The sequence below is a fragment of the Typopeltis vanoorti genome, chromosome 19 (genome assembly GCF_054136105.1).
Source record: "Typopeltis vanoorti isolate ZY-2024b chromosome 19, IOZ_Tvanoo_1.0, whole genome shotgun sequence".
Taxonomy (NCBI): Eukaryota; Metazoa; Arthropoda; class Arachnida; order Uropygi; family Thelyphonidae; genus Typopeltis; species Typopeltis vanoorti.
The window spans coordinates 102,644,275-102,932,632 of record NC_143567.1 but is presented as its reverse complement, the minus strand read 5'-3'; the positions used below and the strand labels follow the sequence as shown (position 1 = coordinate 102,932,632).

General features: G+C 35.6%; 3 protein-coding genes across 4 annotated transcripts; 1 reads left to right on the top strand and 2 right to left on the bottom strand.

Annotated features, from left to right (window-relative positions):
* Nucleotides 1-6,941: 6,941 nt before the first annotated feature.
* On the bottom strand, nucleotides 6,942-144,787 carry LOC150096408 (tRNA (uracil-5-)-methyltransferase homolog B-like). 2 transcript variants are annotated; one of them, XM_090409196.1, is made up of 13 exons: nucleotides 144,304-144,787; nucleotides 143,073-143,294; nucleotides 132,968-133,022; nucleotides 123,663-123,785; nucleotides 110,985-111,090; nucleotides 95,121-95,194; nucleotides 82,491-82,637; nucleotides 66,312-66,406; nucleotides 52,193-52,401; nucleotides 36,419-36,520; nucleotides 13,725-13,841; nucleotides 11,109-11,166; nucleotides 6,942-7,333 (listed from the first exon to the last, which is right to left on the bottom strand). In XM_090409196.1, the coding sequence occupies exons 1-13, from the start codon at nucleotides 144,387-144,389 to the stop codon at nucleotides 7,075-7,077; spliced, it is 1,653 nt and encodes a 550-aa protein (XP_090265322.1). In that variant the 5' UTR covers nucleotides 144,390-144,787; the 3' UTR covers nucleotides 6,942-7,074. The 2 variants fall into 2 exon arrangements, with proteins under 2 accessions (XP_090265322.1, XP_090265321.1); XM_090409195.1 differs by having other exon boundaries at nucleotides 11,109-11,208; nucleotides 144,304-144,784.
* An 11,604-nt stretch (nucleotides 144,788-156,391) lies between these two features.
* LOC150096407 (serine/threonine-protein kinase 40-like) lies at nucleotides 156,392-256,856 on the top strand. Its single transcript, XM_090408929.1, has 10 exons — nucleotides 156,392-156,876; nucleotides 164,952-165,101; nucleotides 188,252-188,337; nucleotides 192,157-192,291; nucleotides 216,765-216,995; nucleotides 228,640-228,808; nucleotides 234,670-234,814; nucleotides 241,360-241,479; nucleotides 246,014-246,529; nucleotides 255,289-256,856. Exons 1-9 carry the CDS (start codon nucleotides 156,831-156,833, stop codon nucleotides 246,339-246,341), a joined length of 1,410 nt encoding a protein of 469 aa, XP_090265055.1. The 5' UTR covers nucleotides 156,392-156,830; the 3' UTR covers nucleotides 246,342-246,529; nucleotides 255,289-256,856.
* Nucleotides 256,857-272,980: 16,124 nt separating this feature from the next.
* On the bottom strand, nucleotides 272,981-274,456 carry LOC150096406 (uncharacterized). The gene is made up of 2 exons (XM_090409054.1): nucleotides 273,843-274,456; nucleotides 272,981-273,071 (listed from the first exon to the last, which is right to left on the bottom strand). Exons 1-2 carry the CDS (start codon nucleotides 274,454-274,456, stop codon nucleotides 272,981-272,983), a joined length of 705 nt encoding a protein of 234 aa, XP_090265180.1.
* Between the last annotated feature and the right edge of the window lie 13,902 nt (nucleotides 274,457-288,358).

The following is a 288,358-nucleotide window of genomic DNA, read 5'->3' as shown; positions in this document are numbered from 1 at the left end:
TAGCTGTTGTAATAGATATGGTATGTAGGTCAGCAATAAAAAGACAAAGACAATGAAAATAGGCAGAATCATTGAAAATGTCAACTGTGTTGTGAATGGAGAACCTGTGGAACAAGTAAAACATTTCAGCTACTTAGGCACAATTTTTACTGAAGATGGTAAACTAAATATAGAAATAGACAACAGAATCAGCAAAGCTGGTATCGTGGGAAGTCAATTGAATAAATTCATATGGAATAAGAAAGAAATTAGTCAGAACACTAAATTAGCTGTATACAAGACTGTGTTCAAACCAATTTTAACTTATGGATCTGAGAGCTGGGTCAGAAGTAAAACACTTGACCAAAGACTAGAGACCGCAGATATGAGAGTCCTGAGAAAGATTAGAGGCGTGAACAGATGGCATCAATGGCAATATCATATTAAAAATGAAGATATTAGGAAAGAACTTGACATTGTCAGCATCCAGGAATGCGTTAGCAGAGCTAATCTCAGATGGTATGGTCACTTAAATAGAATGGGAGAAGAAAGATTAGCAAAACAAGTGTTCTCTGCCAGGTTGGCAGGAAAACGACCCAGAGGAAGACCAAGATATAGGTGGATTGATACGGTACAAAGTGCCTTAGACGATAGAAATATAAGATCTGATAATGTTGGAGTCTTGACAAGTAACAGACTGATTTGGAGGAAAATTGTAGATAGGAAGTTAGTAATGATGTAATTTTTTCATGTAGTACTGTCATATCCTGTACACCCCTTGAGGGTATATGGCAGGAATTTGATGATGATGATGATGATGATGTATAAAGAGCCGATTTGGAATATTTAAGTTGATTAATATTTTAAACACTTTTTTGTCTGTTAATTTTATCAAAGGTTTTTCATAATGAAAAAATGCTAATCATTTGTGTTTCCTTTAGAAATTCACTTCTCTTTTAAATTATTAAAGTAAATAATGTCTATGCAAGATTGGCCTTTTCAGAATTCATTTTGCTTTTCTAGTTGTTTGTCATCTACAATATAATTGTTTAGCATCTCTTATTATTCCTGCATATATTTTGTACCCAGCATTTAGTAGACTAGTAGTAAGACTTATACGTTGGTTAGACATAACTGGTAATTAATTTACGGAATTAACAACGCATATGAAGTATTTAATTAAAGATAACTTTAATGAATCACTTCTATATTTCGGCAATGTCACATTGCCATCTTCAGGAACATAAAGATATGGTATGTGCACTAAGGAACTAACAAAGCAAATGAGGAAGAAAGTAAGAAACTAATTTTGTTCCTAAAGTCCTAATGGTGCCCTCTTGCGGGCTAATTTGGTAGTCTTGGCAGTTGGGCTGAAGTTCTCATAATGAAAGTCTCCCAAATTTGGGGCAGTTTCATGCACCCAAATTTGTTCAGGTTAGGAACGTTTTTTAGAGCTGCTGAAGATTCTTTGAATAATCTTTCGTATTTAAACTTGCTGCGATGGATTATTTTTGTTTTCTTCCAACGAATTTTATGGTGGGTATCTAAGGCATGGTCTGCCAACCCAGAGCGGCTGTACTGGTGAAACCAGATGTAGTCTTGGTGTTCTGAAATCCTGATATTTGTTGTTCTGCCTGTTTGGCCAAAGTAGGACAATTTGCAGCTGCAAGGGACCTGGTATACACCAGGTAGGTCTAGGGGAAGTGGTTGGTCTTTGGTAGAGCGGATAAGGGATGCCAACTTTTTATATGGTCTGTAACAGGAAGTAAGGTCATATTTTTTGAGGATATTAGTTATTTTTTCAGAGGTGCCCTGGATGTAGGGGATAGTGATAGACTTGGTGTAGTCTTTATTGTGGAGGGGGGTTGTGGTTTACAGGTTTTAGTATTTTTTGGATTTTTTTGGGGTTATAGCCATTGGCTAAGAAAGTGTTGAGGATGTGGTTTAGTTCCATAGTCAGGGCCTTGTCATCTGAGCAGATTAATTTTGCCCTGTTATATAGTGCCCTGTATTTTGTCCTGTTACACTATATAACAGGGCAAAATTAATCTGCTCAGATGACAAGGCCCTGACTACGGAACTAAACCACATCCTCAACACTTTCTTAGCCAATGGCTATAACCCCAAAAAAATCCAAAAAATACTAAAACCTGTAAACCACAACCCCCCTCCACAATAAAGACTACACCAAGTCTATCACTATCCCCTACATCCAGGGCACCTCTGAAAAAATAACTAATATCCTCAAAAAATATGACCTTACTTCCTGTTACAGACCATATAAAAAGTTGGCATCCCTTATCCGCTCTACCAAAGACCAACCACTTCCCCTAGACCTACCTGGTGTATACCAGGTCCCTTGCAGCTGCAAATTGTCCTACTTTGGCCAAACAGGCAGAACAACAAATATCAGGATTTCAGAACACCAAGACTACATCTGGTTTCACCAGTACAGCCGCTCTGGGTTGGCAGACCATGCCTTAGATACCCACCATAAAATTCGTTGGAAGAAAACAAAAATAATCCATTGCAGCAAGTTTAAATACGAAAGATTATTCAAAGAATCTTCAGCAGCTCTAAAAAACGTTCCTAACCTGAACAAATTTGGGTGCATGAAACTGCCCCAAATTTGGGAGACTTTCATTATGAGAACTTCAGCCCAACTGCCAAGACTACCAAATTAGCCCGCAAGAGGGCACCATTAGGACTTTAGGAACAAAATTAGTTTCTTACTTTCTTCCTCATTTGCTTTGTTAGTTCCTTAGTGCACATACCATATCTTTATGTTCCTGAAGATGGCAATATGACATTGCTGAAATATAGAAGTGATTCATTAAAGTTATCTTTAATTAAATACTTCATATGCGTTGTTAATTCCGTAAATTAATTACCAGTTATTTAGTAGACTAATTCCCCTACAGTTATTGTAGTCATCTTTATTTCCTTTTATATAAATTGAAATAACTTGTGCTTTTTTCCAAAAGTTAGGTGTTTTTACAGAAATTCAAACCTTATTCAAGAATTTTAGGAGTATTTCATTAAATTTTTCACCTGCAACATTTATTTTGTGTTCTGGTGTTTTCCTATTTTTCATTTTATTCATTGTATTTTTTTTTATTTCAATGTTATAATACTTTTCTTTGTTTTCTAATACTTTACTTCTTTATTATCAGTCCAGAGATTTTAAAAATAGGTTACCCATTTTTTTTTTAAAGTCTATTTTTATAATTTCTTTGTTCATGTATTTTATAGGTTTTTGCATGTTAGATATATCTTTATCTTGCTCTGTTACAAAATTATTCTGACTTTATGTTTTTTTTTCTCTTACTTCTCTTTTTGCAATTGCACTTTTTTTCTTTTTTCTTTTTTTGGGTACTCTATTTCTGCGTCTGTTGTCTTGGAATTTAGCCATTTCTGGTAATCATCCATTTTGTTGTTTACTACTTTTGTCAGGATTTATTTTTTATTTTCTCATTCCTCCTCTATATCGTTTGATGCTTGTATGGTTTCTATTTTTTTCAACAGTGCATTTTGAATATTATTGCCTGGTATGGAATCTTGTAATGAAGAAACTTTGTTACTCTGCTGATAAATACTTCCCTTTTTATTTTTAGTCATTTTGGTTTAGATCTTATTTCTGCTCTTACAATGTAATGATCAGGGTTTAATTCAAAACCTTGATATAATCTTACATCCAGTAACTCAGCTTGCTTAAAATTTACAGTAATATAATCAATAACTGATTAATATCCTTTGGATGAGTGTGTATATTTATGTATTTCTTTAAATTCAAATACTGAGTTTATTATTCTCAAAATATAAAGAGGTTAAGAAAATTATTAAACGCAAGATCAAAGAAGCAAATGAAGTTTGGATGAATGAAAAATTTAAAGAAATAGAAATTCTACAGGAGAAGCATGACAATTTTAATCTACACAAAAAAAGACAAAAGGGAGAAATAATATCTGAAAAAGATGACAAAATACAAGAATGGATGAAATATATAGAATAACTCTTTACTGATAACAGACAGAACCCAGAAAATACTTATGAACATATGGAAGGTCCATGCATTCTAAGATCAGAGGTAGAATGTGCACTGAACTCAGCTAAAAAGGTAAAGCCTTAGGCCCAGATAGAATACCAGCAGAAATAGAAAAAGTTAATAGAAGGTGACAACATTAATATATTAGTAAAGCTATTTACTAAGATCTATGATACAGGCATAATCTCTCAAGACTGTTACAGTCGATCTTCATCATGCTACCTAAAAGCAAATGCAAAAACTTATGACTATAGCATGATCAGCCTAATGAGTCACATCCTCAAAATGTTTCTGAAAATAATTCAAAAAAAAATATACAGAAAATGTGAAGACACCATCAGTGATACCCAATTCGGCTTTAGAAATGGTTTGGGAACAAGAGAGGCTCTTTTCTGTTCTCAAATCTTATTCCAAAAATGTATTGACCAAAACAAGGAAATATTCATTTGCTTCATTGACTTCGAGAAAGCATTTGACAAAGTCCAACATGCTAAAATGATTGCACTATTAAAAAGAATGATTAGATGGTAAAGACATCAGGATCATTGAAAACACATATTGAAACCAAAAGGCATCTGTTCAAGTTGATGACATTATTACAGACTCCATTAACAAATGAGGAGTAAGGCAAGGATGTGTGCTGTCACCTCTTCTTTTTAACATATACTCAGAAGCCATATTTCAAAAAGTATTAAAGGAAGAAAGCAAAGGATTAATGCAGCAGAAGGTATGCTAATATATTCACTTTCTTTAATTGCTTTATTAGTTTTGTAATGAACAATTGTTTACTAGAACTAAGTGAATGCTTAGTTTCCTCTTGAGTTTGTACCAGTATACTCAAAATTGTGAGCTGTCTAGAATACTAGAATTCTTACTGCAAGGAATTTTACCACATCTTTGTTAGGATTTTTTTTCTAAGAGCAGTCTTATAGACTTATGTGTTTTTTGTTCCTAAACACTTTAAATGATTACACTATTAAAGAGAACTGGATTAGATGGTAAAGACATCAGGATCATTCAAAACTTATATGGGAACCAAAAGGCATCTCTTCAAGGTGATGACGTTATTACAGACCCCATTAACATCAAACGAGGAATAAGGCAAGGATGTGTGCTGTCACCTCTTCTTCTTTTTAACATATACTCAGAAGCCATATTTCAAAAAATCTTAAAAGGAAGAGAGGGAGGGATTAATCTAAATGGTGAAATCATCAGTAACATCCAATATGCTGATGACACAGCTTTCTTGGCTGACAACATTCAGGATCTTCAAAATCTTCTGGAACTAGTGAATGAAGAGAGTGAAAAAATGGGATTAAAAATAAATATCACGAAAACTAAATTCATGGTCATAAGCAAGAAACCAATTCTTAATTCAGCACTTTCTTTAAATGGAAAACAAATAGAAAGAGTGGCAAAGTTTAAATATCTTGGATGCTAGTTAAATGATGATTGCAATCCAGAAATGGAAATAAAAGCTAGAATTGAAATGGCAAAAAAAATTTTCTCTTGATGAAATCAACACTGTGTAACCGCAGTTTAAATTTAGAGCTTAGAGTACACATGGTTAAATGCTATGTATGGTCTGTACTGCTGTACGGTGCAAGACCATGAAGACAACATCAATAAAAAGATTTGGAAGTCTTTGAGATGCAGTTATACAGACGAATGTTAAAAATCCCATGGACAGCAAAAACGTCCAATCAGGAAATACTGGAACAAATGGGGAAATCGCGTGAACTTTTAGATACCATAAAAAGAAGGAAAACTGCATATCTTGGTCATCTACTTCATAATGAAAAATATAAGATACTTCAATTGATTATAAAAGGGAAGATAAATGGAAGAAGAGGACAAGGACGATGAAGAAAATCTTGGCTGGCAGACAGCGGACTGGCATGAACTCTGAGAGACTGCTCAGAGTGGCTGAGGATCCCTCAAAATTTGCCAAGGTGGTCGCCAACCTCCGATAGGAGATGGCACTTAAAGAAGAAGAATTCTCATATTTATTATAAATGACAAAATAGTGCAGTTTGCATTGATTATGATTAAAGTTATCTTTGCCAAATCACTCTATGTTTGTTTTGTACTGACTGTTTCATATTCTGGCATTTAAAGTTCCTGCCAATAGTAAATAGTCTGTTACATTTGTTTTATCTATGACATTCTGCAGTTCTTTACAAAAGGTGCTTTATGAGTATATCAATCTTCAGTAATTAAATAATTTATCTCTCACTCAACTTCCTCAATGTGTTATATTCAGTGGTCCATCACATAACTTGGCTTTAGAGAAATCTAAATACTATTATGATAGGGTGGTAAATCTTATCTTTAAAGTCTTTATATCAGTTAATGGTATGTATTCCTCTGACTGGTTTCTCAATTTTAGAGAATGAAAAACCAGTTCCTGGGAAGAATCTTGCCATTCTGTGTCTGAATGGCTAATCCAACTTCAGTTGAAAAGACTTTTAAATGCTTTTTCATATCCTAAACAGGATTCTAACCTAGGTCTTTCAAACTAAAGGGCATCATCACTGTTAATAAGACAGAGGCTTTAATCTTGAAAAAATAAAGAAGTAGTTGTAATTCTATTACTTACCACCACCAATCAGATAGGTCAGATATGCTCATGTTCTACTTCATTTATGGATTGCAAATCAGTAGCAAAATAAGTATTCAGGCATGCCAAATATGTGAAAGTAATTATATTTCCACCATACTGGTGGCAAGTATGGTCAGGTAGTCACCAGTTGGAGGTAAAACTGTAGCAACCAGAAGGAGATTAGATGAATGGATTAAATTAATCATTGGTAGGTTTATCCAAATAATACAACTGTAGAAACAAAAGTGACAAGAATATGACACTAATACTAAGAAATTAAAAAATTATTTAAAATGATAATCATAACAAGATAAATCAATAATCATTTGAACTTTATTTAATTATACACTCTGTAAAGAATTCCACACCTCTCTTATTCTGATAGAAAATTTATGGACAACAGGACAACGTTCTAGTGAGAAACAGATAAGCTGATATGTAACTAATTCTAATAATGTTTAATCCATGGTTCCCAATGCCTAGTCTTTCTTTTTATCTTCCTGTGATACTCAGTAGGGTCTTCATCTTCATCATAACCTTCATCACCACTATCTGTTGCATCATCTTCATTGTCTGCAATAATTTCTCTTTCAAACATTATAACTAAAGTACACTGATTGGTATGTGGAAACATATCAACAGGAACAGCCAAGGTAGGAAGAAATGGTGTTTCTGCCAAATTAAGATTTTGACTCGGTACACACAACCTGAAAGAGAACACTGCCATCAGAATAAACATAAGGAAATATATATAAAATTCAGATAAAAAGATAGCATCCATTTAAATTATCCACTTCAACCAATCCTTTAAACAATCCCTCATGAATGACTTGAAACTTTTCCCCACACATTCTGTGTCTCAATGATGTAATATGTTGGGTGAGACCTGATTTGGCTTGGTTTGATTTAGGCTTTAATGGTGCAAGAAAAGCTAAAGTCATACAGTATCAATGCATATCATGCAGAAGTACAAGGTAATAAATATGTAGTACAGACATAAAAACAATAGCAAGTATAAAATCAGGGCATAAAATTAAGTGTATAAAAAGCAAATAAAAAAAAAAATGTGGTAACAAGTGTAAAGATTTTCACAAAAATCCAGGTGTTAAAAACTTATATACACTAAGTTCAATTAATAAAACTAATGTATAAAACATGTACACAGTCTATATAAGATGATAAATAGTAATGATCTGTAACAAAAATCTTGATGAATCTTGCGAAATGTGCCCGAGTGTATAGGGTTCAGACAGATTATGAATAGTGACTGTACCCATTGATGAAACAAGGACACTAGATTAAAATGCGAATGATGGTTAGTCTGGCAGCAAAAAACTCACACAAAGGCACATCATCGCCCCTCAATAGGTATTTAAGGCGGCTATGACCTATACAGATCCGAGCAAGAACAACTTCCTATTTACGGTCCCTTTCTAGACTAGAGTGCCACAGTGAACAAGCTCTATCAAATTAAGCTTAATTTGATACAATATACACAGATTTGAACAATATACACTATATACACAGATTTGAACAATCTGTGTATATAGGAAGATGGTGCAAGTTTGAAAAACAAGATGACTTAGCTGTAGTGTCTGCAGCATCATTTCCCTTAATCTCAATGTGGCTTGGGATCTAACAGAAGTGCAGGTCCAAATATAGCTTCCATAACTGAGAGAGGACATATTGGATACAAGAGAGAGCCCTAGATGTCTCTGCAGCTCTAGACTTCTTGTTGTAGGGAGTTTTGTGAATTTATATATATAATGTACCTTTGTAGCATTGCAGTCTTATGTAGTTTAAGACAAAATCTATAGCATACAGTTCAGCCATGAAGTCATTACATTTTGTTGGGAAGACAACAAAGGATCTCACTGGAGACTGATTTTGAACAATCTATGTATACAGGCACAAAATCAGAATGTTTCATTCGATGTGCTTGAAAGAGCTGTTCCTTAGGCAACAGGAACAGGTGAAATATTTGGTTAGTAGCCTACAGAAAGAAAATCCACATGGTGATATGTATAAATGCCACTGCAGTAGTATATTTGATTGCATCTGCAGAACACTGTCTACTGATAATATCAACACTTTATAAGAGTGCTTTTCTTCACAAACCAAAAAGTCGTATGGCAGTCTGATGAGTTGCAACTGGTGTATGTAAAACAGTTAGCAATGTCCCTGACTTGGTTGTTCAACTCAAGTCTTAACACATGCAAGATTCCTAATGAGTGGAAGGAGAGTAAGATAATTCCATTATAGAAGGATGAAACTGAGACTGAACACTGTGAATTATAGATCAGTTAGTATCTCTGATGTGGTATTTATGTATTGGAAAGACTGGTTAGGAATTTCATTCAAAGATAGGTAGGATTCTCTATTGAGGATGATTTTACTAAAGATTAGTCTTGCTTTAGCAATCTGCTCATGTTCTATAATGGAAAGTTATAACAGAGTTGGATAAGGGGGAAATGGGTACACCCTGATAATTCTGAATACAGGCGACAATTTGAAATAATTCCATATGCAAGACTGTTATAAAAACTCAAAAGAACAGAACTAGTAGGTCTACTTTTAGACCTACTAGTTACACTGCTGCTTTTTCCTTTTTTTTTTATGATATCATAACTAGGTAAACAGTTCATCATGATTATTTCTCAATTGTTACAACATTCTTTCATAAATGAAACATTAACTGAAATGAGAAAATGTTCAAGTGTTGTTATACAAAAGCATAATATGGCTATTAAGAAAAGAGAAGAAATCTTACAACGTTCATCCAATAATAGTCAACATGGTTGACTGAGTGGATAGCCTTGCTACTGTCCTGCCAAAAGACTGTTGTTTTAAATCCCACTGTAGGCATGAAGGCTTATGAATGTCTTTAGATTAGATGATTTTTGTAGCCTGGAGTGAGCCCACCACCTTGTTTACTGGAGACCTAAAGTTGCCTGAAAAAAAAAGTACCATGCTCAGTCTCTAGAGCAGGGGAACCAAATATTTAACTGTGGCCAGTCTCCAAATATTAAGAGATGGCATTTGCAACTTGCCTTAAGTATAGTGTTCCTTCACTTTCTTCTAAAACTATAACAAGAACATTTGCTGGTGAACATTTATCATCCACCTCCAAATTTACTGAACCAACTCCTCTTTCTCTACTGAAGACTGCAATCTATAGCTATTCAAAAAACATGCTAACAGAATCCTCCTTTCTTCGTTATTATCCTCTTTCAAATGAAACAAATAAACAAAAGGTGAGTGGGTCAGATATAAAAATAATAAATAAAGCTATAGTAGATTAAAACCATAATCTTTACCTCCATAATCAAATTTCCATAGTTTTCAATAACAGTCATGTCAAAATTTTCTCAAAGAAGTATACATTGAGCTGGGATTGAAATCCTTAATAAAAATTTTAAATATTTACATGCTGACATCTTGCTACTTCAAGTTAGTGTGCAAAATGGTCCTTAATTGAAATGCACTAAAGCCACATACTAGATGAATTACTTGTGTTCCTCATGGTGGTCATCTGTAATTCATTAATTTCAGCTGAAAGGATGTTTAAGCAGTATGCCAAAATTAACATATTCAAAATTAATTCATCAGTTCTGTTGCAATTAGAATTCTGTAGGACTTGAGCTGCATAAAAATCTGAATCTTGATTTATGCAATAATTTTGTTTTCTTCCATCTAATGAAAGTAATTTTTTAAGTTGTCTATATATAATATAATTTGTAATGTTCTTTCCATCTAACTAAGCAATCCATAAAAGGAAATGCTATATAAACACTCTTGGGAAGAATGATAGAGATACTAAGAATCTTGAATTTGCTTTCAGGTGTGGGAAAAAAACTTTGTATGATGCAAAGATGTCATTGTTGGGTAATTTTAATTTATGTAATCTGTTAGTTCTAACTGTGTAAAGATAATCTATTCTACTCAGCCTTTTAATAAGAGACAAAGAATGCTTATTTTTTATTTTTTTATGGAGGGAGTGCATTTTAACTTGTAGCCTGTTGTTTCAAAAAGTACTGACAGATCTGGTGATGTAAGCTGCTTTGCTTGTAAGGTTACAGTTTTGAAAAATGCCTAGTTTTGAGCAATATGGTATGAAGGTATTTGTCATAGGCATAGATTTTCAGTTATCAGACATAAAAGGGTGTTGTTCTCTGATTGCATTATAACAAGGAATCAAGAAAAACTAAGGAACTTGCTTTTAAAATTACAAGGTAAAACTGATAAAGGTAATTAAAGATATCACCTATGCATTTAACTAGACTCTGTATTTCAGAAGACTATATTCAAAGATCGAATATGGCAAAAGATAAGAAAAGATATATAATACAATCTGTAGTTCGTATACCTAAAATCTGCAAAAATCATAAAAATCAATTGCAGATCATTTTCTATACTTTACTATACATTATTACAATAACTACTATTTTCAAATTTTTCTGAAATGCACAAAGTACTACTCACTGCAGGAAATTATGGAGCGCTCGTCTTGTAGGCTTATGACAAATATAGATCACACGGCCTAAATTTGAAAATTGTCTTAGAGCTTTTATTACTGGATATGCTAAAATAGAGTTAAAAATTCCAATATAAGTTTAATGCTAATTAAATTATACTTTTTATAAATTTATAAGAAACATTCACAATTTTAGATAAAATCCAAAAAAATAGATAATTTTCTGTGGCTCAGCCCAAAGTGGTGTATTGTATGTTGTGTCGTTATTAGCACTGCTGAAAGATGTTTTTTTTTAAATATTTTAGTTAATCATATTGGGTTAACTCATAGTTTTTTGTTTTATATGGGTGTGTGATTGACTGAATTATTTAGTTTGTAAGTTGAAAGTTTATATTTCACTTGGTTAGAGACTATAATAAATTTAGTTTAATCCTTTATCCAAGTGTGAGCAAACAAAGTTTGTGCCTGAAAGTATCTTCAGGACTGGGGTAAGGTGATACAACACCGGGCAGCTCATTGCAAAAGTGGAGCAAGCTAACATCACTCCTATCTCAGTATCTCCCATAATGCAAAACACATCTTGCAGATATGTCTAATGTTATGCATTGAGGGAAGGGCCACTACCCAGACTAGTTTCGACCTTTATTGAGGTCTCTTCAGTGGGAACCAGGACCAAGTGGAGATACCAGGCAGAAGCATTAGCAAGGTCATCTCTACCTATAAGAGTTGCCAAAAGGTGTACCACCTTTTTAATAAATTACTCTGGATTTAGAGAAAGATGTTGAAAGTTTCACTTGATTATACTATAATAAATTTAGTTTAATCCTTTATCCAAGTGTGAGCAAACTTTCAAACAAAGAAAGTGAAAAATAAACTTTCAGCATCTTTCTCTAAATCCAGAGTAATTTATTAAAAAGGTGGCACACCATTTGGCAACTCCTATAGGTAGAGATGACTTTGCTAATGCTTCTGCCTGGTATCTTCACTTGGGCCTGGCTCCTATTGAAGAGACCTCAATAAAGGTCGAAACTAGTCTGGGTAGTGGCCCTTCCCTTAATACATAACATTAGACATATCTGCAAGGAGATGTGTTTTGCATTATGGGAGATACTGAGATAGGAACGCTGTTAGCTTGCTCCACCTTTGCAACGAGTTGCCCGGTGTTGTACTGCCTTACCCCAGTCCTGAAGATACTTTCAGGTGCAAACTTTGTTTGCTCACACTTGGATAAAGGATTAAACTAAATGTATTTTAGTTTGTAAGTAAACTTTGTATTTAAATACAATATTGTCAGTATGGCACCGATACGTAGTAGAGCAACTGTTGGGTAATTTATGTGATTTTGTAGAGTGCACTGTGTGTGTGTGTGTGTGTGTGTGAGAGAGAGAGAGAGGGGGGGGGGGGGGGAAGAGAGAGATGTATTTGTTTCTGGAAGAAGAGCAAAAACTTGTGAGCAACTGTGTATTAAGTTTTTCAACAGTGAGTGGCAAGAATGAAGCAATGTTTGTAGAGTAGGCAATATTGACAGCAGAATGGAAAATGTTAACGTTGGAATTAATGTTGAATGTACATCAGTGGAAATACAGGAAAATGAAATGGATCTAAATGAGGAAACAGTGTGCTTGCATGTTATCCTTGACAGGACAAAGCGTGAAATCCATGGTCCAAGGTGAGAACAAGATCATGTTAATAAGCAAGCAAAACATGGTAAGGAGAAAATTATGTATGGAGACTATGATCAGATGAGTACTTAATGAAAGTATAACAAAAAATCATGTTACCCTGGTGCAAAAATTAATGATCTTAGTCATGCCATACTGGGCTATTTGTATATAGAAACCAATGACTTCACATCAGTTGCAAATACACACCCTAAAAGATGTGCCATTTGCATTACATACTAGGGCAAATGATGTGAAGTAGTTAACTTCTATATACAAGTAGCTCATCATGAAGATACTTCATGTGCAAACTTTGTTTGCTTACACTTGGACAAAGGATTAAACAAAATATAATTTCTTTAATTTATATTTTAAACAAGTGAAAAAACTTTCAACATCTATCTCTTATTCAGAGTAATTTAATAATAAGGTAATATCCCTTTTTAATGCTTATATATGGGAAATATGACTTGCATTACTTCAATCTTGGTATCCCTTCTGAGTCTGGCTCCCATTAAAGAGACTTCAATAAAGGTTGAAACCGGTCTGGGTTGCGGTCCTTCCCATAATGAATAACATTCTACACATCCATAAGGGTGTGTGCTTTGTATTATGGGATATTAAGGCAACTGATATGAAGTCTTTAGCTTCTATATACAAGTAGCCTAGTTGTGAAGATACTTCATGCACAAACTTTGTTTGCTTACACTTGGACAAAGGATTAAACCAAGAATATACTTTCTTGAATTCATTGCATCTTTAATTTATATTTTAACCAAGTGAAAAAATTTTAATAATAATAATCAGGTACACAACTCAAACTGCAAGAATACGTAGATAATTGAATAATCTGTGTATTCTTACTGAATAATTAGTGAATTAAAACAACCAAAACAAAGATTATTAGGAAACAATTTATTATAATAAATGGAGAAATTATACAGTTCAAAAAATTTAACTCACCAATACCCTCTCCTCGAGGATTCACCATAGCTACCACTTCATGATGCTCTAAATCTTGCATAATACTTGGAAGAATTTCCTGTACATTGCCACGAGTAAACATTGCATTTCTCAAATCTGTAAAAGTGACATGAAATTCTAGATTTTGTTAACTAGCTGAACAAAAAAGTGCAAAAATCTATTAAAGAATTAATTGGAAAATAATTATTTTTTAAAATGACTACTGTTATGTAAAATCATCAGATGATTATTAAAACACATATCCAGAGATTAATTACAAATGCATGTTACACTTAAAAAAAAATTCCATACATTATTTTTCAATACCACAAAAAATAGATATTAATAAGTTCCATTATATAACAGATGAGAAAAATGATATGATGAATGCTCATTATAACCGAATATATGTTGATTTTAAGAAATGAAAAGTTACAGTCCCAAAATCCAACATGATAATTTAGATGAACTGGATAGGAATAAAATGGCCCTCATTCTATAGAGGCCCTATTATTACTAACAGCAGCAAAGAGTTAAACATGAAGGTGCTAAAAATGCCCAGATAACTAAGATCACTGTGTCACTGAAAACTGGATCTTTAAACTCTAAACTGTATGACTCTCAGCAGTGAAGCGGAGTTAACAAAATTAACAGACCAATGAAAGCAACTACAATGGCACAATCTTGGGACTGTGGGAAATTAGACATAATAGTAAAGAAATTTTTCAATTAAAAACAGATTGTTCTACAGAGGCCAAGAATAAAGAGATAATCAGTAGTGGAGGTGGAATCATGATTAACAAAAAATTGAAGAACAGTATCATACAATTTGACAGTGATTGATAATGTCATACTGATAAACAAATCAAAAACTTCTGTCATGTTGTCACAACTTTACAACTTTTCAAAATTTTCCTTAATTTTGAAATTAAGGAAAACATAATTTCAAAATTGTTGTAGGAGACCTTAATACCAGAAATTATTATTAACATTTGACCTCCATGGAGTCAGAGACTCATCGAGGGAGGCACACACACTATTGCATACAATGCTCATGAAACCGCATCTTAAACTGATTCAATGTGTCTACATCCACAACACACTCACGCAATGCATTCTATTCACCAACCACCTTCCATGAAAAGAACCTGCTTCTCATTCCTCTGTTCACATCCTCCTTATTGAGTTTCCAGCAATGGCCTCTTGTTCTACTCTCCTCTCCCATTCTATGAAAAATCTCTTCCATGTCTGCCCGATAACAACCACTGACCAGCTCATATGTCTCAATCATATCCCCCTCTCTCCCTCCTATTCATGAGGCTCTACAACTTACATTCTCTCAATCTATTCTCGTACTCCACATTCCAAAGACCACCGACTATCTTTGTGAATCTTCCCTGAACCCTTACCAACATATCCTCGTCACCATGAAAACCTGGTGACCAAATCTGTGCACAATAATCTATTACAATGGAATCATAACCTCTCTATTTCAGCATGTCAGGGTCATCTGCATCATTGCAATTATCCAATGTGCATTCTTCACAACTTATGCAACGTGGGCCCTGAATTTCAGGTTCTTATCCACTCATCTCCTCTACTTCCTTTAAAGTTTCCCTACTAAGTGTATACTTTGCATCCCATCGTTGCCTACCAAATCTCAAAACCTTACACTTGGCAACACTGAGGTAAAAGTTCTACTTACCTGCCAATTCATGCAATCTATTCAAGTCCTCTTGTAAGGAATTAACATCCTCTTGACTGTCCATTGCTCTCCCCAGTTTTGAATAATCTACAAACAGATTATTCAAAATGAATAATCACTAGTTAAACCCAACCCAATATCATTAACATACAAATTGAACAACAATGGCCACAAAACTGACTGCTGTGGCACACCGCTGGTGACCTTTCTCTTACGGGATACTGCACCCACATATACAACTTTCTGATACCTATCTGACAGCCAGTCACCGATCCAACACAGAAGTCAGTTATCCAATCCCATCCTGTTTCAATTTATTTAAGAGCTTGTCATGTGGAAGTCTATCAAAAGCTTTCACAAAATCTAAGTACACCACTGTATATGCATCTCCCCTGTCCAAGGTATTTGTCACTTTGTTATAGCACATAAGTAAGTTAGTGAAACATGATCTCTCCTTAACAAACCCATGCTGCTGACCACAGAGAATACTGCTGTTATCAATGAATTTCTGTATCCTACTTCTCACAATCTCTCCAGGACCTTCACCACAACTCCAGATATATAGACCGGCATATAATTTGAAGCTACAGCCTTATCACCTAATTGTTCTACCTTTATGAAGTAGAACGATTTTACCCTCCTTCTACTCCCTTGGAACCTGTACTGTTGTAAGACTCTTATTAAACAGGCATGCCAATGGTACTGCCAATTCCCTGGAACATTCCTTTAAGATAAATGGTGATATGTCATCAATTCCTATAGCCTTATTGACATTAATTGTTCACTCACAATTAAGCCATCCCCTCCTATGTCCTCTGCACTTAAGTTATATATTTCATTGTCAGTTCCCATGCAGCATTTATTTCTTTACTGCTCAACTCCTCGTTCCATGTTATAGCTCTAAGCTGTCTCCTAAGCTTGTCATAATCACCAGCCTTACAATTCCACATATATCCTTTCCTCAGAAAAGTCTGCATAGCCACAACACAGGTGATTACTTCATGATCACTTTCACCAACTGGAGGAAAATGTGAAACCCCTCTAACAATTACATCCTCTGATGAAATGATGAGATCTAGAACTCTTGCTCCTCGTGTGCCCTTCTTTATGTGCTGCCTGAGATAGTTATCTCTCCAGAACTCAAGAAATTCATTTTCCTTATTCCCAAATGCCATCTCTTCATTCCAATCTATAGCACCATAATTAAAATCACCCATAATAATTACCCTTCCCTTGTTCACTAATCCAAGTTGTTTATACATTTCTTCATCACCACCGTTCACATTCTCGGGCCTATAGCAACATCCAACTAAATATGTCTTCCTCTCAACCTCCACATTACATCATACTGCTTCATAACCGCTGCCACTATTTCCCCCTTTCATGTCTACCTTATGTGGACTTAATTCCCCCTGCTATCATCAGCACTCCCCCTCCCTTCTGGCCCTTTCTATCCTTGTGAAAAATACGTACCCTTCCATTTTTATTCCCATCACGATATCATCTTCATTCAACCATGTTTCACTTATTCCAATGATTTGGGGGCAAATAAACTCAATCACTGAAACCATTTCATCCCTTTCATTTCTGATACTTCTGACATTTATAAACAAACAAACAGCAGTTCATTTTTAGGTCTATAGCCAATCCTATCCAGGCCATATGTTGGTTGAGATTTCACCACTATTCCTGCCCAATCACCTTTATCACTGCTTACCACATATATCTGCTCAATCTCAACTTCTCCACCCACACTGCAATATACCCCATCTTCATACACACACATTCACTGTCACTTTCAACATTCACTCTCTCTATGCCATGTCTCCCCTGTCCACCCGAGTTCCCCTCCCATTTCCCTGTTCCTCTTGTATTCCCATTCTCTCTTCCTCTCTCACACACTACTACTGTTTCAACAGCCAAGCACTGCTGTCTCGTCAATACCCCTCTCCTGATTTCTCTCTTCATCTCTTCCTTCTGATCTCTGGGACGCATCACACACTGTACTTCCACACACTATACTTTCATCCAGCACACTCACTCTAAAGCCACTTAAATGCAACCCATCATGCCTGTATAATTTCATTCTTCCCTCAAACACATGCCATACATCCACAAACTCCACTCCCTTTTCCTCACACAGCTCCACTAGCATACCATTCATGATTTTGGCTTTCCATCACAACTCATCATCATCATACCTGGGTAACACACTGACAACCTTTCCTACTACACCATTATCTTTCACTCTTCTCAATAGTCTCCTGATACTCCTCACATCCTTCTTATGTCCAGTTAGATCATTCGTCCCCACAATCACAACTAATTCTCGTGCTCGTTTCTTCATGTCCAACGACCTTAATTATCATATTCATTTCTCCCAACCGGATAGCAGACCTTATGGACTCTGTCAGTAACTAGCCCTCTAATTATGGAGTCCCCATATGCTGCTATCCTGGAATCACTCGTGACTTCTTTCCTTTTACTCTTTTCTCTTTCATTCTGTTCTCTTGGACACTTTCATTAGTTTCCACTAGACGTCTAACATCACTCAATATATTCTTCATTTTTCATTTCCAATAACTGTTTCATTAAATCTTGCATTCCGACAATTTCACTCTCTATCTCGCTACCTCTCGTTCGGCCGCCCTTCACTTCCTTTTCCTCATTCATACTTTCTTATACTCCCTTATCACTATTTCAGTTTCTCCAGCTTTACTTTTCTGTTTTTCGTTTCATTTCCATTTTTCACAACTTTTTCTGTAACTTTCACTTCTACATCCTTGCGTTCTTTTACTCCATCAGTTTCTCTCTCTTGCTTTCAATTCATTTGGAATTTAAGATGTCAAAAGTCACAATAAAAGCTGAACGGTAAATTTTGGGTATGACACAATAGCCCACTTTCTATGTGTTTTAAGGATAGAACATAAAAAGTGGGCATGGAAAAGTCCAAATGGTAGAAATAGTGAAATTGATTCTCAGTAGCAGAAAAAATATTCTCAATATACCAAATGGTTCATCTCTTCAAGGTATGTTGTCCGATCAAGGAAAATGGTTACATTACCTTTATCTGCTTTTGTAATTACGACGTCTTTGTTATTTGTATCTGACCACAACACATACCAAATAGTGAACTACAACTCTACAAACCGCATTAAAAACAAAACAACAGAAATAATCAAATCAGTGACCACGTGGCCAGAAGAAGAGACTAAAAACTAATACCACATTATGCCCACACTCCCAGAATTTATAGCCTGCTAAAAATACACAAAACAAACACACCACTGTGACTGATAGTTGAAGGGACTGACAGCAAGATTAACAAGCATTTACATTCATTTTACTTTTGTATAGTGCAGTGTCATTAGCTTGTATCTTATACATATGTATTTTTCCTGATGATGACCTAAATACAGAGGTTGAAATGTTGAATGTTACTTTCCTAATGTTAAGTAAAGTAATTATTCTAACATGTGTGCTGTGTGTCCATAAATTCTTCACTATTAAAGATATTCCATTATATCTCCAACCTACAGCAACAGCAGTAATCAACTGTTTATTTTGTTCTATTGGGTCTATCTCACGCCACATTGCCTCAAATGACCTGCATTCCATATCTGTCTTCCTAATGACCTCTTCTGGCTGATGTTCTACTATCATTAGCAGCATTCCTACTCTTGTCCTTAAGTTCTAATAGTAAAAATCATTAAATCACTCTAATAATTTACAAATCATTATGTTTAGAAATTTTTGGAATTATCTTTTGTTTGATGTGGCTAGCTAAATGATGTTCCTGTCTAAGTCATCTGAGTCATGATTTGACAGAGAACTACATAAAACTATTACAATGACTGCCCCATTAAAATGATCATTAGGTGAATTATAGTCTCAATTAGAGAATATCACTTAATATCATGATATTAAGTTACTATCTTATTATCATATTAATATCATAGTAGTAAGGCTGTGGGTTCGAATCCTGCTGTGGGCATGGATGTTTGTGCTTGTCTGTGAAAATACTAGTGGTGATGGGCGACAGTAGATGGCGTTGGTGTAGATGATGAAAGTAGTAGTTGGTGGACTGAGTGGTGGAGAGTTGTAGAGTAGGTGCCCTCCCTCGATGAGTCTTTGGACTCCCTGGAGGTGTCATGTAATAATCATCATCATCATCATCAAATTCCTGCCAAGTACCCTCAAAGGGTGTACAGGTCATGTAATAATAATAATAATATTGTTCTTGGAGCTGAATCTTCTGAGCTGCTAAACTAATGGAATTACATTTAAATAGGTTCTGAATTGTCGTGAAATACCTTCTAGTGATGCACCTGGGCGACATCTTTGGCAGCTAAACTTTCAAGACTATTGGGAGCCCAACCTGTCATTTTTTTTGACCTCCCGGCTAGTATGTGCAAACTGAAAGGAAATTGTAACAGGAAGAAACGAAGAAGACCTTTTCGAAAAGGTTCCAAAACTGACCAAAAAATAAGGGAAACTGAATTCACCCTATGAATACTGCAAATTAATATAGAGGGTGCCTCCCGAGCCAAAAGTGAACTACTCTGAAAACTCTGCAGGACAAATAATATTGATGTAATCTCTGTCCAGGAACTACATATCAGCAAAGAAGATGAGATTGCCACAAGACTTAATATCACTGGCTACAGGTCACTGGGCTACATCCTGTCACAAATAAATGGTTCTGCTATACACGTGCAAGGGAACATGGAAAACTACAAAATACTATCCTTTTCTAATCATAATAACATCAAGATCATCACAGCAAAGGCTGCTGGCACAACCATAATGTCAGTTTACAAACCACCAAAACAAACTTGGTCTATCCCAGCACTTCCTGCTCACCAACATCCAGCAGTCTACAAAGGAGATTTTAACAGTCAACATTACTCCTAGGGCTATTGTAGAAATGATATCAATGGTACTAAACGGATGGAATGGGCTGAAAGCCTTGGGCTATCACTGTTTTTTGAAGAGAAAGACTCTGGAACTTTTAAATCAGGTAGATAGAAGAAAGCAGAGGTCAGACCTTGACCTCTACTTTGTCACTTATAGCAGCAAGGATAATCCTTCACCCACTGATAGGAAAGTACTTGAAAACTTTCCAGGATCTCAACATAGACCTGTTATAGTCACTATAGGAACACAAATCCCAATTATACAATCTGTGGAAAGACCAAGATCAAATTTTTGCAAAGCTAACTGGGAACAGTACTCTCACACAAACTGAATCTGACATCCGTTGGGTCCAATCTGAAGTTGAAAATTACCAACGTTCTGTAGGAGTACTGATAGGTGCTGCGAAACAATGTATACCAAGAGGTTTCTGGAAACAGTACTCCATGCTGGTCTCTTGAAACTGAGGAACTATTCAAAAAATACAAAAAAGATCCAGATCCTGAAATTGGAAAAAGAATTTTAGAAATGCTTAATGAACAACGACAGCAACATTGGAAAACCGCAACCAAAAATTTAGACTACACCCACTCTAGCCGCAAGGCCTTCCTCCAAAACTCGAAATTGCATCAGTTTCTAAGCAGAAAGTCACGAAGATCACTCCTAAAGACAGCAACTAGAATCCAGCAAACATCTAACAACATAAAGATTAGTGCATCCTATTCTAAAGAAATCAGGACCAAATTGTGGCTAAAGGTGTGGAATTTTCAATTAAGACAGGGTATATGTGGAATTACCGTGCTGGCAAACATGGCAAGCTTAGGAGATTGCTTGGATCAGTGCCATGGATGTAAAACTGCAAGGGCTGGATGTCGATAGAGCATGGGAAGTGGTCAAGGAGCATTTATAGGAGATTATGGCTGATTGTATACCTAGGGTCCAAATAGTAAAAGAGGTAGGGGTTAAATGGATGAATAACACCATTAAGCAAGAGCTGCAAAAAAAGAAACAACTGTGGAGGGAATTTAAACAGAAAGGTGACCTGTGCTTTATACGAACGGTATAAAGCGCAGGCCAGAAGGGTAACGAGTGTGGTAAAAAAAGCAAAAGCGGATTATGAAAGGAAACTAACTATGTAAGCTAAAGAGAATCCTAAACGATTCTTTCAATATATGCTGAAAGCATAAAAAAAAAAAAAAAACTGTACACGGCAGAATGATTTTAAGGAATGCCGATGGTAAGGAGGTCACTGAATCAGTTGATATAATGGAATTACTGAACGAGCACTTTGCAAGAGTATATCATTTAATTGGTGACATTGAAAGAATGAAGGAACCATTAGTTTATATGGGAATTGTGATGAATGAAGTGGAGGTGAATAGTCTATTACAGAACCTTAATGTGAATACATCTGTGGGATTGGATGGTATATCAGCACGGGTCTTGCGTGAAGCGGCTAAAGAATTATCAGTGCCCTTGACCATGTTGTTTAATCTGAGTCTCAGGTCTGGTTTAGTCCCGAAGGTGTGGAAAGAGAGGAAAATAGTTCCACTGCATAAAGGAGGATCCAAGACTACTGTTGCAAATTATCGACCAATCAGCATATCCGGAGTCGTCGTCAAGGTACTGGAGAAAGTAGTCAAGGGAAAAATACAGGAATGAATTAATGAAAATGAGATACTGTACAGGGGGACAGCATGGCTTTGTGACGGGTAGATCATGCCTCAGTAACTTGCTCAAGTTTTATAACACAGTGACGGTTGAACTGGATAAGGGTAATGGGTTTATTTACAGTGATACTGCTGACCTGGCTAAGGCATTTGACAGGATACCACATGCAACATATGGGAATGGATATAGGGTTGGTGAGATGGATAGATGGGTGGTTGATGGAGAGATATCAGAGAGTAGTTTATTCAGGAGTCGAGTCCAAAAGACGGCCTGTGACTAGTGGTGTGCCGCAGGGTTCTGTTCTTGGACCACTGATGTTTAATTTGTTCATTAACGATATAGGGAAGGATCTAAGAGGAACAGTTCATTTGTTCGCTGATGATGCAAAGTTTGGTAGGGCAATAGTGAATGCAGATGTCAAAATCTTGCAGGATGATTTGGATCGATTGGAGTTCTGGGCTAAGGAGAATGGATGTCAGTTTAATGTGACAAAATGTAAGGTTATGCATTTTGGGGTGAAAAGATTAGCAGCAGTATATCACATTGGTGGAACTGTACTCCAGGAGATTGATGAGGCCAGGGATTTGGGAGTGTTGGTGGATAGGGAGTTGAAGTTTAGGGGGCACATTTCAAAAGTGGCTAAATCGGCTCATCAAATCACTTGGTTGCTGAAAAATACTTTAACAAGCAGAGACAAACAAGTTATTGTTCCTCTATATCGAGCCTTGATAAAACCCCATCTAAACTACTGTGCCAAGATATGGGTGCCAGGGTTTCTTCTTGATGGGGAGGAGGTGGAGAGGATCGAGAGGCGAGTGACCAAGATGATAGCAGGTCTATGGAATGAACCTATGAGAACAGGTTCAAGATTTGTGGGTTGCAGAAATTGGTTGATAGGCGGAAAAGGGGAGATATGATTGAGACATTCAAATTACTAAAGGGTTTCTATAGGATTAATTCAGAGGATATTTTTGAGATCAGGACTGGTGGTGGGAGGACTAGGGAACATCTATAAAAGCTGGGCAATAGTGTGGTTAGTAAGGGTGTTAGAGCCCGGTTCTTTATCTTTAGAGTAGTAAATGAGTGGAATAAGCTGCCAGAGTCTGTTGTGGGTGCTATGACAGTGAGTGAGTTCAAGGCAAGGTATGATAGATACTGTGAGAATGTCGAATAGTTGTGTGGACATGATGCTTAGGGCCTCCCTCGATGAGTCTAAGGACTCCCTGGAGTCACCCGTAATAATAATAAATATATCCATGTTTATAGAAGTGTCAAACAAAATAACCACCTCTCAATGCCATTCACTGAAAACAAACTGATTCAAGCAATTAAATCACTAAAAAATAACCAAGCAGCAAGCCTGGACAGTACATCCCCCGAGTTCATTAAACATTTTGGAAGTAACACTCGTAAGTGGCTTTTGCAGTTTTTGTCAAATTCTAGAAAGAGGGAACATCCGAAAGGAATTCCTGAGGAGCAAAGTTAAATCCATCCTAAAACCTAGAAAAGCACCTACTGATGCAGCAAGCTATCGACCAATATCTTTACCAAGTATTCATTATAAACTTTTTGAACAATTACTCTATAATTGAATTTGCCCATTGATTAATGCCATAGTACCAAATGAACAAGCCGGATTTAGAGACTCTTGAAGCAGCTAAGACCAAGTACTTGCCCGTACTACACATATAGAAGTTGGTTTTCAAAAAGGCCCTAAAAACATCAGTAGCATTTATAGCCACTGCATATAACACAATTTCGGTGAATGGACTCATACTGAAATTTGTAACTGTAATACAAGACCCAAAGATGATTAACATCCTAAAGCGCATGACATCAAAGCATAAATTCAAGGTACAACTTAATGATAAAAACAGATCCTTAAAAGTATTAAAAATGGACTACCACAGGGCTCTGTGCTAACTCCACTCCTCTTTAATTTATACATTAATGACATGCCACAAACTTCCTCCCAATAGTTCACATACGCAGATGATCTGGCATTGGCAACTCAGACTAAACACCTGAAAGAGGCCGAGACTGTGCTCAGTTCTGACCTTGGAGTTCTGTACAACTATTACACCAAATGGTATCTTTGCCCAAATCCCTCTAAAACTGAAGTTTGCATTTCACTTGAACAATCATCAAGCTGATAAATGGCTGAAGATCTCATTCAAACGAGGAAACCTGGAAGCACAATCCCAACCCAAAATATCTGAGTCACCTTAGATTGCTCTTTAATCTTCAGGGAACAGATGGAAAACGTCTGCAAAAGCTAAAAACTTGGATTGATATCATCAGAAAACTTCTGTGTTCATGCTGAGGGGGCCAGTAGCCACTTTAAAATCTGCTGCCCATGCTCTAGTGTACTCTTCTGTAGAATACTGTGCTCCAGTGTGGTATTCAAGTTATCATGTCAGCAAGGTCGAAGTGCAACTTAACGATACCATGAGAATTCTCACAGGTTGCATAAAGTCTACACCTGTTGAATGGCTACCAACACTCTCTAACATCATACCACAGGAGGAAATCTGTCACTAACAGAGTGGATAAAATGTATGGGAAATAACAACTTACCCATCCATGAGGACTTGCAAAATCTAAAATCCATTACTATTATTACGGGCATCTCCAGGGAGTCCTTAGACTCATCGAGGGAGGCCCTAAACATCATGCCACACAACTATACAATATTCTCACGGTATCTATCATACCTTGTCTTGAACTCACTCACCGTCATAGCACCCACAACAGACTCTGGCAGCTTATTCCACTCATTTACCACTCTAAAAGTAAAGAACCCAGCTCTAACACCCCTGCTAACCACACTCTTGCCCAGCTTCCATAGGTGTAGCCTAATTCTCCCACCACCAGTCCTGATCTCAAAAATTCTTCTGAATTAATCCTATAGAAACCCTTTAGCAATTTGAATGTCTCAATCACATCTTCCCTTTTCCGCCTATCGACTAATTTCTGCAACCTACAAATCTTCAACCTGTTCTCATATGGTTCATTCCATAAACCTGCTACCATCCTAGTCACTCGCCTCTAGATCCATTCCACCTCCTCCCCATGAAGAAGGAACCTAGGTGACCAAATCTAGGCACAGTAGTCGAGATGAGGTCTTATCAAGGCTTGGTACAGAGGTACAATAACTAGCTTGTCTCTGCTCGTCAAGGTATTTTTCAACAACCAAGTGAGTTGATGAGCTGATTTAGCTACTTTTGCAATGTGCCCCCTAAACTTCATCTCCCTATCCACCAACACTCCCAAGTCCCTGGCCTCATCAATCTCCTGAAGAACAGTTTCACCAATGTGGTATACTGCTGCTAATCTTTTCACCCCAAAATGCATAACCTTACATTTTGTCACATTAAACTGACATCCATTCTCCTTAGCCCAGAACTCCAATCTATCCAAGTCGTCCTGCAAGATTTTGACATCTTCTGCATTCACTATTTCCCTACCCAACTTTGCATCATCAGCGAACAAATCAATTTTTCCTCTTAGATCCTTCCCTATATCGTTAATGAACAAATTAAACAGAAGTGGTACAAGAACAGAACCCTGCTGCACACCACTAGTCACAGGCCATCTTTTGGACTCTACTCCTGAATAAACTACTCTTTGATATCTCTCCATCAACCACCCACCTATCCATCTCACCAACCCTATATCCATTCCCATATGTTGTAGTTTACGGATTAGAATTCCATGTGGTATCTTGTCAAATGATTTAGCCAGGTCCAGCAGTATCACTGTAAACCCATTACCCTTATCCAGTTCAACCGTCACTGTGTTATAAAACTTGAGCAAGTTACTGAGGCATGATCTACCCGTCACAAAGCCATGCTGTCCCCCCGTACAGTATCTCATTTTCATTAATTCATTCCTGTATTTTTCCCTTGACTACTTTCTCCAATACCTTGACGACTCCTCCTGATATGCTGATTGGTCGATAATTTGCAACAGTAGTCTTGGATCCTCCTTTATGCAGCGGAACTATTTTCCCCTCTTTCCACACCTTCGGGACTAAACCAGACCCGAGACTCAGATTAACAACATGGTCAAGGGCACTGATAATTCTTTAGCTGCTTCACGCAAGACCCGTGCTGGTATACCATCCAATCCCACAGATGTATTCACATTAAAGTTCTGTAATAGACTATTCACCTCCACTTCATTCATCACAATTCCTGTATAAACTGATGGTTCCTTCATTTTTTCAATGTCATCACCTAGATGATATACTTTTGCAAAGTACTCGCTCAGTAACCTCCTTACCATCGTCATTCCTTAAAATAATTTTGTGGTGTACAGTTTTTTTTTGCTTGCAGCATATTGAAAGGGATTCCCAACTATTTGGGATTCTGTTTAGCTTACATAGCTAGTTTCCTTTCATAATCCGCTTTTGCTTTTTTTACCACATTCGTTACCCTTCTGGCCTGCACTTTATATCGTTCGTGTGCCTGCAGGTCACCTCTTTCTTTAAATTTCCTCTACAGTTGTTTCTTTTTCTGCAACTCAAGCTTAATAGTGTTATTCATCCATTTAACTCCTACTTGTTTTACTATTCGGACCCTAGGTATACAATCAGCCATAACTTCCTGTAAATGCTCCTTGACCACTTCCCATGCTCTATCGACATCCAGCCCTTGCAGTTGTACATGCCATGGCACTGATCCAAACAATCTCCTAAGCTTGTCATACTTGCCAGCACGGTAATTCCACATATACCCTGTCTTAATCGAAAATTCCACACCTTTAGCCACCTCCCAGGTCAAAAACGTATGATCACTTTCACCAATAGGTGGCAACATGGTCATATTCATTACAGTCAAATTCTCAGATGCTATTACCAGGTCAAGCACTCTCACACCCCTAGAATTTTCAATTACATGCTGTCTCAGATAGTTATCCCTTAATAATTGAATAAAATCCATTTCCTTCCTCACATGTGTCCTCTCCTCCTTCCAATCAATGTTACCATAGTTGAAATTCCCCATAATAATTACCCTCCTTCCACTCATTTCATCAATTTGTTTATGCATACTATCTCCACCATCTATTCCATCACCTGGTCTATAGCAGCACCCAACTGCATATTTTATTCTGCCAGTCTCAATCTCACACCAAATAGCCTCAAATGAGCTCTTTTCACTATCCTGCAATACAACTTCAATTCTCCTTAGCTGCAGTTCATCAGCTATCATCAATAACATCCCTCCCCCCATTTTATTCTCTCTGTCCCTCCTAAACACATTATAACCTACACATTCTATCCCACTAACTATATCATCTTCTGTCAGCCGTGTTTCACTAATGCCAATAACCTGTGGCCAGGAAGAGCCAATCAAGGCCAAAAATTCTTCCTTCTTGTTCCTAATACTCATTAGTATACATAAAATGCAGTAGTCCCTTTGTCTCACCCCTTGATGCGTTATTCTAACTATCCCATTCCGATTTTTTGTCCTTAGTACTGGCTCGGGTACATTATATACATTCTTACACTCAACTGTCTCACTGATGGCCGCATATCCACTCCTCCCCCCACCCCACTCCTTGGTAGTTCTAATTTCCCTGGTTCTGTACATCCATTTTCACTTCATTCAGCAACACTCTTTCCAGTCTCCGCACACCAAATCCATTCAAACGCAGGCCATCCATCTTGTATAAATTCTTTCGCCCATCAAATTCATTCCACACGTCCACGAATTCCACACCACAACGTGTGCATATCGTCATTTGCAATTATGGCCCTCCTTCTAAACTCCTCTCTGTCATACCATGGCAACAGACTCAGCATTCTAACTGTCACTCTTTTCTTTTGCTACCTTTAAAAATACTTTCAAGTCCTCTCTCATAAAAAATTTATCTCCTTTCAATTCATTCGTACCCACCACAACTATCAATTCTTTCACCCTCTATTTTTGCGCTCTAATACTCTCACTTACATCCTTAAATTTTGTACCCGGTAAGTACGATTTAGTTAAACTCCCATCTATCACTCCTCTTAATAACAAGTCACCATACAACACTCTTTCCTTCATTTCAGAAACTTTCTCACTCTTACGCTTATTTTTCCTTTCAAACACTTGTTTATTTACATTAGTCAAATCACTCTGGAAAGAGTTTTGCAGGTGCTCTAATTGCCGCTACGCATTTTGTATCACTGTGCGCAACCTAGCGATCTCACTTCCTACAAATAATTCCTCATTTAAACCATTTTCTCTCTCTGTATAGTTGCTTTCACTCTTTCTTTGATCACCACTCTCATTGCCATCTTGCACAACATCGCAATTCCCTATCAAGCCACTATTTTCACTCACATTCTGGCTTTCTTTAACCATAACTATCTCACAACCTGACACATACTTCAACTCCTCACTTTGCTTACACTTTCTGCACATTCTCCCACCACTATCACTTTCAATCCAAACTCCAGCCTCATTCGGGAATGCATACATCCCACACACATCACATTGGACAAACTCCCTCACATTACAGTTTTTGAACAAAGGCGTCGTATTTTTGGACGCCATTATCTTACGTCGCATTGCCGTCATTCTATGAAACGTATTGTTAAAATACTAAATTAAATAAAAAGGAATTCACACCAAAATCACACAGACACAACAAGCTACCAAAATTAAACAATATTACGTTATGATTTAAGCCTATATTCTAATTTTCACTCAAAATTATACTTAACTTTCGGGAGCTCTCTGAAAACACTACACACCGTGTAGCCCTCTAACAGCGAGTTTTGAACCTATTTGCTTAAAGTACCACAAGCTGATCTGAAAAAATCAGCAACCAGATACATATTCTCCCGAAACTGAATGGAAGAATCGCTGGCTTACTTCAATAATAAAAAATGGACACCTCGTTACAGACCCACAACAGAGGTCCCCTGGCTTTGACCTGCCCAGATGACAATGGAGCACACTGAACTGCCTGAGGATAGGCCATGTCAGATGTGCTACCATGATGTACAAGTAGGGCTTGTGTCAATCCCCAACATGTGACTGTGGTGCTGATCAACAGATTGTCAATCATATTATCCAGGACTACCACACTGCAGAGTTTTAAGAGCACATTGACGGACCTGTTCCAGATTATCCCACATGCAGTCCAATGGATTAGAGACAATCTGAACTCAAATTTGTGATTTTTAGTATCTAGTTTTAGTGTGTGTGTGTGTGTGTGTGTGTGTGTGTGTGTGTGTGTGTGTGTGTGTGTGTATATATATATTCATCTTTTTCTGTTTTCATCTTTCTATTTGCACAAATCCAACCCATACAGAATGTGCATACATTCAAAATTTTTCTAGCTTTCATGATACTGTTTGAATTTTTATATATTCAGTACTTCTATTATATTGACTATGTCACAAACATCACTTATTGGAATATTATTTAATTAGAAGGCTTAGTTTTTGTCTACCTTTAATCAGGGCCGCCCCTAGGAATTTTGCCGCCCTGTGCAGTAGCATATTTTGCCACCCCTTCTCCCTTATTTTTCGTATAGTTTATGCCAACTTTGCCGCCTTGTGCAAATGCACGTCTTGCACCGTCAGTAGAGCCAGCCCTGCCTTTAATGAATGTAGCTCCACAAACATCTTTTGGAAAGTTTTAAAGTTCCATAAATTATAAGAACTTAAAAGTTCATTATATTTTTCACTTATGTCAGCAAACAACAAATACATTTTCATATAATTTATTACACACGCTCATAATTTTTCTCTTGGAAGTGATACTTTATTTTGTCTGAAATGGTGTATCATGTTTCTTCATTTTTATAACCATCCGCGTATTCACTGGACATGATCAAATGTTGTATGATCACTCAGATGCTCAGTGATGTGCCACACCAGGTGGTCCTGTTGTATGCTTTTCTGGAGGCTTACACTCTCAACATCAATCACTCCAGACACACCATCCATTTCATTAACAGTCTATCCCATTCTCTTTTTCCAGAAACTTTACCTTCTATTACTATTTTGAGAAGTCCTCCTTCTATAACACCACTCTCCAGCCAACAGGCCGTGGATTCAATTCCCACCATGGGCATGGATGTTCAAGATTGTCTGTGAAAATACTAGTGGTGGTGGTGGGCAGTAAGATGCCGTTGGTGTAGTTGCAGTTCGTTGTAGTTGGTGGATTGAGTGGTGGAGACAGAGAGTGGTAGAGTAGGAATTCATACATCCTAGGAAATGCCCTCCCTCGATGAGTGTCTTTGGACTCCCTGGAGGTGTCACATAATAATAATGTTTCACATCCATAAGTTGCTGTTAGAAAAACAGCTGCATCCACAGTTCCTGTGTAGATAGATTCATCTTTCCGGATTTTAGACAAGTCTGTGACTGTTGTTTTAGCCATTCCTAATCTTCTTCTGATATCTGAACAGCAATTCTTCACATTAATAATGGATTCTTGCCAACTTCCTCAATTCTTTGTCCATTAAGGTACACTTGTTTCTCAGGAGCTTCCCTGTCTGTATATCCTTTGAGAACCATAATCTTTGTCTTGCAAGTATAGAACTGAAGTTCTCTGTTCTTACTGATCAGAGGATTTGTCAAGGATTTGGTTCTTCTTTGTCATTACAAAGGAGTACTGTATCATCAGCATACCTCAGATTACTGATCAATCTACCACCTAATTCCTGTCTTAAGCTCATCCAATGCTACATGCATGACGTCCTCAGAACAGATACTAAGGTGATGAGAAAGTAGGTATCTTTGCCTAACTCCCTTTCCAACCTGAAGCCAATAAATTAATCCAACACTGGTTTTTACTGTTACTTCTTGCTCACTGTGCAAGTTAGCTATCAACTTGATTGTGTGTTGAGGAAAATCTGCTATTTTCATTTCTTCCCACACTTTCAAATGCTGAACACAGTCAAAAGCTTTAGAGTAGTCTATGAAACACATTACCATAGAAAAGTATAAAGCATTTAAACTCCCTATGATCTGTTTAAGGCAACCATTCTGATCTCTAGTACCCTTATCTTTCCTAAAACTTGCTTGCTAAAACTATGGCCTCAATCCTATTTAGAATGGTCTTGAATAAAATCTTGCTTGCATGAGAGATTAAACTAATAGGTCTATAGTGCAATTCTTCATGTCTCTCTTCTTATGTAGTTGTATAAAAACTGATCTTCCAGTCTCTAGGCCATGATCCTGTCTCTTAAATCCTTGTAATCAGTCTATGAAACACTCTTAACCCTCCATCCTCTGTGGCCTTAACTCTTTTCTATCTATAACATCTTTATAAAATACTATTACACTCACATTCTATCCCTGTAACTACATATGCTGTCAACAACCAAGTCTTACTAATGCCTATAACTTTTGGAGGTTGCACCAATCAATGCCAAAAACTCCTCCCACTTATTCCTGATACATCTTGCATTAGTATAAATTGCATATTCCCATATTCTCGCAATTACCTTTATGAGTAAGAATGACTATGTAAGAATTCAGTTCTTACTCATGACTCATTCTCTGCGTGAATTCCTACAGAAAAGAAAGCTGAATGTGAATCAGAGTATGTAACTTAACTTGAGACATGACTTGTGATTGTTAAGCAAATCAGCAAGGTAATAGTCATAATGTCATGTACTAAAAGATACATGTGCAAATTACATGATTACCAAGAAGTATGAGAAGTACCTCAGAAGAAAATAAATAAATAAACAGGAAGGAGAAAATTCAAAAGCTGGAAAGGAATGATGGCTGGAAGTCTGGAAATGCTGAAAGTCATGAATAACTCCTAATGGAAGGAGAAACATGGGAGCAAGACTACTATAAGAAGTCATGATCTAGAGAAATGTGACAAGTAGATGAAGAAAGACAGGAGTACAAAACTTCAGTATACAGAATCTTCTGGGCAGAAAGAAGGAACTGTGCTAGAAAACTTATTCATATCTGAGATGCAAGTTATCCTGAAAAGTCGAAACCTCAGAATCCATAGGCATTGAAGAGTTACAGAGAACAGTCTGTGATTTTTTTTTTTTTTTACCAGATGGCAGCCCTCTTATGATTTAAGGTAATCAGCTCTGTAGTAAATAAGGACTTTCTTAAGAATGCAGATGAAAAGGCACTTTCATTGGAAGTAAGGAAATTCCCTCCCTCAATTGCATTTATTGTAGATTTAGTATATGTGTATCTCAGACAATCCAGCTAGGTAAGATAAAGTGGCATACTTTTGTGTTAAGGAAGAAGAGCATGATGTAACATTAGAACAAGAGCTTTTACTTTTACAATAAACAAGAATAACAAAGGATTCACAGTACTTAGCACTGCTAGCAACATTATATTAAATGATTCAAAGTATTGCGTATGAACTCATATCTGTCACGATTAACACTGAGTTACAAAGGAGTGAAGTTTAAGAATGTAACTCCTGTAAGAATTTGGCATGAAAATTGACAATAAAAACTGAAAAAGAGCAGAAAAATTAAAAATATCAACTGCACTCTAAGTGGAACCTATCTTCTTCTTCCTTTCAGCCATTTTCTGTCCACTGCTGGACGAAGGTCTCCTCCAGTCTTTCCACCTTTCTCTGTTCTTGGCAATGGTTGACCAAGGTGGAATCTATAAAGTAGGTAAAATATTGCAGCTATTTAGGCACAATTTTAAGTAAAGATGGCATAAATATGGAAACAGGCAACCGAATAAATAAAGCTGATATAAAAAGAGCCAAATGAATAAATTAGCCAAAATAACTTGACGAACTGGAAGAACATAAGCCGTGATAACTAATTAAACATAATACAGCAGTATTCCCTTATCCACGGGGGGGGGGGGGGGGGGGGGTACATTCCAAGATCCCCAGTGGATGCCTGAAACTGGATAGTACCAAACCCTGTGTATGAGGTGTGACAATTTAATTCCCAGAATGAACCTGTAAAAAAACCATGTTCAGAACTATACATTAGTAACTACTGTTGCATTTTGAAGTAGTTCCCTTGTGCATTTATACTCTGGTTTAGACAGTGTTCCCATTTTTAGAAACAGGCCTGGAACTCTTTTTCCAGAATACTTTCGAGTTCCTTTATCACATTATGCTGGATATCAGCGATGCCAGAAAATCTTTATTATTTTAGTGCATCTTTTATTTTGGAAACAGCCAGAAATGACAGGGAGCTAAGTCGGGTGAATAAGCAGGATGACCTAATTGAGTAATCGATTTTTTGGCCAGAAACTCTCTCACGATGAGCACACTATGGCTTGGCACATTGTCATGATGGATGATCCAGTTGTCAGGCCACAATTCAGGTCTTTTTCTCACAGAATCTTGTAATCTTTTCAGCACCTCTAAATAGCATTGTTGGTTGACCGTTTGTCCATGTTCAATGAATTCATACTGGACTATCTCCTTGTGATCAAAGAACACACCAGCATGGTCTTGAACTGTGAATGTGACATGCATGCATTTTTCGGACATGGCAAACTCAGAGTTTTCCACTGCATGCTCTGGTGTTTTGTTTCGCGATCGTACTGGAGGCACCAGGTTTCGTCACCAGTAATTACTCTTAGAAACATGCTTATTTGCAGAAAGATCAGTCAGAAACTTGAAGCTGCCGATGTTTCTGTTCGTCTGTCAAGATCCGAGGCACAAACTTTGCAGAAATATTTCGCATACCCAATTCTGCTTAAAATTACCCTGACTGTTTCTCGATTCATTTGCAATTCATCAGCCATTAATCACACACTTAATCATCTGTCAGACCATACCAAATCTTGCACTCTGTTCACATTTGAGTCCATCATTTTTGTTTTTGGTTGCCCACTTCTGGGGTCATTGTTCACATCTGCTCGCCCATCTTTGAATCTCATGCCACTCAAAGACACTTGACTTTTTCAGAGCATCCAATACCATATGCCACTTTCAACAGCTCCAACATTTCAGTAGCAGTTTTGCCGATTTTCAGACAAAATCTGATGTTACCACACACACACACACTGCTCCAAATTTCGATCACACATTTTTACGCCAAAGTTTACATGCAGATCTCTATTGTTTTTGAAATAGCCAACTAGCAAATGGCTCTATCGGCTTGAGGTTTATGCACACATTAGTTAAAACATGTACAAAGGCAATTACTCATATGACTCCAATCAAATCACCACACAGGCAACACTACATGGCCATTCCAGGAATTAAACTGTCACACCTCGTATACTATTCTTTCCTATACATACATACATACGTACACACATACAAACATACCTATGATAAAATTTAATTTATAAGTTAGGCACAGTAAAAGATTAAAAACAGTAAGTAATAATAACATAGAAATTATAACAATATGCTGTAATAAAAGTTGTGTGAATGTGAATAGATTCTGAACAGTCTTAGCATATAATTTTTTTTCTTTCCTTATGAAGTTGAGAACTTTCACCTTTTCACTTCAAGGAAGTCCTTTATGGCTTCTCTTTTGCATATCTGAACTGCCTACATCACACTCTTGTGCTTTGGGGCCAATATTAAGTAAAATAAGGGTTACTTGAACACAAGCACTGTGATATTACAACAGTCGATCTGATAACCAAGGCAGCTACTAAGTGATTAATGAGCAGGTAGCATATACAGTACAGCGTAGATAAGCTGGACAAAAAAGATGATGAACGTACCAGACACGACAGCACGAGATTTCATCATGCTACTCAGAATGGCACACAATTTAAAATGTATAAATTGTTTATTACAGGAATTTTCCATTTAATATTTTTGGACTGGGGTTGACCGTGGATAACTGAAACTGCAGAAAGCAAACCAGCAAATGGGAGAGGGGGACTGCCATACAAATTTTACTTACTTTTTATTAACATAGAATTTTCACTCCAATATCAAGGTCATCTTCAGTATAACTTTCGAATTAAACAACTAGAACAGAAACCAGTAGAAACTGAAACTGTTTTGCCTATGTCTGTCTCATTTAATAATCTTTCAATCTGATTACTTAGACATCCAGAATATCATGAAATAGTTTTTCAAGATCTTTATTCATTATATAGAGTGGTATGTAATATAGAGTGACATAGTTTAAATACATTAGCATTCTAAAAAAATGACATGAACAAGGAATCATTAAATTAAAAAAAAATAAATAAGTATTTTCAGAACTTGTGAAGAACTACTTCCCATGAAGCTGGATAATTTTAGCCCATCGCTTTTAAGTTTGGATGATGTAGAAAGGTTTCACAACTTTCTTTATATAACGTTCAAATAAATAAATAATAACTTTTATGGAGAACTTAATGTTATTCCAAAGGATTTGATGTCTGGTGGAGATATCGTGTTCCATAAGTCCCAACTGTTCTGCCTCATGGAACTTAATGCAGTCTAAATGTTTATTTTGATGCATGGCCACCAATCAATTCCTTTGGAAGATTCAAGTTTTTCAAAAAAAAATAATTATATAACTATCAAATGCTAATATAAAAAAATATGATATAAAGCATTCTTCACAAGTTCCTGAATTATTTTTTTAGTTCTTTAATTAATTTATTTTTAATTTAATGATCTCTTGTTAATGTTATTTTATTCGAACCTTACTTTTACTATTTCACACTATATCATGTACATGCAGTTCAAACATTTTCATTGTTGAATCTACCAGTTTCTGTTCTAGTTGTTGTATAATTTGAAAGTTATATTAAATAATATTAAGATAACCTCAATACTAGGGTGAAAATTCTATGTTAATAAAAATTACATAAGTAAAATCTGTATTATGTTTAATAAATTAGCCAAAATTCAAAATAAGCTTCATACATGACAAAAATTAATTTTAACCAATGAATCAGTTTTATTAGAAATAAAACAATTACTTAGAGAAAGGAAAGCATAAATATGAGAGTTCTGAGGGACAGTGAACAGATGGCATCAGTGGCTGAATCATATTAAAAATTAACATTTAAAAAGGAACCTGATATTATTAGTATTCAATAGAATGGGGGGGGGGACAAAATGGGTGTATGAATGACAGAGAGAAAAAAAAGGAGAACGATCAAGAACTAAGTGAATTGATGCAGGCCAACATATATATGATCTGACAATATATTGGAGCCGTCACAGATAAGACTAATTTGAAAGTAAAATTACTGATAGGATGTTAATAATAACATAAACTTAATCATGTAATCAAGTACTATCATAGTAGTATTCTGTACCATCTATTGAGGGCACATATCAGGAATTTGATGATGATATTATACCGACATTTTCCCTCATACCCCCCTCCTCCTTTTTGTCTATTAAATTAAAATACTTTAATTAACAAATCCACGATTAATCAATTTTCAGTTTGTTTATCTCAACTAACACAGCACTAAGTAATGATATCAGTTTTTCACTTATAAGATTATATTAAATGAAAATGACAACATTACTATTAAAATGAGCATCCCATTCAGCATCTTCAACTGGCAGTGAAGCACTGTCTATGCCTATGACTTTCTGTACATGTGATGCCATTGCCACTCCTAGAGACCCTATAAAATAAATAAATAAATAAATATATATATATATATACAGGGTGTTCGGGATAAATTTGACATATTTATAATTAATTATATTTTTCCGTAAGTTACATGTATTAACACACACTTCTCTTCATTTAAAAGTTTGGACCCTTCTTCATTCATATACAAGATGTCAGAAAGGATGGATAGCTGGAACCCACCTGAATCATGGAAGAGAATAACTTGTATCATGATGATTCGTGCCCGCCATCAAAATAAGGATATTACGACTGCTGCCCAATGCTCCCTGAATACAGTAAAAACAATCAGGCATGAACTAGAGACTTGCAATGGTGACTACGAGGATGTAGCAAGAAGAAAGATCCCTAGCAGACGATCTGATTGCGTTCGTACAGCAGAATTCCTCGCAAATCTGCAGGAACAGGTGTTGAAGAACCCTGGCACTGGAATTCGGGCTTTGTTCGTGGAGTTGCTAACTGTAGTCAAGCCCTGGATAACAAGGGTAGCCAATGGTAGGCCGTATGTATGGCAGCAGGATTCGGCCCCTTGCCACACCTCTGGGAAAAGTCAAAAATGGTTGTCTGAAAATTTCTACGACTTCACCAGTCCAAATGTTTGGCCTCCAAACTCCCCAGACCTTAACCCCATGGATTATTTTGTATGGGGCGCAGTTGAAAAAGACACCAATCGCACTTCCAGTAATACAAAAGCCCAGTTAATGGATAAAATTAAAACAGTTTTTGCGGCCCTTCCCAGGGAGACTGTAGCATCAGCTTGTTCGAGGTTCCGAAGCAGAATTGAAGCTGTGATCGATGCTAATGGTGGTTATTTTGAGTAAATCTTGTTGATAGTATTGTAATTAACTCTGCCTGTAATGTTTTTTTGTCAATTCATTAAATTTAATAGATACAAAGAAGATTTTCTTTTTCCTTACGAAACTGTCAAATTTATCCCGAACACCCTGTATATATATATATACATACATACATTTTACTGACACTAGACCAGTTTCAATGCACTTTGAAAAAATGCAGTCGAACTGTCTTCATGTGACAGATCAGTGGAGCAATTTGTAGTACAAATTGAAAAATGTGTAGCTTGAACACCCATGAGTTACTATAATTATGAATCTAGAAGCCTACTGGCAAAAAGTGATCTGCCTTCCAAATTTTGCAAATGATTTACCACCTTTCTCTTTCATTGATCATTACATGTCACAGTGAATGATTTTCTTTATTCATATTTCCTCACTAACAGAGTATTTCCTAGCTATATGCAAATGACCCTCTTTCAGTAACTTCAAATCCTATCCTTAGTTTTGTGATGAGAGCACTTCATTTGACAAATCTCTGCTACAAGATTTGAACATTAAGCTTTGAGCTCTTCCTTAACCATTATTCTTAACTTCAATCTTCTTGACATACAACACACAGCCTTTTCAGCATAAAACAAGGTATTCTTATCCATGAACACTAAATATACAGTTGATAACATATATCAACTGATAGATAAACTATGCAGATGACATAGTCCTTATAGCTGAATCTGAAGATGATCTTCAAAACTTAGGCACAGAAATTTACAACAGAAGCTTAGACATGAGATTAATTATTAACCTAATGAAAACAAAGTACATGATTATATCAAAAGAACCAATAAATAAGAAATTAAACATAACTGTTAACAAAAAGAAAGTTGAACAGGTTCAGTCTTTTATACATTTGGGACAAATGTTTACAGATGGAGGACATTCCCTTAAAGAAATAAAAAGAAGAATAGAGATAGCAAGAAAAGTCTTTATTGATATGAAAACTGTTCTAACATCCAGAGACACTAACATAGACAAAAGAAAAAATTAATGAAATACTATATCTGGTCAAGTCTTCTCTACAACAGTGAAACATGGATTCAAAATAAAGAAGCAGAGAAAAAATTAGAAGTGAAATGTGGACTATCCGAAGAATGTTGAAAATATCATGGACAGAGAAAATGAAAAGAACATGAATGAAAATAATTAAAGAACAAAAACTTAAATATTTTGGACATCTAACTAGACAAGAAGGCATTCAGAAATTAATATTAGAAGGGAAACTGGATGGAAAAAGAGGGAGATGTAAACTAGACCCAGGAGAATGTGATTTGAAGGCATTAAGGATTGGACTGGCTTGAATTACCATAAATGTTCCAGAGCAGCAAAAGAAAGAAAAAAGTTCTGCGACATGGTTGCCAACCTCCTTCTAGGGGGATGACACTTGAAGAAGGCCAGGATACATGCTCTAAAAGCAGTCTCATACTAAGCAATAATAATCACCTATTACCTTCAAAATATCAATGACAGTGAGATTTTAAACCACAGCCTGTAGGTTGGAAAGCAGAGGTGCCATCCACTTGATCAACTAAGCTTGACTGACACCTCATTGACCATCCATTTAAAAATGCATAAACCAGAAACAGACAAGCTACATTACTGAGTTGGAGCTGAATAAATTCAATAAGACATGGGGAGAGAGCTGAATAATCATAATGCTCTCTTCTGTACAGAATCAGATCTACCCAAAATGTGGGTAACAGTTGGGAAAGATCTGATATGTCTATACAGCAGGTACATGTTCACAAGAAAAGTCTGAGATAGCTCCAGAAGTAATGTTGTTCGTACCAGAAAAAGGTTGGAGGTAAATAACCATAGAAAAAATGTTTGATCTTGCCTGAGAACCTGCATATTACCCAAAGAAAGGAAAGAACATTCACTGACCAACAAAGCTCCAAATTTAAATGAAGTTACCTGATTTTGAAAAACAATGGATAATCAAACAAACATGGATTTTTGAAATAATAAAAATTAAGTATGATTACATAGAATTATCATAAAATATGATAGCCAGCCTGGTTGGCGTATCTATTCTCCAGCCAAAAAGGTGTGGGTTCGAATTCTGCCGTGAGCATGGATGTTTGTGATTGTCTGTGAAAATACTAGTGGTGGTAGTGGGTAGTAGATGGCGTTGGTGTAGATCAGGGATGGGGAACCTCTCGCCCATGAGCGAAATTTTGCCCACGAGTCTATTTCAATTCGCCCCTTTGCTGATGTACTCGTATGTACATGTAAATAAAATTTTATAATAATTTAAATTTATTATAATTTAATTTTTTTAATTTAAATAATTAAATATACAAAACCAAAAATAGCTATATTACATATAATATGATTTACATACGTCTGGTAAGATATATATTACACACTACAAACACTATATATAAGAGTTAAAATTTACCATTCACCCATGGAAGTTTTTAAATTAGCAATTTTCGTCCTTGATACAAAAAAAGGTTCCCCACCCCTGGTGTAAATGATGCAGTTTGCTGTAGTTGGTGGATTGAGTGGTGGAGACAGAGTTGTAGAGTAGGTGCCTTCTCTTGATGAGTCTTTGGACTCCTTGGTGGTGTCACGTACTAATAATAATAATATCTCATCTTTCACTTAACATATCAAGCCCCATGGCCTGGCCAGATAATTTGATTTCATATAAACCAAATTATCATCATCGTCATCATCAATTTCCTAATATGTACTTTCAAGGGGTATTCAGGCTACTATGACAGCATTACATGATTTTCTTCTTCCTTAGCTTGCAGAACTTCTAAGATTATTTGCTGCAAGTACTAACTTCTTCCATTCCTTTCTGTCTTGAGCTCTTTCATTCCAGTCCTGGATTCCCACAACTAAATCTAAGTATCCTCCCAGTGCAGCTACAGTCTATCTCTAGGTTGCTTTCCATCAGGCTTCATCTTGAATGCTTATTTAGCCTTTATCTACTCATCTATTCTTTCCACATGTCTAAGCCATGTCAATCTGCAAGCTCTGATTTCATCAGCTAGAAGTGGGTATCTAAATTCATATAGTTCATAATTATGCCATCTCAATTTGCCTATTGTATTATCACTTACAGGTCCATACACTTTTCTGAGGATTTTATTTTCAAAGATCTGCAAAGCTTTTGCATCTTGGTCTGTTATGCTCCGGGTTTCTGCTCCACATAAAACAATGTCTAATGATGGATAAATATAGGTAAATATTATGATTGTCTTGTATATTTCTGTTTTAACACTGCTTGGTAGAATTTTGAAATATAGTAAATGATGTAGTGAATCAAAAGATCTATAGGAGTCATGTATTCTAGTTTTTATTTCTGTACTAATAATTATCCTCTTGAGTAATCAATATTTCAAGATATTTGAAGTGGCACTTTTAAATTAAATATCAAAGGTAAACTGGTCATTTCTCCCTTGAGTGTGATTTCTGCATACTTTCATCATCATCAAATTCCTGACGTTTACCCACAAAGGGTGTGATATGATAGTACTACATGAAAAATTTACATCACTACCAACCTCTACCTACAATTCTCTGCTAAATCAATCGGTTACTTGTCAAAGCTACAACATTGTCAGATCTAATATTTCTATCTTCTAAGGCACTTTTTACCGTATCGATCCACCTATATCTTGGTCTTCCTCTGGGTCTTTTTCCTGCCACCCTGGCAGAGAACATCTGTTTTGCTAATCTTCCCTCTCCATTCTGTTTAAGTGACCATACCACCTGAGATTAGCTCTGCTAATTTCAGGTAGTATGGTCACATCTCAGGTGGCATCAATTTCAATATCATATTAAAAAAGAGGATATTAGGAAAGAACTTGACATTGTTAGCATCCAGGTCAAGTTCTTTCCTAATATCCTCATTTTTAATATGATATTGCCATTGATGCCATCTGTTCACGCCCCTAATCTTTCTCAAGACTCTCATATCTGCGGTCTCTAGTCTTTAGTCAAGTGTTTTACTTCTGACCCAGCTCTCAGACTCACAAGTTAAAACTGGTTTGAACACTGTCTTGTAAAGAGCTAATTTAGTGTTTTGACTAATTTCTCTCTTATTCCATATAAATGTATTCAGTTGACTTCCTACCATACCAGCTTTGTTGATTCTGTTGTCTATTTCCATATTTAATTTACCATCTTCACTAAAAATCGTGCCTAAGTAGCTGAAATCTCTTACTTGTTCTATAGATTCTACATTCACAATGCAGCTGATACATTCAATGCTTCTGCCTATTTTCATTATCTCTGTCTTGTTATTGCTGACCTTCATACCATATTTATCACAACAGTTATTCAATTTAGTCAGGGAATCTTGCAGACTTGTAGCGGATTTATTTAGACGTATAACATCATCTGCAAAAAGCATGGAGCTGACATTAACATCTCCAATTTTGATATCAGGTTTAATGCCACTTTCCTTCATAATGTGATTCATATAGATAATGAATAACAGAGGGGGATAATGTACATCCTTGGCTGACACCAGATTTAACATTAAACCATCTCCCTGTACTTTCTTCAATTCTAACTGCGGACTTACAACTCAAATAAAGACTAAGTATTGCTTGATATAATGATCCACTCACACCATACAACCGTAGCGTTTTGAATAGCTTCTCTCTTGGCACCTTGTCATATGCTTTCTCCAGATCTACAAAACTTAAATACAGATCTTTGTTATATTCCCGTGACTTCTCAACTATTTGTCGTAAAGTGACGTTCTGATCCTGACAGCCTCTATTTGGCCTGAATTCAGCTTGTTCTTCACCAAGCTTCTCTTCTGCAATCCTTCTCAAGTATACTTGCATAGATCTTACTAGGAACACTCAGTAGAAAATTACCTCTGCAATTCTCACAATCAGTTTTATTTCTCATTTTATATATGGGTACTATGAGAGCTCTACCCCAATCCTCTGGAATTCATCCTTCTGTCCAGGCCCTCTGAACTATGCAGTGTAGCCACTGTAAAACTTTTATACCTCCATACTTGAGCATTTCTGGTCTAATATCATCTACTCCAGCTACCTTTCCATATTTCAGACTTTTGATGGCTTTTTCTACTACAAGTATGGATATGTATTCCTGATTGCATGCATGGTCAGTGTTTTTTTTTATCAGTGCTGTCATCACTGCTAGTTTCATTTAGCAATTTTCAAAGTAATTACTCTATACTTCAAGGATATCTTTTTCTCCAGTTTTCATATCACCTTTATCATCTCTAATTCCTTTTACAGCACTCTTTCCTCCTTCCATTTGTGAGCTTCTTCAACAACCTCCAGAATATCTGGCCACCTTCTTGATATTTATTTTCTATGTTCTTACCAAAGTCTTCCCATGACTTTTGTTTAGCTAGTTTTACACAGTGTTTAGCATTAGTCTCTGTATTCTCTAAGAGCAAAAGCTGACTTATTTGCCAGGAATTTTTGATATGCTTTCTTCTTTTCCTTCACTGCCTCTTTAACTTCCTGTTTCCACCATGGAGTTCTGATTTTTCTATCCTTGCAGACAACCTCACCACATGCCTCTGTGGCTGAATCAATCGGTGTTTTCTTCAAGGCTTGCCACTGAATCTCCAAGGTTTGGTTCCTGTTCTCAAACTCTTTCATTCTTCAATTTTTTTTTTCAATAATTCTTCAATAATCTTTGTGTATTTTAGTCTACAGTTAACATCTGAGAGCTGCTCAACTTTTATTTGCTTTAAAACTTGATTACATGTTATTCTTTTCAATATTAAATTCAATTTTATCCTGCTCAAGGCTAAATAGTGATCACTTCCAATTTCAAATATCCTTTGTACACTCTGCTGTCCTGCACCATTGAGAAAACATCACTATTAACAATAACATAGTCAATGAGACTTTTCTTATTCCTTGCTTCTTCTCTCTATGTGAATTTGTGTACATTTTTATGTTGGAGCATTGTGTTAGTAATAACCAGTCCATGTCCTGAGCAAAAATCCAACAGGTATTTGTCATTATTATTAACTTTGTTCTTTCTCCAAATTTTCCCAAAATATTTTTGTATGTCTCACAATCATTTCCTACTCTGCTATTTAGATCCCCAAGAAGAACCAACCTTTCATTTTTGATTGTGTCAGTTGCTTTCTCTAATGCCTCAAAAAATTCCTCCACTTCTACCTTAGGAGAATCTTCTGTGGGACCATAGGCACAAATAAGTCTCATTGTCCAGTTCCCCAGTCTGATATTTGCCCACATCACTCTACTTGAAACTGCCTGCCATTGAGGAAGATTAGCCTCGTATTTAGTGTTGAATACTATGGCTACTCCTTCTTTTCCTTGATTGTCATTGCCTGAATATAACATTTTATATTTATTGCTCAGAAAGATCTCACCAGTTTTTGTCTTTTTTGTTTCAGTCACCCCTATTATGTCGATCTGGTACTTATCTAATTCCTCAGCTAGTTCCATTTCTTTGCCATTCAGGGTTCTTATGTTGATAGTGCCGATCTTTAACTCTGGTGATGTTGAGTTGGGATTAGTTGAGTAGGGTTAGTGAGATGAATAGGAGGTTGGTTGATGAAGAGATATCAAAGAGTAGTTTATTCAGGAGCAGAGTCTTAAAAAAGGCCTGTATAGTGCCATGCCACAAGGTTCTGTTCTTGGACTGCTACTGTTTAATTTGTACACTAATAACATAGGAAAGGATCTGAGAGGAACTGTTCAGTTATTTGCTGATGATGCAAAGTTGGGTAGAGCAATAGTGAACACACATGATGTCAAAATTTTGTAGGATGATTTGGATAGATTGGCAAACTGGGCTAAGGAACATGGATGTCAGTTTAATGTGGCAAAGTGTAAGGAAATGAATTATTCATTCAGGTGAGATTACCAGCTGTATACCATATTGGTGGTACTGTACTCCAAGAAATTGATGAAGCTAGAGACTTGGGAGTGTTAGTGGATAGAGAGTTAAAGTTTAGGAGGTACATAGCAAAAGTGGCTAAAGCAGCTCATTAGATCACTTGGTTCCTGAAGAATACTTTCATGAGCAGAGACAAGCAGGTTATTGTTCTTCTTTATCGAGCAAAAATCCAACAGGTATTTGTCATTATTATTAGCTTTGCTCTTTTCTCCAAATTTTCCCAAAATATTTTTGTATGTCTGACAATCATTTCCTACTCTGCTATTTAGATCCCCAAGAAGAACCAACCTTTCATTTTTGATTGTGTCAGTTTAGGGGCCCTTATTAGGGGCTCGATAAAGAAGAACATTTTGACTACTGCACGCAGATCTGGGCACCAGGGTTTCTTGATGATCAGGAGGAGGTGGAGAGGATCCAGAAATGAGTGACCAAGATGGTAGCAGGTCTATGGAATGAACCTTACGAGAACAGGTTGAAGATTTGTGGTTTACAGAAACTGGTTGATAGGCAGAAAAGGGGTGATATGATTGCGACATACAAATTACAGAGTTTTTACAAGATTAATTCAGGGGATATTTATTAGAACAGGTGTGGTAGTGGGAACTAGGGGCTATCCATGGAAACTGAACAAGAGTGTAGTTAGCAAGGGTGTTAGAACTAGGTTAGGTTTTTTTGCTTGGAGATTAGCGAATGAGTGGAATAGGTTGCCAGAGTCTATTGTGGGTGCCATGACTGTGAACAAGTTCACACCAAAGTATGACAGATACTGTGCAAATGTTGGATAGTTCTTGACATGATGTTTAGGGCTTCCCTCAATGAGTCTAAGGATTTCTTGGAGTTGCCCGTTGTTACTTTTTCTTATAATCTTCTTTCATTATAAATTTGCCTCTCTACAATAACTACAAGACTCTTCCAAGAATTTTCTGACTTTAATATCTATATCACTTCTTATGTATACTCACTCTATAAGGAAGGCAAATTCTATATCTCTGGCCGATTCCTAGATTAGTCATGTGTTTACCCTAACTATTAAAGGTTATTCCTTAATTTAGAATGAATCCTTTAAATTTCTATCTGGGGCTGTCTCCTTTTCAGATATTGACAAAATTATTTTTTTATGCTGTGCCAGCTTATATCTTAGGTTAGAGGGGACTCTTATTTAGGGAGACCTTCCCAGATTTTGATGCACAGTGGTGAATAAATCTAATACTTAAACTCGTTATCTAAACACTCTATTAAGGCTATGTGAATTCTAGTTTGCAGTCGTAACCTCTATAACAGCATAATATACTTTTCTTTCAATCCCCCTCCCGCTATGGTTCAGATTAATGAGTGGTAGTTTTAATTCATATCATAGGCAAAACTCAGGTATAAAGGACAAAACATATTTATTGGAATCTTAAGACACATACAACTAGACATATCTCACCTTCAGTTAGTTTAATGTAATGCTAAATCAAACTATATCAAGCAATTAAGCACTCTAGTACATGAGCAATAAATCCTTCTCTTAAATTAAATATTAAACACACACAATATACACACTATATACTTCTAATCAATATTCTGTCTACTATGTTAGTCTCTCACATTAAACTTGTTACAATCATCTATAATCATTCCAGACAATTTGTCTTATGGAAATTAGCCACTGCTAAATAGTCACTTAAAGTTCTCTAATATTGATAGCGGATCAATATTAGATTGATCTGTCCATACTCGATCATTACATTACAATTTTTTTTCCTCTTAACTAACTGGATAACATACAACAAATTTCTGTACATTACCATTTCTTGGCAAGGTTACCAGGTTTGTTCATTATGTTCACAGCTTTGTCTAATACAGCTCGAATCCTTCCTTTGGCTTTCGCCCACGTAGTCACTTATGGCGGTCGCATGATCTGGCCTTTCTGAATAGCTGTCGATATGCCCCCTCTGATCTCGCACAGTTGCTGCTTGTTCTCATCAGCATTGCCGGATCTTTGGGCTATTCTGCTCTGAAGCTAGCCAGGACTCTGGAATTACGGGTATCGACACATAACATCCAAGGGTGATCCAGAATCCATCAGGAGGCGAGAGAGACCCAATGTCCAAGAAATCAGGAACCAGGAACACAGCGAAAAAAAAAAAGGGTGCACAATAAAACCCCTTTTATTGTGCACCCTTGGCACCCTCTCTCTGCTACGTTCTTCCACATGGCACTTATCTTCTCGTCTTTTCTTTTTTTAGCATTATTTTAGTGTCTTCCGGGAAAAGCAAACGAGTGTCGCTTTCCTTGTAAATGCCTTTGCCTCAGGCCACACATTCAACTGGACGGTTCACACGCGACCTTTGGACTCGTTTACATTTTATCATGCCACTCACATTACATAGAATATTCTCTTTTAACTACATTTTTCGCACTAAATTCTTTACATGATTTTGGACAGACAAGATTATTTTTATAACTTTACATTAAAGTATTTACAGCCTTACTTACAGTTAATATATATAATTTCTTTTAAAAGTTCTCCATTCAAGATCCAACACCGTAATAATAATACTAATCCCTTTTTATACAGTTATTTTTACCATGTGAAATTTACCAGCTTGTGAATATAAGTGGTTAATTCATTTTCCCCTATTTGATGAGTTCAGATACTATTTTATCAGTACCTGGTGCTTTGCTGTTTCTTTTCTAGGTGACAAGTATGATAAGTATTCTGCTTAAGACTCAGCAGGTTCATCACAATTTAGGAGTTTGTTAAAGTACTCACCCCACCTGTTCACTATTTCATCTCTAGTGGCTAGTGTTTGCCCACTGCTATTGCTGATTATTGTTGTTTTCATATGTGGACCTGTTTTTTGGCTTTTAATTCCATGGAAAATTTTTTTAGCATTATTTACTATAAAGTGTGTCTGGATTTTTTCATCTGTTCATGTAAAAATTTTATTTTCTGTTGTCATTATTTTTATTGGCTTCCTTGCTGCTTTCTCCTCAGGATGTTAAGGAGGTCAAGTGTTCAAGTTACTGGTTATGGAAAATCTTGAGTACAGGAGGGTTTAGTGAATGATTAAGAGGAATGAATATGAAATCAGAGAAAGGAGGTCAATGATGTAATGGAAGAAAAGTGTGGGTGAAAGCAGAGACCTTGAGGCACTCCATAATTGATAGGGAAATCTGATAAGAAGAAGCCATCTACCCATGACACACAATGAACGACTAGTGAGGAAGCTGGCAATCCAATCCTAAAGTGCAGAAGGGAGGCCATGAATTGGCAGTTTGTTCAGGAGGCCTCAGTGCCAGATACGATTTGGAGAAACTCATGTTATCAAGAACGATAACATGAGTTTCTCCAAATCTTTCCATGGTCTGAGTCCAAAGGTAGGTGAGATTAGCTAACAGCTCTGTAAGAAGAGAATGGTGGAATCCACACTTGTGATCGCTAATTAACTGGTGAGTCTCCAAGTAATGAAGTTGGTTGTTGATAATCTTCTCTATCACTTTTAAAAGTACTGAGGTGAAAGCAATGGGACAATAGTTATATGGCTGACTTTTTGTCTCTCTTTTTGGGTACAACTTGGATGTGGGCTTGCTTCCATGCAGCTGGGTAGATGCCAGTAGAATATGAACATTTATATAGATGATACAGGATGGGTATCAATTCTGGAGCATAAGCAGAGGAATACCATCTGGACCATGAGCCTTATTAGTATCAAGATTAATGAGCTTTTTTTTTTTTTTTTTTTTTTCTGATATCCTTTTAGCAAAAGTTCAGAGGAGGCATGCAGTGGGAAGTTTGTGGAAGTATAGAAGATGATTTGCTTTGGTCGTCCAGGAAGGAGTTGGAGAAAAAAAAGTACCATCAGATGCAAGAGACGTGGCAACAAGGAAGAGCAGAAGTTATGCCAAACCAGCCTTGGCAAGGGACCAGAAGGGTTTGATTGCCAGTTGAGCAGGAGGCAAGTTTATTGTATTTCATTCTTATGACATTTACTTTGAAATCATTGTTAACTTTTTTTTACACATTTTGAGCTGTTGTGTAAGCTGAATGAGAAGCAGGGGTTTGCAGTGGAGTGGAGAATGAAGACTCATTCCAGTGAGAATTATTTCGGTTACTAGTTCAGTGCAGGTGTTTGGATCATGAGAGCAAAAGCAGTAATCTGACCATGGAAAAGCACCATAAAAATTCTGGAGGTAATCCCAGCTGGCACAATTATAGTGCCATAAGGTACAAGGCTGAGATTGGCTGGGCAGAGGGCAAACTGTAGAGGAGACTTGAATAAGATTGTGGTCAGAGTTGCCAAGGTGAGAACAGACATCCACAGTATTTGGAGGGAGAGGTGGTTAAGAAAAGATCAAGAACACTGGTAAAATCTGGTATTCTGGTTAGTAGATTGACTATTTGTGTTAGGTCATGACTGATGGCAAATGATTCAGATTCCCAAACTGAAACCTTCCGTGTGAGGGTGATCTAAACAATAAAAATAAAATAAAATAATTTAAAAACAATAAGTCAAAATCAGCTGAACAATGCATTCTTTAGTGGTGTCTGTGTTGTTCCTTTACTTCTTCTCCCTCCTTTACGACCCTGTCCCCCATTTTGATTCAAATGTGCAGAAATTGTCAATAGACCTTCCAAGCAAGAAACAACTACATACCAAGGTTTGTCAAAAATGGTTGAGAACAGTGAACATATCTGTGGAAACACAGACCACTTTGGAATTTAATTTCCTTTCCTTTAGTCTGATTATATAGGATTTTTTTTTCATATGATCCTTAGCAATATAAGAAACAGCCATATTCTAAATTTACTCAAAACCAGTTCGATGTACCTGTTATCTGAAAAGGATGGAACTCTCTCCATATAATTCTCCCTAAAATGGAGAATTATTTGAAGAGAGTTCTTGTGTTCGAGAGTTCCAATTATATAAAATTTTAGTCCAGTCAGATTGAATTTTCAGAGGACTGTATGCAATCTCAGAATTTAATATGAATTCCACCCATAAAAGGCTGTAAACTTACATTAGTCCTATGGACTAATGGTTAGATAATCTGGAAAAATTTCTCTATAAATCAAACATGGAATTTTCAAGGAACTTAAGGCTCCAATAAGCAGAGTAGTGATCTCACTGGGTGATAAAATTCATCTCCCACCTAAAAGACATACAAATACAAACATACATACAGAACGATGCAAGTTAGAGGTGTTTGCAGAGGAAGTCCCCAGCCTTCTTTACTCTCCCCTTTTAGCATGATTGTGGTTGAAGATCACTGAATTTCTCAGAGAAACTGTCATGTTAGGCAGATCAGAGCTCTCCCTTTCTTTCTATCCTCCCATATACTTTCTTTGTGAACACTATTAGAGTTTCTTTTTTCTAAATCTTTTCTCATCTGGTCTCTAGTGTGGTTTCTTCTTGGTCTTTTCCCCTCAATTTTCATTTCATACATTCTTCTTGGTATTCTTTCTAAATTTATTTCATTATACGTGCAATCTACTTCAAGCAAGAGTTCACATGCATTTCCTCAACACTTTCTAGTCCCAAAATTATTCATAATGTTCACATTTCTTATTCTATCCATCCATTTGGCCAATATTGTCCTTAAACCCTTTCTTTTCCATTGATTGTATTCTACGTATGTCTTCTTCTTATTTCACTCATAATTAGGTTTAATGAAAGAAAACAGCATGAACAAATAATTATTTGTTTTTCTGTTAAAAAATTAAATGTATGTTTGATAGTTCCAGTATTTTGTCTCAGTAACAGAGATATCATCTGAGATTCAATATAAAAATTGTAATAACACACAATAAGTGAAGGATGCTAGACTAGAAGCCTAAAGTCTTAAATCTTAAGGTTAGCCTAAAGTCCTAAGAGGGGACACCCTCTTAGGACTTTAGGCTAACCTTGGCTGTTGGGCAGGAGGTCTAAGAATTAACATTTTCTAACTCTAAATCTTGAAAAGGTTGCACACTATCATATTCATTTAGATTAGTTTTTTTTTTTTTTTAATTCTGCTGCTGATTCAAAAAAAAAAAAAAAAATTGGCTCTATCTAACTGTTGTTGTTTTTTTTAATTATTATTCTTAGTTGGATTTAAGACTTTTAATTGGCAGGTTATATCCTATTAAATATCTATGTCAATCTATTCTGGAAGTCTGATAATATTCAACTTATACCTAGAATTATAACAGGAAGAATTTCAGCTCTAATGATTATTGTAATAAATTATTGTAACCAGTGACTTGCTATGGCACTCTACTTAAGAGTCACTGCTTAACTTGATTTTCCTTTTTTATTTGTAGTATTTTCTTCTCCTTAAATTTCTTATTTTCAAGTAAGAGACCTTGGCACTTATAAGATGTCTGAAATGCAGCATAAAATCCCAGCAAACACTTTGAAATTCAAAGTAGATTATACTTGAATGGTTGTTTCTTTCTTTCTTCCTTCTGTAAAATTAGTAGAGAGTTATGGTATATCAGGAAGACATTCCATAGCCATCTGATATCAAGTGCACCATAGGGAAAAAAACACTTCTGCTTCTTAAAGAAGAAACAGGTTACTTCTTTTTTTCCTTCTATATTTGCAAAGTAGATTAGGCTGGAGTTCTTTAGATGTTGAGATTACTTTTTTTTTTGAGAGATGCCTCTTTATAATTTGTGTATTAATTGTTTCATTGCTGAGAAATAACAAACATTAGATAGTTATCATCATCTAGCATACACTATATAAGGTTTACTAGATATGAGAGTCCAACGCAATTAAAATTTCATAACTATCAGTTTCTTCAGATATGATAAGTATATCAGTCTTCAACCTAATCAGCACTTACATAATTTAATCTTCTGACACCTTCCTAATAATCGAAAAAAAAAAAAAAAAAAAAAGTGAGATAAAAGATCAGCAAAAATGACAAGGAAAAGATCCAGAGTGGGACTTAGTCTTCTTGCTCTCCCCCTTGGTTCTTTTCCTTACCCATTTTTGCTTCAAATACTTGCTTTGTTAATCTTTCACTTCTGTCCTGTTTAAGTGACCATGCTGTCTTAGTAGTGCTTAAACATTCTTGATTATTAATATAGTTGAATTTTACTATTATCTGTGGTTTTATTATGTTTTGCCAGTGATACTTTCCATTCATTGTTTGATTTTCCTTTGAATTCTTATATCTATGACCTGTGGCCTTTGATCAATTGTTATTTCTAACTCAGTAACTGAACGAATCGTATGTTTAAACTAGTTCGAACAAACAGTCTGCTAGAAGACAATATTTTCCATGAAACTTTGTTGCTGAGTTAATATGCAAAATATGTTTATTATTTTTTTTTACAGAAATATTATAAAATGTGAAGATGACAATTAATTGCAGTTTGAACATTTATACTATGTAAGCAAATACCAACAAACATAATTATCATGTCATGGAATGTCACAATACAGGAAACAGAGCTTATGGGTGCAAATGAAGTACTTCAGAGAAAGCAGAGAATCAAGTTCAAAAGCCTACTAAAAACTTTTGGGGAAAAAAATGTCGTATCTACCCTGACTGAATCAATACTCTTGAGAATATTTATTTCTGAAAACCAGTTAGGCAAGAAACATTATCAAATTGACTATACTGAATCTTGAATTATGTAACAATTACATATAGGCTCCTGTGAGATCTATAGAAGGATCTGCTGTATTAAGTGAATACAAAGTATTCACATATATAGCAGCATATGTATCAATTTAATCCAAGAGAGGAGAAAGAAAGTGTTATTAAAAGATAATGAATTTCATCTTGCATCACTAGCACTATATTCTCTAAATTAAGAGTATACTTGGAATATACAATAGAGTATATAATAAGAGGAACCCAAAGTTTTAGTAGCAGTGAAATAGTTTTATATATGTATATATCAACACATATGAGGGGATAAAAATAAAAGTAAAAAATGTAATTACCACAACAGATATCCAAAAGAACAGTAGAGTCTGTTATTCTACTCAGCAAACGAACATCATTATAAAGGAATTCAGCTGCTTTGGTGTTTAATGGAAAAATAGTTTCTGGAGTTATATGAAACTTTACACCACATAACTCTTCAATAATGTACGGTTCCCCAAAAAGTACTTCAAAGGGAGCCTTTTTATGAGAACATCTAAGGTGTGGGCTTGAAAATGATTAAAACAGAAATTTTATTAGTAAAAAAATTTTAATATTTTTTTTTCATGGTAGTATTATTAAGAACATAAAGTAGGATTAGGATACACTTGAATATCTTCTAGTGGATTTACATATGAAGAGTTTTTAATAACAAATAAGGAGGATTAGAAATATTCAAAAAACACTGATTAGAGACTGCAAAAAAGATAAAATGAAAGCAATGACACAATTACTATTTTGGATTTACATATTTATATTTAATTATTTATTATATTTATTAATTATTTATTTATTTATTTTTAACTTTCTGCTAAAACAAACTGCAATTACTATATTCTAGTCTCACAGATTTTTTATTGATTTATTTTTATTTTTTAAAAGTTTCTATGGAATGTACTTGGGGATTCTTGATTGCTAACAGATTAATTTGGAGGAAAACTGTTGATCACATGTTAGTAACTATGTAACTTTTTCATCAATTACAATCATAATATCCTGTACAACCCCTGAGGGTGAATATCAGAAATCTGATGATAATGATGACTGGCGATGTATATAGTGAGGGGAGGAATTCTGAAAATATTAAAGGAATAATCATGATGTGGGTTTGTGTTCATCTAACTTTAATTTCTGCATTATATTCACACAAAATTTTAATATTTACATATACTTGCTGAATAAGAGTATTTTGGGTGTCTGGAATAAATACTCATCGTCATCATCATCAAATTCCTGCCATGTACCCTCAAGGGATGTACAGGATATGATAGTACTACATGAAAAAAATTACATCATTATTAATTTCCTATCTACAATTTTCCTCCAAATCAGTCTGTTACTTGTCAACACTCCAACATTATCAGATCTTATATTTCTATCGTCTAAAGCACTTTATACTGTATCAATCCACCTATATCCTGGTCTTCCACTGGGTCGTTTTGCTGCGAACCTGGCAGAGAACACTTGTTTTGTTAATCTTTCCTCGCCCATTCTGTTTAAGTGACCATACCACCTGAGATTAGATCTGCTAACGCATTCCTGGATGCTGACAATGTCAAGTTCTTTCCTAATATCCTCATTTTTAATATGATATTGCCACTGATACCATCTGTTCATGCCTATAATCTTTCTCAGGACTCTCATATCTGTGGTCTCTAGTCTTTGGTCAAGTGTTTTACTTCTGACCCAGCTCTCAGATCCATAAGTTAAAACTGGTTTGAACACTGTCTTGTATACAGCTAATTTAGTGTTCCGACTAATTTCTCTCTTATTCCATATGAATTTATTCAATTGACTTCCCACCATACCAGCTTTGCTGATTCTGTTGTCTATTTCCATACTTAATTTACCATCTTCAGTAAAAATCGTGCCTAAATAGCTGAAATGTTTTACTTGTTCCACAGGTTCTCCATTCACAACACAGTTGATATTTTCAATGATTCTGCCTATTTTCATTGTCTTTGTCTTTTTATTGCTGACCTTCATACCATATCTATTACAACAGCTATTAAATTTAGTCAGAGAATCTTGCAGACTTGTAGCAGATTTATTTAGAAGTATAACATCATCCGCATAAAGCAAAGAGCTGACATTAACATCTCCAATTTTGATATCATGTTTAATACCACTTTCCTTCATAATGTAATCCATATAGATAATGAATAACAGAGGGGATAATGTACCGCTGAGAAACATTCGAGCCTAACCACGCGGGGAATTAATGTTAAGAAACGGGAAGCTTAAGGAATTAATGTTGAGTAACAAGAAATAGTGTCACGACTGCAATAGTAGCACTTTCAGATATTTGAGTTCCTTTCTCTGTTTATGTACAAAATATATTAACCTAAATATCCCAAAGGGCGCAGTTAAAATACAAATACTAGGCATACTACGGGGAATAGTAGCTCAGATATTAGTAGAAACTTTGGTGATGTTTTGAAAGTAGAAGTTAGAAGAATATAGACGAAGACAATTTGTAAAACAAACTAACAAAAATCGTAAGATAGGGACGTAACATCCTTCAATTCTAACTGCTAACTTACAACTCAAATAAAGACTAAGTATTGCTTGATATAATGCCCCATTCACACCATATAACTGCAGCGTATTGAATAGCTTCTCTCTTGGCACCTTGTCATATGCCTTTTCCAGATCAACAAAACTTAAATACAGATTTTGTTATATTCCCATGCTTTCTCGACTATTTGTTATAAAGTGAAGATCTGATCCTGACAACCTCTATTTGGCCTGAATCCAGCTTGTTCTTCACCAAGCTTTTCTTCCACAATTATTCTCAACCGTTTCTCAAGTATACTCGCATAGATCTTGCCAGGAACACTCAGTAGGGAAATACCTCTGTAATTCTCACATGCAGTTTTATTTCTCTTTTTATATATGGGTACTATGAGAGCTCTACTCCAATCATTGGGAATTCGTCCCTCTGTCCAAGCTTTCTGAACTGTGCAGTGCAGCCACTGTAAGACTCTTATACACCATACTTCAGCATTTCTGGTCGAATATCATCTACTCCTGCTGCCTTTCCACATTTCAAGTATGGATATGTATTCCTGACTGCATGCCTGGTCAGTGTTTTTTACCACTGTGCTGTCATCACTGCTTGTTTCATTTAGCAGTTTTTCAAAGTAATTACTCCATACTTCGAGGATATCTTTTTCTCCCGTTTTCATGTCACCTTTATCATCTCTAATTCCTTTTACAGCACTCTTTCCTCTATTCTTAAGCTTCTTCAACAACCTCCAGAATATTTTGCCACCTTCTTGATATTTATTTTCTATATTCTTGCCAAAGTCCTCCCATGACTTTTGTTTAGCTAGTTTTACACAGTGTTTAGCATTCTTGCATTTGTCTCTATATTCTCTAAGAGCACAAGCTGACTTATTTGACAGGAACTTTTGGTATGCTTTCTTCTTTTCCTTCACTGCCTCTTTAACCTCCTGTGTCCACCAGGGAGTTCTGATTTTTTTATCCTTACAAACAACCTCACCACATGCCTCTCTGGAAGAATCAATCAATGTTTTCTTCAGAGTTTGCCAATGAATCTCCAAGGTTTGATTCCTGTTTTCAAACTCTTTCATTTTTCCTTCAATAATCTTTGTGTATTTTAGTCTACAGCTCACATCTGAGAGCTGCTCAACTTTTATTCGCTTTAAAACTTTCTTACATGTTATTCTTTTCAATATGAAATTCAATTTTATCCTGCTCAAGACTAAATAGTGATCACTTCCAATTTCAAATCCTCTGTACACTCTGGTGTCCTGCTCAAGGGAGAAAACATCACTATCAACAATAACATAGTCAATGAGACTTTTCTTATTCCTAGTCTCTTCTCTCCATGTGAATTTGTGCACATTTTTATGTTGGAACATGGTGTTAGTAATAACCAGTCCATGTCCTGAGCAGAAATCCAACAGATATTTGCCATTATTATTAGCTTTGCTCTTTTCTCCAAATTTTCCCAAAATATTTTTGTATGTCTCACAATCATTTCCTACTCTGCTAGTTAGATCCCCAACAAGGACCAACTTTTCATTTTTCATTGTGTCAGTTGCTTTTTCTAAAGCCTCAAAAAATTCCACCACTTCTACCTTAGTAGAACCTTCTGTGGGACCATAGGCACAAATAAGTCTCATTGTCAAGTTCCCCATTCTCATATTTGCCCACATTACTCTACTTGAGACTGCCTGCCATTCAAGAAGATTAGCCTCGTATTTTGTGTTGAATACTATGGCTACTCCTTCTTTTCCTTGATTGTCATTGCCTGAATATAACATTTTGTATTTATTGCTCAGAAAGATCTCACCAGTTTTGGTCTTTTTTGTTTCAGTCACCCCTATTATGTCGATCTGGTACTTATCTAATTCCTCAGCTAGCTCCATTTCTTTGCTATTCAGGCTTCTTACGTTGACAGTACCGATCTTTAACTCTGGTGATGTTGAGTTGGGGTTTATTTTCAGATTTGTTCCAGTAGCTGACTTTTCGCTGTTCACCCTGGTTCCCTGACGAAAACAACGGGGGCCTTGTTTAACCGGGCGACGCACCAGCCAGCATGAAATTTTGTCATGTTGTACCATCATTCTATATTTTGGTTTAATCAATTAAGAATACAATTTGGTCGGCTAAATCCCAAATTGCCAGCCCATCCTCGTTCGTTCAGTATCCAAGTAGATACCCAACAGGGTGCACCACGAGAAGGTGAGGATTGGTCATTAGGTCAGAAGCCCTGGTTGGTTCTCTGCATTCCTTTAAAGGCTATGTGGAGGTCTCCTCTCAGTTATACAGCTTTGACCCTTAAGCACCCCCAATACTTTAAGAAATTATTAAAAGATATAAGCAGAGGCTTCAACATTGCAGGGTATAAATGATACCTCTTGAGGATATCAGGTTGTGGTTGCATCAAAACCAGGTGAAAGGCAGGAAACCTGAACCACAATGCCAAACCAAACCCATCAAAGTTGCAATCACAGCAGCCACCTTTAGGAAAGATGCCAATTGAAAACTAAATTCTTTACAGAGTTATATATTCGGTATATAGCTCTCCAGACTTAACTAAAATTCTAGACAAACCTTAGTGCTAATAGCAGTGTATATAGAGGCTAATGACTTCACATCACTTGCCTTAGTATCCCATAATACAATGCATATATCCTCACTGACACGTATAATGCTATGCATTATGAGAAGGGCCACTACCTGGTCTGGGTAGTGGCCCTTCCAAGGCAAGTGACGTGAAGTCATTAGTCTCTACATACAAATAGCACAGTCGTGAAATTACTTCATGTGCAAACACTTGGATAAAGGATGAAACCAAGAATATAATTTCTTGGTATCTTTAATTTATAGCACATTGAATTTAGTTAAGAAATTCTGAAGGCTTGTATAGGAATTATTTAGTATTTATTAACATTTGATTAAAGCAAAGAGCTGAGATTAATATCTCCAGTTTTGATATCAGGTTTAATTTCACTTTCCTTCATAATATGGAGGTAGAATGAATCCTTGTCTTGCACATGATTTTATATCAAACTATCATTCTCTACCTCTTCAATTCTAATTGTTGTCCTTACAACTTAAATCTAGACTGGGTATTGCTTGATGTAATGTCCCGTTTGCACCATGTCCAGTAGACAAATGATATAGCAAATGGTACTATAATAAAAGCAGGTTCTGTTATAATAAACTGCATACCTAAAGTCCCATAAAACAATGCTATTTTTAGCTTAACCCTTCACAGCCACTAGATACTCATCACACCTAAGTGCATAACTCTGTTCACTAATATCGAACTGATAGTCGTTTTCATGCCTGTAATTCCCGTCTTTTCAAATCATTCTGTAAGTACTTCATATCAGTCACTCCTGATATAAAGTATTACCCTGTATGTCTACACATACAGCTGTTTGCTGAATCCTTCCCAATGACAGTAATGTAGAGATTGAATAACAGTGTACTGATCTTTGGGATTCTCCACCAGTCACCTTAAATCTTGAAAACTCACAACCCCTTTTTCATATCTGTCGGTCAGTCATTTTTTTTCCAGCTAATAGTTTATTATCTGACCCCATACCTCAAACTTAGGCAGTAGCTTTCCATGTTGTATTCTGTCTAAAGCTTTAGCAGATGAAATGAAAGGAAATTATACATTGATGAGAGAACACAAAAGTTTGTCAGAAACCAAATATAAAAAACACAACAATATGAGAAGAACAAATGCAAACAATAATGAGAGACATAAGAATGCAGCTTTCTGGTTTCTGCTATATCAGTAAAGTAATAGGAGACATAGCTTTTTGCTTGCTAATCTAGATTGTAGGAATTGGATGATTATTGGAGTACTTTAAGTGTATAGCACTGTCTAGGTGGTAACTATGCACAAACAGATATAGCAAAGAGCATTTGATGAGTTTGACCAGTCCCAAGAATATAAGGTTCTTAGGAATGGCCTGGGAAAGTAGTTTCCATGAGTTTGGAAAAAAAAAAAAAAAGACCATTCTACTATATTTTATTGAATGCTTTGGTAATGATCAGAAAGATCCCCTGGCTGTGTGCTACTTCCAATTTGTACCTATGCTGATGTGCTCCACTACTCTGGGACCTTGTTTTTCAGTGGAGTAGTTCTCTCAGATTCCAAATTGCTCATCAGGGATCACATTTCTTTCTTTCATGACTTTGGCAGTCTTGTTAGTATTACCATATTTAGCTGTTTTTCCTAGGCAGGAGAGCAGGGTGATTGGGCAGTAGTTTAGGGGAAATTGTGCTGCTTTTCCTGGTTTTAGGATTAAGATCATGTCAGCTATTTTTTGTTGGTGGGAATGATTTTGTTTACCTCGGCAAGCAATGTCTGTTGGATAGAATTTTGGTACTGTGCATTTTACCATTCACTGTACCAAGTGTGCATTTTCTTGATAAAGTAAAGTTCAGAAAGTGCTGCCAATTGTAAAATGTGGGTTCTGGGGGTCCTAGAATTGCAATGTTCCTACCACCCAGAACATTCTGGTCCTGGTGGCTACAAAGTCATCGTGGTTCTACTGTTTCTATTTGTAAGTTCTACTGTGTGCTTGGCATTCTTCCTTAAAAATCTTTGACACTCTCCAGAGGAAAGCAATTAGGCTAATAGGTGATCCCTTTCTTATAGATTCAATCTCTATCTCACATATGCAGAGTTTAAGTGATGTGGTCATTGCTCTGCTGAACAGGCAACCATCATTTCTCCACTTTTTGTTGTGCCTGTTAATACAAAAACAGCAACTGCCTAGCATCCCTTTACTGAGCAACTTCAAACACACTGAACCTGCTTCTTGTCTTCCACTTTTATTCTGTCCATCTATATTATCTGGAACAGTCTTTCTTGTGAATTGTGAAGTATTCATAAACATCTGCAGCCTGCAATTCTTCAAAAAAATAAAATAAATAAAATAATAAACTTCTATCTCAGCCCTCGCCTGCACTCTACTCATGGAACAATAGTTTGCCATAAATACCTAGAGGAACATAGAGCCACACCTGGACAAATCAAGTAATATGTTCTTGTTCTTTGTTTAGTAATATTAACTTCATGTTGTTTATAACACTTTCAACTATGTGCCTGAGACAAAAGTCAAAGGATTGCTTTGTTAAAGTGAGGCCACAATAATCTTGAATGAGTTCACATCTTTTACTTAAAAGTGTTATGAGAAAGAAATGTTAGGATCTTTAAAACTAAGTTCATGATTGATTATATGGAATTTTTTACACATATTTTTTTGTACATGTCTATAGTTATATTAAACATCTTGAAAAATTTAACGAAAAAGTTAATTTGTAAAACTACACAGTCATGCTGATCGTCAATGCACTAATCTCCCAAAAAATATGAACCTGAAAGTATCTAACCAATGAAAGGTGAAGATTTGAATGTATGTTAATTTATAAGTTTAAGCCATGACTGACACAAGAATATTGGTTGCGTGTAAGGGGAATATCATTTATTTTATTACAGTTTAAGAGTCTCAATGAACACACTCATCAACTAAATGGCGCAGTCAATAAATAAATAAATAATTTAATCATGGAGTGAGAACGAGACAGTAAGAAAATAAAACATGATTAAGATAATAAAATAAAAGATTATAACAAATGGTGCAGAGACAACTGCAACAAATATAATAGTCCTACTGATAAATGACACTTCTCTTATAGACTCTTCAACCATTTTCTCATTGAAGATCAGTTTTTGCATTGTGTTTCTTCTACAGATATTTCCATGGCCAATGTTCAGTGGAACTTGCATTCAATATACCTCCCATTTCTGTCAGATGTACAGGAACTTGAGTAACAGCTGCTCAACATCCTTTATAGTCAAACTGTGCACTCGACGAACCTGTTACTCTCAGTCATCTTTCATTCCTTTCACCTCAATTCTGTGGAACAGTCTTCTCATTGAAGCATTTCCAAAGGTCTACAATCTCCAACAGTTCAAGAATATCAACAGATTGCTCTACTTCTGACACTACACACACAGAATTTGTTTGCTATAGGCTCTTCTGCATTTCTTGTGTGGGAGAAAAAACATCAAATGCATCCTGAATGGAGAACTGATAGAATAAGTAAAACATTTCATCTATTTACACACAATTTGCAGTGAAGAAGACAAATTAAATCTGGAAATAAAAGCAAAATTAGCAAAGCTGGTATAGTAGGAAGTCAACTGAATAAATTTATATGAAATAAGAGAGGAATCAGTCAAAACATGAAACCAGCTGTATACAAGTGTTCAAACTAATTTTAACTTATGCACCTGAGAGCTGTATTAGAAATAAAACCCTTCAAACCCCACAGATATGAGAGTTCTGAGAAAGATTATGGGGGGGGGGGGCTTCAAACTTATAAGTTTGTATATGCTTCAATTTGTATAGTTTCTTCTGCTCTAAATAGCCATAGAAATCAAATTAGCTCATACCTGTTTTTCTTCATCATCATCATCAAATTCCTGCCATGTACCCTCCTCAAGGGGTGTACAGGATATGATAGTACTACATGAAAAAAATTACATCATTATTGATTTCCTATCTACAATTTTCCTCCAAATCAGTCTGTTACTTGTCAACACTCCAATATTATCAGCTCTTATATTTCTATCGTCTAAAGAACTTTGTACCGTATCAATCCACCTATATCTTGGTCTTCCTCTGGGTCGTTTTCCTGCCAACCTGGCACAGAACACTTGTTTTGCTAATCTTTCCTCGCCCATTCTGTTTAAGTGACCATACCACCTGAGATTAGCTCTGCTAACGCATTCCTGGATGCTGACAATGTCAAGTTCTTTCCTAATATCCTCGATTTTAATATGATACTGCCATTGATGCCACCTGTTCATGCCTATAATCTTTCTCAGGACTCTCATATCTGAAGTCTCTAGTCTTTCGTCAAGTGTTTTACTTCTGACCCAGCTCCCAGATCCATAAGTTAAAACTGGTTTGAACACTGTCTTGTATACAGCTAATTTAGTGTTGCGACTAATTTCTCTCTTATTCCATATGAATTTATTTAATCGACTTCCCACCATACCAGCTTTGCTGATTCTGTTGTCTATTTCTATATTTAATTTACCATCTTCAGTAAAAATCGTGCCTAAATAGCTGAAATGTTTTACTTGTTCCACAGGTTCTCCATTCACAACACAGTTGACATTTTCAATGATTCTGCCTATTTTCATTGTCTTTGTCTTTTTATTGCTGACATTCATACCATATCTATTACAAGAGCTATTCAATTTAGTCAGAGAATCTTGCAGACTTGTAGCGGATTTATTTAGAAGTATAACATCATCCGCATAGAGCAAAGAGCTGACATTAACATTTCCAATTTCGATATCGTGTTTAATACCACTTTCCTTCATAATGCGATCCATATAGATAATGAATAACAGAGGGGATAATGTACATCCTTGTCTCACACCAGATTTAACATTAAACCATCTTCCTGTACTTCCTTCAATTCTAACTGCTGACTTACAACTCAAATAAAGACTAAGTATTGCTTGATATAATGTCCCATTGACACCATATAACTGCAGCGTATTGAATAGCTTCTCTATTGGCACCTTGTCATATGCCTTTTCCAGATCGACAAAACTTAAATACAGATCTTTGTTATATTCCCATGCTTTCTCGACTATTTGTCGTAAAGTGAAGATCTGATCCTGACAGCCTCTATTTGGCCTGAATCCAGCTTGTTCTTCACCAAGCTTTTCTTCCACAATTCTTCTCAACCGTTTCTCAAGTATACTTGCATAGATCTTGCCAGGAACACTCAGTAGGGAAATACCTCTGTAATTCTCACATGCATTTTTATTTCCCTTTTTATATATGGGTACTATGAGAGCTCTACTCCAATCATCGGGAATTCGTCCCTCTGTCCAGGCTTTCTGAACTATGCAGTGCAGCCACTGTAAGACTCTTATACCACCATACTTCAGCATTTCTGGTCGAATATCATCTACTCCTGCTGCCTTTCCACATTTCAAGCCTTTGATGGCTTTTTCTACTTCAAGTATGGATATGTATTCCTGACTGCATGCCTGGTCAGTGTTTTTTACCACTGTGCTGTCATCACTGCTTGTTTCATTTAGCAGTTTTTCAAAGTAATTACTCCATACTTCAAGGATATCTTTTTCTCCCGTTTTCATGTCACCTTTATCATCTCTAATTCCTTTTATAGCACTCTTTCCTCCATTCTTAAGCTTCTTCAACAACCTCCAGAATATTTTGCCACCTTCTTGATATTTATTTTCTATATTCTTGCCAAAGTCCTCCCATGACTTTTGTTTAGCTAGTTTTACACAGTGTTTAGCATTCTTGCATTTGTCTCTATATTCTCTAAGAGCACAAGCTGACTTATTTGACAGGAACTTTTGGTATGCTTTCTTCTTTTCCTTCACTGCCTCTTTAACCTCCTGTGTCCACTAGGGAGTTCTGATTTTTTTATCCTTACAAACAACCTCACCACATGCCTCTCTGGCAGAATCAATCAATGTTTTCTTCAGAGTTTGCCAATGAATCTCCAAGGTTTGATTCCTGTTTTCAAACTCTTTCATTTTTCCTTCAATAATCTTTGTGTATTTTAGTCTACAGCTCACATCTTAGAGCTGCTCAACTTTTATTCGCTTTAAAACTTTCTTACATGTTATTCTTTTCAATATGAAATTCAATTTTATCCTGCTCAAGACTAAATAGTGATCACTTCCAATTTCAAATCCTCTGTACACTCTGGTGTCCTGCACCAGGGAGAAAACATCACTATCAACAATAACATAGTCAATGAGACTTTTCTTATTCCTAGCCTCTTCTCTCCATGTGAATTTGTGCACATTTTTATGTTGGAACATGGTGTTAGTAATAACCAGTCCATGTCCTGAGCAGAAATCCAACAGATATTTGCCATTATTATTAGCTTTGCTCTTTTCTCCAAATTTTCCCAAAATATTTTTGTATGTCTCACAATCATTTCCTACTCTGCTATTTAGATCCCCAACAAGGACCAACTTTTCATTTTTCATTGTGTCAGTTGCTTTTTCTAAAGCATCAAAAAATTCCTCCACTTCTACCTTAGTAGAACCTTCTGTGGGACCATAGGCACAAATAAATCTCATTGTCCAGTTCCCCATTCTCATATTTGCCCACATTACTCTACTTGAGACTGACTGCCATTCTAGAAGATTAGCCTCGTATTTTGTGTTGAATACTATGGCTACTCCTTCTTTTCCCTGATTGTCATTGCCTGAATATAACATTTTGTATTTATTGCTCAGAAAGATCTCACCAGTTTTGGTCTTTTTTGTTTCAGTCACCCCTATTATGTCGATCTGGTACTTATCTAATTCCTCAGCTAGCTCCATTTCTTTGCCATTCAGGCTTCTTACGTTGATAGACCGATCTTTAACTCTGGTGATGTTGAGTTGGGGTTTATTTTCAGATTTGTTCCAGTAGCTGACTTTTCGCTGTTCGCCCTGGTTCCCTGGCCAAAACAACGGGGGCCTTGTTTAACCGGGCGACACCCCAGCTGGCATGAAATTTTGTCATGTTGTACCATCATTCTATATTTTGGTTTAACCAATAAGAATACAATTTGGTCGGCTAAATCCCAAATTGCCAGCCCATCCTCGTCCGTTCAGTATCCAAGTAGATATCCAACAGGGTGCACCACGAGAAGGTGAGGATTGGACATTAGGTCAGAAGCCCTGGTCGGTTCTCCGCATTCCTTTAAAGGCTATGTGGAGGTCTCCTCTCAGTTATACAGCTTTGACCTGTTTTTCTTTGAAAGCAAAAAGATAATCTGTAAGCAATTTTTCTTAATATATTTCTTCTTTCTCTCTACAATATCAGTCCTTTTCTATTTCCTTAAATTACAAAGATAATTTTAAAGTTCCCTTGTTCCTTGTGGAAACTTCTTCCTTCCTTGAATATAAAAAGAATTTATCTCTTTCAGGTTTACAGCACTTAACTAGAATTTGCTGCATAATGTATCAAAAGGAACTGTCTGCTGCTGGAAGAAACTATATATCACTTTTATGTGCAACTTAACTTCCTTAGAAAGAAATTCATCAGTTAATTTTGGGATAACTGTTTGTTTCCCTCCTAACACCCTTTTCCATCTTTTTGGCCTTTGAACTCTATTTCTCCCCTAAACTTCCAACTTTTCAGAATATCATCTCTGTTCTAAACAATGCAACAGTTGTTCTATTGTTCTCTCACACTAATTCAACCTCTCTTCAGAAGTACAAACTTCATGCAAGCACTACTGCCTGATGCGGTAAGCAACATGTCGGTGACACAAAAGTCGTTTGTTGTAAACAAGACTACAGTTCTTCAATGGCATCAAAACGTATTGGAAAGTTCAATAGTTTCTTCTCTGAAGTTTACAATACAGAAATAAAAAAAACTAATTATGACCTTTTTCTTGACTACTAGTATTAATAAATTAAAGACTTAATTCTGTATGTCAGTCAAGTAAATATTAGTTTAATATCCAATGTTTCACTGACTGATATCTGTCAGCATTTTCAAAGGAACACACTGGTAAGCAATAGAAAGTAACAAAAACTAGGAAACTAGCCGACAATTCTAAAAATTATATAAAGTTATCACTGTGCGTGATACAATGATATAATACGCGTGTCACAAGTGCAACATTTTATTTGTTGAGATATTTAATGTAATTTTCATGAAAGTTCATTTCTTTTTGGTTAAATGATCTGATTAGAGTTTTCCATATATCTGGTAAGATTAGGCCTTGATTCTTATTTAAGTTACCTGTTGAACAGGCGACTGTAGCAGCTTCTTTAAATGTTCTGGAATGGTAGTTGTCTTCTATGTAGGGCATATGACTCATATCCCATTCAATATTATGGTTGGTAGAGGCAAAGTGTGAAGAAAGGCCTGATATATCCTGTCTGTTATTCCTTACATAGCCTATATGTTCTTTCTTTCTTGTATCAAAACTTCTAGATATCTGTCCGATGTAATTAATACTGCAAGAACAAGGTATGCTATAAACTCCAGAGTATTTGTAGAAAGGATGGCTATCTTTCGGTGATCTTATAAACTTTTGAATGGTCTCAATAGGTTTGAAGGTTACTCTGATATTATATCCGACGGTATCATATTAAAAATGTGGATATTAGGAAAGAATTTTATGTTGTTAACATTCAGGAATGTGTTAGCAGAACTAATCTCAGGTGTTTTCCTAGAATTAATCTGTTATCTGAGAGATAACAGATTAATTCTAGGAAAATTGTTGACAGGTAGTAATGATGTAACTATAGTACTATCATAATATGCTTTATACCCCCTGAGGATAAGTGTCAGGAATTTGATGATAGCATCCAATATGTAAGCTTCTCTACAAAGTGCACTATATCATTTCAGAATAATTACATTGTCCATCATTACACATGTAATTCTTATCAAACAGAAATCTAATAAGAGGTACATATTTGTATAAGAATTTTAGTTTTCATAGTCTGTGCTGCTTTCATGTTTACCTTGAATCAAAGTTTAACAGGCTTCTTGTCTGTTGTTGCATTCTCTTCAGTACTTTGGTGTTATAAATAACATTATCGTAAACTTCTAATTAGAAAGTTATATAAAATGGTTAATGGGACCACCTGCTATATTTGAATAAAAATACTTTTGAAACAAACAAAACTGTTCCACTGGCAAGATAATGATACCATTTTATTTTTGTTTGTTTGTTTTTGTTTTCCCTCCCCATCATAGCTTGTTACAGGTTATAAATCCATCATATATTATTAAGAGACACTGAATTTTAATTTAAAAAAAAAAATTATCCCATTACTTAATATGTATGTGAGTGCATACAGAAAAAAAACTAAGATTGTTCTTCATAGCTATCATAACCTACCAAGCTTGGAGACTAAATGAGCTCAGTTGAAATCCTCGTGCTGCACTATCTTCAAAGTATTCCTTTAATTTGTACTTTTCAGACTCCAACACCTCCTGGAAAAATAATGCAAATATAGTAATTGGTTATCCGGAGAAGAAAAACCCACAACTTAAACAGGATGTACAGGTTTTAAATACTGCTGTAAAATAAAAATTTGCAAAAATATCTCAAAAACAAGCTAACTTCCCATCTCTTCTTAAACAGTAAATTCCTGATATATCCTTCAAGATGTGTACATAATACTATGATAGTACTACACAATTAAGGTTATGTTATAATCAATCGCTTAACAACATTCCAACAAATTGTCACTTGTCAGCCCTCCACTACTGTGAAGTCATATATTTCTGTCTTCTATGAAACATTCTGACTGCATCCAGACACCTAGACCTTGATCTTTCTGCAATCTTGGACTCAAATCCCTGTTTCGCTAATCTTTCCTCTTGAATCCACAAGTGACCATAACACCCAAGATTGGTTCTGCTAACACATCTTTGAATGCTAACAATTACAAGTTTCTTCCTAATACTTCATTTTTAATATGATTCTTCCATTGATAACATCTGGTCACTCCCAAAACTTTTCTCAGACCTCTCTCTCATTATCTGGGATCTCTAGTCTTTGATTGGCTGTTTTATTTCTAACCCAACTCTCAAGATTCCTAAGTTAAGATTGTTTTGTACACTTGTCTTGTATACTGCTAATTAAGTGTTTTTGCTACTTTTTTTTTTTTATTCCAAATGTATTCAACTGGCTCCACACCATGCCACCTCTACTTCTTTTATTGACTATTCTTGATCTTTAATTTACAACCATCACTAAAAATTGTGCCTAATTTTAAAGAAAAATTTTAATTTTGCAAGAAAATAAGTAGAAAAATTAAACTCCAACTTTACCAAATAATTTATATGTGCTCCTCTCTTCCTAATAAGTTCATTAATTCACTTAGGCATGGACTCTACCAACGTAGATAACGTTTTTCTTATTTCTGCATCTCAAAACTATACTTTTATAATGGATTGCATTAAGTTATCCTTTGTAGTACAATTTAATTTTCCAAATCTCTTTGCACTATGATCCATAAATTTTCTATTGGGTTAATGTTAGGAGTTACCTGGCCACTGAAGCAATTGGATGTTGAGATTTTTGAGGAACTCTAACTGTTTTTGAAGTGTGGCATGGAGCAAGATCCTGTTGGAAGATGAGTTCTTTGTCTTTTTTTGAATCTGTGGGACCACTCTTTTATACAGTATTTTTATGTATTGGTCACTTGACGGTCCAGGCACAAGTGATCCTGGACCGTCATGTGTAAAACAACTCCAAAGCATCTTTTTAGTTGGGTGTTTAAGAGCTTGTTGAAGGTGGGTGAAGACATCTTCTCAGTTGCTGATTTGCAAACATAGGATATGCTCTCCTGAGAATATGACCTTCTTCCACTTCTCAACAGTCCAATTTTTGTACACTTTTGTCCACTGGAGCCTCTTTTTTTGCACAGCCTTCATCAACAATTGTTTCTTTTTTTGGTATGTGGGCAGTTCTCCCTGCTTCCAACAATCTTTGACAGACTGTAATGTCAGAAACATTAATCCCACTAGCTTCAAAGTCTCTAAGTCTACAGCACACAATCTTGGATTCATTTTGCTTTTCCTAACTAGTAAGCAATCTTGGGTAAGTGTAGTTTTTCTTTTCTATCAGGAGAAAAGGTACCTGTCTCCATAAACCTCCTTAAAATCACATTAACAGTACCCAAATGAACACCACACTCATTGGCAATTTATCTTTGAGTCATGGATGTGTGCTGAGAAAGAGTACATATTTTTGAAAACACTTTCATAGAGATGTATCCATATTATAGCTACACAAAATGAATAAAACACTACAAATGTCAACTTGTTTACACTATTAAAAATGCATAACACTATTAATAAACATCAGAGAGACAATTAAAACACAGAGCATTCAACCAAAATAGTAGATCAAAAGCAAAACCAAAATTATTGTGAACTGAAAGAAAAACCAAACCAAATCCATAAACTTGACAAAAATTCAGCTTGTTTGGATTAATTTGTTTGGAACTGTAGTTCTGGCATTTTTATTGTTGATTTTCCTACCAAATTTGTCACAGCAGTTATTCAGTTTAGTTTAAGAATCCTAGAGACTTGCACTGCATTTATTTTCAGATGAGAAAGTTATTTATTAGTTATTAGCTTCAAGTATACTTGCATAAATCTTATCTGGAACAATTGCTAGGGAAATTCTTCTGTAATTCTCACATTGTTTTAAAACCCTTTTTATTATTATTAGAGTTCTCAATTCCAATCATATAGAATTTGACCTTTTGATAATGCTTTCTGAATTATGCAGTGTAGTCAGCATAAAACTTTTACACCTTCATATTTCAAGCATTTTCGACTGAATATCATCTACTCCAATTGCATTTCCACATTTCAGATTTCAGCAGCCTTTTTTACCTTAAGGATATGTACTCCTTATTAGACATCTCCAGAATATCTTTATCTTCAGTTTTTATATAACCTTTATCATCTCTGATTTCTTTTACAATGCTCTTTCCTCCATTTCTAAGCATTTTCAACAGCCTCCAGAATATTTTGCCATCTTTGTGATATCTATCTTTATATTCTTACCAAAGTCTTCACAAAAATTTTGTTTAGCTACCACTTTTACATATAGTTTAGATCTCATACATTTTTTCTCTATATTGTCACTTTCAGAGCATCTGTCAACTTGACTTACTTGCTAGGAATTTTTGACATACTTTCTTCTTTGCCAAAAACTCTCTTAAGTTCTTGTGTCTCCAATGACGTCTGAATTTTTCTATCCTTGTACACAGCTTAAAAAACGTGGCTCCATGGCTGAGGCAAACAATGTTTTCTTCAGAATTTGTAAGGGAGTCTACAAAGTTTGATTCTTTTCAAACTTGTTCATTTTTCCCTAAATAATATTTTTTTAATTTTTCAATATATGGCAGAGAGAGAGAGAGAACTAGGGGTCACCCCCTAGAAGTTGTGTAAAAGTGTAATTAGTAAGGATGTGTAGACTAGATTGTTTGCTTGGAGAGTGAATGAGTGGAACAGATTGCTCTGGCAATCCATTCTTCTCATTCAGGGTGCTAAACTACATCTGAGTAGTTGTGAGTGTCTGACAATGAATGAGTTTAAGGAGACGGTTGGCTGGTTGATTGATTAGTAGTTTAATGGTGCAAGGACTGCAAAGGTCATACTGGCCAAACCAAAGATTGCAGCAGAACTCAGAGTAATAATAAGCAGTAATAGAGAGTTACATTAGTAAATAGCAAATTATGTACAGAAAGAAAATTAAAAAAATAAATAAATCATTAAAGCAAAGCAGTATCTACATATAAATAGAATTTATAATCATATGTCATATGAATCTATAATCATATGAATTTATGATTATGAATTTATAATCATAGATTATAAAGTCATATGAATTTATAATCATAATCAAACATTTGTTTATAAAATTAGACTATTGAATGACACAAATGTACAATGGCTATATGAACAAAGAATTAACCAATATCTAGATAAAATAAAACAAAATGAAGAAATAGAAATAGAATGGCTTAATATAAAAACGATACTAAATGCAGCAGCAAATGAAAGCTTAGGAAAGACCAAAAAATTCAATAAAAGAAAAAAACTGAAGAACTGGGATGATACAATCAAAGAAATAATCAAAAAGAAAAAAGAAGCCTATCACAAATGGTTAAGCAGTAAAAGATTAGAAGATGAAATAGAATATAAAAGAATAAGAGTCATAGCTAAAAGAGAAGTCAGAAAAAGACATAGAGAATCATAGAATAAATTTGTTTCTAATTTAGAACATGATTTATATAAAATAAGACCCAATGTATATAAGATTTTAAAACACCTAAATGCAGATACCAAAGAAAACATACAATTAAACACTGAATTGAAATTAGAAGAATTTCTAAATTACTACACAGAACTGTGGACAGACAAATATTTTAAAAAAGACAACTGGCAAACAATTAACGAAAATGAAAAGGAAATAACTGAAGAAGAATTAGAAATCAGCCTGAAAGAAACAAGAAACGGAAAATCACCTGGAGAAGATAAGCTAGGTTCAGAACTATATAAATACGCAGGAACAAGATTCAAAGAAAGACACTTATTATTTTTAAATAAAATTTACTCAACTGGTATCCCCCCCCCCCCCAACAGAATGGAAAAAAGCAATTGTGATTCCTATCTCTAAGAAAGGTAATAGAGATGACCCTAAAAACTATAGAGGTATCAGTATACTAAATTCCTGTTACAAAATATATAGTAGAATCTTAAATAACAAACTAATGAAATATTCCAAAAACTTTATTCTAAAGGTACAGAATAGATTTAGAAAAGGACAATCATGTATAGACCCAGCCTTTTGCCTAAAATTAATAATAGAGAAAAGAAGAGAATATAATTTAGAAAAAACATATATTGCATTTATTGACTTTGAAAAAGCATTTCACAAAGTTAAAAGAAACATATTATTTAACATATTAAAAGAAAGACAAATACCAAATAATATCCTAAAAGCTATCACAAGTATATATGAAAATAATCAAATACAAATAAGATTAAATCATGAGCTATCATATACAAGAGAGATAAACCAAGGGGTCCGACAGGGATGTCCCCTCTCAGCAACTCTTTTTAATATCTACTTAAATGAAATAATAATAAAATGGAGTAAAAATTTACATCAAGGAATTAAACTTTCACCTACAGTTAACTTAAACACTCTCCTCTTTGCAGACGACCAAATAATAATTACAAATTCTGAAGATAACTTACAGAAAGCTATTTTAAATCTAAATGAGATATCCAAAGATTATGGTATGATAATATCAACGGAAAAATCCAAAACTATGGCCTTTAAAGGACAAGATCCAGCAAGAACTAAAATAGTAATAGATAACAAGATCTTAGAACAGGTGAATTCATTTAACTACCTAAGATGTATGATCACATATGAAAATGAAAAAGATATAAACATAAAAATTGCAAAATATTTAAAAATAACAGGAGTAATTAACTCTATATTTAAACCAAACCTAGTTCAAAAACAAACCAGGCTAAAAGTATACAATACATTAGCCTTACCAGTCTTAATGTATGGAAGCGAAATCTGGACAATAAAACAAAAAGACAAACAAAGAACAACAGCAGAAATGAAGCTTATGAGAAAAACTGCAAAGTATACCCTATTTGATCACAAAAGAAATGAAGATATTATGAAAGAATTAAACCAAGAACCAGTAATAGAAAAAATTAAAAAATATAAACATAAATGGATGGAACACGTTCAAAGAATGAAAACAGAAAGATTACCAAAACAAGCCTTAAAGTACAAGCCATTAGGAAAAAGAAAACCAGGACGTCCTCTTAAACGATTCAACGATGACTTCTAAGCCGGAACAGGCTATGCTAGGCCTAAATCCTTGATACATATGATGATGATGATAATCATATGTGTTTGTATAAATTAATTCTTTTTAAAAAGTTAAAAGTTTCATGCAAATTATCTGAGTCTGATAAGATCTGCCTGAATTATATGGCTTAGCCTGTGTAGCAAAAAATACATTTCTTTCTCAAGTGAAATAATGTACTCCCCCAGAAAGTAACAAATGATGGGAAACATGTTATGTTGCACTGTTCACACAAAGGTGGGTCATCAGCCCTCAGTAAATAAAAATGTGTAAGATGACTGTGACCTATGCAAATAGAACAAGAATTTATCAATTCTTTATCAGTGCTTCCTATCATGATGACTGCAATTGTTATTAGATTTGATCTTATGAAATGCCTGTAGTCTGTATATGTGGCTGACAACAGTACCAGGAAAATGAATAAGTTGATCTAGGCTGCATCTATGGTCTCATTTCCCTTTATTCCAATGTGGCTTGGAAGCAGCACAGCTGAATATCAAAATTAAAGATCTTCACAATTTGTAGAACAGTTGTAGAATCTTGCAAAGCAATGGATGTGAATTATGCAGGAAATGAGATGCTTGCAAAGACAATGAGTCTCTAGAAATTATGCATTTTTGGTAGTGGTTTTCTTTTATATGCACAAGAGCAACTTGAATTGCATGCAATGTGACCTTGCTCTATAGAGCAAGGTCACATTGCCTCTGAAGTGAAAGAACACTTTGGGATTTCCTTTGGATTGCTTGGCTAATTTCTTCACATAATCTGACTTTGCCTTTCTTGCCTGACTCTTGTACTGTTCGTGAGTTTGCACTGTTTTCATTATATACCCTCCACAACAATTTATTTTTTTGGAGTTCATGCTTAATGATACCACTCATCTATCTAATTCCTACTTGATTAATCCTCCTGACCTTTGGTATACAATCTGATATTGCTTCCTTCAGATGTCCATTAACTATCTCCCATGCGCTACTAACATCCTTCTCTTGCAAGTTTTAATATCATGGCACAGCTTCAAGCGTCTTCCTCAGCTTGTCATAATTACCTGCCTTGTAGTTGCACATATACCACTTCTTGAAAGAATATTCCTCATGCTTTCAAAGTCAAGGCCTGTTAATTTGTCTGTTAATTAGTTCAAGAAACTAATTAGATATTGTGTGGATAGTTTGGGTCTGTCATGATAAGTCTTCAGAAGACTCCTTAGAGGTGCCTGTACAATAATAATTGCTGCAATCATGTGGGAGCTGATAGGATATGATAAAGTCAGAAATACAGCAGAACAACCAACAGCAGTCTCAGACTCTGAACAATTAGAAGAGATAGGAAAGAAATCCAAACACCCTGCTCTGCGTGCATTAAATAACTGAATGTAGATGGACAATGGAATGTAAGATTTGCATAACTGCCAAAGTGAGAGATTGCATGATGGAGCATAAACCTGCCATGAATAACGTATGACAATGGAAGTCTGATGCATGTTGTTGAGAATCCCAAAGAAGAGAAAGAAAAGACTAATACATACGAGATGCTCTGGAAGAGAATTAATTTTTAAAGCATGTTTTAAGAGAAAATTGTTTCCATCTAAGTGAGAAAACAAGTTTATTTGCCTCAATATAGACTGAATGGATGATGTGTGCAAGAGGCACCAGAATCTATACATATTCACTGATGGAGCCAACAATCGCAGGCTACTCTGTCTTGCAGAACCATAGCCTTCAGACCCATTGTACATTTATTTATTTAGCGTATGGTATAAAAAAAAAAGACACATGACATCAAAATATATAAATACACATTTGTCTAGACAATAAAAATGAGACAGGTAGTGTACATATGCAAATATCAGGTAAAAAAAGTCACTAAAAGTTTAAGTCTAGTTCAGCTAGCCATTCAAGAATTGAAGGATCTGCCTCCTCAAAAAAGTCTCTCAGGTCACCAGGGTATGCTGCAGTCCTCCACAATGTACCAGATGGTTTGGTTTATGGATCCACAGTCACATTGGGGTGTAGGTGATCTTCCCGATTTATGTAAGCTGTCTGTGCAGATACAATGTCTTGTGCATATCCTATAGATGATGTGGAAGCTCAATCTCTTTCGGAATTTGGTTGGGAAGGATATACTTGTTTAAGTCTGGGGGCGATTTTTCTTTCCAAGTTTCTAGCCTTTTCAAATTAACGTTGAAATTGCTATTTACTAGTTCTTCAGCCAGTATTAGTGGAGGCTATCGGGATTTAAGGTGATTTATACTTATATGCGGGAGGTCTTCATGTATTGGTAACAGGGGATTGCTGTTTATTTTTTTGTACTCTTTAACTAGAGCATCTTCTCTGTAGATTTTTGTTCCCATTGTACAGTTTTGAACATGTAAGTACACAATAAAGATGTAGGAATGAAGATCAGTCCAAACTTCCGTTCAGTAGCGGATAGAGTGTGAAGAAGATTTAATGCCCTATTCCACTTTGCCATTATTTGATGAATGTGCAAGAAAAATAAACTTTCTGTCAAAGATGAGTCCTAAGAACTTGGTTTCTGTTCTGGGATTATACTTTGTCCTTAATTATTGAATTAAGGACAAAGAAAAACCTGAAACCATTACTAAGAGCACATGAAGAGACATGATCAATTGATTGTTGAAAGTATCTTTCAATTACCCTGATATTAAAAGAGTGACAGTAAAATTTGAAATCAACAGCAGCAGGAGGAAGCTGTTCAGTGACTGAATTAACTTTACCAGCAAACAGTATCCACACTAAAGACAAAGACTTAAGGAACACCCTCTTCTTGATATCAGCGAAATAGTGTACTTCCCACTCAAACTAGGAAGACTTGGCTAGACAGAAAGTTTTTAATAAATGCAGGAAGGTATCGTCTGAGACCTAGGTTATAGCGGTCTTTTAATATGCCATATATCAAGGCTATGTCGTAAGCTTTTTTTCCATGTCAAAGACCACTGAAACCAAATGTTTTCATTTCAGGAATGTGACTAATAAATGTTTCAAGACAGACCAAATGGTCCAACAATGAATGATGTCTAAAGCCAAATTATGTGGTGGAGAGAAAATCATTGCTTTCTGAATACCAAAGAAATCTAGAATTAACCATTTTCTCCAATGTTTTACAAACCTACACATACTGGCCAATATATATACATGCTAACTCTTATCACTACTCTTCGCAAAAACTTGGAGTCATTAACACCCTCAAAAAACAGAGCTATAACAATTTGCTCTAATGTGCAAGCTCTTAAACAAGAATTAAAAATTATTAGCAATACTTTTATAAATAATGGCTAGAGCAAAAATACTATTAATAAAGTTTTTCATAAAACTTCATCAAAAAATAATATAGCTTACAGTAAAACCATAGCCATCCCATACATTAAAGGGTTATCAGAAAAAAATTAATAGAATCCGACACCATTATAATCTTAATGCCACTTTTAAACCACCTTTAAAATTAAAAAAAACATATTAAACTCCTCTAAGGATTCTCTTGGCACATCCTGTGGTTTATTGCATCTATTGCACTTGCAACTTACCTTATATTGGGGAAACTGGAAGTACAATCCCTATCCGTAAAAAAGAACACAAACGACAAATTAAATTTGATAATTTTGATAAAGCAGGCCTCTCTGATCATGCCCTTAACACCCTACACCAAACTGATCGAAAAATACCTGCTCATTACATCATACAAAAACCTGCTATGAATAGAAATTTAAAGAAGCTTGTGAAATTTTGATTAACCACCCTAATCTTAATAATAATTGTGGAATAAAAATCCCAAAAATTTGGATGGCACACATTCAGCCCACTTACTTTCCAACAAACCCTGACTTTAGGACTCTAAGCTAATTTTCTTTGTAACAGTTGGTCAGTAACTTTAACATGTCATGCAGATTGTAGTGCAGCTCTTTGTATACATGTGTATACTGCAGATGATGACCTTAATGTGAAGGTCGAAACATTGAGTGTTTATTTTGGTTTATAGTAAACTAAAGTTTTACTCCAGCACAGTAGTTGTTTCCATAATTTACATAATGTATCTTACAAAAACACCTGCTCAGAGTGAAAGGTCAGAAACTCTTTGCTTGTCTTGGATCCTCTCCTGGTTTTGGGATGGCAAATAACAAATGACTTATGCCAAGAATCCAGAAACTCTTTCTCTGTAAATATTCTGTTATATAGCAAGATAACAAGATCCACAGCAGATGTTTTATCATCTCAAAATCAATGTCACCAGGATCTACTGCACTGGCATGAGCCAGTAGAAGGGCTCTTTTTAGTTTCTCCTTAATGAATGGCTGAGTACAGCTCTAGCCCATTAGTAGGAAAATGTATCACCTGTTTTTCTTGTTGCTGTTTCATTTGTTTCAATATTAAAAATTCAGGAGAAAATGAGGCTGTTGCAGAGATTCTAGTAAAATTTTCTCCAAAAGCATCTGCAATAGCTTTGGGATCAGCAACACATCCATTATGTTCCAAGGTAGACAAACAGTGCATTCTATATCTAACTTTCATTATTTTGATTTTAACTCATACAGTTTTCACACTAGTTATTTGATTAATCAATAAGCTGGATCCAAAACTGATCCAATTTATCAATTGTGACTGATTTCGCATGACATGATTTGCCTGAGCACATTTAAAAGCCATTAGATTCCATGTGGTAAAGTATCTGTAAAATATACCCAGTGCACTGTCTTGATCTTTTTTGTCAGCTTGTCACTCTGCGTTCCATGAAGAGAAAGAGAGAGAGAGAGAGAGACGAAATTGAAAACTGAAACATTTTGTTGCTACCTAGACAATACAATCTGTTATATACTTCTAACCATTCTAAACTCTTTGACTTCCTGTTCTTGAAAGTTGATGTCCTTCCGTCCAACTTTCCTAGCAATGATGTTAACTTCCTCACAATTTTAACATCTACAATGTCAACTGGCTTTTCTTCTCCAACTACAGACCCAGCAGGTAGAGATGCTGAGACATTTGCCATCACAAACGACCTTACAAAAATTGTTCACATGCCCACGACAGTAAAAGATAACCCTAACTACTCTCCAAACACTCTGAAACTCTTCTGCGCTAGTGATCCCTCCAAATATACTGCAAAGGTTATATCCCCTTAGGAAATTCTGACCACAGTCTTGAACTTATCACTTCCCCCAGTGAGTAACATCCACACAGCCATTCCCAACCAAGTCATCTGGCATTATAAGAATGTTAAGTGGAATGACCTCTGAGATTTCTATGTCTCATTCTCTTGGTCAGATTATTGCTTTCAGCCTTTCAACTCAAGCATATGCACTGAACACATTACTGAAGTAACCCTTTTCGAAACAGAAACATATATTCCTTCTCTAAAACAGGCATGGGCAACCTTTCCTAGTTAGGGGGCCAAATTATTAAATAAAATAAATTAATATTAAATGAATTAAAACAAGTTACTTCATATTTCATTTATTTATAATATAATGCTTTGGTATAAAGCTCTACATAAATTTTATAATATAATGAACGACATAACAATTTAATGTGAAGATTGGCCTTGTACTTCAACTATGAGACTATCAATATTCACGTTAATATTACTTAACCCTTTGACATATAAATTATTTTTAAACTCTAAAATCCAGAGTAATTTATTAAAAAGGTGGCACACCGTTTGGCAACTCCTGTAGGCAGAGATGACCTTGCTAATGTTTCTGCCTGGTATCTCCACTTGGGCCTGGCTCCCACTGAAGAGACCTCAATAAAGGTCGAAACTAGTCTGGGTAGTGGCCCTTCCCTTAATGCATAACATTAGACATATCCGCAAGGAGATGTGTTTTGCATTATGGGAGATACTGAGAAAGGAGTGATGTTAGCTTGCTCCACTTTTGCAACGAGTTGCCTGGTGTTGTACCACCTTACCCCAGTCCTGAAGATACTTTCAGGTGCAAACTTTGTTTGCTCACACTTGGATAAAGGATTAAACTAAATTTATTATGGTTGAAATTGACGCGACCTTCGTAACGTCTGCGATACGTCAAAATCAATTTTGGTGCAATAAACAAAAGACGTGTCACAGATGTCTTTGTATGAAATTCGTTTGAAATTGATGCAAACTTCGTAATGCCTGCGATACATCAAAATCAATTTTGGTGCAATAAACAAAAGACGTGTCACAGACGTCTTTGTATGTTAACGGGTTAAGGATAATCGCATAGAATTTTCAAGGTTTTCGTCCGTTATTCATGTCCAAATTTTTGATTTATTGTATTTCATCCTTAAAAAAAACTGTTCACACATATATGTGCTGCCAAAAAGACAAATGATTTTTCTTGAAAAGGCGCGTAAATTTGTATATTTTTCTTCCCCCAAATGAAATTTATAAAAATCCATCAACGCAATGTTGTTAAATTGTGATTTTAGCACTAAATCCACCTGAAGCTCAATAAGTTCCATCTGTAAGTTTTCTGGCACATTATTTACGTCAGCATCCATCGGATGAGCAAATATAACGAATGTGGAGTCTTTGTTTTTGAAGGCGGCAAACCTTGTATCAAATTGGTGCCTTCAATTCATCTCCATAACAATTATAAGGGATATTTTTATGAGTTGCTAGAGTAGGTAAATTATAACAATTTTTAGCTCTTATCTGACTTTCCAACAATCTTAGTTTATTACAAAAAGCTTTGACATGTCCATGAACCAATTGTCCTTATTTTTGCAATTTAAGATTCAGTTCGTTTAGGTATCCGGTGACATCTACAAGGAATGCTAAATCACACACCCACTCATCATCTTTTACTTGGTTAATTGTGTTTCCTTTTATGACCATAAAATCTGCAATGTCTTGTCTCATATCATAAAATCGTTTTAACATTTTACCTTTACTCAACCACCTCACTTCACAATAATAAGACACATCTTCATAATCCGAAATTAGGTCTGCCAAATACTCCTTAAATTGGTGATGATTAAGTGTACGTGACTTAATAATAAAGTTAATACTGGCTACTACAACTTCCATAACATTTGTCAATTTAATCGATTTTGCACACAGATTTTGTTGGTGGATAATACAGTGAAAATTTGTTAAATTTTCTGGATGGATCTGTAGTTCTATTGCTCTTTCATGAACTATTCCAATAAATCCCTTCTGTGCACCAACCATTGCAGTGGCTCCATCAGTGCATATGCCAGATAGTGAACTCCATTTAAGCTCAAATCTCTCAAAGACTGTGTTGACTGTTTCAAATATATCTTCACCAGTAGTTGTTCCTTTTAACAAGCGAAGCGCCAATAATTCTTCTGTGATGTTGAAATCCGCATCAACTCCTTGAATAAATATTGCTAGTTGTGCTGTATCGGAGACATCGGTGCTGTCATCCAAAGCAATTGAAAATGCTTCCAATCTAGCAATCTTCTATTTTAAACTTTTATTGATATCATCAGCCATAATTTCTATCTGTCGGACAACAGTACGTCTCAACAAATGAATATTCTCGAAGTGTTTTTTCTTTTCAGGACATATTATACTTGCAACATCCAGCAGACATTCTTTGATAAATTCTCCTTCACCAAATGACTTAGAATGCTTAGCGATTTTTTCGCTTACCACAAAGCTGGCTTTGACAATGCTGTGATGCTGCATTCTTTGCTTGTTGAACATTTGCTGCTGGGTATCCAAGTTCTTCTTCAACTTCTGTATTTCATCTTTTTGTAATTGTCCATCAATTTTTGGGTGATCCGCATGTCTCGAAGTAAAGTGTCTCTTCAAGTTGTATTCTTTATTGACGGATACGGATTCGTTGCACAGCAAACTTTTATTCAGAATAAAATAATAATCCTCCATCTAGTTGTCTTGAAATTGATGATTCTCTGCATCTACTTTTCTTTTTTTTTGCAATAACCCCTGACATTGTCCCAAATTTATAAGCGATATTCAGAACTGTCAAACAAAACTGTCTTCTACACTGCAGGCACTGAACAGAACACAACACCAATGCAAGTACCGAACTGACACGTTGTAACACATTCACACATGCCGCTAGTCAAAATGAGAAAGAGACCTTGGTTGGAGAAAACATAGTGTGTTTTGCACAAGTCATATGACGTCAGCTTAATGCGAGTTAGTAGAACACACCATGTTTTCTCCCACCATGAATCAGACAAACTTCGCTCAAATAGATTAGGGCCAGATCAAAAGAAGTAGAGGGCCAGATCTGGCCCACAGGCCAGGGGTTGCCCATATGTGCTCTAAAAGATGCACTAAGGCTGTACAAATAATAAAAATCCAAGCATAATGCAACTGGCTATCATCAATAACTATCTTCTCACCTGCTCACACAAAAGCCAGAAACAGCTCCAAGAAAATCATCAATGCATTAAAAACTGATTTCCAAAGAGCCAAAGCAGGAAACTCGCATCATGTCCAAATGGCTGTTGCACATTTTGGTCTCTTGCCAAAGCAGTAAGCCACAACTTTTGCCCAATGCTGCTCCCACAACTACTGCACCCAGATGGGTCTATTGCATCATCACAATCAGAAAAGGCCAATCTCCTAGATCATACTTTTTACAAATGCCTGCATAGATGATTTTGGTAAATGTCCCCAAATCACTCCAAACATCCAATTACTCAATGCCTCCACTTACCTTTTACCAGAAAGTGAAAAGAAAAATCCTGTATAAATTAGATAGCATAAAGTCCCCTGGTGCTAACATTGTGGATATTATAATGTGCATCCAGTCTTCTCACTGGATGCACATTACATGTGATGGTGGATGGGCTCTGACTTATTTCGCAGGAAAAAAGATCAATACTCACCCAGCTTTACCTTTAACAATGCCCAAATCTCTAAGGAAAATGAGATTTCTCTCCTTGGGATTACCTTTACATCAATACTTTCCCTAGCATAACCACATTACAACCATTGTCCCCTCAGAATCCAAAAAATTAGGATTCCTCTTTTGCTCAAAGGCATTACTTTACTTCTGAATAGCTATTAACCTTGTACAAATCACAAATTCATCCATCAAGTACTGCTCACACATTTGGAGCAGAGCTCCCCCTAGTGCTCCCTAAAAATTCTTGGTGCAATACAGAAGAGAGCAGTCAGAATGATAAATGACTCATCTCTTAGAAACTCACTTCAACCACTCTCATACAGACATTTAGTATCTACTACATGCATCTTATAAAAATATTTTCATGATCAAGGTTCATCCAAACTGGCACCAATAACTTCCCCTCTCTCTCTACAAAATCTAACATACAGTTGTCATCCAACACCCCTTCACAGTCCAACTCCATATTCAAAGAACAAGGTTCTCTTCCTCCTCTGGAAAAGCCTCCTCTCCATTGTGTTTCCCATGGAATACAATGCACAGGCATTCAAATCTAATGTCAACAAGGTCCTCCTTTCTCAAAGCTCTTCCCCCACATGGGGTACTAATGTACTATAGGCTGACAAACTAAGTTCTCGTGTATGGGCCCAATATCAAAAGCACTTCACTGCTTCAAATAGGTATTTGACTGACTTCACAGCATTAAATTTTTCAAGATGGGAAAAATAACTCCAGTCAGTGTGGTCCATTTTCCACATGGGCATCTGTGTTGCAGATGCATGGTTCCTGTAAGGACATAGCACCAATAAGAGAAAAATGATCACTTCCATAGATGTTCTCTTCAACATTCCACATGAACAATAGAAAAATGGCAGACTGTAAGTTCCATTACATAATATGAGTGGGTAGGAATATGAAAGAAGTTTATTATTAAGGAAGAGGTGGTGATTGTCGAGCATTTGCTGATACAACATTGCCCATTAAATTTGCATGCAAATTTAATGGCAATGTTGTATTTACAACATTGCCATTGTTGTATAAACTTGCATGTACAATGCAAATTGTACATACAAGTTTAATGACACATTAAAATGTAATGGACACATTAAATTTTAATGTTTCCATTAAAATCCCCCATAAAAAGTATTGGCTAAGGCAGTTGCAATGCAAGATTATCAAGTTTGATCTCATTTAACTTACAACCTGATGGTAAATAGATGGAACATCCTGCAATAAGAAATCCAACAGATAGGCAAATTGCTACAGTTCCCAGAGAAGTATTAAACTCAACATGTTGGAAAGGAGTATGATTGTTCATTAGGAGAGCTACCCCACGATTAGCAGGACCATCTCCAGTTCTGTCAATATTATTAAGATTTCACTTATTATTAAGTGACATCTTCATAGATCTAATCTTAATTGGAATGACTGTCTCACTATTCCAAAAGTTAGGGAAATTTTACCTTCAATTGTATCAAATAAATTTATCTGTTATATTTTGATTAAATATGTTTTCATTTTAGCCCATTAGTTTAATCCATGAATACGCAACTGTATATGCAGAGAGATTGCAATTTAAGCATGCACTCTTTTCTAATTCAATTCCTATTGTTGTTTGATAATTGTACTGATGTCTTATGATACATAAGATGAAATATTTACATAATAAAAAAGTTATTTACTGTGGCATATGTATTATTCTATAGTTATCTTCAGATCTTTTGTAAACCAAAGAGGTCTTCTGCAATAAGGAAGAAACTAGGTACCTATATTTTCAATTCTACATTAAAATAACACAATATATTCTGATTTCTCTAACCTTGGTAATATTTTGTGGATGCAAAATCACAGTAGCCAAAAGATCACCTTGGAGATTTGAGCGAACAATCAATTTTTTCCAGTGACCACCATCATCTGGTTCAAAACAAGGAAGAAGAGAAGATTGTCTAATATAATCCTGAAATGCCTATACAAAACAATCAAAATATTATAATCATTTTGTTATCACTTCTAATTATAAAAATAAGGATATTCATTTCAAGATGTACTCCCATGAAATTCAATACCATAACATGGAACTTTCAAATTTTTAATTCTTTATCAGCCTGAAAGAACACTTGTATTTAAAATCAAAGATCATGTTTACTTACACTAGTTGGAAAGAAGTCAATGAACACCCCAATCGGCAAGGTGCATCGTGCCATGTAACAAGTCATGTTTGTAGCCTAAATAAATTGGAGAAAGATGCTCCCAAGTGCAACTGTGTCCAGGTGAAATGGCTCAGAGAAAGGAACTGATACAGTTTGAAAGAGGTACAATGATAGGATACCATTTTGCAGCCTATTGTTTGGGAAATTGTTGACAAATTCGGCCATCCCAGGTCAATAATAATCAGTGACCATATTGAGATGGAAACACAGGGAGTCAACTGCAAGTGCTACCTGCAGTGAACAACCTACCACACTCACCAAATCACCATTCGTCAGCTGACACATTGAATGCAAAGTTCACAGCATCAACTGGAACATGAATCTGCACAAAAACATTCAGAACCAAGGCTCACAGCATGGGTTTCCATGGTAAGACTGCAATATTCAAGCTCCACATTACCTGATCCAACATACAGCATCATCTTCAGTGGAGCAAAGAGCATGTACAGTGGGATGTGGAAGATTGGAAAGATTGCGTTTGGAGCGATGAATCATGCTACACACGCACCCCTATCAAGCAGATGGACAGGTGTGAATGTGGGTGTGGCAGATGCTCGGTGAACATCTCTTACCAGAGTGTGCAATCCCAACTATGAAATTCAGAGGTTGTGGTGTGATAATATATTCTTATTTTTCCTGGTTTGGCCTTGGATATCTGTTAATGGTATCATAAACACTGAAATCCAAGAGGTATCTGAACACTGGACAATGCAGTGCTTTCTGCTTTGTATGGTTGACTGGACTCCACAGAGCCATGATCTGAATCCTATTAAACATCTGTGAGATCAAGTGGAGCGTTAGACGAGTTCAAAGAGCATCCACCCTGACAACAGTCCAGGACTTCATTACATGCCTACAGGAAGAATGGTCCAAAATTCCCATTGATCGCTATCATATTTTGTAAAAAGTATGTCTTGCAGGATTGCAGCACTCTTCACACTGAAAAAAAGGTCCTACATCTTATTAAGGTAGGTGCCAAGGCTGTTTGTTCCTCACACTATAGTGTCTGCAGACTTCTTTCCAAGCAGTGTATAATTTAATTTTTAGAGCAAGATATGTCACATAACAAGACTTAGTGTTAAAAAAAAAAAAAAAAATTATATAGAGAGAGTTTACTTTTTACAATTAAGAGCAGATATATAGAATGCCATTCAATGATTGGCTCAGTTGATTAAGCAGAGAGGACTCTAAGTAGAGGCTATAGGTCTGAATCCCACTGTGGATGCCTTCCTTTCATAGTTACATGGTAATCAACATTCACTGTATAGAATTATGGAGGAAAACTACTGCATTAGACCACTTTAACAGGAATATTTTATTCTAATTAATGTAAGTGCTCTGACATGGTAGTTTGTCTAAGTCTACACAATGGATGACAATATAAATTTTTTCAAGAATGAATTAGATAAGTATAATGGGTTAAGGACAGGTTAAGATCAATAATGAAATAATTAAATAATGAAAGTCAGCTACCGGAACAAATCTGAAAACAAACCCCAACTCAACATCACCAGAGTTAAAGATCAGTACTATGAACGTAAGAAGCCTGAATGGCAAAGAAATGGAGCTAGCTGAGGAATTAGATAAGTACCAGATCGACATAATAGGGGTGACTGAAACAAAAAAAGACCAAAACTGGTAAGATCTTTCTGAGCAATAAATACAAAATGTTATATTCAGGCAATGACAATCAAGGAAAAGAAGGAGTAGCCATAGTATTCAACACAAAATACGACACTAATCTTCTTGAATGGCAGTCAGTCTCAAGTAGAGTAATGTGGGCAAATATGAGAATAGGGAACTGGACAATGAGACTTATTTGTGCCTATGGTCCCACAGAAGGTTCTACTAAGGTAGAAGTGGAGGAATTTTTTGAGGCTTTAGAAAAAGCAACTGACACAATGAAAAAGGAAAAGCTGGTCCTTGTTGGGGATCTAAATAGCAGAGTAGGAAATGATTGTCAGACATACAAAAATATTTTGGGAAAATTTGGAGAAAAGAGCAAAGCTAATAACAATGGCAAATATCTGTTGGATTTCTGCTCAGGACATGGACTGGTTATTACTAACACCATGTTCCAACACAAAAATGTGCACAAATTCACATGGAGAGAAGAGGCTAGGAATAAGAAAAGTCTCATTGACTATGTTATTGTTGATAGTGATGTTTTCTCCCAGGACACTAGAGTGTACAGAGGATTTGAAATTGGAAGTGATCACTATTTAGTCTTCAGCAGGATAAAATTGAATTTCATATTGAAAAGAATAACATGTAAGAAAGTTTTAAAGCAAATAAAAGTTGAGCAGCTCTCAGATGTGAACTGTAGACTAAAATACACAAAGATTATTGAAGAAAAAATGAAAGAGTTTGAGAACAGGAATCAAACCTTGGAGATTCAGTGGCAAACTCTGAAGAAAACATTGATTGATTCTGCCAGAGAGGCATGTGGTGAAGTTATGTGCAAGGATAAAAAAATCAGAACTCCCTGGTGGACACAGGAAGTTAAAGGAACACTAAATTAGCTGTATACAAGAAAGTGTTCAAACCAGTTTTAACTTATGGATCTGAGAGCTGGGTCAGAAGTAAAACACTTGACCAAAGACTAGAGGCCGCAGATATGAGAGTCCTGAGAAAGATTAGAGGCTTGAACAGATGGTATCATATTAAAAATGAGGATATTAGGAAAGAACTTGACATTGTCAGCATCCAGGAATGAGTTAGCAGAGCTAATCTCAGGTGGTACGGTCACCTAAACAGAATGGGCGAGGAAAGATTAGCAAAACAAGTGTTCTCTGCCAGATTGGCAGCAAAACAACCCAGTGGAAGACCAAGATATAGGTGGATTGATACGGTACAAAGTGCCTTAGACGATAGAAATATAAGATCTGATAATGTTGGAGTCTTGACAAGTAACAGATTGATTTGGAGGAAAATTGTAGATAGGAAGTTAGTAATGATATAATTTTTTCATGTAGTACTATCATATCCTGTACACCCCTTGTGGGTACATGGCAGGAATTTGATGATGATGATGATGAAATAATTAAAATGTAATAAGAAATCTTTGTATGTGTGTGTGTGTGTGTCTGAGAGGGACACTAATGATAGTCTGTAATTAATTATTCAGAAGAGGTCTAAAAGCTCGTGAGAGAGGAATTTCTTAATTTCCTTTGTTTCCTAGAGCAGGGAAAAAAATAATTAAAAATACAAAATACATATAAAATTAATAACAATAAAAACAAAAAATTCTTACCCACCCATGTTAAGAATAAACCTTTCTTATTAACATTAATAATCCTTCTTTAACCTTTCATGGGTGGGAGTTGTATATAAAAAAAAATTAATATTCTTTAATAAACATACATTTAGTACATTGGTATTTTAATAGATGACTAATATAAATAATCAACACAATGCTGAGTGTTGGTATCATTAATCATGATTACACTGGGCAACAAAAAAAATTTTTTTTCTGCTGATTATGATCTGACACTTGTTTTTTACTAATTTGGGTGCACTGATTTCAAATATCAAACCCATTTTTCTCTATCACGTCAGGTTTTTCCTCTATGGCATTTTCTTTTTGCTAATTTGTAAGTTTTTGATAGTTTTAAGGAGGCAGTACTATTTAGAGGATCAAAAAAATCGATTTTTTAATATTATTTTCTGAAAGTATGTACTTTTAAAAATCTGTTCCTAACTTTTGATCAAGAAATTCGAAAAATTCCCGAAGATATAGCCTATTATTCAAAGCGGTGCGCAGATCAGAATCGGAGTGCTCACCGCTCTTGCTTGTTAGTAAACAAATAAATGCGTAAAAACCTGCAACGGCACGTACTGGCACTTGGAATGCGAGAGAGGCCGATAACCGACCTAATACATTTAGGTGATGAAAAGTAGGCGATGACAACTGCCTAAAACAAATGAATGCTATACGCATCATAGTGGATAAAGAACGATCGAAATCAGTCAATCGTTAATCGATCGTGAAAGTATGATGAGCGCTTATAACGTTTCAATAAAGTCTCTGGTTTTTTTTGTCTTGTTAATTGCATGTTAGTCGGCAGTGAAGAAAATACATCATGTCTACTAGGTCTTATGAAGCACTATGTTAAAGCTTTAGATTTACAAGGTGACTGTTTCCAATACATATGTGAAAAATTTCCACAACTTAGTTATGAAAAAATTAAAGCCGGTGTATTTGATGGACCGCAAATTAGAACTTTAATGAGACCCAAATTTCATCAACTCTATGAATGAAATTGAGAAAGAGGCCTGGACTTCATTTACGATGGTTGCGAATAATTTTCTTGGAAACAAAAAAGCGTGCAATTACAAAGATCTAGTGGAAACAATGCTTGAAAATTTCCAGCACCTAGGTTGCAACACAAGCATAAAGCTTCATTTCCTATACAGTCAACTTGCTAGATTTCCCGAGAATTTAGGTGCTGTAAGCAATGAACAAGGCGAAAGATTTCATCAAGACTTAAAAACTATGGAAGAGTACCAAGGAAGATGGGATTCTCACATGATGGCTGACTACTGTTGGAGTATTCAAAGGGATTGCCAAAACAGAACACAAAGCAGAAATTGCTACAAACAAAAATTTATTCCCTAAGTAAAATTGTTATTTTTTTATAAATATTCTTGTAATTTTTAATGAATATTGTTAAGTAGTTATGTATCTAATTATCGGCCTCTCTCGCATTCAAAGCGCCAGTACGTTGCAGGTTCTTACACATTTATTCGTTTACTAACAAGCGAGAGCGGTGAGCGCTCCGATTCTGATCTGCACACCGCTTTGAATAATAGGCTATATCTTGGGGAATTTTTCGAATTTCTTGATCAAAAGTTAGGAACAGATTTTTAAAAGTACATACTTTCAGAAAATAATATTAAAAAATCGATTTTTTTGATCCTCTAAATAGTACTGCCTCCTTAAAACTATCAAAAACTTACAAATTAGCAAAAAGAAAATGCCATAGAGGAAAAACCTGACGTGATAGAGAAAAATGGGTTTGATATTTGAAATCAGCACACCCAAATTAGTAAAAAACAAGTCTCATATAAAAGTCAGCAAAACTTGTGTTGGACTGTGTTATCACATGACATCATAGAGTCCCAGGAGGGCATTTTACACTACAACAATACTACATGGTCCACTGTCTTCACTGCTTACATCACTTCTATACATTAAATTCATTTTTATCTTATTTTACATTTTTCTAAATTTTATTTTTTAATGTGTTTCAGAATAGTGTTTCCTTTAGAAATTCACTTCTCTTTTGAACGAAAACTGGAGAAAAATGTTATTATCTTGAAAAGGGTAAAACAATAACAGGGGAATATTATTCCGATCTTTTAACCAGACCAGACAAAAAAATTTGTGAGAAAAGACAGTTTGCAGAAGAAAAAAATCATCTTTCATCAAGACAATGCACCTGCCCACAAAGGTGTTTTGGCAATTAAAATTAAGGGATCTGAACTATGAATTGTTGGAACATCCACCCTATTCCCCAGATTTAGCTCCCTCTGACTTCTATCTCTTCCGAAAACTAAAACTCTTCCTCAATGGTCAGCATTTTTCTTCAAATCAAGAGGTGATTGCAGCTGCAGAGGGATATTTTGCAGATCTTACTGAGAACCACTATAGAGATGGGATAATGGTGCTGGAGCATCGCTGGAATAAATGTATTAGTCTTAAGGGAGATTATGTTGAAAAATAAAAATAATTTAGAAATTATAAATTCGTTTTTTCATTGTTAGGTCGAGAACTTCTCAGACCACCCTCATATTAAATATTTTAAATAGTTATTAAATTTAATGTGTCATTTATGTTCCTTTCTTCAAACAGAAATTGTGTGTCCAGTTTCATCAATATAAGGCAAATTACAGGTGCACTGAATACAGTACACAAATTAAAAGTCGTCAGCAATACCTTCCTAAAAAATGGCTACAGCAAAAATACTATCAACAAAATTCTACACAAGACTGCACCTAATAATAAAAATAAAATAGATTACAATAAAATGGTAACCATTCCAAACATAGGGGGATATCATATAAAATAAACAGAATACTACAGAAATACAACTTTAATGCCACCTTTAAACCTCTTACAAAATTTAAGAACTTATTCAACTCCTCCAAGAATCCACTTCCATCCCTAGCCCACTCTGGAGTATACCGTAATCAGTGCACCTGTAATTTGTGAAACCTTCACCTGAACTAATAGGCACACAGTCACAATGTGAAGGAATAAAGGGGGAGGTGAAACCGGAAACCTTGCTCTACAGACAAAACATGGCAACGCTACTTCACACCTCCAATAAGCAGGGTATGGGTGTTTCACCTAATGATAAAAGACATGTAACACCTAGTTGTCTATTTGGCATTTTTTCCAGCTAGGAAAAGCATTTTTTCCCTCCATTAAATCCATCACCATTCCCTACATCCACAGGGAATGGTGATGGATTTAGAGTAATCCTTGTTGTGGAGGAGGGGATGGGGGGGGTTATGGTTTATTGGTTTCAATCTTTTTTGGATTTTGGGGAGGCAGGGCTAGCCATTGGGTGAGAAAGTGTTGAGGATGTGATTTAGTTCAGTGGTTAAATCACATCCTCAACACTTTCTCGGTCAATGGCTATCCCCCCCCCAAAAAAAATCCAAAAAATATTGAAACCAATAAACCACAATCCCCCTCCTCCTCCCTTTCACAACAAGGATTACTCTAAATCCATCATCATTCCCTACATCCGAAACACCTCGGAAAAAATGACCAAAATCTTAAAAAAATATGACTTGACCTCTTGTTACATACTGTTGCACCCCGAATGGTTTTGATTCAAAACATGAACAAATCATTCAGGGCTTAACATATTAACTTAAAATTTAATGAAAGGAAAGGCTTGCATTTAGTTAAAACCACATAAGAATGTATTAATTACAAAGGGTGATGAGGTATAGCATTGTATTAAAGTGGTATATTATTCAAGATTTTGTTAAGTGAACAGGAAATCATTTGTATTATAGCATTCAGTTAAAATTAGCTTAAATAAGAATATTCCACTGGACAACTTGTAAGGGTAAGTCCAAAGGTCTAATACTTGCTGGCGTATAGCCCGAGGCTGCATAATACACAGAAAGTGAAGTGCGTAAGCAGTTCCGAGAAATCTGTCATAGCGAAAAATGCTGAGATCATCATGAGAACGAGAATGGCATAGCACCATGTAGGAGATCCAGAAAAAAGAAAAAGAGGGCGCTGTGCAAAGAAAAAAAAGGATTGCACAAGGACATACAAAGCCTTTTTTTCCGGACTCTGGGTTGTTGGATCGTCTGATCGAGAAGTGGTTCCAGGTCGTGCAGGTCGTGCGATAGGCAGAGATGCATGTCGGCGAGAGAATTGAACTAGTCTACTCGAAATACAGCAGACGGAATTCCAGTGGAGTCAGCGAACACTTTCCCAGCAAGCGCTCGCAAGCTCGTAGAAGTCCCCCGTAAAATCTCCATAAATGAAGTAGCCATAAGCGCGTATGAAGGAAGGTCTACCCTGAAAAAAGTCTGACGCTACACGTGGCACAAGAAAGGATCTAGTTCTCGGGAACAACAAAGGCAGTATAGACCAGCAGACCTATTCCATACTCAGTAAAATTTTGCTGTATGATTCAGACTAGTTTGTAGGAAGGAAATTAATGTGAAAATTGATTCATGCCAGGACATTACTAATTAGAGAACTCTAAGTGATTAATGCAATGAGGTACAACTTGATGTCCAGTTGTAGAAGTGAATTAGACGAATTGTTGGAGGGAATTTGAGACAATACACATGCATCATGAGGGTTATGGTTAGAAGTTAACTTCGTAACCCCAATTTATAGAGGGTATAGCTAGAAGAAAGAATTGTATTGTTGAAAGCTACGGTTAGCAACTTGCTAGATAACTATTTAATGCATGCACTGCACAGTTCTTAGAATGAATTGCTTTCCTTAAATTAGCATTGATATATGTGACTTAAGTTATTGAAAGTGTATCTTGATATAAAGCCTGTGTAGCTCAGTGGATGTGGCATTTGCACACCACGGCGCTTGGCCGCACGAAGAAAGACCTGGTTTCGAGTCTAGTCAGCGACTACAGGAAATTTTTCTAAGCCTTTTTTCGACAGATTCCCAAGTTAGTCGATCTCTGGCACGGGCAAGCGAGTTTTTCCTCCCGGAAACTCGGGTTTTTCGTCCCGTAAACTCAAGAAAATCGACCGTAGAACCCACATTATTTCAGACATTAAATATATTGTGTTAGGGTTAGGGACCACGAGATGGCGGCACATTTGAGCCGTCTCTCTTCACTGCGTACTGCTTAATTAGTGATAGCCTTGGGCCATCTATCTCTGATTGGTATCAGTGGAGACTGAAATGCCCACTCAGTCTCCAAAAGTTAGATAGGGCTAAATGGCCTCGCCTACTCCCGTATACGGGAATAAAAAGGCGTTAGCTGAGCTGATAGCTGTATCTTGTTATAATTGTATATAAGGTTGATAATAAATATGTATTTCCTCTTTAAATCGAGTTTTGCCTGGTATCGAGTGTCAACTCACCACTCATAAAAGTACAAACCTAAAGCGAGAGGGAATTGTAGCGTTGGATAAAATCTGGCCACGACTGATAGAAGGAATTAGTATCTATATATGTGTAGGATTACTAGTAATGTCTCTCTGAGTAGTATATTGATCTATCATAGGATATAGACTGGCACAGCTTTTTAAATATAAATTTGTTTATGTCCGAAAAGGAGACAGGAACAGATTCTAAGCAAACACATAGAGCGACTGAAAAGCAAGGGTGATTGATAAGAGAGGTATAATAGCTATACAGAACGATAATTTCCAGAGATAATGACACAACAATACCATATAGAAAATTGGCATTCCTTATCTGCTCCATTAAAGATCAACCACTCCCCCTAGACCTACCAGGTGTATACCATGTCCCATACAGCTGTAAGCTATCCTACTTTGGCCAAACAGGCAGGACAGCAAATATCAGAATTTCAAAACACAAGGACTACATCTGGTTTCACCAGTACAGCCACTCTGGTCTTGCAGACCATGCTCTGGATACACGCCACAGAATACGGTGGAAGAAAGCCACAGTAATACACCATAGCAAGTTCAAATTTGAAAGACACTATTCATGGAATCAGCCTCATCCCTAAGAAACATGCCAAACCTCAACAAATTTGGTTGCACAAGACTGCCCCAAATTTGGGGGGCTTACATCAGGAGACCTTCAGCCCAACAGCCAAGAATACCTACATAGTCCACTAGGGGACACCATCAGGACTTTTAGGAAAATTATAGCTTCCTCGCTTCGTTCTCACTTACTGTGTTTAGTGCCTGCGTGCACGTGTCTTTATTGTAAGTTCCTTTGAAGATGGCAACATTACGTTGCCAAAATATTGGAAATATATATTAAAGTTTAATTTAATTTATATTCTACTGAACGTTGTGGATTCCTTAAGTTATTTAGTAAGCATGTATAACCAACGTTTAAGCCTTTCTATGAGATTTAGAAGCATATAAAAGATTTCAAAAATTTACTCATTCTTTTAAAAAGTGCTACGACTCTGATGTCCCCCTAACATCTCCCTCTCTCTCTCTCTTATATACTGTGTGATTTAACATATGGAATCACTGAAGTGTCACTGTTACTGAACAATACATAGTTATTTCAGCTGAAAAGATAACACTTCACCTTGTGATGGTATGATTATAAACACAGATGAAATGAAATGGAATGGGGCTACCTCACTGGACCAGATAATTGTGAGTGTGGGACAACCCAGTCCATGGAACACCTTCTTTCTTGTCCCTTTCTTCAATCACTTGCACAAATATAATAAATTTAGTTTAATCCTTTATCCAAGTGTGAGCAAACAAAGTTTGCGCCTGAAAGTATCTTCAGGACTGTGGTGTTGTACCACCTTACCCCAGTCCTGAAGATACTTTCAGGCGCAAACTTTGTTTGCTCACACTTGGATAAAGGATTAAACTAAATTTATTATACTCTAACCAAGTGAAAAATAAACTTTCAACACTTGCACAAAAGAGGATCTTATATCCTGCACAGAAAGAGCAACTGATTGTGCAAGATACTGGAGGAACATCTGACCATATTTTTAGTATATAAATAGTATATAAATAGTTTCTTTTTTCGTATTTTACTTATTATTTCCAAATTTAAGCTGTTCTCATTTGTAATGTATCCTAATTTGTTGTAAATAATGTTGTACCACTTACTTACTACTGTACCACTTGTGTTTGGATACGAAATAAATAAATACTATAAACACAGAGGTGGTTCTCCTGATTAAAGTGTATCCATATGGCATACTTTTAAGCAGCATAGCTAAAAATTAGCAAAAACTGTGTGAAAATTTTTTAAGTTCTGATTAAAGAGATTATTTCCATGGAATTATATATATTAGGAGCTATGTAAACAGATTATTTTGGGTGGAATTATACAGATTGAGATAATTTAGAAACGAAGTACATGAGTATATTATCTTAGTCTATATAGAAAAATGTTTATAGTATAATACTCAGTTTCCCCATGACAGTAAACAAATTAGATTGGAAAAGACCTGGGTTCTCTTCATGTTATGAAGGCATCTTTATATAAGCTTTTCAAATGAAGGTGAGTTAGTCAATCTCATAGGAACACAGCAGGGTTTTTCTTCCAACAAAACCGCAATTAACAGTCAAAAAAAGTACTATGTAGCGTGTAGGCATGTCATTGATTGCATTACTGATAACATGTTGTGTAAAAGCAACTTTCCAAGATGAGTCCTGATACTCCATGGTGTCTTCTTCATCATCAAATTCCTGATATGTACCCTCAAGGGGTGTACAGGATATGATAGTACTACATGAAAAATTTACATCGTTACTAACTTTCTATCTACAATTTTCCTCCAAATCAGTCTGTTACCTGTCAAACTCCAATATTATGAGGTCTTATATTTCTGTCTTCTAAGGCACTTTTTACTGTATCAATCCACCTATATCTTGGTCTTCATCTCGGTCTTTTTCCTGCTAACCTGGAAGAGAACACTTGTTTTGCTAATCTTTCCTCTCCCATTCTGTTTAAGTGACCATACCACCTGAGATTAGCTCTACTAATGTCCTGGATGCTGACAATGTCGAGTTCTTTCCTAATATCCTCGTTTTTAATATGATATTGCCATTGATGCCATCTGTTCATGCTTCTAATCTTTCTCAGGACTCTCATATCTGTGGTCTCTAGTGTTTGGTCAAGTGTTTTACTTCTGATTCAGATCTCAGATCCATAAGTTAAAATTGGTTTGAACATTGTCTTCTATACAGCTAATTTAGTGTTTTGGCTAATTTCTCTCTTATTCCATATAAATTTATTCAGTTGACTTCCTACCATACCAGCTTTGTTGATTTTGTCTATTTCCATATTTAATTTACCATCTTCACTAAAAATCAAAATAGAACCTAGTAAAAGGTGAAATGTTTTACTTGTTCTATAGGTTCTCCATTCACAATGCAGTTTGTCATTTTTTTTTTTTTTTTTACTAGAGGTCATGCCAGTAGAATAACCAGTGATCGAATCATTGTTTCTTTAGCTTACTGTGTGAAATGTAACTCAGCTTGTCCTCATATATCTTTTAATTTGTGGATAATTCTACAATTCACTGATTTGTAGAATATTTTATTATTTCACTTGCTTTTACAATTAATATTGTAAATTAATACAATTAATTCATTACCTTTACCAGCAACTATTTACAGTAATTTCTGTATGCTGCAGTGCAAAAGAAATTAGGTGGGGAAAAAATTTTCTGGAGTTTTAAATTCCCCATTTCATTCAGAGGACGTAAGCAGTCTAGAAAATACTATCTTTCCATTAGGAACAGACTAAATATAACACATAAAATACACTTTCGTTCACAGTTTGTTGCGATTCTTTCCTTGGTGGATGGCATATATCAATCTGCAAATTTTTTCAGATCTTTAGTATAGTAGGAATTGAGTAATTTATGAAGTTTATATCTATTGCCACTTTAGTTGGGCTAGTGTTGTTAGTACTCTTTTGTCCTTCCAAAGCAAAAAATGAAGAATTATAATTAATATCATATAAAAACAAGTGTTCGAGCAGAATGAACAGATTTGTAACAAAATTTTAAAATATTTAATTTTTAATACTCTGTTATATAACTTACCCATGCTACTCTTTTGTGACTCTCTTTAATATTAACAAGAGTTTCTGGACTAATGCATTTAACTTCATGGCTGTCTAAAAAAAAAAAATGAATAATTGCTTGAAGTTTACCTAATAACTAATGAAAACAGTACTCATACAGGAAATAAACTACATATAATTTTATATGCTTATGCAATGAGGAAAATGATCAATTAGCAATGTACCATAAAAGTACTATTAGCATAAAATCTAATATTCATTTATTTTTTTTAAGGTGTGCTTAACAAAAATTCAAAAGTACCTAGAGTTTCACTATGTTCATCCATCCAGCAATCTCTACATATAAAATAACTCCACTTGAGCAAGAGAGATTTCATTACAATGTGGGAAATATTTGGAATCTTAACTTAAAAAGTTTTTCAAGATAACTTGATTTCAGTTTATCAGACAATTTTCAGGCCTCAAGTTAAGATGGAGATAGCAGAGCTACTTTCAGGTGAATTGTTTGTTTCTCATGTAACCAAGCAAATCCTTCACGAAGGTAGCAACAAACATCATATGATGAAGCATGAAAAGCAATAGAAATACACATAAGGTGAGCTTTTGCTTTTTCATATCCTTAGTAAGATTTCATTGATAACTCTAAGTCAGAGTTACAGCACTTAAAAAGATAAATTAACCGGACAAGTTGTGTGCCTGGTAGGTAAACTTTGATTTTTAATGATGCATTGGCATCTAAGGCTATAAGGTAGAAAGTCATTTTTATCCTTTTTAAAATACAACTAACAAATTAGTTAGTTAGATAGCAATATTATTACTAAAGCATCATCAATTTCCTGGTATGTACCCTCAAGAGATGTACAGGATACTATGAAATACTATAATTAAAGATGCCAAGAAATTATATTCTTGTTTAATATGTTATCCAAGTGTAGGCAAACAAAGTTTGTGCATGAAGTATCTTCACGACTAACTAGTCTACTTGTATATAAATGCCACGTAGCTTAGTTGCTTACACTTGGGATAAAGGATTAAACAAGAATATAATTTCTTAGCAGCTTTAATTTATAACTAAATAAAAAAAAACTTGATTATATGATTATGTGATTACAAAACATCCAATATTATCAATCTTATATTTTTTATTATTTAGGGCACTTTTGACTGCATCAATCCAAGTTTTTAAGTCTTCTTCTGTTTTTTTTTTTTCGTTCCATCTTGGCATCAAAAATTCTGCTTTGCTAACCCTTCTTTTCCATTCTGTTTAAACAAGTGACAATGATTTGTTTTGTTCACATATTCTTGAATATTAACAATTTCAAGTTCCTTCCTAACCTCTTCATTTCTCATGATTCAGTCATTGATAACATCTGTTCTATAAAAATTGAACAGATAGCATAAGTTTAATTTGATTTATATATTGCTAGTTTAGTGTTTGGGGAAATTTACATTCGTAAAAAAAACTGTGTACAGATTACATATACAATGAATAGATTATTTGCATAAAGTGAATTAAAAAAAATAATAATAATATGTACAAAAGAATGAATAACTTAATCAACCGATGAGAGAGAGAGACAGAGTGTGTGTGCATGCACTGGATGATTCAAATAGAACCAAATCCAAAAAATTCTATTACAGATCAGAAATGGCAACATGAATTCGTTTCAAAGACCTTCGTGCTGAGCCATTCATGGTGAGTCTCCTGAAACTGATAGTTTCTATTCATCAAGAACAAAAATTTTGGATTGGTTCTACATGAATCACCCTGTATAAAAAAAACATCTTCATAACATTACATATGCATATTGTGAATAAAATTAGATTACTAGTGACAGCTCAAAGCCACCATTATCCAGAATTTTGTTTTTAGACCATATTGTGATTTAGACTGGGTTGACTGCAAAGCACTTCATAGCATCCTTTGAAGCAGGAGTTCCCAACCCTATGCCCATGGGCACCATGGCGCCCGTTGACCAATTTGTGTGTGCCAGCCGCTGTTCAACTGTGTGCTGTATAGTTTGAAATAATCACGCAACAATTCATGGCATGCTATATGACGCATGCGTTAATGACACATGACGAGTATTAAACGCATACAATGTAAAGTAGACTCGCATTCAAAGTTATTCATTCCAGTTTAAGAACTGGAATATCATCATATTCTCCTAATTATGAAGCACTGGCCAATGAAATGCAATGCCAAAGATCACACTAACTTACATATATATATTTAAATTTTTATATAATTTAAACTTTTAAGTAATAAAACATTTGATTATAATGTAAACTTTGTATGTATTCATTTAACAAACGAATTCAAAAAATTTGCTTGAAAAAATAGATGGTGCCCGTCGCCCTATCGGTATTTTAGAATGTGCTCTAGGAAACAAAAAGGTTGGGAACCCCTGCTTTGAAGAATCACTAAATTTGAAAGGAATCATATGAAAAACCTTTGTGTGTAACATGGAAATTCTACTAGCAATAAAAATCTATTAGACAACACAAAGATGCTTCACAAAAGTCCTATCAAATTTCTCAGCTTGGAGAAAACAATATAATCTTTATGTTCTGATTGTTGATATCTTCAGTATGAAAAATAGAAAAGACTACAAAAAAGAAATCAGTACACTCAGGTGAACAAAGAGAGGAAGTTTTGTCTTTCATGGAAGGCTTGCAAGTTATCCGGAAATCAAATTTTTAAAACATTTTAGATGTGTTCAGAAATGTCTTTAATACAAAGAATGGAAATATGGGGCAGTCTCACGCACCCAAATTTGTGAATCATGCATTCTAAAATTGTCAGTCCAACGGCCAAGACTACCTAATTTAGCCCACTAGGGGACACCCTTTAGGAATCTTGACTCAACTTCTGCTGTCTTTCTTCTGCCTCATTTGCCCACTGTTAATGACTGTGTGCACATATTGTTTTTGTGATCCCTGATGACGGCAATGTAACATAGCAAAAATATAGGAAAACATAAATTAGTCTTCTATAATTAATATTTTATCATCATCATCATCATCATCAAATTCCTGACATGTACCCTCAAGGGGTGTACAGGATATGATAGTACTACATGAAAAATTTACATCATTACTAACTTCCTATCTACAATTTTCCTCCAAATCAGTCTGTTACTTGTCAAGACTCCAACATTATCAGATCTTATATTTCTATCTTCTAAGGCACTTTGTACCGTATCAATCCACCTATATCTTGGTCTTCCTCTGGGTCGTTTTCCTGCCAACCTGGCAGAGAACACTTGTTTTGCTAATCTTTCCTAGCCCATTCTGTTTAAGTGACCATACCACCTGAGATTAGCTCTGCTAATGCATTCCTCGATGCTGACAATGTCAAGTTCTTTCCTAATATTCTCGTTTTTAATATGATATTGCCATTGATGCCATCTGTTTTACGTCTCTAATCTTTCTCAGGAGTCTCATATCTGTGGTCTCTAGTCAAGTGTTCTACTTCTGACCCAACTCTCAGATCCATAAGTTAAAACTGGTTTCAACACTGTCTTGTATACAGCTAATTTGGTGTTCCAACCAATTTCTCTTTTATTCCATATGAATTTATTCAATTGACTTCCTACCATATCAGCTTTGTTGATTCTGTTGTCTATTTCCATATTTAATTTGCCATCTTCACTAAAAATTGTGCCTAAGTAGCTAAAATGTTTTACTTGTTCCACAGACTCTCCGTTTACAACGCAGTTGACATTTTCAATGACTCTACCTATTTTCATTGTCTTTGTCTTTTTATTGCTGACCTTCATACCAAATCTATTACAACAGTTATTCAATTTAGTCAGGGAATCTTGCAAACTTGTGGCAGATTTATTTAGAAGTATAACATCATCCGCATAAAGCAAAGGGCTGACATATAGATAATGAATAAACAGATGGGATAATCTACTTCCTTGTCCATATAGATAATGAATAAACAGATGGGATAATCTACTTCCTTGTCTCACACCAGATTTAACATTAAACTATCTTCCTGTACTTCCTTCAATTCTAACTGCTGACTTACAACTCAAATAAAGACTAATTATTGCTTGATATAATGCCCCAGTGACACCATATAACTGTAATGTATTGAATAGCTTCTCTCTTGGCACCTTGTCATATGCCTTTTCCAGATTGACAAAACTTAAATAACGATCTTTGTTATATTCCCATGATTTCTCAACTATTTGTCATAAAGTGAAGATCTGATCATGACAGCCTCTATTTGGCCTGAATCCAGCTTGTTCTTCACCAAGCTTTTCTTCTACAATTCTTCTCAACCGTTTCTCAAGTATACTTGTATAGATCTTGCCAGGAACACTCAGTAGGGAAATACCTCTGTAATTCTCACATTCAGTTTTATTTCCCTTTTCATATATGGGTACTATTAGAGCACTACTACAAACATCGGGAATTCGTCCCTCTGTCAAGGCTTTCTGAACTATGCAGTGCAGCCACTGTAAGACTTTTATACCACCATACTTCAACATTTCTGGTCGAATATCATCTACTCCTGCTGCCTTTCCACATTTCAAGCCTCTGATGGCTTTTACTACTTCAAGTATGGATATGTATTTCTGACTGTATGCCTGTTGAGTGTTATTTACCACAGTGCTATCACTGCTTATTTCATTTAGCAATTTTTCGAAGCAATTACTCCATATTTCAAGTATATCTTTTTCTTCCGTTTCCATGTCACCTTTATCATCTCTAACTACTTTTACAACACTCCTTCTTCCATTTCTAAGCTTCTTCAACAACCTCCAGAATATTTTGCCACCTACTTCATATTTATTTTCTATGTTCTTGCCAAAGTCTCCTATGACGTTTGTTTAGCTAGTTTTACACAGTGTTTAACTTTCTTACATTTGTCTCTGCATTCTCTAAGAGCAGAAGCTGAGTTCTTTGCCAGCAGCTTTTGATATGCTTCACTGCCTCTTTAACTGCCTGTGTCCACCATGGAGTTCTGATTTTACTATCCTTGCAGACAACTTCACCACATGCCTCTCTAGCTGAATCAATCAGCGTTTTTTTCAAGGCTTACCATTGAATCTCCAAGGTTTGATTCCTGTTCTCAAACTCTTTCATTTTTTCCTTCAATAATCTTTGTGTATTTTAGTCTACAGTTCACATCTCAGAGCTGCTCAACTTTTATTCGTTTTAAAACTTTCTTACATGTTATTCTTTTCAATATGAAATTCAGTTTCATCCTGCTCAAGACTAAATGGTGATCACTTCCAATTTCAAATCCTCTGTACACTTTGGTGTCCTGCACCAGGGAAAAAACATCACTATCAATAATAACATAGTCAATGAGACTTTTCTTATTCTTTGCCTCTTCTCTCCATGTGAATTCATGAACATTTTTATGTTGGAACGTGGTGTTAGTAATAACCAATCCATGTCCTGAGCAGAAATCCAACAGGTATTTGCCATTATTATTAGCTTTGCTCTTTTCTCCAAATTCTCCCAAAATATTTTTGTATGTCTGACAATCATTTTCTACTCTGCTATTTAGATCCCCAACAAGGACCAATTTTCCTTTTTCATTGTGTCAGTTGCTTTTTCTAAAGCATCAAAAACTTCCTCCACTTCTACCTTAGTAGAAACTTCTGTGGGACCATAGGCACAAATAAGTCTCATTGTCCAATTCCTCATTCTGATATTTGTAAACATCACTCTACTTGAGACTGCCTACCATTCAAGAAGATTAGCCTCGTATTTAGTGTTGAATACTATGGCTACTCCTTGTTTTCTATTATTGTCATTGCCTGAATATAACATTTTATATTTATTGCTCAGAAAGATCTCACCAGTTTTTGTCTTTTTTGTTTCAGTCACCCCTATTATGTCGATCTGGCTGGTACTTATCTATTTCCTCAGCTAGCTCCATTTCTTTGCAATTCAGGCATCTTATGTTGATAGTACCAATCTTTAACTCTGGTGATGTTGAGTTGGGGTGTGCTTTCAGATTTGTTCCAGTAGCTGACTTTTCGCTGTTCGCCCTGGTTCCCTGCCAAAAACAATGGGGTCATTGTTTAACCAGGCGACGCCACATCCTGCATGAAATTTTGTTATGTTGTACCATCATTTTGTATATTGGTTTATGACAATAAGAATACAATTTGGTCGGCTAAATTCCAAATTGCCAGCCCATCCTCATTCGTTCAGTATCCAGGTAGATACCCAAAAGGGTGCACAACGAGAAGGTGAGGATTGGACATTAGGTCAGAAGCACTGGTCGGTTCTCCTCTCAGTTATACAGCTTTGACCCTTAAGCACCCCATTAATATTTCAGTATATGTTATTTCGTGAAAAATTAATACTTATGTATACAATATCTCACAGGTTCCTATAGCATCATGACTGGCTAGAGAGCAGCAGAAGGAAAGTGATCTATGTCTCTTGTCATTCCATTCTCATTTCACATAACTGTCCATTCTTTTTATGTGTTCACTCTGATGATGTGTGAGAAAATCATCACAGAATGTTTTTTTTTTGTTGTTGCTTTTTAATGCTTTAGTATCTTTAGGCATGCATGTATAGTAAGCTGTATCTTTAGGCATGCATGTATAGTAAGCTCATTAAGTAACTTCCTGTATCTTCATTTTTCATAATCATTCACTCCCTAATGCTCAGAACTCTTCTGTCTGAGTTCTCTATTTCTCTGATTAAATTTTATTTCTAACCCAATTCTGAGATACATGTGATAAAACAGGTTTGAACACCACCTTGTATACTGCTAGTTTAGCTTAAATGTTATATGTGATAAAAGGTTGTAAAACTATAGTACATTAGTATAATTGGTGGGATAAAGTATATATATATATATATATATATATATATCAATTTTTAAATAATATGAAGGTCTTTTTTGAAGATCAAATTTCAGATGATTGAAGCAGAGCCCTCATACTTCACATCTATAAAAAGAGAAATAAAGCTGAATGTGAAATTAAAGAAATTTATCCACTAAGTGTTCCAGGTAAGTTTTATGCAAGTATGGAACATAATACAGAAACTTAGCATTATCCATAGTCTCAAGAAAAGAGCTATACAGTATACGACAGACAAGGATGACCTACTAATGGAATTAACCACAATATCCAGAGAACTTTCTTTAAATGGTTACCCTAAAAGACTCTATAACAAGATTCTATTTACTGATATACCACATCGACAACGTGATGATGTCCAATACATCAGTACAATTACAATTCCTTTTGTCAACAACCTTTCCAAAAAATTAGCTAACCTTTTAAAACCATACAAGATCAGAGTGGCATTCAAACCAATCAATACTATTCGGAAATTTTTAAGATCACCGAAAGATCCTCACCCATTCTACAAATACTCTGGAGTATATAATATTCCTTGCTCATGTGGTATTAGTTACGTAGGTCAGACATCTAGAAGCTTCGAAACGAGAAAGAAAGAACACATAGGATATGTCAGAAATAACAGACAAGACATTTCAGGCCTTTCATGCCACTTTGCCTCTACTAACCATCACATTGAGTGGGATAAGAGCCTTATGCCATACATAGAAGATAACTACCATTCAAGAACCTTTAAAGAAGCAGCTACAGTCGCCCGTAAAACTGAAAACCTAAACAAGAATCAAGGTCTAATTTTACCAGAAATTTGGAAAACTTTTATCAGATCATTAAACATCAAAGAAATGAACTTTCATAACAATTACGTCATGAGTCATCACGAATAAATCACGTTAACGAGACACGCACATTGTCAAGCACAAAACCAATTTTTGAAACAGATTGGCGAAACATGTAGGAGGATAAAAATAAAGCTACTTGATAAAGATTTTATAAAAAAAGTGTAATAGTCTTATGAATAATTGTCAAGAAAAAATTCAACATAATATATATTTAAGTTGCAAGTCAGTAGCTAAAGCACACCCCAACTCAACATCACCAGAGTTAAAGATCGGTACTATCAACATAAGATGCCTGAATTGCAAAGAAATGGAGCTAGCTGGGGAAATAGATAAGTACCAGCCAGATCGACATAATAAGGGTGACTGAAACAAAAAAGACAAAAATTGATACTTATGTATCAATCTTTCTGAGCAGTAAATACAAAATTTTATATTCAGGCAATGACAATCAAGGAAAAGATGGAGTAGCCATAGTATTCAACACTAAATACAAGGCTAATCTATTTGAATAGCAGGCAGTCTCAAGTAGAGTGATGTGGGCAAATATGAGAATGGGGAACTGGATAATGAGACCTATTTGTGCCTATGGTCCCACAGAAGGTTCTACTAAGGTAGAAGTGAAGGAATTTTTTGAGGCTTTAGAGAAAGCAACTGACACAATGAAAAAAGAAAAGTTGGTTCTTGTTGGGGATCTAAATAGCAGAGTAGGAAATGATTGTCAGACATACAAAAATATTTTGTGAAAATTTGGAGAAAAGAGAAAAGCCTATAGTAATGGCAAATACCTGTTGGATTTCTGCTCAGGACATGGAGTGGTTATTACTAACACCAAGTTTCAACATAAAAATGTTCACAAATTCACATGGAGAGAAGAGGCAAGGAATAAGAAAAGTCTCATTGACTATGTTATTGTTGTTTTCTCGATGGTGAAGGACGCCAGAGTGTACAGAGGATTTGAAATTGGAAGTGATCACTATTCAGTCTTGAGAAGGATAAAATTGAATTTCATATTGAAAAGAATAACATGTAAGAAAGTTTTAAAACAAATAAAAGTTGAGCAGCTTTCAGATGTTAACTGTAGACTAAAATACACAAAGATTATTGAAGATAAAATGAAAGAGTTTGAGAATATGAACCAAACCTTGAAGAACATACTGATTGATTCAGCCAGAGAGGCATGTGGTGAGGTTGTCTGCAAGGATAGAAAAATCAGAACACCATGGTAGGCACAGGAAGTTAAAGAGGCAGTGATGGAAAAGAAGAAAGCATATCAAAAATTCCTGGCAAATAAGTCAGTTTGTGCTCTTAGAGAATACAGAGACAAATGTAAGAATGCGAAACACTGTGTAAAACCAGCTAAACAAAAGTCATGGGAGGACTTTGGCAAGAATATAAAAAATAAATATCAAGAATGTGGGAAAATATTCTGGAGGTTGTTGAAGAAGCTTAGAAATGGAGGAAAGAGTGCTGTAAAAGAAGTTAGAGATGATAAAGGTGACATGAAAAAGGAGAAACAGAAATCCTTGAAGTATGGAGTAATTACTTCGAAAAATTGCTAAATGAAATAAGCAGTGATAGCACAGTGGTAAAAAACACTTAACAGGCATACAGTCAGGAATACATATCCATACTTGAAGTAGAAAAAGCCATCAAAGGCTTGAAATGTGGAAAGGCAGCCAGAGTAGATGATATTCGACCAGAGATGCTGAAGTATGGTGATATAAAAGTCTTACAGTGGTTGCACTGCATAGTTCAGAATGTCTGGACAGAAGGATGAATTCCTGATGATTGGAGTAGAGCTCTGATAGTACCCATATATAAAAAGGGAAATAAAACTGAATACGAGAATTACAGAGATATTTCCCTACAGAGTGTTCCTGGTAAGATTTATGCAAGTATACTTCAGAAACGGTTGAGAAGAACTGCGGAACAAAAGCTTGGTGAAGAACAAGCTGGATTCAGGCCAAATAGAGGCTGTCATGATCAGATCTTCACTGATCAGATGACAAATAGTTGGAAATCATGGGAATATAATAAAGATCGTTATTTAAGTTTTGTCGATTTGGAAAAGGCATTTGACAAGGTGCCAAGAGAGAAGCTATTCAATACACTACAGTTATATGGTGTCAATGGGGCATTATATCAAGCAATACTTAGTCTTTATTTGAGTTGTAAATGAGCAGTTAGAATTGAAGGAAGTACAGGAAGATAGTTTAATGTTAAATCTCGTGTGAGACAAGGATGTACATTATTCCTTCTATTATTCATTAACTCTTCAATATCTCTCAGGGGACCCTGTAACCCCTAGAGAGCGCTTTCCCTGGGTGGCAGATAGGGGACCCCACCATGTGTGTGTGTGTGTACACGCGCGTGCGTGTGTGTGTATATATATATATATATATGGTGGGGTGGTCCGAATATACTGAATAAGGACTCGTGGACCAACAGGGTCATAAGGGGCAATCATCTTGATTGTAAGGGAAGCGGCACTCCCATGGACCCCTAGCCGGATCTATCCTCTCCTTCTCTACTTTGAGGAAGACCCACTTACTTTAATCTTTCCTATAAGGCCTTATCAGCCAACTCTTCTTACTTTATGACCCTTGTGCTATTAGAGTACTCGAGGGCCATGGGGTCTTCTCATTTCTGGCCTTACAACTATGTCCTCTCTATAAACCTTACTATATTTCTTCTATAATCTACCCTTTCCCCTTCTATATACCCTATTCCTCCTATGGGTTTAAATTCGGAAGAAGGCGAGTTCAGAAGCCTTAAGGTAGCAGCCCTACCACTGAACTATTCCATCGTCAGGCTAGTCCCCTGACATGGAGAACATAACCATACTTGTAAGCTGACAGAAAAATATAATCGGATTAAATCTATGGGAAACGACCCTGGAATGGAAAAGGGAAAACGAAAATGGAAACGACAAAATATAATACACATAGCAAACTGGAATGTAAGAGGAATAGCATATAAAGAAATAGAATTAGACCAGTTATTAAATGAAAGAAATTTTAAAATAGCAGTAATCACTGAAACAAAAAAGAAATTAAAAGGAACTATGAGAACTGAAAATTTTAATGTGATATACAGTGTAGTCGACAGAGACCAAAGAGCACAAGCAGGAGTCATGATTTGGATTCATAACTCCCTTTCAAAACAGTTAAAACATTATAAATTATGGAATGAAAGAATAATAGAAGCTAGAATAAAAATAGATAGAGGCTATTTAATAATAATTGGTTTATATACCCCAGAAGAAGGAAGAGAACAGGATAATATTGATTTTTATAATCAGCTACAAAACATATATAATAAAATTAATAAAAATGATTACATAATTTTAGCAGGAGACTTAAATGCAAGAATTGGAAACACGAAAATTAATAATAATACAGGAATACATGGAGAACACACTCTAAACAGAAATAGTAAAAAATTGATTGACTTTGTAGTTTATAATAACCTAAAAATAATGAATTTCTTCTATAAACATAAAGACATACATAAATATACTTGGGCAGCAAGAGGATGGAAATCAATATTAGATTACTTCATTAAATGAAAAGACATCAAAATTTTCACTAGATGTTAGAGTTCACAGAGGATATGAAATAAGCAGTGACCACTTCCTTGTTAAAATAAAATTAAAATTACCACCTAAATGGCTACAAGTAACAAGAACAGAAAGAAAAATTGAAACATTTGTTTATAAAACTAGACTATTGAATGACACAAATGTACAATGGCTATATGAACAAAGAATTAACCAGTATCTAGATAAAATAAAACAAAATGAAGAAATAGAAATAGAATGATACTAAATGATACTTAATATAAAAATGATACTAAATGCAGCAGCAAATGAAAGCTTAGGAAAGACCAAAAAATTCAATAAAAGAAAAAAACTGAAGATCTGGAATGATACAATCAAAGAAATAATCAAAAAGAAAAAAGAAGCCTATCACAAATGGTTAAGCAGTAAAAGATTAGAAGATGAAATAGAATATAAAAGAATAAGAGCCACAGCTAAAAGAGAAGTCAGAAAAAGACAGAGAATCATGGAATAAATTTGTTTCTAATTTAGAACATGATTTATAAAAAATAAGACCCAATGTATATAAGATTTTGAAACACCTAAATGCAGATACCAAATGGACAGACAAATATTTTAAAAAAGACAACTGGCAAACAATTAACGAAAATGAAAAGGAAATAACTGAAGAAGAATTAGAAATCAGCCTGAAAGAAACAAGAAACGGAAAATCACCCGGAGAAGATAAGCTAGGTTCAGAACTATATAAATACGCAGGAACAAGATTCAAAGGAAGACTCTTATTATTTTTAAATAAAATTTACTCAACTGGTATCCCCCCAATAGAATGGAAAAAAGCAATTGTGATTCCTATCTTTAAGAAAGGTAATAGAGATGACCCTAAAAACTATAGAGGTATCAGTATACTAAATTCATGTTACAAAATATACAGCAGAATCTTAAATAACAAACTAACGAAATATTCCGAAAACTTTATTCTAGAGGTACAAAATGGATTTAGAAAAGGACGATCATGTATAGACCCAGCCTTCTGCCTAAAATTAATAATAGAGAAAAGAAGAGAATATAATTTAGAAACACATATTGCATTTATTGACTTTGAAAAAGCATTTCACAAAGTTAAAAGAAACATATTATTTAACATATTAAAAGAAAGACAAATACCAAATAATATCCTAAAAGCTGTCACAAGTATATATGAAAATAATCAAATACAAATAAGATTAAATCATGAGCTATCATATACAAGAGAGATAAACCAAGGGGTCCGACAGGGATGACCCCTCTCAGCAACTCTTTTTAATATCTACTTAAATGAAATAATAATAAAATGGAGTAAAAATTTACATCAAGGAATTAAACTTTCACCTACAGTTAACTTAAACACTCTCCTCTTTGCAGACGACCAAATAATAATTACAAATTCTGAAGATAACTTACAGAAAGCTATTTTAAATCTAAATGAGATATCCAAAGATTATGGTATGATAATATCAATGGAAAAATCAAAAACTATGGCCTTTAAAGGACAAGATCCAGCAAGAACTAAAATAGTATTAGATAACAAGTGATCTTATAACTTGATCTTAGAACAGGTGAATTCATTTAACTACCTAGGATGTATGATCACTTATGAAAATGAAAAAGATATAAACATAAAAATTGCAAAATATTTAAAAATAACAGGAGTAATTAACTCTATATTTAAACCAAACCTAGTTCAAAAACAAACCAGGCTAAAAGTATACAATACATTAGCCCTACCGGTCTTAATGTATGGAAGCAAAATCTGGACAATAAAACAAAAAGACAAACAAAGATTAACAACAGCAGAAATGAAGTTTATGAGAAAAACTGCAAAGTATACCCTATTTGATCACAAAAGAAATGAAGATATTATGAAAGAATTAAACCAAGAACCAGTAATTGAAAAAATTAAAAAATATAAACATTGGATGGATGGAACACGTTCAAAGAATGAAAACAGAAAGATTACCAAAACAAGCCTTAAAGTACAAGCCATTAGGAAAAAGAAAACCAGGACGTCCTCTTAAACGATTCAACGATGACTTCTAAGGCCGGAACAGGCCATACTAGGCCTAAATCCTTGATATGTATGATGATGATGATGATGATTATTCATTATCTGTATGCATCACATTATGAAGCAAAGTGGTGTTAAACATGATATCAGAATTGCAGATGTTAATGTCAGCTCTTTGCTTTATGCAGACGATGCTATACTTCTAAATAAATCCGCTACAAGTCTGCAAGATTCCCTAACTAAATTGAATAACTGTTGTAATAGATATGGTATTAAGGTCAGCATTAAAAAGACAAAGACAATAAAAATAGGTAGAATCGTTGAAAATGTCAACTGTGTTGTGAACGGGGAACCTGTGGAACAAGTAAAACATTTCAGCTACTTAGGCACGATTTTTACTGAAGATGGTAAACTAAATATAGAAATAGACAACAGAATCAACAAAGCTGGTATGGTAGGCAATCAACTGAATAAATTTATATGGAATAAGAGAAATTAGTCGGAACACTAAATTAGCTGTATACAAGACAGTCTTCAAACCAGTTTTAATTATGGATCTGAGAGTTGGGTTAGAAGTAGAACACTTGATCAAAGACTGGAGACCGCAGACATGAGATTCCTGAGATAGATTATAGGTGTGAACAGATGGCATCAATGGCAATATTATATTAAAAACGAGGATATTAGAAAAGAACTTGACATTGTCAGCGTCCAGGAATGCGTTAGCGTTAGCAGAGCTAATCTCAGGTGGTATGGTCACTTAAACAGAATGGGCGAGAAAAGATTAGCAAAACAAGTGTTCTCTGCCAGGTTGGCAGGAAAACGACCCAGAGGAAGACCAAGATATAGGTGGATTGATACAGTACAAAGTGCCTTAGAAGATAGAAATATAAGATCTGATAATGTTGGAGTCTTGACAAGTAAGAAACTGTTTTGTAGGAAAATTATAGATAGGAAGTTAGTAATGATGTAAATTTTTCATGTAGTACTATCATATCCTGTACTCCCCTTGAGGGTACATGGCAGGAATTTGATGATGATGCCCATGGTGGATTCAAACCCACATCCTGTTGGTTGGAGAGCAGGTATACTATTCATCTCTAAACTTTTTTCAATAGCATGCAGTACATTTTGCCACTTCATGATATTTATCTTCCAGGTATTCCCATAACTTCTCTTTAACTACTTTGAAACCTGGGGAAGAACATTCTCCTGCTATACACATCCCTCAAGTGGTGGATGAGGGAAGCTCTAAAAGAGTTGCTTTGATAAAGTGTAAGAAACTGTATACCATAAGATCAAAGGTATTTCATCCATTCTGTGAAAGGGTTTTTGTGACTCAACTTTTCTAGCAGTGACTTCACTCCAAAACCTTATAAAACAAAACCTCAATGAGATGAATGGATGGTGTGTCAAGAGTGAGAAGTGTTCAGAGAAAGAGTTGTAGCTTAGTGAAAAGGCCAGAATAGGGACATCTGGCAAAAATTCATGTGAATTAGATTACAAACATATGGAGTGACCATACAGCATCAGCTGACATCTAATGAAATTACGGATTGACCTTTACACATAGCTTAACGCCTCTCTTCCATTACTTGCTACAAACTCTCAATATGTGTTCTTTTCCAGGGATGTCTCTTAACTTCTTGAGTCTACCATGAAGATGACATTTTTCTATCAAATGCTTGCCTGCTCGAATGAAATAAACTTCTTTTTTTTTTATGGATATTATTTCTGGGAAAACTCCCATATTACTCTTTTAACAAACTATTATATATACGGCTATTGTGCCTGCTTCTGTTTAGGAGTGCCCCTGTTTAAATGTCATTGGCTTTTTATTCACGGATTCTTAGGGCATTGTAGATGTATATTTACCAATAAATATATGTAGCATAAAGGAAGAAAAATTTACAGATACCTTTTTCTAGGTGTGGTGCGATGTGCAAACTACTGCAGTTAGGGTGTTTTGGAAGGAAGTGTGTGTGTGGGGGGGGGGGTAGGCAATGTGGGAGAATTAAAATAGTTAAAAAAAAAAAAATTATTATTATTATTTTTCAGTTTGTCACTGAGTCTCTAAAGTTTGGTTCTTGTTTTTAAACTTTTTTTTTTATTTCCAATAACATTTGTATACTTGACTCTACAATTCACTTATGAAAGCTGCTTGGCTTTGATTCTTTATCCTGCTCAATACCAAATGGTGATCACTTCCTATTTCAAAACTCCCATAAACACTTGAATCTTTAATCAGTATGAAGATATTAATATAAACAAACAACAAAAAACTCTTGAGATTTTTTTTTATTATTTTTTTTTCTCCGTGTGAATTTCTGTACATCTTTAAGACGACAATAGTTATATCATGTCATGTCATGTCATGATCAGTAAGTGCTTACCTTTATTACTAACTTTGCTCTTTTCTCCAAAGGTTCGCACTTTGCTATTTAGATCTCCAATAAAAGATAAGAATTTCCTTTTTCTTAATGTCAGCTGCTATTTGGGAAGCTTATCTTCAGTTTAGTGTTGAATACACACTATTACCTGAAAATAACATCTTACAGGTTATTAAAATCTTATCAAAAACCTTTACCTGAACTGTTTCCAGAAGGCAACAGGAAACCAACATTTATACTGTTACCATCAACACCCCTCTGTACAAAAAATTCATCAGTATTTCGATAAGCATCTATGACAGGCTGAAATTAAGAAATATTTTCAAATATTAAAAAATGAACTTAAACAGATACAAATCTTAAAATTAAGAGCATAGATGGCTAACATAAACATATTCATCATCATCATCAAATTTTGATATATATATATATATACCCCTCAGGTAATGTACAGGATAATTATGACAGTACCACATGAAAAAGTTACACCATCACTAACTAATCTCCACAATGTAAAATGATGGTACCACATGACAGAAGAAGCATATTACCAACCATACATCTAAAAGATCTTATAATACATAAGAGACACTTAAAAAAAAAAATGGTAAGCAGGAAAGCATTCACTAAAGGAATACATACCTCGTTTCTATTAATTAATTAATTTATTTTTTAATGTGAATTCTGTCCACAAAAACTCTAAGTCTATAGTACATCGTATTATCAGGAAGTAAGGGTTAGATAATCTGGGAGCTTTGATATATAGCTAATCTTTCCTAGCACATTCTGTTTAAGTGACCATACCACCTGAGATTAGCTCTGCTAATGCATTCCTGGATGCTGACAATGTCAAGTTCTTTCCTAATATCCTCGTTTTTAATATGATATTGCCACTGATGCCATCTATTCACCCCTCTAATCTTTCTCAGGACTCTCATATCTGCAGTCTCTAGTCTTTGGTCAAGTGTTTTACTTCTGACCCAGCTCTCAGATCCATAAGTTAAAACTGGTTTGAAAACTGTCTTGTATACAGCTAATTTAGTGTTCCGACTAATTTCTCTCTTATTCCATATGAATTTATTCAATTGACTTCCTACCATGCCAGCTTTGTTGATTCTGTTGTCTATTTCCATATTTAATTTACCATCTTCAGTAAAAATCGTGCCTAAGTAGATGAAATATTTTACTTGTTCCACAGGTTTTCCATTCACAACACAGTTGACACTTTCAATGATTCTACCTATTTTCATTGTCTTTGTCTTTTTAATGCTCACCTTCATACCATATCTATTACAACAGTTATTCAATTTAGTCAGGGAATCTTGCAGACTTGTAGTGGATTTATTTAGAAGTATAACATCATCTGCAATAAAGCAAAGAGCTGACATTAACATCTCCAATTCTGATATCATGTTTAATACCACTTTCCTTCATAATGTGATCCATATAGATAATGAATAATAGAGGGGATAATGTACATCCTTGTCTCACATACCAGATTTAACATTAAACCATCTTCCTGTACTTCCTTCAATTCTAACTGCTGACTTACAACTCAAATAAAGACTAAGAATTGCTTGATATAATGCCCCATTTACACCATATAACTGTAGCATAATGAATAGCTTCTCTCTTGGCACCTTGTCATATTGTTATATTTTTGTTTTATCCTATAACTCACCTCTATTGTTCTCCTTTGTGTCTACTGAGATATAATTTCTAAACTGACCTTCTGGGGCCGTTTCCCGTTTTGAGCTCTGACAAAATTTATTTGTTTATGCTGTGCCAGTCAGAGCTATAGGATAGAAATTCTTATCCAGAGAAACCTTCCCAGAAATCAAGTAATACTTTATCTAGTTTAAGTAGGTAAGTAAATTTCAGAGTTCTCAGTATACAGTCATGGCCTTAACAATCTTAAATTTCCCTTTCCCTTCTAAACATAGGTTCGATATTTTCGTGAGTGGTAAAATTCAATCTCTTACTCAGGTATACATGGGAAAGCATGTTTATTAATTATCTAAGAACTTTATAATTTGAACAACACATATATTCAAAGCTAATCAAGATCAATACTAAATTACAAGTAAAGCAAGACAATGGTAATCAAACAGGCAAGTTATTTATACACACTCATGATTCATCTAAATCACAAACATGGCTCTCGATATCAAACGAGATTACTGCTACTAATGGCCTATACACATTAACTTGGGTTTAGACAATTTATCAATGTAGACAACCAGTCCAATTCAATCAACATAACACAGGAAACTGTCTCTCACTATCTTCCTTTTTAATCTCTGTCCATCTTTTCACATTCGTCACTAATAGATAATACATAAAATGAAGATTTGAACGTTACCACCTTGTTAGACGATTTCTCGATCCTTCCGTCTGTTCTTTGTTATGGATTGTCACTCTGTACGGTGATCTGCTGCCACATGGAATCACATGCTCGTCCTGAATTAGCCCCTTGTTTCTTCTGGGCTTACGAACTTTTCGCGTCGCTGCTTTTAACACAATTTACCTTCAAAGGGAATCCATTGCTGCTTTCTCATCGGTTAGAACCAAACCGATGGCCAAAACTCAAAACACTGCCGTCATTTCGTGCTAAACTTCTTTGATTCGCGCCACTCAGCAACTGGAAACACGTTGCCGCTATGCTGTCTTATCGGATATCAGCCATGCTGACCCGCTTCGGAACTACGAGCCAGAAACCCACGTGGAGGGAACACATGACCGGAGAACACTACAGGAACCAAAACCAGAAACGTAAAAGGAGCCAAAAGAGAGTCTCGAGCCATGTGAGTTCATTTTTAAACTCTTCTATAGCACCCTCTTCCGTAGTCCAAGGTAGTCTATGACGCTTTCCTATTTGCTGTCACCTCCTCGCTGAACGAGGATCACTCTTTTCGGGGAATGTGAATTTCGAACGCCTTCCACGAATGCCTACTCATCGTTCATTACATCATCTTTGGTGGACAAACTGCAACCTTTGAACTTTCGTTCGCATAACAATACGCGATTTTATACATGGCATAGTTTAATATTGATGTTTTTTGAAAGTTTAAGATTTCCGTCTATTTTAGACAATACTTTAAACATAGTACAATCTAATACTTATTTACTTCTTCGATTTCACTTTAATTTAGGATTCAATTTCTTCCTTTATATTTTAAGCCCTTCTTAGGCAAAGTTAACATCTGCATTTTCACATATTATGTCTGTTTTGCCAAGAGTACAAGTGTGCTTTTGCTTGATATTGTTGTTCTTGTTAAATTTTAAATGGTGCAGTTCTATTCTTGATAGAACCATCATTCAAGATCTAACAATATGCCTTTTCCAGATCGACAAAACTTAAATACAGATCTTTGTTATATTCCCATGCTTTCTCAACTATTTGTCGTAAAGTGAAGATCTGATCCTGACAGCCTCTATTTGGCCTGAATCCAGCTTGTTCTTCACCAAGCTTTTCTTCCACAATTCTTCTCAACCGTTTCTCAAGTATACTTGCATAGATCTTGCCAGGAACACTAAGTAGGGAAATACCTCTATAATTCTCACATTCAGTTTTATTTCCTTTTTTTATATATGCTATTAGAGCTCTACTCCAATCATCAGGAATTTGTCCCTCTGTCCAGACTTTCTGAACTATACAGTGCAGCCACTGTAAGACTTTTATACCACCATACTTCAACATTTCTGGTCGAATATTATCTACTCTGCTGCCTTTCCACATTTCAAGCCTTTGATGGCTTTTTCTACTTCAAGTATGGATATGTATTCCTGCCTGTATGCTGGTTGAGTGTTTTTAAACACTGTGCTATCACTGCCTGTTTCGTTTAGCAATTTTTTGAAGTAATTACTCCATACTTCATCTTTTTCTCCTGTTTTCATGTCACCTTTATCATCTCTAATTCCTTTTACAGCACTCTTTCCTCAATTTTTAAGCTTCTTCAACAACCTCCAGAATATCTTACCACCTTCTTGATATTTATTTTCTATGTTCTTGCCAAAGTCTTCCAATGACTTTTGTTTAGCTAGTTTTACACAGTGTTTCGCTTTCTTACATTTGTTTCTATATTCTCTAAGAGCACAAGCTGACTTATTTGCCAGGAACTTTTGATATGCTTTCTTCTTTTCCTTCACTACCTGTTTAACTTCCTGTATCCACCATGGAGTACTGATTTTTCTACCTTGCAGACAACCTCACCATATGCCTCTCTGGCTGAATCAATCAGGGTTTTCTTCAAGGCTTGCCACTGAATCTCCAAGGTTTGGTTCCTGTTCTCAAACTCTTGCATTTTTTCTTCAATAATCTTTGTGTATATCAGTCTACAGTTACATCTGAGAGCTGCTCAACTTTTATTCTTTATAAAACTTTCTTACACAGCCGAAGAGTATTTATTTCGGTTAAGTAACTTTTCACATTTTGTATTGGAGACGAGAAAATGTTTCTTATATCAGCTGAATTACTATTCTTTTCAATATGCAATTCAATTTTATCCTGCTCAAGACTAAATAGTGATCACTTCCAATTTCAAATCCTCGGTACACTCTGGTGTCCTGCACCAGTAGAAAAACATCACTATCAACAATAACATAGTCAATAAGATTTTTCTTATTCTTTGCCTCTTCTCTCCATGTGAATTTGTGCACATTTTTATGTTGGAACATGGTGTTAGTAATAACCAGCCAATGTCCTGAGCAGAAATCCAACAGGTATTTGCCATTATTATTAGCTGTGCTCTTTTCTCCAAATTTTCCCAAAATGTTTTCATATGTCTGACAATCATTTCCTACTCTGCTATTTAGATCCCCAACTTTTCCTTTTTCATTGTGTCAATTGCTTTCTCTAAAGCATCAAAAAATTCCTCTACTTCTACCTTAGTAGAACCTTCTGTGGGACCATAGGCATAAATAAGTCTCATTGTCCAATTCCTCATTCTGATATTTGTAAACATCACTCTACTTGAGACTGCCTGCCATTCAAGAATTGAGACTGCCTGCCATTCAAGAAGATTAGCCTCGTATTTTGTGTTGAATACAATGGCTACTCCTTGTTTTCCATTACTGTCATTGCCTGAATATAACATCTTGTATTTATTGCTGAGATAGATCTCACCAGTTTTTGTCTTTTTTGTTTCAGTCACCCCTATTATGTCGATCTGGTACTTATCTAATTCCTCAGCTAGCTCCATTTCTTTGCCATTCAGGCTTCTTATGTTGACAGTACCGATCTTTAACTCTGGTGATGTTGAGTTGGGGTGTGCTTTCAGATTTGTTCCAGTAGCTGACTTTTCACTGTTCGCCCTGGTTCCCTGGCGAAAACAATGGGGGCCTTGTTTAACTGGGCGACGACCCAGCCGGCATGAAATTTTGTCATGTTGTACCATTATTTGTATATTGGTTTAAGCCAATAAAAATACAATTTGATCGGCTAAATCCCAAATTGGCATTTAAGTGCCTAAATAGCTGAATGTCTAAATACACTAAAATGATGACCTGGCTGGCAAGAATGGATAGCATTTCTGTTCTCCAACAAATAGGTCATAGTTTCAAATCCCACTATGACATGCATATTTATGAATGACTTTTGGTGGGAGATGATTTTCATCACATGGTATGAGACCACCATTCTTACTTATTAGAGACCTAAAGTGGGTTAAAAGTTTCATGGTTGGTATTCAGTGTTATGTTTCCAAATTACTTGACCCTCAGACCACCTACAGTACCAAGCACAATAGGTTTGCAACCTTCTGTGGTTTGAATATGAAAAAAAATAAAACTAATGATGGGGATCCAGTTAATAAATTTACATGGAATAGGGAAAATTAGCCAAAACACTTAAGACTGGTAGTTTATATATCAACCTACCTTTCAAATCCTTAAGTTGGGCTGGAAATGGCCAAATCACATTGAAAATGAAGATACAGTAGATTCCGGTTAATTGGGACACATTGAGACTAAACATTTTGGTCCAATTAAGTGGCTGTCCCAATTATGCAAAGTTCATGTTAATAATTAAAAAGATATAAAGAGACAAACTAACATTTCAGTGAGCAATAAATTATTTATTCAAATTAATTACAACAGCAAAATATGTATATATTTAAATTTTCCTCATCATCAATATCAACAGTGACCTGTTGTCCTTCAATGTAATCCCAATTAAATATCAAAAATATCTGATATTTAAACATTTAATTTATGTAATTATTAATTAATTAATTATTCCATTAAAGTGCAGCATGAATGCTGCACTTTAATGGAATAATTTACATCACAAAAAGTAATTAAACACAGGTATAATTGTTTCAATATTTTGTCTGTCACAGAGACATCTTCAGTAATACAATGTTAAAACTAATAAAATACACAAGAAACAACAAGTGGGAAAAATAAGATTAGAATAAATTTAAGACTAAAGTCCTATGAGGGACACCTTCTATGTGTGCTGTTGGCTTAGATGTTGGGCATGAGGCCTAAGAATTAAAGTTTCCATATTTATTAAGATTAGGCTTGTTTTTTAAGTCTGCTACTGATTCTAAAACATGTCTTTCAAGTCTGTATTTGCTGCAATGGAGCATGGTGGTTTTCTTCCATCTGATTCTGTGTAAGGCATCCAAGGAATGGTCTGTTAGACCTGACTGTGGCAGCAGATGTACTTGAAGCTGGATTTCCTAAGGATTCACTTACTCTCCCCTGTCTCTATTTCAGGTGTTTACAAGGTTACTCATTCTTGCAACTTATGATATTATGATCAGACTGGGAGATCTGCTAACATCTGCCTAGAAGAATTAGCAGATTTCTCAGTCAAACTATAATATGGTAAGTTCCAAGAACAAGGAACCTTGTAAACACCTGGAATAGAGAGGGAAGAGGAAGTGAATCCTTAGGAAATCTAGCTTCAAATGAGGTTTGAAAGCAATGCATAGATTACATTTCTTTAAAGTTTAAAATTTCAAAAAACCTCAAAATTTCACTCTCCTAAAGCTCGTCACATCTAGAGATGCACCAACTTTGCTTTGCTACTGGTACTAAATTATCTACTATTAATACAGCTATTACATCTCTTCAAGTTGAACTCCCCTCTATTCTCAACCCTGAACCACAGAACTAATTCTGTTTGATATTCCAGAGAAATCTGTCTGTAACAAATTTCAGAAGATAAAAGATAAACATTAAAAAAATTAGATACATACTTTTCCACCATTCCCCTTCTCAACAATATGGGGTCATCAAAATCCTTGTCAACAGAGCTCCACCCTCTGTTCCACCCAAGCTTCCTTTAGAGCAGAACTTGCCTTTATTTATGAAACTTTCCTAGTCCAATGGTTACAATGCCAAAAAAAATCTACAAATTATCTGTCCCTTCCACCTCCTCACATCCCTCTCAACATAAAGACTACAGTAATGCATTACTATTCTTTATATATGAGGCAGTTCAGAAAAATAGCCAGAACTTTAAAGAAATATAATCTCTGCACTGCTTTCAAACCTCATTTGAAGCTGACTTCTCTTCTTTCCTAAGGATTCACTTTCTCCCCTTCTCTATTCCAGGTGTTTACAAAGTTCTTTGTTCTTGCAACTTATCATATTATGGTCAGACTGGGAGATCTGCTAACATCCACCTAGAAGAACAAAAAATTAAAAAATACATCTGCCACCACAACTATGTCAGTCAGGTCTAGCAGACCATGCCTTGGATACCTTGCACAGAATAATATGGAAGAAAACCACCATGCTCCATTGTAGCACATACAAACTTGAAAGACTCTTTTTTGGATCAGTAGCAGAAATTAAAAAAAAACAGCCAATTCTTAATAAATATGGTTGTATTAAACTTCTCAAAATTTGGGAAAAATTCTTAGACCTCATGCGCAACATTTAAGGTTAGCCAACAGCACCCATAGAAGGCATCCCTCATAGGATTTTAGTCTTAAATTTATTTTAATCTCATTTCTTCCACTTATTGTTTCTTGTGTGTTTCTGTGTGTGTTATTACAATTTTAACATTGTATTCCTGAAGATGTCTCTGTGACTGAGACGAAATATTGAAATGATTAAACCTGTTGTTTATTTCTCTTTGTGCTCTAAATTATTCCATTAAAGAGTAACATGAATGTGCATACTTACTTTTCAGCTTTTAGTTTATAATAGTTAACTGGATAAATTCTTACTACCACAAGAATTTATCCAGTGCAGCCTGCCATGTTCTTTTAATTGATAGTGAGTGCACAAAATTAGCACAGACAAAGACATAATGAACTGCCTTCCTGCATGAAGTATCATCACAACAGATCAATAAATTTCCTGGCTCCCAGTACAGTCACTCATCCAAATTCAGATGCATCATCTTCATCACTTTCTTTGCCTTCTAATTCCTTGTCTTGTTGTTTTGATAGAATGCTTTGAACTCCTGCTGATACTTTCATTCTTCATAGTTCCAAAATTTTTTGCACTCCTGAAATGACTTCCTTTTCACTTTTGACTGTTTTAGGCATCTACAAGCCTGAATGCTTTCTGGCTTTGAGATGCCTAAAATCTGAAGCGAGAAAAACAGTTTAACTTTTGAACTCACTTCCTTGGCTGTGGAAGATGGTGTGTATATTTTCTACAATGTGGTTCACTAACTTTCTGCAGTACAACCTGTTCAATTTTTTTATGATTTCTATATTCTTTGCCTGCACCAAAGATGTAGTGTTGGCAGGCAGAAATTCTGGCTGGTTGTTTGTCAAACACTCTGAACAGTGAGGGCGTGCTGCACGACTGTCAAGAATCAGAACTTTTCTTCATTTCTGGTTTAACTCCACATCCCACCTCATTAACTATTTCTTAAAAATTTTGGAAGTCATCCATGCATTCTTATTAGCATAGCATTTGAATGGTAAACTATCCATTGGTAGTCCCTTAAAACATCAAGACTTGGCACTTTTTCCAATAACCAGAAGCCTTTATATTATCAGTTCCTGACATGTCTGAACAGCATAAGTTATATGATACATTGCTTACTTAGAACATGACAATTTTACATGTTTGTAGATCATCCGATGTGGCATAATAAAACAGGCCTGCTTCATCTGCACAAAATTTCCAAAAAATAAAAATAAAAAAATATTAAAAAAAAAAAAATCGCCTAACGCCTTTTTGTTCTCGTGTAGGGAGTAGACGAGGCCGTTTTTTAGCCCTATCTAACTTTTGGAGACTGAGTGAGCAATTCAATCTCCACTGGTAGCCAATCAGAGATAGCTGGCCCAAGGTTATCACTAATTAATCGGCACTCAGTGAAGAAGGCGGCTAGTAAGTGCCGCTATCTGGTGGTCCCTAACCCTAACACAATATATTTAATGTCTGAGAATAGTGTGGGTTCGACGGCTGATTTTCTTGAGCTTACGGGACAAAAAACCAGAGTTTCTGGGAGGAAAAACCCGCTAGCCCGTGCCAGAGATCGACTAACTCTGGAACCAGTCGAGAAAAGTCTTAGAAAAAGTTCCTCTAGCCGGCGACTAGATTCAAATGCCTTTCGTCATGCGGTCAAGCGGTGTAGAATGCAAATGCCACTTCTACTGAGCTACACATTTCTATACTACACCAAATCAAAGGAAAATTCCAAGAATGAAATTCTCTGAATTCCATTCTTCTGCAGCTACAACATTAGCATTATCTTTTTCACCATGTGGTTTCTTGAATTTAATATCATGCCTACATTTCCATCAAGACAACCAACCATCTGTTGCTTTAAATCATCATGACCAAGCTCCTTTGACTTCTTAATTTAACACTGAACCACTAATGTTCCCTCTTTTCCATGGTGTATCAATTTTTCTTGAAGTTTATCTTGCTGTTGTATCAAATATATAAAGTTAGATTTTGCTAGTCCAGTTATCTCAGACAGACGACAATGACTGTACTGGGCAAATGGCCTCTGATTTGGTGTAGTATGGCAATTTTTTTTTTCAGCTAATGACAAATCTTTACACAACATCTTGATAAGGATCCAAAATTTTATGAAATCAAAATGAAGAACAAAATTTATCAAAAAACAGTGCTGAAAAACAAACACTTTTCTGATTAGGTAATGGCTCAGCATGAAAGATGACACAAGTGCAAACAATTAATGCTAGTTAGAAACTGTCCTCCTTAGAAGGTAATAACACTGTATAATCTGAGTCAGTGAGAACAGTGATGAGTCATTTACATGTCACAAAATATGTGGAGGAACAAAGCTGATGATCCATTGGGAGAAGTCTAAACTTTTACACAGATCTTTATATAAATATGAATGTTTATATAAAGAAAGTGCTGAAGCCCTACTACACAGACCAAATTTAAACTGCACCGACGTTCTTACTATTCCTAAAGTATGGGAAATGGTCATACAAAATTGCGTAAAATAATCTTTATATATATATATTTTTTTATTTTTTCAGTTATATTTAATTTACTTCTATACCACGTTACTGCATGCATATTGAGATTCCATTGTAATCATGCACCCTAATTGTATGTTATTCCTAGTATTGTTTGAACTACTGTACTGATGATGTCCCAAGATACTTGGGATGAAATATTTACGAATTAAATAGTCATTACTGTGGTTAGTACGTGTGTTTTTTAGTGATGAATTCACCACAGGTTTCGTTATATAAAAACGCTGTATATAAAAATAAAAAAAAACTGATGAGTCATGTACAATCTGTGGTTTGGCAAATATAACCTTTGCACTTCTTGTGCCAATAAACCTTAAACCAACTAACCATATACAGGCAATTTACTAGAGAGGAATAATCTTGAGTGCAGCATCTCCTGTCCCAAATAAACAAAGAAAACTCTGGCCATTTTCTCAATTTGGTTTTGTCCTTTAAGATTTGTGCCAAATAAACAACTGTCCCCAATTAACCAGATTCTATTTTATTAGAAAAAAAAAAAAGGAAAGATAAAAAAATCATCTATGCTAGAATAGCAGAGGAAAAAGATAAGAAATTATAGTAGTCACATACCAATTTTTTTAGGGGTGGGGGACATGAGTGTATTACCATCATAATACGGAAAATCAGGAATGTAGAAAAACCTTTATGGGATTAATAAAGTTTATTGGAAAAAAAAGAACATCAGTTTCAAGGGGAAAAAAACCTAATTTGAATACAAAATAATTATTTAATGCAAGGAATGGAACTGCTCATGATCAGATGACAGGGCAAGGATTTTAGCTGCTTGTCCATTATAATTGTTTAATAAAAACAAAAAAGTACTTATATATCATCACAGCACACTCTTAATGATAAGACTATTTACCATATTTATCCCGAGCAAATAATACCACATGCACACCTCAGGATGTATTTATTAAATCTGCTTTCTTATTCATCAGTCCATCATGTAATATTGCTATGGGACAATGGAACTTTGTATACTGTTAATTGGCTGCTGAAGTGCCACTGCCAGATCAAGAGTATAAACATGAATATGTGTGATTATCATTAGTAGTTATGATTTGGTAGCCAGAAGTACTGCCAATTTAATTATGTTCAAAACTTTGTGTCTTGAATTTTAGTAATTTTTTTTGCCACATACTACCTAAAACCTTACCACATTTGGGAAACACAGATCTAGGTAGATCTGAGAATGAACAAATTATTTTGAAAGAAAATTGTTGATAGGAAACTAATTACAATATTAGTAAACCAACATAGCATCCTATACACTGTTTATGGTACATATCAGGAAAGAATGATGGGATGTGACTATATGTAATAATACAAACCTGATTCTCTTATATAAAAAAAATTCATATAACCTATTTTTTTGTCAGACAAAACTGAGAAACATAGCTCAATGAGAGCAATTTTTTCTCAGGTTCTATAGGATAAATGCTATTCCAAAATATGTTAATGGGACTCCACCAGAAATGTTACAATGTAATCATGGTTAGATTAATGTTATTTATAGTGTATGCATAGGTAAATGAGACTTCAGTAAGAAAGAATATGTGGTCACTGTGTTCTATGTATAGCATAGCAAGAACAAATTTCCTCTTTTTTTGTATTCTGCAGAAGAGCTGCCAGTGTTTAATAACAGGCTTGATCTCAAGCAATTGATCTGTAGTCTTGCAATGCATTATCATTGCCAAGCATAAATATTGGAAAACATCTACAGTATAATTTCCCTTGATTCTGAATATGGCTTAGGATCCCACACAAGCGATCGTCTAGATCAGGGGTTCTCAACCTTTTCCAGTGGCGTACCACTATATTTAATTCAAGATATTAGATGTACCAGTAAGGCAGTGGCTAACATACCACCAGTGGTACGTGTACCATAGGTTGAGAATCCCTGATCTAGATGAAACCTCTCTCTGATGATGTCATTTCACATGACACTATCTTAGATTAGCTTTTCTTATATATTTTTAAATAATAATAATAATAATAATGTCAAGTTCTTTCTATTTTTTTTCGCATTTAATCTTTCAATCAATGCTTGATTTCCATCCAAATATACAGATCCACAAATTAAAAATTAGTATGAACACTTATGTGTGCTGCTTACAAATAACACATTTCGCTGGTTTCGTTCTTTCTCTCTATTGTTCCATTTTAATTTACTCAAATAGCTACTGATCATAACTGCCTTACTTATTCCATTATTATTTCCAAACTAATTTACTATCTTTACTAAAAATTACATTAAATAGTTAAAACATGTAACCTGCCAGGTAAGGAATAAAGCGATTGATATTTTCTGAATATTTAAATGTTTAAATAATTAAAACATTGAAATATTTTAAATAAGTTGTATGTTCAATGTTGTAAATATTTAGGTGAATAAAATATTGGTCACTTCATTTAAAAAAAAAAAGTTTATTTACTTACAGAAAGTTTAACTCTTTCTAGTCTACATGGAAGACCAGCTGAATTTAATCCTTTAATGGCTCTCACTTTTTTCAGTTCCTGGCCTAATTGTTGCATAATGAGCTTAATTTCCTCATACTTTATCTGTAAGGAAAACTGCACTGAAGCATTTCTCAATATTTTCTACAAATAATTATACAATATAAGTAATCCTTTATTTACAAAATATCTAAGTTATCATCATCATCATCAAATTCCTGCCATGTACCCTCAAGGGGTGTACAGGATATGACAGTACTACATGAAAAAATTACATCATTACTAACTTCCTATCTACAATTTTCCTCCAAATCAGTCTGTTACTTGTCAAGATTCCAACATTATCAGATCTTATATTTCTATCTTCTAAGGCACTTTGTACCGTATCAATCCACCTATATCTTGGTCTTCCTCTGGGTCGTTTTACTGCCAACCTGGCAGAGAACATTTGTTTTGCTAATCTTTCCTCTCCCATTCTATTTAAGTGACCATACCACCTGAGATTAGCTCTGCTAATGCATTCCTGGATGCTGACAATGTCAAGTTCTTTCCTAATATCCTCGTTTTTAATATGATATTGCCACTGATGCCATCTATTCACCCCTCTAATCTTTCTCAGGACTCTCATATCTGCGGTCTCTAGTCTTTGGTCAAGTGTTTTACTTCTGACCCAGCTCTCAGATCCATAAGTTAAAACTGGTTTGAACACTGTCTTGTATACAGCTAATTTAGTGTTCCAACTAATTTCTCTCTTATTCCATATGAATTTATTCAATTGACTTCCCACCATACCAGCTTTGCTGATTCTGTTGTCTATTTCTATATTTAATTTACCATCTTCAGCATATTGAATATCTTCTCTCTTGGCACCTTGTCATATGCCTTTTCCAAATCGACAAAACTTAAATACAGATCTTTGTTATATTCCCATGCTTTCTCGACTATTTGTCGTAAAGTGAAGATCTGATCCTGACAGCCTCTATTTGGCCTGAATCCAGCTTGTTCTTCACCAAGCTTTTCTTCCACAATTCTTCTCAACCGTTTCTCAAGTATACTTGCATAGATCTTGCCAGGAACACTCAGTAGGGAAATACCTCTGTAATTCTCACATTCAGTTTTATTTCCCTTTTTATATATGGGTACTCTGAGAGCTCTACTCCAATCATCAGGAATTCGTCCCTCTGTCCAGGCTTTCTGAACTATGCAGTGCAGCCATTGTAAGACTTTTATACCACCATACTTCAGCATTTCTGGTCGAATATCATCTACTCCTGCTGCCTTTCCACATTTCAAGCCTTTGATGGCTTTTTCTACTTCAAGTATGGATATGTATTCCTGACTGCATGCCTGGTCAGTGTTTTTTATCACTGTGCTGTCATCACTGCTTGTTTCATTTAGCAGTTTTTCAAAGTAATTACTCCATATTTCAAGGATATCTTTTTCTCCTGTTTTCATGTCACCTTTATCATCTCTAACTCCTTTTACAGCACTCTTTCCTCCATTCCTAAGCTTCTTCAACAACCTCCAGAATATTTTGCCATCTTCTTGATATTTATTTTCTATATTCTTGCCAAAGTCCTCCCATGACTTTTGTTTAGCTAGTTTTACACACTGTTTAGCTTTCTTACATTTGTCTCTGTATTCTGTAAGAGTAAAAGCTGACTTATTTGCCAGGAACTTTTGATATGCTTTCTTCTTTTCCTTCACTGCCTCTTTAACTTCCTGTGTCCACCAGGGAGTTCTGATTTTTTTATCCTTGCACACAACCTCACCACATGCCTCTCTGGCAGAATCAATCAATGTTTTCTTCAGAGTTTGCCACTGAGTCTCCAAGGTTTGATTCCTGTTCTCAAACTCTTTCATTTTCTTTTCAATAATCTTTCTGTATTTTAGTCTAAATTATTTAGTCTAAGTTATTATATATGTAATATTAATATATTTTTAAAAAGTAACAAATTAAAATAAAAATGACAGTTTTCCTTAGATATCAGGAAATTAGAAAAGCAAAATCATTATTTGTGATGAAATATAGTTAATCATGAAGCAACAACAAGAAGACTATTATAAGCAAACTGGATAATCCTTAATGCTATAGCGATAATTTAAAAAAAAATTTCAAAAATGCATACATTTAGAACATGCTGTTTACTAGATTACATGTGATTATTCCAACACACACAAAAGTTTAAACAATACTAAAAAAAATTTACTTCTTGGGCCCCCAAAGAAATCACCAACAAGCTGATAGATGGGATCCAAAAATTTCACTAATCCAATATTCTGCTTCATCCAGCAATTAATACTATGGACAGTCCTTATAAAGTTACCAAACATTTGTCAAAACGTCCTTTCTCCCAAGAGGCAACTTGGCCTCTTTTATAAAAAAAAAAACTTCAGTTCTTTTGAAAACTACTTTAGAAAATCATAAATACCATAAAGCTCAACAGTCTGTACTTGCTGAGCATGCTGTCTCCACTAAACATTGGGTTCACTGGAACAAGACAAGAATCATTCATAAAAGTTGTTTCCTCATAGAACATCTTTATAAAGAAACGTGTGAAACATTATTCAACTGTTCTAACTTAAACAAATCCGAGTCTATACGTTTATCCCCTTTATGGGAGATAGTACTAATTTTTCCCAACTTTATATACAAGGTAGGTTCCAAACGTTTTGGCCTAACATCCAAAACTCATATCAATTTTAAAACACCATGCATGACAGCACCATCTATGGGGGGGATTACTGTACCAGTGTCAATTTACCTACATCATTCAGCTGGAGGCACTCATTTGACTAACACACAGCATGCAAAGTGGCTGTAATGTTAAAAATTGAGTTCTGCGCTGTGATAAAGTTTTTCACCAAAGAAAGGCTTTCTCTAAGTGCTATCAAACAGCGATTGGATGGCGTTTATGGGGAAGCTTCTCCTTCATATTTCACCATGAATCACTTGGCTAAACAGTTTTGCCTAGGAACAGAGAGCATCAAAGATAATCCTCGTGACAGTCGGTCTGTGGAAGTGATTCATTATCATAAACTCCTTCCGTGCCTACTAGCACATAAGACTGCAATGCTGGTTTTCCATCTGCCCCTGTCCCTTGCAGCTGCTCTTGCTTCTGCCCAGCTCACCCATCTTGCCTCCTTCATTTCGGATTCCATCATTCTTCTCCAAGTTAATTTTGGGCGACCTCTAGAGCATCTCCCTTGGGGAATTCTGTTTATCCCCATGCGAAAAACATGTCTGGTCCATTTTCATCTTCTTAGGCGAATCTCTTCATCTATTGACTTGGAGAAAGTTTTTTTTAAAAGTTCCTCGTTAGTAACTATATTGCCAGATGATTTTTAAAATTCTTCGGAAAATGTCCAATTTATTACTTTATGCCTTGGTAAGTTTCCAAGTTTCGGAGCCATATAGCAGCCCACTGCTCGCTGTGGAAGTGATTACTGAGGAAAATATCTCTCTTGTCGAGGAGGAACTGCTCAATCACAGATGGCTTCAGCCATCTGTGAAGAAATCTCCGCAGTTTGGGACTTTCTATAACAACGGTCTTTCGAATCACTCACAAGAATATTCACATGACGAAGGTTAGTGCAAGGTCTCTTCAATTCAGAAGAAGCATCATGTGACCTGTTCCTGCAAGTTTTGTGATATTTGACCTTTATTATGATCCTCTTTCCAAAAGGGAATCCATGGAGTGGTGCAAACCATGTGAAGCACAGTTGAAAAAAGCCAAGGTCACTCAGTCCACCAAGAAGACCATGGCAAAATCTTTTGGGATTGCTGGAGAATTCTCTTGACTGACTTCAGGGAAAGGAATGCAGAATATTATGCTTCACTCCTGCACAAACTGTACGACGTCATAAAGGATGAGAAATGCCCAGTCATGGTGTTCACCTGCTTCACAATGCTTTAGTCCATACAGCTATTGTCCGAAGGCTGCAGTGAAGGACTGCAGCTACCTGGAGATTGAACACCCACTCTACAGCCCAAATCGAGCACCCCAGTGACTACTACTACTTTGAAACTGAAGAAAGATCTTTGAGGAAGAAAATTTGCAAATGACAATGAGATCAAAGATGCAATTTTAGGCCATTTTGTAGACAAAAGTACAGACTATTTTTTTTTCAAGGCCATAGAAATGTTAATTTAAATATGTGAAAAGTGTGTTGAAGTAAAGGGAGATTTGTTGAAAAGTGAACACAATTGTTTTCTCTCTACCACCTCTAAAAGTCAGTCAGGGGTGAAAAACTTATGGAACCACCCTGTATAATTCTTTTTTCAGTTAGGAAACTATTTAATGAATTTTCCTCCATTTGTATAGTTTGTTATTATTATGCCAACTCACATTGAAACAATATACAACATTGAAACAATATTGTAACAGATGATGTAGATATCCTGCAGGATGATTTAAATAAATTGCCATTGTGGAAAAAGAATAATGGTTATCAATTTAATGTTGCAAAAAGTGCAAGGTTATGCACTTCATATTGAAAAGATTACATACTATGTATCACACTGATGGTACTGAATTCAGAAAACTGATGAGGTGATGATGATGACGACGATTAATGGCACAAGACAGCAGAGATCATACTATGCCATATCAAAGGTTATAGTAGTACACAAGGTAAGACAATCACAAATATCCATGCTTGCAGTGGGATTTAAACCCATGACCTGTTGGTTAGAGAGCAGATATGCTGCTAACCACTCAGCAACTAGTTCACTTAATTGATGAGGCTAGGGTCTTGGGGTAATGGTGAACACAGAGTTGAAGTTCAAAGGACATATTGCAAAAGTTAGTAAAATAGATCAAAGGATTACTTGGATGTTGAAAAACACACCAGTAAGATAGGGAGGTTATTATCCCTCTTTATAAGTCTATGATTTGGCTTGATTACTCTGCACAGGTTTGGGTTTTTTGGGGATTACGAGGTAGGGAGCAGATTCAGAGATGAATGACCATGCTAGTGACAGGTCTATGGAATGCTCCCTATAAGGATAGGTTGAAGGTGCGTGGGTCACAAGGTTTAGTGGATAAGCAGAAAAGAGGGGACATGATAAAAACTTATAAGATATTAAAAGGATTCTATAAGATTGACACAAAAGAAAATTTTCAACACTGATGAATAGAGAGAGAACTAGGGATCACTTCTAGAAGTTGCGTAAGAGACTGGTTTATTGATTAGATTTTTTGCTTGAAGAGTGGTGGATGAGTGGAATGGATTGCCAGAGGTAGTTGTCATTATAAGAAACTCACTCACTGCAACATGCTACAGGAAAGTACTAACCAAATTTCCTCTAGACACATGGCTATTCTAAAATTAGAATATAGTGAGATACAGTGAGAGTTGACTGTATGTTGCTGGTATGGTTAGCATATCTGTTCTCCAACAGGCTGCAGGTTCAAATCCTGCCATGGTCATGGATGCCTATGATTCTCTTTAGGAGGGAGATGAATTTCATCATCCAGTGTGAGACTACTACCTCACTTATTGTAGGCTTGAAGTCGCTTGAAAAAATTCCAAGTTTGGTTTATAGAACAGGATTTCTAGACTATGTAAAAAATACAAAATCAATAAATAAAACTAGAAAAATAATCTTTAGCCCACCCGTGGCATGACTGTACTATAGATTTACAAATAAACCTTTCATGGTGAGCATCGCATAAAAAAATAAAATAAAACTGCTACCTTGAGTTCAAAGACAACACTCTGCATGTGGTTCAAAAATTATCAGAGGAATATAGCCTATTATAACATATACTCAGTGAAAAATAAAATATAGTTTAATACTAATTATAAAGATGTGGATATTTTGAGATAAATATATCTCATCATCAGCATAAATGAGAGCTAGTGGAAATCTGAAAGTAAACACATGACAATCAGCTGGTAATTCCAGAGAAAATGATGAATGCTAGAAAGATATTGTTATGTAACCCATTATAATTCTCATGAGACTTAGAAATAAATTTTTTGAAAATGTAAGAAACAATTTAATAATAAATTTTTCAATTTTAATCATTTCTATAAAATTTATTTCAAAGTACCTTATATGACAGGAGCAGTTATGGGAGAGTGTATAATATCACATATTTCCAGATTATTTGCCTGTATGTGTTGTAGAATAAAGTGTTTCTTCTTCTTTGAGTGCCATCTCCTATCGGAAGTCGGCGACCACCTTGGCAAATTTTGAGCGATCCTCAGCCATTCCAAACAGTCCCTCAGAGCTCATGCCAGTCCACTGTCTGATGTCTGCCAGCCAAGATTTTCTTCGTCTTCCTTGTCCTCTTCTTCCATTTATCTTCCCCTTTATAAACAATTGAAGTATTTTATATTTTTCATTATGAAGTAGGTGACCAAGATATGCAGTTTTCCTTCTCTTTATGGTATCTAAAAGTTCACATGATTTCCCCATTTGTTCCAGTACTTCCTGATTGGACGTTTTTGCTGTCCGTGGGATTTTTAACATTCGTCTGTATAACCACATCTCAAAGGCTTCAAGTTTTTTTTTTATTGATGTTGTCTTCAAGGTCCAAGTTTCTGCACCATTGTTGTGTCCTGAATAAGCATTAAAAAGGTTTATAGTAAAATATTCAAGTCACAACATTAATTCTACTCAGGCAGAGAACATGGAACGTTGGCAATAGAAAAAATAAGTTGTTTGTGAATACAAGTCAAGATAAAGTTTAAGGAATTGTATAAATTTGTATAAAGTGTTTAAATATAATCTGTATTAAGTGTGGGCCCGATAATAGAAATCCATGTAAGCTGGCAAAATCCATTTGTAAAAACCAGCCTCTTGCACTGAAATAGTAAAGCCTGTGAGTCAGGGTTCAAAGGTCACTTTTACCGTCCTGCATTATGAAAGTATTGGAAAGGGAAACCTAAGCATCTTCCAGGAATAGGAGGCAGACACACGTGCGAAAAATTAATAGAGGGAGCTAATGAGATTGACGTGGACACACGTGACCGAGTTGGTGCGTATCGCAAATATTTAGATTTAACAAGAGGAGAAAATTGAACAAAAAGGCCTTGCATGAAGATTCGAGTCTGTTATCTTTTTCTTCCTGGATTCCTGATCTCTCAGAGTGGTCCTGCTCATCGTAAGAGGGAAGTCCCTGGCCAGTCATGGAAGGCACTTAGTTCGTCCGTCGTAGCATTCGTATGTTGTCGTACGACGGAGGGACTAAATTGAGCCGTCCATTCAAGGCGATGTTACCATGCCACCTCCCATGTTTCCCTCGGAGATTCTACTCGCACAGATCTACAGAAGATATCCTCCAAAGCGATTACATTTGAAGGCCTTGATGATTAGACAAGGCGGGAACAAGTTTAAGAGTTCAAGGACAGAAATGGTAATGTAGATTTTTGAAATACTAATTCCAGTTGTAAGAAGAGAGTGAATTTCCTGTGTGAACGTTTAAATTGGACTGAACTTAAAGAACTGTAAGAGTAGCCTACAACTAGATACGTGTCCGAGACAGTGTTAAGAATTGTTTGCCCAAGAGGCCGAATAGATACAAGATCATGTTAAACTAAAAGAGTAATTGTGCTGATGTGTTCACTGATAGCCACGTGTATCCGAATGGCTTAATGATAATCTATGAATTGTATTTTATGATTGTATTTAAGGTTATTAAGATTTAGTATGTGTGATAAGTTCAAGTTAATTAGAGCTTTTGATCTGAGTTGAGTGCAACCATATTATCCTGTTTTGAAATGTATTATAGTGTATCACCTTAAAGCTAATTAAATTGTTTCATTCATGTACTTGCCTGATCTGCCTATATTATATGAATTCAAAACTACCGCTCATAAAAATAACAATGAACCAAGCGGGATAAACCCATGAATACTAATGCAATAAGTAAGCCGCGACTGTAAGGAAGAAAAGGACAAGCGAGGGGGAGATAAATTTATGCTTGATCAAATAATCATTAACTCTCTAAAGGAGTCACCCTGAACAAGAATCCTTTCTACCTAGGTATTAGCTGGCGCAGCATAAATATAAATGTGTTAATACTTATAGGGTGAACTTCTTCAGATTGTTTGTTTAGGACACAGAGAGGCCAATAGGACTACAAAGCACTGAAGGAGAGAATATTTGATTGTAGAGTTTAAATTATAAGGATAAATGTGTATAAGTAAGGTGCAGTGTTAGACGAGTTTTGAATTTAAGAAAGATAGGATGTTGGATTAGTTAAGAAAGGGTAGATAAAGGGTAAATAACTAATTAAGTAAAGAAAAAGCAAACAAGATAAGAAACAGTCTCAACATAAATGGCATAGCTGGTAGGATAAAGGAAAGATATAAAACAATAGAAGTTAATCTAAACGATTAAAGTACAAACGTATTATAACAAATAAGTAGAGAGATAAATATTATAAGAAATGTCACAACACCATACAGCAGTATAAACCATACATAGCATTTAACCATGCATATTCTAAGCTCTAAGTTTAAGCTACGGTTACACAGTGTTGATTTCATCAGGAGAAAATTTTTTCTTGCCATTTCAATTCTAACTTTTATTTCCATTTCTGGATTGCATTATTCATTTAAACAGCATCCGAGATATTTAAACTTTGTCACTCTTTCTATTCGTTTCCCATTTAAAGAAATGGATGAATTAAGAATTGGTTTCTTGTTTATGACCATGAATTTAGTTTTGGTCATATTTATTTTTAATCCCATTTTTTTCACTCTCTTCATTCACTAGTTCCAGAAGATTTTGAAGATCCTGAATATTGTCAGCCAAGAGAGCTGTGTCATCAGCATATCGGATGTTACTGATGATTTCATCATTCACATTAATCCCTTCCTCTCTCCCTTTTAAGATTTTTTGAAATATGGCTTCTGAGTATATGTTAAAAAGAAGAGGTGACAGCACACATCCTTGCCTTACTCCTCATTTGATGTTAATGGGGTCTGTAATAATGTCATCAACTTGAAAAGATGCCTTTTGGTTCCAATATAAGTTTTGAATGATCCTGATGTCTTTACCATCTAATCCAATTCTCTTTAATAGTGCAATCATTTAAAGTGTTTAAGACCAAAAAACACATAAGTGTATAAGATTGCTCTTAGGAAAAAAAATCCTAACAAAGATGTGGTAAAATTCCATACAGTAAGATTCTAGTATTCTAGACAGCTCACAATTTGAGTATACTGGTACAAACTCAAGAGGAAAAACTAAGCATTCACTTAGTTCTAGTAAACAATTGTTCATTACAAAACTAATAAAGCAATTAAAGAAAGTGAATATATTAGCATACCTTCTGCTGCATAAGATAGGGAAATTTGCACAAAGGAGTTATCGCTTCAGTAAGTCTGAAAGAAATTAGAAGTTTAAGGAAAAGAAAAAAATAAAAGATGTCTCATGAAATATATTGCTTAACATGCTATAGTAAGTCACATACTACACAATCCACATTACAGGATCAAGAAAGGATTGTTTTCATTTACTAATTCAAGTAAGTTCACTACAAAAATGACAATTTTTTCCTGTCACAAATTCTTAATAAAACATTGCACACTTTTATGTATTCAGATAAAATCATGAAATATTTTAATTCTTTTTTGTATTATAAAGTTATGTGTTATGCTTGTAACTAAATGTTTCATACTGAACAAGAAATAGAAACATTTGGTAATATGTGAACACGTGAGTAGTTGGCACACTACTAAGATTTATCAATCTATTTTTCTGTTTGAGCACAATGACATTATTTCTTTAATAATTTTTCATTTAATAGACTTGTGTATAACAGTTCACAATTTCTTTTATGTGCATTAGTTTTACAGTGAAAATGAAACAGAAAACATTACAGAATTTGTCAAAAATGTGAATTACAAATGAGGTTCTACACAATAAAAAAAAAAATGACATATGAGCAAAAATCCAATCAACAGGTTTTAATTTAAGGTTATATTATTACTCAAAACTGAAAACTTAGGGAGATCTAATAACTACAGTGAGTTACCTTCTGTTTATCCAAACTTCCTGAACTTTCTCCAAAGTAACATCTGATCATTCCAACATCCTTTATTTGCAGTTTTCCAGATCATCTGAACATCAATCCCTTGCCGAACAATGAAAAATCAATCGTTACAATATTCATTATTTGCAGATAATCTGAAAATGTCTGAAAGTGATCATTTTGATGTTTTGCAGATTATCTAAATGTCAATGTCTACCTGTCCTGTACAGAGAATCAAAGTGCTATCCATCCACTTTACACGAGTCTTACCAGGCTCTCCTTGATTACCATTCAAGAGATACTGATTAGTATTGAATGGTTGCTTCAGTCCAAGTTCCATCCTTACCAGAATTATCTTGCTCTCCTTCCAATCACTGGGAATCTTGCTCAAATTGACTCAAAATGAACAACCAGATCAGGAGGAGGACCGCTAATTCTCCTGCACATTCCTTCAGTAGCCATAGTGATATTCCATCCTAGTACTTTGTTCAAATAAACCTTGCAATAATCTGAATACCTATAATTCATATACCTCTATTCTTCTGTCCAGTTCCCCTCACCATCAAGAGAGCTGAAGGGTCTCCCTGGAATGTATAATTTACTAAAGTAAACACTCAACAGTTCAGTTATTTTCAGTACACATGACATCCTTTCCTACCAGCCACATTCAATGAAATTATTCTTCCAACATCAATCATTCCTTCTTTTATTTGCCACACTGCAAAAAATAAAAATAAACAAAAAATTTCCCTAGACCTTCAGTTAACTTCTTTTCCATAGTCTAATTTAATCTTCCTCACCATTGTCACTCACTAGCCTGCTTTTAATACATGAGTAATAAATTTGTTTATTCTGTTAGATTTACATCATTAACACTATTACTACCAAATTTTGTCTAGCATACCTCATTATCATCAACATTCAAACATGAGACATATCCATCTAGGTTGGCAACGAGATGAACTCTATGATTACCTAAATTCCTACTGCAAATCTTTACAGTATGCATAACACTACTATAGCTGATGTCTACTTAATGTGACGGAGAGAAAAAAAATGCATTTGACAAAAATTTAAATAAATCAAATTGTATTTTCTGCTCAAAAACAAAAAAAAAAAGTAATTAAAATGCAACTATCTGTTGCATTTTAATTAAAAAAAAAAAACATGTTAAACACACATTCATGTTTTTCAGCCTCTGTTCAAATATATATAAAATTTAGATTTTATATATTTAGTATGAATTGAGATACAAAATTCATATCTGTAATTTTTTTTTTTTAGATGAAATAGTTTTGTTTTTCTTTGTAAGAAATTTGCTACCATTACCTTTTCTTGTGGACATGTAATAATGAGAATTTTCATGATTGTTATTTTGAGTTGAAATTGGGAGGGATGTGGAATATACCACTCTCCACCCAATAGAATGCGAGTTAAAATTGTGCTACGGATGGCAGAAATATTTGTGAATGTTCTTAAGTGAGATGTATTTCATTGCCCAGTATGAGACCACCACCATAAACACCACTTACTGGAAGCTTGAAGTGGTTTGTTTCCAGATTTTGTTTTATCTGGGTACATAAAAAGTCACAAACAAGACATACAGCATAATAGTGCCGAGGATAAATAAAAGAATAAGGAGAAAGAATAACAGATGCATATTACGTGAAGTAAGGCATGGTCCAGCATCTGGTACCTTGAGTTTCATCACTAACATACTCACTATAGTGAGCCGATGAGGGAATTAAAGAGGAGGAGAAGAAATTAGTTAAATAAGTTTGAAAGTGGATGGTAAATGGATGTTGACCGGAGGCTGCTCTTGTTCTCACAGTTTGGAAAGGAAGGTGAACGAATGATAGTATGATAGTAGCCAATTCAGCAGAGCAATGACCACAAATATCTGTAAAAGAAACAAAAAAAGCAGAAACTGAATGTCTGTGAGAGAGAGGAGTCACTGATTAATGACTGCTCTTTTCTAAACAGTCCAAAGCCTCATAAGCAATGCTAGTAAGGCTTTGGACATGCCACCACAGATGTGTGAGCAGTATTGCATGTTTTGGCAGATGTAAAAAAAAAAATAATAATAATAAAATAAATATTTTAAAAAATAAAAATAAAGTGGATGAGGATATATATATATATATATATATAGTAGTGAACAAATTAATCTGAACAAGCCAAATTTTCGTCAAGTTTCTGGTTTGGGTCTTTCACAATAATTTTGGTTTGGGTTTCAGTTTGGGCTTTAAATAGACTTGGCATCTAGTGGGATTAAGGTTTCTAACATGACATTCCATCGAAACAAAAAAAGCCCACAGACCAAAACAGAAACAACTGTTGATGAAGGTTATGCAGAAAAACAAGCTACAGTTGCAAAAGTATACAAAGATTGGACAGCTGAGAAGTAGAAGGTCACATTCTCAGATGAGAGTCATTTCTTTCTTCAAGGAGAGCAAGTACCCTTGTTTGCAAATCAGCAACTGAGAAGACCTCCCACCCAATTTCAACAAGTTCCTAAACACATAACTAAAAAGATGTTCTGGGGTTATTTTACACAAGACAGTCCAGGAGCAGTTGTGCCTGGTGACCATATGATGAAAAGTGATCAATAAATCAATATATTAGAAAAAATACTGGTCTCATAGATCCAGAAAGCCAATGCACTCATCTTCCAACTTCATGTCACACCTCAAAAAAAAACATGAAAGAGTTCCTCAAATCATAACATCATCATCATCAAATTCCTGATTTGTACCCTTAAGGGGTGTACAGGATATGATAGTACCATATGAAAAATTTACATCATTACTAACTTCCTATCTACAATTTTCCTCCAAATCAGTCTGTTACTTGTCAAGACTCCAACATTATCAGATCTTATATTTCTATCGTCTAAAGCACTTTGTACCGTATCAATCCACCTATATCTTGGTCTTCCTCTGGGTCGTTTTCCTGCCAATCTGGCAGAGAACATTGTTTTGCTAATCTTTCCTTGCCCATTCTGTTCAAGTGACCATACCACCTGAGATTAGCTCTGCTAATGCATTCCTGGATGAGCTAAGAGGAAGGCAAAGCAGTAGTGGGATGAGTCAAGAGTGGAAGAGGATAGAGCAGTGTACAGAGAGAGAAAGCAAGAAGCCAAGAGAGTTGTGACGCAGGCGAAGGCCATGGCATATCAAGATCTGTATGATCAATTAGAAACAAAGGAAGGACAGATAAAAATTTACCAACTAGCAAAATGTAGAAATAAAGCAGCAAAGGACATCTTACATGTGAGGCAGATCAAAGATGCTGAAGGAAGAGTATTATGGAGGGATGTGGACATAAGAAATAGATGGAGAATATACTTTGGGGGACTTTTGAATGAGGAAACTGCAAGGACTCACAGAGAAGATGGGCAGCCTTCTGAGGGGATGGTGCAGAACATCAATAGAGTGGAAGTGACGGAGACCATGAAGAGGATGAGGAATGGAAAATCGGTGGGCCCCGACAGGATTCCAGTGGAGGCATGGAAGGCACTGGGGGAAGAGGGAATTGACCTGCTGTGGGACTTGTACATGAAAGTTTGCCAACAGGAAAATATACCCGAGGAATGGAGGGAGAGTACTCTTGTCCCCATCTACAAGGGTAAAGGGGATGCACAAGACTGTAAAAATTACAAAGGAATAAAGTTGATGTCCCACACAATGAAAATCCTAGAAAGGGTTCTTGATGGAAGATTGAGGAAGGAGGTAGAGATTGCAAAGGAACAATTTGGCTTCATGCCTGGTAGATCAACAACAGATGCTATCTTTGGGTTACGGCAGATGATGGAAAAGTTTCGAGAGAAACAACGGGAGCTACATCTGGCATTTATTGATCTGGAGAAAGCATACGATAGAGTGCCAAGGCAAGAAGTCTGGAGATGTCTGAGGGAGAAGAAGGTTCCGGAGAAATGTGTCAGGTTGGTGCGGAAGATGTACAGAAATGTGAAGACAAGTGTTCAGACCTGTGTGGGACCGACAGAAAGTTTTCAAGTAACAGTTGGCTTGCATCAAGGGTCAGCATTAAGTCCGTTTCTGTTTAACATTGTGATGGAGGTGGTGACGGAGGAGGTGAGAGAAGATGCGCCTTGGACAATGTTGAATGCAGATGACATCTTGTTGTGTGCAGATTCAAGAGAAGAAGCGGGAACTAAACTGGAAAGATGGAGAAAAGTACTGGAAGAGAGAGGTATGAGAATGAGCAGAAGTAAGACAGAGTATATGTGTTGCACAGTGGGCAGCGGCCAGGAGACAGATCTGGAGCTCGAAGGAAATGTCATCAGGAAGGTGAGGGACTTTAGATATTTAGGTTCAACGGTGGAAGAAGATGGAGGAGCTGAGAAGGAAGTGGGATGCAGGACACAAGCGGGTTGGAGGAACTGGAGGGAGATGGCTGGAGTGTTATGCGATAAGAGGGTGCTGATCAATCTGAAAGGCAAAATCTATAGGACAGTAGTGAGGCCAGCTATGATGTATGCTATAGAAACTGTGGCCCTGAGGAAAAATAACATCAGCAGGATGGAAGTAGCAGAGATGAGAATGCTTAGGTGGATGTGCGGTGGGACAAGAAAGGATCGTCTGAGAAATGACTATGTTAGGAGAACAATGAAAGTTACAAACTTAGGAGCGAAGATACAGGAGGCAAGGTTGAGATGGTTTGCTCATGTGATGAGGAGGAAGGATGAATATGTGGGAAGAAGGGTCATGCAATTGGATTTGCAAGGAAGGAGGAAGCGTGGGTGGAAAAGAAGAGATGGAGGGAGCTGGTAAAAGAGGACATGAGGATGAAGAAGTTGGATGTGGTGACAGTCCAAGACAGGGGGATGTGGAGGAGACTCATCATCAACAGCGACCCCCACTTAAGTGGGAGAACCTGCAGAAGAAGAAGAATGCATTCCTGGATGCTGACAATGCCTAGTTCTTTTCTAATTTCCTCGTTTTCAATGTGATATTGCTATTGATGCCATCTGTTCAAGCCTCTAATCTTTCTCAAGACTCTCATATCTGCAGTCTCTAGTCTTTGGTCAAGAGTTTTACTTCTGATCCATAAGTTAAAACTGGTATGAACACTGTCTTGTATATAGCTAATTTAGCATTCTGACTAATTTCTCTCTTATTCCATATAAATTTATTCAGTTGACTTCCTACCATACCAGTTTTGTTGATTCTGTTGTCTATTTCCATATTTAATTTACCATCTTCACTAAAAATCGTGCCTAAATAGCTGAAATATTTTACTTGTTCCACAGCTTCTCCGTTCACAACGCAGTTGATATTTTCAACGATTCTACCTATTTTCATTATCGTTCTCTTTTTATTGCTGACCTTCATACCATATCTATTACAACAGTTGTTCAATTTAGTCAGGGAATCTTGCAAACTTGAAGCGGATTTATTAAGAAGTATAACATTGTCCGCATAAAGCAAAGCGCTGACATTAACATCTCCAATTCTGATATCATGTTTAACACCACTTTCCTTCATAATGTGATCCATATAAATAATGAATAACAGAGGGGATAATGTACATCCTTGTCTCACACCAGATTTAACATTAAACCATCTAACTGTACTTCCTTCAATTCTAACTGCTCACTTGCAACTCAAATAAAGACTAAGTATTGTTTGATATCATGCCTCATTGACACCATATAACAGTAGCATATTGAATAGCTTCTCTCTTGGCACCTTGTCATATGCCTTTTCCAGATCGACAAAACTTAAATACAGATCTTTGTTATATTCCCATGACTTTGTCAACTATTTGTCGCAAAGTGAAGATCTGATCCTGACAGCATCTATTTGGCCTGAGTCCAGCTTGTTCTTCACCAAGCTTTTCTTCCACAATTCTTCTCAACCGTTTCTCAAGTATACTTGCATAGATCTTGCCAGGAACACTCAGTAGGGAAATACCTCTGTAATTGTCACATTCAGTTTTATTTCCCTTTTTATACATGGATACTATCAGAGCTCTACTCCAATCATCAGGAATTCGTCCCTCTGTCCAGGGATTCTGAACTATGCAGTGCAACCACTGTAAGCTTTTATACCACCATACTTCAGCATCTCTGGTCAAATATCATCTACTCTGGCTGCCTTTCCACATTTCAAGCCTTTGATGGCTTTTCTACTTCAAGTATGGATATGTATTCCCGACTGCATGCCTGTTGAGTGTTTTTTTACCACTGTGCTATCACTGCTTGTTTCATTCAGCAATTTATCGAAGTAATTACTCCATACTTCAAGGATATCTTTTTCTACCATTTTCATGTCACCTTTATCATCTCTAACTGTCTTTTACAGCACTCTTTCTTCCATTTCTAAGCTTCTTCAACAACCTCCAGAATATTTTGCCACCCTCTTGATATTTATTTTCTATGTTCTTGCCAAAGTCCTCCAATGACTTTTGTTTAGCTAGTTTTAGACAGTGTTTAACTTTCATACATTTGTCTCTGTATTCTAAGAGTACAAGCTGGCTTATTTGCCAGGAACATTTCATATGCTTTCTTCTTTTCCTTCACAGCGTCTTTAACATCCTATGTCCACCATGGAGTTCTGATTTTTCTATCCTTGCAGGCCACCTCACCACATGCCTCTCCAGCTGAGTCAATCACAGTTTTCTTCAAGACTTGCCACTGATGTTAACAGCTCTCAGATGTTAACTGTAGATAAAATCCACAAAGATTATTGAAGAAAAAATGAAAGAGTTTGAGAACAGGAATGAAACCTTGGAGATTCAGTGGCAAGCCTTGAAGAAAACACTGATTGATTCAGCTAGAGGAATGTGTTGAGGTTGTCTGCAAGGATAGAAAAATCAGAACTCCATGGCAAAAACAGGAAGTTAAAGAGGCAGTGAAAGAAAAGAAGAAAGCATATCAAAAGTATCTGGCAAATAAGTCAGCTTGTGCTCTTAGAGAATACAGAGACAAAGGTAAGAAAGCTAAACTGTGTAAAACTAGCTAAACAAACGTCATGGGAGGACTTTGGCAAGAACATAGAAAATAAATATCAAGAAGGTGGCAAGATATTCTGGAGTTTGTTGAAGAAGCTTAAGAATGGAGAAAAGAGTGCTGTAAAAGCAGTTAGAGATGATAAGGGTGACATGAAAATGGGAGAAAAGATATCCTTGAAGTATGGAGTAATTACTTCGAAAAATTGCTGAATGAAACAAGCAGTGATAGCACAGTAGTAAAAAACACTCAACAGGCATGCAGTTGGGAATACATATCCATACTTGAAGTAGAAAAAGCCATCAAAGGCTTGAAATGTGGAAAGGCAGCCAGAGTAGATGATATTCGACCAGAGATGCTGAAGTATGGTGGTATAAAAGTCTTACAGTGGTTGCACTGCATAGTTCAGAATGCCTGGACAGAAGGATGAATTCCTGATGATTGGAGTAGAGCTCTGATAGTACCCATATATAAAAAGGGAAATAAAACTGAATGTGAGAATTACAGAGGTATTTCCCTACTGATTGTTCCTGGCAAGATTTGTGCCAGTATACTTGAGAAACGGTTGAGAAGAATTGTGGAAGAAAAGCTTGGTGAAGAACAAGCTGGACTCAGGCCAAACAGAAGCTGTCAGGATCAGATCTTCACTTTGCGACAAATAGTTGACAAAGCATGGGAATATAACAAAGATCTGTATTTAAGTTTTGTCGATCTGGAAAAGGCATATGACAAGGTGCCAAGAGAGAAGCTATTCAATATGCTACTGTTATATGGTGTCAATGAGGCATGATATCAAACAATACTTAGTCTTTATTTGAGTTGCAAGTGAGCAGTTAGAATTGAAGGAAGTACAGGAAGATGGTTTAATGTTAAATCTGGTGTGAGACAAGGATGTACATTATCCTCTCTGTTAGTAATTATCTATATTGATCACATTATGAAGGAAAGTGGTATTAAACATGATATCAGAAGATTGGAGATGTTAATGTCAGCTCTTTGCTTTATGCAGACGATGTTATATTTCTAAATAAATCTGCTACAAGCCTGGAAGATCCCTTGACTAAATTGAATAATTGTTGTAATAGATATGGCATGAAGGTCAGCAATAAAAAGACAAAGACAATGAAAATAGGTAGAATCGTTGAAAATGTCAAGTGTGTTGAGAACATGTGGAACAAGTAAAACATTTCGGCTACTTAGGCACGATTTTTAGTGAAGATGGTAAATTTAATATGGAATGTGAAGATAGGCAGGGTAATCAGAGATGCTACTGATATTCAGCACTTACAAAATAATTGGAATAGCCTGGAAATTTCGGCAAACGAAAATGGCTGTCATGTTAATGTTAGTAAGTGTAAAATTAAGGAAATTACATGATAAAAGGCAAATGCCACTCATGTTTTGACCCTTGAAAATTCCTAAAGTGGTTTGTTTATGTCATCTACATTGGCCAGTAGAGTGGTTAAAATGGTACCATATTAAAAGAAATGTTACCATTTTAAAAGAAATTATTCAGTATGAATAATTCTGAATGTATTATTCATACTGAAAAAAATAAACTTAAAATATGGTCTGGAATTCAGACTTAGTTTTAGTCTACTCCAATAAGCAAAATGATGGTATTACTACAGGTGGTAAAACTCATCTACCACAAAGTTTGCATGGTCGAAGTGTGGATGTCACATCTCTGTACTATTAGTTCACTACTACACAGTGAACTCCAGTTTCAGTAAACCAGGTAAGCCAGCCAGCAGAACATACAATTAGCACACTGATTAACACTGATCTCACAACCATAGTTACTTATGTCATAATTCCTAAATAACACTATACTCTACTAGTTTAATATCTGTTCACCAGAGAATATCTCCATACTAACAGGCCCACCAATGTGAAGATTTAGGAGACAATGTAGTTTTTACAGAATGACATGACTTCACTGAAGTTCCAAGTACCCCCCAACTTTGTTGTGGCCAGAACATCATTCCCATCAATGTTTTAGACCTCTGAAGTTTAGTCCTAAAAAGTGTAATCGTGCAATCTATCTTGGCTATAACAAGAACATTTTTAACCCCTTAAATAAATAGAGGGTTCATTTTTCTATACAAGGTACTAGAGTGTTATACATTTGAGATGTCTCATGTTATGCTGATATAAGAAAATATGAGTAGTTATCTAGAGGTAATTTTCACAGAATAACAAGAGAACAGTATGAGTTGTCCCAAAAAAAGGTATCACCAAGGAATAAAATTTTTTCTTTCTCATGAAACAAATGGCCTGCATTCTGAGCAGTTCCTAAGTGTACTTATATATTTAACATAGAGTATTATGGTAGAAGAAGAGCTTACGGTGGATTTCCTATAATGAGCTGTGTAATTGTTAGGTGATGATAATGAAAAATAACAATAAAAATTATTAGCAACTTACCTCTGGTACTGATTTTCAATAGTTAAAGGCTGACTAACTGATCGATTATCCTCTAATTTTAGTTCTATTAAACCTCCACAGTTTTTAGGTTGCTTGTATTCAGACTGGAACTTTTGAAGACTTCTTGGATCATGTAATGGTTTCTTGATAGCAGGAAGGGAAGGACATTCTTGCTCTCCTACATGTCCCTGAGATGTTTCTTCGCATGATGTATATCTCCATCTAATAATTTTAAAAATGTCTAATGTACATATTGGATTCTCACTACTGTTTGTATATACATAAGTGCAAGATTATAAATAAAAAAGAACAATGGTTTCATTCATGTTTGTAATTAATGAAATGCAATCAGGAATTGCTTAAGAGACAAAGCAAGATAACTTGAAAGAGACTTCATACCGACTTTTAAGGAATGATAACACTTGACCAAGACTTCTGACCTAATGTGCGATCCTCACCTTCTCATGGTGCAACCAGTTAGTAGGTATATATCTGGATAGTGAAAAAAATGAGGCTGAACTGGAAGTTTGGGATTTAGCTAAGCATATTGTATTCTGTATTGAAATAAATTAAACGATAGTACAAGAAGAAATGTCATGTTGGCTGAGACATTACCTAGTAAAACAAAGCCCTCGCTGTATTTCTAAGGTAACCAAGGTGAACAGTTACAAGAAATCTATGTTTATATATATGACCCACAAACACAAAAGGTCATAATGACCTATGGCATATTGGTGTGTGGATAGGAGAGTAAGAAGAAAGGAGGTATCTGCTCACCCTGGGGGAAAGCTGTTCCAAAGAGGCAGAGAAGTTGGTTCAGTGAGTTTCGAGATGGACTGCAAGAGGCTGTTGGTTAGCAGTAGCTCTGGTTCTAATGATTATGAAGGAAAGTGGTGGACTAATTTGTCAATTCAGCAGGGCACTGTCCATGAAGGTATTTGTAAACTGAAATAAACTGAAAGTCTATGGGAGATGAAATCAAGCGGATCTGGATAGCATCCAATTGGTAAACCTCAAATATGTGAGCAGTATCCCATGGTTGGGCCAATTTGGGATTTGTATATAGTAGCCGTAATGGTGTAAGGTAGCGTCTTGTTAGGAAAATCTGTTTTTTGGTGACTGCATCCATTCCCCTCACCTTAACTCTTCTCCTTTCAACATACTTTTAAAACCACAATCATTACAGTTTTCTCATTTCCTTCTTTTTTCTTAATTTTTAATTAAATCTTACCTATTTCTTAATCTTCGAATGATACGCTTCAATACGATATGCTGAAAAGATTCTAAATGGAAGGAATTTGGAGTAAATGAAAACATCAACAAATAGTCCGCAAGGCTTGCTAACAAAAATTTGAACGAAAACTGTAGATTTATGCTTTCAGCGCCATCACAAGAAATAGATCAAACTATACCTTATATTTATCAATGAATAGATAAATGTAAGCAAACCTATGCATTAAACTATTGTGAACCAATCCAAACTCTTTCCATTACTTAAAAATTGAACCTCCGTAGTTTAGTGGGTAATGACGTCAACCTTTAGTTCGAATACCGTCTGGGCAAGGCCTGACTTAGGTATAACAGGTTCTTGTATGAATAATTTGTATATATTATTGAAGGTATATAAAATCGAATGAAACACAAATATTAATGTGCTTTATATTTTCGCATGGAATGCAAAAATCAGATTATAAGAAGAATCTGGCCGAGCAGGCCAAAGGAAATCCCAAAGAATTCTTTCGTTATCTGGCAAGTAAGAGGAAGAATGACTATGGATGGTTAATCTTAATAAGTGATGATGGTCACGAGGAGACAGAAGCAGGTAAAATAGTTAAGTTACCACTTTGAAAGGCAATCTCATTCTAACCAATGTGACAGACAATAATGTGAGAACAGAGGAGAATGAAATGCAGGTTCTTAGGGTATTTCAGAATCTCTACATAAATACAGCAGTGGGATTAGATGGAATATTATTATTATTATTATTATTATTATTATTATTATTATTATTATTATTATTATTATTATTATTATTATTACGGGCAACTACAATGAGTCGTTAGACTCATAGAGGGAGGCCCTAAACATCATGTCAAGAACAACTATTCAACATCCACACGGTATCTATCATACTTTGTCTTGAACTCATTCACCGTCATGGCACCCCACAACAGACTCTGGCAGCTTAATCCACTCATTCATCACTCTCCAAGTAAAAAACCTAGTTCTAACACCCTTTCTAACCACGCTCTTCCCTAGTTTCAATAGATGGCCTCTAGTCCGCCCAACACCAGCCCTGTTCTGAAAAATATCCTCTTACTTAATCTTATAGAAACCCTTTAGTAATTTGAATGTCTCAATCATACACCCCTTTTCTGCCTATCAACCAATTTCTGCAACCCACAAATCTTCAACCTGTTCTCATAAGGTTCATTCCATAGACCTGCTATCGTCTTGGTCACGCGCCTCTAGATCCTCTCCACCTCCTCCCCATCAAGAAGAAACCCTGGTGCCCAGATCTGGGCACAGTAATCAAGATGGGGTCTTATCAAGGCTCGATATAGAGGAACTATAACTTGCGTGTCTCTGCTCGTCAAAGTATTCTTCACTAACCAAGTGATTTGATGAACTGTTTTAGCCACTTTTGAAATGTACACCCTGAACTTCAACTCCTATCCACCAACACTCCCAAATCCCTGGCCTTGTCAATCTCCTGGAGTACAGTTCCACCAATGTGGTATACTGCTGCTAATCCTTTCACCCCAATATATATTCTTACAGTTTGCCACATTAAATTGACATCCATTCTCCTTAGCCCAGTTCTCCAATCTATCCAAATCATCCTGTAAAATTTTGACATCATGTGCATTCACTATCGCTCTACCCAACTTTCATGATCAGCAAACAAATGACAGTTCCTCTCAGATCCTTTCCTATATCGTTAATTAATAAATGAAATAGTAGTGGTCCAACAACAGAACCCTGTGGCACACCACTATTCACAAGCCGTCTTTTGGACTCTACTCCTGAATAAACTACTCTCTGATATCTCTCCATCAACCACCCTCTTACCCATCTCACCAACCCTATATCCATCCCTATATGCTGCAGTTTACTGATTAGAATTCCATGTGGAATCCTGTCAAAGGCTTTAGCAAGGTCCAGCAGTATCAATGTAAGCCCATTACCCTTATCCAGTTCAGCCGTCACTGTGTTAAAAAAACGTGAGCAAGTTACTGAAGCATAATCTACCCTTCACAAAACTGTGCTTCCCCGATATAGTATCCCATTTACATCTATGCATTCCTGTATTTTTAGCTTGACTACTTTCTCCAAAACTTTGATAACGACTCCTGATATGCTGATCGGTCGATAATTTGAAACAGCAGTCTTGGAACCTCCTTTAAGCAGTGGAACAATTTTCCCCTCTTTCCACCTCCTCGAGACTAACCAGACTCGACACTCAAATTGAACAAAATAGTCAAGGGAACTGACAATTCTTTAGCCACTTCAAATAAGACCCGGGCTGCTATATCATCCAATCCCACAGATGTATTCAGATTAAGGTTTTGTAATATACAATTCACCTACATTTCATTCACCTCAGTTCCTATATAAGGTATTAGTTCCTTCATTCCTGCAATATCACCTGGATGATATACTCTTGCAAAGTGCTCGCTTAGTAATTCCACTATATCAACTGATTCCGTTATCTCCCTAACATCGGCATTCCTTAAAATCATTATGCCATATACATTTTTTCTTTTATTTGCCGTATATCGAAAAAATTGTTTGGGATTCTCTTTAGCTTGCTTGGCTAATTTCCTTTCACAATCTGCTTTTGCTTTTCTTACCACACTCGTCACCTTTCTGGCCTGTGCTTTATACTGTTCATGGGCCTGCAGGTCACCTTTCTACTTAAATTTCCTCCATAGTTGTTTCTTATTTTGCATCTCAAGTTTAATAGTGTTATTTATCAATTTAAAACTCCTACTTGATTTACTATCCGGACTCCAGGTACAGTCAGCCATTATCTCCTTCAAACGCTCCTTAACCGCTTCCCATGCACTATCAACCTCCAGCCTTGCAGTTTTACATGCAATGGCACTAAACCAAGCAATCTCCTAAGCTTGTCATACTTATCAGCCCGGTAATTCCACATGTACCCTGTCTTAATTGAAAATTCCACGCATTCAGCCATCACCCAGGTCAAACCCTATGATCACTCTCACCAATTGGTGGCAACGCAGTCATATTCAATACAGTCAAATTCTCAGATGCAATTACTAGGTCAAGCACTTTCGAACCCTAGTATATTCATTACATGCTGTCTCAGGTAGTTATCCATTACTAACTGCACAAAATCCAATTCCTTCCTCCCATGTGTCTTCTCCTCCTTCCAATCAATATTACCATAGTTGAAATCCTCCATAATAAATTACCCTCCTTTTACTCATTACGTCTATTTGCTTATGCATAGTATCTCCACTATCTATTCCATCACCTCTTTTATAGCGGCATCCAACTATTTTTGTTCTGCTAGTCTCAATCTCAACCAAATAGCCTCAAATGTGCTTTTTTTCACGATCCAACTTGCTATCATCAATAGCACTCATCTCCATTTATTTTTTTCCCTCTGTCTCTCCTGCACATACTATACCCCTTCACATTCTCTCTCACTAGCTGTATCATCTTCTGTCAGACATGTTTCAATAATGCCAATAACCTGTTGCCAACAAGAGCCGACCAAGGCCAAAAATTCTTCCTTCTTGTTCCTAACACTCCTGGCATTATTATGGATGAAGTGCAGAAGCCCATTAGTAGCACCCCTATCTTGATGCCTTCTACTGATTATCCCATTCTGATTTGTTGACCTTCGTACTAGCTTGGGCACATTATAGACATTTTTATGCACTCCCGGATTCTGGACATCCACTTTCCCGGATTTTGCACATCCACTTTCACTTCATTCATCAACACTTTTTCGAGTCCCCGCACACCAAATCCGTTCAGATGCAACCCATCCATCTTGTATAAGTCATTTCGCCTATCAAACTCACTCCACAAATTCCACACCACTCCTCCTGCATAACCTGCGCATACAGTCAATTGCAATTATGGCCCTCCTTCTCAACTGTTCTCTGTCATACCGCGGAAACAGACTTACTATCTTAACTCTCTCACTCTTTTCTTTTGCTACCTCTAGTAATTCCTTCAAGTTCTCTCTCATAGCAAATTTTTCACATTTCAAATATTCGTTCCTGCAACTACTACCATATCTTTCACCCTCTGCTTTTGCGCTCTAATAGCCAAAGAATTCTTTCGTTATCTGGAATGTAAGAGGAAGAATGACTATGGAAAGTTAATCTTAATGTGTGATGATGGTCACGAGGAGACAGAAGCAGATAAAATAGTTAAGTTACCTCTTTGCAAGGCAATATCATTCTAGTGAAGTCACTGTTTTAACCAATGTGACAGACAATAATGTGAGAACAGAGGAGGATGAAATGAAGGTTCTTAGGATATTTCAGAATCTCAATATAAATACAGCTGTGGGATAAGATGGCATAGTAGCTATGGCTTGGGGAGAATGTGCAAGGGAACTGGCAATGCCTTTGACTAGAATCTTTAATTTGAATCTCAGCTCTTATAGAGTTCCAAAGGAAAGAGGGGAAAATAATTCCTTTTCATAAGGGAGGTTCAAGGACTGCGGTAGAAAATTATAGAACAATCCGTATTACAGGCGTGATGGTAATAGTTCTAAAAAAATTATTAAAAAAAAAGATCGAGAAATATAAGAAGGGTTAGATAAAAATGATACTGTATGAGAGTCAACATGGCTTTGTGAAGGATCGGTAATGCCTTAGTAATTTACTAACTTTTAATAATAGAGTAACAGCTGATTTGAGTAAAGGCTATCTGATGATTTTGCTGGACTATACAAATGCATTTGACAGAATACCACATGGAACTCTGTTACACAAATTAGAATAAATCGGCATGGATATGGACAATGAACAGGCTCTAAACCAAGAATACAAAATCATCAACCAAACATTTATCAAAAATGGATACAATAAAAAAACTATTCACAAGATCCTCCATAAAGACACCAGTAAGAACAAAAAAGATTTCAAGAATGCTATTGCCATTCCTTATGTTAGAGGCATTTCTGAAAAAATAGACAGAACACTTCGCAAATACAACATTAAAACCACCTTTAAACCCCCAAATAAGCTAAGACACCTACTCAGTTCCTCTAAAGATCCTCTTCCACACCTAGCACAGCCAGGGGTATACAAAATACACTGCACATGTAACATACCATACATAGGGGAAACAGCGCGAACTATCACAATCAGACAAGACGAACACAAACGACACATTAAATACCTCCACTTCGGTAAAACAGGCCTTTCTGACCATGCACTCCAAACATACCATAGAATTGACTGGGAAAATACCAAGTCCCTACTCCGCACCAAAACCTGGTTTGAGAGAAAATTTAAAGAGTCCTGTGAAATGCTCAAACACAACCCAAATCTCAACAAAAATGATGGCCTCACCATTTCAAGAATGTGGAGGACCCATCTACAACCTGTATAACATCCTAAACTAGCATTAGAAAAATTCCCACTACAAGAAGACAACCTGGTGACTTAGTGAAGTGTTTAGAACATTCAATAGCAACTGAAAGAAATCATTTTGTAACTATCCAGAATATTAATACATGAGGACTCTAACAGTTTATTGTAGTTGCATTTATCTATTTATAATATATATGAGCTATCAGCTAACGCCTTTTTATTCCCCGTATACGGGGAGTAGGCGAGGCCATTTAGCCACGAGATGGCGGCACATTTGAGACGGCTCAAATGTGCCGCCATCTCGTGGTCCCTTACCCTAACACAATATATTTAATGTCTGAAATAATGTGGGTTCTACGGCCGATTTTCTTGAGTTTACAGGAAGAAAAACCCGAGTTTCCGGGAGGAAAAACCTGCTTGCCCGTGCCAGAGATCGACTAACTCGGGAACCGGTCGAAAAAAGGCTTAGAAAAATTTCCTCTAGTCGCCGACTATATATATATATATATATATATATATATATATATACTATTTTTATTTATTTATTTTTATTTTTATTTTTTTATTTATTTATTTTTTTTTTTATTCATTTGTTTTTCTTTTCTATCACTAGAGGTCAGGCTAGATAAAAGATTTATTAACTACGTAGATTTAGTTTACTGGCATAGAAAGCATGAGTATGTAGCTTGGTTCTGCATACAGTTGTATTCTTCCGATGATGACCTCGATATAGTGGTCGAAACGTCAAGTTTTATTTTATTTGTAATTAATAAAATAATTTCTTAAACACGTGTGTTTTTGAGTCCCTAAATCTACAAATATGAATAATACTAACAATGTATTTTAAATTTTTTTCACATGCATATTTACAATAAATAATAAATCAGCTAATGCCATTTATTCCCTTATAGGGAGTAGGTGAGACCTTTATACCCTATCCAGCTTTTGGACACTGAGTGGGCAGTTCAATCTCCATTGGTAGCCAATCAGAGATAGCTGGTCCATGTCTATGTGTTAAGAGAGAGAGAGAGAAATATTTTTCATATTTTATGGAATAATTTTATGTAAATATAGATAATTTTTCTGCATTTTGTTATTTACATTTCTATTTCAATCTGCAGTTCATTTTAATTCATAAATTATATTTACAGTTTATTTTTTTATTATCAGTAGGCAAGACTGAATGCATACATTTAACTTTTTAACATCGCTATTTTTTGAATCCATAATAATAATAATGATTTTGTTTTCAATTTCAATTTATAGTTTATTTCGATTTACAATTTACATATTCAGTTTCTTTCCTGCTAATGTGCAATAGGAATGCTGAATGAATCCATTTCCCTTTTTCACAAAACTAGTTTTTCATCAATAGTAGTAGTAGTAATAATAATAATAATAATAATAATAATAATAATAATAATAATAATAATAATAATAATAATAATAATAATAATAATAATAATTCATCTATTTATTTATTTATTTTTATTTAATTTTTTTTTGTTGAGTAGGCATGAGTAACTCAGTGGAAGTGCGGTTGTGCCCTCTGCGCTTGGTCTCTCGAAGTTAGACTTAAGTTCAAGTCTAGTCACCGAAACTTTTTCTAAGCCTTTCTTCGATCGGTTCCCGAGTTAGTGATTCTCTGGTACAGGCAAGTGGTTTTTTTCTCCCGCAAACTCTGGTTTTTCATCTCGTAAACTCAAGAAAATCGACCGTAGTACCCACGTTATTTCAGAGAGTAACATTTCTTGTTAGGGTTAGGTATCAAGATATGGCAGCACTTGTTTGCCAGCCTCTTCATTGGTGGCTGCTACCATTAGTGATAGACATGAGATAACTATCTCTGATTGGCTACCTGTGGAGACTGAGCTGCCCACTCAGTCTCCAAAAGCTAGATAGGATACAAAGGCCCTATAAGGGAATAAAAGACATTAGCTGATTTTTTTTTTATTTTTGATATACCTGTTTGTTTAGGTTGCATTTCTTCTTCTTCCTTGAAACTTTTGGAGAGCTGATCTGAAGAAGATAATAGATGGCGGTAATTGCGTCGTTGTTATTTCAATAATCGCGAATTTGATTTCTCATCACTCTACAGTGAGATTCCAAACTAGCTTTCTTGTCTGTTCTATTAATGCTATATTGTTGTTCTGAATCGTTATGCTGTCTATAGTGCTTCTACTATCACTGTTAATTATTGCTGTCTTTTGATGAGAGGAGTTGAGTTCTATTTCCCAAGATAAATATGTGGATGAAGTATAGCAAGTTGTTCTGCTTGGCTGTTAGAACAGAGAGGATGCAATCTAGAACAGTGTTCTTGTATAATTGTTTGCCTGTTACTCAGTGAAAGAACAAGCGAAGTTCATCCGGTTTTGGGGAGAGGTAAAGAAGTAAAGAGATGTAGTTTTGCTTTACTAAACAGACTGTTTGAATGGGCAGGTCTGTGGGAATGTCATTTTAATATTTCAAAGGGTAAAGTTTTAAAATTGGGGAAGCAAAGATGGGAGGTAGATTATAGGATTGGTGGGGATATTTTGGAGAAGGTGGAGGAGATGAAAGATTTAGGGGTTGTGGTGGACAGAGGCTTGAAATTTCTTGGACAGTTTGCTAATATTTTCAGGACGATAACACGGATTATGAGAATGATGCAGAGAACATTGACGTGTAGAAGTAAGGATTTTTTGACTCCTTTGTACAAGACTTTCATCAGGTAAATGGATTTCACTGCACAGATTTGGTCGTCAGGTTTTCAAATGGATGATGGGATGGCTAGAAACCAGAGACAATTGACTAAGTTGATTTCTGCTCTCTATAATGTGGAATATGAGGACGTATTGAGAGTATGCCAACTACAGAACCTAGAGGATAAAATGAAGAGGGATCATGATCGAGACATACAAGTTCGTAAGGGGGTAATTACCCCGTAATTACCAGATTAGCATGGATGATATTTTTTATAGAATATCTGGAGACGGGGGAGAATGAGAGGATATCTGTGAAAGAAGGTGTATAAGGAGGGTGTGAACAAAAGATTGAGGAGTAGATTTTTTGCATGGAGAGTGGTGGATGATTGGAATTCATTGCCTAACATTGTGTTGAGTACAGGGAGAGTGAATGCATTTAAGTCGAAGTGCCATGGGCGTTGTACGTGAGAATGGGACATCTCATGATAAGTCTTTTGACTCTATGGAGGTCTGTTGATAATAATAATAGCGTAATTGGAAGAACGACGGCACGTTGCGCCCTTCGATTGGAAAAGGCCTAAATTCGATTCTCGTAATGACGGGAGGAATCTTTATATGGGCTATTTCAATCGAAAGTGAGTTAGCCTACGGGAGTAGAAGGTTTTTTCTCCCGGAAACTCGGGTTTTTCATCCTGCATACAGACAAATCGGTCCTTCACAACACACGCAATTTACCGACAAAAAATACTATCCATGGTGGTGGTGGGCAGTAGATGGCACTGATGTTGATTGGTGTAGAGATTCGGTGTAGTGGTGTAGATGGAGAGTTATACAATAGGTGTCCTCCCGCAATGAGTCTTCGGACTCTTTGGAGGTGTCACAAATAATAATAATAATAATAATAATAATAATAATAATAATAATAATAATAATAATAATAATATAACAACAACAATAATGAGTGAAGAACCCATTCTTTGGACAAATCCACTGGCATAAATTTAATGCCCAAACTACAGGAAATTTTTCTAAGCCTTTTTTTCACCGGTTCCCGAGTTAGTCGATCTCTGGCATGGGCAAGCGGGGTTTTCCTCCCGGAAACTCAAGAAAATCTACCGTAGAACCCAGATTATTTCAGACATTAAATATATTGTGTTAGGGTTAGGTACCATGAGATGGCGTTACATTTGAGCCCTCTCTCTTCACTCTGTACCGCTTAATTAGTGATAGCCTTGGGCCATCTATCTCTGATTGGTACCAGTGGAGATTGAACTGCCCACTCAGTCTCCAAAAAGTTAGATAGGGCTAAATGGCCTTGTCTACTCCCCGTATACGGGAATAAAAAGGCGTTAGCTAATTTTATTATTTTATTTATAATAATAATAATAAATCAGCTAACGCCTTTTATTCCCTTATAGGGAGTAGGCAAGGCCTTTATACCCTATCCAGCTTTTGGAGACTAAGCAAGGGAGTTCAATCTCCACTGGTGGCCAATCAGAGATAGCTGGCCGATGTCTATCACTAATCACACCCTATACCCTATCTAGCTTTTGGAGACTGCCTACTCAGTCTCCAAAAGCTAGATAGGGTATAGGGTCTCCACAGGTAGCCAATCAGAGATAGCTGGCTCATATCTATTACTAATTATAGACTGCCACCGATGAAGAGGCTGGGAAAACAAGTGCTGCCATCTCTTGGTACATAACTCTAACAAGATATGTTACTCTCTGAAATAATGTGGGTGGTGCGATCGATTTTTTGAGTTTACGGGACGAAAAACCCGAGTTTCCTGGAGGAAAACCCTCTTGCCTGTGCCAGAGAACCTAAGGCTCATCACAATTGCCACTTCTACTGAGCTGCACAGGCCTATTATTATTATTATTATTATTATTATTATTATTATTTTTATTATTATTATTATTATTATTATTATTAGAGTCTGTGTAGCTCAGTGGATGTGGCGTTTGCACACCACGACGCTTGGCCGCACGAAGGAAGACTTGGTTTCGAGTCTAGTCGGCGACTAGAGGAAACCCGAGTTTCCTCCCGAAAACTCGGGTTTTTCGTCCCGTAAACTGAAGAAAATCGACCCACATTATTTCAGACATTAAATATATTGTGTTAGGGTTAGGGACCACGAGATGGCGGCACATTTGAGCCGTCTCTCTTCACTGCGTACCACTTAATTAGTGATTGCTTTGGGCCACCTGTCTCTGATTGGGTACCAGTGGAGATCGACCTGCCCACTCAGTCTCCAAAAGTTAGATAGGGCTAAATGGCCTCGCCTACTCCCGTATACGGGAATAAAAAGGCGTTAGCTGATTTTTAAAAAAATTATTATTATTATTATTATTATTATTATTGCAAGCGAGCCTGTGTAGCTCAGTAGAAGTGGCGTTTGCCCTCTACAGCGCTTGACCGCACGAAGAAAGGGTTTGGTGGTTCAAATAGGAATTTGAACTAGAGGAAATTTTTCTAAACCTTTTTTCGACCGGTTCCCGATTTAGTCGATCTCTGGCACGGGCAAGCGGGTTTTTCCTCCCGGAAACTCGGGTTTTTCGTCCCGTAAACTCAAGAAAATCGACCGTAGAACCCACAATATTTTCAGACATTAAATATATTGTGTAAGGGTTAGGCACCACGAGATGGCGGCACATTTGAGCCGTCTCTCTTCACTGCGTACTGCTTAATTAGTGATAGCCTTGGGCCATCTATCTCTGATTGGTACCAGTGGAGATTGAACTGCCCACTCAGTCTCCAAAAGTTAGATAGGGCTAAATGGCCTCGCCTACTCCCCGTATACGGGAATAAAAAGGCGTTAGCTGATTTTTTATTTTTTTTTATTATTGCAGATCTTGCATTTTCTTATATCAGTGAAGCGTGGTATGGAGGTTATGGATCACTACTGCAGAATACAAATTTGTGAATGTATGTTCGCTGATTATTGGAAAGGAACCATGATAATGACCATCACCTGAAAATATTTTAATCAAGAAAACATATGATGCATAAATCAGAAATAATAACACTTTGCAGTTTGCAACTCAAACCATTATAGTAGTAGATTAAATGATATTCAGCAAAACCACGTATCTGCTATAGTTCACCAGTATATACCTAAACGTGTAGCAATTCCTGCATATGAAAATTTTAGTCAATTATTACTATTGTCCTTTTTTCTCTTCTTCTATGAACGAATATTTTAAAACTCTTGCTGATACTTGGCGTTAACTAAGTTTTACGTTTTGCTATTTTGCTTCCAGTGGTTATCTTTTACCTTAATATAAAAAGAAAAGAAAAGTAAAACCAAATGACGAAAGTCGAGTAATTAGTTTTATTATGTACGTTACTTTGAAATTTCAGTTCCGCACTTGGACAACTTCCGTGTACTATCAGCTAACGCCTTTTTTTTTTTTTTTTTTTTTTTTTTTTTTTTTTTTTTTTTTCCATATATACCGGAGTAGGCGAGGCCATTTAGCCCTATCTAACTTTTGGAGACTGAGTGGGCAGTTCAATCTCCACTGGTACCCAATCAGAGACAGATGGCCTAAGGCTATCACTAATTAAGCGGTACGCAGTGAAGAGAGACGGCTCAAATGTGCCGCCATCTCGTGGTCTCTAACCCTAACACAATATATTTTAATGTCTGAAATAATGTGGGTTCTACGGTCGATTTTCTTGAGTTTACAGGACGAAAAACCCGAGTTTCCGGGAGGAAAAACCTGCTTGCCCGTGCCAGAGATCGACTAACTCGGGAACCGGTCGAAAAAAGGCTTAGAAAAATTTCCTCTAGTCGCCGACTAGACTCGAAACCAAGACTTCCTTCGTGCGGCCTAGCGCGATGGTGTGCAAACGCCACATCCACTGAGCTGCACAGGCTCTCAACTTCCGTGTATTCTGAATCTAACTTATCTTTGTGTTTTGAATAACTGAGCGAATTGATAAGAGTGTTTCCTGCACTATAGATGGCGTGCGGTTACATTTTCACCATGTTAGTTTAAAATGCATAGTATTGTGGATACGATAGCATGTAAAGTAATGCAAGATATGGGTTGATGCTGATAAAATGAATTGCATCTTAAGAGAAAGGAATCAAATATAATGTTTGTAGATTATAGTGGGTCGTGTATTAGTAAGTGTTTTTATTGTGAAATTCAAGAAATGCGATGTTTTCGCGATTGGTATGTCAATATCATGTTTGATATTTTAATATTTGTAACTAATGTAGTGTGACCAATGAAGAATTTTTCATCCACAAAAACTGAAGTTAAGTTCCAAAATAATTAAGATGGTGCCAAGGACAAACGATTCTGCATTGGTTTTATTATTACCACCGCCAGCCCATGGACTGAAAACACTTGTGGTAATCCACTTGAATTATTCAGAAACTTTCACATCAAAAACTTCAAGTAAATTAAATTCCATGAATTGTGTGAATAACGTGTTTTTTGATAAAGCAACGTACAGATGTGTGCATAACTAAATGGATGTATGCCGTTATCTCCTACGGCAGTCACAAAAATGTGTATGAGGGTAAGTCAGAAAATTATTATTATTAACCATAGAGTTCAAAGACTTACCATGTGAGGTTCCCACTGTCTTTCGCACACACAAAGTCCATGGAACTTTAAATTCATTCATTTACCACACTCAGCCAATTCCACTCACAAGCTGCTCTACATACAGAGAACTTGCTTTTCACTCCTTTGCTCAAACCTCCTTATACAGTTTCCAGGGATGTCCTTTTGTTCTTTTCCCTCCTATTTTATAGGAAATTTCTTCCACATTAACCTGGTAACAATCCCTGACCAACTTGTATATCTCAGTCATATCCCCACTTCCCTGCCTATTTATCAGGCTTTGCAAATAGCTCATGTCCCACATTCCAAAGACCAGCTACCACCTTTCTGAATCTTCTTGGACCCTTTTCCAGTATATCCTCATTACTGTGAAAACCAAATGACCAAATCTATGCAGTAATCCATATGAGGCCTGATCAAGGTAATGGAACCTCAACCTCTTTATTTGTGCACATTAAGGTCATCGGCATCATTGTCATAATCCTACCAGTATATGCAATGGTTTAATTTTTTTCCCCTTCCACAATTGGTCCTGCTGTAGACATGCATGTAAATGTAAACATAAAACTTCATTGTTATTTAAATAAGATATTTCATTTTGATGAGTATCCATTCAAATATAGCTGTTCTTCAGATTGCATATACCGGCAATGAAAATCCATGGCTTACGGTGGTTAAGTTGGTATGCACTAAAGCTTCTCACTTTCAGTTGTGTAGTGCTTGCTTTCTTGTTATGTGTCTCATTTTCATAAAAGGGGCTATGATGAAGTAAAGGACAAAGCCTTCTTAGTTGGAGGCCTTGCCAGTTAGACCTTCTGGTTAGCAGTTTGCGAAACACCACCTTGCTTATAGTGGAGGCTTCAACTGCAGTCTGGTTTCTGTTGCCACCATTCAAATATAGTTGGTTGCCACCAACACTCTCCCTCTCTCTTTTCCATGCAGTGTGAATGATGCTCTTCAGGCATGCCAAGGCCAGATCCTTAAGGTGAATGTGTTTAAGTAATTCATAGTGTCACTTATAAAATACATAACTTTAGCAGATAAAAAGCTAAAATTGTTCCATAGCCAACCACTACACAGCACCAGACCTGATGGTAATATATCAGGTAAGCCCTGATGCATTATAGTACGCCCACAGATTAGAGACCCTTCGACACTTCTGTGCATGTCAACAGAAGGAGAATCCATTTTGATAATAGGATAATCAATCCGTATTGTGGGATGAGTTGTTTATTATTACGTTGGAAAATTAACTTCTTTTTTTATGGTCATTGTAGTTTTTAAAGTGTTACCTATGTTGTTTTGTATAACAGTTTGAAAATTTTACTTATAAAGCACATGATTTCGTGTGTTGGCAACCAATTTGTACGTCCTTCATTTCTTTCTACCCTTCAGCATGAATCGACTATTCTTGGCAAGTCTCCAAGCGAAGCTCTCTAAAGTGTGGGTGTGCTATACCATCAGTAACAGGATTATGGTAATCTGGTATGAGCTTGCTACCACACATACATTCTTGTTCTTTTTAACCTTTCTTCGTCCACTGCAGGACATAGAACTCCCCAGCTTCTTCTATATTTTCTTCTCTTTTGTCTCTGACCACCATTTCACTTCTCTCCATGTCTGGATATCATCTCCATCTTTCTCTGTCTACCCCTTTCTTCCTTTTTCCCTGTCTTGGTTGCCATTCCATTATCAATCTTGTCCACCTTTTGTCTCTCATTCTCTTACTCCTGTTTGTATTCTTATTTCTTCATTCTTAATTTTATCATTTTTAGTAATTTTCAGTATTCTTCTTTCCAGTTTTCTCTGTGCTATCCACAGATCTTCACGTTGCTTCTCTGTTATGCTTCATGTCTCACTACCATATGTAAACACTGGTGTCACACAGCTGTTGAATATTTTCCTTTTTTAACACAATGTAGTTCTCCTATTATATGTTCTTTCAGTATATTAAAGACTCAATTAACTTGAATGATTCTTCTGTTGATTTCTTTATTTTGTCCTTATCTAAACTTACTGTTTGTCCACACTCTGCAGTTTAAAAATGAGAACATAAGTAGACATTTTCTCATTCCTCAAAATATTCTTTCCATCTGTTTGTGATTTCCAGTTCTTCTGTCAGTAATGTTCCATTCCTGTCTTTGATGACATTCAATTTCAGCGTAAACTTGTGCTTTAGGTCATGAGCTAAACAAAACAATCTTTTATAATTGTGCCTCCTCATTTGGAACTCTTATCTCTTCACATTTATTAGTATAAAATATTTCCTTGTCCTGCTTAATGGCACTTCTGACTTCTCTATGTAATCTCTTATATTCTTCAGTCCCTGTGTCTCTTTGTTTTTCCAACCGCCTTCTTGATTAGTTCCCATGTTGAATCTGATATCCATGGGTCTCTTGGTCTTCTTATTATTCTTTGGATTCCCACTATATCTTGTCTCATCAAGAATTTTTATATTGTTGTTATTATTATCATCATCATTATTATTATCTGAGACCTCTAGGGCATCAGGGACTAACTGAGGGAGGCTATATATCACCCAGACTAGCTATCATGTTATTTGTTGTTGTTATATGCCATCCAGTCGTTTTCGACTCTTGGTGATCTTGTGAACAAAGGCTCTCCATCCCACTTGGCCTTTCTTTTCGTAATTGTAAGTTCAAGTTGGTAAATTCTTTTATGTTGTCCATCCAACTCTTTTGTGGTCTTCCTCTTCTTCTCATTCCCTCAATCTTCCCCAACATAACTGCCTTTTCCAATGATTCATCAGCTCGCATAATTGTCCTTATTGTACATCAACTTCTGTTTAACAATCATCACCTCCAAGGAGCATTCTGTCTTTATATTCTCAAAAACCTCATTTGGTCATTCTTGCAGTACATGTGATTCTTAATAGTCTCTTCCACACCCAGTACCGTCGACAGGATGTAGCATAGAGGCAGCATGCCTCACGCCTCAGCTTAATGTTCAGCCATATTGCGGTAGGTGCTGTCGCTACACTAACAGTTCCAAGCTTAAACTGATTAAAAATTATTTGAACAGCAATGACCCAAGAAAGATTGGTTGGTCTAGCAAATATATCAATAGAGGTGAACATAGCTTATAATTTAAATTTAGAAGAGCTCATAAACAGTTTTATTGTGTGATATCCCATGTAGAGCAAACATTTAATTAATATTATGTAATCATTTTGCATTAATGTTTCTCTTGTAATAAAAACAAAATAGCAATTGGAGATTTTCTTATATTTTTGTCTTATAATTCATCAGAGACGATATTTAATTGTTTGCCTCAGGGTGCGATCTAATCTGGTGACAACCCTGTCCACACCCATAATTCAAATGAATCAATTCACTTTCTTCTTAATAATCCAGCTTTTACATCCATTCATCACTAATGAAAATACCATTGCTTTGAGAATTCTAACTTTTGTAGCCTTACATCTTACTCTATCTTCATAATTTTTGTCAGGTTTAACAATGCTCCACCCCATGACTATCCTTTTTATTTCATCTTCACATTTACCATCATTTCTGATTCTGGACCCTAGTAAATCATAACTTTCAACAATTTCTATTTTATCTCCCTCTATTATAAATTCATTTAAATTGCCAGAAACCATCACTTTTATTTTGCTGATGTTTAACTTAAGCCTGGCTTTGTTACTTTCCATCTTAACCAATAGAATTAACCACTCCAGATCTATCTTATTTTATTTCATCTTCAGTTTAGTTTCTGCTATGAGGGTTGTATCATCTGCATATCTTAAATTATTTATTTTTCTGCTAACAATCTTAAATGTAGCTGGATCTTTGTCTAAATCAGCCATTCTCATAACATATTCAGTATAAATATTTAAAAAGTAAGGCAACAGTATACAACCCTGTCACAACCCTTTTTCCACTCGAACCATCTGTTTCTTCAAATACTGTTTTACTGAAGCTTCTTGGTTGTCATACAGCTCTCTTATGAAGAAAATTAGATGTTCGGGTATTCCCATTGATCTCATTACAATCCACAGAGTGTTGTGATCTGCACAATCAAAAGCTTTCTTATAATCAACAAAACAGATGAATACTTCCTTCTGAAATTCTCTTGTTCTTTCCATAATCCATCTCATGTTTGCTATTTGGTCTGTAGTTCCTCTACCTAAACCCTACCTGTTCTTGTGGCATTTCTTTATTCACATATGGCTCCAACCTCTGTTGGATCATTTTCAGCATAACATTACTTGCATGTGAAATTAAAGTGATGGTTCTATAATTCTCACAATCTCTGGCATTTGATTTTTTTGGGATTGGGATGGATACTGATGTTTTCCAATCTCTACCAGTATATTTTCTTCCAAACCTGTTGACAAATTTCAGTCAGTATATTCAATACTTCTTCCCCAGCTACTCTCAATAATTCCACTGACACATCATCAGCTCCAGGAGCTTTTCTTTTTGGCAGCTGTTCCATTACTGATATCACTTCACTTTTCATTATCATGGTTCCTTAACAAATTCTCTACTTTCAAATTCTCCTTCAATATTATTATCTTACTTGTACAAATCCTCTACATACTCTTTCCATCTTTTTTTCCATTGTTTCTTTTTCCATCAGACATTTATCTGAATTACTTTTTACAACTTCTAATCTAGGGATAAACTTTCCAGTAACATCATTTATTTTTCTGAGCAGATCTCTTGTTCTATCCATAATATTGCTTTCTGATGTTTTCCAATCTCTATGCCAGTATATTTTCTTCCAAACCTGTTGACAAATTTCAGTCAGTATATTCAATACTTCTTCCCCAGCTGCTCTCAATAATTCCATTGACACACCATCAGCTCCAGGAGCTTTTCTTTTTGGAAGCTGTTCCATTGCTATTATTATTATTACGGGCATCTCCATGGAGTCAGTAGATTCATCGCGGGAGACCCAAACTATCAAAACAATATCTATCATATCTGTTCTTGAATTCATTTACAGACGGATAACTCACAACTGAGTCAGGCAATGCATTCCACTCATTCACCACCCTCCAGGCAAAAAACCTTGTTCTCACACCCTTGTTAACCACACTTTTCCTTAATTTCCAGGGATGACCTCTTTCTTCCATCACTATCACACAGCTGAAACATTTCATCTGCATCAACCTTATAAAAACCTTTTAGTAATTTAAATGTTTCTATCATATCCCCTCTCCTCCGCCTATCAACCAACCTCTGCAATCCACAAGCTCCCAATCTATCAATGTAGGGAGCATTTTTTACATCACTCACCAACTTAGTCATTCTCCTCTGAACCCTTTCCACAACCTCCTCATCTTTAAGGAATCCAGGTGACCAGACCCGAGCACAGTAATCCAAATGTGGAAGTATCAACGCTTTATAAAGGGGAATAATAACCTCTTTATCTCTGGATGTTAGTGTGTTCCTTAATAACCAAGTAATCCTATGTGCAATCTTGGACACCTTAGCAATGTGTCCCCTGAACTTCATCTCCCTATCTACCAACACCCCTAGTGTCCCCTGAACTTCATCTCCCTATCTCCAAGTCCCTAGCCTCATCAATCTCTTGGAGTACCGTTCTATCAATGTAGTACACAGCTGGTAATCTTTTAATCCCAAAATGCATAACTTTTCACTTTTCCACATTGAACTGACATCCATTTCCTTTTGCTCATTTTCCAGCTTATTTAAATCATCCTGCCAACTCTCAACTTCAGCTTGATTTTTTATTGCACTACCCAACTTTGCATCATCAGCAAACAATTGAATATCTCCTTTTAAGCCATTTCCTATATCATTTATGTACAAATTAAACAACAATGGCCCAAACACAGAGCCCTGAGGCTCACAACTGGTCACCTGCCTCATCCTGGACTCTGCTCTTCCATACACCACCTTCTGGTATCTCTCCCTGAGCCATTCTCCTATCCATGTCACCAGCTTAGTATCCATCCTCATCTGCTCCAATTTGTGCAACACTATTCCATGGGTTATCATGTCAAAAGCCTTAGCAAAATCCAGAAGTGCTATTGTGTAGCCATTTTCTTTGTCCAACTCAGATGTCATTCTATTATAAAAAGTTAATAAATTTATATATCACATATATTCATATATCAAAGTTAATATATCACTTCACTTTTCATTATGTGCAAGGAAATTGTTCCTTGCATCTGTTGTTTAGATGTTTTTCCTTATCTTTCCTAGCCTGTCTTTGGAAATCTGCACTCAGTTGTCTAATCCTTTCTTTGTTTCTCTGAAGTTTATCTTCTTCTTTCCTCTGCTATTTGAATAGCTTCTTCTGACAACCATTTATCATTCTTTCTTTCTTGTTGCTTTATTAAGAGTTCTTTGCTGTTTCTATGACTACATTTTGTTTCTTCCCACAGTTCTAACTCCCTTTCTGTCTTCTTCAAACTTTAATTTCTTTCTGATTTCCGCTTTAGATGCTTCATTTATAGAATCTACATCAAATCTGATGCTGTCCTTTTGTTTCTTCTTAGCCCTTAATTTCAATTTAACTTCAGATATCAATAATTCATGATCTCTCCCACAGTTTGCACCAGGTAATGTTTTTGCTGCTTGGATATCACTAGCAATAAGACTATCAGGGGAAAAGATGTGCTGTTAGAAAACTCCAAGATCTATGATATTTGTTGATTTATTAAATGTTTTTGTAGATTTAGTTGTGTGTTTTTAGTATATTATTGTAGTTTTTTAGTGTAATTATTATACTACAGCATTTGACATAATTGTAGAAATATTATAAATTAAAGATACCAAGAATTATATACTTGGTTTAATCCTTTATCCACGTGTAAGCAAACAAAGTTTGTGCCTGAAATATAATCAGGAGTGGGGCACTTTTATATAGAAGTTAATTATTTCACATCATTTGCCTTAGTATCCCAGAATGCAGAGCACTCCTTATGGGTATGTATAATGTTATGCATTATGGGAAGGGTCACTACCCAGACTGGTTTTGACCTTTGAGGTCTTGTCAGTGGGAGCCAGACCCAGAGGTGATACTAAGGTTGAAGTAATACCATAGTCATATTTTCATATACAAGTAGCCAAAAGGTGTCCACACCTTATTATTAAAATACTCTGCATTATAGACAGTTGTTGGAAGTTTTTCCACTTGGTTATACTATAAATTAAAGATACCAAGAAATTATATACTTGGCTTAATCCTTTATCCAAGTGTAAGCAAACAAAGTTTGCACCTTTTACAGGACTGCTGTTGGCTTGAAGTTATCTGATTATGAAAATCGGATAATCCAATCGTACCATACTGACACCAACATGTCTGTCACGAACAATCATACCATACCGAGTGCCACTTAAGTCATGGCTTTTATCATTTTGATGCATCAAACGCAAAAGAGTAGTAAACTGCAGCTATGTGACTCGACATCTTCAGGAACAGTATGTTTTTTTCTAAATGGAGAGGTGTTCCTAATGAAGTGACATTCGGTGTATAATCTAATATGACAGAAGTCATTCAGAAAAATTTCATAAACAGTATATAAATTGTTATTTTGATTTCTGTTCCTTATTATATTCTTAATTATATGTTTCTTTTCTTATTGTATGAGAGAAGATAGCTTTGTTCTATGGAGATGATAAATGGAAAATATTAGAGCATTCAAAATATAGAGATGTTTACTCTGCATGTACAGTTACTCTTAAAAAAGTAATGAATTTATACTCTTTTTTTATGTTTTGCCCTTATATATAATTTATTTATTTTAATAATAATTATTATTTATTTATTTTCTTGACATTGTGATTAACTTAAATAACCATCTTTTAGCACCAGTAAAATTCCTATGTGGAACCCATCATTCATTTTGCTCTTCTATGAAACATCTTGAAAATGTTCCCTTAAAAGTATCTTAAGGATATTAAGTAGGCCTTGAGAAAAGTGATACATGCAAGTTATCCACCTGATTTTTTTGATATTTTGCTCTAATGCCATATAGTAGAAGTTAACTTATAGGCAAAATGATATATCTTTCCATATTTTCTGTAGTATCTAGATTTATAAAGTATCCTGAAGAAAAGACTATGAAAAGAACATTGTCAGAAAAGAATGTGGAAAGAAAAGAAAAAATTTTTCGTCCATCTGAAGGTACATCAGTTGACTTCAAAGTTATCAAAAGAGCTGGACCTTATCTTTTAGGTAACTGTGTGTGTATATACATATATATATAATTGTTAATATTACTGGCATCTCCATTGAGTTCCAGACTCATTTTGATATGACTTTTTCAGGCAGTTGATTTCAGAAATACTTTATAATGAGGCAATAAACTTTATATGTTCCAAATATATGTTAAAGTGACAACAAACTTAAAAGTATATGAAATATGTGCATAAAGTCATTTTCTCCTAAGAAAAATCCATACACTATTTTGCCCTCTTAAAATTGAGCATTCAACTTCAGTGTATCAAATTTTAGTGAAATGTGTGTGTGTGTGTGTGTGTGTGTGTGTGTATATATGTATATATATATATATATATGAAACGTACTATTAACTCGGGGTTGGGATATGTTCATTTTTTAAATTAACTGACTTAAACCTGAGAATTATAACACAATGACATTTATTTGAAAAAAACACAACATGTTTCGTCAAAAATGACTTCTTCAGGCGATAAGAACATAGAAAGACAATAAAAGACACTTAAATTAACATTGACACACTCTAAAGCTATACAACTATAAAGCCATAATATTCGACTGTAAATTACAGTTATGAGCTTGAACTACAGTCCGAGTTAAAGTTCTATTGTTGTACACCTGTGCGTGTGTGGAATCACGCGATCTCCAGTACCTAATAGTAGAGTTGAAAGAGTCTGCCAAATTATAGCTAAGATTATTATTCAAATGAAAAGGGTCTAAGGTGATTTCCCTTGACTCTACAATGCGGCGCTCTATTTCATCATGGCTGATGTGTAGGTTTGAAGTCAATGTCCAATCTATTTCATGTTGGTGGCCTTCGTTGTTCGTGTTTATTGAAAGCAGGACATGGCCCGACAGAGCAGTAGCTCTGGTTCTCTTATAGGCAATGTCTCTCTGATGCTCTTCGACACGTAGTAAGATAGATTTTTCTGTCTGTCCATAGTAAGGCTTTCCGCATTCACAAGTAACCTTGTATACACCTGGGAATTGTAGAAGGTTGTGAGGTTGTTTATAGTTGTTGAAGCATGATCTTATTTTTGGCAGAGTCGAGAAGCACGTTTTTATGTTAAACTTCTTTAGAATTCTGCTCAGCTTTTTGGATAGTGTGCTGATATATGGCAAGACGATATGACCTTTGGAGTCGTCCTGTGTCTCTACGTTGTTACGTTGGTGGCGGGATAATTGGTTGTTAATACTTTTTAGAGAGTAGCCATTGTTTTTAAAGGTCCATTTAAGATGTTGTAGTTCCTTTTTTAGTTCTTCTTCATCTGACAGTACAGATCTTGCACGATTTGCTAGAGTTGATATAATACCTAACTTTTATAATATAATATAATATAATACCTCTCTAAAAAGTATTAACAACCAATTATCCCGCCACCAACGTAACAACGTAGAGACACAGGACGACTCCAAAGGTCATATCGTCTTGCCATATATCAGCACACTATCCAAAAAGCTGAGCAGAATTCTAAAGAAGTTTAACATAAAAACGTGCTTCTCGACTCTGCCAAAAATAAGATCACGCTTCAACAACTATAAACAACCTCACAACCTTCTACAATTCCCAGGTGTATACAAGGTTACTTGTGAATGCGGAAAGCCTTACTATGGACAGACAGAAAAATCTATCTTACTACGTGTCGAAGAGCATCAGAGAGACATTGCCTATAAGAGAACCAGAGCTACTGCTCTGTCGGGCCATGTCCTGCTTTCAATAAACACGAACAACGAAGGCCACCAACATGAAATAGATTGGACATTGACTTCAAACCTACACATCAGCCATGATGAAATAGAGCGCCGCATTGTAGAGTCAAGGGAAATCACCTTAGACCCTTTTCATTTGAATAATAATCTTAGCTATAATTTGGCAGACTCTTTCAACTCTACTATTAGGTACTGGAGATCGCGTGATTCCACACACGCACAGGTGTACAACAATAGAACTTTAACTCGGACTGTAGTTCAAGCTCATAACTGTAATTTACAGTCGAATATTATGGCTTTATAGTTGTATAGCTTTAGAGTGTGTCAATGTTAATTTAAGTGTCTTTTATTGTCTTTCTATGTTCTTATCGCCTGAAGAAGTCATTTTTGACGAAACATGTTGCGTTTTTTTCAAATAAATGTCATTGTGTTATAATTCTCGGGTTTAAGTCAGTTAATTTAAAAAATGAATATATATATATATATATATATATATATATATATATATACACAGTGCTTTTTTTCTAGAAAAAAAGGTGCCGGAACTCACATCTTGTTAAGCTTTTTATTAAAGAAAATGATATTCAGATCTTAATTTAAATGAAATATAAAGCAGCTGTTGCTGTCACAGAGTCGCATAAATTAAATATAATTTAATTTTGTGTGCAGCATATTCTCTGATCAAATATTTTTTTTCGAAGTGAGCTCATCTGTAGCTTCCTATCTTTGCCAGAATATGTAATCTCATTGTTGGCCCATTCTTTAGAAATTTTGATTTCCATCTTTGTTTCAATTCCAAGAGTTCTAACTTTTCTGCAACGCGTACAGCCAAGTTTCTTTTTCAAATATACATCCATTCATTTTTCGAGCAAAAATCATTTTTTTTGATCTAATGTCCAGCAATTCGGCCAGTCATTTTCAGTTTGACCTTGCTCCTCAAGATTAGCTTGAGATGATTCGAAAACATCAACTGGCACCATTATTTCCATATTTTTTGACGTCGTGTCTGTTATTATTCTGGCCTTTTTATTAATGGGACTGGTGGTTGAGAAGTAATTGGAAATCTTTTTCATTTTCAAACTTGGGGTCAGACTTTTACACTTAAAAAAAAAAAAATGATAAAAGGATATGAAAATAATGACGTTAAATTTACGTCAATTCAGTAAAGATATTTTTTAGATAAGTGTTTTACCGAAAATCTTTCGCATTTTGTCAATCAGACGTCCGTACAGCCACAAATGATGTAGATGCTAATGGCGTGCGCATCTGTAGATGTGTTATGTACGCGCAAACATTATTTCAAAAATTACTTTTGAAAAATTGAAAAATCCGTAAAAAAAAAAAAAAAATAGGTGCCGGAACACTGTTCCGGTGCGTTATACGCCAGAAAAAAAGCACTGTGTATATATCTTGTATCATGGGAGAGGACTTTTTGGCATTGGTCAGCTCAACTCAGCCAGAAATTGTAGACATTAGTGAGACCTGGTTGACAGAAAGGGTATTATATTTTCAGGGAGGATAGAGGGAAGAAGATAGGAAGTGGGGTATTACTGATGCTTCAACCAACAAAATTAGAAGTGAGAGTATCTTATGTGTGTGTGTATGGGAGGGGGGGTAGTTCATTTGAGGCTATCTGGTGCGAAATAGAGGCCAATAAGACAAAATGCATTCTTAGTTGCTGCTATAGACTGGGAGGGGGGGGGGGGGTCTACAGGAAGATGTGAATGCCATGCATCAGCAGATTAGCACTGTAAAATCTCTCATGATAACAGTGGCGGCCCATACATAAGCACTGTGACACTGCAGCACCCCCAAGGAAAAAAATGAAAAAATTAAATTTTGTTTGTGTTTATAAATAATAACAATGCTTATAACATTATATAAATGCAGTACAACATGTTAAAGGTTACAGCTTATGTTTTGACATTGATTGAATAGTTAATAATTGGAATTGTTCGATTAATGCTTTAGATTATGAAACAAATGCACTGCGATCTAACGGCGATATTAGTTTGCTCTTGTCATTGCACGTTATGTTATTCCCAACTGTAACTGCTCAAACGGCAATGTATTTTTAGTAAGCTTACGCGCCTTATTTCTGTGAGATATGAAACGTTTATTATTGGTCCATGTGCCTGGTGAACTATTTTTTCTAAATCTTATTTTATTTTGTTAAAATAACATATAATTATTTATTTATTATAGATACAAGGTTGAATTATGATGATTGTCACTGTTGAAAATATGAAAAGAATAATATTTTTTCAATTATCGTTACACGAAACAAATGCACTACAATCTAATGCCGATATTTGTTTGCACTTGTCATTGCTATTGATATGAAACATTGATTATTGATGTTTGTTTCTGGTGAGGATGAAATATTTTTAATAAAGCAATTTTTAATATGTAAATTTATTAAATTCGTTACTGATTAGGGAAAAAAAGTTTTTTTTTTTTTTTGTATATGCAGCACCCCCACTTAAAATTTTCACCGGCCACCACTGCATGATAAGTATCTGATTTTTTATTACAGACAAAATGTCAATTTTGTCTGTAATAATTTTGTATTTGTAATAACTTAACGATGGGTCTTTGTTAAAATAATGTGGTGCATTATGTCATTATGTAATGCTGTTAACCCATGTCCATATATGGCAATTTCAAAAGACGTGCGAAGTATGACGTCATCATGTTCAATGTCAATACATGACCATATATGGAGGTTTCAAGAGATCCAATGGAAATCTGGGCCTTTATAAGCCGAGTCGTCAAGAAGGATTTCATCTTGGGTTTCTCAGTCTTCTCTTACCTTGGGTCCATTGTTGGTAATTGAAAGAGAAGTGTCATAGGTCTTTGGTTTCTCAACTTTCTCTTACCTGGGTTCACTTTGAGGTCCGTTGTCAGTAATCAAAAGAGAGGCATCGTAGGTCTTGGGTTTCTGAATCTTCTCCTACCTGGATCCACTGCGATGAGAAGTATTATCGATTGTTGGAACGTGTCATTAGGAAAGAGATGCACATTGCCGCCATGTTAAAGGTCCTAGAGGGCATAGAATAAACAACTCAGACAAAGAATAAATTTGGCAGGAGATCAAGAAAGAGCTAGCAGAAAGAAACAACAAAGGAGCACTTTCATGTAGACAAATGATTCATGTAGAAGCCATTGCTGAACGAGAATTGCAAGTACTTAGATATGTGATATTTCCAAGCAAGAATGTACAGCAAGTGTGTCTGTTTATGGATACAGTAAGATTGTATAAGTTAATATTGAAATAAGCTCATTCAAGGTGTCTTAATTTCAACTGTGTATAAGTAATTATTGTCAGAGTAAGAAGAGTACTATACTCATCATCACGAACCATGGGCTCACTGCCCATTGGTGTCTGATGCCTCCTTCACTATCTTCTTCCACCTTTCTTTGTCTAGTGCACAGTGTCACAGTTTCTGTACACCCATTCCACACCAGTCCTTTATATCATCTATCCATTCTCTATATGGTCTACCTCTTCTGTTTAAACCATCCGAAATACCAAACATAAATCCATACAGTACTGCTAAAAATGCATGTTTCCAGTACTTTTAGTTTTGTTTGCAGGCTGATCACTTTACTTTACCAGATGTTATCCATGGCCTTCAGATTTGTTCTTCCCTTTGCAATCCTGATCTTTATTTCTTTTTTACAGTCCAATTCATACGTCATTTTACTTCTCAAATATGTAAATTGTTCTACATTTTCTATATCAATTCCATCCACTTATATCTTTTGTTTCATGTTCTTCTCACCAAATACCATTGTCTTTGTTTTTTCGAAGTTCATAATAAGTCCAAATCTCTTCCCTTCCTCATTTAACAGTTTCAGTGTTTTATGTAGTTCTCTTTCATCTTCTTCAATAATAACAATGTCATCTGCAAATCTCAGATTGTTAATTCTCATTCCGTGTACAGATATTCCTTCAGTTTGTCCATTGCTCTTTCTAAATGTGCGATGAAAATGCTTGGTGATATTGGGTCCCCCTGTCTAGTACCTCTGCTTGTTCTAAACCAATGTTCCAATCATCACCTATTCTAACTGCCAACTGCATTCTGAGTACTGTACTAGATAATGTAAATTAATGTTGAATTAAGCTTACTCAAGATATGCTTTATTTTCAGTTGGTATGACCAGCAGGATATTTTAGATAGTGATTTAGGTAAAAGGGAAGAAATAAAATAAGTCTGAATTAGGAAGAATTGAAATTAACAAAGAATTGTAATGCAATTGTGTATATATATATATATATATGTGTGTGTGTGTGTTAATTTGGATCAGACTGGTAAATAATGCTTTTCGATTTAATTAAAATCAAAATCAGTCCTTGTTGGAGAACTAAATAGTAGAGTAGGAAATGATTGTCAGACATACAAAAGTATTTTGGGAATATTTGGAGAAAAGAGCAAAGCTAAAAATAATGGCAAATAATTCTTGGATTTCTTCTCAGGGAATGGACTGGTTATTACTAACACAATGTTCCAACATAAAATTGTGCACAAATTCACATGGAGAGAAGAGACAAGGAATAAGAAAAGTCTCATTGACCATGTTATCGTTGATACTAATGTTTTCTCTGTGGTGCAAAACACTACGGAGTACAAAGGATATGAAATTGAAAGTGATCACCATTAGCAGGATTAAACTGAATTTCATATTGAAAAAAAAAAAAACCTGTAAGAAAGTTTTAAAGTGAATAAAAGTTGAGCAGCTCTCAGATATGAACTAGACTAAAATATACAAATATTATTCAAGAAAAAATGAAAGAGTTTGAGAACAGGAATCAAACCTTGGAGATTCAGTGGCAAGCCCTGAAGAAAACACTGATTGATTCAGACAGAGAGACATGTGGTGAGGTTGTCTTCAAGGATTAAAAAAATCAGAACTCCATGGTTGACAGGACGTTAAAGAGGCAGTGAAAGAAAAGAAGAAAGCATATCAAAAATTCCTTGTAAATAAGTCAGCTTGTACTGTTAGAGAATACAGAGACAAATATTAGAAAACTAAACACTAAAGCTAGCTAAACAACAATCATGGGAAGACTGGTAAGAACATAGAAAATAAATATCAAGGTGGAAAGATATTCTGGAGGTTGTTGAAGAAATTGAGAAATGGAGGAAAGAGTGCTGTAAAAGGAATTAGAGATGATAAAGGTGATATGAAAACTGGAGAAAAAGATATCCTTGAAGTTTGGAGTAATTACTTTGAAAAATTGCTAAATTAAACTAGCATAATAAAATTAGTTTAATCCTTTATCCAAGTGTGAGCAAACAAAGTTTGCGCCTGAAAGTATCTTCAGGACTGGGGTAAGGTGGTAAACTTTCAACAAATTAAACTAGCATTGACAACAGCACAGTGATAAAAAAAACAAACAATAACCATGCATGCAATCAGGAATACATATCCACACTTGAAGTAGAAAAAGCCATCAAAAGTTTGAAATGTGAAAAGGCAGCTGGAGTAGATGATAATCAACCAGAAATGTCTAAGTATGGAGGTATAAAAGTCTTACACTGGCTGCACTGCATAGTTAGAGAGCCTGGACAGTAATTCTCACATTCAGATTTATTTCCCTTTTTATATATGGGTACTATGAGAGCTCTACTCCAATCATCAGGAATTCTTCCCTCTTTCCAGGCTTTCTGAACTATTCAGTGCAGCCACTGTAAGACTCTTATACCACCATACTTCAGCATTTCTGATCGAATATCATCTACTCCTGCTGCCATTCCATATTTCAAGCCTTTGATGGCTTTTTCTACATCAAGTATGGATATGCATTCCTGACTGCATGCCTGGTCAGTGTTTTTTACCACTGTGCTGTCATCACTGCTTTTTTCATTTAGCAGTTTTTCAAATAATTACTCCATACTTCAAGGATATCTCTTTCTCCTGTTTTCATGTCACCTTTATCATCTCTAACTCCTTTTACAGCACTCTTTTTTCCATTCCTAAGCTTCTTTAACAACCTCCAGAATATTTTGCCACCTTCTTGATATTTATTTTCTATATTCTTGCCAAAAGTCCTCCCATAACTTTTGTTTAGCTAGTTTTACACAGTGTTTAGCATTCTTGTATTTGTCTCTGTATTCTCTAAGAGCACAAGCTGACTTATTTGACAGAAACTTTTGATATGCTTTCTTCTTTTCCTTCACTGCCTCTTTAACTTCCTGTGTCCACCATGGAGTTCTAATTTTTCTATCCTTGCAGACAACTTCACCACATGCCTCTCTAGCTGAATCAATCAGCGCTTTTTTCAAGGCTTACCATTGAATCTCCAAGGTTTGATTCCTGTTCTCAAACTCTTTCATTTTTTCCTTCAATAATCTTTGTGTATTTTAGTCTACAGTTCACATCTGAACTGTAGACATCATGTTATTCTTTTCCATATGAAATTCAATTTTATCCTGCTCAAGACTAAATAGTGATCACTTCCAATTTCAAATCCTCTGTACATTCTGGTGTCCTGCACCAGGGATAAAACATCACTGTCAACAATAACATAGTCAATGAGACTTTGCTTATTCCTAGTCTCTTCTCTCCATGTGAATTTGTGCACAATTTTATGTTGGGACATTGTGTTAGTAATAACCAGTCCATGCCCTGAGAAGAAATCCAAGAATTATTTGCCATTATTATTAGCTTTGCTCTTTTCTCCAAATTTTCCCAAAATATTTTTGTATGTCTCACAATCATTTCCTACTCTGCTATTTAGATCCCCAACAAGGACCAACTTTTCCTTTTTCATTTTGTCAGTTGCTTTTTCTAAAGCCTCAAAAATTTCCTCCATTTCTACCTTAGTAGAACCTTCTGTGGGGCCATAGGCACAAATTAGTCTCATTGTCCAGTTCCCCATTCTCATCTTTGCCCACGTTACTCTACTTGAGAATGCCTGCCATTCAAGAAGATTAGCCTCGTATTTTGTGTTGAATACAAGGCTACTCCTTCTTTTCCTTGATTGTCATTGCCTGAATATAACATTTTGTATTTATTGCTCAGAAAGATCACACCAGTTTTTATCTTGTTTGTTGCAGTCACCCCTATTATGTCGATCTGGTACTTATCTAATTCCTCAGCTAGCTCCATTTCTTTGCCATTCAGGCTTCTTATGTTGACAGTACCGATCTTTAACTCTGGTGATGTTGAGTTGGAGTGTGTTTTCAGATTTGTTCCAGTAGCTGACTTTTCGCTGTTCGCCCTGGTTCCCTGGCTAAAACAACGGCGGGCCTTGTTTAACCGGGCGACACCCCAGCCGGAATGAAATTTTGTCATGTTGTACCATCATTCTATATTTTGGTTTAACCAATAAGAATACAATTTGGTCGGCTAAATCCCAAATTGCCAGCCCATCCTCGTTCGTTCAGTATCCAAGTAGATACCCAACAGGGTGCATCACGAGAAGGTGAGGATTGGACATTCGGTTAGAAACCCTGGTCGGTTCTCCGCATTCCTTTAAAGGCTATGTGGAGGTCTTCTCTCAGTTATACAGCTTTGACCCTTAAGCATCCCTTAAGTCTTTATTTGAGTTGTAAGTCAGCAGTTAGAATTGAAGGAAGTACAGGAAGATGGTTTAATGTTAAATCTGGTGTGAGACAAGGATGTACATTATCCCCTCTGTTATTCATTATCTATATGGATTACATTATGAAGGAAAGTAGTATTAAACCTGATAGCAAAATTTGAGATGTTAATGTCAGCTATTTGCTTTATGCAGATGATGTTTTAATTCTAAATAAATCTGCTACAAGTCTGTAAGATTCTCTGACTAAATTGAATAACTGTTGTAATAGATATGGTATGAAGGTCAGCAATAACAAGACAAAGACAATGAAAATAGGCAGAATCATTGAAAATATCGACTGTATTGTGAATGGAGAACCTATAAAAGAAGTAAAACATTTCAGCTACTTAGGTACGATTTTTTAGTGAAGATGGTAAATTAAATATGGAAATAGACAACAGAATCAACAAAGCTGGTATGGTAGGAAGTCAACTGAATAAATTTATATAGAATAAGAGAGAAATTACTCAGAACACTAAATTAGCTTTATACAACACCGTTTTCAAGCCAGTTTTTTTAAGTTATAGGACTGTGAGCTGTGTTAGAAGTATAACGCTTGACCAAAGACTATAGACTGCAGATATGAGAGTCCTGAGAAAGATTAGAGGAATGAACTTTGCAGATGGGAACAATGGGAATATCATATTAAAAAAAGGATATTAGGAAAGAACTTGATATTGTTAGCATCCAGGAATGTGTTAGCAAAGCTAATCTCAGGTGATATGGTCACTTAAACAGAATGGGAGAGGAAAGATTAGCAAAACAAGAGTTCTCTGCCAGGTTGGCAGGACAAAGACCCAGAGGAAAACTAAGATATAGGTGCATTGGTGTGGTAAAACGTGCCTTAGAGCAGTGCTTCCCAAACTTCTGGATGTCAGGGCCCCATTTGCAAAAATTAAAATATTTCACGGCCCCCCTCGAAAAAAAATCGTAATAGAGAGATATATTATTATAATATTTATTGTATTTATATTCAATTCAAAACATACACAGTGAATATTGCAAAAATCAAATGCATATATTACATTTTTTGCCTCTTATGTTTGGTTCTGAAGACTATGTGAGCTGTTCTGGTAAAATATGAAATACTGTCTTTTTTTTTGTGTCTGTTTCTGCTTCTTCTGATTGTTCGCAGGAAGTTTTTTTTATTTTTTATCAGCCACATCCATCATAGGGTTAAATTTTTTAATGTAGAATAGATCAAATAATATCACTTACTGATACTGGCACACCACATACACGAATAACATGAAATTAGTGAATATTACCTGAATAAGGGAATCCCCGTACCAGTAACATTTTTCTCTTTTGTGACTTTTCTCCCTTTACGGTAATTAAGCCCAACGCGAAACAGGCAGCAAAGGCAGGTTATTAAAACGTGCGTATGATTGGTGCGGTGTTAACAAAAGATCGCGCAACCGAAAGATAAAAGCATATCTGACAATTGAGTTGAAATGCTAACTCTCTTCAACCAAATTCCATATGTGAAACTGCCATAACATTCATTATATATATATATATATATATATATATATATATATATTACTTAGTTTTAACACTTTTACGAATTTTAACACGTTCGGTTGAATTTTATTGCTGCCTTGGGAAATCGAAATTACACACATCTAATTAACAACAATAGTTTTTAGTTAGATACTGTGTTTGCCCATGCAACATATGGTTTTGTTTCAGTCTATACAGCATAGTTTCTGTATGATGGGACATGTGATGTATTAATTAGTGTGTTTTTATCCCAGTTGTCTCTAATTGCACTGTTTATTGAGAAATATATTACACAGACTCCTCATACCTTATTCACTGGCATAATAAAAGTACTTGTTTTTATTGCCTCTGCAGTATAGCGGCTGTTAGGGAGGGCGTGTTGTTTACCACTGCAAGCGAGTTACTATCTCTCCACATGAACTTGTTTAAGCTTTTTTTCATGTGCGAAGCTTTTATTGGTAACAGAAAACTAGCCCGGATGACAGTGATAATATAAAACGAGTTTTGATATGTATATAAAGTCAATATCAACAGTCCCTGATTACGAACGCGTGATGAAAGGGACAGGAATATTTGGAGCTTCCGTGGAGAGCATTCGAAGTAAATACAATTAACCACTGCTTTGAAATGAAACATATGAATAAGCAATATTTACTAATATTCATTAAGCGTCGAAATACGCAGGAAGCAAAGTTTGTGAACCAACACCAATGTGTGAATTTTTCCATTAAAATATAAAAAATAACAAAAAAGAAATAATAAAAGTTAAATATGTTTCTTTTAAAATGAAAAAAATCTACTTAGTCTTAAAACATTTTAAATTTGTTTTCATTATTTCACGGCCCCCCTCAACAAAACCTATGGCCCCAAAGGGGCTGCGGCCCACAGTTTGGGAAGTGCTGCCTCAGAGGATAGAAATATAAGATCTAACAGTGTTGGAATCTTGACAAGTAACAGATTGATTTGGAAGAAAATTGTAGATAGGAAGTTAGTAATGATGTAAATTTTTCATGTAGTACTATCATATCCTGTACACCCCTCGAGGGTAAATGTCAGGAATTTGATGATGATGGTGATTTAATTAAATGGTTTGTGAATAACACATTGGACTGATTCTGTGAATGCACTATCCTGAAAATTTCAGACCTGCATGAGATTAAGTTTGAGTGATCAATAATCAAGCCACGATTGATTAAAGGTCAAGATTAACATAAGCGGGGAATGAAAACAATATCTGCTTTGTCTTTAGTTTAAAAATCTTATAATCTTGCACTCAATACATAGTCTAACTGGTGCAGTCAAAAAACAAATAAATTTGTTGGACTATAGAATGTGTGAACATAAGATCTTCTTCTACTACGCGTTATTCCTGCTTCCCATGCAGGGTCCGTGTGTTACTTTAGATGCGACTTCTTGTTAGTATTACTCCCAACCGACCCGTCGTCGCCTGGTCTGCCGCTGGGGGGGATATATTTTTGACTGTAGAGGCGTATGTTCATGGGGCCAGTTTGCCTGTTTGCAGGATGAAAAATGCCAGATAAACTGGTGGAAAAAACCCTACTGACCACGCCCAAGACCGGCTAACTTGGCTATGCCTGAGGAAGATCCTCAAATTCCTCACGTCTACAATGGGAATCGAACCTGGGACATTCCTTCCCCAGGCATATGGTTGCGAAGCGCAAAGCTACTAGGCTAACCGCGCGGGCGTGTGAACATAAGATATAGTATTAAATTAATGGTGGCAGTCGACCATTTATGACATTTTACAAAATTTAAGTAAAGAACAAATGATGAATCAAGGTTGTGAAATGTAACAGCACAATGCATGCAGGTCAAGCAATTATAATGGGGAACTTCAACTATGTGAATGTCGATTGGAGGGAGGAAAGGGGCATGACTCAATGGAAGTGGAATTTATACAGTTGTTAAGGGATAATTACCTGAAACAGCATGTAATGTAGGAGACCAAAAGTTTGAAAGTGCTAGATTTGATAATAACATCAGAAGCTATATATATATATATTCATAAGCAAAGCAGACACTGACTCTAATTAGGAAGAATCGATATGCAGTCTTGTTCTGAAAGCTTACTGAACATGTAGAATCCTCTGTCAAGAAAGGATTTACATTGAACTATAAAGCTGGTAATGATGACAGACTTGGGAGGCATCTGGAGCAGTGCAAGGCCTTGAGAAGCTACATAAGAGAAGTAAAGCATGAGAAGTGGTCAGGGATTGTTTGAGAGAAGCAATATCAGACTGCATCCCCATGGTCAGGGGGAATAAACCAAGTGGGGGTCAAGTGAATGAGTATTGATATAAAGCAAGAGCTGCAAAAGAAAGAAATGCTGTGGAGGGAATATCAAAAAATAGATGATCATCATACTCATGAGCAGTACAAAGTGCAAACAAAAAGGATGACTAGTGTGGTAAGAAAGGCCAAATCAAATTGATAAGAAAATTAGCTAAGCAGGTCAAAGTAAATCCAAAAGAACTTTTTCATTATTCAATAAGTAAGAGGAAAATAACTATGGAAGGGTGACTTTAATCAGTGCTGATGGCAGGAATGTAAAAGAGGTAAAAGAAATAGTTGAGTTGCTGTGTGATCACTTTGCTGAATGGACATTTTGAAGCTGCTGATGTGATAGAAACTCATGTCAATTTTAGGTAGATGAGATACTCAGCATATTGAAAACTATCAATGTGAATACAGCAGTGGAACTGGATGGCATGTCAGCCTGTGTACTGAGTGAATATGTAGAGAAGTGTCGTTGCTTCTGATGAAGCTGTTCAATCCAAGTCTCACAGCCCCGAGTTTCCAAGGGAGTGGAAAGAGGGAAAGATAGTTCCATTACATAAAGGGGGCTCCATGACAGAAGTAGAAAATTACACACCAATTAATATCTCAGGAGAGTGGTGGTTAAAGTGTTGGAAGAGCTGATTAAATGTAAAACCCATCAGTTGGTAAATAGGAATATGATAATCTATGGTGGGCAGCATGACTTTTTATAAGGTAGGTCCTTTATTAGTAATTAACTCAGAATTAGATAAGGAGAAATTGCTACAACTTTGCTGGACTTTGCATGTTGGTGCAAATAAGAATGGATATGGAGCTGGTAGTATGGATAGCAGGTGGCTGACAGACACCAGAGAATAGTATATGGTAGAGTGGAATCTAGGAGAATTAAAGTGACTAGTGGAATGCTTCATGATTCCGTACTCGGGATTTAATTTGTATATTAATGATATAGGAAATGATTTAAGGGGTGGGTGGATATTCAGTTTGTTGATGATGCAAAACTGGGGAAGGCAATAGTTGATAAAGGTGATGTAGATATCCTGCAGGATGATTTAAATAAACTGGCGTTGTGGGCAAAGAATAATGATTGTGAATTTAATGTTGCAAAACGCAAGGTCATACTCTAGGACATAGATGGCGAACCTATGGCACGCGTGCCAGTGGTGGCACATTAACAATTTACAGGTGATATCCTTTTATACGCTTATAAATTATTCAACCTTTTTTTTTTAATTGTTACAATATGTACAAGTGAAATTTTGTTTTACACCAGAGAGCAGCTATGAAGATGTGCATATGATTGGTGCAGTATTAGCAAAAGGTCGCGCGAACCAAACACAAGGGCAACTTACAATTGTTGAGTTGAAATGCTAATTCTCTTCAACCAAATTCTATAACATGTATCATAACAACATTCACTATATATTTCTTAGTTTTAACACATTCACGACGGGGGGTGGGGTCGTTTATCTTTCTCACGGAACTTCTCTTTATCAGTGGGCTCAACTCGCACAAAGTTTCAACCTTTGGTTGAATTTTATTGCTGCTTGTTTGTGTTTGAGCTGGCACAGGAACTCACACATGCATTATATGGCATATTTCAATTCATGGTAGAATTTTATTTGAAGTTAGCCTTTGTAATCTGTCATAATGACATCTAGAATTTCAATGCAATAAAACACTTATTTCATGTAATTGAAAAATTGGACAAGAGATTTTAGTTAGATACTGTGTTTCCGGTGCAACATACGGTTTTGCTTCAGTCTATACAAGGTAGTTTCTGTGAGAGGGGACATGTGATTCATTAGTTAGTGCCGTTTTTATTCCAGATGTCTCTAATTGCACTATTTGTTGAGAAATATATTACACAGACTGCAAAAGCCTCCCATACCTTAATCAGGGATACAATAAAACTACTTGTTTTTCTTGCATCTGCAGTATAATGGCTGTTGGGGAGAGCATGTTGTTAACCGCAGGGAGTGAGTTATTATCGCCTCGACATGAACATGTTTAAACATTTTTCGTGTGCGAGGCATATGCAACACTTTTTAATGTCTTTTTTCGTAAAGTAAAATCAGGGGTGCCAGTTATACGCGAGGGAAAGTTATTTTCGAGTAAATATGGTAAGCGTTTCACTGACAAGTTGACATCCTTCTGCTGCTTCCCTTGCTCAGCTAACTTCGATGGTGAGTTACAATGCTTAAATATTTTTTTCACTACTGTTTTTTTTTTTCCGAACCAACATAATGAAAATCAATTCAATAATACAATAATCAATTTTACACTGAGTAACATTATAAATTTATATATAAATAAATATTATAAATAAAATAAAAAATTATAAATAAATACATTAAGTTGGATTAATTTTCTATTAATTTTTCCCTATTAAAAATTGCTCGGCACGTCAGCAAATTGATTGGTAAATTTTTGGCACCCGCTGGCACGTCAGCAACTCAATTTGTAAATTTTTGGTATGTGCACATAAAAAGGTTTGCCACCACTGCACTAGGATATCTGTCAGTGGCGGCCAGTGAAAATTATAAGTGGAGGTGCTGCATATACAAAATTAAAAAAAAAAATTATTTTTCTCCTAATCAGTAACTAATCTACTCTATAGCTATAAAAAGATAAGACGAAATTTGAAACATCTTTATGTGACGTTATTTGTTATCTACTCTATATAAAATAAAAAGGTGCTAGAAGATTTATTTAGCTTATTTATGATTATGCAGGATTATAAATATCTACTCTATATATTTATGAAATTATTTTTTCTTACTTTATTTATCTTTCTTCCATTAAAGTTTCTTTAATTAGAGGTTTCCAGGAATTCAAGATAAGCCGAAATTTGAATTGTTTTTATGTCACAGATGTGACATAAAATTCGAAATGGATGTGACGTCAGCTTGGTAGGTCATGACGTTTGGAAGGCGACGAAATGTGTGATGCTTCCTCCACCTTTGCTACGAGTTACCCTTGTGTTGCACTACCATTGGATAAGTAGCTCTCTTAAAGGCATTGCAACACAAGGGCAACTGCATATAATCAGTCATGACCTACCAGCCTGGATATTGTTTGGGGGGGGGGGGCATCGTAGGCACCAGGGGAGCATAGCCCCCCTAGTTTATTAATAAATTAATTTACATATTAAAAAATTGCTTTATTAAAAGTATTTCACCATTACTCCGAACAAACACTAATAATAAAAGTTTTGTATCTCACAGAACTAATGAGCGCAAGCACTGCCCAAACGAGCAGTTTCGGAATCACTTGTGACGTGCAATGACAAGAGTAAACGAATATCGGCGAGTTTAGCTGCAATTGGTGTGATAATTCTGACACTGCATTAGATATCGTAGTGCATTTGTTTCGTGTAATGATAATTGAAAAAATATAATTCTCTTCATATTTTCAACAGTGACACTCGTCATAATTCAGCCTTGTATCTATAATATGTATCTATCTATATCTATCTATAAGCGCCTTGTATCTATCTGTAAGCGCCTCCATAGCGCAATTGGAAGAATGACGGTACATTGCGCCCTTTGATTGGAATAGGCCTAAGTTCAATTCTCGTCATGACGGGAGGAATCTTTATGTGGACTTTTTCAATCGAAGGTGAGTTAACTGATCTCATACGGAGGTAGCAGGGTTTACATCCCACATATAGACAAATTGGCCCTTCAGAACACACGCAATTTACAGACAAAAAAAAATACTAGTTGTGGTGGTGGGCGGTAGATGGCGTTGATGGAAGTTATTGGTAGTAGAGGTTCAGGGTAGTGGTGGAGACAGTTGTATAGTAGGTGTCCTCCCGCGATGAGTCTTCGGACTCCTTGGAGGTGTCACAAATAATAATAATAAATAAATAATTATATGTTATTTTAATGAAATAAAATAAGATTTACAAAAAATAGTTCACCCTCACCACGAACACGCACTAATAATAAAAGTTTCTTATCTCACAGAAATAAGGCACACAAGCATACGATACGCTGCTCAAACGAGCAGCGTCGGAATCATTTGTAACGTGCAATGAGAAGCGCAAACGAATATCGGCGAGTCTAGCTGCAATTGGTTGAATGTGATAATTCCGGTACTGCGTTAGATCGCAGTGTATTTGTTTCATAATCTAAAGTGTTAATCAAACAATTTCAATTATTAACTATTCAATCAATGTCGAAACATAAGCTGTAACCTTTAACATGTTGTATTGCATTTATGGGGGTGTTGCAGTGCTTATGTACGAGCCACCACTGATATCTGTATAAAAATTTAGATTTTCCACAAGTTAAAAATTGAATTAAAGCTAAGCAATTAGTAATGCAGTATTTGTAAAGTTAAGCATTTGTTTATTTTTGTATGTCACAAGTAAGACGTTTTGCAATGTTTTTCTTATCTATGGCTACTAGTATGAGTTGTTAACAGTTAAGATTTGATGTTTATCTAAACAAGCATTGTTTATGATATGTTGTCAATAGCAAGTGATCCAAAAGTCACCACTGTATTATCGGAAGTAATTAAATGAGCTTATCTCAATGTGAGATTGTGAAATGAAGAATTGTTATGATTTCTAGCTGTTTCATTATGAAATTATAATTGAACTTTTCTGCACTCTGAAGAAAGAACTTTGTCATTTCAAGACCAATGCTGGAAAGCTGTAATGGCTGCACATGATGGTGGACTTGAGCAGAAGTTTTTCAGTTGCATTTCCAAGCATGCATAGAAACACAAAGCAACTTTGTTGAACATTGCTAGGTGTTCAGCATTGTCTGTGTATCACATTGTCCAGGGAGCAGGAAAGGAACACAGCAGAAGAAAATTGTAGAATTTCTGTGTCTTCAATATATATGAACACCTGTCTTTGTTATAAAGAGATAAGTGAAGTTTTATTTGTCATTAATCCATATAGGATTCATTTCAGTTAAAACTGAAAGGAACTTTATTGATTTCCTTTTCATATAGAATGGGCCCAGTAAAGTTTGTTTTATTTAGGATTCTCAGTCTGATAAGTGATTTCTAACTGCAGATATGGTTTTAGTTATTTCTTTAGAAGCTTTCATATAGAAGGCAAAGTTGTTCTTTAGTGTTAAAACTGTTGATAAGGTTTTAAGGAGAATATAGACTTCCATTTAGAAAGTTAATTTATTCTAAAACGATGATTTAGTTTTTAGTAGTTTATTCTGTGGAGTTTACTGCTACTTTCATATAGAGAAGTTATAGAAGTGCATTGGATGAAGCTGGGATATGTTTTCTTCAGTGTTCTGTGATTTTAAGATGCAAGAAGAATTTGCTTGTCTTGTGTTTCTGTTATATATTGAGTAGTTTTGTGTTAGTCTTTCTCCTGTGTAAACTAAAGAAGGAATAAAAGTTCTGTAGGAGACAGACTAACTTTTCAGTAGTTTTGTCTATATAGGACAATATCTGTTAGTTTATGTGACAGAAAAAAGTTGTGCATATTACAATATTGTGATTTGAAACAAAATACACTGTCGCCTGCATAGTTTAGTTGATTTGATGTGTGTATATATATATATATATATATATATATATTTTTTTTTTTTTGTAAGTAAAAGATTTTTATTTTGGTTGCAAGTGTGTCAATACTTAATCTCTTAATGGGCTATTAAGGTTATTTTTGAGATTAAGTTACATTTGAGATATCGTAGGATACAAACCTGTGTGCAAAGTTAATTAAGAGTTTAGTTTCAGGTATTTACTTTTTATTTTGAATTTAAAAAGTTTAAACCATTTGGAGTGTGTGAGTGAAAGGAAAAATATACCCTCTCCTCCTCACCCACACACACACATGATGTATTTCAGGTTGAAGAGGTTACATACTGTGTATCACATTTATAGTACTGGATTTCAGGAAATTGATGAGGCTACAGACTTGGGGGTAATGGACAGAGATTTGAAGTTCATAGAGCATATTTGCAAAAGTAGGTAAAATAGATCAAAGGATTACTTGGCTGTCGAAAAACATGCTAACAAGTAAAGATAGGGAGGTTATTATCCCTCTTTATAAGGTTATGATTCAGCTGCATCTTGATTACTTTGCACATATTTGATCACCAGCGTTTCTAGGGGATCAGGAGGTGGCAGAGAGAATTGAGAGATGAGTGACTAAGCTGGTGACAGGTCTGTGGAATGCTATCTACGAGAATAGGTTGAAGGTGTGTGGGCTGTGAAGTTTAGTTGTGAGAAAGAAAAGAGGAGGAATGATAGAAACTTATAAATTTATTAAAGAGATTCTATGAGATAAACACAAAGGAAATTTTTCAATACGTGACAAATAGAGAGAACTAGGCGTCACCCCTGGAAGTTGTGTAAGAGTGCATTTTTTGCATGGAAAGTAGTGAGTGGAATAGATCACGAGTTGGTTGCGGGCGTCCTGACAGTGTATGAGTTTAATGAGAGGTATTATTATACGGGCACCTCCATGAAGTCTGAAGACTCGCTGTGAGAGACCCAAATCTATCCACACAATCTATCATTCCTCTCCTTGAACCCATTAATAGACAAAGCACTCACAACTGACTCTGGTGACCCCTTCCACTCATTCACAACTCTCCAACCAAAAATCTAGTCCTTACACCCCTACTAACCACACCTTTATTCATCTTCCAGGGATGACCCCCCTTTTCTGGTCCCTCTAGTCAAGTGCTGAAACATTTCCCCTTCATATATCCTACAAGCAACGTTTAGGCAACTTAAATGTTTCTATCATATCCCTTCTTTTTCTCCTATCAATGAACTTCTGCAATCCACACACTTTCAATCTATCCTCATAGGGAACATTTCACAGGCTCACCATCTTGCTCACTCACCTCTGAATCCTCTCCACTGCTTCTTCATCCCAAGAAATCCAGGGGACCAGACTTGCGCACAATAACAGATGTGGACGTATTAAGACCTTATAAAGAGGAATAGCAACTTCCTTATCTCTACTTGTTAATGTGTTCTTCATTAGCCAAGTAATCTTATGGGCTACCTTAGCAAGCTTAACAATATGTTCTCTAAACTTTAACTCTGTCTACCACCACCCTTAAATCTCTAGCATCATCTGTTTCCTGGAGTAAAGTGCCATCAACGTGATACGTCTTGTAATCTATTTATCTCAAAATGCATAACTTGACATTTCTCAACATTAAACTGACACCTATTAACTTTTACCCATACTGACAGCCTATTTAAATCATCCTAATTTCACATCATCAGCAAAAAACTGAATCCCTTCTTATTTCCTATATCATTTAGGTACAAATTAAACAGCAATGGTCCCAGTACTGAACCTTGCAGCACACCACTAGTCACCTGCTTTCACCTCAATTCTGCCCTGCCATATACTACTTTTTGATATATGTCCAACAGCCACCCTCTTATCCACTTAACCAGTGTCATATCCATTCCCATTTGTTCTAATTGGTGTAACAGAGTACCATGTGGTATTCTTTCAAATGCCGTGCAAAATTCAGCAAAACCATTGTGTAGCCATTTCCTTTATCAAACTCAGCTGTTACTCTCTTATAAAAAGTTAATAAATTACTAAGGCATGACCGACCCTTCACAAATCCATGTTGATCCTCATACAGTACCATATTTTTATCTACCCATTCTTGAATTCTCTTTTTGACCAATTTTTTTAGTACTTTTACCACTCCCGATATTGAATGGTCTGTAAACTGCGGTCTTAGAACCTCCATTATGCAAAGGAATTATTTTGCCCTCTTTCCACTCCCTTGGAACTCTACCAGAGCTGAGATTTAAATTAAAGAACCTAGTCAAAGTCATTGCCAGTTCCCTTGCACATTCTAGCAAAACCCTAACTGATATCCCATAGTTCTGTTTACATTGAGATTCTGCAATATCCTAAGAACCTCCAATTCATTCACTCTGTTGCGACAGTGTCTGTCACATAGGTTAAAGTAATAACCTCACTAGGATGATATACTCTTGCCAAGTGTCGCTCAGTTACTCAACTATTTTATCTGCTTCTCTCTTCTCATGACCATCATCACTCACTAAGATTAATTTTCCATAGTCATCCTCTTATTTGCCACATAACAAAAGAATTCTTTGGGATTTCCTTTGGTCTGCTTTGCTAGATTCTTCTCATAATCTGATTTTACCTTCCTTGCCATGCTGGTCACCTTTTTCTTGCCTGAGTAATGAATTTGCTGGTCATCACCTTTCTCTTTATACACAGCATTTTCTTCATCTGCAGCTCATGCTTAACAATATTGCTAATCCATCTAACTTCTTTCCCTAGGTATACAATATAATACTGCTTTCTCTAGATGACCCTTAACTATATCCCATACACTACTAATATCCTTACCTTGTAGTGTTTTATACCATGGTACAGATTTAAGCATGTCATAAACACCTGCCTTGTAGTTCCACAAATACTCTTCTTGATAGAATATTCCTCATGTTTTACAATTCTGTCAAGACCACATGGTCTTGACTATCCATAACCTTGGTTATGGATAGTGCTTCTGATCCTATGACTAGGTCTAATGCTCTCCCAATCCTAGTCCCCCTCCATCACATGCTGCCTTAAGTATTTATCTCTTAGCAGGTGTATAAATTCTATTTCCTTCTTGACATGTGATCTTTCTTCCTTCCAGTCTGTTTCTCCATAGTTGAAGTCCCCCCATAATAATCACTCAACCTTTATTCATTGTACTAATTTGGCGATGCATGTCTTCCAGATCATCTGTGAAATTCCCTGGCCTGTAGTAACAACCAACTGTATATTTTGTCTTGCTGGTCTTAATCTCACACCAGAATGCTTGAAATGAACAGCATCCCTCCTGCCTGTCTCCTATTATTTTTGGCTGCAATTCATCTGCCATCATCATCAGTACTCCTCCCCCATCCTGTCTTCTCCATCTTCCCTGAAAATACTAAACCCTTCACATTCAATCCCTGTAACTACATCATACGCTGTTATCCAAGTTTCACTAAGCCTATAACTTTTGGTGGGGTTGCACCAACCAATGCTAAAAACACCTCCCTCTTGTTCCTGATACTTCTGGCATTAGTATATAGAAACTGCAGCATCCTTTTAGTCCCCCACTCATCTTTACTTTCAGAACTGTACTTTTGTTTGAGAGACTAGATTCCTCACTAGATCATTCTTACACTCACTCACTTCATGGGTGACTTCATACAAACTCACTTGCTTCCACCCTAATTGCTTAAGTTTCCATGAAATTGCACTTCAGCATGCTCAGTGAACAAAGCTCTCTCAAGACACCAAAACCATTTAGATGCAGTCCATCCAGGGAGGGGAGGAGCCCCTAGTGTATATATATATATTCCAAATAATACTGGAGATAGAGGACTTGTCTAAGTCTTCCTGCAACTTCAAGTGTTTTTGTTATATTCTCACCTCTTTTTATGCTTATTACAGTTTTCTCATATGGGCTGTAGAGTAAAATTTATAGTTAAGTAATTTTTTAGTATATCAAGGAATTTATCTGTTTCTCTCTTCTTGAAAGCTTGGATGCTAGATGTGTTACCAAGTTGAATTCTTTTCTTTTGTCATATTTATGAGTTGGGATAATCTAACTTGTTTCATTCTTCTTCTCTGTATCACCAGTCATGTTGGTATAATTATATAATTCTTTACTAGTCTACCTCTTTTCTTTTGATGTTAATATGATGGTTTTCATTCATTTGAAATTATTCCCTTCATTGTTTGTCGGGTTCTCTCTCAAAAACAGCAAAGAGCCTGTATAACTAAGTGCTACCACTTCAACTAGCATGATGTCTAATTGTTTTGTACCTTAATATTGTATGTAATTTCATTCAATTTAGAATACAGTTGTTTGGCTAAGTCCCAAATTACTACTGTTTGGACATTAGATCAGCATTGCCAATCCTTATATTTGAACTCATTCAGTCTGAAATAAAGTTCTTAATAATGTTTAAAGACAGGTAACTAAATTTGTACTTACTTAATTTTTAAGTACTTTATCAATTTAGATATTCTTCAAGAAGGGATCTGGTAATTGAACTCTTATTATTTCAGGAACAAGATTAGGTAATTCTCCTGTGCGTAGCATAGTTCAATGTCTGGCAAAAAAAGAAGGAACAGATGACTTCTATTCCATCAAGGTATGGAAATAAACATAATTATTCAAGTGGGACTAATTTTTAATGTTATTCAAAGCATTGAAATTTTGGCATATTAATTTAACCTCATGTTTAAGTGTTAATTCAATGAAATTATTCACAGTAGTATCCAGTAATATGTCATGCAGTCTAATAAATTAAGCTTTATTTCAAGCAGTTAGATAAGAATAACATGTATAAGGACATTTGTAAGCAATATCTATTGCTGCTTCTACTCTTGTAACTTAACATGAGATTTAATTAAATTATTTAATTTAACATTATTAATATGACCAATTAAGAAGACCAAGATCTAGATGGATTGATATAGTATGATGTGCCTTAGAAGACAGAAAAACCCCCTGACACTATTCTTCTGCTTTCTCTCAAACCCATAAACATCAGTTATAGGTAGTTGCAGGGCATTCATTCACTATCTAGCTCCAAAAATACAATACTAATTTCTTCTTCTCTGCTTTCATGCCACCTTCTACTCTGTGCTGTGGTAGTAGGTATGAAAATGAACTCCTCACACAATTCTAAGGACTACAGCCTCCAGTGCTTCAAAAACATATCATCAATTTCCTTCTTCTTGACTACCTGTTTACACATATCAAAACCTATATAATGTATCATTGCCACACATGATACTGATGCATTATAAGTTTTGTAGCCTCTAACATGGGACTCGTATATTAAAAAAATACTAACAAAATAACCAACTTTCACTATCTTAATGTTTGGTAGTTTCATCATTAAGATACTGGGTTACATATCTACCATTGCAAAGAAGATAGCAGAATTATGAAAAACAGTTAGCAATATAAAATATGGAGAAATCATAAATCCCATGTTACAAATGGTATGTTTACCGTCAACTTTTCATGTTGCTTTCAGGTTATGTTATTACTATATATCATTGCCACATATTGTACTGATGCACTATAGGTTTTGACCAATGCAAAGAAGATAGCAGAATCATGATAAATGGTTAACAATATAAAATATGAAGAAATCATAAATCCTATGATGCAGATTTTATGTTTGTCTTCAATGTTTCCTATTGCTTTCAGGTTATTGTTAGATTATTTGAGTTCTGAAATATTATAAGATCAGATCACAAACCTTGTGTTCTACAGAATTAATCTCTGGTTCTCATTGAGTACAACATGAGAGATTCACTAATGTTGAGTTAAGAAATTTTCTTCTATGATATGGTAGGTATATTCCATTCCATGTCATCATTTGTAGAAGAAATGTGCAGTTAAGCCTTACTTCTTTCCTGATATGAGCAATGTTTGCCATACCTAAATCTCAAGATTTCATCTAGCCTAATCACTGAAAGGCATTCTGCAGAAATGGTGGAGTTTTTAAACCTCTGAATATTTCTGCTGAATGCAGTGTTACTATATTTTGGAGACCACAGTAGAACTACACAGTTTTTGGACAAGTTTATAAGCCATTCTAATATTTAGCTCTTTCAGTAATGAAATGATATGAGTAAGCTTATCAAAGTATGAGAGGATTGGTCTCTGTACTGAACATCTGTATTTATATTCATTAAGAATCAAATGAATTGATTCGTTACATACTTCATTGATCAGTTGAATTAAAAATATAGCTAAAATTGCACCACCCTTTTATTCTGTGCCTGTTTGGATTACTGATGATCCACAAGTTTAGAAATTTCAGTAAGCCCTATTGTAGATGACATCTCCATACTGAATCTCTATATCACTCTCCACAAAAATGTAACATCATTAGTTCTTGAAGAATACTGCATTTTGTATCTTATATATAAAAAAGGAAGAAATAACTCGATATCCTACACAGTCAATTTATCCTCAATGGTTATCCTAAACAGCTGTTCATCAAGTGTTTTATACAAAAAAAAAAAAGCACCATGCTTAAATGCAGATGTTTGGTACAGCAACTCTCTTCCTTCCACACCTTGGTTGACTTTTTACTGATATCACTTCTATTGGAAGATATAAATATTAAGGTGGCTGTGTAGCCTTCTGAAGTTTCTGAAAGACAGTAATGCTTTCCAGAAATAGCCAGAGGTGTATAATATTCATTATTCTTGAAGAATGCCTTTCTTTTGTCAGGCTGGATGAAATTTTTAGATTTAAGAATGGCTAACATTTCAGCAATGTTGCTCATGACTGGAAGGAAGTCAGGATTAACTGCACATCTCTTCTACAAATGGTATGGCATTAAAATTGATTGAAAGAAAATTTATTTTAATATTTTAAGCAATTTATTGAATCTATATAAATGTCATATTAAAGGTACAACACTCATATTGTACCCTTAATGGGAATGGGCATCCATTTTGTATGATATATGGAAAACACTCTGTTCTGATCTTGTAATATTCAGACTGCAGTTATTCTAACAATCGCTTGAAAGCAATATAATAATAAAATATTAACAATATATTATATATAGCAATAAATACTATTATATAGCAATATAATAGTAAACTCTTCTCAGTTATTTTATTTATATTTGTATTTATAAATGAGAGTAACCCAGTTTTAGATAATTAAATTTATAAGAATGTCATCTGAATGGGAGAGGAAAGATTAGCAAAAACAAGTGTTCTCTGCCAGGTTGGCAGGAAAAAGACCCAGAGGAAGCCCAAGATATAGGTGGATTGATACAGTAAAAAGTACCTTAGAAGACAGAAATATAAGATCTGATAATGTTGGAGTCTTGACAAGTAACAGATTGATTTTGAGGAAAATTGTAGATAGGAAGTTTAGTAATGTAAGTTCTTCATATAGTACTATCATAATATCCTGTACAGCCCTTGAAGGTACATGTCAGGAATTTGATGTTGATGATGATGACGAACTGGATTCCAAAAGAAGGGAAACAAGGCTGAGGACGTCCTAAAAAAAGATGGAGTGATGAACTGTCAAAATTTGTTGGGGAAAATTGGTCAACCATTGTCAAGAACAGAGAAAGGTGGAAAGAACTGGAAGAGGCCTTCGTCCAGCAGTGGACAGAAAATGGCTGAAAAGAAGATGATGATGAGGAACGTCATCTGGCACAGTCATCTTCAACTGAAGATGGCTGTGCCAGTCTCATTCAGAAGTGGAAAATTTCTTTCCCAGCTGCAGGACAAACTTAAAGGTATCCCTACATCATTGTTTTTCAAACTTTTTGCCCATGACCCACAATAAGGAATACGTTTTATATTGTAACATACACACACTTGCTATACTTTTTTTATACAAAATAAGAAATCTATGAGATCTACTGATATTTTCTGTTGTTCCATTAAAATGCTGGTCATGGCCCACTAAATTGAATTGATTTCATGACCCACTAATTGGCCATGATCCACAGCTTAAAAAACACTGCTCTGTGTTACCATAAATACCATAAACAACAAAAGTTCATGTTGCATAAATTAGTAAGAGATTTCTTTCTGTAATTATAGTCTTTACTTTTTGTTTATTTTTTAGTTACAGTTTATAGTCTTTGTATATTTTTAATTATAGTTTTTGTATATTTTTAATTATAGTTTATAGTCTTTGTATATTTTATTTTTATTTTTTGTTTATTTTTTAGTTACAGTTTATAGTCTTTGTATATTTTTAATTATAGTTTATAGTCTTTGTATATTTTATTTTGGCATATACTTGACTATCAATTCTAGTTTCATTTATTCACTAATATATTTCTGTATCTTTTTTTTAAAATTGTAGTTACATACAATAACACATACATTTTATATGTATGTGTTATTTGCACTTTATGAATAATTTCAATAGCAATGACATTATTTCTACTTTTTATATCTTCATGTAGATCTTAACCTTGCAAGATCCAAGGGAAGAAACTCAGGATGATAGACAAGGAAAGATGTTGCTGCATACTGAATATTCTCTTCTTTCTTTGTTGCATGATCAAGATGGTGTTGTTCATCATCATGGATTATTTAAGGTACACTTGAGTAGTATTCTTAAAGTTAGTGTCTAGCTAAAAAAAAAAAAAAAAAAAAAAAAAAAAATCAAATCCCATCAGCTCAAGTTCATTAACTGGATTATTCATGTTATGCATTTGCACATCTTTCCAGATATGAAAACAACTGCACAAACACAGAGGTGATCTGTCTATGTATAAGCAACACATACAAGGTGCAGTGTTCTTTTTATTTCTAAAGAGAGTTAACCTCTTTAGTAGATATGTCAATGAAGGCCAAGTGAACATATATAGACTACAAATTCTGTATACCTTACCTGTCTTGTATGTAAAGGGCATACAGAATTCATACAATGTATTTTCTTGTGTTTCCCGAAACAGATACAAGAGTTGTTTCAAAAGTTTAGTAAAAAAAAATAAGTTAAACACATTTTTTTTTTTTTTTTGGAAAAAATCATTTATTTATTTATTTTTTTTTCCTTTTTTATCCTTTATTTTTCAACATTGTCTCCATCAAGGTCTACACATTTGGTCCAGTGAGTTTCCAATTTTTTCATCCCATCTAAAAAGTAGGATTTGTCAAATTGTGCAAAATAGTCATTGACAGCCTTGATGACATCCTCGTTTGAAGAAAATTTTTTCCCACCAAGCCAAATTTTGAAGTTTGGGAACAAGAAAAGTCACAGGGCCAAGTCCAGAGAATATGGTGGATGTGGAGCCAATTCGAACCTCAATTCGTGCAATTTTGCCATTGCAATGGCTGTGTGGGATGGTGCATTGTCTTGATGTTGATGAAAGAGCACTTTTTTGTGTGCCAATCTTGGTCATTTTTTCTTCAATTCTTCTTTTAAACAGTCCAACAATGACGCATAATAGACTCTTGTTATTGTCTTACCCTTTTCCAAATAGTCTATCATGATAATTCCTTGGGAATCCCAAAAAACAGTGGCCATCACTTTCGCAGCTGACAAAACGGTCTTCACTGCTTTTGGTACTCTTTCACCGGTCATTGTCCACTGCGTTGACTGCTGCTTGGACTCAGGTGTGTAGTGATGGATCCAAGTTTCATTTACGGTCACGAATTGACACAAAAAATCCTGCGAATTGCGATTAAAATTGCCAAACGCTGTATCGAAATGTCTGTTTGCATACATTTTTGATCTCAACAATTGTGACAACCATTACACACACAGCTATTTCATGTGCAATTTTTCGTGCAGGATATTATACACCTGTTCAATTGACATGCCTGCAGTCTCAGCAATCTCACGGACTTGTGGCTTCCATAATGATACCATTTTGTCAATCATTTCCTTCGTAGTGACCTCAGTTGGGCTTCCAGAACGTGCACTTCATCTTCGATGGACTTGTGACCACGTTTAAACTCATTTATCTAAAAATAAATAGTCTTTAATGCTGGTGCAGGCCCCCCCCATGAACTGCATCTAACTTGGCTTTGATCTGTGCAGCCGTCCACTTCAAATAAAAGTGTTTTATCACTGCACGAAACTTGTTTTTTTCCATTTTTATGAAAAATGTGAACACGTCATTTTAAATGTTTGCCAAATGAGAACTGTGCGTCACACGTGGCTAAAGGTTTGCCGTGGGCCATGAAAAAATCTTTTTTCATGGCCCCCGGTAAATGATGATACATGCCAACACTGGTATGAAAGAACGAATTGTGTCGCTGTCTATTGGAAATTTGCCAAACAATCCTCGTATTACCTGATCTTCATATCTGTCCATATTGGGCCAAGTTACAATCGCAGGGCATTTCGTACATATGTAAATGATATACCATCATCAGCTTAAGTGATTTACACCATTACTTACATACATCCAACCTGAGCTCCTATTTTGACCAAACATCAAATTATGCTGCAGCAGCCACAGACTATCTTAACTGTCCACACTGCACCCTCTATGATTCCTTTTACCATAAGGGTAGTAATTGTGATTTTGTGTGATCTGATATTCCTTTCTAGAAGTTGTTTTTCCCTTATTTTGACCTTTTGTATCTTAAAATTTTCATCCCTTGTTATGCATCATTCATTCTCAACTGCTCTCTTAATTCTGAAAATCATTCTGACCTCTGACTTTTTATCCTTAAAGCTTAATTTCCTTAACTCTAACTACCATAAGAGTGAATCATCTTCCTCAGTGACTTTAATATAGCACCATTTTTTTTTTCAGTTCCGCTGATCAAGCAGGAAGAGAAACTGAGTATTAGCTGTAAGCAGTGACCTGAGGCAAACTGTTGAGGTAACCACTCCTGTTTGTAATTCAGATCAAAATCTCATCCAAGTTTCATATCTAGTGGAATGCTTTTCTCTCAGCCATTGACAACCTTGTGTTGTCTTTTGGCACTTAAACATTAAATGGGAAGATTGAAACTTGTACTCCTCCTTTCCAGTCACACTACTCTTTCCTTTCTCTAGATGCAGATTCTGTCTGATCGTGTTACAGAAATTATCCATGTTGGAATTGAGGACCTTCACTTCTTACACTGTTGAAAATTCCCACTTAGTCTCCAAGCCATGGTTTCCAATCAGTGTTGCCAGGTTGGTCCAAGAAAAAAAAAAAAATAACAGTAAGAGGGTGGTCTGAAATGTTCTCGTCCTAACAATGTAAAAAAACGAATTTATAATTTCAAAATTATTTTAATTTTTCAACATAATCTCCCTTAAGACTAATACATTTATTCCAGTGATGCTCCAGCACCATTATCCCGTCCCTGTAGTGGTTCTCAGTAAGAACTGCAAAATATCCCTCTACAGCTGCAATCACCTCTTGATTCGAAGAAAAACGCTGACCAGCGAGGAAGAGATAGAAGTCAGAGGGAGTCAAATCTGGGAAATAGGGTAGATGTTTCAACAATTCATAGTGCAGATCCCTTAATTTTCCCATTGCCAAAACACCTTTGTGGGCAGGTGCATTGTCCTGATGAATTTCTTTGATTTTTTTCTTCTGCAAACCAGGTATTTTCTTGTGAAATTTTTTTTGTCTAGTCTGATTAAAAGATCAGAATAATATTCCCTGGTTATACTATTTTCAAGATAATTAATAAACAAAATGCCTTTAGCATCCCAAAACACCGATGCCATGACCATTCCTGCTGATGGAACTGACTTTGTTTTCTTTGGCACCGAACAACAGACTTCTGTCCACTGTTTTGACTGCTGTTTGGATTCTGTGTGTAATGGTGAATCCAAGTCTTATCCATAGTAATAAATCGACACACAAAATCAGTTTTATTCTTACTAAAATGCTCCAAACACTCTTCAGAGATTTTCATGTGAGTGCATTTTTGATCTGCTGTGAACAAGCGTGGCACCCATCTTGTGCAAAGCTTTGTCATTTGCAATTCTTCATGCAAAATATATCCTACATGTTCTTTTGAAATGCCTATAGTCTCAGCAATTTCACACACTCTGACTCGCCGGTCATCCAGTACCATATTGTGCACTTGATCAATGATTTCTGGTGTTGTTACACTTTTTGGACATCCTTCATGTGGATCATTTTCAAGTCTGGTACTGCCACGTTTAAACTCGGCAGCCCATTTCTTAATTGTTGAAAATGAAGGAGAATAGTGTCCATAAACTTTTATGAACTTCAAATTAAATTTTTTTGGCGTTAAACATTCTTTTACAAAGATTTTTTTATAATTACGTGATACGCAATTTTATTAATTTCAAGGGACAACACAACAAAACAATACAGACAACACTTTTGCTTCAGACAGCTGTATTAAACAAACTACGTGATAGAATGACTTGCAATTTCACATGGATGCTTATGACAGATGTGCCAACTTAGAAAAAAAAAATCTTTGTTAAACATTCTTTTACAAAGAATTTTTTATAATTACATGATGCGCAATTTTATTAATTTCAAGGGACAACACAACAAAACAATACAGACAACACTTTTGCTTCAGACAGCTGTATTAAACAAACTACGTGATAGAATGACTTGCAATTTCACATGGATGCTTATGACAGATGTGCCAACTTAGAAAAAAAAATCTTGCTGATAGTGTTGCTATCTATAGTCGAGGCCGAGAACTTTTCAGACCACCTTCGTATATTGTCTTGAAATAGTTATAATATTAAAGTTTTTATTTCAAATGGTAGTTCACTCTATAAATCTACTATATTGAGTGTTGTTCACTGTTTAATTTCGCTGAATGAAAAGTGTTTTGAGACAAAACTCCAGCTTCATTCACAGCCTATGCTGAAGGCCACAACATTGTCAAATCCCATAATTAATAAGGCTAACTCTGAAAGGATTAAATAGAAAACAACTCTTCACCTGTTTATCAGAAGAATCTTGAACCAAGGTACCAAAAAAAGGCTTCTGATGCTCACGGTATCCCACCAATTTTTGTTCAAGAGATGTGCTCATGAACACCTGTTCTTTATCCTCTATACACTATATTATACTCAGCTGGCATCCCTCCCATAGCATGGAAGCAAGCCCACATAGAGCAAATTCCAAAGAAAAGATAAGTATCTATCATGAAACTGACGCTCAGTGCTGCCTAAAATAATAGAGAAGGTCATCAGCAATCAACTTCATCAATATCTAGAGAATATTCAAATAATCAACCACCAATATGTATTCAAGATCCATGACAAATCTCTTTTGCTATGGATCTTGATCATAGCAAAAGATGTACATCACCCACCTCTGACGCATGCCATGGAAAGGTTTGGAGAAACTTGTGCTGTTGCACTGGACATTGTCAAAGCATTTGATAGATGGTTTTGCATCAGGATTTCCTCAAAAAACTGAGAAGATCCATCAGGGAGGAAGGAAGGATGGTCTACCTTCCTCCCTCCCTTTATAATTATATTGCCAGTTTTATGTGATGGGATTAAATGTTATCAGAAAGTAAATGGTGCATAGAGTGGGCTAATTCACACACACACACACACACACACACACACACACACACACACACACACACACACACACACACACACACACACACACACACACACACACAGAAGTTATTGGATGAAGGGAGTGTTGCAGTTTATGTATATTAATGCCAGAAGTATTGGGAATAAGTGCAAGGAATTTTTGGAATTAGTTAGTACAACTTGGCCAAAAATATAGGAATTAGTGAGACATGGGATTGACTAAGAATGATATCGTCATAGCATTTTCAGGAAGGACAGATTGGGGGAGAGGTTTTGCTGATGATAGCCGAAGATTGAAGCTAAAAAAAAAAAAAAAAAAAAAAGTTGAAGTGCCTCAAATGAATAGATATGCAAAATGCTGTTCATTTGAGGTGATTTGATGTGAGATAGAGATAAATGGGGTGAAATATATAATTGGTTGCTGCTATAATCCAGGATAATAAGGGAGAATGTAGATGGTATGCATTAGCAAATTTGCATTATGATAGCCGAATAGCAGGTCAAGTAATTATTATGGGGGATTTTACTATGGGGGACATAAATTGGAAGAAGGAAGAAAATGAAGTTTATACAGTTGTTAAGAGATAATTACCAGAGACAGAACAAACGAGGATGGGCTTGCAATTTGGGATTTAGCTAACCAATTGTATTCTTATTAGCTTAAACCACAATATAAAATGATGGTATAAAATGACAGAATTTCATGCTGGCTAGGGCATCACCTGGCCCCTGTTGTTTTCGCAAGGGAACCAGGGCGAACAGAAAAGTCAGCTACTGGAAGAAATCCTGAAACACACCCCAGCTCAACATCACCAGAGTTCAAGATCAGTACTATCAACATAAGAAGCCTGAATGGCAAATAAATGGAGCTATTTGAGGAATCGGATAAGAACCAGATCAACATAATAGGGGTGACTGAAACAAAAAAAAGGACATATCAAAATGAGGGAACTGGACAATGACACTTATTTTCGCCTATGGGCACACAGAAGGTTCTACTAAAGTAGAAGTGGAGGAATTTTTTGAGGCTTTAGAGAAAACAACTGACAGTTTCCTCCCCCCCCCCCCAATTAAAAAAGGAAAATTTGGTCCTTGTCATCATCATCAAATTCCTGCCTTGTACCCTCAAGGGGAGTACAGGATATGATTAATACAGGATATGAATAATTACTCCATACTTCAAGGATATCTTTTTCTCCCATTTTCATGTCACCTTTATCATCTCTAACTCCTTTTACAGGTGTTAAAAGGAGTTCTTCTTTCTTCCATTTCTAAGCTTCATCAACAACCTCCAGAATATTTTGCCACCCTCTTGATATTTATTTTCTATGTTCTTGCCAAAGTCCTCCAATGACTTTTGTTTAGCTAGTTTTACACATTGTTTAGCTTTCTTACATTTGTCTCTGTATTCTCTAAGAGCACAAGCTGACTTATTTGCCAGGAACTTTTGATATGCTTTCTTCTTTTCTTTCACTGCCTTTTTAAATTCCTGTGTCCACCGTGGAGTACTCATTTTTCTATCCTTGCAGACAACCTCACCACATGCCTCTCTGGCTGATTCAATCAGGGTTTTCTTCAAGGCTTGCCACTGAATCTCCAAGGTTTGGTTCCTGTTCTCAAACTCTTTAATTTTTTCCTTCAATAATCTTTGTGTATTTTAGTCTACAGTTCACATCTGAGAGCTGCTCAACTTTTATTCGCTTTAAAACTTTCTTACGTGTTATTCTTTTCAATATGAAATTCAATTTTATCCTGCTCAAGACTGAATAGTGATCACTTTCAATTTCAAATCATCTGTATGCTCTGGTGTCCTGCACCAGGGAGAAAACTTCGCTATCAACAATCACATTGTCAATGAGACTTTTCTTATTCCTTGCCTCTTCTCTCCATGTGAATTTGTGCACATTTTTATGTTGGAACATGGTGTTAGTAATAACCAATCCATGTCCTGAGCAGAAATCCAACAGGTATTTGTCATTATTATTAGCTTTGCTCTTTTCTCCAAATTTTCCCAAAATATTTTTGTATGTCCGATAATCATTTCCTACCCTGCTATTTAGATCCCCAACAAGGACCATCTTTTCTTTTTTCATTGTGTCAGTTGCTTTCTCTTAAGCCTAAAAAAATTCCACCATTTCTTCCTTAGTAGAACCTTCTGTGGTACCCATAGGCACAAATAAGTCTCATTGTCCAATTCCCCATTCTGATATTTTTTCACATCACTCTACTTGAGACTGCCTGCCATTCAAGAAGATTAGCCTCGTATTTAGTGTTGAATACTGTGGCTATTCCTTCTTTTTCCTGATTGTCATTGCTTGAACATAACATTTTGTCATTATTGATCAGAAAGATCTCACCAGTTTTTGTCTTTTCGTTTCAGTTGAATCTGGTACTTATCTAATTCCTATAGATCAACTCCTATTATGTTGAACTTGTACTTATCTAATTCCTCAGCTAGCTCCATTTCTTTGCCATTCAGGCTTCTTATGTTGATAGTACCAATCTTTAACTCTGGCGATTGAGTTGGGGTGTGTTTTCAGATCTGTTCCATTAGCTGACTTTTCGCTGTTCGTCCTTGTTTCCTGGCAAAAACAATGGCGGCCTTGTTTAACCGGACGATACCCCACCACAATGAAATTTTGTCATGTGTACCATCATTTTGTATTTCGGCTTAAGCCACTAAGAATACAATTTGGTCGGCTAAATCCGAAATTGCCAGCCCATCCTCATTTGTTCAATATTCAGGTAGATACTCAACAAGGTGCATCAGAAGAAGATGAGGATTGGACATTAGGTCAGAAGCCCTGGTCGGTTCTCCACATTCCTTTAAAGGCTGTGTGGAGTTCTCCTCTCAGTTATACAGCTTTCGCCCTTAAGCAACCCATTTGGACCATGTTTTTTGGATCTACATAGCAGAGTAGAAAATGATTGTGAGATGTAGAAAAAAATTTTGGAAAATTTGGAGAAAATAGCAAAGCTAATAATAATGGAAAATACTTATTGGATTTCTGCTCAGGACATGGACTGGTTATTACTAACACCGTGTTTTAACATAAAAATGTGCACAGATTCACATGGAGAGAAGAAAGCAAGGAATAAGAAAAGTCTCATTGACTATGTTATTTTCGATAATGATGTTTTCTCCTTGGTGCAGAACACCAGAGTGTACAGAGAATTTGAAATTGGAAGTGATCACTATTTAGTCTTGAGCAGGATAAAATTGAATTTCATATTGAAAAGAATAGCATGTAAGAAAGTTTTAAAGCGAATAAATGTTGAGCAGCTCTCAGATGTGATCTGTAGTCTAAAATACACAAAGATTATTGAAGAAAAAATGAAAGAGTTTGAGAACAGGAATCAAACCTTGGAGATTCAGTGGCAAGCCTTGATGAAAGCCCTGATTGATTCAGCTAGAGAGGCATGTGGTGAAGTTGTCTGCAAGGATAGAAAAATTAGAACTCCATGGTGGACACAGGAAGTTAAAGAGGCAGTGAAGAAAAGAAGAAAGCATATCAAAAGTTTCTGGCAAATAAGTCAGCTTGTGTTCTTAGAGAATACAGAGACAATTGCAAGAATGCTAAACACTGTGTAAAACTAGCTAAACAAAAGTCATGGGAGGACTTTGGCAAGAATATAGAAAATAAATATCAAGAAGGTGGCAAAATATTCTGGAGGTTGTTGAAGAAGCTTAAGAATGGAGGAAAGAGTGCTATAAAAGGAGTTAGAGATGAAAACGGAAGAAAAAGATATCCTTGAAGTAAGGAGTAATTACTTTGAAAAACTGCTAAATAAAACAAGTAGTGATGACAGCACAATGGTAAAAAACACTGACCAGGCATACAGTCAGGAATACATATCCATACTTGAAGTAGAAAAAGCCATCAAAGGCTTAAAATTGAAAGGCAGCAGGAGTAGATGATATTCAACCAGAAATGCTGAAATATGGTGGTATAAAAGTCTTACAGTGGCTGCACTGCATAGTTGAGAAAGCCTTGACAGAGGGACGAATTCCCGATGATTGGAGTAGAGCTCTCATAGTACCCATATATGAAAAGGGAAATAAAACTGAATGTGAGAATTACAGAGGTATTTCTCTACTAAGTATTCCTGGCAAGATCTATGCAAGTATACTTGAGAAACGATTTAGAAGAATTGTGGAAGAAAAGCTTTGTGAAGAACAAGCTGGATTCAGGCCAAGCAGAGGCTGTCAGGATCAGATCTTCACTTTGCAACAAATAGTTGACAAAGCTGGGAATATAACAATCATCTGTATTTAAATTTTGTCGATTTGGAAAAGGCATTTGACAAGGTGCCAAGAGAGAAGCTATTCAATACACTACAGTTATATGGTGTCAATGGGACATTATATCAAGCAATACTTAGTCTTTATTTGAGTTGTAAGTCAGCAGTTAGAATTGAAGGAAGTACAGGGAAATGGTTTAATGTTAAATCTGGTGTGAGACAAGGATGTACATTATCTATGTGGATTACATTATGAAGAAAAGTGGTATTTAACATGATATCAAAATTGGAGATGTTAATGTCAGCTCTTTGTTTTATGCGGATGATGTTATACTTCTAAATAAATCCGCTACAAGTCTACAAGATTCTCTGACTAAATTCAATTGCTGTTGTAATAGATATGGTATGAAGGTCAGCAATAAAAAGACAAAGATAATGAAAATAGGCAGAATCATTGAAAATGTAAGCTGTTTTGTGAATGGAGAACCTGTGGAACAAGTAAAACATTTCAGCTACTTAGGCACGGTTTTTAGTGAAGATGGTAAATTCAATATAGAAATAGACAACAGAATCAGCTATGGTGGTATCTTTTATTCTGTATGAATAAATTCATATGATATAAAAGAGAAATTAGTCAGAACACTAAATTAACTGTATAGAAGACAGTGTTCAAACCAGTTTTAACTTATTGATCTGAGAGCTGGGTTAGAAGTAAAACACTTGACCAAAGACTAGAGACCACCGATATGAGAATCCTGAGAAAGATTAGAGGCTTGAACAGATTGCATCAGTGGCAATATCATATTAAAAACGAGGCTATTAGGAAAGAACTTGACATTGTCAGCATCCAGGAATTCATTAGCAGAGCTAATCTCAGGTGGTATGGTCACTTAAACAGAATGGGTGAAGAAAGATTAGCAAAACAAGTGTTCTCTGCCAGGTTTTCAGCAAAACGGCCCAGAATAAGACCAAGATATAGGTGGATTGATACTGTACAAAGTGCCTTAGACGATAGAAATATAAGATCTGATAATGTTGGAGTCTTGACAAGTAACTGACTGATTTGGAGGAAAATTGTAGATAGGAAGTTAGTGATGATGTAATTTTTTTCATGTAGCACTATCATATCCTGTACATCCCTTGGGGGTACATGCCAGGAATTTGATGATGATGATTGAACAAGTAAAACATTTCAGCTACTTAGGCACGATATTTTGTGAAGATGATAAATTAAATATGTCAACAGACAACAGAATCAACACTGGTATGGTAGGAAGTCAGCTGAATAAATTTATATGGAATAAGAGAGAAATTAGTCAAACCACTAAATTAGCTTTAAACAACACAGTTATAGCTTAATTAAGAGGAAGATGTTAAATCCCGTTTTATTTAATAGCCGGGTATGAAACTCGTGTCAAAATCCATCGACATCCATAGAGTTTCATTTGAAACTCTATGGATGTCGATGGATTTCGACACGAGTTTCATACCCGGCTATAAAATAAAACGGGATTTAACATCACCCTCTTAATTAACAAATTCGTTGGTAAAATAGCCTTTTGGCTTATTATCTTAACAGTTATAGCTTACTTATTTCCGAGAGCAGGTTTAGAAGAAAAACACTTTGACCAAAGACTAGTGACCACAGATATGAGAATCCTGAAAAAGATTAGGGGCATGAACAGATGGCATCAATGACATTATCATATTAATAATGAGGATGTTAGGAAAGAACTTGACATTATTAGCAGAGCTAATCTCAGGTGGAATGGTCACTTAAACAGAATGGGAGAAGAAAGATTAGCAAAACAAGTGTTATCTACCAAGTTGACAGGAAAAAGAAACAGAGGAAGACCAAGATATAGGTGGATTGATACAGTAAAAAGTGCCTTAGAATAGAGAAATATAAGATCTGATAATCGTAGAACGGAAGTTAGTGTTAATGTAAATTTTTCATGTGTACTATCGCATCCTGTACACCCTCTGTTGAAGGTACATGTCAGGAATTTGATGATGGTGGTGGTGGGCATGTAATGGTGGGAACAAGAGGTTCAAGAGTGTTGGATCTGGTCATAGCTTTGGAAAACATATCGATAACCACATTTAGCCACGCTGTCTCCACTTGGGAAAATTAGTCGTGATCTTGACGTAGGAGATTGTCGGATGTGCAGAATTTTCTTTTAAGGAGTATATATGAATTACAAAGCTGGTGATTGTGATAAGTTGAGAAGTCAGCTTTCATCAGTGCCATGGCATGAGAATTTGGAAAGAAAAGATGTTGATGATGCATCGGAGCTTGTCATGAAGTGTTTAAGGGAGCATTATCAGACTGTATACCCAGAGTCAGTAGACAAATCAAGTAGGAATAAGATGGATGAATAGTTATTCAGGAGTTGCAGATAAAGAAAAGATAGTGGAGGCAATTTAAAGAAAAAGTTATCAGCACACCCATGAGCAGTACAAGGTACAGACAAAGGAGGGTGACCAGTATGGAATGGAAGGCCAAAGGTGAGAGGAAGCTAGCTTATGAGTCCAAAAGAAATCCTAAGGAGTTCTTTTGCTGTGTGGCAGGTAAATGGAGGAATAACTATGGAAGGATGACTAAAAAGTGTAGGTGGTTTGGAATTAACAGAAGCAAATCAAATAGTTGAGTTACTAAGTGATCATTTTACAAAGATGTACCATCTTGGTTGTGATATTGCAATGCCAGATGTGTCACTGACTGATGAGACACTAGTGATGGAAGAATAGAGGTGCTTAGTATATTGCAGAACGTTAATACGGACACTGCCATATGATTAGATGGTATATCAGCCCATGCGTTATGAGAATGTGCAAGAGAATTAGCATTTCCTCTGATTAGGCTGTTTAATTTGATCCTCAGTTCTGGTAAGGTTCCAATAGAGTGGAAAGAGGAGAAAATAATCCCACTGCATAAAGGAGGTTCAAAGACAGAAGTAGCAAATCATAAGCCAATCAGTATATCAGGAGTGGTATTTAAGGCTTTGGAGTTGATAAAAATCAAAATTCAGAACTTTGTGAACAAAAATGTGATACTTTATTAGGGGCAACATGGTTGTGTTAGTGATAGGTCTTGCCTTAGTAATTTTCTTGCTTTCTATAATAAAATGACAATGGAGACATGGAACTGTTGTATAAATTGGAGCAGATGAGAATGAATCTGAAGCTGTTGATTTGGATTAGAGAGTGGTTTGTGTAGGAATTGAGTCCAGGAGCAGACAGGTGACTAGTGGTGTGCTTCAAGGCTCAGTACTTGGTCCTCTGTTCTTTAATTTGTACATTAATGATAATGAAAATAATTTGACAGGAAATATCCACTTATTTGATGATGATGCAAAACTGGAAAGAGCCATAGTCATTGAAGGTGATGTAGAGATCTTGCAGGATGACTTAAATATGCTGGTGGTATGTGGCTAAGTGTAAGGTGATGCACTTTGGGAGGAGATCACATGCTGTGTACTGTATTGATGGAATTGAACTGCAAGAAATTGACAACGTAAGGGCTAATAGGTGATTCTGGAAAAGAAATTAAGTTTTGAGGGCATATCAAATCACCTGGTAGTTGAAGAACACACAGATGTCGCGACGGCTTTCTTCCTGTCGTGTTCTAACTCACCATCTAGTTTCAAGTCACTTTTATGAATAAAATAACTAATTACGAAGTGATCACCGATCCAAAAGTAGGGAAATTTATATTTATACTGCGCCACCCTATTCTTAGATTAGTCTATATAAATAGTAGGATCAATTCTTAATTAGTTAGCAGTCTTCTCATTAGGCCGAATCAATTATCATTTTTACTTGGGGTTCCCGCTAGATTCGAATATTTATGAACGGTGCAATAAAAAGGAATTCAGGCAAACACATTATTTAGATCAACAAAATAAAACATTTAATATATGATATGGTTAACAAATACAAGAACTCTATTTTAAAATGGAACTATACAATTAACTTAACACTTCTTCTTAGGTCACTGATGCTAATTCAATGTTCTAACTTTCATATACTATTCACAGTCTCAAAAAACACAAATCTTCTTATCTCAAATTAATATAACAATTTCACATTTAATCAGTCTTCACAAATCTATCAGCTCAATGTTTATATTCACAGCAGGCAATAAACTACGTAAGCATTATTCCAAGCAAATATATTCCCGGACCTTGAGCATCGGAGATATATTACAGTTAATGCTAGAATAGAGAGACTTATACAACTACTCTTACCGGACAAATTCTTCAATACATCAAATTATTGAGAGAGCACTTATGAATTAACTTAATTAACAATAGCGGAACACACATAACAAATATTCTCCATAGTTTAAACTGTATTACTGTAAGTCGCACTTCACTATTCCAAACAACAGTAATTAGGTACTAATATCTTTTCCTGTTCACTTTTCTCCAAGTAATCAATATAACCTTTTCCTAGGGCAACACAGAATTTAATCGTAATCCAGATTAACTAGAACTAATCAGAATTTTCGCATTGACTGTCCAGTTTCCTTTTATCTGATTACGGCATCAACCTTTCTTCATAACAACAGCATATTTCGCTTATAACATTAAACTTTATGTTTCACTACTTATAGGTTCACTTCCGAACACTATACTCATAAATTTCTGCCCTGAGGATTATATAATCTTGGTTCCGCAAAACTTTCTCCTCACTCTTAATAATTCTTCTCTATATCCCCCTTATCTATGACCTTCACTCCCCTCTCTATCTCTCCCTATCTGACCTTCACTCCCACCTTACGTTCGAACGCCACGTTCTTCTCCACTCGTGGTTGTTTACGCGTGCGTCTCCATGACAATAGACTAAACGTAAACATTTCGCTAATGTAATGTATGGTCTATTACTACTACTACATGAGTGATTACATAACATTAAATATTTCTCAAATAAGAACAACAGAATATTTGAGCTACTTCTTCAACTTATTGATTACGTATACAGTTAAATATAAAATAACACTTTACGTTACACCATATATATTTGGTTATACAAAATTCTATACATTTTATTATTTTATAAACTAATAATAGGTCAGGTTTTAATTAAATATTTATTTAGTAATTCTCAATTAAGGAATAATAAATAATTTTATATAAGTCATGATTAATATTTAATAAGCAATGTTAAATGTGAATGAAAAAAAATAAATTACATAACATAGCTTCATTCACAATTTAACACAGACAAACAGGGATAGGAAAATTATTGTTCCACTTTATAAGGCATTAATAAGGTCACATCTGAACTCTTGTGCACAGATCTGGTCAGCTGAATCCCTTGGTGATGAAATGGTGAAGAGGATCCAGAGGCAAATGACAAAGATTGTGGCAGATCTGTGGATTTTAAGTTTTTCCTGTCTTTTTTAGTTCTTTTCCAAGATGATCTTTGGCACAGGTTAATGGGATTTTTTCCTCCCTGAAACTTGGATTTTAGAATCCTTTGAAAATAGATTGAAGGTCTGTGGGCTCCAAAAACCAGCTGATAGGCATAGAGAGGAGATATGATTGAAGCATATAAGTTATTAAAGGGATATTATAGGATTGACACTGACTTTTTTAGTATAATGCAGGAGGGGAGGGAACAAGGGATCATCCCCTGGAAATTGTGTGAGTGGTTAACAGGGGTGTTAGTACCAGATTTTTTGCTTGGAGGGTGGTGAATGGGTGGATTGCATTGCCAGAGGTGGTTGTGAGTGCTTCGTCTGTGAATGAGTTTAAGAAGAGGTATAGTTATTGTGTGAATAATGGCTAGCACATCAATATAGTCTCACACGATGAGTCTTCTGACTCCATTCAGACACCCGTTGTAATAATAGTAATCTAATGGGTCTCCCTTCATTTTCTAATTAATGAAGGTTTTCCTCAGGGCTCTTTTATTTTACCCATCCTCTTTCTCATTATACATAAATGACCTCATATTCCTTTCTTTTAGTGTTACATGGTGATCAGCATCCATTTTTGAAATTATGGATTCTACGTGTTAAAATAACTCTTTTTATTATCTCAACATTTCAATCTTCATATCAAGATCATCATCTGGAGCATACATAAATACAGTCATACCCTGAAGTTACGCGGTAGGTGGGACCAACAAAAAGCGCGAGCCGAATTTGCGTAACTCAGGTATAATTTTGCATACAAACATACAAAATATTAGTTAATTGGGACCAAAGGTTTACACAAACACCTATATTTTTTAAGAAATATAATCATAATTGTAGTTTTTTGTACATAAAAAAAAAAGAAAATTATTTCGATGTCAGTGGTTTCATAACATCTAATAGATTCGTCTGACGGCATAATGTCTTTTTCTTGTCATGCAAAATTTCTTCATAGCAAATGATTTTTTTATTCTTTACCTTGTGGCTACAATTCGTTCCTCGTTAGAATCTATGTCCTCCAAAATCTGTAAACCTTTCTTTTATGATTGTTCTTACTGTGAATTCCTGTAGATCAAACATCTTTGCTAGCTCACAAATTTTCATTCCGCTTTCAAAATCCTTAATAATGTTGAGTTTTGTTTCCAAAGTCAGTGTTTTTCTTTTCTTTCTAGCGGTAGAAGAATCAGACTTGCTTCCTTTGGATGACATTATTATTTTTTTATGTGATAAAATTTTTATCAAGAACATAACATTAAACAATTGCAAGGTTTGTAGACTATAAAAATCGTGTATGAATGGAGACCGCGCGAAACACGTCAGTGCTTGTTCACAGCATGTGTGACACTGGCGAATGCAGCCGGCACTGGAAAGATATGACTAGTGGTGAGGCAGGACAGGAATATGTACATATATGAAACCGCATAACTCCGGATTCACGTAAGTCGGGGTATGACTGTATACAAGATAAGCTGCATTACATTTCAAACCGAAAGCTAGAGAAACAATGATTTGATCACATGCTACTCACTGGCATGACCTCTAGTGGGAAAAAAAAAAAAAAATTACATCAAGCTGGATTTAATTTATGATTAAATGAATAATCATTCTTGTTTATAGATAGTTTTCTTTCCAGTAACAGCGATGTCCTATTTCTATTATTACAATTGTTATTTTTGATTTAAAAAATTATTTATAAATTACAACATGAATAAACATTCTTTCTTACAGATTTTTTTCTTTAACAGTGATGTCCTATTTTTTAGTATTAAAGTTGTTCAGATTTAGGATCCTGGATTTTCTACAGTCCTATTTATAGTTGTTCTTAGAGAGGAAAGATTCGTGGGACGAATATGTGCCTTCCATATGTATGGGATTTTTAGACCATCATTATTGTTTAGATTGGGGTGGTTGATAATGATCTCACAGGCTTCCTTAAATTTGCGTTCATACCACGTTTTGGTGTGATGTAGACAACTGGTCCTTTTCCAGTCAATTCTATGTAAGGTGTTCAGGGCATGATCAGAAATGCCTCAGCTTCACCATAATTATTATATTTGATGTGTTGTTTATGTTCTTTTTGTCTGATAGTTTTTTTTTTTTTCCACTGGAGGTCATGCCAGTGAGTAGCATGTGATCAAATCATTGTTTCTCTAGCTTTCAGTTTGAAATGTAACGCAGCTTGTCTTGTATATTTATGTATGCTCCAGTTGATGATTTTGATATGAAGATCGAAACGTCGGGATAATAAAAAGAGTTATTTTAACACGGTTGTAGATTCCATAATTTCAAAAATGAATGCTGATCACTGTGTAACACTAAAAAAAAGGATTATGATAATTCATGGAGATTCAACCCACAAGCGATGCAATCAATACGGTAAGTTGAAGAATCAGGTTTCTAATTTGATCAATCGACTGGCTTTTTTAAAACATTGTAGGAACAGCAATATCATTCCGAATTGCATCAGGCTAAAAAGAAAATTCACCTCGTCAAAAGCGCAGCGAATATACTTCTACATGGGGAAAGCACTTCTCAGAGAACAAATCCAAGCTTCCAGAAAGAACTCAGCTGCTACACAAAACCAGCTACTAAAAGAAAAAACTGAACTTTCAAGCTACGTAAACGCAGATATCTGGAAAAGAGTACTGACAACATGGTGAACCACATCCTCCAAACGAAGAAAGAAAACCTAATTTCCAAATTCCAAAGACTAAAAGATCGAAAGAACCAGCTGCCATATTCAAATTTCTCCACAGTGAACAATAACAGCCAACCAGAAGCAAGAAACAACAGGAGCCACCAATCACCTACAGGTAACAGTAACATAGTTAACCTATCCAACCACGCTTTAAACAAAGATGAAATCTTGATACTCAACAAAGGTTTAAATTATGCCATAGCACCCAAATTGATAAACAAATTGAATTTATTTGTAATATTGAAAGAGGCCTAAGATTCATCCCAAATGACATAGCAGAAAAAATGCGTTTAGAAACCGCCAACATTTTAAATCATAACAAAGCAATAACAAGCAACCTAACTAAACACGAATTAACAGAGATAAAATCACTAAAGTCAAATCCGAACATCATAATAACCAGAGCAGAAAAAGGAAGTGCCACCGTTATCTTAAACCGAACCACTTATGTGGATAAAATGAATCTGCTGGTCTCGGACAATGAAACATACCAATTAATTAACTATAACCCAACTAATAGAATAAAAAAGAAAACAGAGAATCTACTTAAGTCAATTATCACATGGCCCGAAGATACGATCAAAAAAACTATTTCCACACTATGCTCGTCCCCCGAGAATTTACGGACTACCGAAAATTCACAAAGAAAACACACTGCTAAGGTCTAATGTCGAAGGGATTGATAGCTCGACTTATCACTTAGCCAAAAAATTAGCAGCAACAATCAAGGAGTTGGTAGGTCATTCCCCCTCCTATATATCAAAAACACACAACACTTCATAAACATCGTCAAAGACATTACATTAGAAAAAGATGATTTATTAGTCAGTTTTGATGTCTCTGCCCTCTTTACGAATGTCCCAACCAATCAATGACACAATCCTTCTTTTACAGAACAAATTTCCTCCAGATATCACGCCGTGATTTGCGCATGTATTATGTTCTGGTTATTTTCTATGGCAAAACGCTTTCTACCTACAAAAAGAAGGCACAGCCATGGGCTCGCCATTATCCCCCCCCCCCCACCATTGCTAGCTTATATATGGAACATTTTGAACAACTTGCTTTAGGTTCCTCCCCTTTAAAACCCAGTCTGGCTTAGATACATTGATGATGTTTTCGCGATCTGGTCTCATGGCCACCTAGACACATTCCTTAGCCACATAAACAAGCAACACAAACGTATACAGTTCACAATTGAGATAGAAAAACATAACACACTGCCGTTTCTAGATACACTAGTCGCACATCTCCCCCTCGGGCAATCTTTTCTTCACTGTTTACCAGAAACTGACACATACTGGCCAATATATACACAGGAATTCCTACCACCACCCAAGACAAAAACTAGGTGTCATCAATATCCTAAAAAACAGGGCTCTGAAGATCTGCTCCAGTGAACAGGCACTGAAAGACGAATTTAAAGTGATCAGCAATAGTTTTCAATAAAATGGATACAGCCAAAACACTATTAACAAAATTCTCCACAAGACCTCAATAAAAAACAAAGACAAACCAGACTACAATAAAACTATAACCATTCCTTACATTCAAGGGACATCAGACAAAATAAACAGAGTACTACAAAAATACAATCTCAAAGCCACCTTTAAACCTCCTGCAAAATTAAAAGCTTACTGAACTCATCCAAAGACCCACTCCCTCCGCTGGCCCACCCTGGAGTATACCGTATTTACTGCACCTGCAACATACCATACATAGGAGAAACAGGACGCACAATTCAAATCAGACAAAAATAACATAAACGGCACATCAAATATAATAATTACGGTGAAGCTGGGGCCTTTCTGATCATGCCCTGAACACCTTACATAGAACTGACTGGAAAAGCACTTGTTGTCTACATCACATCAAAACATGGTATCAACCATCCCAATCTAAACAATAACGATGGTCTAAAAATCCCATACATATGGAAGGCATATATTCGTCCCACGAATTCTTCCCCTCTAAGAACAACTATAAATAGGTTTGTAGAAAATCCAGGATCCTAAATCTAAAATAACTTTTATACTAAAAAATAGGACATCACTGTTAATAAACATTCTTTCTATAAGAAAGAATGTTTATTCATGTTGTAATTTATAAATAATTTTTTAAATCAAATATAACAATTGTCATAATAGAAATAGGTCATCACTGTTACTGGAAGGAAAACTATCTGTAAACAAGAATGTTTATTCATGTAATCATAAATTAAATGTAGCTTGATGTAATTTTTTTTTTCTCTTTTCACTAGAGGTCATGCCAGTGAGCAGCATATGATCAAGTCATTGTTTCTCTAGCTTTCAGTTTGAAATGTAATGCAGCTTGTCTTGTATATTTATGTACGCTCCAGATGATGATCTTGACATGAAGATCGAAACGTCAAGATAATAAAAAGAGTTATTTTAACACGGTTGTAGAATCCATAATTTCAAAAATGAAGACCTTCTCATATTAATCTCTAATCCACAGTTTTGCTGCTGATAGCACTCCCCATTCATCCTATTCATATGATAAGCCTTGCAATGCTCAAACATCTCAAGCTCCAAGATCGTCTACAATAATTGTATTAAATACTGATCTCTGTCACCATGAACATCATCTTTCAATGAGGCAATAACAACCAATTCATCTTGATTAGCTCCAAGGCACAGTTTTGTTTTGTTTTTCTTGCAAAAAAAAACCCTCAATTCTTTTTTTCTTACCTTTTAATAATGTTCAATGTATGTAAAATTCAGATCTTTCTTCTTGGAAGACTTACTTCATTGCACAAACTGCTTTCTGTATCTTCATTGACTTCCTAAAAACTTGTCATCTCTCTCTCTCTCTCTCTCTCTCTCTCTCTCTGTACAAATCTCAAAACTACCCACTCTTGGAATACTGTTCTCACATTTTTTGGTGGTATATCTTAGACCTCTCAAAATTCTTTTTCCTGTTCAGAGGAGGGTAGTTCAGTTGATTGATGATCTCTCTTTCACAGACTTTTCAGCCAGTGTCTCTTATACATATTTCCGTGTGGTGAAAAGGATTCAGAAATGTTAGTGATCAAGATGGTGACAAGTCTGTGAATGTTCTTTATGAGGATAGATTCAGGGTTTATGGGCTGCAGAATTTTTTGAACAGGCAGAGGAGAGGGGGGACAGAATACTAAAGTGATGGATTCTACAAGACTGACACAAAGGAAATTTTTCAATATTTCAATGAGTAGTATGCAAACAAAGGATCACACCTGGAAGTTGTGTAAGAGTGTGGTTAGTAAGGGTGTACAAACTAGGTTCTTTGTTTTGGAAAGTGATGAATGAGTGGAATGGATTGCCAGAAGTAGTTGTGAGCATGCCCAATATTGAGTTAGTTTAAGATGTGTGAATAATCATTAGTGTGGGTCTCTCACAATGAGTCTTTTGTGGGAGAACAACAAAACAGAAATACGTTTCAGTCACTTGTCTTCACACTCTCACCGTCTTGGATCTATGAAATATTGAGTATGAGAACAGATTAGGAGAATGTATTTTGAAGAGCTTGGGGAATAGGAAAAGAAGAGATATAATAATTGCAAGGGTATATCATCCTAGTGAGGTTATTGCTTTAACCTATGTGACAGACACTAATGTGGGAATAGAGGTGCATGAATTGGAGGTTCTTAGGATATTGCAGAATCTCATTAATACAGCTGTGGGATTAGATGGGATATCAGCTAGGGTTTTGCCAGAATGTGTAAGGGAACTGGCAATGCCCTTGATTAGGCTCTTTAAGTCTCAGCTCTGTAGAGTTCCAAGAGAGTGGAAAGAGGAAAAAATAATTCCTTTGCATAATGGAGGTTCAAAGACTGTAGTAGCAAATTATAGACCAATCAGTATCTCAGGTGTGGTGGTAAAAGTACTAAAAAAAAATTGGTAAAAAAGAGAATTCAAGAATGGGTAGATAAAAATATGGTACTGTATGAGCATCAACATGACTTTGTGAAGAGTCGGTCATGCCTTAGTAATTTATTAACTTTTTATAAGAGAGTAACAGCTGAGTTTCATAAAGGAAATGGCTACACAATGATTTTGCTGGATTTTGCAGAGGCATTTGACAGAATACCACATGGTACTCTGTCACACCAATTAGAACAAATGAGAATGTATATGACATTGGTTAAGTGGATAAAAGGATGACTGCTGGACAGATATCAAAAAGTAGTATATGGTGGGGCAGAATCGAGGCAAAAACAGGTGACTAGTGGTGCTGGGACCATTGCCGTTTAATTTGTACCTAAATGATATAGGAAATAACCTGAAAGGAAATATTCAGTTGTTTGCTGATGCAAAATTAGGTAGAGTAAATTTAATCAAGGCGATGTGGAAAGCTTGCAGTATGGTTCAAATAGGCTGTCAATATGGGCAAAAGGTAATGAGTGTCATTTTAATGTGGAGAGATATAAAGTTATGCATTTTGGGATAAATAGATTACAGGCCATGCATCACATTACTGGCACTGTACTCCAGGAAATAGATGAAGCTAGAGATTTAGTGGTGGTAGCAGACAGAGAGTTAAAGTTTAAGAGGACATATTGCTAAATGATTACTTGGCTTTGAAGAACACATTAACAAGTAGAGATAAGGCCTTGATATGCCCACATCTGGATTATTGTGCCTGGGTTTCTTGGGGATGAGGAAGCAGTGGAGAGGATTCAGAGGTGAGTGGCCTATGGAATGTTCCCTATAAGGATAGATTGAGGGTGTGTGGATTGCTGAAGTTGGTTGATAGGAGAAAAAGAGGGGATATGATAGAAACATTTAAGTTGCTTAAAGGGTTTTCTAGGATAGATGCAGGGAGCACTTTCTAGAGGGACCAGAAGTCCTGGAAGTTGAATAAAGGTGTGATTAGTAGAAGTGTGAGGATTGGATTTCTTGCGTGGAGAGTTGTATATGAGTGGAATGGGTTGCCAGAGTCAGTTGTGAGTGTTTTGTCTGGTAATGTATTCAAGGAGACGTATGATAGGTTGTGTGGATAGATTGAACCTCGGACAATGAGTCTTCGGACTCCTTGGAGATGTCTACATAATAATAATAATTATAAGTTAGTGAGAGAACTCTAGATAGCTATTGCATAGAGAAGTGGGGAATGAGAGATCACTCTTTGAAACTATAAAAGTCATGTGAGAAAGTAAAAAGTATATTTTTTTTTTGTATCTGAGTGGTGATGATTGCATTACCAGGGAATGGAGGCATTATAATGGTCTAGGAGGGTATGGCCTCCCTTGATTTGACTGACAGTCAGTCAGTCAAATCAAGGGAGGCCTAAAAATAATACTAAGGACGTGCACCATCATTTGCATGCATTTATCAATATGTGATCAGTTATTCCACACTGAACTTCAACTGGCATCCAGTTGAAGTTTAGTGTGGTCACCTTAACTATCCCAACTATATTATGCATGATTTTTTCATAAGAAAGACTGAGAATGTGCATTTGTGTGATCTGATATCTCATGCCAGAAATCACCAACCCTTGAAACCATGTTATGTGATCTGTTCTGGCTTCAAATTTCCTTGCCCCACTTTGTTACCTTTATCTATTGATTTCCTACCCTGCTAATTCCACTAACTACACCGATCTGTTTTATTTTTATCCAAAGGCTGATTTCCTGTAGTCTAACCAAAGAGTAAGATAATCTTTTTTGAACAATTCAGTGTTCATAATTCAAACTGGCTTCCCTTCTGTAACTTTGCAGAGCAAGCTGGAAGGGAATCTATTACTTTCTCCCAGTAGTGAACTAACACAAATTATTCACCTACCAGTGAAATTACTGCATAATTCTCTCAATGCCCTGGGTCTTTTCCCAACCAGCTTTCACTCCAGCTACACTACAAATGTTAGCTCAGCTCTTGGAAACTTTTGTCATAACAATGTCCATAGATCAGCCTTCTCTAGCATGTTTCAGCTTCATAACTTGTAACGTTACAACATTGCCAACTGGAATGCTGCCTCTGGGATTTCTACACTTCTTTTTTCGGCCTTATTGTTTTCATTTTCTCTGATGGAATAAATACAGTAATCCTTGAGAGTCTTCATTCCCCACTCCACACAAAACCAAAGATTACTTCATCTCTAGTTCTTCAATGTGTACCAAAGTAGTCCATAAAAAAAATCTGGCATAACTTAAATTGTTCGTGTTAAAAAAATCTCACTTCATACTTAACTTATACTATCGCCTATAGTTCGTCGATGTTAAAACAATTTGTAAGTACCAAACACAATAAAACTTGCCTCCTGCTCAAATAGCTCGTGATTCTTCTTAACCAATAAATAACAGGATAAAGATTGGTATTGAACACTTTAAAATTTATTAAATGGCAATGAAATAAACTACATAATATGTATGACATACCAGTAACTCTGGTATGACTTACATGGCTTAGAATGTCAATCTATGAAGAAACAGAAAGATAAGAAACTGTATGCATTGGAAAATGAGTTGAGCTTGCTTGAACAGAATGAAACAATGGAACAAAATGAAAATATAACATCAGAACTAAATGATCATTACATAAGTATATACATTTAAAAAAAAAGCACACAGAAAAGGATAGGTCCGTACGGTTAGCCTAGTGGCTTTGCAACCATATGCCTGGAGAAGGAGTGTCCTAGGTTCGATTCCCATCGGTGACGTGAGTAGCTGAAGGACTTCCTCAGCCGGTCTTGGGCGTGGACAGTAAGGTTTTTACCCCAGTTTGTCCTGGGGTTTTTCATCCCGCAAAGCAGGCAAACTGGCCTTGAGAACTCAGCCCTATGCTCTGGGATACACCAGGGCATAGGGCTGACTACCTTATCCTGTGAACGGTTTGAGATCTGATGATTAATAAACCCTCGACACCGCAAGGTAAAAGAGGGTAAAAGGAAGATGAGATGAGAAAAGGATAGGAAATGAAAACATTATTACTGGCTTTTTTTTTACTGTTCACTAATATATCACCTGTTATGATTTTTTTTCATTTTTTTCATTTTTTTTTTTTTTTTTCATAAAGAACATACTATGGACTTGAAAGCTGAATGTTTGAAACTCCAGTTTATTGATTTCATTCTTGATGACATGATGTCATTTAAAGCATTATCTCATGTCTGTCTTAGGCACCAGCAAAACTAATTTTATTATATAGAAAAATCATACTTTTCATTTGTGGTATTACATTTCTTTTTTGTAACATTTCAGGATGAAGCATGGGAAGAAAAGGAACTTATCTCAGGAGATTTGGTGTATACTGGAAAAACAAAGAAACGGCTATGCCTGGTCCTAGACTGTCTTTGTGCCCATGATTTTAATGTTAAAACTGCTGATCTAGTTAACCTGCAGCACTATGTCATTAAGGAAAAGAAGCTGCCAGAGAAGGATGCAATGTTCATATTTTATGATGTTGTTAGAATTGTTAGTGCTTTGCATAGGGTAAGCAGGTGTGATTTTTCAGTTTTTTTTCCCTTGAATTTGCTTGGTTTTTCTTTTCAAGATTACATCATATAAACTGATTACCTGATGCCATTTGCTCATTACAGTATAATTAATTATTATGGAAGTAATCTACTTTATATAATACAGCAATCCCTCGATTAATGCGGCTAATGTGTTCTTTAAAACAGGCGCATTAATCGAAAACGCACTAATCGAATATAATAACCTATGAGAAAAAGTATAATTCGTTCCTCAAATTTCTTTTTTGACCCATATTTTTTATAAAAGAATTAAGGTATATCTCAGGACCTAGTTAAAAGAAAACCATGAAGCTGATAGACAATAAAACATATTCAGAATATCAATTTATTATTCTAGTTCTTAACAAAGAATTGAGCTAACGTAGTTTGGTGGGCATTCTGTTTCTTGCATACAACTGACGGTGGCCCTATTGCCTCTTCTACTCTTCTGCAAATTTTACTGCTTCTCTCTTCATCAGGACCAGCCTCTAAGCATTGCTGCTTAAAAACTTTGATTGTATGAACATTTTCAAATTGTTTCTGTGAAATCTCTTTTGAGCTTGTCAGCGATTAAATTTTCTTCATATTCTTCAGGATCTTCCTGCTGTGCATCTAAATCCAATTTCTCAGAAATCAAATTTAATTAGCTTAGATTCATTTGAAAAGCCTCTAAAATCATTTTGCACAATGTAGAAGAATGTGATTCCAAACGGCTCGCATATTGCCAGCAGAAATGTCATTCGACTTTGAGACTTTATAACCAGGCTGAGATTTCCCTGATTTGGCCAAAAAAGTCTTGGAAGGCATTCGCTTCCAAAAAAAAGCTGGTCTCATTGACATTAAATATTTGTTAGTCACAATAGTCCCCCCCCCTCCCTTTTTCCACAATTTTCTTCAATTTGTGGCCACGTCATTATCTCCACTTGCAGCTTCGCCTGTGATTCAAACATTATGTAGGCTATTTCTCTTTTTTGAAACGCTCAAACTACCCAGCACTAGTGTGGAATTCTTATTTTCCGTCATTAATAGTTCTTTTTTTCAAGGTTGCAAAAAGACTTGATGCTTTTGATTTAATAAAGTTAGTATTTAACGGGATCCGTTTTTGGTTACAGTCTTTGATCCGTGTAGAAAGAAGTTTCTCTAATTCAGTCATTCTAATACTTTTATTTCGAGTGGTCTGCATGCATGATTAACTTGAAGCAGGCTTATCTTTCTTTTTGTATTCAGCAGCTTTGCTTAAAATTGCTCTTATAGTTTATTCACCCATTTTTGTGTTCTTGTCCTATCTTTGCTCTGGACTCGCCTTGTTCGTTTTTCTTTATTATTGCAAGTTTTTCTTCCAATGAGATTACTTTTTGAATCATTTTCCCACTTCCACTTCTTTGCTCACTAATTCTTTTACTCATGATGAAAGGCTGGGAAAATACTTTAAATTAAAAAATTAAGGAAAACAGTTGCAAAGGAGGGACGAGATATGATCATCAAAAGGCTCTGTAATTAGCAGGTGAATTACATTTTGGCATAAATTTGGAACACAATGTTCATGGAAATAGTAAAATTCACTTTGTGAAATTCATATTTAAGAATTTAGGAACACAAAACACAGTGTTGAAAAGATTGTTTTACTGATTAATAATAAAATAATAACTTTACGTTTCGACCCCTGTATTGAGGTCATCTTCAGAAGGATACATGTGTATAAGAACAAGCTACATGCTGTTGCACTCTATACAAGTAAATTACATCTACGTTGTTAACTAATCTTTTTTCTTAGCCTGCCCTCTAGTGAAAAAATAAATAAAAATAAAATAAAAACTACAATTAACTCTGCTAAAGTCCTCATGTACTAGGATTCTTCTGGAATTATACAGTTTATATTGTTATATTACGATTATCTTCTGGATTTGTACAATACAGGTTGCTATTGAATGTTCAGGAGGAACATTCAATAGCAATCAATAGATTCATTCGAAACGTAAAGTTATTATTTTATTATTAATCAGTAAAATAATCTTTTCAACACGTGTGTTTTGTGACCCTGAATTCTTAAATATGAATGCTGATCATGGTGTAACCTTAAAAGAAAGAGTCATCATAATCCATGGAGATGTGACCCACAAGCAGTGCAACCCCTACGGTAAACTAAAGATACATGGTTCCATGTTAATTAATCGACTGGCCTTTTTGAAACGATGTAGAGACAGCAACTTAATACCCAACTGCATTAAACTAAAGAAGAAATTTACATCAGCTAAAGCGCTCCTTATCTATGCCAAGCTAGAAAAAGCTTTGTTAAGAGAACAAATTCATGAGACACAAAAGAACTTAGCATCGATCCAAGCCAAAGTGTTACAACTGAAATTTGAGCTATCCAGTTATGTTAATCAAGAAATTTGGAATATTCTAAACAGGATCACAGACGACTCAGCCAAGCACCTATTACTCAAAAACAAAGAACAATTAATAACAAAGTTTCAAGCATTAAAACTACAGGAAAGCACAAGACAATTACGACGCCATAACGGAAGGAGCAGCCAATCACCCAACAACATAGTTGGGAGCAACCAACCACCATCGGACCACTCTGGTTTTCAACCAATTGGATTACAACCTCACACAAGGTGAACTCTCGCTACTGGAGAAAGGTTTAAATTATGCCATTGCTCCAAGGTCAGTAAATAAACTAGATATAATATATCATATCGAGAGAGGTTTAAGATCCCTCCCCACCAATTTAGCTGACAAAATACGGATGGAAACTGCCTGTTTACTAAATTCAACCAAAAAATTAAGCAGCAACCTAAACAAAGTGGATAAACTGGCCCTCAAATCCTTAAAAAAATAACCACGACATTATTATCACAAAAGCCGATAAAGGGAACGCCACTGTTGTTTTAAATCGGACAACCTACATTGAAAAAATGAACCATTTGGTATTGGACCACAACACCTACCAAATGGTAAATTACAACCCCACGCAACATAACAAAAGAAAACTACTGAACTAATTAAATCAGTTAACACGTGGCCGGGGAAAAAAAAAAAAAAATATTAATACTGCAGTATGCCTGCGCACCCAGAATTTATGGCCTGCCAAAAGTACACAAAACAGACACGCCATTATATCCAATTGTGGAAGGAATTGACAGTCCGAATTACTACTTAGCCAAAAAATTAGCGGCCACACTCAAGGAATTGGTTGGTCATTCCCCTTCCTACATAAAAAATACACAACAATTTATAAACAAAATTAAAAATATTACACTCAACGACCAAGATCTATTAGTCAGCTTTGACATAACTTCCCTTTTCACCAATGTCCCAATCAATGATACTATCCTACTCTTACAGAACATATTTCCACACGACGTCACAGCCCTCTTTGCCCACGTACTCCGCTCCGGATATTTCGTGTGGCAAAACAATTTTTACCTTCAAAAAGAGGGTACCGCCATGGGCTCGCCACTCCCCCCCCCCCTAGCAAACTTTTATATGGAAGATTTTGAGCAACGAGCTCTAGAATCAGTGTGCCTAAAGCCCAAAATTTGGCTCAGATACGTCGACGATATTTTCGCCATTTGGCCCCACGGCCGCCAAGCACTAGATACATTCCTTAGCCATCTGAACAAACAACACAAACGCATCCAATTCACCATTGAAATTGAAAAAAACAACTCTCTTCCATTCCTAGACACACTTGTCACACTTCAGGCTGTCTCTCCTTAGTTTACCGCAAACCTACACACACAGGCCAGTACATACACAAAACTTCTTATCACCACCCAACACAAAAACTAGGGGTCATAAGCACCCTTAAACACAGAGCTCAAACCATTTGTTCAAATGAACAAGCTCTTAACCATAAATATGAGACCATCAAACATACCTTTATAAAAAAATGGATACAGTATAAAAACCATTCACAAGATCCTCCACAAAGATATCACTAATAACAAAAAAGATTTCAAGAATGCTATTGCTATACCATATGTTAGAGGCATTTCAGGAAAAATAGACAGAACACTACACAAATACAACATCAAAACCACCTTTAAACCCCCGACAAATTTAAGACACCTACTCAGTTCTTCCAAGGATCCCCTGCCACACTTAGCCCAACCAGGGGTTTACAAAATAGATTGCACATGTAACATACCATACATAAGGGAAACAGGGCGAACCATCCCAATCAGAAAGGATGAACACAAACGTCACATAAAATACCTCCATTTTGGAAAAACCGGCCTTTCTGACCACGCACTCCAAACATACCACAGAATTGACTGGAAAGGTACCAAGTCCCTACACCGCACCAAAACCTGGTTCAAGCAGAAATTCAAGAAAGCATGTGAAATGCTCAAACATGATCCGAATCTGAATAAAAATGATGGTCTAACAATTCCAAGAATGTTGAGGACCCATCTACAACCTTCATAGCAACCACGAAGAAAAATCTCAATACGAGAAGACTTGGTGAAGTGTTTTTTTCCTCCTGAACATTCAATAGCAACCTGTACTGTACAAATCCAGAAGATAGTCGTAATATAACAATATAAACTGTATAATTCCAGAAGAATCCTAGTACGTGAGGACTTTAGCAGAGTTTATTGTAGTTTTTATTTTATTTTCGTTTATTTTATTTTATTTATTTATTTTTTTCACTAGAGGGCAGGCTAAGAAAAAAGATTAGTTAACAACGTAGATGTAATTAAAATGAAAAGCCAAACGGCTAGTTTTCTGGCAACTTAATAGATATTAAAGGGATAAAAATCCTATGTTGTTATATGGCCAGTAAGTGAAACTCAAGATCGAGAACTACGATCTATGAGTTTCAATGCCGAAAAACTATCGGCGAAGGCAATTCGAAGCAAAGGTGGAGCAAGCTCCCTCACTATTCTTGATATTTTCTCATAATGTAAAACACAGCTCCTAGGAGATGTAATACTGTCATTACATTATGAGGAGAGGTCACTACCCAGACCGGTTTCAACCTTTTTTGAGGTCTCATCAGTGAGTAGGTAGACCTGGAAAATATCAAAGCTTAGTGAAAAGAACTTACATACCTTCACTATACGAATGCCATAAAGGTGTGCTTATATTTTGTAATTAAAATGAAAAGCCAAATGGCTAGTTTTCTGGCAACTTAATAGATATTAAAGGGATAAAAATCCTATGTTGTTATATAGCCAGTAAGTGAAACTCAAGAACGTAGTTCTCGATCTTGAGTTTCACTTACTGGCTATATAACAACATAGGATTTTTATCCCTTTAATATCTATTAAGTTGGCAGAAAACTAGCCGTTTGGCTTTTCATTTTAATTACAAAATATAAGCACACCTTTATGGCATTCGTATAGTGAAGGTATGCAAGTTCTTTTCACTAAGCTTTGATATCTTCCAGGTCTACCTACTCACTGATGAGACCTCAAAAAAGGTTGAAACGGGTCTGGGTAGTGACCTCTCCTCATAATGTAATGACAGTATTACATCTCCTAGGAGCTGTGTTTTACATTATGAGAAAATATCAAGAATAGTGAGGGATCTTGCTCCACCTTTGCGCCGATAGTTTTTCTGCATTGAAACTCATAGATCGTAGTTCTCGATCTTGAGTTTCACTTACTGGCTATATAACAACATAGGATTTTTATCCCTTTAATAACGTAGATGTAATTTACTTGTATAGAGTGCAACAGCATGTAGCTTGTTCTTATACACATGCATCCTTCTGAAGATGACCTCAATACAGGGATCTAAACGTAAAGTTATTATTTTATTATTAATCAGTAAAATAATCTTTTCAACATGTGTGTTTCGTGTCCCTAAATTCTTAAATATGAATGCTGATCACTGTGTAACCTTAAAAGAAAGAGTCACTTTGTGAAACGTTTTAAATCGGTAACTAAATTATTTCATCCTGATGAGTGGTTTTTTAAAATACAGGGTGGTCATAAATTAACTTTCCCTCTTTGGAGGTATCTGTAGCTCCAAAAACTAATACATGGAATGAGACTACATTTTATATTGAGACTTTCGAAGGCATGGGGAGATGAATTCTGCAAAAAAAAGATTTAGTACCAAAAGTCGTCGATAAGAGAAATTTTGGCGCTGGCGGAGCCAAAAGCGGTAAAATATTTGCAGTAAACGCAGGTAAAAAGGATTATGCAAATTTTACTATGCGTACATGACAGCAGCGCCACCAATTCCACTTAAAAAGGGATTAGGACCGTTCAGAGTTATTTGAATGACTGATGAATTGTGCTCAATATGCGTCCTGCCTTGCCTCAGCATGCTTTACTTGTTAAGTTGTTTTACCTTAGATGGTGCAATGCCGTAGCGGCCCTTCAGGAATTTAGAAGGCTTCATAACCTGCATACAGGTTCTATGTCAGCTGTAGCACTGAGAGCTATGATTAAGAAGTTTGAAGAAACTGGATCACTAGGAGTTAGAACTGGCAGAGGACGGAAAGCAGTGCAAGAAGAGACAGTAACAGACGTTACTGGTCAGCAGTCAACAAACGTTAAAGGTCAGCACATTGAAATCGTGTATGTGGTCCAGGGGACTCTGATTCTGGTGAATAAAACATTATTTCCTGTGAGTTCAATCACTACATTAATTTCTGTCTCTCTCGCAAGTTGTTTTAGTTTAAATATTATTATTCTTATTATCATTGTAACGCACCACATATCCAGCCGGAATGAGGGACGCAAAACTGTCGCTTACACCATCGAAATGTTATTATTCCATTTTATCTGCTTGTTTTCGGCTCTGCCAGTGCCAAAATTTCCCCTGTCGGTGACTTTTGATACTAAATCTTTTTTTCGCAGAAATCATCTCCCCATGCCTTCAAAAGTCTCGATATAAAATTTGGTCTCATTCCGTTTATTGGTTTTAGCTACAGATGCCTCCAAAGAGGGAAAGTTATTTTATGGCCACCCTGTAGTTAGCCATAAAAATGTACAGAGAGATAAATTTTTTAAATCTGTAACATTTATTTTCAAGATGTATATAGGCACACTCGAATTTTAGAGGCGCACTAATCGAATTTCGGTATAGAAAAAAAATGACTCGCTAATCAGGGGGGCGCATTGATCGAGGGATTGCTGTAATATGAAAGATAAAATGAAGAACATAGTTATTCAGCATGTTGGATTACATTATAAATGATTTCTTCTTATAACTGAGCTAAATACAAGGGTAAGTCAAAATGATGTGAGCAATTGGAAACATTTATTGAGAAACTAGTAATAGGCACAAAAATATGAAACCTACACTATTCAAAACAGCAACTCAATTTTTTATTATTATTTTTTTATACCATGCTTATTAAAGTTTAGTATGTGAACTGTGTCATCTTGCACATCTATGCATTTTTCTTCCAGATATCTTGGATCCAATGATATCTGGAAGAAAGTCATTGCAACAGCCCCTGCAAATATGATGCTTCAGGTTATCCACATTTTGTGGTAAGGGTATTCACATATGCAGTGTCCTTTATATAACTCCAGAGTAAAAAATCAAGGGAAGTTAGATCAAATGACCATACAGGCTAGGATGGAGCCCAGTATCCATCATCATCATCATCATCATCCAGAAATTGCATATTGAAATGGGTTGTCACAGCTTGATGGATTCAAGGAGATGCTCCATCTTGTTCAGACATTACTGGATTTGTCCTGAAGGAGATACAGCAGTAACCATTGCTGATTCAGTATATTGCAGTGGAGTGTGTGGTTGGGATATTCTTTTTATGCTTGCTGAACAGAGAAAATAGAATTTGTGGAGTAAAACTCCGAGACATGCATGCTGCTATCCATTAATAGTCTTTCTCTGCACTAAAGAACTATTAATGGACAGGAGTATGTATGTTCTAGAAGTAGCCATTGGAAACAAATGCTTGTGTTCACTAAAATTCTGAACTACTGTTGAAAATTATGCATATTGCATATTTCTTGCTGATGACTGTTTCTCCACAAATTTCTGAAATTGCTCAAATCATTTTGACTCACCCTGTATAATCCATTATTCAAAACATTCGAGACATCCCCTTTGCTAAATGGAATCAGCCTGCAACATCCAACAAAGATGTGGCAGTCATCAGTTATAAATAGAAAGCAAATTGCTGTATCTGTGTAAATTAAAGATACCAAGAAATTATATTCTTGGCTTAATCCTTTATCCAAGTGTAAGCAAATGAAGTTTGCACCTGAAGTATTTTCAGGATAGGGCAACTCTTATATAGAGGCTAATGATTTCACATCACTTGCCTTAGTATCCCATAATGCAAAGCACATCCTTACTGACATGTATAATGCTATGCATTATGGGAAGGGTCACTACCCAGACCTGTTTCGACCTTTATTGAGGTCTCATCAGAGGGAACCAGACCCAGAGGTGATACCAAGGTTGAAGTAATGCAGAAGTCATATTTCCATATACGAGTAGCCACAAGGTGTCACACCTTATTATTAAATTACTCTGGATAGAAACAGTTGTTGGAAGTTTTTTCACTTGGTTATACAGTATTCTCCTCCCCCTCCCCTTATTCACAGGGATACGTTCCAAGAGACCCCAAGGATACCTGAAGCCACAGATAGTATCATACCCTATATACACTGTTTTTTTTCTTTATACATACGTACATACCTATGATAAAGTTTAATTTATAAATTAGGCACAGTAAGAGGTGTGCCTGAATGTAAATGGAATCTTAGCAACCTTAGCATATTTTTTTTGTTTTATTTATTATTTTATGAAGTCGAGAATTTTCACTTAACAAGAAGCACTTTATGGCTTCTCTTTGGCATATCTGAATTGTCAGCTTCACTACTCTCTCTTTCAATTGGGGGCCATTATTAAGTAAAATAAGGGTTACTTGAACAACTCTGCGATAATGCAACAGTTGATCTGATAATCGAGAACTACTCAGAACAGTACACAGTTTAAAACATGAATTGTCTATTACTAAAAGAAAGAGCCATATGGCTTCATTTTGCTGATGTAAAATTACATCGATAAAGTGAATATTAGATCCAACATTATTTCAAAGCCAATTTTTGTATCCTCCAGTTGCCTTACCTTGCACTACTTAAGTAGCTAAGGCAACTCGGGGATGCAGAGAATTGTATTCTCGTAAACTCTCAGGTCAACTTACAAAATTTTCATAGTTTCTAAAAACATTCAGCTTTGAAATAATGTTGGATCTAGTATCCACTTTGCCTATGTAATTATAAATTGTTTAATCTAAACGCAGAAATAAAAAAAATAATACAGACCTTCAAAAATCGCAACTATCCTACACGACTAATAAATTACACAAACAGGATGGCCAAAAACCACCAAAACAACCCAAGTACCAAAACAAACTTCCCAACACAAAAAATGATCAAACTACCATACACCCAAAACACATACAAAGCCTATAAATACATCTTCAAACATACTGACTACAAACTGGTATTCACCACAAACCAAAAATTGGCAAATCGCCAAAAACCCACTAAATCTCATACACAAAAAGAAATATTTGAACACCCCAACGTAGTCTATAAATTTCCCTGCCAAAAAGACTGTGATATCACCTACACAGGTTCCATCATCAGGTCTTTATGGGCAAGACTACAAGAACACTTCCGCGATTGCAACATCCCTATTCCAGAACATTTAAACACTAAAAAACACAACATCAAAAAGAAAAATCGAATACAAAGCACAGGAAAAACAGAAATAGCTGTTCACGCCCTTGAACAAAAACATAACCTGCAGATCGACAAGGCCATCATAGTAGACAGACAAGACAATGAAACAATGCTTAGAATATCGGAAACAATAGCCATAAAATGTGACGCGAACTCTATCAACTTCCACAGACCCTACATAATCTCCGAGGTTTGGAAGCTTCACAACATAAAATTGAGGTCACAACCCCGACCAATAGGCGATAACACAAACACTTCAAAAGCAGAAGCACCTACCCAACCTGACATAGCATCCACTTCCTCCATGTGTTCAGACGACGACCAAGCATAGTCGAAACGGACCGCACCCTGTCAACTCCCCCCCCCCCACTAAAAATCAGTTGCTGTTTTCAACCCCTTTCACCCTTTCCCACCCTATATAAATATAAAAAAACGCTCTGCCCATCCCTAATAATATAATATATGTATGTATATATTATTAAAAAAAAAAATGGGTTTTTCCATTTCTATTTTAATTCTCCCACATTGCATACCCCCCCCCACACACACACACAGTAGTTTGGACATCGCAAAAAGAAGGAAAGCCACAACACCCAGAAAAAGGTGTGTGTAAATTTCTCTTCCTTTATGCTACATATATTTATTGGTAAATATACATCTACAATGCCCTAAAAATCCGTGAGTAAAAAGCCAATGACATTTAAACAGGGGCACTCCTAAACAGAAGCAGGCAAAATAGCCGTAAATATAATAATTTGTTAAGAGGAGTAACATGGGAGTTTTCCCAGAAATAATATTCATAAATTGTTTATTTTTGGAATTTTCCATTTAATATTTTCGGACCAGGGCTGACCATGGATAATGAGGGGACTATGGTACTATAAATTAAGGAAATATGACTTCTACATTACTTCAACCTTGGTATCGCCTCTGAGTCTGGCTCCCACTGATGAGACCTTAAACCAGTCTGGGTAGTGACCCTTCCCATAATGCAAATCTCATAATAGAGATCTGGACAATGAGACTTATTTATGCCTGTGATCCTAAAGAAATGGAAGAATTTTTCTAGGCATTAGAGAAGCCAGCTGGCAAAATGAAAAACAAAAAGTTGGTCCTTGTTGAGGATCTAAACAGCAGAGTAGGAAATCATTACCAGACATATAGAAATTTTTTGGGAATTTTGGAAATATAGAAATGATAAGTACCTGCTCAGTTTCTGTTTAGTACATTGGCTAGTTATTACTAACACCATGTTCCAACACAAAAATGTGTACAAATTCACATGGAGAAAAAATGCAAGAAATAAAAAAATAAAAAAAGTCTCACTGACTATGTTATTGTTGATATCGATGTTTTCTCAGTAGTTCAGAACACCAATGGAATAAAATTCAATTTCATGTTGAAAAGTACAGTGTGCAAGAAAGTTTGGAGCATTCAAAGCTGAGCAACTTTCAGAGATGAACTATAGACTAATAAATTTGGGGTTTTTTTCAATTTCACCTAAGAATGATGTGCTTCTTTGTGCTGTTTTATGTGGGCTAAATCTGAATTGAGTAGTTTAATCACCATCGAGTTGAAGCACATCTAATTGTCATTTAGAATTTGAAAGAATAAAAAAAGTAGTTGTAATCGACATCATTATTTCCAGACATGTACCATAAAATAATATACAGAATACTGTAGCAACCCATTACAATTGAGCCTTAGTTACTGTCAAGAATTTTTTTGCAGATTGTTGCCTTTTTTATGTTTCTGCTTTGAATAGCCTTCAGTTCTTTTATTTCTAATTTTATTTTTTTTCATGATACTTATGTTATTACATATCTTATGTTATTTGCCATGTATTGTTTGGTGAATTGCTAACTGTTGCCATTTCTTTAAAAAATAAAAAAAAATTATGTTACTGATTTTATTTTCTATTTATAGAGGAATATTGTTCACCGTGATTTAAAACTGGGGAATATGGTATTAAATAAAAGAACCAGAAGAGTTACTATCACCAACTTTTGCTTGGGGAAACATCTCCTGAATGAAAATGATCTGCTTAAAGACCAGAGAGGTAGCCCAGCATATATAAGTCCAGATGTGCTTAGTGGTTAGTAACTGTTTCACTATTTTGTTGTCTAAGTCATACACTGACCTTACTTGTTTTAAAGTTTAATATATATTTTAAAGTAAGAAATATAATGTTGTTGCCAAAAGTATTGGCAACAACATATTTGCACTCCAGCAGAAGTGCAAATCATCCAACAAACAAATATAAGATGGCATTCTAAGAAGATATCAGTGAGCACCATGTTCAGTTTGAACTAAAATGCTCTGCATATTGTCATGCTTCAAACATGAATGAATTGTTGCATCTTATATTACAGGTTTTCATGAAATGAATTTCTGAGGTGTTAAACTACTCTGCCATAGTGATATGGAACATTGTATGAAAAATGGGAATCAAACTGAAATGTCAACGTAGACCAAAGGCCACAAATTGTTCACAGAAAAGTAGATTTCTTGACATTGCTATAGCATGTGTTGTTTCTGCTGTCTTGCAAGTAAAGCTACAGCAGAATCATCCAGAGCATGCAGGAGTGAATATCATTATGCAAAAAATATGCAAAACATTACACTAAATTCCTAATATCATAATATCAACATTTATGCTCAATGACAAGTTACAATGCTACCAATATTGCAAAAGATGGACTCTATGGTAATCAACAGCTATTTTGACGCAATGAATCAAGTCTGTTTTTGTGAGATGGGAGAATCTCAATCTGGTTGGCACCTGAGCAAATGTTTATTGCAAGAAGAGTGGTTTGATATTTATTGTTACTGCCATAAATCGAGAGGTATGTCCTACATTCTGGATAACAGCATACTTCTTGCACTTCTGGAACTGTGGTATATCCATCAGCACAATGCTCCATTACACAGCATTGTCTGCTCTCGCTCGGTTTGAGGGTAACTCATGCCTCTATTGGACTTCGCTGCTGAGAGCGCCACTTTAAACTTGATTGAACACTTATAGAATGAAATGCTGACAATATTTCTTGAACGAATGTTAATTTTCCATGAAACATGTCAGAAGTACATGAGAAGTTTACCTTGTAGACTAAATGCTATGATATAGGCTCTTTATTGAATAAAAAGTAATGTTTTTATTTATTTTTATTTTAATTTTTGATCCTTTTGGCAACATAACCTCTTCCTTTTGCTTTAAGCTAAGTCTTATTGCATTAAGACTATTTCAGTGTGGATGGAAATTCATCTTTTCTGTCTACCAAAAAGTTTTTTTTCTGTATTTGGTATCCAGTGTCTTATTAATTTTGCTGAGTTATCCATCATCATCATCATCAAATTCCTGACGCGTACCCTCAAGGGGTATACAGGATATGATAGTACTACATGAAAAACTTACATCATTACTAACTTCCTATCTACAATTTAACTCCAAATCAGTCTGTTACTTGTCAAGACTCCAACATTATCAGATCTTATATTTCTATCTTCTAAGGCACTTTGTACTGTATCAATCCACCTATATCTTGGTCTTCCTCTGGGTCGTTTTCCTGCCAACCTGGCAGAGAACACTTGTTTTGCTAATCTTTCCTCGCCCATTCTGTTTAAGTGACCATACCACCTGAGATTAGCTCTGCTAACGCATTTCTGGATGCTGACAACGTCAAGTTCTTTCCTAATATTCTCGTTTTTAATATGATATTGCCACTGATGCCATCTGTTCACGTCTCTAATCTTTCTCATGACTCTCATATCTGCGATCTCTAGTCTTAGGTCAAGTGTTTTACTTCTGCCCAGCTCTCAGATCCATAAGTTAAAATTGGTTTGAACACTGTCTTGTATACAGCTAATTTAGTGTTCCGATTAATTTCTCTCTTATTCCATATGAATTTATTCAATTGACTGCCTACCATACCAGCTCTGTTGATTTTGTTGTCTATTTCCATATTTAATTTACCATCTTCACTAAAAATCGTGCCTAAGTAGCTGAAATGTTTTACTTGTTCCACAGGTTCCCCTGTTCACAACACAGTTGACATTTTCAACAGTTCTACCTATTTTCATTGTCTTTGTCTTTTTAATGCTGACCTTCATACCATATCTATTACAAGAGTTATTCAATTTAGTCAGGGAATCTTGCAAACTTGTAGCGGATTTATTTAGAAGCATAATATCATCTGCATAAAGCAAAGAGCTGGCATTAACATCTCCAATTCTGATGTCATTTTAATACCACTTTCCTTCATAATGTGATCCATATAGATAATGAATAACAGAGGGGATAATATACATCCTTGTCTGACACCAGATTTAACATTAAACCATCTCCCTGTACTTCCTTCAATTCTAACTGCTGACTTACAACTCAAATAAAGACTAAGTATTGCTTGATATAATGCCCCATTGACACCATATAACTGTAGCGTATTGAATAGCTTCTCTCTATGCACCTTGTCATATGCCTTTTCCAAATCAACAAAACTTAAATAGAGATCTTTGTTATATTCCCATGCTTTCTCAACTATTTGTCATAAAGTGAAGATCTCTATTTGGCCTGAATCCAGCTTGTTCTTCGCCAAGCTTTTCTTCCACAATTCTTCTCAACCGTTTCTCAAGTATACTTGCATAGATCTTGCCAGGAACACTCAGTAGGGATATACCTCTGTAATTCTCACATTCAGTTTTATTTCCCTTTTTATATATGGGTGCTATGAGAGCTCTACTCCAATCATCGGGAATTCGTCCCTCTGTCCAGGCTCTCTGAACTATGCAGTGCAGCCACTGTAAGACTTTTATGCCACCATACTTCAGCATTTCTGGTCGAATATCATCTACTCCTGCTGCCTTTCCATATTTCAAGCCTTTGATGGCTTTTTCTACTTCAAGTATGGATATCTATTCCTGACTGCATGCCTGGTCAGTGTTTTTTATCACTGTGCTGTCATCACAGCTTGTTTCATTTAGCATTTTTTCAAAGTAATTACTCCATACTTCAAGGATATCTTTTTCTCCTGTTTTCATGTCACCTTTATCATCTCTAACTCCTTTTACAGCACTCTTTCCTCCATTCCTAAGCTTCTTCAACAACCTCCAGAATATTTTGCCACCCTCTTGATATTTATTTTCTATGTTCTTGCCAAAGTCCTCCCATGACTTTTGTTTAGCTAGTTTTACGCAGTCTTTCGCTTTCTTACATTTATCTCTGTATTCTCTATGAGCAAAAGTTGACTTATTTGCCAGGAACTTTTGATATGCTTTCTTCTTTTCCTTCACTGCCTCTTTAACTTCCTGTGTCCACAATGGAGTTCTGATTTTTCTATCCTTGCAGACAACCTCACCACATGCCTCTCTGGCTGAATCAATCAGGGTTTTCTTCAAGGCTTGCCACTGAATCTCCAAGGTTTGATTCCTGTTTTCAAACTCTTTCATTTTTTCTTCAATAATCTTTGTGTATTTTAGACTACAGTTCACATCTAAGAGCTGCTCAACTTTTATTTGCTTTAAAACTTTCTTACATGTTATTCTTTTCAATATGAAATTCAATTTTATCCTGCTCAAGACTAAATAGTGATCACTTCCAATTTCAAATCCTCTGTACACTCTGGTGTCCAGCACCAGGGAGAAAATATCACTATCAAAAATAACATAGTCAGTGAGACTTTTCTTATTCCTTGCCTTATCTCTCCATGTGAATTTGTGCACATTTTTATGTTGGAACATGGTATTAGTAATAACCAGTCCATGTCCTGAGCAGAAATCCAACAGATATTTGCCATTATTATTAGCTTTGCTCTTTTCTCCAAATTTTCCCAAAACATTTTTGCATGTCTCACAATCATTTCCTACTCTGCTATTTAGATCCCCAATAAGGACCAACTTTTCCTTTTTCATTGTGTCAGTTGCTTTCTCTAAAGCCTCAAAAAATTCCTCCACTTGTACCTTAGTAGAACCTTCAGTGGGACTAGGCACAAATAAGTCTCTTTGTCCAGTTCCCCATTCTCATATTTGCCCACATCACTCTACTTGAGACTGACTGCCATTCAAGAAGATTAGCCTCGTATTTTGTGTTGAATACTGTGGCTACTCCTTCTTTTCCTTGATTTTCATTTCCTGAATATAACATTTTGTATTTATTGCTCAGAAATATCTCACCAGTTTTTATATTTTTTGTTTCAGTCACCCCTATTATTTCGATCTGATACTTATCTAATTCTTCAGCTAGCTCCATTTCTTTGCCGATCAGGCTTCTTATGTTGACAGTACCGATCTTTAACTCTGGTGATGTTGAGTTGGGGTGTGCTTTCAGATTTGTTCCAGTAGTTGACTTTCGCTGTTCGCCCTGGTTCCCTGGCGAAAACAACCGGGGGCTTTGTTTAACCGGGCGACGACCCAGCCGGCATGAAATTTTGTCATGTTGTACCATTGTTTTCTATATTGGTTTAAGCCAATAAGAATACAATTTGGTCGGCTAAATCCCAAATTGCCAGCCCATCCTCGTTCGTTCGGTATCCAGGTAGATACCCAGCAGGGTGCACCACGAGAAGGTGAGGATTGGACATTAGGTCAGGAAGCTCTGGTCGGTACTTCGCATTCCTTTAAAAGCTATGTGGAGGTCTCCTCTCAGTTATACAGCTTTGACCCTTAAGCACCCACTCTGAGTTATCCATTATATTTATATTCTCAGTTCCATTCTGATTTTTTTTTTTTTTTTTTTTTTTTATTCGGTCAAATTTTGTTTTCTTAACTTTTTTTTTTGATGTTTTCATTTCATAAATTGTATTTATTTGTTATAATTTTGATGTGTCTGTTCTTTTCACATGCATAAGGAAATAAGTCTGTCAAAAGGAAATAAGTATGGGTATAGGCTAGATATAGTCACCTGGGTTCTTAAGAAATGGAAAGACAGTTGAAAAGATCCATTGTCCTCTGGAATTATGTGGGACCAGATTAAGAGATGACAGTTTTCAGAGCTTGAGGAACAGACTGAAGAGGTGACAGAAATATAGTCTAGTGAGAGATTTTACTGATTAATAAACCCTCGACACCGTAAGGTAAAAAGGGGTAAAAGGGAGATGAGATTCTTGATCATGACCACTTCTTCTTTTTCTGTTCCTCTCTTTTCAATACTTTCCAGATGTTTTCCATTGAACCTAAGTGAAGGCTTTTTTCAAATCAAGAAATGTCATAAATATGTTTTTTTTTGTTTTTTCCCCCTCCAGATTCCTAGTGTCACTCCATTTTCCAGCAAAAATCAAATCAGCAGTTGATTACTCCTTTTTTTAAAACCAGACTTCTCTTTTCGTAGATCCTTCTCTGTTTTATTTCTTTTGTTGCCATTGTTTTTTCATAAATCTTTACACAGTGACACAGTAATGTTATTCCTCCATAGTTACTACATTCTCTTCTTGAGCCGCCTTTATAATATTGGAACAATAATCCCCTTGGTCTAATCATCAGGTATCACCTTTCTCCAGATCAGTATAAAGATGTCACATAACCATTTCAATCCTGTAATATGAGAAGGGTATGATCCACTTCAACAGGCAAATCATCTATTCCCAGGGAATTTTCTTTTCTTCAGTTTTTTCCTTTATACTTCAACTTCTGCCAGACTCTCATCAGTGTATTCATTGCAGTTTTCACTTTTAACAGATACTTGAAATAATGTTGTCATCATCCTAATCTCTCTTCCCATACTCACAACATTTCTTGTCAAGTATAATTTACTTTCTGACTCAGTAAAAAAACTTGATGCAACTTTTTGCCTGTATTTATTTAAAAATTTATAATCCGAGATTTCTATAATTCATCATCTATGTGGCCTCAGAGTTGCTTGCATGTATGATATTCAACTGTACTATCAAACAAATAATAGTGCTGTAGTATTATTTGGGTATATTCATTGACCTCAAGTTTTGATTTATTTAAATATTTCTTTAGGAAAACCATATTTAGGCAAGCCAAGTGATATGTGGGCATTGGGAGTAGTATTATTCACTATGCTTTATGGGCAGTTCCCATTTTATGATTCCGTCCCTCAAGAATTATTTAGAAAAATTAAGGCAGCTGAATATAGTATTCCAATGTAAGTATTCTGTCTTTGGTTCTTCGATATATATATATATTTTTTTTTATAGCAGTTCCACTCTTGAAAAGTTGCAAATGTATATTATATTACCATAATTGGATTAAGTTAGATAATCTGAGAACAAATCTCTAGAGATCAAATATGGCACTTGTACAAGAAACTTCATGCCTCCAGTAAGCAAAGTTGTGGTCTCTCACCAGATGTCTACTATGTAAATACATTCACAAAAATTCAAGCACCATCTCTTGGTCAGACACTCTCTCAACCACTTGACCTAATATGCAAATGGAAGAAGAGAGGAGAATTGGTGGAAGTTTTGAGCACAGCAGAATTGAGGATGAGTAGCTATAAATCCTCTTTAAGAAAAGAAGGTTTTTTTTTTTTTTTTTGCAAAACATTACCATAAATTTTCTAAATGGAAAAGTGAAGAAGTGAGAATCTAACCTTTTTCTTAACTTTTATATCATTTCATCATCCCTGTGATATGTGTGTTGAGGTTCAGTGTCCTGTTGCTCTTGGTCATAGAAACCTGATTAAAGCTGTGATAGAGTGGTTAATTTTATTTACATAACTTGCTATATCTGTCAGTGTGTGGCTAGTTTTATCTGAGTTTTATCTTGTAGGATGAAAAACTGCACTGTCTCCATGAGATTTAGTAATTTACCTTCAGTTGAAAAGCCCTTATAAATATTCTTCACATCCTGAACAGTGTGTGAAGAATCTTTATGAAGAACCATATAAACAACCAGAGGGCAACATTATTCCTGAGAACTAGTGAGTACTATTTCTACCAATATACTCTGTTAGTAGCAAAAATTCAGTACCATGATTAATTCTAAAATGACAAATATTTATGCTTTCATTTTGATATATACCCTCTTTAATGAAATGAATGCCTAAAATCCATAACACACACATAGTGCAACAGAAAAGTAATGACATTGAATTTGAATAAGCAAATGTGGAAAACATTTGCTTATTTTTCTATTTTCTATTCAAACATTTTTCTATAAGGATAGAAAAATCAGAACTCTGTGATGGACTTATTATTGAGATTATCTGTGATGGACTTATTAGAATATTATCTACAGTAGTGAACAAATTAATTCAAACACTCACATTTTAAAGAAAAGTTTTTGCAAGAAAATAAGTACAAAAATTAAACTCCAACTTTACCTAAAATATATGTTTCTCTGTTCCTAATAAGTTCATTAATTTGCTTAGGCACATAGAACACATTTTTCTTATTTCTATATCTCAAAACCATACTTTTAGATTGGATTATATTAAATTAAGTTGGATCACAATTTAATTTTTCAAGTGTATTTTTCACTGTGGTCTACAAATATTCTTTTGGGTTAATTGTCAGGAGAGTATTTTTTACCTGGCTACTGAAGCAATTGGATGTTGATTTTTGAGGAACTCGCACTTTTTTTTTTTGAAAAGTGTGGCATAGAGCAAGATTCTGTTGGAAGATGAGTTATTTGTCTTTCTGGATTTGTAGGACCACTCTTTTCTACAATATTTTTATGTATTGGTCACTTTTCATCTTGCCGTTAACGGGCACAAGTGATCCTGGACTGTTATTGAAATTGAAGTGGGTTACATTTATTTCTGATCTGCTTCTGCATTTGGCATTTCATTGTTTCCACCCACATTTTTTTAATTTCAAATAAATTAATTTGCTTTCATTGTTTTATGTTAACATGTATATGTGATCTTAAAGTAAACAACAGTTTAATAATAGTTGAACTATATACACACACACACACAAGGTGGCCATAATTAAAGAGGTGTTCAGAGCCCTGCAGTGAAAATTAGCTGGGTGTTTAGGAGCTTGTTGATGGTGGGCAGAGAAGTCTTTTCAGCTGCTGATTTGCAGACATAGGTACTTGTTCTCTTTGGACAAAGAAATGGCTCTCATCTGAGAATACGACTTTCTTCCACTTCTCAACAGTCCAATCTTTGAACACTTTTCCACACCGGAACCTCTTTTTCTGCATAGCCTTCAATAGTTTTTTTTTTTTTTTTGGTCTGTGGGCAGTCCTCCATGTCCATGTCAGAAACATTAAATAGTATGACATTGCTAAGAATATGTGGCCAAAGATACCTTTTGTTCTTAATAATATGCTTCCCTGCATTAGATAGTTTGATTTCATGGGATGACATTCTGTCTCTGACAAATTAGCCGATGTTGAACAGGATGGTTTGAAGTCCAAAGATACCTTCTGTTCTTAATAATATGCTTCCCTTCATTAGATAGTTTGATTTCATGGGATGACATTCTGTCTTTGAACAGGATGGTTTGAAGAAATTGATGAAAAGTCAATATTAGCAAGTTGATAAAATTTCAATTGGCCTAGTTAACTGAAGAAAATCTGCACTAGTAGACAATAATCAAGAATAATGGTGAGAAGTAGAACATGTAGTATTAACTTAGAGCTGCTAACATTGCCAGATTTATGCATAAACTAGACAGGCTACAGCCGAGGACCCACCTCAGTATAGAAAAAAAATAATAAAATAAATAAATAATGAATAAAAGAATGAAAATTGTTATGTATTGTTTTTGATTATTTATCAATAAAATGAAAACAATTTATTGCAACATACTTTTGGTTGGTTTTCAGTGTATGCCTATTCTTCAAATGAACAGGAATATTGAACATCAAATCAGAGATGTTTACTTACTTCCTTATAGAGAAAAGTGGGACAAAACCAAGTAGCTAATCTTTTGTTTAGTGCATGATTTAGCTACTAGATTTCCCAATTATCCAATTTGCATTCCTACCTGGTTTGTCTCATCTTCCCCTAATGGTAATTAGTTATTGAAATTGAAATGGGTTGCATTTATTTCTGATCTGCTTCTGCATTTGACATTTCATTGTTTCCACTCATATTTTTTAAATTTCAAATTAATTAGTTTGCTTTCAGTGTTTTATGTTAACATGTATATGTGATCTTCTTAAAGCAAACAATAGTTTAATAATAGTTGAACTACACACACACACACACACACACACACACACACACACACACACACACACACACACACACACACACACACAAGGTGGCCATAATTAAAGAGGAGGTGTTCAGAGCCCTGGAGTGAAAATTGTATTAGATGAAATTCAACCAAACTTGGTGTGAGTACACTCTGGAACATGGAGTTTTTACTTACAGAAGATAAAAAATAGTACAAAATTCTGCCAACAGGGGACATTTGGCACTCTAAGTGTGTGGTTTGGGATTAATTAAACAGTAATAGCTAAAAAGAGACAGAACAAATCAATTTTTGTGTTTGTATAACTTACAGATGCAATCCAATCATTGTCCTCCTTTCAGATGTTCTAAGAACTGCATCCTGTGAATGATATTTTCTGCAGCAGAACACAACAGATCTGCATTCATTTGCCTCACATGCTGCATTATTCTGTCTTTCAGGGTTGCTAAATTAGGAACATATCCTTCATACACCATGCATTTCAGATGGCCCCACAACCAAAAGTCACAATGGTTGAGATCAGACGAATGAGGTGACGGTACTATGGGAAATATATAACTAATCACTTCTGTTCTGTGAAGGGTTTTTGTTACATTCGCTGTACCAGCATACAATGTGAGGTGGTTCTCCATTCTATGTGAATATGGTGGAGTGAAGGCATCTTGGCTGCTGCAGTTGCAGAACAATGAAGTTGCACAGCATCTCTCTTGATACCTGGCAGCAGAGATAGTACGAGTCACTGGTCTCCTATCAGGCAAAGTTCTTTGAAAAAGTATGGATTGATAATAAACGATGAAGTGAAACTACATGACACTGTGACTTTTGGTTAGTGTAAAAAAGTTTAATGGAGCACAAAAGGGTTATTCACAGCTGAAAGGCAGCAGTTGTGTGAGTTAACACTATTGTTCAGATAAAAACGTGCCTCATTACTCCACAAGATCTTCCACAGTCATTTATCATACACTCCATTTGAGCTAAGAATGTCAGGGCTAATTGTAGTCCAGTTTCCGCATCACCATGAAGCAAAACTTGAGTATGGGAGATCTTGTAGTGGAAAAACCTCAGCATTTGACGTTGGATTTTCCATACAGTTGAGTATGGCATGTCGAGTTGCTTTGATATTGTCTGAGCACTGCTGGATCCTTGTACATTATTCATTCTGTGTTCCACGAGAGCAGTTGCAATTTTGTCAACTTGTTGAAGAATAATGTGTTTGCACCCTCGTCCTGGCCTCATTGCTAAAGATCTGCTATTTTCAAATTGTAAAATCATTTTTCTGAGATTTGTTATTGTCATTGGATCTCTTCTCCTATCCTTCAAACTCCAGAATTCTTGAAGCATGGAATTAGCATTACCACATTGTTGATAGTAAAGCTTGACTAGTAATGCACATTCTGGTGAGGTGAGATCCATAGCACTTTAGTCTTATCAGAATGACACAAATTTGTTTCAGTCTTCCTATATCCACTAACTCATCAGTAGAAACAATGAGATTATGTAAATATCACATGCTTCTAGCACAAAGTGTTCCCTGGTGCAGAATTTTGTACTATTTTTTTATCTTCTGTAAATAAAAACTCCAGTTGGGGGAGGCAGTCCTCCCTGCTTCCAATAATCTTTGACGGACTGTCATCTTGTCAGAAACATTAATCCCACTAGCTGCCAAGTCTCTATTTAAGTCTACAACAGACCATCTTGGATTCATTTTGCTTTTCCTAACTAGTAAATGATCTGAGTAAGCATAGATTTCCTTTTTCACCCACATTTTTCTTTTCTATCAGGAGAAAAAGTACGTGTCTCCCTAAGCCTCTTTGAAATCGTATTAACAGTACCCAAACAAACACTACACTCATTGGTGATTTGTCTTTGAGTCAGGGATGTGTGCTGAGTAAGAAGACATATTTTTGACAACACTATTATTAAACATTGGAAAGACAGTTAAAACATGCAGCACTCAACCAAAATAGTGAATTAAAACCAAAAACTCGATGAAAATTCAGCTTGTTCAGATTAATTTGTTCATTACTCTGTATATATATATCATTCCAACAGTATTACTTCATAATGTAATTACCTTTATTGAAAATGTTCTGAATTCATGATGCTCATGAATGATTTTATATTGAACTAAAAAAAGCAAAGCTATTTTGGCAATAGAGCAGTCCCTTTATCATAACTAGGCTTAAAGAGGTATAATGTAATGAGATTTATTTAAAGGATAATTAATTTGACATACCTGAGCGCATTTTTTTTGAAGATAAAGATGGTAAATGGTATATGATTTTCAGAGCTGAGACAATATATAATTAAAAGTGCCAGACATAAGGAACCGATAACTGAGCATAAAAATATGTATCAGAAGCTGAAAAACATGAACTTAACCAATAATGGAAAACTGAATTATGCAAAATATGCATTTAAAAGAACTGAAAATAAATGGGGAGGTGGGGGAACTGTTATATACGAGCAAGCCAGCAGCATGATGGGTCTTGACTGTTTCATTTAAAATCTCATCAAATGTAGATATCAGAAAACTGTGAGCTTGTTGCATTGTTTTTATGTACAAAGGTGTTTGGTTGGTTCAAGGGTAGCATGTTGTTTAATTGTCATTGTCACGAGGAGGACAATTACAGTCATTTTGCATTTGTGGTAAGTGGTTAGTTCTTATCACTAGAGGTTCCAAGCAATGTAATTTGGTTTAATTTTCTTGGAAATTGATAATGGTGATCTTGATTTCAGGGTTATGTTTAGCATGTTTTTGTGTTTTTTCTTTGTAGTGGAAAGTAAGTAAGGTACGGAAATATTGTAATCTAAATGTTCAGTTAAGTATGACTTTATGGAACGAATGGTAGATCCAATATAACAGCTGTTGTATCTTCACTGGCAGTTAAACTCATAAACAATAATATGGCATAGTAACACATCTAAATTTTGTAGTTTGGTGGTGGTGAAGACAATTTTATAATTTTAATATTTGAAGATTTGTTTTACGACTTCATAAATGTTTTGAATATATGGATAGATAAATAATTTCAAGGTTTAAACCTGTGATAGAAGACGACTATTTGTAGACATTAATGAATTGTGTTAAATATGACAGATTTTTTTTGATACAATAGGGGTGATAGGTGAAATGCAAAGAATTTCTAATGTTAGTGGGTTTGTTGTATACTTTGCTATTGATATGATGATCGAATATAATGAGGAGCACTATCACTGTAGAATAACATATATTCCACAGTAAATAAATTTTTTATTATGTAAATATTTCGTCTTACACTAAAGCCTCTTACATTATGCAATTCTACATACATACTGACTATTGAGTTACCATATAATGAATAATCATTATATTGCTTCTCAGACAAACTTTTTTTTTTTTTTAACTTAACATTTTTATAAGAAAGTTTTCATTATATAATTATGAAATTGCATGTAAAAATGTTTAAGAGAACTATTAGGAATTACAACTTCTAACATTTTGGCACTGCAACTGTATTAGTTTAATTGTATTGTGATCTAACTTATAATTGCATAGGGATGATCGTGTATCTGATAGTACAACTCTGATTATCAGAAATTTGTTGGTTTTGAACCCTAGCTTGAGAATGACAGCAGAGCAAGTACTTGATGCAGTGCAGCCAATATTTACATTATGGTGAGAAGTTCTATTTTTTTTTAAAAATCATTTTTAAGAAGTTTCTATTTGTTTTTGATAAAGTTTAGACCAATTTTTGCATAAATTTTGTACTTATATTAAGAGTATATCCTAATATACCCAGATGCATATAATGCAAAATATGTTGATGTACAATTGAAGAATGAGTCTTAAAAGATAGATCAAAATGGATAAAAAAAAATCTATGTTCCAACTAATCAGGTTAAATGTTTTCACAGAGAAACTGGTGTTTCCTTGGAAATCTTGCATTTTAAGTAGTGCAATGCAATAACCCTTGCTGAAGGTCATAGATACTTGATAAGTCATCAGATAACTGTATAAGTGCATAGGCAAACACTAATACATTTATGTTTGCTAGTAAACTATGGTATTTATTTATTTATTACTTCTGTAATAAATAAATAAATACCATGTCCTCAGTGGTATCTCCACCTTATGCTGAGGATATTGAGAGCTATGCTGGTGTTGGCATAGCTACCAGTAGGGCCACCATAGACAGAGAGGTATTAGACTAAGAAAGAAACCTTGGTCTTTTGAGTAGGAGGTTGAGCAAGAGGCTGGTAATCTCTTGTAAAGAATATATAAACTCTGCAGTGCCCTCACCTGAGATGAAGGCCTTCATTCCATAATATGCCCAAAATTTTTAACCACTTTGTAAGCCCTGGTTTAACAGAAGTTGTACCAAGCATTTGAATAAAAAATAAACTCAAGTTATTTCAGGTAGCTTGCTTCAAGAACCACAGCTTCATACTCAGCCTATGTTTTGCATGCGGTTGATGCAAAACAACCATCAGCAAATCTGACTGCATAGAGGCCAATAGCAAAAAAACTTGACTCCTGTCCAAATGGTTCAAAGACCATTGGACACAACTTCTGCTCATCTTTGCTTCTGCTTTTCTCATTTAGATGGTGTCTCTTATGGCACCTAAAAATGAAACTGGCCACTTGGCATCACTCTTTTCCTCCAGCTACTGCATAGATGAATCAAGACAAATCACCTCCTTCTATACTTGATATTGAATACTATAAGCTGTCTGTGGTTTTTTTGGCAAAAAAATCCAGAAGAATACTAAACAACTTTCAATACTAAAAATTCATCTAGTCCTAATGGTATCTTTCCAGTTGTACTCAAGAGTAATTTCATCCTCTGTTTCTGTTTATTTTACACTGCTGAAATGATATCTCTTGAGTACAACTGGAAAGATACCATTAGGACTAGATGAATTTTTAGTATTGATGATTGATAATTGCAACTTTTGATAATTGCAATTATGCACTGACTGAGATCACTTATGAAAAACCCAACTCTTTGACATGGGACTCCTTGGTATTGAATGAAGTTTTTTGTCCCCTTAATGTTTCTGCCCTGCTCTGATTAGAACCAACAGTTTGAAACAGTGTCATGTCAGTGAAAACGTAATCAAAAGCACTAATAAAATGCAAATATATGGATGCTTAGACAGCATTCATGTCTTTTAAATAGTGCATGCTAAGACACCTCTGATGCTGAGGATTGTATTTTCATAAGTTCTCTGGTCATTTTTCAAACCTTTCAAAGTTTTTATATTCACTTGTTATGAAATAAGGATGGATCTTTAATGTCCCGTGTCCATTTATTTTACATACTAAAAAAGCCTCTTGGCTCTTCTTTTGATAATATATCCGAAACTAATAATTAATAAAGTAATTTCTTCCTAAAAAGTTGTACATGTTACATGCCAAACACAAAAACATGGATATATGTTTAATAACAATCTGTGTTATTGTGTGGCTACACTATTGGGTAGTAATTTTTCATTGTTAAAATAGTCCTTCATTCAACATTGCTTGAAGAGGAGAAATTTTTAAGTAGTAGTGGAGACAGATGTGTTTAGTGAAGTGGAGTGCCTTCCCATGGTGAGTCCTTGGAGGTGTCACGTAATAATATATATATATATTTTTTTTGTTATAGTTCTGTTTTTATACACAAAATGATTTAGTAGGATAAAAGTAAATTTTCTTTTTTTTTCACTATAATTAAAATTTGAATGATGAAATTGGGTGATTCCAAATATTCTACAATAGATGTGCTAGAAAATGTTTCTGGGTTCAACTATTCTGATAGTGATAGATATTCATTATACAAGAATGTGATTTGTGATTATGAAATGCATCCTTTTGTCCAGTAGCTTACACACTGATCTTCTAGTGATTCTCAAGTGAAGTAAAGATAATTTAGTAAATTTTAATGCTACCAAAAGACAATCCTGATTTATTTCCCAGAAGAAAGACCATGCCACACTCTCTCTCATTTTGATACCTTCCACTCACCAACCAAGTTCAATTTTGGGCTGATATTCACATCTAGTCTGTCCTTGTACAAATCACATCCATAGCCTCTTCTGCCTCTGATAAATTTGGTATTCTTTTTCATTCTAAACATTATTTCTCTTTTGCTCAACTCCTGACTTTATCAATTCCAAATCTGCCCAGTCTTAGAATATTGTTCTAACATCTTGGGTGACACATCCAAAAATCCCCCCACAGGATGATTAATTGTAGAAGAGAACGATTCACTTAATAGATGATCCCTCTGACTTCCTTCAGTTGCTTTCCCATAGATGCTCTGTCTCTTCTATATGTATTTCCATGGATGCTGAAATTGCAACTGCCATTCCTCCACCTCTTTCTATTCATGCATGAACACAAGCAGCTGCCAGTCAACATCCATATAGTATTCAGTTCCATACTCACTATGGTAAGTTTGGAACTGAACCAACTTATCTTTTTTCATTCCATATGTCTCTATCCTTTGGAACAGTCTGTCTCATACCATTTTCTCCAATACGTATAACTTCCAACTCATCAAGAAATAGAGCAAGAAACATTTGCTCACACATGATACTGTTCTATTATAGGTTTTGAGACCTCTTGTGGGAGTGAGGATATAAAAAAAAATGGCATCAGTGGTAGTATCATATGAAAAAAGTTGATATTGGGAAAAATCTTGACATTTTTGGCATTCAGGAATGTGTGAACAGAGCTTAAAGTGGTGTGTTCACTTGAAAAAAAATGTTTTGCCAACCCTTTCTCCCAAGTGTTTGATGGCAGGATGGTAAGAGAAAGACTCAGAGAACTAAGATCCTGATGGATTAATGCAGTTGAAGTGTCTTAGAGAACTGAAATGCAGAACATGTCAATATTAGAGCCTTGACAAATAACAGACTAAATGGGGAAGATAAATTTTGATAGGAAGTGAGTAATAATGTAAACTTAATCATGTAGTCATAGTATCCTGTCATGTAAGATACTATGACGGTTTGCCATATACTCATCCATCTGATTGAAAATAGGTGTATCATGGTTACATATAAGGAATTTGATGATGACGTATCTTTACTGTTTTATTGAATGTATTTAATGCATAATTCCGAAATAGTATAAAAATATAGTTGATGCCTTTTAAAGGCATATTTTTGTTTTAAAATATTTAGGACTCAAGGAAGTTTTATTCTGATGTTAGTTACGAGGTGTTGTTTGAGAGTCAAAGCTAGATAACTGGGAGTAAACTTCCACAAAGACTCTGACAAAATGTCAATCCTCACTTTCTTGTGATACACTCTATTATTAAGTATCTGCTTGGATATTGAACAAATGTCGATAGACTGATAATTTGAGATTTAGCTGACCAAGTTATATTTTGTACTGGCTTCAACCACAAACATTGCATGGTTAAACATGCAATGAGGAGGGAGGACTTAGTGAACCTTTAAACATGGTTAAAGGTCCACTAAGCCCTCCAGTGTTTTCATCAGGCAATCAGTGAAAATTCATTTACTAGAATAAATTGTCCACTAGCATCACCAGCATGGAAATATCACTAGAAGAGATGTGGAAATTGCAGAAGAATTAAAGAAGTGTTGTGTTGACATACTTGGTGTTACTTTTGCTTAGAAGATTTAAACAGGTGAGATACTGCTAAATAATAATTGTAAGATTATTATTTAGCAAGTAATTTCAATTAGAATTGATGAGGACAGATTTCAAAATAAAAAATTGGATATGAATAAATTTTTAACGTTCTTTCATTCAACAGCTTTACATCACTAAGATCTTTTTTTTCTAGTTTCTTTCTTCAACAATTACAATTCATATGCGAACCAAGAGGCCATTTAAGCAAAATAAGCTTTCTAGAATTGGATTGTTAGGATATTCAGAAGAGTATTTTTGCTCTTGTAAGGTTTTTTTCAGATCAGTGAAATCTTAATCAAATATACTAAAATTGTCCAAAAGTCCATAAAACAAGCATATGAATGGGCTTTTGGACAATTTGTGCCTTTTCGTAGTGTGTGTGTGTGTGGTACCAAAGCATTTCTAATGCTAAAAGTTAGATCCTCCTTTTATGTTCACTGGTTAATTTCAGCTCTTAAAATTCATATATCGCTTTGAAAGAGTAATGGAGTGTTAATATCCTTTCATTCACTAAGCCATTGTACTTAATTAGCATTTTTTTTTTTTTTTTTTTTTTTTAAAGGTGTTCAATGGCAACTCCAGTTCCTGTTCAGATTGTACCTGATACTGATGATGAGAAAGAAGAAGAAACCAAAAAAGATGGGTCCTTATCAGTTCCATCATCCACTGAAAATGACATCTTTTTATCTTCTGCACTGGGACAGGGCAGCTCATTGTTTGATTCTTCAGAAAATCAAGATGAAGTAATGCAAAAAGAATCTGTAATTTCATTTTTTACAAAACGACGTCCAGGAAACTTTCCTGTAGTTTACGTGCGCCATGATGCTAGACCTTTAACTGCAGCTGAAATGCTAAGCTATCATCACCTTCTTCCAAGTAGTTCTTCATGATTGAATAGTGACAGTTATTAACTGGAAGAATTATAACCTTTCTGTATTGTTATTTCAGTTTTACCTGAATTTTCACAAAATTTTCCACCATTGAAAGAACTGGAATTTATTACAAGACTTTTTTAATTGGTAATTATGAAGTTAATACAATCATTAATGCCAATGAAGATATTTACAATGAAAATATGGTAAGTTTCCTTCATTTGTCAAGTATTTCCTGATTTTACTACTCAATTAGCAACACAGCAGTGCAGAAATATCTAAAGTTAAGATATGAATTTAGATAAGTTGAGTTTGATTTTGTGTTGAAGTTATCATTATCAGTTGTCTGTCATATTTATTTTATATAGCATTTGAGTCATGGTGAAATTTTGATTTTCAGATCTATTCATACTTATTTAAAACAAAAAAAAAAAGTGATTGCTAAATACATTTGAGGATTTATCAAAAATATCTGGACATAATTGTTTAATAGGAAAATTAAAGTATCCTCACTATCTCCTTCAAAGTATTCCCAATCTTTGCAGCACCTCTGGTTGACCTGTTTGGTAATGCTTGCAATGCTCATATTCTATTCAGTTGCATATTTGGGATCTCCCAGTTGTTTCCACAGTGTACTTTGCAGTCTGAGGAAAAGGAATTGCAAGTGAACAAGCCTTCCATTGTTGAGTATGATTGATAAGGAACTGCAGAGATGTTGCATCTTTGTTTAGAATTCCTCAGTACACAGTGCTGCATGATGTAGTGCATTACCACAATGCAGAAATCCAAATGTATGAAGACAAGACTAGTTTGAGTAGGTCTTCATGTGAGGTAATTCTTATCAACTGCCATTCAGAAGCATTAGATAATGGTTCTATAGTCATCATATTGGTTTAATGGAAGGCAATACCAGGATTTTATTTTATTTATTTTATATATATATATATATATATATATATATATATATATATATTTTTTTTTTTTTTTTTTTTTTGTGAATCCTACTACTAAAGGTTGAAAACTTATTAGTACCATCATTGGGCTAAAGATTAAATTATTTAAAAAATCTTGCCCTACAGACTAAACTTGGAAATTCCTCAAGCCACTTAAGCCTGATGAACATCTACCACCTAAAGATATTCCTATACACATAGCGGATATGAATACCTGCTATGGAATATTAGCCCGTGACATTGTTTGGAGGGCAGCAGTGCCAACCAATGGCAGTTCAATCTGGTATTTCATCCAGGTTACATAAATATCATTGGGAATCAGAGGAGATATCATTATCTAAAACTAAGCACTCTATGTTGTAATATTATGTACAATTCTAATTCCAAGTGTTGAAACATGACTAGAATTCTAGCAATCTGCTTTGGCCATCCCTATTTGTTGACTTTGGTTCTGATAATTGGATGCTTCTTTACAATGATATTTGCTTGGATTAGGTGAATCATCACTTCACAAAACATAAATGTTTATACATATTATAACACTTATAAGAATTTGTTTTCCAACCTGCAGTTTCTTCCCATTTCCCAGAATCTCTCATTATAGATTGAAATAAGTAGTTATAAAACAGGTATTATTTCTTTAAAAATTTCCATGTTACTCCTCCAAATTATTTTTTTTTTTTTTTTTATGCATCATACGCACACGACTCACAGAAGACCACACTTTATGATCATGAACAAAATTAACATCCAGCGATAGTTTTATCAGGTTTATGATAAACCTGATAAAACTAATAATCTCAGCAAACTTCTTTAAATTTAACAATACCATCTATATCCAAATTTTTGGGCCCAGATATTATCAGACAACTAGCTGAATTATTTCTGTCACATATAGAATCACACCTACTCAGCTCTTCCCCTTCCCCCAGCATCACCTTTTACAGCTGATATGTGGATGATATCCTATGCATTGGAGAACCAACATGCATTACCACTTTACAAGCATCCCTTAATGACATCAGCAACAGACTAAAATTCACCATAGAAACAGAACATGAAAAAACCATAAATTTCCTAAACCTAACATTAATTAGAACAAACAACAAAATAGCCACAAAAATATTCCACCAACTAGACGATAGACATATAAGATCTGATAATGTTGGAGTCTTGACAAGTAACAGAACTGATTTGGAGGAAAATTGTAGATAGGAAATTAATAATGATGTAATTTTTTTCATGTAGTACTATCATATCCTGTATATCATATCATATCCTGTCATATCTTGAGGGTACATGGCAGGAATTTGATGATGATGGTGGTTTTTAACTTTGATGAAATCTTGATTAGCTGTTGCGTTGGAGATGCTGTCATGGATATCCCACAGTTCTGAGTTTAAAATGTCACATAGTTCATCGCATACAGCGTTGATAGTTGCATTTATTTTTGAGAGCTCTATACGAGTAACAAAAATCCCTCCATTACCTACCCACACAAGACTGCAGCAGAACTGTTACCATCCCATACATTCAAGGCACATCTCAAAAGATATCTAGAGTGCTTAATAAATATCAGTTATGGTCCATTTAAACCTTATGTCAAATTGGCAACTCTCATTCATTCACCTAAGGGCAAACTATTTATCACATCCAGGAGTTTATGGAGTTCCCTATTCTTATGGACAGATAGGAAGGACACCGTTGACATCGGCTTGGTGAACATAAAAAAATAGATCCGGTGCTATCGCATCGCATGGCAAGTCAGGTCTAGCAAACCATGCCTTGGACACCCTTTCACACATGATCAATTAGAAGAAAAAGTGCTACACAGAAGTCATAATTCAGAGAAATTGTTTTTGGAATCAACAGAAGCTTTAAAATATACTCCAAACCTCAACAAGTATGGCTGTATAAAATTACCAAAAATCTGGGAGACAGTCATTTTAAGATCTAATTAATACTTGTTTTCTCTCTTTTTTCAACATAAATGGTGCCTAAGGACCTTTAGTTCCTTATGTTGTCCATTACAATTTTTTAAACTAGTCCCACTGTTATACGAAATTGTTGTTGTTTTGTGTACTGTGACAAACAGTTTTTGTGCTCTGAACAATCAGCAAATAAGTTAATAAATATTAAGTATTTTCTTATTATTATGTGTTGTCATCAATACCATGAAATAAATTAACATGCACTGCGAACACATAAGCCTTTTGACGCGACTTGAGAACTCATCTTTAACTGGCAGCAAACCTAAAGTTTTACTGTCTCATTTCTTTCTCGCTTCTTCCAACAGATCTTTCATATCCTCTGTCATGCTGCATTTGTCGCTACTTAAATTATTAGTTCCAACAAGAGCTACCACCTCTTTTCTTTTCTGTTTTTCATGTCTTTAATTTTCATCCCAAATGGGCTAGAAGTAGCAACTCCTTTGGCAAGCACAAATTTTGATTGAATCACTGTACCATATCACCTCTTTTTTCTTAGAATTTAATTCACTTACTTTATTATTATTATCAGAACGTGGTAATTTCCTGCCTCTTCTTGTTTAGATCCTTTTTCTTATCTTAAGTTTCATTAAATGTTTCCAGTTCTCTTTTAATCAGGATATTTCCACTGTCAGATTATTCTCGATTATATTTTCATCATCACTGAAGCAATGTTTCTGCTCAAAAAGATTTCTTCGGTAGTAACAACTTTCACTTGTGCTTTAGGCAGTGTTGTGTTGCAATGAGTTTTCGGAACCATTCTTAAAACTATTACATCTTACAGTATTTCTACAATTACGATACTAAATGCACTAGTACAATAAATATACACTAAAAAAACTACAATAATATATATACTAAAGATACACCAATTAATTTAAGAATAATTCACAACAAGAAAAGATAAAAAGAATTCTGTAAAATCATGGCCAAATCTCAACTTTATATTTTAGGAAACTTGCATGGAATGTTGTTAGTTTTGTAATAGTATAATTGTGTGGAATTTTGTAGTTATTTGAGTGACTGCAAAATTCCGAACAACTACAAGCTGTTCTGCTGTAGGCATTCAGAACATATCACTGTCTGAAGAAAAGAAACACCGAAGAGATATGTAAGTTTTAATATATTAATTGAATCAGGTCTTTGCAGACTATATTCTGGAAAACTCTTCTCCAAGTAAAGTGAGGTGGGGGTGAAAAAAAAGACTACCTGATTACAAAAAATCAAATTCATTGATTCACCCACTGTTGAAATGCATGTAACCAACCTAAACAAATACAGTTGCCAGAAGTTTCCAAAAATTTAGGAAATGCTACTACTACTCTTAACAGCAACCAAGACAACAGATATGAATGACTAGAAGACATTAGTTGTTCCTCAACACTTATAAGTCATAACTTGAAATAATATCACAATGTATAAATTGCTTTGTGTTAGGTAATAATGTCACTTCAATCCTTGAAAATGTTCATGTAACCTGGGTATAATATTAGATGGCATTAAACATAGTTTATTATAATGATATTTTTTCTCTTCCAGGTGCTCTGGTTTTCTCTTCACAGACTTAAAATTGGCCACAAACACAATTTTGTAGGAATTAAATATATGCATCCAAATATAAATTTGGATATTGTGGAGTTCATTCTGTTGCTACCCTAGATAGGCATATTTCCTGGCAGAAAACCAGGAGACATAAATCTATTTTCATGAGACAGTATCTTCATTTCATGGTGTTATCCACCATGAAATGAAGATAATGACTAACTTAATCATCCATTTACATTCTTATTCGTCATCTATCATTGAAGAAACTCCTACACCACCTCCAGCATGTTAAAGAAGAAATGTACATTACTTTTAAATAATTTGACTAGGCCTGGCTTGCCTTCTTTAGCTGAGACGGTAGTGATACCTTCCATTGTGTATGTTTCACACATTGCTGTCCATCTTACCAACTTTTGCAGCAAAATTTGATATACAGTTTTTACTCCTTTTATACATCCATTTTTGATGTTTAAGCAACAGAGAGAGAGAGAGAAATATGCTAGCACTTGAGATTATCTCATTCATGATTGATTAAAGCTGTGCCACCATCTTTTCTGGTAAGTGGTGACAGGAGAGGTTAAATATTCTACATTGTTACTATATATAGTACTCTTAGTAGTTTTACAACAACAAAATTTGTCCTGGATATTTTTGATCAGTCTTTATGTAAAGAACTATTCTTTTAGGGGGGGGGGGGGGGTTATAGCATTTTGATGTTGTTTCAGTAACACCATACTTGAGGAGTTTGAACTCATTTGTTTAATCCATCAGTTGTTAGGTTTCTTTATTTGTGAAACTTAAAGGTAAAAAGTTCAGAATAATTTTCCATCCCCACAATAGAGCATTAGAGGAACTTCAGGTAATACGGAATACCATTTTACATACAAAATGGTATGCTGTATTAACCGAAGTTCCTCTATATTACAGGGGCAGCAAAATATTATCAACTTTACATATAGGCATTTGGGATGATGCATGAAGAGGTTGATTTTATGTTTAATTTTTATATATGCTAAGAATTTTTGTAAGGATATACTGAGGCTTAACAGTCAATTCTCACTATCAGAAATGCATAGGGACCAATTGAATAGTTAGTTATAGTGGAATGTTTGCCTTAGTTGTTTCCCGCTTACAAGTTCGATTATTTTTAGAAACAGTGCATTGTAAAATAAAAGATCAGGCAGATCTCTTTTAACAAATAATTAAAACACATTTATTTACATTGGTATGAAATATACATGAATCAAATGATAGGGAGATTGCTTTCTCTATCCATCTATAAAATCTTGAGCATAAAATTAGAACCCTTTTACTTCAACACTAAATAATCTCTTTAACTCAAATTTATTTACTCTCTGCTTAAAAATTCAACTTATTAAACTTTTAGTTTACTCGCAAAGAGATTAAGTTATTTTTACAAATTTGATATCAACTTCTAACATGCCAATTGACCCTGTTATGGACACTTCTTATTACTATTAAACTAATTCTTAACAGTCCATCTATAACATATCTCATAGATTATAAGAGAAATTGTACAAAAGGATGGAACTTGCAGAGGCTCTGTATCGCACATTCAGTCAGTCAGTCTTGCACTGAAGTCTCTATGGCTTTTCTTTCATCTCGAGTTTTAGGCTTCCTTCAGCAGTGTCTTGCTTTAGTGGTATCACGTTGGGATATTGGCAGGCTTTTGGACTGCAATCTGCAGTACACGAATAGCACATCCAAGAGGTTTAGCATATGGACAAATTCTCCTCTGTCGGGAACTTCTGCTACTAATTGCCGATGACTGTGCCTCTAACTGCCGCCAGCTGGCTCTGGCACTTCGCCTTGCTCTCTTGGCAACTGGCCCTGGACATTCCTCTCTCGTAAATGGGGCCTTGCCTCTCTGCCACCACTGCTCTAGTTCTGACTGCCTCTCCTCTCGATGATCGGCTCAGCCCCCTTTATTTTGCGATCTCGGCTCCTTGCACTAAGGGTAGTAAACCCAGAAGAATTCGGCAAGACTCATCTTCTTTTAAGTTTGACCCGCTTTTTTGTTCTCCTCCGAGCACTCCCTTTTTTTTTTTTTATCTTGCCGGTCAGCAGAAACTTGTCTGAACCTAGCGGCACTCTACTAACTTTAAAGGTGTTATGCGCAGAGCTCGCAAACAACTTTCTCATACACATAACTGTAAACAACTATCTTATGCTCTTATATAGAACTATCATACAAAGTTCCGATGGCAAAGCATTGCCTTTTTTTGACGTTAAAACAGTAAATACAGTCACTTTCCATAGGGTTAACTACATTAATATTTAGCAAAATATACATAGAAACAAACAAGGCTATTTACAGTTTTCATGAGACTTGACCTATGTAAAAATCGATGTAAAGCGCTTTGGTATTTTTAAGATACATCGAATTTTACAATGAGTAAGCCAGTCTCATACACATGTGGCAGGGTTTTCCCTCTTGGAAACTCAGGTTTTTCATCCTGCAAAATAGGCAAATCAGCAAGAAAAACATGCAATTTACAACCATAATACACTGGACTCAAAGCCTTAGTTTAGCTGTAAATCTAAAATAACCAATCTTACCAGTCCTGAATTATGCAGTGTAGCCACTGTAAAACTCGAGCATCTCTGGTCAAATATATCATGTACTCGACTTACCTTTCCATATATTTAGGTTTCTGATGAATTTTTATACCTCAGTTACTGATATATACTTCTGATTTCATTTCTTTTGAATATTTACTAATGTTCTTCACTATTTTGTTTGATGGTTTTCAAAGTAATTACTCCTGAATATCTTTTTCAGTTTTATCATCTCTGATTACTTTTACACTACTCAGATACAGACATGTATACTGGTTTAGACTTTTTGTTGAGATCTCATTAAATGGGAGCTATATCCAAGTAGGCATGTCTGAAAGGAAGTGTGTTGTGTATTATTGGATACTAGTTCAATTTGATGTGAAAAAGTCATCTGCTTCCATATATAAGTAGCCTATTCATGAAGTTCGTTTGTGTGCAAACTTTGTTTGCACATACTTGGATAAAGGATTAAAACAAGAATAATAATTTCTTGTCTAGTTTAATTCACATGAAATGAAGTTTTGCTCGATAAGCTCAGTTAGCCACTAGTCTGACACTCCAAACAATGAAAACAGAAACAAATGGTAGAAACAAACCTAAGTTTCCCTATTTTAAATGCCTACCAGGTGTGACTTGACTGATATTCTGAGCTGCAGAGCTTGTCATATTGATAGAAATATACTTATTCCATAGGGACCGCTAAAAAATAAACACTAGCTTGAAAGTATTTTACTAGCATTGGTCTACAAAGGTGACAGTTTATAGCTAAGATGAACAATGGTTGCATAATAAATATTTTCAAAATATGAAAATATTTTTCTTCATAATTTCTGAGAGCAAAGTTATGACAGTATCTTTAAATAATAAACTGCAAAGTTTATCACCTCAAGATACATGTGATGCTTATGCAGATAGCTTTTTTGCTTTGTTGTTTGCAGCTCATTTTTGATGTTTCATTTGGAAAAATTATCTTTTTCTCAAGAGTCTGATACCATTGAACTTCATATTAAATAACCAAAAATTCCCTAAGTAGAAAAAATACAAGGGTATTTTTTCTATGTAGGGAAGTCAAGCTAAATCATATCTTTGAGAATTATATAGTTCCTAGTGCTTGGAATGTTCATATTTTTGCTTTCTTGATATATAATTCACTATAATATAGACATGGAAGACATTCAGTACTATTTGATCTAATGGCTATATTTTAAAAAAAATAATAATAATACTTTTCATATTTTTATTTTTCACCTAATTCTGATAAAACTTGAGTAAATTAACTTTTGGAAACTCCTCTTATTGCAAGTCCATAATCTGTAGTTTGCTTACAAGACGGGTATTACTACCAAGCTATTTGTAAATACTTACGGTACTTACTTAAAATTTGCAATATAATGTTTCATGGCATAATGCTGTATCCATGCTGTAGTTTTTTAGTAATTGATACTGAATGATGTCCTTTCTGTAGTATAGCTTCCTATCAATTTTTATTTGGGTTAGCCTGTTATTTATCAGCTCCTCCAGTATTGTCAAACCTTATGTTGATTAAATAAATAGGGAAAATAGAAATTGCAGCATGCCTTTCTTGAAATAATTGATTGATTTATAGATATAGTGAAATTTGATAGAAACTGCTAAATATTGATTAGATACTAAAATTAAAATAAGTGAAAAACAAAATGAACTGTTTAGTGTATTAAAATCACAGTGTCACATTTGAAAATCTAAAGTTTGATCCATAATAACCATAAAATTTATTTGAACTCAGTTGTAGCATTACCTAATAAAATGCCTTATATTTGATCATCTCTTTCATTCCATTCAAAGAATATATTTAATTCATTTTATGTGAATTCCATGTGACTTTGAATGCTCAGTGTGCTTTCTTGGGGAATTATACAGGTGTTCAGTGGTCTCACAACAGAGCTGTTGTGTCAGTCTACAGTCCTTGACATGGTTGATATTAAAATGAATGCACAGTGAATCAGAATTCTTGCATTAAAGTGATTGATCTTTTCACTGAGAAGACTTCTGCATTTCCTAAACATATTTTGTGAAAGGTGGAGGAGTTCTGATGCCATGAGATTGTTCATACTTAAAAAAAATAAAAAAAATAAAAATTGCCCATTTGTTTGTCAATTAATATCAGAGCTTAAACCATTTGATGGATTTCAGCAAAATATTATGAGAGATGTTTGTCTTCCTTGTCTTAAAACTTATTCTCACATCTGGAGAATTTAAACTACAATTGTCTTCTATATATTAAATTACTATTTAAAAATATTAAAAATTATTACTTCTGCACAATAAATTTTTCATTAAATTGAAATCATCCATATATTGTTACTTTTTAATATGAGAAAATAATATTAAATGCTAAAAACATTTTTAACATTTAGATATCTCTAAAATCATTTGTTTTATTTTATTCATTGTGACTATGCTTTTGCAGAATGACATGTCATTTAATTATGTTTTTATTAATTCTAACATAATATGAGAAACTCAAATGTAATTTGTTATTATTCAACATAACATTTTTCATATTAAAAGCAAATTCATATCATTCACTGCATGGGTTGTACAGGAAAATTTCCTGTCTTTATTTTTTAGCAATAGTAATTAGATATAGTAGTTAATTTTGAATGAAGGCATCGCTTGATGCAGGTTTGGACAATGTGTTATAAAGGCTGTGAATTGAGAGATATTGCAACCGATATTATATATCTAATGCCTTTTTATATGCTACTACAAACTTTATAACTGTCTGCTCTTCTTCCTTCAAAAATTCATTGTTACACAAGAGCTAAAGTACTCTATCACAATGACACTGACTGTGCACATGTTCCAAATATGTGGTAACCTGCATTTTTTCTCCTACCAGCATGGAATTTTGGCATTAGCCATGTATGTCATATATAGCATGAATCTGATGAATAAACTATATTGAACATTTCTGACCCAAAGGGGAAATAAATACCCAGTCATATAATGCCTCAGTTTATCTATCAAACAGGAGAGAATATGTTTTTACTGTATAGTTTACTGTTCTTGTTCAACTGTCCTGAATTATTGTTTCAGTAGTGAAATTTTCATTTAGATGATTCATACTATTTTTGACTTTTATGAATGCCTAAATGTGTTATGATGGTTAAACAAAATATGAGTTCTGTTTATTTAAGAATTATGTAAGTATAAAAAGTTTTAAGGAAATGTCAAATGCAATGTATGATAGTATACTGACTGCAAATAAGATTATGTAATTTAAATTTCTATATTTTAGAAGGTGGAAATTGATAGAAATTGTCAGGCATAAGTCTGGAATTAAAAAATACATGAAATTTTACCTAAACTGTTACTGCTGTGTTTGGAAGCTCACTATTTTTGTATTAATTGTATGTTGAGTAGCTAGCATACTGTACTCAAAAAAGAGCAGCTATTTGTAATAAATTTGTACAGGATTACCCAAGTGTGTTTGTTAATCATCTTCATATTATAAGATTTAAATGTTTTATTATTACTTTCAAGTTGAAAAGACATGATACACAAAATTTTTAAGTGTTCCTCAGTAATTGGAAAAAAGAGGTTTGTGATTTTCAACTTCTAAAGCTACAGTACTATACAGTATAGGTTTACATCTTCTAGTTAGAATTGTGATGGATGAGAGGAATATATATATATATATATATATATATATATATATATATATATATATATATATACACACACACACACTAAGTGTAACTGACTATTTAGTAAGTTAAAAAAAACATGAGGCTCTTTGGCCTGCAATACATTTTCTGAGGTTATTTTATGAAAGCACATGAAGTAACTGCCATTTCATGTGCAATCAAAATGACAGTTACAGTTACATGTATGTATATATATATATATATATATATATATATATATATATATGTTCGATCATTGGCATTTGTTTTCTAGCTAAAAACTGGCGAATAGAAATTGCTTTATGTGCCAGTCTGGTCTTTTGTTTTTAATCCAAAACTCATAACTTTAATGGTCGTTTGGCATCATTTGTACCTCTCTTCCTTCTAGAAATCTTTTATACAGTTCAAATATTAAATGCTGTGGTCTTGTCTGGTATACCTGATGTAACAAGTTTGAATATTTTGTTTCAGTTTCACAAGAAATATTGCATGTTATCTCATTGCTTTTTATAAAAATGATTACAGAAAGAGAAATGTGTATGAAATAGTGTATTACTTGACATTTTATGAGCATAATAGAGCTTAGTTTAGCATAAAACTAGAAGTACATTTAGGAATGCAACGTTTTTCTGTGGGTGGAATTCACACACACACTTGTATGCGAGTCTGGAAAGTGGTATTAAATCTGATATCAAAATTGGCAATGTTAATCTTAGCTCTTTATTTTATGCACATGATGTTAATACTTGTGATTAAATCTAAGACAATACAGGGTGTTCGGGATAAATTTGACAGTTTCGTAAGGAAAAATAAAATCTTCTTTGTATCTATTAAATTTAATGAATTGACAAAAAAACATTACAGGCAGAGTTAATTACAATACTATCAACAAGATTTACTCAAAATAACCACCATTAGCATCAATCACAGCTTCAATTCTTCTTCGGAACTTCGAACAAGCTGATGCTACAGTCTCCCTGGGAAGGGCCGCAAAAACTGTTTTAATTTTATCCATTAACTGGGCTTTTGTATTACTGGAAGTGCGATTGGTGTCTTTTTCAACTGCGCCCCATACAAAATAATCCATGGGGTTAAGGTCTGGGGAGTTTGGAGGCCAAACATTTGGACTGGTGAAGTCGTAGAAATTTTCAGACAACCATTTTTGACTTTTCCCAGAGGTGTGGCAAGGGGCCGAATCCTGCTGCCATACATACGGCCTACCATTGGCTACCCTTGTTATCCAGGGCTTGACTACAGTTAGCAACTCCACGAACAAAGCCTGAATTCCAATGCCAGGGTTCTTCAACACCTGTTCCTGCAGATTTGCGAGGAATTCTGCTGTACGAACGCAATCAGATCGTCTGCTAGGGATCTTTCTTCTTGCTACATCCTCGTAGTCACCATTGCAAGTCTCTAGTTCATGCCTGATTGTTTTTACTGTATTCAGGGAGCATTGGGCAGCAGTCGTAATATCCTTATTTTGATGGCGGGCACGAATCATCATGATACAAGTTATTCTCTTCCATGATTCAGGTGGGTTCCAGCTATCCATCCTTTCTGACATCTTGTATATGAATGAAGAAGGGTCCAAACTTTTAAATGAAGAGAAGTGTGTGTTAATACATGTAACTTACGGAAAAATATAATTAATTATAAATATGTCAAATTTATCCCGAACACCCTGTGTATATATATATATATATATATATATACACCCTGTGTATATATATATACAGGGTGTTCGGGATAAATTTCACATATTTATAATTAATTATATTTTCATCATGATACAAGTTATTCTCTTCCATGATTCAGGTGGGTTCCAGCTATCCATCCTTTCTGACATCTTGTATATGAATGAAGAAGGGTCCAAACTTTTAAATGAAGAGAAGTGTGTGTTAATACATGTAACTTACGGAAAAATATAATTAATTATAAATATGTCAAATTTATCCCGAACACCCTGTGTATATATATATATATATATATATATATATATATATATATACACCCTGTGTATATATATATACAGGGTGTTCGGGATAAATTTCACATATTTATAATTAATTATATTTTCATCATGATACAAGTTATTCTCTTCCATGATTCAGGTGGGTTCCAGCTATCCATCCTTTCTGACATCTTGTATATGAATGAAGAAGGGTCCAAACTTTTAAATGAAGAGAAGTGTGTGTTAATACATGTAACTTACGGAAAAATATAATTAATTATAAATATGTCAAATTTATCCCGAACACCCTGTATATATATACAGGGTGTTCGGGATATATATACAGGGTGTATATATATACAGGGTGTTCGGGATAAATTTGACATATTTATAATTAATTATATTTTTCCGTAAGTTACATGTATTAACACACACTTCTCTTCATTTAAAAGTTTGGACCCTTCTTCATTCATATACAAGATGTCAGAAAGGATGGATAGCTGGAACCCACCTGAATCATGGAAGAGAATAACTTGTATCATGATGATTCGTGCCCACCATCAAAATAAGGATATTACGACTGCTGCCCAATGCTCCCTGAATACAGTAAAAACAATCAGGCATGAACTAGAGACTTGCAATGGTGACTACGAGGATGTAGCAAGAAGAAAGATCCCTAGCAGACGATCTGATTGCGTTCGTACAGCAGAATTCCTCGCAAATCTGCAGGAACAGGTGTTGAAGAACCCTGGCATTGGAATTCGGGCTTTGTTCTTGGAGTTGCTAACTGTAGTCAAGCCCTGGATAACAAGGGTAGCCAATGGTAGGCCGTATGTATGGCAGCAGGATTCGGCCCCTTGCCACACCTCTGGGAAAAGTCAAAAATGGTTGTCTGAAAATTTCTACAACTTCACCAGTCCAAATGTTTGGCCTCCAACCCATGGATTATTTTGTATGGGGCGCAGTTGAAAAAGACACCAATCGCACTTCCAGTAATACAAAAGCCCAGTTAATGGATAAAATTAAAACAGTTTTTGCGGCCCTTCCCAGGGAGACTGTAGCATCAGCTTGTTCGAGGTTCCGAAGCAGAATTGAAGCTGTGATCGATGCTAATGGTGGTTATTTTGAGTAAATCTTGTTGATAGTATTGTAATTAACTCTGCCTGTAATGTTTTTTTGTCAATTCATTAAATTTAATAGATACAAAGAAGATTTTCTTTTTCCTTACGAAACTGTCAAATTTATCCCGAACACCCTGTATATATATATAAGCTACATTCTTTCTAGATATTTTCTGTTACTGGCTGCTTTAATATCACTGTGACAGTGAAAGAGCCACCCGTACAAAACAAAAATCTAGGTTTTCTTGCGCTTTGTACATCAAATAGCTGGCATGTTTGATCTCTGGAGTACTTTTTCTGTATTAACTAACCCTTAGTTAATCCATAGAACTAGTTATTTCACCCACCCAGAGTTACAGACCTACTATAGTAGGTCTGTAACTCTGGGTGGGTGAAATGACTGACCATAGTTGTGGTGGTGGATGTGTTTCTGACATTCCTCAAGGTGGATATTGAGGGGCAGGGATCTGTAAAATCTAGCACCCCCATTGAGGATGCCCCTCTTAAGACTCCAGGCTTCTAATCTAACATTGAGAACAGAATGTAAAAAAGGGTTTTGCTAATGATGGGAATAAAAATTGAAGCAAGAGGACAATGCCTTTGAGGCTATCTGCTTGGTGTGAGATCCAGGATAATAGGATGAAATGTATAGTTCATCTCTGCTGAGGAGTGGTTGGGGTGAATGGCATGCATTGGCGAATTACCACAATGAGTTCAAGATAAGTGATTATTATAGATGAGATTTCAAATATGGAGGTATAGATTGGAAGAAAGAGAACTAAGACAACATGTAACTGAGTTTTATGTTAAATCAGATGTGCGACAAGAGTGCACATTATCTCCACTGTTATTATCTATATCAGGGGTCTTCAACCTTTCAGACAGTGCAGGCCGCATTAAAAATTTCAATGAAGCCTGTGGGCCACTAAGCTATACTGCAGTATTTAGAATTGTAAGATGATTCACAAGGAATGCTGTGCATTTTATACTTTACATAAAATCCTGTAAAAATAAACTCAGCTTTAAGAGCATAGGTAGGAGTCGGGTTCATGATAAGTAAATACAATCAATACTTGAAAAAAGATAAATTTAATGAAAACATTCATTTTTTACTATGTCAATGGGCAACTTGGCAATTTTTTCCTTGACCTGATTATCAATGTTGGAAGTCACTATGTGCAGAGTATTCTCGAGATGGCCCGTAATCTGAGTTCTTGTCTTGGACTTCACATGCTTCATTCTGGAGAAGAACTGCTCACATAAGTATGTGCTTCCTAACAAAGTGCACATCTTCAAAGCATGCCGGCAAAGATTAGGGAATGTGTCCTCAGAAATGTAGTCTGTAAAATGTAAGCAAAGGCACATTGAATAATTTTTCTCTCAAAGAAGAGTTGTTTTGGAGTTCAAGCAGCTCCATTTGTACTGAGCCTGGCATTTTGGCAGCATTGACACTGAATGGTTTTGAAAATAAATGGAAAGAAGACTGTTGGTTACGAAAATCACTAAATCTCTCTTCAAACTCACTTCGCAACACGGTTAATTTTGTAATGTATTCATCAAGAGGCGAACAGTTGGACTCGGTGAGAAGCTGAAATGAGTTAAGTCTTTTTTTTTGCAAGTTGTATCTCCCAAAGTTTGAGCTTGGCTACAAGTGTATAGTGGCTTGTAACCACAGCTACATACAAGCAACTAGTGTGATTATGCTATATATATGATGTGTTTGCCATCTGGCCCCATGGACAAGACACTTTGGATGCATTTGTCACCTACCAAAACAGCCAACACCCCAAAATCCACTTCACAGTAGAAAAAGAATCGAATAACTGTTGACCATTTCTTGACACATTAGTCACCTGCCTTTCAGATGGATCGCTATCTTTTTCCATTTACAGAATGCCTACACACACACACAGGAAGATACCTACATAAACAATCACATTATCATCCAGTCCAACAGTATGGCATTTTATAAACACACACAGAGCCATTTGTTCTAGCGATACAGCTCTAACCACAGAACTCAATATCTGCGCCATACGTTCTTGGCCAACGGCTATAATTCCTACGAAATAGATAAAATACTACATAGTCCCATTATTCTGTCTTCCCCTAATACACAGGAACACAACATGACCATTTCTTTTCGCTATGTCAGAGGTACTTCAGAAAAGATAGCCAAAGTATTGATGATATGTGGCCTTCGGACCACTTTCAAACCTCATGTCAAACTAGCAACTCTGATCCGCTCACCTAAGGATGAACTTCACCCTTTAGCATACCCAGGAATGCATGTATATATGGCAAGTCAGAACTGGCAGACCATGCTTTGGACATTCCTTCACACAGGATTAGATGGAAGAAGACAAATCTGCTATTTAGGAGTCGTTACAGATCTGAAAGATTATTTTTTTGAGTCAGCAATGGCTTTGAAGAATTCTTCCAACCTTAACAAATATGGTTACATTAATTTGCCAAAAATTTGGGAGACTTATCCTAAGAGAAACTCCTTCATAGCTGTTTTTTTTTTCGTTAGAGGGCACCAAAAAATAGGACTTTAGATCTTTTGTCCATTGCAATTTGTATAGTTTCACTCAATCACTGTTGCGTGTACAAGTGTGTTGTGCTTTGGTGATGCTGAGTTGAAATTCAGCGAAATATAAACAGTTAATAAAACATCTCTTTTATAAAATTGTTTTTGGTGTTTTTAATACCGTTAAAAAATAAGTCATGGATAGACATTAAAGAATAGTATACGAGGAAAATTGAATCCAGGAAAAGGCATGTGACATGTACCTAAGGGCTCAGTACTTGTTCATACTTCCATCCATGAAAGGTTATGAACCTATATGAAACAAATTTTTCAAGCCACTTCAGTAAGTAGGACAGTGATCTCACACTGAGCAGTGAAATTCATCTCCTATCTGAAGACAATAACAAACATCCATGTCCACAGCAGAATTCAAACCTGCAGCCTGTCAGTTGGAGAGGTGATATTCTTTAGCATCTAAATAATCCAATGTGTGCTATTTTGGCCACATTGGATTATATGGATGCTAAAGAACACAGACAAGCAGGATAGGGATTTATTATTCTCCTTTATAATCTTTAACAAAGTCATATCTGCAAAGCTAGATCTCTATATCATTGAATATGATATAGAGATCCTGCAGGATGACTTAGACTAGCCCAATGGGGAAAGGATGGTAGTTTAACATGGCCAAGTGTAAGGTTGTGCTTTGGGATGTAGGAGTTGCAAGTTCCATCAATTCTGTGTACCGTATTGATGGAACTGGACTGCAGGAAACTGATGAGACTAGTGATTTGGAATGCTTGTGAATAAAAAGTTGAAGTTCAGAGGGAATATCGTGCACACACCAAAATAACACACTAGATTATTTGGATGCTAAAGAACATAGTACAAGCAAGGATGATGGGCAAGTTATTCTTCTTTATAATGCTTTAACAAAATTGCCTCTGATGGATTATAAGACAAAAATATAAGAAAATCTCCAATGGCAATTTTGTTTTTATTACAAGAGAAACATTAATGGAAAACAATTACATAATACATAATATTAATTAAATGTTTGCTCTACAGGGATATCGCACAGTAAAACTTTAAGCTCTTCTAAAATTAAATTATAAGCTATGTCTTCCTCTATCGATATAGTTTCTAAACCAACCAATCTTTCTTGGGTCATTGCTGTTCGCAAATAATTTTTAATCAGTTTAAGCTTGAAAAAATTTCTTTCCCCACTTTCTGTGCTAACAGGAATTGTTAACAATATCCTTAGGGTGGTGGTTACATTGGGATAAATTTACAAGATTAAAAAAAAAAAAAATATATATATATATGATAAAATTTGATGAGGACCACTTTTCTCTTGTATTATTTTTGAGAGAATTTTTAATTCTTCAAATAAATTATTTCATCTACATCAGATGCTGTAAAATATCTTATTGACGTAATACAGCCCAAGTGAGGCAGGCTGCCTCTATGCTGCACCGTGTTGATACTGGCAGTAATTTACAAGACGAGATACGTAATGGACAATCCACGAATGACTGGGGAGTGAAAGTAGCCGCAAAACAGATAGCAATGGCAGGCCAGTAGAGATAGCAGCAGCTATGAAGACGTGCATATGATTGGTGCGGTATCAAAAAAAAAAAAGATCGTGCGATTGAAAGGTAAAAGCAAGCCGACAATTGAGTTGAAATGCTAATTCTCTTCAACTGAATTCCATAATATGTAAAAAACTGCCATCACAACATTCACTGTATATATATTTCTTAATTTAACATGTTTACTAATTTTAACACGGTCGGTTGAATTTTATTGCTACTGTTTGAGCTGGAGGGAGGACTACTGGCAAACATCTAATTTTTAGTTAGATACTGTGTTTTTGCCAGGTGTAACATAGTTTTGCTTGATCTATGCAGCAGTTTCAGTGTAAAGGGAATCTGTGATTCATTGGTCAGTGCCGTTTTTATCCCAGTTGTCTGTAATCGCATGATATACAAAAGCTTCGATGATACACTTATAAATTCGATCATTTATTTTATTTGCTCGAATAACGTAGAATTGTTTGTAATTCAGTGAGGGAGTTGGCAAACATTATTTGTTCTAGAACCCTAGATGGATAAATGATGTGAAATTTCGTTTAAAGTTATGTTTTAAAAATCAAGTTGTCATTGGATCAATCCTAAATAGAATTCTAGTGCATTTGATGAGTAAAACGAGTCAAGAACACACACAACAAATATTACAGATACTAGATGTTTCAAGAAAAATAAGTTTTATTGCTTCTACATCTTCGGTTACAGCAATTAATTAAGACATAGCTCGATAGCGTGATTAAAAACCCGAGTTTCCAGGAGAAAAAACCCTGCTATCTCTGTATGAGCTCGGTTAACTCATAATGAAAGAAACCTCTACAAATAATCATCCCATCATGAGAAAAACTGAAGTTAAGTCTTTTACGATAGAATGAGGCAGTGGACGGTCAATCATCCAACTGCTTTATGAAGACACGCATTTCTGAAAGCAGCTACAAAAATATCGTCTTTTGTACTTGAGGTGTGTCTTCTGAATTCAGCACTAGAAACTCTTTCATGCTTGACCGCAAATCGCTCTCTGTGTGTTATCTGTAAAAAAGGAAAAGAATTCATTATTCAACCGGATCTTTAGACGAGATTTCCCTTTCGGAAAGACACCAGCATGAACAATGAGTGTCACCGTTTCTTCCCCCTCCTAACGGGCAAACATATGCTGTACTGGTGGCCCCACCCCATCGTTCGGATCCGGTTGTGTGCTGATCAATACTCAACCTAATTTACGTAAATTGGCTCATGGCTGCCAGCTCAGAAGAGCGACTCTACACGGCCTGTAACACTGTGACGAACCCCTTCTGGATGGACAAGCGGCATTTCAACTATGCAAGACGTTGTGTAGGAACAATCACCGTATCCTCCAACTCCTAACGATCAAAGTTCGACTACAGCAAGGTGCCGTTCAGTTAAAAGCCAACACATCCATCGTTCATCACATTTGGGGCTTCTCAATGAATGAGAATCTTCAAACAAACAAAAACGAAAACAATAATAAAAGAAAATCTATTCTTAAACCAATGGTGAATTTCCTAATTAATACTTAAAATTATCAAAGGGAAAATAAAAACTAGATGAATAAATAAACACTGTCATTAAGAATAATATATAAAATTAGCTTTCTCTTGCATTTTACACTCGCCACTATTAACACCATTCACTAGCATGCAAGTTAACAATCTAACATTGATTTGATCTTTTCCTCTTTTTATCAACTTCTGTAAATTCACTTGTGATATCTTTATCGAAGACGCAGTGTTCCATCTTCCGATTGAAGAACTAATCCCTGTGATAAATGTGGTGTTCACTTTGTAATCTAAACAGAAGAACCCATACTATTGTATGTGTTCTTTTGTTGTGAAAGCGAATTTCAGCTTTCCTATCCATAATGGAAAGCATCCTAACTGAGGCATTTGCTGTTGAACCAATGATTGCGATTCTTCATTGTTTAATACAGTTTTTCTGTATGAAATAAATAAATATGAACTAAAGCTATGACTGATTTTAAGATGAATGGTGCATATTTCGATGAAGGGGAGAAGTGAAAAAAACGAACAAGAATGATCTGTGTTTTATTTCTCATGGTTGTTTCTACTTCTGCATGATGCTATGGGGAAGTAGAAACGTAATTTTCTCCCCTCATTTTAGATTAGATGATAAAACAATTAGATGATAATATTAATTAAATGTTTGCTCTACAGGGGATATCGCACAATAAAACGGTTTATAAGCTCTTCTAAATTTAAGTTATATAAGCTATGTCCATGTCTATCGATATAGTTGCTAGAACAACCAATCTTTCTTGGGTCATTACTGTTCGTAAATAATTTTTAATTAGTTTAAGCTTGGAAAAATTTTTATTATTTTTGAAAGAATTTTTAATTCAAATAAATCTATTGCATCTACATCAGGTGTAAAATATCTGTTGCCCTACCTCAATATGGCTGAACATGCGCCCTTAATTAAGTGGCGCCGTGAGGCAGGCTGCCTCTATGCTACACCCTGTCGACGGTACTGCTACCAATAGATTGAAGTTCTCTTGGTTACGAAGATTACCTACAAAAAAAAAGGGACTATGAAGAAATTTGTCAATATATAGAAGGGAGTGAACAAGGGATGATCCGTAAAAATTGCATAAGGCTACTAGACTAAATTTTTTGCTTGGAGAGTGGCATATGAGTAGAATAGGTTGCCAGAGGCGGTCGTGAGTGCTTTGTATGAATGAGTTCAAGGAGAAGTGTGATATGTACAATGCGAATAATGGTTAATAAGATCCTCCCATGATGAGTCTTTGACTTCATGGAAATGTACAAAAAATGCCGGCAAAGGTTGGTCGATTGGTAGAGCCTCTGCTACCAATGGCTCAGTTAAGTAAGTTTGAGCGCAGTTAGTAGTTGGAAGGGAACAAATCGTTCGATGCTGTTGGCACACTCTCCCTCGATGAGCCTTTGGACTCCCTGGAGGTGCCAAATAATAATAATAAATCAGTCCAATTTTAATTCATTTGTTGAGTCATGACAAATGATTGAACATATACATTAACTAAATAAATGATAGGTTTTTTTTTTCGAAAAATTCTCTGACCAGCTTTTAAAAACAGTTTGCAACATTCATGTTGCTTACCTTTTTGGACCACCTATATAATTCATTTAAAATATGGAATGGGAGTTGAGACTGGGCCAAGAATTGGTACGTTGAAGAGGATTCGGTCACTTAATAGTTTGACTGTAACATCAGGTGGAAAATAGAACATAAGGGGGGGCGAGAGGATTCATTTAATGGCCAAAGCTAGATAACAAGATGGAAACTTCCATGTAAGCTGTAAGGACATCCAACAAAGGCTTCCAATCTAATGACCAAATTTCTCCTTCACATTATTTAAAAAAAAATCATTGGGAAAGATTTAACTGGAGACATCAACTAGAGGTATCCCTTGATTAAAGTGATTAATTAATCCCTCGATGTTACCGAGTATATCAAAATCACGTTAATCAAATATAATAATCAATGGTAAAAATTACAATTCGTCCATGATCGATTACTGTATTAATAATTCGTTTAGATAAAAAATGAATGCAAAGTAAATGTTTAATAAATGCTTGTACCTTAATTAGTTAACTTTTTTTAATAAAAAATTATCAAGAGTCTTTTGAACAGTTTTAGTTTTTTCCTTGCCACATAAATTCTACGATAACAAGCAAAATGACACTCTCTTGGCATCTTTAATTCATAAAAAAAAATTAAACATGAAAAAATAATGTTCATTATCGATAAAATTATACAGTTTGGTATAATTCAAAATTACTTAAAAATAAAATCTATTATCATTACCCCAATAATGTTCTAAAATAAAAACTATAACAAATGTTATGTCTTTAATTGTAATGTCCAAATATTTAAAGAGACGGAGTAAACACGATAAACACTACGAACACTCTACTACTGGCGCAAACTGCATATAAACAACAGTGGAACTGCGCGAAGGATATAGTGCCGCATTACGCTAATAGCTCGCATCTCACTATGATGTGCATATGCTTGAGCGCGTAGCAATGACACTGTGGTAAACAAAATGCTGCTAGCGTCCTGCGCCCTCCTGAGTGCTACAAGATGGGCTTTATTATTTTTTATACAAAATAAGAGAAATGTATAGGATTGTTGATGATAAAATTAAATATTATATTACATTACAAGCAAATATAAATTAATTTATATATATCGAGAAAAATTGGGGGTGCTGCAGTTACGTAGTGCCTAAACACGAGTCGCCCCTGATTGGAGCAGAACTCTTGTAGTATCCTATATATGCAAAAAGCGAATTAACTGAATGTGAAGTTCCTGAAGGACTCTTTCTAACCAGTATTGATATATAGTTGGGAAGAATCTAAGAAATTATGCGACATTATTTTCCACTAGATAAAGGAAGATAGCGCACATGGTGATTTTCGTTATCAAAAGATGAATTCTTTTTTGGAACTCTTTAGCGATTAAGCCATTCTTTTTGTTATATTTATGAGTGTGTGATATATAGGCATATATAGTGTACAATAAAACAAATTAATATTTGTTTTATTGTACACTATATTGATATTAAGGTCACGGCGCCGATGCGCAAAACAATAGTGGGCTATTTTAACGTGCGTGATTACCTTCGCAGAAAAAGAGATTCCTGGAACGAGAACGAAACTGGAGAACGCGTTTGTCATAAGCGTTTCGTGAGCTAATGCTAGAAATGTGAAGAGAGAGAATAATAGCGGCGAGTTGAAAGACGAAATGCGTCATAATGCGATTATCGTACTTAGTGACAAGCAATATGAGCGATTGTACGAATGCTGCTGATGTCATGTAGCTCAGTGGATGTGGCGTTTGCATACCATAGCAATTGGCGGCACGAAAGAAGACTTGGTTTTTAAATCTATTCAGCGATTAGATTCGACCAGTTCCCGAGTTAGTCGATCTCTGGCACGGGCAAATAGCTTTTTTTTATTACCGGAAACTCGGATTTTCGTCCCGTGAATTCAAAAAAATCGACCGTAGATCCCATACTATTTTAGACATTAAATATGTTCTGTTAGGACGACCACGAGATGGCAGCGCAGCGCTTGATGAGTCGTCTCCTCACTTGTGCCGCTAATTAGTGATAGCCTTGAGCCAGCTATCTCTCGGTCCCAGTACTAGGAGATTGAACTGCCCACTCAGTCTCCAAAAGTTAGATAGGGCTAAAACTGCCCGCCTACCTCCTATACAGGAATAAAAAAAAAAAAAGCCGTTGGCCGATTTTTTTTTTTTTTAATTTTTGGCCGTCCACAATCACTCCCACATCTCTTCCCTTCTATTTTTATTTTCTCCAAGACATTTCTACTAATTGTGTACTCTATAATCCATTTTTGCTTCCTCCGATACGATCGGAGTGCCGCCATGCGGAAGACTTGGAACGAATGTGTCGCTATTTAGATTCTAGAACGCTAGAAATCATTCCGACAAAATTGAAAACAAAAACTAAATAAGCAAAATAAAATCCAGAAAAATGCCAAAAATTACATATTGCACACAAAGTAATCATAAAAACATGTACTGATAATGCCGAGTGTTCTTTCTTTTCATAAAGAGAAATTATGTTATATGTATGACCTTCCCGAAGATAACTTCGCCTGTGTAAATAACTGATTTTCTTCCTTTTAAACTCGATTTTCTATGCATAGCACAATCACTACAAACATCTCGAGGAAACAACCGATCGACGACGTTTTCGTTTCTTCGTAACAGTTCCTTCTGATTTGTAATCTACGAACTGTTACTTTTAACCATTCAGCAAAGAAATTAAATATCCTTTAAGTTTATTTCGAACTATGCTTTGCTTTATTTATTCTGGCTGATGGAAAGTGAAAACAAATGAGTTATATTGCATTCTGCGTATCAGCTAACGCCTTTTTTTTTCTTTTTATTCCCCATATACGGGGAGTAGGCGAGGCCATTTAGCCCTCTCTAACTTTTGGAGACTGAGTGGGCAGTTCAATCTCCACTGGTACCAATCAGAGATAGATGGCCCAAGGCTATCACTAATTAAGCGGTACTCAGTGAAGAGAGACGGCTCAAATGTGCCGCCATCTCGTGGTCCCTAACCCTAACACAATATATTTAATGTCTGAAATAATGTGGGTTCTACGGTCGATTTTCTTGAGTTTACAGGACGAAAAACCCGAGTTTCCGGGAGGAAAAACCTGCTTGCCCATGCAAGAGATCGACTAACTCGGGAACCCGTCGAATAAAGGTTCAGAAAAATTTCCTCTAGTCGCCGACTAGACTCGAAACCAAGTCTTCCTTCGTGCGGCGGTTGGCAAACGCCACATCCACTGAGCTACACAGGCTCATGCATTCTGCTATTATATAATGATTACTAACTTAGTAATTGATAATGTCACAGGCAGTATTTCTTAACACCAAATTGCATTTCTCTTGTGGAAATATTTATTTCTTAAACATTCTAGTGAATACCAACAGAATGCATGTCAGTTCGCGAAAGTTGAACTGATTGTAGTTTCACCACCACAAATCTAATCCCAAAAAGAAATCCACTTCAAATGAACAACCATCAAATCTGAGAAGTTACTGGTATTTGGTTCTTGTGTTTGGAAAAAAAAAACACTACTACAAAGCTACCAACGTTTGTGGTAGTGGTATTTTCCTCATGTGTTTCAGTTAAAGCCAGTGAAACGAACAAATCGCGAATAAAACGAAAAAAAAAAAAAACACCCGAAAAACGTTGAGAAAATACCAAAAACGCCGTGGCCAAGAAGAACCAAACATCTCTGACCTGCTCCCCTTCGAGACCAGAGTAAACCCACCCAACCACGTGTCCTACCTAAAAAATCATCCTCCTGTATGCATCTCACCGGAAGTGACATCAGTGGTGCAGCCACGCAGAAAACTCACCCACAATGGTTGCCACCTGCTACAACACACTTCTCACCTCAAAAATTTATTCCCTATGGTAGTCGCCGGACGTAACGTCACAGATGCGATCGACGAATTCTGCAAAACAGTTCGCCACTTTATGAAAAAAAGGCACTTGAGTTTATTAATCTTCCACTTAGCGGCATGCATGTCTCTATAATGATGATCAAATCGGGTGACGTAAGTTCTTACGAAGCGAGTATCCAGAGACAGCTAATGCAATTTCAAACCACAGGATTAGTTTCTTTCTGCGCGCGAAAACTTGCTCACGGGAATACCCTTTCGCTCCCCTGGTGGTTCGCTAACCACCGGTTGAGAATAATCTGTATTATGACAAACTACTCCTGTACGTGCTGAGCTATTCTAATAATTGCAGATGGAGCTCTGATCATGTATCACGGGGTTTAGTCTCTTTTCCCTTGAAAATAGAGGCGAAACGTAACCGAAAATTCTCCAGCATAAGTCATTATTCCGTGAAGTAATTTTTACATGATCTTCCACTCATTTTTCAAGATTTTAATAGTTCTGTATGTTTACATATAATATCAAATTGTGGATTGAGCGCTATTTGTAGTGAAGCATGGCTTATTGCTATCTATTTCCTGATTTTTACCAACTAGGAGGTGTACAGTCTACTACGACCCTACTACATAAATTTACATTACTGATCTAATCAACAATGTCCATCCAAATACAAGTCTAGCAGTACTTAGCACTCCAATATTTCCAGATTTAATATTAAGGAATAATTGAATTAATTCGCCTAAATAGACCATGGTCTTCCTCTGACTCTTTTTTTCCTATTATTCATGAAACAGAAAACTTTCGGCAACCTTCCTTCCCTATTCTCTTTAAGGTACTGCACCACTTAAGATTAGCACTGCTCCCACATTCTTGAACGCAAACAATATCAAGTTACTTTTAGAAACGATTCTGTCATTTCTTCACCCCTAATTTTTTGTACTCTGTTGTACAGAGTTCAACAGTGATAAATATATATAATATCACATTTCTAACCCAACTCTCCCCCATCCGTAATAACTTAGTGGTTTAAAACACAGTCTTGTATACTGCTAAAATTTAGTGTTTTGACAAATTTCTTGTAAATTTGTTCAGCTGGCTACCCCCTCCCTAGCTGCTGTCTATTTCCAAAAATTTAAGTTGCAATCTTGAATATTTTACTGCTGTGGGTTCTTTATTGATGAAGGTTGAACTCCATGTTTGTGGTTTTAGTTTCTTTATGGTGCTTCCATGCTAAATTTGTTACGGCTATTATTTCATTCTGTTAATTTATACTGCGTTTGTTTAGGAGTATCTACATAAAGCAAACTTTGTAGTCTCAGATTTTTGCTAACATAGGCACTAAAATCTAAAGAAGTTATGGCTGCCTAACTAATAAGTTTCATTATTATTGAATATAATGCTTTGAGGCTCGTGTATGTAAACGTTAGCATTACAAGTCACCAGTGATCCGGTTAAATCGATACTACCTTCGGTTTCATGTGTCGAATTTACTAAACATTTCCCAAGTGAACTTGGTGTCCTAAGGTGAATGATAATGGTATCTTCCGCTTAAACACCCAAGAATAGTATTGCTTTGAGAAAGGCCAATTATTCCTTGTGAGAATATATATAAATAAACCAAAGTTATTTAAAAACAATTTTATTGTATACAAATAAAAATATACAGTCCGAAGGCTCAAGCTATTTTCAAAATAGTGCGTTAAGAGGCTACAATAGTCAAGTATCAATAAATAAGGGGTCACGTGGTGACCTGTCCATTCGGAGTATTAGCAGTCCAAGTAAGTCTGGTTGCAGTCTACATCAGAAGTGCCGTTAAGTAGTGCTACGAAGTATTCATCTGGTGACTCGTCTTGGTTCCTGCAAAAGGAAGTCAACTGAACTAACCATTTGAGCTAAGTTAATATAATTTGAAGCTTCGAGTAAAATTAGAGTTCACAATTTATAAAACTATTATCAGAATTACTGACGTTTAATCTTAATGTCTGCGCGTTGTTTTTTATTATTTTTTTTTCATGTGTTCCTCAATTTGTTAATATTAAGATAGTCGTATGTTTAGCATTTTAATGCAGATGGAGCTATTCTGCTGCAGCCGATACTGCACACATCACGTGCCTTCATTTGCGTTGCTTTCTGGGATTGTAATGAAAATGCTATGAGACTTAACCAAAAAATTTCAAGAAAAGGACATTCAAGGTTAAAATGTAAAATTTAACTGGTAATATTTTGCGATTTATTATTTTAATGGATTTCTTAAATTAAAAACTGAAAATTAATTTTTTGAATATCAAGTAGTGTTGCATAGTATTTGAATGTCACTATAGCGGCTCGGGTATTACCTTTGGAAAATATAAGGTTAATGCAGCTAGCAAAGAGGAATCCGAGATTTGCATTTCAAGTGCACTTTGAGATACACATACGGAAAGTATGTATTCCATACATGTTTTATGCAAAAGTGCAAAACGCGAATTACGCAGTTTAGTGCAGACCGTTCTAATTAATAGTACCAATCGGGAATCATTAAACTTTGTTTACAGTTACACGGAAAAAATATAGCTATTAAGGAGTAATGACTGGTTTAAACCCTGCTTTTTATATGCAGCTAAAAAAATGGCAGATTTCAATACTTACGCCATCTTCAAGAGGGACGCTAGTGGTGGGAAGTTGACGGCTGTGAAACGGCCAACTTGACACATGAATTTTTTTGTGCAACCTCCACTGAAGGTTCTACTAAAAGCGTTTAAAGTCCTCTGCAAGAACACCGAGTGTTCTGTTACCATCCTAGCGACTGCCCTAACAGTACCAATAGTTTCAGTGATAACGCTGATGGTCAAGTTAGCAACGATGTTCACTATGGGAGTGCCTTGCAGACTTCTAGCTAGAATGTCACCGATGCCCAAGACATCTTCATCGACTACTCTGGCCATGGGCGATGATACCAATGGAATTCTTGCTCTCAGTCCAGGGAAAATGGAAGTCGCAGCAACTAACGTCACATAACTCAGCGCCGCTAATACTAACACTGGTTTTACTTTCTTGGTGAGTTTGACTAAGATTCCCGTTACAATTACGCCAGCAGTCTTGAGGGAGGACAAAAGCGATGTTCTTTCTAAGAGACTACGAATGAGCACCTCCGTATCCGATTGGCGATTCAACTCAGGTATATCATTACGACCTCGTCTAGCAGTAGCTGCATCGGCTGTAGAAGTCGCAACCAACAGTATAATAAATAGTATTAGGCTCATGTCTGGTCCTTTCCGATAGCGGCACACTACTCAATAAGCACGCTGTATCATGCATTCGACTGTCTTTTTATTTCTCAGTCACGTGTTGGAAGATTAAAAGGTAGCGTAGAAAAGTAGGGAGGGAAACTGAAGAAAATGCTACGCGTCCACTCAAGGTGACAGGAAGTCAGCATTCACCCCTTTTGTGAAAGAGAAGAGTTGAGAGCGTTGATTGGTTACAGTAGATTTCATTTGAATCTTGGGAATGAATTTATTATTATCCTAAATTAGCGTGTTAAATATTTTATGCAAAGTACATGTGCTGAATTTTCTCAAATATTAACCATTCGATAATCCAAATATTTATTTTTTAATGGGAAGAGAACGAGACTTATATTCATTGAGAAGTTTTAGAATTATCTTCGCATCAACTTTGTTCATATCTAAATATGACTGATCTGTTATCGTATTGAGAGTTTACGTTGACAATTTTTGTACAAATTTTTCATTTCTATATTACGTTTAATACCATATTCACCACAGTGTCATGCAAAATATTCATATCGATGTTTTCATTAGCATGATAAGAAAACAGTTAAAGCAATTCAATTAGTGCTTCATTGTTTTATAAACATATTTTAAGATTTTAATGCAGATTGTTTTTTTTTTTACTCCAGTTTCATTGAAAATTTGATATGGGTCCTCTGTGTCCCCGTGTCCAATAAAATAATGCTGTAGTTCAAAGGCCATTTGAAATGCTTTCTTTCCCCTCCTTTTTTAGGGGGGGGGGACTTTTACTCGGAATTCAATCGAAAATTTTGTTATTCATACATGCGACTGAGAATCACTGTCCACACATGCAAAAAAAAAAAAAAAAAAAAAAAAAAAAAAAAATGAAAAGAAAAGAAAAGAAAACACGAGTATATGGGACAGAGGAATGGGAAACACACCAACTGTTTTTTTTTTTATTTGGGCGGGGGAGGCAGTTATTTTTTAAGTTGTAATGGAGATCCGGAACCCAACATAATACTAGAATAAACATTAATTGATCAAAATCTACTACGCACAGATTTGGTCACCCGGGTTTCTTGGGGGCCAGGAGGTGGTCGAAAAGATTCAAAGACAAGTGACCAAGAAGGTGACTAGTGCATTGCTTCCAGACTTCCCCCCATTTCTTCTAATTTCACTTCTGTTCCAGGAGAACAGAAGTGAAATTCCGGATTTAAGTCCTATTTTCGGAGTCTGTTCACATACATCTCGCTCTCTGAGAACTGCGCCTACTGACCTCTGCAATGATTTCATGAGCCAGCTTGTTTTGCTCGATTAGGTTGTTTGGATAGTCATCAATATCCGGTATTGATGTGAGAGTCCTTCAATTCACAGGGGAACATCGCTTCAAACCCATAAACGATAACCGCGGGGGGTCTCTCTGATTGAATAGAGTGAATAGCTGTTCTTCACGCGAATAACGTGTGCGGTAGGTTTGTGTCCCAACTTGATATTTTGCTATCAGCTAGCTTGGCAAGTGTGTGTTTCAGAGTCATATTTAATGGCTCGCACATCCCGTTTGCTTGGGGATGATATGGGGCGGTAAAGAATTTCTTTATTTTTAGTAATTTGCGCAATTGCATCATTATCTCAGCTGTGAAGTTGGCACCTTGATCAGAGAGAAAGATTTTGGGGCGTCCCATATCTGGATGTCATTAATTTGAGAAATTTACTCGCTACAGTTCGTGCGGTTTGATCCTTCATGGCTGTCGCCTCAAGAAATCTCGAAAACATATCTATGGCAACAAGAATGTACCTATTTCCCTTTTGAGTAGTAGGCAGGGGCCCAATTATATCAATGGCCATTGCCTGGAAAGGGCGGACTGGGAGAAGAAAAGGTTGCACGCGTACCTTCCTTTTAAAGGTGGATTTCTTCTGACACATATGACAGGAGGACATATGTGGCCATGTCCCCTCTCATTCCCTTCCAGAGATATCTGTCACTTATTCCTTGGCATGTTCGACTAAAGCCCTGGTGCCCTGCGAGGTCAGAATTATGGAGTGTATAGAGCACCCATGGTATCATGACTGCTGGGATCAGGATCTTCTCTCTCCATCTTCCCATCACTTCCTGTTTGGAAAGAAGGAGCCCGTCATCATCCAAATGCGGAGTTTTTAAAAACGAAAACTCGTCAGGAAGGGGCTCTCCTTTCTCTATTCTGTCATATACCTCCCTCCACATAAGATCCCTCCGTTGGGCTTCAATAATGAGGGTTTTTCTCAAATTGAAGGTGGGGAGGCTTATTTTTATTTATTTCTATTTCTTCAATTCTATGGATGAAAGTAACACCGTCGTCTCTTCTAACAGGCTGACCTTCTTCATTATTTGAGTCTAAGGATCTTGATAAGTAATCAGCTACTACTTTCTTTTCCTTAGTATGTATTGGATGTCAATGTTATATTCCTGTAGTTCTAGAGTCCACCTAATTATCCGCTGATTTTTATCCTTCATGGAGGATAGGAAGGATAGAGGCTGGTGGTCTGATATCAGGATAATGTGCTGTCCCAATAGTAGATACCTAAGCTTCCTAAAAGAGAACACTATCGCCAAAGCCTCCTTTTCTATGACTGAATAGTTTAGCTCGGGGGATGAGAGCTTTCTGCTAATGAATGCTATTGGGCAGAAGTCATCCCCGTGCTTCTGCTCCAGCACTAAAGCTATGGTATCATGGGAGGCATCCGCTGAGAGAAAAAATGTCTCCCCAAATCTAGGATAAGTGAGGAGAGGGGACTTCGTCAGAGCTAGATTCAGAGTCATAGGCACTTTGTTGTTCCTTCCCCACCTAAACTTTATCCCTTTCTTTGTGAGTTTGATTATAGGTGCCATTAGCATAGAGCAGTTGGGAATGAACTTCCTGTAGAAATTAATCATTCCAATATATCGTCGGAATTGCCTTACAGTTCTTGGGACCCTTGCCTCAAGAATGGCACTAATTGTTGTTTCAGTGGGGACTATTCCGGCTTCACTGTCTCTATGGCCCAGATACCCAAATTCTCTCTCAAAAATAAAAAATAAAAAAATGACATTTCGAGCACTTTAATGATTGCTTGGCTCGGTCAAATCTCGTCAGCACGGCCATAAGGATCTCTTTGTGTGTGTGCAAATCTTGTGAGTATATTAACAGGTCGTCTTAGAAACAAATAACCCCTTTTCCTAAAATGTCAGCAAGAACGGCGTTCATCAGAGACTGAAAGGACATAGCGGAGTTTCTCGCGCCTTGCAGAATTCTATCAAAAACTCCTCTCTCTTACATAGTGGGAAGTCAATGGGTTTGGTAACTTTGTTTACCTCCCTCAAATCCAAAACAAATCTCAGAATTCCATTAGGATTTTCAACCAGTATGAATGGGCTGTTCCACTGAGAGTGTGATGTTTTCAATTATCCCTGCCTTTTCGTAGTCTCATAGTAAGGCTTGCAATTTCTCCATGTGCTTCATGGGAGGTCTGGTACTGCTTAACATGGACGTGAGTAGTTGTGGTGATTTGAACAGTGTGCTCTACTAAATTCGTACAGAACAAGGAGGATTTCCTCAGTGAAAACCCCCTGGAACCGCTGGAATACTTTATAGAAAATTCCTCTATCTCCTTCATCTCCTCAACCGAAGTGGCTGGGCCAGTGGCATTGTCTATCATTGCCTTCTTCCAGTTGGACCATTCTTCAACCGGCTTCACTACGTCAATCTCTAGGAATCCCCCCGTTTTTCCTCTCTCCTGAACCGTCTCTTTCCCAGATTCGAGCTTGGCCTGTGCTCCACCCCACAGAGAGATACAGGTCCCTCAGAAAAATCGCATGTGAATTGATATCTCTTCAAGAAATCGAGGCCGAGGATCACCTGATCGGTTGTGTCCGTGGTCTTAGGAAGAACAATCAATTCATGGGAGAGGTTCACAGAAAAACAAGGCAGAGAGAGAACCACACTTATTATTGTACTGGCGCAGAGCTCATCTTTGCTGTCCCAGATATTTTGATTGGACGAGTTAGGTTAGTAATATCGTTGGAGTCTAGATTCCTTATCTTCGAAAATAACGGCCAGGAAATCATTGAGACGTGGGTACCTATGTCCAGGAGAACTTCGCAGGGCGTATCTTCTATCAAGCCCTGCACAGTTTTCAGAGGATTTTCTATGCCTCTGGCGATCCCAGTGACAGTTAGCATTTTATAAGGTTTGGGATCTATTGGATATGCATGAATCCCTTGTGTCTTACAATACGTAAGTCGATCAGCAAGCTCTTGCTTACCCCGTGAATACATTTTCCTCTTCCCCTTTAATGTCTTCATCCCCCCCCCTTTCGTTTTTCTTGCCTCCTACAAGTATGTAATGTTCACCATTGGGTGGGAGTTCCTTTTCGTACCTTTTAACAGCTCAGTCAGAGAATGCAGCCTCTCCAACACTCTGCTCAGATGAGACTTGACTTCCTGCTTGATTAATCTCTCCACCTGGTCAATAGTGAGTAGTCTTAATTCAAGACCTCAGCTACATAATCTGAGTCAGTTTGTGAGGCTTTCTCTTCAGCGAAATGTCCCCTTGATTAAATGCAAAATTTAATCAAGGGGAGACTGACTGGTTCCAAAAATCTCGCTTGTCTGAGGACAGAGGAGTGACTAATAGCTCTCAATTTGTCTTCTTTTTCTCTTACCGCAAGATAGCATTCTCCTAGATTAGATAATCCTTTTTTTTTGTATGAGGTCTCCTTTAGTTCATCTTTTATTCCCAACCCGAACTGGTGGAATACCGCCCAGCCAACATGAGGTTTATTGCGCATGGAGAGGCTTAGGCTTTTTGCAATTGTCAGAGGTCTATTGTAAAAGTCCGTTTCGCTCTCCTTCATTTCTCGAGTGAATTTCTCGAGCTCTGCAATTTCCAAAGGTTTGGACTTACGCTTCTTACTTTGAATAACTGGGAAGTCAAGGTGTCCTTGAGCTTAGTGTATTCCACAGTGTCTCTAAGTATCGGAGACGAATACAGAAATCTCTTGGCCCTTCCGCCCAGTTTATTTTGAAGCAGAATTAACAGTTGAAAATCCGACCAATTACCAACCCTTCTCAACTGCTCAACGAAACTGAAAAATGATAAGACATCATCATTGTCGTCACCAGAAAATTGCGGGATGACAAGGTGAGAGTTTATAGTACAAAAAAAAATCCTTGTCGCCCATCGTGGCATTATTTGATGGGTCACTATTTGTAACTTCACTATTCATGATTAACAATCTAACAAGAAAAAGTTTCTCAAAAGTTAAGACTTATAACTACCTGACCTGTTACCAAAACTGTCTCGAAATCCAGTATTCTTGGTGTTATTTAAGTGGATTTCAATCCTATCGACTGTGCCATTTGTAACGTTTTTATATATGTATTTTTTAACAAAACCAAACATGTTTATTTTAACTAAAACAATTAATATACAAAAGTAATGGGATATATCACGTGCCCGATTCTCCACGTATTCAGTAAAACAACTCACTTAAAGCACTAGACAAAGAATTTTTTACACTCAACTTATTAGACACGTGGATGGGTTTTAGCATACATAACCTTACTCTCAATCCTATTAATATAAGACAAAATTATATAGAACACGTTCTAAGCATTAGGTAACACAAGCAATATTAAAGTTTACAATATTGTCTTATGCACATTCAGATTAACGTTCGGCTTTCTGACCTCTTCACCGCATTAATTAAACAGAACTAATATCGATCATCTACCACACAATCTTGGACTTTAATATAGAGAAATCTACTTACTAGCTCACAATAACTTGTAAAGTTCTGGGTCGTCCTAAAGGGGTAAGGTGAATACCGCTGGTTCCTTTCTCATTCTTGCGCGACAGCTGTGATCGGGCACTATCCGACAAAGAATTTGCCCAATCCGACGGAATTTGTCGGACCGGGCAAACTCCATCCTTGGAAAAGTAATGTATTTCTTCGGCGATGATAGGAACTGCTCCGGCTGCAACAAATCCAGCATGCACGTGGATTGGTACATTCGTCGAAGGAAGGATATCTTGAAATATGCCTTCTCCTGACACTGGGGTTTATCTTCCAGCGATCTCCCGGACAACTCGCTATCCGGACTCCGACTCTTCTCCTCCCCGAAAAGTTCTTCAAAAGCCGAAAAAGAGAGAGAGAGAGAGAGCTCTCGCTCCACCCTCCAATCTCTGCTTTTTATATCATTGGACGTCCCTTGGCTTACCTTCCAAACTTTCCGGATTTTCTGGAAGCGCTCTGACGTCACCCACGCTTTCGTTAGGTTTTGGCGGCAAAACTCCTATAATTCAGTGACCTTTGAGACTATTGTCGACCTTCAGTTTACTAGCATAATCCTGTCTGATCCTTTTAGTTACAAATGCTTGTGGTTCTACATTCAGTTAATTCTTACAATATATTACAAAGTTTATTACATTAAAACAGGCTATATACACTTCTAATTATAAGTATTTTATGGCCCATGTAAAATCGATGTAGGTGAAAAATGTTTCTATATTTCATCACAAGAGATTTTTACAGTGGAATACTCCCTACAAGAATAGGTTGAAGGTTTCTGGGTTTAGCTGATAAGCGGAAAAGAGCAGACATGATCGAATTTTTTAAGATATTAAAAGGATTTTATAAAATTGATGCAGACGAAAATTTTTAATATATGACAAATAGAGAACTAGGGACCATCCTTGGAAGTTGTGTAAGAGTGTGGCTAATAGAAGTGCGAGGACCAGATTTTTTACGTGGAGAGTAGTGATTGAGTGGAATGGATTGCCAGAATTGATTGTGAGTTCGGTGACGGCCAATGGATTCAAGGAGAGTTATGCTAGGATTTATGTTTTTGATGGTGGTGGGTCTCCCGCGATGAGTCTCCGAACTCCATGGAGATGCCGTGAATAATAATAAAATACGTAATACGTTGTCCATGGTCAAACCATTAAGTAACTTATTTCATATTTTTAGGTTTTGAGGTAAAATAATAAATTAAATAAATTCGCTAACCCCTTATCCCCTATAACGAGTAGATGAGGTCATTTTAGCCCTAAATTTTTGATAATATAGAGAGGAAAGTTCATTCTCCACCAGTAGTCAATTAGAGATAGCTGACCCAAAACTGTCACTAAGCGTCTCCCTAGCGTAAATGGAAGTACGACAGTACGTTGCCGCCTTCAGTTGAAAGAGGCCCAAGTTCCATTCTCGTCATGACGAGAGGATTCTTTATATGTTTTTTTTTTTTAATTGAAAGTGAATTAGAACTATCTCACACATAGGTAGCAGGTTTTTTCTCTCGGAAACTTGGGTTTTTCATCTTGCATACAGATAAATCGGCCATGAGAACACACACACATACGTATAATTTACAAACAAAAAAAATACTAGTAGTGGTGATGGACAGTAGATAGAATTGATGGGGAGAATTAAGTAGTAGGAGACATGGCGAGATTTAGGTAGCAGAGTAGAGTAGAATGCCCTTCCACAAGGAGTCTTTGAAGTCCTCGGAGATGTCACAAATAAAAACGCCATGACAACGATCCGACACACTCGCTCAACCTGTGATGCAATTTTTAACAAACACTAATCATATGACATGGGTTCTGTGCAACGTAATTCACGTTTTTTGTTTTACCGGCTTACCAGCCCGGAACTCGGGGGGGGATCCCCCCTAGTATATATATATATATATATATAATCATGACAATCTTGAAACAGCATTATCCATTTGGCATACTAATAAATCCATAAATACAAGTTATTTGCAGACGACCAAATTATATTAGCTACATCAGAAGATGATGTATAGAGATCAGTAAAATCATTAAATGAAATTTCAGAAGCATAATAAGGGAATATCAAAAGTAAAGATAAAAATCATGGCTTTCAAAGGGAAACCCAATAAGAAGTTCAATTGTGATATGCAATGAATTATTTTCAATGCTTTCTAATGTCTGTGATGCGATTTATCATATGAAGATGAAAAAAATATAAATATTAAAATATCAAATTTTTTTAAAATAAATGGCATAATAAACAATATATTTGAGTCATCCCTGGAACAAAAACACACCGGAATCAGACTATATGATTCCTGTTTAAAACGACTTTATTATATGGAAGTGAAACATGGATCTAAAAAAGAAGGAAAAACGGATTCAAACAGCAGAAATAAAATGTCACAGAAAAACAGCTGGATATATCCCAAATGGAACCCTAAAACAAATGACATTTTACAATCCTTGAATATGAAACTAATTAGATAACTCTTATATAATAAATATAAATATAAATGGTTAGAACATTTTAATCAATGGACAATAACGGGCTGCCAAAATTACTATATGGATATAAAATAAATGGAAAAAGAAGAATTGGAACACCAAGGCGATGACATGAAACTGGAATAGGCTACTTTGTCTAAAATCCATGATACGAAGAAGCAGAAGAACAGAAATATTTCGTGAATGAAGTACAGGCTGCCCTCGGTTTACGCCGGTTCGATTCGCAATAACGCCGATTGCCTGCGCGTGCTTTCCTACTGTAGTGTGGTTGACTGAGAAACGACGCTAACAGGCACTCTAGTGTTTACCGAGCTACTACGACGTATATGTATCAAACCTAGTTTTAATGTTGAATCTACCTAATTGTTCTGTTTAATTTTTTTTACGTACATAAGTATTTAAATTGATAAAGTACGTAATTACAAACCATGTCTGATAATAGAAGTGTAGAAAAATTAGCAGAACTTGGTGTTAAGAAGACGCGGAAATCAATCACACTTGAAAAGAAGATGGAGGTAATTCGAAGAATGGAAGATGGGCAGACACGTGCTAATATATGTAGAAATATGAACTTGCCTCCATCGACTGTTACTACAATTACGAAAAATGCAGATAGAATAAAACAGTCTGCGTAACAATCTACGGCACACTAAATGCAAAACATGTACATTATAGCAGGGGTAAACTTAATGAAAAAATGGAAAAATTATTATCATTATGGGTGGATGACTTGAATCAGAAAATCAAGTCATCCACCCATAATGATATCAGTTATAACAGCCTGCATTCTTCTGATGCAGGCTGTTATAACTGAGAAAGCAAAAACAATTTTTAAGGATCTCGAAAAGACAGATGAAAGCGAAGAGACATTTTTAGGATGCAAAGGTTGGTTCATGAGATTTAAGTCTCGAAGTAAGTGTGCGGTGAAGTGGCAAGTGCAGATGTTGCGGCAACGGCTGCTTTTCCTAAAGAATTTCAAGACTGTGTAGAACAAGGAAGTTATCTTTTTGATCTCATTTTTAATATTGATGAGACTGGGCTCTACTGGAAAAAATTGTCATCACACACCTTCATTTCCTGTGAAGAACGTTCCGCTCCAGGTTTTAAAGCTGTAAAAGATAGACACGTTTTTGTTGGGTGCAAATGTCTCCGGAACTTTGAAGCTTAAACCAATGTTGGTATACCATTCACAGACACCACGCACCTTCAAAGATCTAAAAGCCATGCTGCCAGTCTATTGGAAATGGAACAAGAAAGCTTGGGTTACGCAAGATGTTTTATAGATTGGTACATAAATTATTTTGGTCCTACCGTGCTTCGCTTCTGTAAAGAAAATTATTTACAAGCCAAGGCATTGCTTCTCTTGGATAATGCCCCTGGACATCCTCAGAACCTTGCTGAAGTAAAAATACCGTTGAATGTCAAGGTTGTTTGCATGCCCCCAAACACAACATCGCTTTTGCAACCGATGGATCAGGGGATTATATCAATCTTCAAAGCCTATTACTTCTGTATAACATTTATGGAAATGGTAAGAGTCTCAGACACTTCAGGAAAAACTATTAAAGACTATTGGCGGTCATTCGTTAATGACCGCCAATAGTCCATATGCTAATGCCCTTCGATATTTTGAAGGGCATTAACAACACCGAGGCAGCTTGGAACGACGTGTCAGCAAAGTGTTTAAAAGGAGCATGGCGAAAACTTCTTCCAGCATTTATGCACGACTTCGAGGAATTAGAACAAGAGGAGAATGTTATTGAAGATGTTACCAAGCTTGCGTGAGAGGTGGGATTGGACGATATTACAGCTGGAGATGTGACAGAAGTCTTAGAGAGCCACGATAAACCGCTTTCCAATGAAGACTTAAAAGAATTAGCCGAACAATTAAGTCAACATCCAAAGGAGGAGAAAGAAAACGAAGAAGGTCCTCTGAGAGATATGAAAACGGCCGATTTACAGCGTATCCTCGTAAGCATAGAGACATTGACTGATGAACTCTGCGAAATGGACCACGATTGGGAACGGAGTGCGAACGTAAAAGGAGTGTAATCGAATCTATTCGACGAACTCCTTAAAGAAAGAAAAAGAAAATGTAGGCAGTTAACACTGGATACCTTTTTAAAAAAATGCAGGTGATCCAAAACCAGGAACTTCAATAGAAATATGGAATATCTTTTCGAAGTTTCATATTTTTTGTATATAATTTGTTTTGTTTTCGTTAATAATTTAATTAGTAATAATTTTATTTTAACAAATATATATGTATGTATTATCAAAGCTTTAAATATAATAATGTTACGCATACTTCATGTGCACATTTTTTGACTGCGCTGAACGTAACTTCATACCTCCCATTAAAATTGGGTTCGTTTTACGCCGATTCAGTTTACGCCAGTTTTGTCAGGAAAGGAACTGAGGCGTAAACCGAGGGCTGCCTGTATTCTTTATTCCTTATTCGAATGTTGTTGATGATTCACAGGTGGAATTTTTCGTATTTTTCCTTCTTCTCTGTGTGTCACTATGAATCATGAATCAGTATTTCTGCCTTAAGAATATTCTATTTTATATACGGGCGTTTTTTAGTTCTTGGTAACATGAAGAGGCTGGTAGTCGTGGGGGTATGTGTCTCTTCGTTCATGTTCACAATTTTTGATTCATACTTCTAAGATTATTTCGTAAAATAACTACACAAACACACGCACGGATCTTTCCATTTCTATAAATCATTCATTAGATTGGGTATTCACCAGACATCACATGTCGAAGATGCCCTATCTCTTTTGGGTATTTAGTAGCTGTGCCTTCGAAGATCATGTACAGAACAAAATAATCACGTACTGACCTTCATCTGAAAATATATGCTGAAAATTGCGTGCAGGAGTCTATTGATATTTCCAGCATGAAAAAAGACTATCAATATTTAATGTTGTTCATTCTCTATGCACTTAACTTTTGCATCGATAGTTTCCTACAAAACAAAGGACAGTTATCATCTGAAAACAGAGAATCTGGTTCTGACGTAGCATCATGACTGATCATGCCTGGACGTCTGACAAGCTCGAAACGGATAAAAAACCCTCAGGAATGAGGTGGTTTAATCTGAACTTTCGCACCCTGAAAATAGTGGGGAATATGCTATTTGTCGCTGGTTGCTTGACACAGACTGCCATGTATCTGGAGATGTACGCCAAATACCCGACCACAGTGGAGATTCATGCAATCAGCACTCCAATTTTGGAGTTCCCAGCAGTGACTGCTTGTAATGCCAACAGGTAAGAAATCGAGTGCCTTAGTTGAAAGAAGTTTCAATTTGGTATAAATACGATAGTACTTAGGAAACTTAGCTAAAAATTCTGCTTCGAAAAAAAATAAACACTTTACGTATTGTGTATCGATTTAGTAATTTTAGAAGAAAAGAGATTAGCGTAAGTTTCCCGAGTTGAATTCGATTTTTTAGAATTCGAAAGTAGAATTCAATATCTCTTACTTTCGCTTCCATTACTTTATCATGACTTGATAGCATCAATTTTAATCTTTTTTTTTTTCTTTTCCAGACTCCGTTTTCATGAGTGGTGCCAAATTGATCCAGCCGTCTGTACAAAAGCTCCAAATGAAAGCATGACAGTAATGTATTTGAATCATTTCTTAAAATATTTTCTTCAAAGTTTTTGTTTCTTCAAAGATATTTTCTACGACATTTTCCCTAGTATTTTGTCACCAGTGTCTCTTATTTACAATAAAAAAATAAAACAAAAATAAAATTACTTGAGCGGTATAGCACTAGCGCAACAGACTGAACGTAGCTTGAAAGTGTGCCATAAAACTTGGGTTTAATGTCCGAAGTATTTTCTCAAATATATCGTTAGAATATAAATGTTAGGGCAAACTCTTCTGGTTTGCTATAACAGTTCGAGAGAAAAAAAGGAACAAAATTCACTTTGGTAACATTTTGCGATTAATCTGGCTGTAATCGTCTTCAAGCCGATTAGATATGTTTAATTTACTTCAAGAAGTGCAAGTACATTTTCATTTCTGTGTTGTGCTAACATGTGAATTCTGTTTTAAATGGTTTTACAATAAGGTAAAGAGACTGATTTTATTAAATTTATACTGAAACAAAGAAATGTTCTTAACTTTATAAGCTATTGTTTGTGAACATATCTGTAAGAGTTTACCCCAGATGCTAGTGGAGAACGTCAAATAGTTTGAGAAATGAAAACCTGAATTACACTGCTTTATTAACATTAAATTCATGAATGTCTGAGGGGCCTTCGATCTGACGCATCTTATAGCTCACCGGTTGCCTCTTTGAAAGCCTGCAATTATAATATAGTTATATACACCCTCTGTCCAAAAAGAAACCGAAATTTTCGAAAATAGAAGAAACTAGTGGTGCCACCTGTCGCATCTTTTTTGCTGTCGAAGGCGGCAACCTTCATTGGCGTTGTGTCAACTGTTTATGATATTTGTTTCATTAGAAGCCGAGTTATAGTGCCAAGAGTGACAGCGTGTTTTGATGAACGGTCGGAAAATGAGTTTCAAAACAGAGAGCTGCGGTTGACGTTTGTGTTAAACTTGGTAATGGTTTTACCAAAACGAATCAAATGCTTCAAAAGGCATACGGCGATGAATGTTTATCCGTACTCAAGTTTACGAGTGGTTTAAGCGATTTCAAAGTGGTCGTGAGACTTGAGGACGACGAAAAGCCGGGACGCCCAAAAACTGGACTGAGTCAAGTTAGCATCCAAAAAGTGCATGATTCATCAAATAAAATCCGAAATCGTCCGTGAGATTGATTGAAGATGAATTGAGGATTCCAAAATCAACTGTGCACAACATTTTTACCGAGAGTTTTGGCCTTCGTAAATTGAATTCGCGATTTGTTCCCCACAAGTTGACTGACGACCAAAAAATGTATCGAATTGAACACTGCAAGGACCTCATTAAAACCGCTCGTAAGGACTCCCAACTTCCTTGAAACGATCGTTACTGGTGACGAAACGTGGTGTTTTGAGAATGAGCTCGAAACAAAGCGCCAGAGTGCTGAGTGGAGACCACCAGAAGAGGGGCATCCGAAAAAAAGTCGCTTGGAGAAGTCAGAAGTAAAGAAAATCTGATTTGTTTCTACGATTCCAAAACGAATCATAGCAGTATCCACAAAGAATTCATTCCTCCTGGCCAAAAGGTCAATGGTGAGTTTTGTCTCGAAGTTTTGAAGCGATTGATATCGAGAATTCGTCGCGTACGCCATGAATATCGTGAGACCGACCGTTCGTCAAAACACACTGTCACTCTTGGCACTATAACTCGGCTTCTAATGAAACAAATGTCACACACAGTTGACACAACACTAAAGAAGGTTGCCACTTTCGACAACAAAAAAAGATACAACAGGTGGCGCCACTAGTTTCTTATATTTTCGAAAAGTTCGGTTTCCTTTTGGACAGAGGGTGTAGAAAGGCAGTCATACAATCATTACTCGCTACTGCCTCCTCACTGCTGAATCTTAATTATTTACAAGACATGTAGCAGTCTCACGTTTCTTGTTTGTATTCTGGTGAAAAGCACTAGACACACGAGGCTTTTTTTTTTATTAAACACGCGACTTTTATTC

Excerpts from the sequence above, each read along its gene's own strand:
- LOC150096408 (XM_090409195.1), bottom strand. The coding sequence starts at position 144,389 with ATGTTTTCATTTACTCCAAATTCCTTCCATTTAGAATCTTTTCAGCAT. Across the intron at positions 82,638-95,120 it reads GTCACAAAAGAGTAGCATGG|GCATTTCAGGATTATATTAG; the intron begins GTAAGTTATATA and ends TGTTTTGTATAG. Across the intron at positions 36,521-52,192 it reads TCTTTTGGATATCTGTTGTG|GGTCTCTAGGAGTGGCAATG; the intron begins GTAATTACATTT and ends TTTATTTTATAG.
- LOC150096407 (XM_090408929.1), top strand. The coding sequence starts at position 156,831 with ATGTATGCCGTTATCTCCTACGGCAGTCACAAAAATGTGTATGAGG. Across the intron at positions 188,338-192,156 it reads ATGACTTCTATTCCATCAAG|ATCTTAACCTTGCAAGATCC; the intron begins GTATGGAAATAA and ends ATCTTCATGTAG. Across the intron at positions 192,292-216,764 it reads ATCATCATGGATTATTTAAG|GATGAAGCATGGGAAGAAAA; the intron begins GTACACTTGAGT and ends GTAACATTTCAG.
- LOC150096406 (XM_090409054.1), bottom strand. The coding sequence starts at position 274,456 with ATGAGCCTAATACTATTTATTATACTGTTGGTTGCGACTTCTACAGCC. Across the intron at positions 273,072-273,842 it reads GCGTCCCTCTTGAAGATGGC|GAACCAAGACGAGTCACCAG; the intron begins GTAAGTATTGAA and ends TTCCTTTTGCAG.